Source organism: Dermochelys coriacea, chromosome 4, assembly GCF_009764565.3.
Source record: "Dermochelys coriacea isolate rDerCor1 chromosome 4, rDerCor1.pri.v4, whole genome shotgun sequence".
Lineage (NCBI taxonomy): Eukaryota > Metazoa > Chordata > Testudines > Dermochelyidae > Dermochelys > Dermochelys coriacea.
This window is the reverse complement of record NC_050071.1, coordinates 143,155,842-143,443,423: the sequence shown is the minus strand read 5'-3', so window position 1 is coordinate 143,443,423 and position 287,582 is coordinate 143,155,842. Positions and strand designations below refer to the sequence as shown.

The following is a 287,582-nucleotide window of genomic DNA, read 5'->3' as shown; positions in this document are numbered from 1 at the left end:
CCGTGCATGACCAGTTCGGTTTCCACGGCTGTCCATCACACAGCCGCTGCGCGCAGGGGGAGTTCATTCTGGGGCCCCACTGAGTATGCCCTGTGTCTGCAAAGCATTAATGAGACAGCTAAAGGCAACACGCAAGTGACACTAATTGAGGCTAGGAGGGCTGCCCTGCCGTTCACACCCATGTCACATTTAAAGGCACAGCATCCCAGCTGGAAAAGCCAGGCCGGCATCTAGCAGGCTTGAAAGACGAGCACCGATTTCCTTTGAATGCCTCAATTAGCTTCTCCCTCCTTCTTTCTGCCTAAACTGCAAACACTAACAGTTCAGTTGCTTAACGGTAACCCAGAGCCTTGCAATTCAACAAGCAAAGGAGCAGTTTGGCACACGGGCTCCGGGTTACACTGAGTGATCCCATGATAGTCCAGCAGGAGAGCTCTGGGTTCACACCTGCGCAACAGATCAGAGCTGTGATGCTTTTCGGGGTTACCCGAGGTACCTGGGATGAATTGCTGCCACCTGCACACAGCATGATAAAGCCTGATCTGTGGCCACTGGAGGATTGTGTCCAGTTCTGGGCACCACATTTCAGGAAAGATTTGAAAAAATTGGAAAAAGTCCAGAGAAGAGCAAAAAAATGATTAACGGTCTAGAAAACAGGACCTCGGAGGGAAGATTGGAAAAATTGGGTTTGTTTAGTCTGGAGAAGAGAAGACAGAGAGGGGACATGATCACAGTTTTCAAGTACATAAAAGGTTGTTACAAGGAGGAGCGAGAGAGAAGTTATTCTTCTTAACCTCTGAGGATAGGACAAGAAGCAATGGGCTTAAATCGCAGCAAGGGCAGTTGAGGTTGGACATTAGAAGAACTTCCTAACTATCAGGGTGGTGAAGCACTGGAATAAATTGCCCAGGGAGGATGTGGAATCTCCATCATTGGAGATTTTTAAGAGCAGGTTAGACAAACATCTGTCAGGGATGGTCTAGATAATACTTAGTCCTGCCATGAGTGCAGGGGACTGGACTAGGTGATCTCTCCAAGTCCCTTCCAGTCTTATGATTCTATGAAATCCTCTGGATGCATTTTCCCCAGACTGCAACACAGAGCTCGGCTGGGTCGAGGGATGCCAATTGTTCTCCATGTTGACTGAGTCAGCTCTGAGACCCACCTCACCTCAGGTGACAAGTTCCACCTCCACCAGTTTTGGAAACCAATATTCTACATGTTACATAATTCTTCAGAGGTTTCCTATACAAATATTGTGCAATCACCAGGCCAGCCTGTGAGCTGTTCACTTTTGGGAGAGCCCACACACAGCCTCCTTGGGTGAAATATTGAGACAATAATTGATTACAAATGTAACAGACCTGCCAGGGCATGCATGAGCTCATCTGTGTCACAAGAGCCACAAAGCCAAAACGTGTTTCCACTGGGCAGGAGTTATTGAAATTAAGGGCCAGTGTGGGCATAAGAACAAATGGCTATAAACTGGCCAACAAATTTAGGCTTGAAATTAGATGAAGGTTTCTAACCATCAGAGGAGTGAAGTTTGGGAACAGCCTTCCAAGGGGAGCAATGGGGACAAAAAACCTACATGCTTTCAAGACTGAGCTAGTGAAGTTGACGGAGGGGATGGTCTGAGGAATCTGACTACAAGGACATGTAGCCGATCTGCGACTGGTAGCAGCAAATATCCCCAATGGCTGGTGACAGGACACTAGATGGGGAGGGCTCTGAGTTAGTACAGAGGATTCTTTCCCAGGTGTCTGACGGGAGAGTCTTGACCACATGCTCAGGATCTAACTGATCACCAGATTTGGAGTTGAGAAGGAATTTCTCCCTGGATCAGATTGGCCTGGACTTTGGGGGCGGGGGCGGGAGGTTCATCTTCCTTTGCAGTATGGGGCATAGGTCACTTGCAGGTTTAAACTAGTGTAAATTGCGGATTCTCTGTAACTTGAAGTCTTTAAACCATGATTTGAGGAGTTCAGTAACTCAGCCAGAGGTTAGGGGTCTGTTACAGAAGTGGGGGGGTGGGTGGTGAGGTTCTGTGTCCTGTGATGTTCAGGAGATCAGACCAGATGATCAAGATGGTCCCTTCTGGCTTTGAAGTTTGAGTCACTCACCCCAGATGGTTGGGATGGGACTTAAGTGAGCGTGCCTTAACTTTGGAGGTTTTTCCTTCCATCAACCTCATCCATGGTTCCATCACATCCCTGCAGCTAACAGGGTAGATTCTACCCCTTTGGTAAATAAAAGCAAATGTTACATTGATTTCAATGGGCTGTCTTGCAGATTATGGGGAAACTCCAAGTGAGTAAGGGGATGAAAATATCTTGGATGACCTGGGCCTTAGTTTCTTAGTTGACCTTAGAGCTGGTCAGGAAATGTTTATTTCAAGGTAAATTTCCAGGAAAGCAAAACACTCTTCATTCTTGGTGAAAATGTTCTTCAAAGTTTTCATTGAAAATGCACAAACAGGATTTTTTTTTACCATTTTCAGCCCACACGTTTCCATTTTCTGCTGTTGATAACGCCAAGCTTATTTTATTTTCAATGCAAACTAGAAAAATGTAACCTGACACAGACATTTCCTGCAGCAACCTCCAGTTGGACCAAAAAAGCTGTCTTACAAAAAAATTTTGAACACAGCTCTAATTTTGAAACAGGTCTAATGCTGTTTTACCAGCAGCGGGAGGATAAAAGGACACAGACTAAGTTACGTCTACACTTAGGGCCGCACATAGAGTACCGTTCACTGCATGCCTCCTTTGCAAGAGTATAAATGGCAGTGATGGTGGTGAAGCACCGCTTAGACCAATAAAGACATGCCTGAACATTAGGATATATATCCTATACGGTGCTATACACGCCCAGCAGTGCCTTCCCTGTCTATGCTGCTATTTTTATCAGTATAGTGTCCTGCTGCCAGAGCCTTTCACTGCCGCATACACATACCCTACATGCCGCCACCAGTGTAGACAAGGCCTGGCCCTAGGAGAAGCTGTCCCACAAACATGATGGGGCGAACAGGACTCTTTAAATTCACAGCTGCAAACTGATCGATTTGCATGTGACTAGAGAGAAATCCTGATCACTTACCAGCCCTGGCACAAAACCAACTCGCCCTTTACCACGATTTAATGAGCAATGATTTTTTTTTTTAAAGGGAGATTTTATTCACCCGTCAAACCACGTTACTCCCCTGGAGTTTGGCAGAGCTGAGCTAGACAGCTCTGTGGTTGTAGCTACAGCTATGGACACAGGCGATTCAACTCCAAACACGGTGTATAGCTCACACCTGCCTCTCATCACTACCTCAGGGGCCTGTCTCTTCATTACACTTGCCTAGCTTGTCGTGCCACTAACGTCTCCCTGGACTGAACCAAACGGAGCTGTAACGCAGCTCAAAAGGGTGTCGGCAGTTTCCAGTTCATCCCCTTTCATGAGGATCGAAATGATTAATAATTGCCAAGTGGGGTTTTGTATCCACATTTTCCACAGCTCAGAGAGGGTGGATGCAGCTTGGAGGCTGAGGAGCTGGGAAGCTTTGGGTCCACGCTGCAAGGCCAGAAGGTCAGGCTGCCAGGGCAAGCAGCAGACAGGAAATGCTCAGGGCTAGTTTAACTGGGAAGGTAAAGAAACTAGATGGTGATGGGTGGAGACATGCACTGCATGCCCGAGGAATGTGCCCAGACGAAGCAGCATCAGGCTGACAGTGGGGGGTGCGGGGTCCCTCTGGCTGGCGGGAGGAACTGGGGAGATGCCCCACAAGCTGATGGGGCAAAGGGAAACTGGTTTCTCCCTCACACGCCCTATGGCTTCTGGGTGAATCTGATTCTGGTGACAGGTGTGAAGTTCTCAGCCTGCTCCACCACAGACCTATGGTCTCCATTTCCCAGTCAAACCTCGGCCTCTGTGCGAAGACTGTTAAGAAGGAGGCCAGCTCTAGGAGCAGCAGCCCGCTGATGAAATGCAGCTACCACTGGGTTGGAACCCGGCAGCTCAGAGCAACGCTACACAGCATGTTAGTAGCAGGAAGCGAAGAAGAATTTCAGGTCCAGAGGGAAATTGGCCAGGACCCCAGGATTCACTCTGCTGTTGTGGATCAGGGAGTTCAGGGAGGATCTTGCTTTTATGCCTGAGGAAGCAAACAGCCCTCCTCGTCTTCAAGAGGGGCGTGGGACGGCTTTCCAGGCAGCTACGGTACAAGGGCCCTGTTTCCATCCTCACTCCTGTGTGCTGCAATCAGGCGTTTTCTAAATGCCTTCTGCTTCTAAAGCAGGCCACGGCGCCACTGCTGGGTTTGCCTAAAGAGATTGTGCTGGATGCTGTTCTGTGCACACAGCCTCATCTGCCCACAGAGGAATGCCTGGCTCAGGCATTGAGCCTAGTCCTGTCCTTGGGCCTGGCCCTGGCCCACTGGCCCCACGGGAAGTCGAGGGTGCTCAGCAGCCTGGACTTGACCCTTCGAGGCGGCATAACCTCTTCCCCGCTAGGTCCCTCTTCACCCAGGCCCTGTGCTGCTCATCAGGGATGCCTGGCTGGGCTGGGCCGTGAAGCTTGGAGCCTTTGGTAACGGCCCCTCTGCCAGCAGTGAGCCGTGTCCCCCTGGGCAGGGTGATGCCACCCACGCCTATCCAGACACCCAGAGCAAGCGGCCCTGAGTCGGGCTCCCTCCCCAGCTCTGCCACCGGGGCTCTGCCTGCGCCAGGGAGGCCGGACAGGTCTCTGTTGCCATTGCCCACATACTGGCTGGGAGACGCGAGATCAGACTGGCACAGCAGGGGCTCGGATCCTCCAGAAGCAGCTGCCCTGCCACCTGCACTGTGGTGACTCGGAGCAGACAGAGGGGCCTTTATCCTCCGGGAGCAGAGACGAAGCCCGCACACTGCAATAAACCCACTTCAAGCATCCCCTGATGAACGGCCAGTCTGCTTCCCTGGGACTTGGGGGTGGGGGGCAGCAGCAGGGGCACCCACCCGATTCACTGTCCCTTGCTCCCGCACCCAAGCACTCTCCAGCCACATTTGATGGGGGCACAGGACCTGAGCTCTCCACTCCCATCTCAAGAGGCCTTTGGGTGGTAAGCAGAAGAGCTGGGGGGGCAGGGAGATAGGAGGGGAGAGAGGCTGGGACAGAGAGGGGGAAGGAGGCAGAAAAGAGATCAGAGAAGAAAAAGAAAGAAAGAAAGAAAGAAAGAAAGAAAGAAAGAAAGAAAGAAAGAAAGAAAGAAAGAGGCAGCCTGGTACCGGCTCAGAAACAGACAGGAATGACAGAGGACCAGGGCCATGACGGATCCACCCCCACCCGCAATGTCTGACCCCATTTGGGGGGGTGGGGGGCAACTGATCCAAACCCCACAGTGTTTTCCTGAACATTTGCCAGCCTGTGTCTAGCTTGTCCTGCTGAGAGTCTCTTTGGATTGAATTGGAAAGGCAGGAAAGGGCAAAATATATCCATCCATCTAACCCCGTCCTCCCACCCCGCTTCTCTGTTTCTCCCTTTGGATGGGGTGACCCCTTTTCCCTGTCCCTCCATATCCTGGGTGCTGGTGCTAGCCTCAGGCATTTCGGTCAGGGCAGAGCGGCCATGTTTGGCCTCATTCTGACCCCCTTGGCTGGGGACTTTTTGACATTTTCATAATGTCTTTTTTCAGACATTTTTGGAATCGCAAAATCAGTCGAACTCGGGAAAAGTGTCGCTCTCGACGGATCCGTGTTTTTTAGACAAACAAAAAATGTTTTGCTGAAATTTCCCCAGCCATCTCCGGTGAGGATGAATTACCCAGTGCTTGAACTACGCAGCAAGGCTCGGTAAGCGCTGCGATCATGCCTGTGTGTTATCGATCCTCAGGATTTTCCTGCCATGCATAAAATATGCTCCTGGCAGAGCCCCTCCTGCCAGCCAGCACACGAAGCAGCTACCTGACTGCTCCAAAGGAACATGCCTGCATCCATCACCCTGTGCTCCTGGGGAGGGATCCTTGCCAAAAATGCAGTCCAAAGCGGAGAGACCCCAGGGCTACCTATCAAGAATAGTGGGGATGGGAGAGACTCAGCTGCTCTTATCTTCCCCACCCCTGACTAATTGCTCCCTCCGAGACTTTACATTCCCCCTGGCTACTCCCCCGACTGGTCTCTGGCCCTGGCTACAAACTGATGTCATCACACCAGTGATTTATTGACTTATCTGCGTGTGAGGGGGAAACCAGCCCCGTGCCCCATATCCTCCCCGCTCTGCCAGGCAGAGAATTGCTCTCTGTCCTCCTCTGTCTATTTCTGCCATGCCTTGTGCCATCCTTTGCTAAATAAAGGCTGCCCTAGGTTTCACCCCAGCCCGCAGCCCCACATCACAACACGTGGAGTCATGGGACGTCTTTCCATGTGGAGGGAGGGGAAATCAGTACCCGAAGGTGGGAGGGGGCTTCAGAGTGCAGGGGGGGGGCAGTATGGATTTGATTTTCGCAGGAGGAAGGCGGGAGTGCTGGTGTGTATGTGTGTGTAAGTGCGCTGATGTCTTGGCAATTCAGTGCTAATGCACTTAGGCACTTCCCTCTCTGACTCAAAAGTCACTGGGCTGACCGTGGCGCCAGCGCTCAGTGACCGTATGCTGAACCCCAGTGCCAATGCACCTCTGCTCCAGCTGGGGGCCAGCATGAGCCCCATGCCCATGGGACCACTTGTGGACATTAGCAAGTGCAACAAAAGGAAAAGCTAACAGGGCTGTGCTCTGTGCGTGTGTGAGAGGTCACTTTGGGGCTGCAATGCACACACTTGCACAAACACATGCATATTCACACGTGTAATCGCAATCTTGCACAAGTATGCACTCACCTGTGCGCACACACTCCCATACAGACACACTCACATGTGATGTGCACTCTCACAAAATCTACTCACGCATGCTCATTCACACAGATGCACATCCACACCCGTTCACATGCTTACTGGCCCAAGCGCATGCAATCACGTGCACACAAGCACGTACAAATATACACACTCGTGCCGTCCGAGACACATAGCAATATACACACTCACACTCATACACATGCTGGTTGAGACACACACACATACAGTACACACATACATAGCTGGTTTCTCTCTCAAACACACACTCCTGTATGTGTTATTAACAGATGCGTCCTGTCTTCCCAGGGCTGGGTCCTTTTCTCCCAACAGTCACACAAAACACAACCCTGCCAGGCCACCCTTGAGAGGGGATCTTTCATCTCAGAATCGAGCCAGTGAAATTTGCTCCTTTTCTCTGCAGTAAGGCTGGTTCTAGCAGCACAGACGTGGGGGGGGGCGTGTGTGTGTTGTCACTCCCACAACATTTCCTACAGTCCTGTCGGCCTCAGGATCAGGCCTTTTGGAAGAAGTTGTGGGGTTTATTTAATCACTCGCTGCTTTTGACAATCACTTTTGCCGTTCACTCCTCCCCCTTCTTATCTCAGTGGGGGAACTAAGCAACCATACTCACAGGTGTGTGAAAGGGATCCCATGGCCCAGCGGGGAGGAATGGTGAAATCTGGGATTGTTGTGAACGTCTGCAATGTCTAGGAGGGTCCCCCACAATAAGGCTTCCACAATTCACAGCGTGCATTGACCCTAATTATTTACACAAGTGCTAGCAAAGAGCCGGTTTCAGCTCCCCCAAGGGCAATTGTGTGTTTCCCATCTAACACATGCACATACAGAAAAAACATGGGTATGTATCTAACACATACACAGCCCCCAGCAAACACGTCTCATCTCTAACACACACACAACACACGTGTGTACTGTATCTAACACCTATACAGCCCCCAGCAAACAGATCTCATCTCTAACACACACACACAGAACACGTGTGTATCTAACACATACACAGCCCCCAGCAAACAAACACACACACACACAGAGAACATATGTGTATCTAACACATACACAGCCCCCAGCAAACATGTCTCATCTCTATCACACACACTCACCAACAGCAAACGTGTGCATTATATCTAACATGTGCATCGTAACACCCGCCCCACAAATCTGTGCTTTGGATCTCATACGCCACATGCGCATACCAAAAGCAAGGGAGGCTGGCTTGTGGGCAAGGCTCTGGGCTAGGACTCCCTGTCCATCCACTGACTCCCTGGCTGACCGTGGCCGGCCCTGTCTCCCTGTGCTCAGCTCTCCCTCTGTAGGGGTGGGATGATAATAATCCATCCCAGGGGACATGGTGGATTCTCTGTCACTGGGGTCTCTACATCCAGGGTGGCAGCTCTTTCTGAAAAACACACACTGATTAAACCACCAGTTCTGAGCTTGAGGCAGGACTCCTGGGGTAAAAGTCTACGGGCACCATCCAGGAGCTCAGACTGGATGATTTAACGGTCCCTTCTAACCTTAACTTGTATTACTCCCACGGGAGTCGTTGTATTACTTCAGACCCAATGCGCACACACTCAGCTGTAAGCATGGAGACAGGAGGGCTGATTTAGGCTACAGTGCAGCAAAACACGTATGCGTGCGCTTGACCCTAAGCCAGGGAGCCGGGCCATTGCAGCCATGGTTTTGGGGCTTCGCCGGATCGGGGCCTTTGCCAACAAACAAATTCAAAACAACCCATTTGATATTTGTTCTATGTCAGTGAACGCTCACAGCCAGGCAGAGTTCAGTCCAGGACAAGGTTTAAAGAAGCCCCCAGCTCTGCCATGTGGATAAAGGCTAGTGAAGGTAGCCAGGATCTCGCTGGCCCACATGATCCCAAAGCTGGGGAGCGGTTCGGACCTGGGGGTCTGGTTCAAACCACTGCAATCATGGGGCAGCTGCCAATTTCCCATTGGAATGTCATTTCACACTTCCACCCTTCCCCCAAAATATAGAGCCAGGGTCCTTCCTCTGTAAAGATCAGGGGCGGTGCTCTTTTGGGGCCCAATCCTGCCTCCCCTCGATTGTCAAGCAGTGCCTCTCTGTGGGCCGCATCCTGGCACCCTTACTCACACTGAGTAGTATCTTACTCCTCAAGGAATCAATCAATGGGACTCTGAGAAACAAGTGACCACGCAGCGCCAGAAGAGGGTGGCATGGTGCGACACTTCATCAGTAATTGTCCTTACTGATCTACACACAAAACACAGAAGCAGCTTTGCCACCTGCTCCAACGAGCTTAAATAAGGGGCCCGCCAAATCTAAACAGCTCACCCCAAGCCAGGCCCTTCACTCACTAGGGCACTGGAGCAGATAACAGCTAGCCAGTTAGGGGCTTGGGAATCACCCCAGTCCCCCCCAGAACAATGCTGGCATCCCAGCTGCTGGGTTTCCTAGGGCCACGTCGCCTTGTATCAATGACGGCTGTGACTCGCTTGGCCACAGGGCCGATACGAAGTGCCAGTCATAGCACCACGCAACCTGATTGCTTAAGAAAATCTGGGTGTTGGAGGCTAAGGAGGGACACTCCACGGCCAAGGTTTCCTTCTGCCTCACCCACTTCTTCCGACAGCGCTTGAGGGTCAAGCCAGGGCACCCTGGAGATCTGCACTGCAGTAATATATGGGACCCCCCACACACAAAGCGCTTCCTCTGGATCTGATCCCCCATTGCATGCTGCAGCCCGATCCCTGTACAGCCTCAGGCTGGATTCACTGGGGGGCTGCACCACATGGGAGGCTCCAAGCAGCAAAGGCCAGTTTGCAGAGAAGCAGGGCTCTGGCCCTCACTCCCTGCATTGTAGTGAGCTAGATTATCCCCAGTTCAGTACCTGCAGCCGCAGCCTCCCTTATGTCATCACTGAAAATGTGCCAGGGTTACAATAAGGGCCTGGCCTGAAATTGAACATCCCAGCCCGGGGGAAAATCCACATTTTTGTAAAAGAAATTTCATCTTGACACAGGACAAACCAGCCAACACGCCACATTTGCACCAGAAAATCTCCACTCGGGGTGAATCCAAACGGAAGTTTGTAGCTGCCTACCCACGGCTCTTGTCAATTTCACATGCTGCCAGCTCCCGCTGGCATAGCCTCTGCAGCTGGGGGGAGAATCAGGGGGAGTGCCCCGGCTACCTGTATCTCCAGCTCCAGAACTGGGGGTGGACTGAGAGCCAGGGAGGCAGAGAGGCAAGGCACTCAGCCTCAGCAGCCCCCCCGGGAAAGGTGTGTCCCATGAAACTGACAAAATCCTGCCAGGCAGGCAGCCGGGGAGCTGTCGTTTCAGTTTTCCCTTTGGGAAAAATCCAAAATTTGGGGCAAAACTGTCATTTTCTCCAGGGAAATATCCATTTGGCAAAAGGCATTTTTCATTGGAAAATCATTGCGGTGAAAAATTCCCGACCAGTTCTGGATAGGAGGCTGCACACTGAAGCACAAGCCCAAGGGCAGTGCAGAGAAAGTGTCCCCTTCTGCTCCCCCGTCTGGTCCAGGGGAGATGTAGTTTGTGGTTGTTTCACAGCAGCAAACAAATGACTTCACCTCTGCACAAGCCAGTTCGCCAAGGCCCCGTCCATTTCCCTACCCCTTTCCACTCACTCACCTGCTTCAAGGGGGGAGGAACAAACAAGCAGTAACCACTTACCAATCTGTGGCCAGAACCCCAGCCAAAGCAGCCCAAACAGGAGCACTGGAAGCAGGGGAAGGGGAGTTTCTTCACCTCTTTATGTCCCAGTGCAGTTGAAGGAGCAATTAAGCTCTTAAAGGGAAAAAGCTAAAAATCATTTTAAAACCAGAAAAGTCTAAAGGGTTACATGTCATACACATGCAAGATTCAGATGTGTTCGGACACATGGATGTGCAAGGTTGAAATCTGAAAATCTGCAGCTAGCAAGGGCTAGTACTAGAACTGGTTGGCATGTTTTGAACAGAAAGCTTTGTGCTATAAAAAGGCCTTCCCCCACGCCGCCCCACCCCACCCCACCAGCATGATTTTTTCTGCAAAAAAATATTGTCAATGTTAGGAACTTTTCCATTTTTTTTGCAAAACAATTTAATCAACATTTTAATCAAAGCCATTATTGAAATTTCTACTTTGCTGAAAAGTGAAGAGGAAAAGGTTCCACCTAGGGTTTGAAAGGTGGATAAAACGTCTCGATGAAGAAGTTGCAAAACGTGAACGAAACAAAAATGTTGACGCTTTGTAGTGGCACCTTTTTCCCCAGTTTTTGTTACTGTTGCTGCTAAATGCGAAGAAGAAGCGAGACTATTAAAAATTGTTTTGAAAGACTCCGAAGAGGCTGAGGCGCTAAATATATAAGAAGAAGTTGGCAAGGTTTACACATATTTGAAATGAGATTAGGGATACATATAATAATAAACAAGAAAAATGAAAGAGGTTAACATTAAAAGTGTCATCAGCAAATGCAAGTGTTAATTAGAAACAAAACCAGGAAAAAGTCAAATATTTTTTAAAATAGAGGAATAAAGGCAAGGTTTACAATTATCTGGCAAACAAATAGGGTAGGGTTACACACACAAAGTAATAATAATCTTGCACACAGACATGTAGGTAAGGGACTTAAATCTCCACTTATGACCATGCAAAACTTTAACATGTGAATAGCCTCGTCGACTTGCAGAAAGAGCAGGTCAGGAGATGTATTTTGACCCTGCAAAAAAAATGTTGATGAGAAAAATAAAACCTGGTTTGTTTTATTTGAAATTTTTCTTCTAAAGTTTCCAGGTTTTCAGCAACCCCCTCCCCCCCCGCACTTTTGCAGGCGAGGGTTGGTCATTGGTTTTAGGGGAGTTGTTTTCTCAAAGAAACCTGAGAAATTTCATCGAAGTTGGGCTTTTCCTGTGGGAACGTCTGTTTTGACAACAGTGTAAATGGTCATCAACCAGTAGCAAGCAGTTCTACATGCCAAGGTAAAGTTAAACACGTGTGTGTTTGTAGGGGCGGGGCTGACTTCACACACAGGGTGTGTTTATTCTGCGATCACAGGGTGCGATTCCAACTTGCACAGACATCCCAGAGCTCGCTCACGTACATCAACAGTGAAGCTGCGTCTGGGCTTATTTCCGCATCGGCTGTCCGAGCCCGCCTGGAGCCCTGGGTAATTAATCAGGTGGCTAGTCTGTACTGAAGCCCCAGGTGTCCTAGCTTCACTGCTACTGGCACCTGAGCTAGTTAGATGGAAGCTAGCTTGGTATGTCTGCAGACGTCTCCATGGTGAGTAGCCCTGTTGCAATCAATGGGACCAACTCATGAGCGTGAGGATTAGCGCGATCCAGCTTTAGCCTGTACGCTGTATCCTGGTTCCCCCTCCCTGCATCTGTCCTGGCCTTTCCGGGCCCCAGCCTTGCAATCAGCTGGCCTGTGCAGAACCCGTCTCTCCTTCGAACCCACCTCTGCCATGTTGTCGACAAAGCTGCACCTCTTAAAGGGTCTGTGCTCTTCCATGGGGATAAAGGAGTCCCCATAAAGGAACAAAATACTCCACTGGAGGGCCAGGTTCCCTGCAGCTTCTTGCACAGATGGAGGAAACAACTCACCAGGCCCCTGCTGCGTTGCTGAAGCCCAAAGCTTAGTCTCAGAGCCCAAAGGAGCACTTTAACCCCTTCCTGCCTGGTGGCGGGCTCTGCCCGGCCCTTCTCCATTCAGCGCACTGCTCTCGGTCCATGGGAGACATTTTTCAGGGTGGGTCTGCTCTCTCTCTCTCAATCCATGAAGTGGATTGATTTAGTGCTGCTGTCAGGCGCCATCTTGACAGCTCTGAGATGAATGGCCTTGATTTCGCCACAATATGGGGCAGCACCAGCACATGCCCAATGGCCTGAACCCTGGCCTAGAGGGACTACCACTAGTCACCAAATAGGAGTTCAGCCTTGGTGACCCATTCATGCCTTGCCCTCTCTGCTGCCCCTGCCAGTGAAAAGGCCAATAAGTGACAGTTGTGAGGGTGGTTTCTGGTGATATGGACACACATGCTGAAATCCTGGCTCCATTGCAGTCAGTGGTAAAACTCCCACGGCCCATAGGAATTGGACTGGTACCCAAGTAACTCAGAAAAACATAAGAATGGCCAGACTGGGTCAGAACAATGCTCCATTAGCCCAGTACCTTGTCTTCTGACAGTGGCTGGTGCCAGATTCTTCAGAGGGAATTAACAGAACAGGGCAATCATTGAGTGATCCATCCCCTGTCATCCAGTTCCAGTTTCTGACATTCGGAGGTTTAGAGATAGCCAGAGCATGGGGTTGCATCCCTGATCACCTTGGCTAATAGCCATTGATGGACCTATCGTCCATGAACTTATCTAGTTCTTTTTTGAACCCAGTTATGCTTTTGGCCTTCACAACCTCCTCTGGCAATGAGTTCCACAGGTTGACTGTTGTGTAAAGAAATACTTCCCTTTTTTGGGGGGGGTTATAAACCTGCTGCCTATTAGTGTCATCGGGTGACCCTTGGTTCTTGTGTTATGTGAAGGGGTAAATTACACTTCCATATTCTCCATACCAGGCATGATTTTGTAGCCCTCTAGCATCTACCCCCTTAGTTGACTCTTTTCCAATCTGAACAGTCCCAGTCTTTGTATGGAAGCTGGGCCAGATCCTTCATCATTTTTGTTGCCCTTCTCTGAACCTTTTACAATTCCAATAGATCTTTTTAGAGATGGGGCAACCAGATCTGCACACAGTATTCAAGATGTGGGCGTACCATGGATTTATATAGAGGCATTATTGTATTTTCTGTCTTATTCTCTATCCCTCTCCTAATGGCTCCTAACATTCTGTTTGCTTTTTTGACAGCCGCTGCACATTGAGCAGACGTTTCCAGAGCACTGTCCATGAAGACGTCAAGATCTCTCTCTTGAGTGGTAACAGCTAAGTTAGACCCCATCATTTCGTATATGTAGTTGGGATTATGTTTTCACTTCACATATAAGGAAATTTTCAACTCTTTGTAAATATATTGCTCTATCTGAATCAGTGTCTTTCCATCCACTTGGCCAGTGTTCTTAGGTACACCAGGAGTAAATCCAGAGTCACCCCAGTGGAGTTAATGGAAATATCAGCAATTGAGGCTGGAAAGTGGCCTACAGAAGATTCACCTCACTCATACCAAGGAACTCCTTCAGGAGTAGCTACTGCAACAAACACATGGCTAAAATCCTGGCCCTACTGAAGTCAATAATAGCAAAATTTCCCTTGGCTTCTGTGGCACCAGACTTCACCCTCCAGGTGTGAAGAATAGTTGGATCATAATTGTTCAGCTCTAGTAATCCACTCTTTTCTTCATCCCAAAATAAGGTGTTGGCAAGATGGTCCAGTGGGTAGGGCACTCGTTTGGGCATTCTGAGAGCAGGGTTCTAATCCTGTTTCTAGCACTTATCTGCTGTATGACCTGGGTGAGTCACTTGGCCTCTGCTTCTCCATTCATGACCTAGGGAGAATAATGAAAGCACCTTTGTAAGTGAGATTGTTGGCTCTCCAAGGAAGGAGCAGTGTCTGCTCCTGCATTCACACAGGCAGGGCCCAATCCTGACAGATCCTAGACAGATGGAAAGGACGATGTGTGATTGTTGTTACTGAAGCTGGGTGAAGTTCCCAGTGAATGATATATTCAAACACAGCAGGGGTTTTATGCTAGCACCACAGATATCATCAAGAGCCGTTGCATGTGCAGACAAATTTCACCCTATGGATTGTACACATGCTAGTCTCTGAGAGTGTCCGTTGACAGGTCACCTAAGTGAGTGGTGTTGGTTCTCTCCTATTGAATGACATCAGATCTTCATGGCCATTCTTATGTGTCCGATTAATCTATTATTGCACTAATAAAGTCAGTGGGAGTTTTGCATTTGGGGCCGGGGCATGTGCATGTTTGAAAGAGCTTTTCAGAAATGCTAGGTGAGCACTCCTGATAGAGACCTCATGAGATCATTCATTCCCTAGTCTCCAAGGAGATTTCGCTTTCTCTCAGTCTTCTTGAGAAAAACCTGTGTTCACTCAAATATTCACCAAAAGAAGAGGGTTCAAATACTGAAGCAAAAAATCAGCAGGATTTAGGCACAAAAACCTGACCAAAGCTTTGATTTTGGCTGTATTGGCCCAAGTCAATCCATCTATCCATCCATCCAACCATCCATTGTTTTCTATCCAACCAACCAACCAACCAAAGTTCCATTTATCTCAATGTGCAGCGGCCGTCAAAAAAGCGAATAGAATGTTGGGAATCATTAAGAAAGGGAGAGATAATAAGACAGAAAATATCATATTGCCTCTGTATAAACCCATGGTATGCCATATCTTGAATACCGCATGCAGATGTGGTCTTCCTATCTCAAAAAAGATATACTGGAATTGGAAAAGGTTCAGAAAAGGGCAACAACAATGATTAGGGATATGGAATGGCTTCTGTATGAGAAGTAATTAAGACTGGGACTTTTCAGTTTGGAAAAGAGATATGATTGGGGGATATGATAGAGGTCTATAAAATCATGACTGGTGTAGAGAAAGTAAATAAAGAAGTGTTATTTACTCCTTCTCATAACACAAGAACTAGGGGTCACCAAATGAAATGAATAGGCAGCAGGTTTAAAACACACAAAAGGAAGTATTTCTTCACACAACGCACAGTTAATCTGTGGAACTCCTTGCCAGAGGATGTTGTGAAGGGCAAGACTATAACAGGGTTCAAAAAAGAACTAGATAAGTTCATGGAGGATAGGTCCATCAATGGCTATTAGCTAGGATGGGCAGAGATGGTGTCCCTAGCCTCTGTTTGCCAGAAACTGGAAACAGGCGACAAGGGATGCATCACTTGACTATTACCTGTTCTGTTCATTCCCTCGGGGGCATCTGGCATTGGTCACTGTTGGAAGACAGGATACCAGGCTGGATGGACCTTTGGTCTGACCCACTTTGGCCGTTCTTATATGTTCTCATCCATACATCTATCCACCGTTTTCTATCCATCCAATCAACCGTCCATTGTTTCATATTAAGCCAGCCAGCCAACCTTCCATCCGTCTCTATTGCTTTGTATCCATCCATACATACATGCATGCATTGTTTTCTATCCATGCTTGCATTCATCCAACCAACCATCCTCCCATCCATCCAGACACTTACCACCAAGAACAGGCTTAGGGGTTTTTTCACTTTTTTCTAACTGAATCTGTGAGAATGAGGATGCGGTTATGGAAAAGCCTTGAATCAAGAGGTGGGATAGCTCTGATCCTTAGACTTGATCTTCCTCCTGAAAAGCCTGAGCTGCAAAGAACTGTCTCACTGACGTTCCGAAACTCTGAGCTGATATATCTGCTCAGGGCTGCCAACTGTTGCCCTGAAGTCATTGAAGTAGCTAGAGTGAGATTGTAAAAGCCCACCCCATCCTACGGCAGGGACTCTCTTAGAAGAGAGAGGCATTTCTCAGGGGGCTCTCCCAGTGAGTGGCAGTTTAAATAAACAAATCCATCAGTAAACTCCTCTCCCATTGCACTAAATGACTGCCTGACAGGAGGGCTAAATCCAACGAGGGTGCAACCGCATGGACTTCAGGGATGAATTTGATCAATCACATGAGTGAGGCACCTTCTGTGCAACTTCACAGTGTGGAAGGTTCAGTCTAAGCAGCACCCTGTCTGCCTTGTGTTAAAACATAGGCTCGCTGCCCCAGGAAGCCAATGAAAGAGGCAGAGAATGGTTGCACTCAATTTTGCAGTGACAGAGCAGTCTGGTTGCAGCGCTCTGGATGCTCAGTGTTGTGGATCTGAGACAATGGTAGAAAAGGGAATTGAAACCATGGTTAGAAGTGAATAAGGATTTCAGGAGGGGCAGGGTGACGACCGGGGAATTTCATGGGTGAAGTGGTGGTGGAGGAGGGGACACTTAGATGTGGAAGTGGTAGCAGGAAACTGAAAGTTCAGAAGCCAAAAATGGCTCCAAGATTTCTGGCTTTGCAAGTCAAATCAGAGAGGCAGGGAGGCTGGAAAACAGGGGATCAGAGAGCAAGTAAAGTGAGCTTCCGTGGGTCAGAGCAGATGGAAAGAGACCAGAGGGAGAGTCAAGGGAGACACTGAGCTGCCACCTATGTGACTACAGGAAGGAAGATACATGGAGAAGAAAAGAAAGTCAGGGATGGAGCTCTGAGGTGTCCACAGCAGGAGAGACAAGGGGAAGATAAAAATCTTCCACCAAGAACAGACCTAGTAGTATATTTCACTATTTCAAGCTATGATGGCCTTCTCTGCAGCTCCTGCCACTGGGAACAGACTGACTCCCTTGTTCATTTCAAATCTCAGCTGAAAGCATATTTTCCTTGCCCTTGATTTCTCTTCCCCTCTGCTGGTATTTCAGTCCACAAAGGGACCTGAGATACAGCCTGTGTGAATAAAAGGAAAAGGAGTACTTGTGGCACCTTAGAGACTAACAAATTTATTAGAGCATAAGCTTTCGTGAGCTACAGCTCACTTCATCGGATGCTGTAGCTCACAAAAGCTTATGCTCTAATAAATTTGTTAGTCTCTAAGGTGCCACAAGTACTCCTTTTCTTTTTGCGAATACAGACTAACACGGCTGCTACTCTGAAACCAGCCTGTGTGAATGATGCTCTAAAAAGAAAGCAGTACTGGATTGTAGTCCTTGTTAAGCACTTTTCATGTGGGCCCGGCCCCCCCAGCCTCTGGACAGCTCTGTTCTTCTTTCCCATTGGAAACACAGGTAGGAGGATGCCTGCAGATGAAAGGGAAGCTAGAGAGAGGATTTAAACAAACATTTAATGCACCATGAGTTTCCCGTGTCTTTGGAATAAAGCTGCAGCATTTCATTCTCTGCCCAGAGGCAGCGGCACGTTCTAAGACATTGCTTCCCCATCACAGGAGTCTCTCTGCCCACATGAATTGCCTTTATTATCCCAAATAACCTTTTATGCCTGTTTAGCTGTGCTGATTCGTGGAGCAGCTGCACCTAGTGGTTAGAGCAGGGCATTGGGAGTCAGGAATCCTGGGTTCCAATTCCAGCCCTGCCATTTACCTACTCTGGACCTCTGTGCAGAGGGTCTACGCACGGTGCACTGTGTATGCCAAGTGTGATTTAAAGATCATGTGCCGTCCTCTGTGACCTCAGGCAAGTCTGTAACCTTGCGGGGTGTCAGTTTATCCCTGCTGCCAATGGGGTTACAAGTGTCTTGAACTTCACTGCTCCCTTCAGCAGCACACCAGGTATACTAGAGTGATAGTTGGAATAGATCTCAGTTCCTGCTTCAAAAGACAGGTCCCCTATTACTTGAGCTAGTGAAGAACCACCACTGGCAGTACAGCACCTATGACACACAGTTAAGACATTCTGAGGCCATCCAGCAGAGGGCAGTGTTAACATGCAACTCAGCCAGTTCATTACAATATTTACCTACCTCACAGGGGTGTTATTGTACATGAGCTTAGGCCCTGATTTAGGAGAGCATTTAAGTGTGTGCTTAAGTCTCAGAGAGTTCAAGTGCCGTAAGCACAGGTTTAAGTACTGTCCTGAATAGAGATGCTGGTTGCTGTCATGAATCAGGGACTCCGTTTGCCAAGTGCTTGGAGATCCTCAGCTGGCAGCCATGAGAGCAGCACAAAATCTCTTGAAGCACTGTTTTTTATGGGCAATGGGGGAGATGGATCAGGAAGTCCAAGCCACAGCTTTGCTTTGTAGGATTTGCTAAGCACCAAAGAGAACAAAGCAAAATACCAAGACTAGAAAAAGGGTTGTGGGGAGGATATCAACAGAGAAATCAGCACCAAAGAGTGGGTTTAATTGGTTTAGTGGGTGAAAGCAAGCAAACCCGTTTGCTCAGGAGGTTCAAGGCAAGTCACTTTCCCTTGCAGTGTGCCAAATCGGTAATGAAGTGATGGGGAAATCAAAGCCAAGTGTGAACTTCTCTAGAACAACAGCACATTTCCATCTCAAGGTCTCCCCCGCCAATAATTCCCCCCTCCCTGATTCAGTCCAACAAGGCTGAAAAGTTTTTCTCTGTATCTCACTGGGGACTTGGCTTCTAGCATTCGCGCTCCTGGAGAACCCAAGTATGAGTAATGTGGCAATTCCATCAGAAAAAAAGGCAAACACGGTCATGTTTTCCCTTCCTTTCCCTTTCCCCCACCCCCTTTTCCATTCAAGATCTTTATATATTTGACGGATTTTTTTCCTCTTCTTCTTCTTGTTGAATTCCCCTCCCTCTCAAGTTAAGCCCAGTGCTGGGATTTCAGGAAATGTTCGTCGCATGCCACAGGTAGCATGTTGTGCTCTGGCCCAAGGGGCAGTTGGTAGGGTTATGAGGGGTAAAGCAGGGTTTTGCCTTATGCAAACGTGTGTGTGTGTGTGTGTGTTCGCACATCCGTCCGTCTGTCCATGCATCCCCTACTGGCTGGAATCAGAACTCACAACTGTGCATCAGAGACCTGTCCAGTCAGCCACCCGGGGACTGGATTGATTTCGGAGCAGGAGGGTCTCACTCCTACCCCAGCAGTTTCTGTAAAGTTCCCAGTGGCTTTGGAGAATGGCATCACAACAACTATGACGTGCTAACAGACCACAGATTTGTTACATTATTTAGGAGTCCAAAATGACCCAAGCTTTGAATCCAGAGTCAAACTTCCCCAACATTTGGGGTCCTTTGTGTCTGGGGTTCTGGCTTGGTCCTGGTTCTAAATGCAATCAAACTAACCGTCAAATGTGTCTCTGAAGCCTGCTATGGCCCTTAACATGCAAAGATAACGATCCCCAAAGGCAATAAAACACCCCGTGTACCTCACACCACATCCAGTATGTGTGCACACGCATCCGTGCCACCATACACCACATACACACACACACACACCACGTACCACACACTACATCCAGCATGTGTGCACACACACACGCACCCCCCATGTACTACAACACACCACATCCAGCATGCGTGTGTATGCACACACCACAGGTACCACCACACAACACATCCAGTGCACATACATCCTTCCATGCGCCATACCTCACATCCAGTGTGAGTACATGCACACACCCGGCCCACATGTACCACCACACACCACGGCCAGCAGGCACACATGCACACCCTCACAAAAACATCTCACTGCACACCACACACACACACTCCATAGACCACATACCACAGCCAGCACATACACACATAGGTATGAGATACCACACACCAAATCCAGCACACACACATCCCCCATGTATCACACACCAAATCCAGTATGCGTTCAGACACCACATGTACCATCACATCTGGCACACACACCAACTCAAAAAAGAACTAGATAAGTTCATGGAGTCAATGGCTATTAGCCATTAGTTATTAGCTATTAGCCATTAGCCAGGATGGGCAGGGATGGTGTCTCTACCCTCTGTTTGACAGAAATTGGGAATGAGCGATGGGATGGATCACTTGATGATAACCTGCTCTGCTCATTCCCTCTGGGGAACCTGGCATTGGCCACTGTCGGCAGACAGGAGACTGGGCTAGATGGACCCTTGGTCTGACCCAGTCTGGCTGTTCTCATGTTCTTAAACATATGCAGTTTATCTTGTACACATCCCGTACCCCACCCTCCTTATGTACCACACACACACCACACACATACTGTGTGTGCGCTCACCAACAAACCCAGCCGCCATGGTCACATCAACCTACATGTGTACCCAAACACAGGGGCACCCACCACCATGCCCCACCCCCTGCTCATACCCCCCCCCCCCATGCACACACACAACTCACCATCAACTTGGAGGAGGCCAAGAGCAAATTTTTGTGACCATCCCAGGAAATGTGCAGAGCACGGCCAGGGCTGCAATTCTTTATGCATCCCTGCTCTAACATGGCCTGACAGGCCAGTTCATTTGGTACCTCACACATAAGTGATCTGAACTGCCTGCTATTTTAGTTGATGATAATTTTCTCTGTGTTTGGCTACGGTTCACGGTCCGGTCAGCCTTGCCTGATACTATATTCCCGTTTGTTCCAGTAAAGGTTTTCCTGTCAGCTCCTCTTAAGCTTGATGTGCTTTCTGAACTGTGAATGCACCGCAGTCTGGGACTGGAACATGTGAGCTTGCTGCCTTTTGCCAGGACTGCACTTGCTAGCACTAGGATGTGGAAGGGAGGACCAGAAGGGACGGGGGGAATACTTCCTCCGCCCCCTCTTCCCACCGTACCATCTCCTAGCGGGGGAAGAGAAAGCATCTGTGGAAAGGAAGCAATGCAATGGAGAGATTCTGTCCTATCAGGGTGATCCTGATCTCAGTGCACTAGTGTAAATCCAGAGTAACCCACTGCCATGCAGATCAATACACACCCAGTAAAATCAACACCACAACCATGGTTTCCCATCCTGGCGCACATCTGCTCACCCCAACCTGGTTGCAAAATGAGACTTCTTTGGCAGGCCCATTGCATTCAAAGGAGCAAGGATCTCCCAAGACATGAAGATCTAAATAACATCCCAAGCTTTCAACTCAAAGCCAGAAAACTTTGGGGACTCGCGGCGCAAGAGATCGAAGAAACAGAGTTTCCCCCGGAAGATCAGTGGCGAGCCAGGCGGAAGGATGATAGCATCCCAAACAAACACCGCACCAAGGACCCAGCGGAGGAAGCCAGTGGCTTTTCACTCCCATAGGAAATGTGGCCCACTTTGAATAGGAGCTGCACATCACATAGCAGACGCCTTCCTCCTCTGCCAATGGGGACCAAGGTACAGTCCTAGACGTGGCGGAGGAAATGGACTTTGTGCTTGGGAACACCTCACCAACCAGCGTCCCAAATGATTCCATCCTGATGGTATCTCTGCCGCCCACTCCGCTCTATCTGAAGCAGCCAAACGGATCACCAGTCTAGACCTGGTCAGCTAAGGTTGTTTTTAAGCCACATGAAAGAAGATCACTGCAGTTACTCCAGATTGACACCAGTTCACCATCTGGCCCTAAATCTTTCATCCCCATCCCCGGGTTACAGGAAACCTCCATGTTTGATTGTTTCAGTGAACTGACTAACCCAAAGGACAGAGTGAAGTAACATCACTAGCTCCTGGTCCCTTCCAGCCACTCACCTCCAGGGGGCTTAATGAACATGAACAAACAAAGCCCCTTAGCGAGCAGGCAGGGTACATTTTAGAGAGGAAGCGACTTGACCAAGGTTACACCGAGTTAGTGGCAGAGGCAGGGAGAGAACTGAGGAGGCCTGGCTGTCAGTTCTCTGCCCTAACCACTAGACCCCCACTTCCCTTCCACAGCCAGGAATAAACCCAGCCACCCATTCTCCTCTGCTCTAATCACTATCCCCCAAGCTTTACTTTAGAGCTGGGACCAGAACCCAGGCAGAAGTCCTAAGACCCAGTTTTCTGCTTTAACCACTAAGCATTACTCCCCTTCCAGAGCCAGGAACAGAACCCATGAGTTCTGACCGTCAGTCCCTCTTCTAGTCCACCGCATCACGCTCCTGCTGCATCATTTACTTTAAAAATACCCTTTCCTTGTTCCACTTTCACCTTCTCCGTCCTCGGGCGGCCATGCTTGCACTGCGCCCCAGAATGCAATACTCTGGCGGTGACGCTACCCAGAACCCCTGCTGGAGCGTGGCGCTGGGCCAGGCACACTTCCCTCCCAGGGGCAGTGTTTTGCAGCATGGCGTTTATCCCCGCCAATCCCAAGGAGGAGAGAATAACTGCTTTAGAAAATCAGACACAGCCTGACCATGTAGCCCTCAAACACCTGCCGCTCACCTGGCTCCCGTCCCGCCGGCTGGCTCAGGAATGCATTAGGGGGTGGCATCCAGAGAGCAAGGCTGCACTGTGTGGCTGTGGGAGAAGGAACCTAATTACAACTGAAGCCAGTGACCCTGCAACAGCCGCCCTCATCCCTGCTGCTCGGGTCTTCTCCCCCTGCAGTTAGCACCCGGAGCCACCTTGGAAAGGAGAGCATTCAGCCACTGCACCGATGGAGCAATGCAGGCCGATCACAAGTTCCTTTCCCACCCCACTGCAGCATGGTGTGCTGGGAGCAGCTAATGCAGGGCGGGTGAGGTGCAGCCCCGCTGCCTCCCTCACTCCCCTAGAAGCACGGGATTCCCAGAATCCCAGGGCCATTAAGAAGCTGAGGCACGGTGCTCACGCCGCTGGGACAGCTTCCGTGGGAGGGGCAGACCACGGTGAGGCCGGGACCCTGGTGGCTCCCATCCTGGCCTTGAGCTGGGGCAGCAGGGATTTCGAGGGGGCCGAACTGATCCCATCTTGCAGCGCTTGGCCGTTAGTCTCCTCCTGGTGTTGAGAGTAGAAAGCAGCTTTCAGAACATTAGCTAGCAGCCTGGACGTGCTGGATTCCCAGCATCTTCCTGGTGAGTGACAACCCCGAACTTGAGAGCAACAGCACAGACAGACCCTCCCACAACCTGGGCTAAATGGCACTCTCCATTAGCTGCTGGCCATGTAGGGTCCATGACACATAGTGAAGCAGTTTGACTTCCATCCTGCAGAGGGCAGTGAGACGCACACCCCAGAAGGTCCTTACACTTGTCTAACAGGTATATTTCAAATGACATCAGGCTCCATGGGGCTGAGTTAGTTTCATGCTTGTCTGAGCCTGTAGGTTAAGTCCTGGCACAGATGCAGGCTAAGTAATACCCCATATTAAGCCCCCTCTGCCTGGCTTTGAAAACATTCAGCTGCAGTCTGGGGTGGGTGCATGTTAAAGGCCCCATGGCACTCCCTGTAAAGAGCAGGGGCTAACCCTGCCCTCTAGGAGCTACACTATGGAGCTGAGAATTAAGATCTTGTCTACACACAGAGAGTCGCGCTGTTTCTACAAATGGTGGGAAAATAAACTGGCGCTGGCCCCTGCGTGGATGCTCTACCTTCGGCCTGAGCGTGGATTCTTTCAGCTTAGCTGAATTAGGATCAAGAGCCGACTAAGCAGAAATCAGAGCGTCCACCCAGGCAATTCCACTCGTTTAACTAAGCCGGGTGGGTCAGGCGTGTATGTAGACAAGGCCTGGGAGTTTGGAGCGCAATGCCCAACTCTGCCACAGGCGCACTGCAAACCTTGGGCAAGTCACCGAACCTGGCTATGCCTCAGTTTCCCTGTCTAGGAAACAGGAATTAACCTGCCCTAGGTTTAGTCATTAAGGGCTTGCTTGTAACATGAGAGTCTGTGCTGAGTGCGTAGCAGCGTGCAGCACACCAGGGAGCCGTGCCGGCCCCAAAGCCGGTTATGTCGGGGATGGTGGCTCTGAAGTACCCCAAGTACAGAATCTGCTACTGTTCCCTTCTGCCCCAGCCGAGCGCTGCTGTGCATTGGGACAGTGGGGAGGAGCCACAGCTCTGCCCACTTCTAGCCCCTGCACGTACCAAACCCACCCCCCACAGCATCCAGACCCGCTCCATTGCTGGCTTCCTCTCCGCTCAGCACCTCCCCGGCACCGGCATGCACACGGGATGTCCCAGGCACACCCGAATCAGGGCCGCCCCAAGTGCGAAAAAAAAGGGCAGCCGGACTGCCGGAGATGGGGGGTGGGGGACTCCAGGGTAGGAGGGGCCCTGGCCTCTCTTCTCAGCCCCAGCTCTCCCCTGCGGGGGCAGAAGCTTGGTGGGGCTGCGCACCCCGGGCTCAGTCCTGCTGCTCCACGGCCACTGGCAGCCAAGCCCCGGCCTCGTCCCCCAGCGCCCCGCAGACTCGCCCCTCCTCCGCTCCCTGCCCCCTGCCCCCGGTGCGCCGGGCAGAGAGAGGGGGACGTGGAGAAGAGGCAGGGGCAGGGCTTTGGGAAAGGGGGTGGAATTGGGGTGTACCCCCTCCAGCCCCCTGCTGTGGACTGCTTAGGGCAGGGGGCTGGGAGCACCCCCACGACCCCAGCCCACCTCCCCTGCCCTGACTCCTGTACTCCCCAACCCCAGCCCTGACCTCTGCACCCCCCTCACACATCCTGCCCTGACTCCTGAACCCCCCCATACACCCTGCCCTGACTCCTGCACCCTCTCACACACACCCAGCCCTCTGCCCTGACTCCTGCACCCCGCTCACACACCCCAGTCCTCTGCCCTGACTCCTGCACCCCCAAACCTCAGCCCTGACTCCTGCACCCCCCACGACCCCAGCCCAGACTCCTGCACCTCTACACATACCCAGCCCCCCCACCCATTGTCCTGACTCCTGTACCCCCCACACATACCCAGCTCCCCACCATACCCCATGCCCTGACTCCTGCACCCCACCCCCATCCCCACCCCCACTCTGAGCACCAAAAGGGGAGCTCCTGCGTCCTCCCGCCCACATATCCACCTGCACCCCTTGCACCAAGTGGGAGCTGCCCCAGGTAAGCACTCCACGCCCCAACCTCCTGCCCCAACCCTGAGCTCCCTCCCGCATTCTAGCTCCTGGCCAGACCCTGCACCCCAACCCCCAGCCTGCTCCTGCACCCTAACTCCCCCCAGATCCTGCATCCCCAGTCCTGTACTCATTGCACCCCCACCCTCAGCTCTGAGCAGAGAGAGAGAAAGAGAATGGGCTAGAACCAGGGAGAAGGTAGGTACCCGCTCTGTGTGGGTGGGATGGGAGGATCCTTTTTACCTCCTCCCCAGCTCTGCTGCACTTGCAGTTTACCCCCAGCCCCTCCCTTGCTCCAGGGACCAACCCTAGCTCCCGCCCTGCTGTGCTTTTGCCTCCCAGCCCCTGCCTTGCTCCAGTCAGCAGGAACTAATCCTCCCCCCATGCCCCACTGTGCTCCTCTTGCCCTTGGCCCCTGCCTCACTCCAGCTGCTGACCAATCCCCCCCATGCCCCACTGTGCTCTTGCCCCTGGCCCCTGCCTTGCTCCAGCTGGGGACCAATCCTCCCCCCCCCGTCCCCACCATGCCCAGCTGTTCGGGTGGATAAAAATCAATGACTTTAAAAAAAAATCAAAAATATCAGATTTTTTTAATTTAAATTGGATTTTTGAGGAAAAAACATATCTAAAGATAGTTTTAATTAAGATACATTATATCTCATCATGGAATAGGAATTACAAATTCTAATTCTATAGTATGAGACAATATATTCATGTAATGTTGAAGAAAAGTTTTGTAAATGAGTTCCAATAGTTCATGGATTAGGGACCCAATCTTATGGGATTCCACAGGGTTCTGTATAGATTATTGAGGTTAATCTTTCTACCCAATGGGACTCAGTGCTCAGTCTAGAAGATACCACCAGAAATGCTTAGTTTTGCAGTTGTATTATGTTGTATTATGCAATAAGCGCCGAATTGCGTCATCTAGATGTTGTAGAAATGTCTAGAACGCCCACGTTCGCTCGCTGCATGCGTCCCCACGACTGCGGCGCCGTATTACCATTGGTCCTCCCCTCACCTTCTGACTACAATTCTAGAAAATTCTTTGACCTATATAAGCAGCCGCGTCAGGCGTGCCCAGCGCAGTGTCTACAGTGTTTGTAAGCTTTGTCCCGTGTACTCTGCTGAAATAGCAGAACAAGTCCGTGGCTTTACATTTTAATTCCATCGTATGATACCCTCTTTTAATTTTAAAATATGGATCGGTTCATTATTAAGATAAGAAAAGGAGCAGACAAACTGAATGATAATGAATGTGCTGATCGTAGTGCAAATACCTTGGACTCCTCGGTTAAGAATTTACATGAAGAGAATGCCGCCACCAGTTCCAGTGCGTGCACTATACTGAGTAATGACCAGGAGAAACAGACTTTGTCTCTTAGTTCAGGTCAGTGCAGATCCTATTCAAAGCCATCAAACATTCCATCTGATGACCCGGTCTGTGATAGTCCAAAAAATAGATTAGAACGCCAGTCTTGATTATCTAGAGGTCCTTATCAGCCTAGATTGAGTATGTTTCCTAGAAGTAAAATAGGGTATAAACAAAGAAATTTTCAGTCTGACTGGTATGAAAAGTATAGATGGTTAGAATATAGCCCATCAAAGGACGCAGCATTTTGCTTTTATTGCCATTTCGTCTCCTCTAATGATGCAGCAAACAAAGGTCATACTGATCCAGCATTTATTGATAAGGGATTCAGAAACTGGCATAGGGCTAACGAATGTTTTAAAAACCACCAACTGTCAAAATCTCATGTGTTGAGATGTTCTTCAGGGTCAAGTTTTCATGAAGGGAAACCTATTGATGTATTGTTGGATGAGGGCAAGCAGGCTTATCTGTCTAAACAAGAAGAAGAATGGTGCCATAACCGAAGTGTAATGGAGCGACGAATTGACATTGTTCTGTGTTTGGTGAAAGGTGGGAGACCATTCAGGAGTCACAATGAAAAAGCTGACAGTTTTGAGAAAGGTTTATTTCTAAATCTTGTCAATATGTTCCAAAAACATGATCCTGTAATGGCAAAGCATGTGCAACAATCTCCTCGAAACGCTACCTATCTGAGTAATCGCATCCAAAATGATTTAATTGTAGCCTTGCACAACATTGTGTAACAAAAGATAGTGTCTTCTCTAAATGGAAAACATGTCTCAATAACTGCCGATGACACTACTGACTGTGGACACCATGAGCAGATGTCCATTATGGTGCGGTATTTTGACAATGAAAAACATAGTCCGGTTGAACATTTTGTGTCTGTTCAGAGACTATTAACAGTTGATGCTCAGTCTATTTTTGACCAGTTAAATGACGTCCTTGGCATTCTTAAAATTGACTGGTCATCAGTGATGTCTGTCTGTTTTGATGGTGCATCTACTATGTCTGGATGTACTGCAGGAGTTCAAATGAAATGTAAAGAAAGAAACAGTAAAATACTCTATGTACACTGCTATGCGCATTGTTTGAACCTCGTCCTAGAAGATGCATGCACTGCAAGTAAACAAAACAGAACTGTCTTTGATTTTTTTTGTGTTATTCAGACTCTTTATGCCTTCATGGAGGGGAGTCCTGTGCGACATGCAGTAATGGAGAAGATTTCACAAGAAGTAGGATCCCAGTTGAAGACTTTGAAGTCCCTGTCAAACACAAGATGGGCATGCAGAGCAGAAGCAGTGGCTACTGTAAAACAAAACTACTCCATTATTTTACAAGCTTTACAAGAGATTATTGAAACAACTTGCCTTACTGACGCTAAAATAAAAGCCAGGGGCCTTATCCATTAACTAAATTCATTCAGGTTCATCTTTGCCCTTCACATGATGCACCCTATTCTCCAGATGGTGGTAAAAGTGAGCAAGGCTCTTCAAGCTCCAGATCTCAACTTACTTATTGCAATGACGGGGTGAAAAGCTTGTGCAACTCTTTGGCTGCGATGAGAAGTGGCCCAGAATATTTTCAATCTATTTTCAATGACAGTGTGAAAATGTATGTAGAGAATGATATATCGACTCCTCCAGTTAAGAAGAGAAAAACATCCACTCGTATTGATGACACGTTTGAGTCCCGGCATCACTTTGATACAAAAGAGGTGCAGGAGAGAATAACTTCCTTTTCCCCACTCCTAGACTCAACGATTACCAGATTTGAACAGGAGACTTGTAAAATTGTGACTGCAATGGGAAAACTGCAAGCTTAGACATTGGCAGGGACGATATGAGAATCATTGCCAACAAATTTAAAGTGTCCTTGGATGAGTGGGAAGCTGAAGTCGGATTGCTTCGGGGTTATGATGGATCTGTTCCTAAAGATAGCACTATGAACACCACCAGAGAGTGGTTTGATTGGCTAACGGAATCGGATGGGTCTTCCATGTTCCAGGCCTTTTACAAATCTATTCAATGCTTTGCAGTTTTACCTGTTACAAGCTGTTCATGTGAAAGAGCCTTTTCGAAACTAGCACATGTAAAAAACAAACTAAGAAGTACAATGTCCCAACAGCATCTCGACTCACTCATGATTTTGTACATTGAACAAGAATTGGCTTCGTCAGTTAATTACAATGATGTGATTGAGGAATTTAAGTCCATAACACCTGGTAAGCAACGTCTCATTCTCTAGGACAGGAAGATGAAGAAACCTTAATCTGTATTGGTCAGTTTGGGTTAGCTCATTATTTGGTTAAAGATAAAGATCATGAAAATTGACCGTATCTTTGTATACGCCTGGTTATCACTACAGCAAAAATTTGGTATTTTGTGTCTCATTTTTTAAGTTTGTATTTTTTAAGTAAAGTTTAGTTGTTAATTTAAAAAAAAACATTAAGTTTAGTTAAGTTTTAGTTTCTTTAGTTTGTTTGATGAATAAAAATAATGTCCTTTATGTTGGAATATTCAATAAATGTTCGCCTTTAAAAAAATAAATAAATAAAATTCCCTGGGTGCACACCCTAATGCCATGTGCTGCGCACACCTATGCTCCTAGGCTTGTCTCTGATTAGCTCTGCACCACTGCTGAGCTTTAGTACACTCCCGGCTCCCTTTCCCTGGCTCCCCTCGCACCCCCTCCTCTGCCTCTCTTTCATTATCACTGATATTATCTCCCTTTTTCTTGTTGGACTCATTGTTTCCTATCCCTGGATCATTAGCTTCCGTTTCGCCAACACTGGGTTGCATAAACCACTTATCTGCCCACGTTCTCTGTTCGTTCAGCCCTGCTGCCTTCTCCTGTGTGTCGACTGCCCTCTAGTTTTCCACATCATGTCGATAACGAGTGTTTTGTGCAAAGCCAGCTACACCATGCCCATGGCTCGCCCCACCCACCCCCATTTGCCCCCGGCTGAATGCTGGGTGGGTCAGAGGCCCAAGTGGAGCTCTCGGATGTGGGTCGTGTGGGCTGCTGCTGAGAGAAAACTGTCAATGGATCTAAATATCCTCAGCTCCAAAACATTGTCATGCACTCCATAAATTCCATTGCTGGGCAACAACAGACCTAGAATGCCTCTGATTCACAGAGTCACCGATGTCAAAGCCAGAAGGGATCATTATGATTATCCATTCTGACCTCCTGCATTACGCAAGTCAAAGGTGTCCAACCAGTGATTCCTGCCTCAAGCCCATACCTTGTAGATGAGCTAGAGCCGCTAGATGATACTTTTCTAAGGAAATCCAATGTTGATTTGATGACGGAGGAGACTCCACCACAGACCAAGGTAAATTGTATGGGTGAATTATCCTCACTGTTAAAAATGTGAACTTTTTTCCGAGCCTGAATTTGTCTCGTTTCAACATCCAGCCATTGGATCTTCTTCTGCCTTTTGCTAAATTAAAGAGCCTTCTTCCATTTAAAATTGTCTCCAAATGCAGGTATTTATAGACAGGAAGCAAGTCACACCTTAACCTTTTCTTGGGTAACCTAAACAGATCGGCTCTTTAGTCTCTCACCGTAAAGCAGGTTTTCCAGGTCCCAAATCATTCTTGGAGCCCTTTGCTGAATCTCTTCCAATTTTTCAACAAAAACCCACCAGGTGCTGTGCAAATTCCTCCCATCTCTTCTCATTACAGCAACACTCCCGAGACCAAGCAGAAGCTTCACAGCAGCAGGGCAAGAACTCAGATCTAAAAGCCACTTGCGTCAGAGGAGAATCGCCATGGTTAATTAGCTGTATAAGGCTCATGACATACAGCTGAGCCTTTTCTGATTCCATCCAGTAGAGGGCAGTGGTATAGGCTTACAGAATTAGGCATTCTCTTCTGTGAATGATATGTTCAAAGAGCATCATCAAGTAGCTCTGGGATCAGGAGCTGCCCTCTAGACAGCTGTCGGGAGGACTCATGTGAGCTGGGAATGACCCCTTCCGGGTGCAGTGTAGATGAACCCTCAATAGAGCTGGGCAAAAGAAAATGTAGGAGGAAGATCAGGAGCTCCTTGCCAGTGAAAGGTGCTGGCTTATAGAATATGTAAGGGAAGCCGTTGGGACATTTCACACTGGATTGGACAGAGCCCTGGAGAATGGGCTGTGGGGGAACCCCTGGCCTCTCAAGAGCAAACTAGGTCTGTGGTATGAAGATCTGTTCTAGTTCTCACTTCTGTGAAAGGCCCTAGGGAGCAGGCACCTTCCCCCATCCTGCTCAGACATGCTCCGCTCACTGCGTTGAATCCAGACTCGCTCCCTTGCCTGGGCTTTCACTGTTACAGAAATTAACAATGAGGCAATATGAAGTCCAGCTCAGGTCTGATCTCCAGACGGGGCTGCTCCTAAGGGCTCCTCCTTCAAGGCTGCTCAGCCCACACCCTAGATCCTTCCACCTCCTTTATATTCAGGAGAGGTAACAAGCCGCCTGCCTCAATGAGAGCAGAACTCCTTAGCCCTTTCCCCACAGGATCAGTACCTGCTAAGGTAACCCACTGGTCAGGTGTGTTACACAACCTCCTCTGTGCCTGATCCCAAGAAGATGTGAGTCTGTTACAGAGCCCAGCTACAGCATCTGGCTCTTTAGCTCAAATCACAGAGACAGATGCTTTTAGCTCTGGAGATCCCTGGTGTCAGCCCTCACACACACAGACTCTGCCAGCCTGGTACTTCCCTGTACCTAGCAACTCTCCTGTCTACAAGAAGGACAGAGTGCTGCTTCTGTTGGAGGGACTGGCAGAGTGGTCACTGCCTGAGCTCTTGACCCCCACTGGTTTCCCAGAGCTTAGTCCCTTCAATTCCTTACAGATGCCTCAGGGAGACCTGACCCTCTAGACCATACGTCAGGGTTAGCACTGGTTTTCTCCCTCACCGTGCAGCTCAGCCCTGCGCTGTGAGGTCAGCACCCAACAAACTGACCTGGATGCCAGATTAGTTCTGTCTGACCCCAGATTAGGTTTGGTTTGGTTTTTAACTGGAAAACAAAGGATTGTGAGCAGTTTACACACTCTGCGCTCTGTCTTCGCCTGCTCCTGATTTACACCCACGTCACGCTGTCATTGTGGTTGGGAATGACTCTACATCTGCATGTGAGTGACCGAGAGTAAAATCTGGCCCCATGTGTGGATAGTGTAACCCACTGTGCCTGTCGGGAGCTCTCTCTTTAAGAGATCTCTTGGGAGGAGGTAGGAATGAGTTGTGTCTGGGTCACCGTTGCTAGGCAGACGCACCATTAGCCCTCCACACCCAGAAGTTTCTGGATTTTGAAATAGGGTGTGAAGAATTTGGGCATGGAGGGCAAGTAATCAAAGCAGCTGCTTTACAAAAGGCTGGAAGAAGCTGAGCTCGGGAGTGGAAAGCTGTCTGTTTTGCCTTGACTCTGGAGGATTTTGCAGCAGGGTTGTTTTTTGTTTTAAATCTATTTACTTAACTGAGTGGTTGGTTAATTGGTTAGCTGACTGGCTAACTGAGTGATGTCAGCAGAGAAGGAGGATGAGTCTGCCTGGATTCCAGCTGAACATTTCTACGAGTGGAGAGAAGATGTCGCTTTTGACGGTATCGATTTGGTGATCAAAGACTCTGAGACTCAGGTGAACTCAGCCTAAGCTCTTGGGAACTATTGCGTTTCTTCTCACGGCCTTTCTGTGGGGACTGGCCTGTTTAGACTGAATTTGTTTTCTTTCTTTATGTTTAACTGTGAAGATAATGTCTGGTTTCAGAGGAGCAGCCGTGTTAGTCTGTATCCGCAAAAAGAACAGAAGTACTTGTGGCACCTTATAAACTAACGAAAGCTTATGCTCAAATAAATTTGTTAGTCTCTAAGGTGCCACAAGTACTCCTGGTTTTTTTTGAAGATAATGTCTATGGCTTATGAAGTAGCCTTGTTATGTTGTAAAAATTAAGTTGTGGTTGTTGCTATTATTATTTATTATGTTTTTATCATAAGAGTTTATAAAGTTGGTATTTAAGAATTCAGTTCATTCCTTTTGTTTTTTTGGAACTTGAATGTGGGGAGGTTGACCCTGTGCGATCCTTGCTGCAAATCCTCAGGGACTGAATTCTGGGTCTCCGTTCTCTGGGAGTTGGGTTTTTAGGCACCAAAGACGGGCAATGAAGTGAACTCTAGCCCGCTACAGGTTACAATAGCACTGAGCCATTCAGCTTTCAGACAATGCTCATTCTAACTACTTTTTTCCTATTGTTTCCCCATGCACCCCCCTCATAGGAAGAAAAAAGGTAAAGCTACAGGACTGGTGGCAGGAATGGTGTCCCTAGCTTCTGTTTGCCAGAAGCTGGGAATGGGTAACAGGGGGATGGATCACTTGATGATTCCCTGTTCTGTTCATTCCCTCTGGGGCACCTGGTATTGGCCACTATTGGAAGACAGGATACTGGGCTAGATGGACCTTTGGTCTGACCCAGTATGGCCGTTCTTATGTTGACAGACTTCTGCCCTCGTATAAGTGAGCACAATTCCTACTCAAATCAGTGTGTGCATGAAGCGAAGGCACCATAAAATTTGCAGCCCTGTTCCCTGGTGATATTTAGTCCCCTTTGTGGCTCAATACAACCGGACACACGACACACTGTGGTCTGAATTCTAGCAGAAGAAAAATGTGGGCGTTTTCTGAGTGAGTGAAGCCCCAGAGTGATAAGCTGGGTTGGTGGCTAAAATGAAGGGTTAGATAGCAGCGCTCCTGGGTTCTATTTCTGGCCCTGCCTTAGTTTTCCCCCTCTAAAATGAGGACAGTAATACTTACCCATCTCCCAAGGGTGAGCATTGAGATTTGATTCACTATAATCTGCAAAGTGCCTTGCATGGAAGGTGCTAAGGCTGGATAAGTAGTGTGAGCCCCTAGAGGTTGCCTTTAACAAACGTGAAAGCAGGCAATTCTGGGGAGGAGACAAGAAGCCTGTTGTTGATGGTGGTATGATAAAGTGGAGATTATTTACAGCATCTCCAAAGAGCCCTCAGCATGTAACCATCTGACCTAAATGGATTCCCACGTGTGGTTTTTAGGATCATTCAGTACATTAATAATGCATAAACCCCTGGCTGCAATAGCATTTAACATGAACCTTTTCAGAAACTACTCTGAGAGAGAAGGGGGAAATCACACACACACACACACACACAGCCAAAGCAAATCTCCTGTCTGCATGAGCAATTGCATTGCACAAAACAAAGCAACATGTAAGAGCAGGTTGGACAAACACCTGTCAAGGATGGTCTAGATAATCCTTAGTCCTGCCAGGAGTGCAGGGGACGGGACTAGATGACCTCTCAAGGTCTCTTCCAGTCCTGTGATTCTATGATCTCACTCTTCAGTGAGCTACTCCATTCTCGGGGGGCTGGTAAATTAAACACAGCACACTAAACTATTGGCATCAACTCTTGACATCCCAAAGTGAAAGGAAGAATCATAGAATCATAGGACAGGAAGGAACCTCGAGAGGTCTTTTAGCCCAGTCCCCTGCATTCAAGGCAGGACTAAGGATCATAGAATCATAGAATATCAGGGTTGGAAGGGACCTCAGGAGGACATCTAGTCCAACCCCTGCTCAAAGCAGGACCAACCCCAACTAAATCATCCCAGCCAGGGCTTTGTCAAGCCTGACCTTAAAAACCTCAAAGGAAGGAGATTCCACCACCTCCCTAGGTAACGCATTCCAGTGCTTCACCACCTTCCTAGTGAAATAGTGTTTCCTAATATCCAACCTAGTCCTCCCTCACTGCAATTTGAGACCATTGCTCCTTGTTCTGTCATCTGCCACCATGGAGAACAGCCGAGCTCCATCCTCTTTGGAACCCCCTTTCAGGTAACTGAAGGCTGCTATCAAATCCCCCCCACTCTTCTCTTCTACAGACTAAATAATCCCAGATCCCTCAGCTTCTCCTCGTAAATCATGTACCCCAGCCCCCTAATCATTTTCATTGCCCTCCACTGGACTCTCTCCAATTCGTCCACATCCCTTCTGTAGTGGGGGAACCAAAATTGGACACAATGCTCCAGGTGTGGCCTCACCAGTGCTGAATAGAGGGGAATAATCATTTCCCTCGATCTTCTGGCAATGCTCCTACTAATACAGCCCAATATGCCATTTGTGCATGATAGGCTAGCTAGTGCAGGGTAGATTTACACCCCAGCCTGTCGCGAACTAAATATTTGCGTAGACAAGCCCTTAGAAATATTGGGGATGTCAGGGCTTCCCTGGTTTTGCTGGAAGTCTCAGGTGTGGACTGACTGATCTCTCACATGTGAATTGGAGGAGCCAGGGGGTTCTGATCTTTCACACGGACAGTTTTTCTCCCAGATGTTTATTCAGGATTTTGAATTAAATAAGTGCTAACAAGGAAACTGGCAGTGCAAGTCAAAAATTTTTCCCTCTCTGCTTTTGCCAGATTTCCCTCTGTCAGAATCCTCCAGTGGCCCATAGACAGCTGGACAGGACGAACAAGGCAGAGATGACTTTTAAATGTAAAACACAAGGAGAAAACTCTGTGCATCAGGAAGAAGCAAAGAAGGGAACAGACACATTTTCCTCCCTTTGCAGGTCACCTTAAAGGGCCAAGTTGAAAGATACAAGGCTTGCTTCAGCCATCGTCCAAAGGAACAGGAACATAAAAGCTCCTTGGCCAACCCAGCCATCTGCTCCAGATTTGTTCTTAAAGGATCACGTCCCCCAACCCTCTGGGAAACTGCCTGAAGCTTATGCCTCTCCCCTCCCCCAGCATGCCTGGGGGGGCGGGTCACCTCAGCGACTAATCCCTCTTAACACCTAGCTTTCAGAGTAGCAGCCGTGTTAGTCTGTATTCGCAAAAAAGAAAAGGAGTACTTGTGGCACCTTAGAGACTAACAAATTTATTTGAGCATAAGCTTTCGTGAGCTACAGTTCACTTCATCGGATGCATTCCAATGAAGTGAGCTGTAGCTCACGAAAGCTTATGCTCAAATAAATGTGTTAATCTCTAAGGTGCCACAAGTACTCCTTTTCTTTTTTGCGAACACCTAGCTTAGCTGTCCAAGATAGGGGCTTTAATTCCACTCCCACCATCACGTGGTCCCCTGCCCCATAAAAGAACGTAACTAGCCATATTTAAACCCTGCTCATACTGCTGGATAGTATAACATGACCCACTGTACTAGGTGGGAGTGAAGTTGGTGGCCAGCAGGCCGTGACGAATGGGACACACCTCTAGGAAGACCCCTGCCCTGTCGATGTGTCTGCCGGTGTCTGCAGAACTAGGACCTGTCTCTCTGCTGATTTGCTGTAGCAAAGGGAGCCCTGTCCAGTAACAACTCAATCACAGTGACACACGCTCGGCCCTCCACCGCAAAGCACCAACGGACCCGGCCTCTGATCAATACACACTCTGCAGCTAAACAGCACCGCTGCCAGTTTCCAGCAGCCCAAGCCCTGAAACAAACAATCCAGGGCTCAAGGCGCTAGTCGCTGTCCTGGGAAGAGCAGGCCCAATGCAAAACCCAGGATCGCACCTGAATGAAGTAGAATCTTTTACTTGGAATCAGGGGCCTGGCAAACTGTGGTCACCAAGTCCAGCAGGAATGGCTGTGTGATCAATGTGACATAGAAGATGAGAGATTTTTTTTTACTCCATGTTACAAAATGCCAGGAAGCTTATGCAGGCTGTTAGCATCATCCCCCAGGGATAGTGAAAGTAAAAGGGACAGGGCCTTTTTTGTTCCGTGTTTGTACAGCACCAAGCACAGTGGGGTGCTGGCCCATGACCGGGGCATCGAGGTGCTATCACAATACAAATAGAGAATAATGAAAGAAGAAAAACTCCACTTGTGTCTTTAAGAGAAAAGAGCCACCAGTAACAGCCTTCTGCAATGGCTCTGAGCCATTACATAACAGACAAAGGGGATAAATGCCGTTTGAAGAGGCTTGGAAAGCATAAGATATGGCTGGTCCGCAGGGAGGATAACAACCTACTACTGCTCACGTGGTAGATGTTGGGACTGTGGTGATGACAGTCCAGGGTTTTATACCATGCTTCTCATTGTCAGATCTCAAAGGAGGGTGGTATCATGATCCCTGTTTCACAGAAGGGGAAACTGAGGCACAGAGTGGCTAAGTGACTTGCCTAAGGCCCCCCAGCAAGCCAAGTGGGTGGATGTTGAACAAAAGAGGAAGGAATGGTCCATCTATCCAGACAGCTCTATTTGAAATCCCCTTTGTAGGGGAGAGAGGAAAAAGAAAAGGAGGATAGGGAAGGCCAGCAATACCCTACGAACCCAGCTCCTTTGCAGCTCTGGCCATTCGGGGCAGCCTGCCCCAATCCCTCTGCTGTCAAAGCTCCTGCTGCTTACACAGCTGAGCTGACTACTTCCCTTACCCATGATACTGCACTCTCCACCCCACAGCCCCCTGCCTCATGGTTGTTATTTAACCTTTGAGGTCTGTGGAAGAATCACATCTCTCTGGAGATGTAAGGCCATTTCCATCCAGATACATGCCTTATTCTCCGCTCTGCTCAAACCCCACTGGGTCCTGCTCTGTGCCTAGCTGGCAGAAAAGCAGCCTAAGTTTATTAACTCGTTTTCAAATCTGGCCTCGGGCAGGCTAGCAAACAGTCAAGCTAAATAGGCCAGGCTGGCTCCTCCACCTGTGAGCTAATGGAACAAGGTGGTGGCAGGGCCCTGAGCTAATTACCAGCCTGCCAGGCTGGGAGTGGGGTATTGGGCCAGCCTCTGCCATGTGTCCCACTTTGGTTAGCGATTGTTTCCCCTCTTTGTGCTGCAAGAGGGAAAGGACCCACTCGAGACTGGACAGAGAGGAGCCAAGGCCCAGCCCAGAGCAGAGCACTGGTCACACTCTGGCTCCAGGCTCCCAACGCTCTCAGGACTCGCCTTCCCCACTGCCCTCAGATTGTCACCGCAGCCTGGGGAGTGAGAGCGGGGGGGCTGCGTGCATTGCTCCAGGGCAGCAAAAAGCACTTGTTCCCTCCCGCGACCAGCTGGAGTCTTATGCCCCCTCCTGCGGGGAACTGGCTGGCCATGGGGACCTCTAGGGGACATCCACACAGCATTGGAAACCCAGCTCTGTGGGTCCCGGGCTTGTGGACTTGGCATTTCTGAGCGTCCGCACTGCAATGTAAGCATGGGTTTACAATTGTTGGACCCAGGTCTGACAGCTGGGCTAAGGCAGTCATGCTAACCAGCACATACCTGACTCGGGTCTGCAGCCTGAACTGTGTCCATACTGCAGAATGGCAGGGCCTGGACCCGAGTTGCAGCAGGCTCTGACATTCCCCCACCCCTCCCCGGGAAGGGGAGCTTGGGCTCAAACTTGAGTCGGAGCCAGGTTTAGTGTGCAGTGTGGACATACCCCAGGCCTGAGGAACAGAGCCCCATGCTATGGGAAAGTGCCAGAACCTAACAGTTTGCAGCCCAACACAATCCATGGCTCTGCACCAGTTTCCCAGTCAATACAGAGTCTGGATCAAGGTCTCTTTTTGTCTATATAGGTCTCTGACTATAACACTTGAGCACTCGCAGTCTTAAATGCTCACACACCCCTGGGAGGCAGGCCAGGACTACCGCCCTATTGTACAGATGGGGAAGAGAGGCACAGAGAGACTAAGTGATTTGCCCAAGGTCACCCAGGTAGTCTGTGGCAGAGCAAGGAATTCAACCTGCACCTCCAGAGCCCCAGGCTAGCACTCTAACCACTGGGCCCTCCTTCTCCTCAAAGAGATGGAAGGTTCTGTCTCCCATTGCCATCACTGCGCCATCTGACCTGCAGGGAAAATTGGTTTTGAACATGGCAGTACCATGCAGGTTACTGGGAGGTGGGCCTGCAGGTATGACTGATACATTCATAGGTTCCAAGGCCAGATGGGACCATTGTGATCATCTAGTCTGACCTCCTGCATAACTCAGGCTAGTGATCTGCCCCACAATAATCCCTAGAGCAGAGCTTTTCGAAAAACATCCCATCTTGATTTGACAATTGCTGGTGATGGCGAATCCACCAAGACCTGGATAAATTGTTCCGGTGATTAATTACCCTCATTATTAAAAATGCACACCTTATTCCCAGTCTGAATTTGTCTAGCCTCAACATCCAGCCACTGGATCGTGTTAGACTTTTGTCTGCTAGACTTTGCTAAGTTAAAGAGATGGAGCTCCTTGACTCTATAAGGCAGTTTGCTGATCCTTTAGTCATTCTTGTGGCTCTTCTCTGAACCCACTCCAATTTATGCACATCCTTCTTGAATTGTGGGCACCAGAACTAGTCGCAGAATTCCAGCAGTGGTCGTACCAGTGCCAAATATAGAAATAAAATCACCTCTCTACTCCTACCCGAGAGTCCCCTATTCATGCATCCAAGGTTCGCATTAGCCCTTTTGGCCACAGCGTCGCACTGGGAGCTCATGTTCAGCTGATTATCCAACAGGATGCCAACATCTTTTTTCAGAGTCCCAGGATAGAGTCCCCTGTAAGCAGGGCTTTGGAGCGAAGATCGGAGCTGGAGCGTGGAGCAGCTCCGGACCAGTGGAGCTGCAGGTTTTTGCCTGGAGCTGGAGCGGAGCCAGAGCACAGCTCCAAAGCCCTACCTGTAAGTCCCTGTAAGCATTGCCTACGTGCTTTGTTCCCAGATGTAGACAGTTACAGTTAGCCATGTTCAAAAGTGTATTGTTCGCTTGTGCACAGTTTACCAAGCAATCCAGATTGCTCTGTGTAGTGACCTGTTGTCTTTATCCCCCCCCCCAATTTTTGTGTCATCCGCAAACTACATTAGTGATCATTTTAGGGTTTTCTCCAGGGCATTGAATGTTAAAAATGTTAACTAGCATAAGGCCAAGTACCAATCCCAGCAAGACCCCACTAGAAACACGTATTTACAATAACATTTCATGACCTATGTTAGCCAGCTTTTAATCCGTTTAATGGTGCTGTGTTAATTTTATATCATTCTAGTTTTTTAATAACTTTTTAAATTTGGGACCAAATTAAATGCCTTATAGAAGTCTAAGTATATTATGTCAACATTGTTACCTTTATCAGCCAAACTTGTCATTTCATCTAAAAAGGATATCAAATTAGTTTGACAGGATTTTCCATTTTCCACAAACCCAAACTGATTGGCATTAATTATATTACCCTCTTTTAATTCTTTATAATCCAGTCCTGTATCAGCTGCTCCATTATCCTGTGCAGGTTTTATGTCAGGCTGACAGGCCTATAATTATCTGGGTCATCCCGTTTCCCCTTTTTAAATATTGGCACAACAGTAGCTTTCATCCAGTCTTCTGGAACTTCCCCAGTGCTCTAAGATATATTGAAAATCAACATTAACGGTCCAGCAAGCTCCTCAGTCAGCTCTTTTGAAGCTCTTGGATCCAAGTTATTTGGACCTGCTGATCTGAAAATGTGTAACTTTAGTAGCTGCTGTTTAACATCCTTCTGAGATACTAGTGGCACAGAAAGAGTGTTATCCCATTATATGACAACATCAACTGGTTTCTTTGTAAATACAGAACAGAAATATTTATTGAACACTTCTGCATTGTTACTGGTATCTCTTTCTGTCTCCATCTAGTATGGTCCTGTCAGGTCCCAAGGACCTGTCTGCGTTGAACAGCCATTAGGGATCCCGGGGCACTTTCTGCAGATTTAGGGTTCCCATGTGCCCTTCTCCCCACATTGCATGCCATGCTAATTGCCCTGCACCCTTCCCCTCACCCCCACCAGAGGTGGCTGCATCTCAATGGGGCTGCAGCTGTATAATTTGTGGGGAATAAGTGTAAATCCTGCTATGTGACCTTGGGCATGTCACAGCCCCGCTCTGTGCCTCCGTTTCCCCTGCTGTAGAATGGGGACAGTGATCCTGCTCTCCTTTGAAAAGCACTTTGAGATCGACCAATGAAGAGGTAGGTGGTATTATTAACTATTATCATTAAAAGATCCTTCATTAACTCTTCCTATTAATCATGAATACAATGTGGCCATGTGCAGTACTCAAGGTAGCCTTAATTCCATGGACCAAGCTCTGCCTTGAACAGCAAAAAAAATGTTTTTAAAAAAATCAACCCCTGAACCGCTCTACAATAATTTCGATTACACATGCACAGATCACTTTTTAATGAACCACATCCTGAGAAGTTTAGCCGTAGCAAGGAATACATTTCCCCCCAACCAGCATTGATTTGTTAGTTGCCTCACTCCTGCAAAGTGACTCCATGGTGCTAATCCCCACCCCCCACCCCAGTCGCTGCTTTAAGCCTTTCATTCTCCCTTTCTAACCAACCCATTCCCCCTCCCTTGTAGCAAAAAGCTTCCCATTTGAGTTCCTTGGGAAAGAAGGAGGCTCTGTCCATGCCGTGCGTGTTACTGCAGCATGCCTCTGCTAAGTGTGAGCGCTGGGTGTTGCTACTAATGAAATGCAACCAGGGCTTGGGCACTGCATGAGGCATTGGAGGGAGACCAGGGAAGAGCAACAGTAATGATCCAGGGACTGACTTGCAAGGAAAAACGAGACGGCAGCCCCATTCCTTCAATGAGCTCCTGCTTGGGCTGAGCCCTGCACGGAACCCCTTTGACCTTCAGCGGGGTCTGCATGGGCGCAGGGCTCCACCCACCCGCAGCTCATTAGAGAAACAAGGCCCGGCTCTGTCTAGCTGAGGGAATGACCTCTATGGGGAGACCTGTGATACAGCAGGCTGCATGGATCTGATGGGGGTAAGCACCAAGGAGAGGCAGGGATTCTCTAGCCTCATAAAAGAGGGTACAGCAGGGATCGATGGAATGGGAAACCTACAGCCCATGGGACAAACACCGCCGCTGGGAAAGGGGAAGACCTAGGCTCAGTCTCCGTGGGGAGAATTACTGATGGGGAGATGTAATATGATTGCAAGACATCCAGGGACCCGAAGAGTCCGTGTCCCAAAATGCGTACTGATTCATGACACTGTACAACTTGTGGGTGTAATAAATCAGGCACTGGTCTCCCCGATGTTGGGGGGCGGTAGAATTTGGGCATAGAGCCAGTTGAAATGTTTCAACCCATTTTTCGTTGCCATCAATGCGTGTGATTTCATCTAACTCTAAGTCCTTCGGCAAAATTTTTGATCCCTTGCGGTGAAAGTTGACATTTCCTGCTGGGCTTAGAAACTTTCCATTGGACAGGAACATTCTAACTGTTCAGGAAGGACAGGCAGGGCAGAAAAGGTGGGGGAGTTGCATTGTATGTAAGGGAGCTGTATGCCTGCTCAGAGCTCAAGTATGAAACTGCAGAAAAACCTGAGAGTCTCTGGATTAAGTTTAGAAGCGTGAGCAACAAGGGTGATGTTGTGGTGGGAGTCTGCTATAGACCACCGGACCAGAGGGATGAGGTGGACAAGGCTTTTTTCCGGCAACTCACGGAAGTTACTAGATCGCAGGCCCTGGTTCTCATGGGAGACTTCAATCATCCTGATATCTGCTGGGAAAGCAATACAGTGGTGCACAGACAATCCAGGAAGTTTTTGGAAAGTGTAGGGGACAATTTCCTGATGCAAGTGCTGGAGGATTTTGGACCTAACTAAGGGCAGAGCTCTACTCGATCTGCTGCTCACAAAGAGGGAAGAATTAGTAGGGGAAGCAAAAGTGGATGGGAACCTGGGAGGCAGTGACCATGAGATGGTCGAGTTCAGGATCCTGACACAAGGAAGAAAGGAGAGCAGCAGAATACGGACCCTGGACTTCAGAAAAGCAGACTTTGACTCCCTCAGGGAACTGATGGGCAGGATCCCCTGGGAGAATAACATGAGGGGGAAAGGAGTCCAGGAGAGTTGGCTGTATTTTAAAGAATCCTTATTGAGGTTACAGGGACAAACCATCCCGATGTGTAGAAAGAATAGTAAATATGGCAGGCAACCAGCTTGGCTTAACAGTGAAATCCTTGCTGATCTTAAACATAAAAAAGAAGCTTACAAGAAATGGAAGATTGGACAAATGACCAGGGAAGAATATAAAAATATTGCTCGGGCATGCAGGAGTGAAATCAGGAAGGCCAAATCACACCTGGAGGTGCAGCTAGCAAGAGATGTTAAGAGTAACAAGAAGGTTTTTTTCAGGTATGTTAGCAACAAGAAGAAAGCCAAGGAAAGTGTGGGCCCCTTACTGAATGAGGGAGGCAACCTAGTGACAGAGGATGTGGAAAAAGCTAATGTACTCAATGCTTTTTTTGCCTCTGTTTTCATGAACAAGGTCAGCTCCCAGACTGCTGCACTGGGCAGCATAGCATGGGGAGGAGGTGACCAGCCCTCTGGGGAGAAAGAAGTGGTTCAGGACTATTTAGAAAAGCTGGAAGAGCACAAGTCCATGGGGCTGGATGCGCTGCATCTGAGAGTGCTAAAGAAGTTGGTGGATGTGATTGCAGAGCCCTTGGCCATTATCTTTGAAAACTCATGGTGATTGGGGGAGGTCCCGGATGACAGTGGGAGGCAGTGACCATGAGTTGGTTGAGTTCAGGATCCTGACGCAGGGAAGAAAGGTAAGCAGCAGGATACGGACCCTGGACTTCAGGAAAGCAGACTTTGACTCCCTCAGGGAACAGATGGCCAGGATCCCCTGGGGGACTAACATGAAAGGGAAGGGAGTCCAGGAGAGCTGGCTGTATTTCAAGGAATCCCTGTTGAGGTTACAGGGACAAACCATCCCGATGAGTCGAAAGAATAGTAAATATGGCAGGCGACCAGCTTGGCTTAATGGTGAAATCCTAGCGGATCTTAAACATAAAAAAGAAGCTTACAAGAAGTGGAAGGTTGGACATATGACCAGGGAAGAGTATAAAAATATTGCTCGGGCATGTAGGAAAGATATCAGGAGGGCCAAATCGCACCTGGAGCTGCAGCTAGCAAGAGATGTCAAGAGTAACAAGAAGGGTTTCTTCAGGTATGTTGGCAACAAGAAGAAAGCCAAGGAAAGTGTGGGCCCCTTACTGAATGAGGGAGGCAAGCTAGTGACAGAGGATGTGGAAAAAGCTAATGTACTCAATGCTTTTTTTGCCTCTGTTTTCACTAACAAGGTCAGCTCCCAGACTGCTGTGCTGGGCAACACAAAATGGGGAAGAGATGGCCAGCCCTCTGTAGAGATAGAGGTGGTTAGGGACTATTTAGAAAAGCTGGACGTGCACAAGTCCATGGGGCCGGACGAATTGCATCCGAGAGTGCTGAAGGAATTGGCGGCTGTGATTGCAGAGCCCTTGGCCATTATCTTTGAAAACTCGTGGCGAACGGGGGAAGTCCCGGATGACTGGAAAAAGGCTAATGTAGTGCCCATCTTTAAAAAAGGGAAGAAGGAGGATCCTGGGAACTACAGGCCGGTCAGCCTCACCTCAGTCCCTGGAAAAATCATGGAGCAGGTCCTCAAAGAATCAATCCTGAAGCACTTAGAGGAGAGGAAAGTGATCAGGAACAGTCAGCATGGATTCACCAAGGGAAGGTCATGCCTGACTAATCTAATCGCCTTTTATGATGAGATTACTGGTTCTGTGGATGAAGGGAAAGCAGTGGATGTATTGTTTCTTGACTTTAGCAAAGCTTTTGACACGGTCTCCCACAGCATTCTTGTCAGCAAGTTAAGGAAGTATGGGCTGGATGAATGCACTATAAGGTGGGTAGAAAGCTGGCTAGATTGTCGGGCTCAACGGGTAGTGATCAATGGCTCCATGTCTAGTTGGCAGCCGGTGTCAAGTGGAGTGCCCCAGGGGTCGGTCCTGGGGCCCGTTTTGTTCAATATCTTCATAAATGATCTGGAGGATGGTGTGGATTGCACTCTCAGCAAATTTGCGGATGATACTAAACTGGGAGGAGTGGTAGATACGCTGGAGGGGAGGGATAGGATACAGAAGGACCTAGACAAATTGGAGGATTGGGCCAAAAGAAATCTAATGAGGTTCAATAAGGATAAATGCAGGGTCCTGCACTTAGGATGGAAGAATCCAATGCACCGCTACAGACTAGGGACCGAATGGCTCGGCAGCAGTTCTGCGGAAAAGGACCTAGGGGTGACAGTGGACGAGAAGCTGGATATGAGTCAGCAGTGTGCCCTTGTTGCCAAGAAGGCCAATGGCATTTTGGGTTGTATAAGTAGGGGCATAGCGAGCAGATCGAGGGACGTGATCGTTCCCCTCTATTCGACACTGGTGAGGCCTCATCTGGAGTACTGTGTCCAGTTTTGGGCCCCACACTACAGGAAGGATGTGGATAAATTGGAAAGAGTACAACGAAGGGCAACGAAAATGATTAGGGGTCTAGAGCACATGACTTATGAGGAGAGGCTGAGGGAGCTGGGATTGTTTAGTCTGCAGAAGAGAAGAATGAGGGGGGATTTGATAGCTGCTTTCAACTACCTGAAAGGGGGTTTCAAAGAGGATGGCTCTAGACTGTTCTCAATGGTAGCAGATGACAGAACGAGGAGTAATGGTCTCAAGTTGCAATGGGGGAGGTTTAGATTGGATATTAGGAAAAACTTTTTCACTAAGAGAGTGGTGAAACACTGGAATGCGTTACCTAGGGAGGTGGTAGAATCTCCTTCCTTAGAGGTTTTTAAGGTCAGGCTTGACAAAGCCCTAGCTGGGATGATTTAACTGGGACTTGGTCCTGCTTTGAGCAGGGGGTTGGACTAGATGACCTTCTGGGGTCCCTTCCAACCCTGATATTCTATGATTCTATGACTGGAAAAAGGCTAATGTAGTGCCCATCTTTAAAAAAGGGAAGAAGGAGGATCATGGGAACTACAGGCCAGTCAGCCTCACCTCAGTCCCTGGAAAAATCATGGAGCAGGTCCTCAAGGAATCAATTCTGAAGCACTTAGAGGAGAGGAAAGTGATCAGGAACGATCAGCATGGATTCACCAAGGGCAAGTCATGCCCGGCTAATCTAATTGCCTTCTATGATGAGATAACTGGATCTGTTGATGAGGGGAAAGCAGTGGACGTGTTATTCCTTGACTTTAGCAAAGCTTTTGATAGTCTTCCACAGTATTTTTGCCAGTAAGTTAAAGAAGTATGGGCTGGATGAATAGACTATAAGGTGGATAGAAAGCTGTCTAGATCATTGGGCTCAACGGGTAGTGATCAATGGCTCCATTTCTAGTTGGCAGCCAGTATCAAGTGGAGTGCCCCAAGGGTCAGTCCTGCGGCCGGTTTTGTTCAATATCTTCATTAATGATCTGGAGGATGACATGGACTGCACCCCCCAGCAAGTTTGCAGATGACACTAAACTGGGAGGAGTGGTAGATATGCGGGAAGGTAGGGATACAATACAGAGGGTCCTAGACAAATTAGAGGATTGGGCCAAAAGAAATCTGATGAGGTTCAACAAGGACAAGTGCAGAGTCCTGCACTTAGGATGGAAGAATCCCATGCACCGCTACAGACTAGGATCCGAATGGCTCGGCAGCAGTTCTGCAGAAAAGGACCTAGGGGTTACAGTGGACGAGAAGCTGGATATGAGTCAACAGTGTGCCCTTGTTGCCAAGAAGGTTAATGGCATTTTGGGATGTATAAGTAGAGGCATTGCCAGCAGATCGAGGGATGTGATCGTTCCCCTCTAGTCGACATTGGTGAGGCCTCATCTGGAGTACTGTGTCCAGTTTGGGGCCCCACACTACAAGAAGGATGTGGAAAAATTGGAAGACATCCAGCGGAGGGCAACAAAAATGATTAGGGGACTGAAACACATGACTTATGAGGAGAGGCTGAGGGAACTGGGATTGTTTAGTCTGCGGAAGAGAAGAATGAGGGGGAATTTGATAGCTGCTTTCAACTACCTGAAAGGGGGTTCCAAAGAGGATGGATCTAGACTGTTCCCAATGGTAGCAGATGATAGAATGAGGAATAACGGTCTCAAGTTGCAGTGGGGGGAGTTTAGGTTGGATATTAGGAAAAACTTTTTCACTAGGAGGGTGGTGAATCACTGGAATGCATTACCTAGGGAGGTGGTGGAATCTCCTTCCTTAGAAGTTTTTACGGTTAGGCTTGACAAAACCCTGGCTGGGATGATTTAGTTGGGGATAGGTCCTGCTTTGAGCAGGGGGTTGGACTAGCTGACCTCCTGAGGTCCCTTCCAACCCTGATATTCCATGATTCTATGATTTCCACCATTCCTGTGTTTGTCGGAAAATTGAATTTTTCTCTCAAAACATTGCAAAGGAAACTATTCAGTTCAAACTCTGTTTCACAAATAAAAATGCAGCTTCCAACAGCCAGGACGTCAAGACATAATTCTCTATGGCCTGCATTTTCAAAAGTAAGCTGGGGTGATTCCAGTTTTGGGGGCCCCACCTAAGACACTATGAAAGGCCGGGTGGTTCAGATGATGCTGAGAAACTGTCCTCTGAAAATCAAGTCCTTCGAAGGTATCTCAAGTGGGGCTCTTATGAACTGAGGTATCCAAAATCACTAGTCGCTTTGGAAAATGTCACCCTATGTGCTTTGAGATCATCAGGCAGAAGGGATCATTATTTATTTGTGTCGCTTAGCCCCTTTGTCCATGGGGCAGAGAGACCTCGCTATACTGTGATATTTGCAAAGGGACAGGCATTGCCTCTGGCACAGTCTGTCACCGCTTTGCATAATCTCTCCCTCCCCCAGCCAGTTACTTAGCTTTCTTGACACCGCAGCTAACCATTCAGGGATCCCCACTCACGCTGTCAGCCAAAGGACCAAGTCTGGTTTGACTGATGAAAGCCTCCCATCTAGCGCACAGATGCTTCTCCCTCACATTCCCCAATGAGTCACACAAGTCATGTTCTGTATCTATTCTTCTCATCCAAGCAGATAAGAGACCACAAAGCAAAGGTCAATGGCTTGTGCCTCTGAGCACTAAAAGTGATGGGGAGAGAAGCAGACGATTCTGATGCACAGTTAACCTTTCAGCTCAGTCCCTACCCGCCCCCCTCACCCGCCACTGTCCACTCTGTGCTCCCCACACCATGCACCAAACACTGCTCCGGAATAGGGTTGCCAATTTCGGTTGAACATATTCCTGGAGGGTTCATCACGTGACAGATTTGAGGACAATTCTGGAGGGTTGGCATCCCTATGCCCAGCAGGGAATTAGGATTTGTGATCTCACCAATGATACCGAGAGAGAAATTTGGGGTTTGAAGAACATTTTTCTCTCCTGTTTTCCAGGGAGATTCAGTTTGTAAGTGTGTGCAGTGTTTTAAGGGCAGGGAAACCCAGGGACAGAGTTGGCAGGATCCTCAGATGTCCCCACCTGCCTGGGATTTTCCTTGGGTGGGAAATGTTGACACTTCACTGTACCTTTCTGTTCCGAGTCATCGCACAACACTGGAATATCGAGATTTTACAGAGAGTCAAAATACAGAGCGGTTCTTTTGCCAAATGAAAAAGTCCACGCAGTGGAAAGTTCTAAATAGAAAAAGTTGACATGTTTCATACAAATGATATGACTTGACACCTCACAACATTCTTCCTTTCAATTACCCCAATAGGAAAATTTTAACAAAGTTACTTGGCAGTTTCCCAGGGCAAATTTCAATGCTGGCAAAACCATGTTTTCCAAGACAACTTTTCATGCAAAACTTTTCAGTTAGCACAGACTAAATATATAAAATACCACCAAAGGCACACAAAAAAACCCTTACATTTAAGCGTGGTCTACACGTAAAAGTTACCTCGACATAGCTACATCGCTTAGGGCAGGGTGTGAGAGCCGTAACTTTGCTGACCTAACTCCCAGTGTAGATGCAACTAAGTCGACTGAAGAATGCTTTCGTCAGCCTAGCTACTGCTGCTCAGGGAGGTGGATTACATTAGGACAATGGAAAACCCCCTTTTGTCGCTGTAGAAAGTATCTACCCTATGGTGATCCAGCTGCATAACTACAATGCCATAGCACCCATAGTGTAGACAAGCCCAAACTGAAATGAATTCCTCTAACTAGACCTCAACTCCCTTCTCCCTTTTATGCCCTGCAGGGTTTCCCCATCATGCCTTGCTCTTAAAGAGGTACTCACGCCTTAGAGTTCACCCAGCTTTCATCTTTGCAGAATCCCTGAAAAGGGACAAGATAGGAAAATGAAGAACAAAAAAAATTACCATAATATTGGCCAATATTTTGATGGGGCGGGGAGGAAACAGTGATTACTTTTCCTCCTGATTACACTGCAAACTCATGCTCAAAGGGAACCCTGTATAAGCCTTTATTTTCTATTCTTCTCTATTCAGTTCTGTTGTTTTAGGCGCCTACCACCACAGTAGCTGAGCACCTGGTTCTTGAAGCCTCATCAGGGGAAATGCTTTCCTCTCCAAATGTCAGTGGGTTGACATAGCTAGAACCAGGATTAGAACCCTAATCTCCTAGCTCCCAGTTGTACGTCTGGTCCGATGGATCCCAGCACATCCCACAGAAGTACCTCCCTGCCAAAATGAACATAAGGACAGGTCTCTACTTCATGGGGCGGGGCCTAATTGGATGATGTTTGCAAAGTGCCATGGCCAAGATTTTAAAGATCAGGTGTCTAAAATTAGGCTCATAAAGCAATATTTAGGCAGCTAAATGAGTAGCTGGCTTTTCAATGGTGCTAAGCACCCAGAAGCTCCCACCGACTTCACTGGTGTGTGTCCAGGACTTTTCAAAACTAGACCATTAATGAATGTGCCTAAATATGGGTTTAGGAGTAGAACTGTGAGACTATCTACTAGCAACTATCTCGAGCTTGTGATAAAATCATGAGAGTTGGCAACAATTAATTTTGAAATTGACTCCTTAGGTTTAATAATGGGCCACACCAATCCCTCCTGCCCCCGCTCCCTGGAGTTCTGAACACCCTGAGCAAGTTTGGATCCTGGGATGAATTTTATGGCTTGGGTCCATCCCTCAGAAAGCTTCCAGTTTCCCAAAACGTTCCTTTCCATTAACACTTTGGCAACAAGCTGTGTGGCTTAGCATGTCCTGCTGAATCTGGAGTTGAGTTTGTAAGAGTGAGTGCATCTGTGTGTGTGTGTGAGTGATTGTATTTCACCGTGTGTGTCTGGGTGACTGTGTGTGTGTGGGTTTATCAGTGTAGCACTGTGTGTGTGTGTGTGTGTGCGTGACTGATTCCCTGTATGTGTCTGTATCTGTGTGTATCTGTGTGGCAGTGCATGCTCACATGTGATTGTGTCTCTGTCACACACATGTGCAGGAACAGTGTGCCAGAGTGCGTTTGAATGAGCATATCTAGACAGACTAAATATGTGTGGATCTGCGTGTGTGAGCATATCCATGGGGCTGTATGCGCGACATCAGCCCTGATACACTAACAACAATAAACTGTTATTAGTGATCCTTAGTGGTATGCCAGAAGGATTCAAGCGGCCCAAAGCAGATGGGGCTGGTTAGAAAACCATTCCCAGAGAACAGTTATCAGTGGTTCACAGCCATGCTGGAAGGGCATAAGGAGTGGGGTCCCACAGGGATCAGTTCTGGGTTTGGTTCTGTTCAATATTTTCATCAATGATTTAGATAATGGCATAGAATACACACTTATAAAGTTTGCGGACGATTCCAAGCTGGGAGGGGTTGCAAGTGCTTTGGAGCATAGGATTAAAATTCAAAATGATCTGGACAAACTGGAGAAATGGTCTGAAGTAAATAGGATGAAATTCAATAAGGACAAATGCAAAGTACTGCACTTAGGAAGGAACAATCAGTTGCACACATACACAATGGGAAATGACTGCCTAGGAAGGAGTACTGCGGAAAGGGATCTGGGGTTCACAGTGGATCACAAGCTAATTATGAGTCAACGGTGTAACACGGTTGTAAACAGGTATTAGCAGGAGTATTGTAAGCAAGATACGAGAAGTAATTCTTCCGCTCTACTCCACGCTGATTAGGCCTCCACTGGAGTACTGTGTCCAGTTCTGGGTGCCACATTTCAGGAAAGATGTGGAGAAAGTCCAGAGAAGAGCAACAAAAATGATGAAAGGTCTAGAAAACGTGACCGAGGAAGACTGAAAAAATGGGTTTGTTTAGTCTGGAAAAAAGAAGACTGAGAGGGGACGTGATTACAGTTTTCAAGTACATAAAAGGTGGTTACAAGGAGGAGGGAGAAAAATTGTTTTTCTTAACCTCTGAGGATAGGACAAGAAGCAATGGGCTTGAATTGCAGCAAAGATGGTTTAGGTTGGACATTAGGAAAAACTTCCTAACTGTTAGGGTGGTTAAGCACTGGAATAAATTGCCCAGTGAGTTTGGGAATCTCCCTCACTGGAGATTTTTAAGAGCAGGTTGGACAATCACCCGTCAGGGATGGTCTAGGTAATACATAGTCCTGCCATGAGTACAGGATACTGGACTAGATGACTTCTTGACGTCCCTTCCAGTCCTACAATTCTATGAAGACCACTGAGGTGACCAGAAACCCTTTATGAACATTAACTGCACTAACAAGTGACCTCCTGCTGCCTGGGGTTACATAGGACAGCCGCTTCCTCCTCAGACCACCACTGCCTACCGGGGACACTCCAAACTGACAGCGCCCAAGGCCATTGAACTAATCCATGAGAACTGAGACCGGCTAGGCAGCGCGGGGGTAGGGGTCGGGATGGGATCCTAGCACCCACACACTGCTCCAAAGCCCATTGAAGCTGGTAGAAGGGTTCCCATTGACTCCCATCGTCTCTGGCCAAGGCTACTAGCACTGCCTTAGCAGGGCCCAATGAGATAGATTTTTTTTTTTTTGTGAATAAGGGACATTTCCTGTTCATTGTTTAACCTCAGTCAAATAACAAACAGATCTAGGGCCCTACCCTGCCCCATGAGTGTTCGATTGCCAGGGTCAATTGGAACAGGCTGAGTCCCTGCAAATAGCAACTGATGAACCTCCAGGTTCAGTTTCCAGCTGTGACACAAGCGCTCCCTGTGTGACCTTGGGCAAGTGATTTAGCTGCTCTGTGCCTCAGTTTCCCCTCCTGTAACATAGGGATAATGGCCCCCCCTTTCAGGGGGATGGGTAAGGATAAATACATCAAAGAGTGTGAAAGGCTCAGATCCTACAGTCATAGGGGCCAGATAATACCATAAATCGGTAGAAGGGTCTCTTACATTCCAACCTGTCACCTAATGAGATCCCAACACTGGCTTCCCTCAAACTCTTCATGCTCAGCTTGCCCGTCTACACCTTTGTTCTGCCCAAGGCAGGTGCCCAAACCATCCCTTTCAGTTCCATTCTGCGCCCCCTTTCCTTGATGTACCCATGCCCGGAACCTCCACACTTCGAGCCTCTCTGCCTTCAAACATGCTTCTCACGTGAACCCCTTACCACCAAAAAATGCTTCATACGTCTCATTTCCTCCCCGACCCTGGGCCCCCATCCATGAATATGGTTTTATTTCTCTACTTCGCACCAGATTCTGCAAGGTGCTGAATGCCTCCAGGAGCTGCTGTGGGTAGAGCTTGGTGCATAATGGATTTTTCTCTCTGCTGGCCATTCCAAACATTCAGAAAAAAATTATTTTGGAGTCAAACCAGAACAAAATTTTTGGCAAATCAAACAGTTTAAAAAAAGCATTTTGGGTCAAACAAAACATTTAATTCAACCCCAAATTCAGAGATTCTAGGCTAGAAGGGTAATCATGTAATGCTGATCATCTATCTGACCTCCTGCATAACACAGGCCAGAGAATGCCACCCCCCACTGCGAAAAAAACCTTTCCAGTTTGATTTTGAACCCTTTTTTAAACTCTTTTTTTTTAATGAAAGGCAACTTCAAAACAAAAAGTGATGTTTTTATTTTAAAAATTAATCTATTTTCAGTTTTTCAGATTTTATTTAGGGTTTTTTTCTGACCCCAAAACACAAGAGAACATAAGAACAGCCATACTGAGTCAGACCAAAGGTCCATCTAGCCCAGTCTCCTGTCTCCTGACAGTGGCCAATGCCAGGTGCCCCAGAGGGAATGAATAGAACAGGGAATCATCAAGTGATCCATCCCCTGTCGCCCATTCCCAGCTTCTGACAAACAGAGGCTAGGGACACCATCCCTGCCCAGCCTGGCTAATAGCCATTGATGGACCTGTCCGCCATGAATTTATCTAGTTCTTTTTTGAGCCCTGTTATAGCCTTGGCCTTCACAACATCCTCTGACAAGAAGTTCCAGAGGTTGACAGTGCGTTGTGTGAAAAAGTACTTCCTTTAGTGTGTTTTAAACCTGCTGTCTATTCATTTCATTGAGTGACCCCTAGTTCTCGTGTTATGAGGAGTAAATATCACGTCCTTATTTACTTTCTCCACACCACTCATGATTTTATAGACCTCTATCATATCCCCTGTTATCCGTCTCTTTTCCAAGCTGAAAAGTCCCAATCTTATTAATGTCTCCTCATGCGGAAGCCGTTCCATACCTCTAATCATTTTTGTTGCCCTTTTCTGAACCTTTTCCAATTCCAATAGATCTTTTTTGAGATGGAACGAGCAGATCTGCACGCAGTATTCAAGATGTGGGCGTACCATGGATTTATACAGAGGCAACATGATATTTTCTGTCTTCTTATCTCTCCCTTTCTTGATGACGCCCAACATTCTCTTAGCTCTTTTGACGGCCGCTGCCCACGGAGAGGGTGTTTTCAGAGAACTAGCCCCACTGACTCCATGAAAACGACACACATTTGCGGAATGTTTCGGTTTTGCCAAAAAAAAGAAAAAAAAGAAAAGTTTTCAGTTGAAAAATGTGTCCCAACTCTAGCTGTGGGACCTCAACTCTCACCGGCTTCATCCCTCAGCGGGATCCCGCCCTGGAGTCCTGGCCCTCTCCTTTTTCTCTACAGCACTGAGCATTTGCTGAATCACCAAACACCACGTTTCTGTAGTATCGCTGAAGGATCCTAAAGTGCTTTATAAGCTGGAGGGGAGGCCCAGTTAAGTGCTGCAGAGAGGCAGCTACCTCTGGGGGTGCCGTTCACTTGGTCAGATTGGACAGCAAATGACAAAGAAAGGTCATCACCATTCTTTGGGTGAATTCCGGACTATCCATGGAGGGGGGAAGGATAGCTCAGTGGTTTGAGCATTGGCTTGCTAAACCCAGGGTTGTGAGCTCAATCCTTGAGGGGGGCCATTTAGGGATCTGGGGCAAAAATTCGGGATTAGTCCTGCTTTGATGACCTCCTAAGGTCCCTTCCAACCCTGATATTCTATGATAATAGTGCAAAGCTGCCCTAGGCGGGATCACAGCCTGTACTGTTTGACACACTGCAACTGCTCAGGGCTTCACACCACCCCGCTGCCCACTGGGATCAGTAAAGAGATCACAATTCACAAGGAGCAAATTGAGCTGCATTTCCACATTCCTGGACGCTCACCAACCCAGTGCTTTTCAAGGGCACTCTCTTTTCCCGTGTTGGCAGGCACAAGGTTTTTACCCAAGCTGAAGAGTGAGGAGGAGACGGGCTACAGCTGCATGCGAGCAGGGCTGAAAACCTGTGGGGCATTTACTGGGGCATTTCTGCTCAGCATTCAGGGCCAGTCTTAGGCCAGGGCTGACAACGGCAGGATCAGACCCCATAGAGCCTTTCCTAACTAAGCCACAGAGAAGCCCCATTCCCTGATCCACAAGACCCCGAGGCTCGGTAGCATGGGTCAATTCAGGTCAGAGATAAGCCCACTGAACAGGTTTGGATCTGCAGTTCAGGGCTGCTCAGAGCTGGGATTCCAGGCCCGATCCACCCTGAACTCTTCTACGCATATTCCACCACTGTGGTGTAAGGTCCATTCCCCTCAGGCACCTTCTCTGAAAACCTCCCCACGTCTTATCCCAGAAACACAGCAACGGAAGAGTCCTGCTCCCTCCCAAGACAGCCAGATCCAGATCTGAATCCAGTCACAAACACCCCAGAATCTGGCCCTGGTTCTGATCCAGGATCCGGTGCCTGCTAGTCCATCCCCATCACACATCCAGACAATGCAGGATTGTCCCCCTGAGTCTGGTACATTCTCCTTCCCTCATCCTGTTCAAATCCGCTGCCCTTCAGCCAAAAAGCAGGCCAGCGCTTTTCCATTGCCGGCTAACGCCGTCCTTAATGGGGTCCTGCGCCTCGCTGTGAACCTCTTGCTTCCCTAGTGGGGAGTCAATTCCATCTCCACGCCCACCTTCAAAAACCCAACCTGACCCTCCACCTCCAAAGAGGCCAGTCTCTCAGGACAGCAGATTCCCCTGCAGGTTGGGCTGATCCAGATGCTCAGAAATTTCCGTCCCCACAAGAGGAACTGTTTATATTTGCACTAGAATTTATTGTACAGTAAAATCAAATCAAATCTCACAGTCGACATGGGCCTGCACGCCCCCTTCCATTCCTGATTTATTTTATCATCAACACATGCCATGAGCAGGGCCTGCCTTCTATGCTGATCAAATCATTCTGCCCCTAGCATCCTTGTTATCCCACCAGCCAGCAGGATTCAGGCCGCCACCTCCCTGGGCTGGGTAGTGCCAATTGCAACGTCCCAGCAACACAGTGTCGGGTAAATCCCCCTGGAATTATCCAAGAAAGTCTTTCCCTCTTCTTCGGCATTTTGGCTTCCTCTTTGTTCATGAAATGGCGACTTTCTCAAGCAGTGGAATTACCCAAGAACAATGGCCTACGACGATCAAAATTGATCGATCTGAGGGGTGGGAGTCGAGCTTGTGTTATTTCTGAATGTAAATTATTTGCTTCCTGAGGTTTGGCGCCAACAGACATAGGATCTATTTACCAATCTCTATGTCTGTATTATCTGCATCTGTCTGTCGATCTACCTCCAGCATCTTAGCCCGGCTACAATTCTTTACAATATTATCTCTTGTACAACAGCATCTTTGGGGATGGGAGACACGAACTTTAATTACTAATCCCCAGCAACACACTGCCACTATTTTAACAAAGTGGATCCCCAGTGTTATCCTTCATTAGTGGGCAGTGAACCCCATGTCTCAGGGGTGCTGCAGAGAGGGGACAGGAAGGGAGTGGGGAATCTATTTTCCCATGGAAATCAAATTGATTTCTTCTATCCACGGCTAGGGGAAGAGGCAGTCCTATGGCAAACAAACTTCTACCACAGGCAAGTGCTGAATTTGGTTCCGGAAAAATACGCCAAAGTGTAAGGATGGCAGCTTGTGTGACCTGAAATTGGGGTGGGAAGTCCATTTGGGGAATGAATGGGATGGGGGCTTGAAGATCTTTCCCCAAGGAAAGCCGTTTGAAAATACTCAACACCTTGCACGAATCAATCTATCCCAAAGGTTTGCTATTCAGGAGTATCCTCTGAGCCCTAGAATTAAGACAGCTTTGGCAGGGATGGGATAGGAAAATCCAGAGATGGGATGATTCCCCTGAATGCCCCCTCCAGAACAACCTGTTTGGTTAATGCCATGTTCCAGAAAACCCCCTTCTCCCCGTGCTGCGGGTGATTCAGAGTCTGTAATGGAAATAGCATCCTCCTGCCCTGCCCTGTCTATGAGACGATATTGGGGCTCCATAACTGTCCCCCACTCCAACTACCCACAAGAACCAATAGACAGACAAGCACTCACCCTGAGCAGCTCCCAGCCCCGCTCGGCGTTGCCCTGCAAGCTCCTCTGAAACTTTGCCACAACTTCAGACAAAGGCAGAAGTTCCTTCTAGTCAACCCCCCCTCACCCGCACCCCGCCCCATCCAACTGCTCAGGCTAAACCGGACAGACATGTTAGTGCCAGATTGCTCAGCGAGTTAATGAGGTGATGCGCTCTGGCGACTGTACTACCCACCAGACACACACACACTCCCTCGAAAGAGGTTGCGAACTTAACCCTTCACACGCTGTTTCTTTCCTGTGCAACAGAGGGCTATCATACGTAGAATGGCGGAAGTGAAAAATAGCATGGCAATGGCTGATAGATAGATAGACAGATGGATGACTCGATGAGATCTGACAGATGACTGTTGCCTATGGCAGTGGCTCTCAACCTTTCCAGACTACTGTATCCCTTTCAGGAGTCTGATTTGTCTTGCGCACCCCCAAATTTCACCTCACTTAAAACCTTCTTGCTTACAAAATCAGACATAAAAACACAAAAGTGTCCCAGCACACTAGTACTGACTTTCTTGTTTTTACCATATCATTATAAAATAAATCAGTATAAGCAAGTCATTGTTTATATGAACTTTTAGTGTGTACTGACTTTGCTAGTGCTTTTTAAGTAGCTGATTGTAAAACTAGACAAATATCTAGATGAGTTGATGCAGCCCCTGGAAGACCTTTGCTCTGCGTACTCCCAGGGGATGCATACCCCCGGTTGAGAACCACTGGTCTATGGGATATTCAAGTCTCTGTTTGTATCCTCAGTTGGGGAAACTTATTCTAGTGCAGTGATGCTCCATGGGGTATTATTAACCAATAAAATCCACTAACACCCATTCCCCTTCTACGATCCGCTGATCAGTGTGATTGGAATCCTTGTCTTTTAAAGACTGAAGTCCAGAAGGAAGATTTCCATCTATCCCAGGATTTTCCCCCACAACTTTTTATTAAATTTTCTAGAGGAAAAAAATCTACTGAAGAGGTAAGGAAATTGCATCCTGAAGAGGGTAAAATCTGGGACCAAATCCAGTGATGTTAATGTAAATCTGAAGTAACTGCACTGAAACAATATTAACTGCACTGAAACCAGTGGTGGCCTCTGTAAACTACATCAAGCAAACAGCCTAATGGTCTGAACAGTAGACTAGAAACCAGGAACTTCTGAGTTCAATCCCTGTTTCCCTCACTGAATCAACTCACTGTGTGACCTTTGTCAGGTTGCTTCCCTGCTCTTTGCCTCAGTTTCCCCATCTGCCAAATGGGGATAATAAAATTTCCAAGCTGAACCATCTAAGCCTTGTAAAGGACACTGAAGCTGGTGGGCGATTTCCACACTGTGACGCCGGGGCGGCTGCACTGAAATTAGTAAAGTTATTGCAGGTCTACAAACTCTAACCAAGAGCAAATCCCAGCTGGGATGGGGCAAAGCAGTGACATGAGCCTATTTAGGAAGCCCAGCTGTCTGGCGAATAGCTATCTGCAGCCCCCAGAACCACAGTGCCTCCCAGTCATTGAAGTATTTATCCTCGCCACACCCCTGTGGGGCAGAGCCCTGCTATTATCCCCACTGTACCGAGGGGAAACTGAGGCACAAAAACCTGAAGGGACTGGCCCACGGTCACCCAGGGAGGCTGCAGCAGAGCAGAGACTGGACGCCAGGGCTCCCACGTCCTCATCGCTGGACCATCCTCTTCTCGCAGCAAGGATGACGGTGTCCACCCTCTAGGTCTGGGCAGCTCCTTTTTTGCTCTGGGGAGCTGAGCGCCACTGACTCTCCTGTCAGACCCTCCTCAACTCTCAAGCTCCCTGGTCCTCCTGCACAACTCCCCTCCACCCCAGCCCCCTGCCTCTCCCTGCCCATCTCCCTCCTCACTGCGGTCTGCCCCAGATCCCCATGCCCTCCACTCTCCTGCCTCCTTCCGGCTTTTCCAGGCATGTCAGACCCAGAGCCAGGGGCAAGGGGATGCAGGTTGGGGGAGGGCAGGAAATGGGAACATGGAGGAGAGTAGGAGCTGCTCCAGGCTAGAGGCCCACCCCACTGTGACCAGTCCTCCCACAGCTGCACCCCAATCTCTGGTTCTTTGTCCCATCTCCAGCTTCTCTCTTGTGCTCTACCCCCTGGGACCGCATCATTCCTTTCACCACAGTGATCCCGCCTGTGCTCTCCGCCTCCCTTCCTGCCACCCGTTCACAAAGGGTTGACCACCCGGGGTGAAATCCACCTGCACGCACCAAGCTGCACATCCCCGACGCCTGCTTTGGAGGGCTGACGGGGGTCTCAGGTCAGGGGTTGGTCTAGCACCAGCCTCAGGTGTAGCGGTGAATGCCAGCCCCGGCTCGGGCTCCTGCCTCGGCCATGTTAAGCAGAGATGGACCCGAGCGCCCCATCCATCTGCCCCTAAAGCCCATGAGCGCTCCAACCCAGTGATATGGTTCTGGCCCCAAATAGGGATCCAGATCCAAACTTGCCTGGCTTTGGGGAGTATTTGGATCTGGCCTCCATCTCTCAGTCTGTCACCCTTCCCCATTCCCCGTCCTCTCTCAAACACCATCTCCTCCGCATTCCTTCACATCTTGTATCCCACTTCCCTCGCCCGCTGTTCATGGTCTTGGAACAGAGGGTTAGGTCCCTGAATACCCCGTGAGGGCAGAATCCTGCCAGCTGAGTGGGAGCAGGACCATGGTTGTTAGAGCTGGAGGGGGTGGTGGTAAAAGAGACAGAAAGATTTGGGCTCAGACAGGCAGGCACATCTCTAAACTCATACCTGCTGTGGTGGCGACATACTGACAGCTCTCCCTACACCACGGGACTCTGTCCTGGGCGCCCCCGAGAACTGGCCCTGGGTCTGTCCTGCAGCCAGAGGGCGCGGCAGTAAAGAGAGGAAAGTCTCCTGCATGTACCGGAGATCACTGGGGAACCGCTCAGGGTCATTGACACGGGCAAAGCTCCCACCCCCATTTTATCACAATGCTTAACTCACTTTGCTGCTGAACACTCCAGGTACGACATCTGCAGTTAGGTGAGCTGCTGGTACAACGCACTGGCAGGGGATCTGTCAGATCCCCCTCTAGCAGCATGTACATCACAGGACAACAGCCTACTACTGGCGCAGGTTCATGGAGTTGCTCCTTTCACTCAAGCTGTGGCGGTCAGGCCTGCAGGTCCCCAGTTCAAACCCCGCTGATGACCCAGGTGGGGGCAGGTTGGTCATTATCCTGGGATGCCCCATGTGCCAGACAGGTCCATATAGAACAAAAATCATTTCTTCTTTCTGGGCATCACTATTCCCAGTGACACTCAGCCATGCCTGCTTTGAGCTCTCAGGAGGAAAAAACTGGACATAGGTGCAAAGTATTTATATCATTAATTAGTACTGGTATTATTGACGAGCTGCAGACAGGACCTCAACCCCAGATTTCCTGAGCGCTTTCAGTGGCACCCTCTTTCTGTGCAGCAGCTCCCCACCCAGCCAGCACTCACTCCCGCTAGAGAGGAGGCTGAGCCAGAAGGGTGTGATGGAGATGAGTCTATGCCGGGAGGCCATCTCCAGAGAACCAAGCTGTGACATGGGCCCCGCTGGCGCTCTGGGAGAGAAGCCACCTACCTCTGATTCCCCTGGAGATGGTAGCTCTGTGCCTCTCCCTGAGGGAACTGATGCCCTTCTCGATGTATGTGATAGCGCCCAGATACCATGGGGATGGGCACCTTAGTCACCCACTTACTTCCCTGGTCTTTCTCACATGAACAGAGAGCAACAATACCCGAAGTCCAAAGGTGCAAACAATTCAATGTTTATTGGGGTGAACTTCCAGCAAGCGTGATTCCAGTTTCCTTCCTTAGTGTCCCCCTTCCCACCTCTGACACCACAGAGCCTTACACCCGTGTCCCTGTTCCCATTCCTGCCCTTAGCCAAACATGATTCCAATTTCCCCACCCCCATTCCCTGTTCCCCCCCACACACACCCACACGCCCACCCATTCACTTCCTGATTGACTGCAGACTATATATTAAAACTTGAGTTCTGCTTAGCTATACCTTAACCTATTATTTTACTTACATTTAACTAACCAATCCTAACATATTGTAACATGATTATGTAACCAGTTATATCCCACCACCTTAATTAGTTTACACCCAGCAAAATTAATTATAAGCAGACAGAAACAATCCCAGAACCAGACAGAGATTATACAGACAAACAATGGGGAAATGGGGACTACAGGGATAGAACAACACAGAAATGAGGATTTCACATCCCAGCTATTGATAAGCGAGTTCTTGCCAGACAGGATGCTGCCAAACTAAGTTTCCTTTTACATTTTCTAGGCACTTCCCTTTCTCTGGAAGCGACAGGCACTATCAGGGCAGGATTGTATCCTAACAGCCCCATAGCACCTGATTTCAATGGGACTAGTTTGGGATGTGAGGAGGTGACCGGTCCCTTCCCAGCTTATGGCTGCCCCTGCTGCTTAGCCAAAGGCCTTAGCCTCAGCACAGGGCCTCAGACGGTCGCAGTGAGAGAAGGACCTTACACCGGCAGACAGTGATTTCGATTCTTTCTTTTATACCTCTAGAACTAGCCAAGTGATAGGAATACACCTAAAATTCTTACAGTAGAGGCCTTTACAGACAGGCCTGAATATCTATATCCTAACAATGGGCACTTTAGAAGCATATATAATGATGAAAAGGAGGACTTGTGGCACCTTAGAGACTAACAAATTTATTTGAGCATAAGCTTTCATATGCATCCGATGAAGTGAGCTGTAGCTCACGAAAGCTTATGCTCAAATAAATTTGTTAGTCTCTAAGGTGCCACAAGTCCTCCTTTTCTTTTTTGCGAATACAGACTAACACGGCTGCTACTCTGAAACCATATATAATGATGATGGGCTCAATCCTCTAGTCCTTATCAGGCAAAATCACTAGGAGCTGTGAGCAGGAGCAGCTCACACAGGCTCCTTGGGGATCCCGGGGCTGCAGCAGGGAGCTGGGCTAAAACCAGAGGCCAAGCATCTGCCCTGGATGACACTGGAGTACCTCCAACAATGTCAGAGGAGTCACTCTGGATTTACACCACTGTGGCTGAGAGCAGCTTCTGACCCCGAGCGCCCATCAGGGTGGAGAAGGTAAATGAATCCATTGGATAGGGGGCTGAGGGTCTGTCTCGTGGTTGTGCATCTGCACACAGAACTGTAGGTGGGTTTGTGTCTATGTTTGTAGGGTTTTTGCCCATGCAGCTGAGCAGGGGTGTGTGTTTCTGAGACTCTTTGTGTGTGTGTATTTGTGGACCTAAGAATGTCCATGTGTTTGAATGTCTCTGTGTTTTGGGGACCCCATGTCTCTTGGTGGCTCTCTGTGTGTTTATGCACCTTGTTTGTGACGATGGATGGACCTGGGGTTGTGTGTTCGTGAGTGTGGCCATGTCAGCATATGTATGAATACTGATATGTCTGTGCCTTTGTGTGTACACACAGTGGTGACCGACTTCCCCTGACCCTCTGTCCAATTCTCTTCCCATTCATCAGCAGGAAGTACGCCGAGTGCCTTGATGAGTTGTCAGTTCAGACTCCTCCATGTCTGTCTACGACCCTTCCAAACATGGCCGTCATGCCGATGGCCCACACCATCTGCCTTGGATGGAACAGCTACCTAGTTCTACAACTACCCACCTCAGACATCTCCATCTCTCTCTCCAGCCATCTTCATCCATCCTCTCCAGCCCATCCATCCATCCCCATCCCTCATCAGCCAGCCCTGTATCGCTTTCTCTCCCCATAGCAACCTATCTAGCTATAATCTCCATCCTCACCCCCGGCTGTAAACTCTCTGGGACTGTCTTTTTTGTTCTGCGTTTGTACAGGGTCTAGCGCCTGCGGGCCTGGACGATGGGGGCTCCTGGACACTACAAATAATAACAGTAATTATCTGTCCTTCCATCCAACATCTCCAGACGTACCCCCTGCCCCCTCCTCTCTTTTCCAAGCGATGACCAAAATGCCACTGCAGAGCCTGGAGCGAAGAGGGCCACTGTGGAGCCAAGCGCATCATCTCTCCCCTCCTTCCCCGCCTGGGCGGCGAGCTCGGCCTTATTGCCATTGATGAGGTGGTTTCATGCTGAAACCCCTCGGCACGCTTAGCCATTAAGTTGTCACAGGCATTTAAAGGGCTGATTGAAGTGTGTGTCCTGCAGGAGAGATGCAGCTGTAACTGGAATTCGCCGTCTGTCACTCCAGGGACAAAGCGGCGGATGGGAGCTGACAGGAAGCTAATAATGTTTAAAGCCAACACTATATTTTCATTTACATTCATTAGCAATGCCCTAATGGAAGGAAAATTGATACTCACGTAGCCAGGGATGGGAATTAAAACCGTTCGAGAAAGCTCACTTTGCAGTGCAGGGAGGCGGGTTTGGGAAGGCAGACCTCATTCCAGGAACGTGTCTGGCCACGAGGAAAGCCATGTGTTATTTCGCAGTCTCAGATCTTGGGACCCAGATGCCATGGTGATGGACTCCAGCACAGACTAGGCTTGGTCTAAAGCCCAGGTTGGATTTTCTCTTCTTTGGGGGTGGTTCCAACGTCCTGATCGGGAGCTGAGAGGGGAGAAAGTTATCTCCTCACACGCCCATCATTGTGGTATCTCTCCCTCCTCTAAGCTACTTCAGATTCTCAGGTTGGTGTGCACTTGTACAGGAGAGGAACACAGAGAGGGAAAGATCAGGAAAAGGAATGAGGGTAGTGTTGGGTTCTGAGTGCTGCGAAGTCCGTGGCCTTGTAGTTCTTGTGGCAGAGAGTTCCACTGTCTAGGCGCAGCACCCGTGGAAGTGTTCACCCTGCACTCATGAGTCTCAAACTCTTTGCATCAGCGTCACTGTCCTGGTGGAAGGCAGCTGTTGTGGGAGGTCACAGCAGCAGAAGGAAAGAGACATCCAGCTGGCCATCTGGGGTCTGACCAGAGGGAGCAAAGCCTTTGGGGCCATCCCAGCAGGCAGTCGGGATTTGTCCAGTGCAGCCCATACAGCAGCCCAGCCACAGAGGAAGGACGTGGCACGTTTTTCAGCAGAGAGGCCTTCTCGGTCTCGGTGAGACCAGGAGACACACCGGGCACAGGGTCTCGGGGAGAGAGAGCGCAGTGGGGGTGACTGGCGCTGTAACAGCCGCCCTCCCGAATGTCACGCACAGAGAGCGCCCCTGAGGACAGGCTGAAGGAGGGCGCCAATGTTATTCTTAAAGGAGCAGTACACAGAAAACCCCCGTCTGGTGACAGCACAGAGGATCAAAGCTGGAGAATCAGAAAAACCTGCCCAGCTCTGCCTCGGACTTGCTGCCCTCCCCTGGGAAATCGGGGTGGTGAGAGACTCACCCGTCTCACTGGGGCTAACCCAGCCACGCTTGCAAAGAGGGTTGGGTCTGCAACTGCAGGAGGCCGGAGATCGCTAGGACAAAAGCACTGCATCCGCTGAGCACCCCAACGGGGAAGCAGCCATGAGGCAAGCACCCCAGCATTCACCACCAGGGCCCAGTTCAAATCCAGCCCCGGCGTTGGGTAGAACAGGGATTCTCCCTCTGGGTCTCCAACCCTGCAGCTGGATGCTTGCAGTCGGCAGTGGGTGCAGCACCTTCTGGGGGCGCTAGCGGACGCTTGGGGAAGAGGGCAGGAGAGGATGAGCAGGGTGGAGCTGTTGCCTCCAACAGGAAATCCAGCTGGACCAGTCTAGCTCCTCTCTGCCCCCACCACACTCCTCTTTCCCCATCCTTTATCAACAAAACCCCGTGGCCCTGCCTTGGCCTGACTAACGCAACCAACTCATTGCAGGCCTCCTTGTCCCTGACCTCCGCTTCCCCAGCCGCTCAGCTCCAAGCTCCCCTGCTATCCCACCCTAGGGCTGGGCTCGGCGTCATCCTCCACATGATTCAAGCTTCTCATCCCCCTGTGCATGGCTCCTGCCCAGGATCACGTCCCCCTCCAGCAGCTGTAACAGCCTGCTACCACTGCGGAGCTCAGGGAGTTGCTCCTGCAGCAGGGTCAGGACTGGAGCTGCAGAGAGCAGAACCCAAATCCAAAGCTCAGGAAGTGTCTAGCTCCAGGGTTTTGGTTCCACTTGTTATGGCAGCAGGGCCAGCCACGCGGTTCAGACTCATGATCTATTTTACAGAGGGGGAAACCGAGACACAGAGCAGGGAAGTGACTCGCCCAAGGTCAGCCAGTGGAACAGCAGCAGAGCTGGGATCATAGATTCATAGATACTAAGGTCAGAAGGGACCATTCTGATCATCTAGTCCGACCTCCTGCACAGTGCAGGCCACAGAATCTCACCCACCCACTCCTATGAAAAACCTCACCCATGTCTGAGCTATTGAAGTCCTTAAATCATGGTTTAAAGACTTCAAGGAGCAGAGAAGCCTCCCTCAAGTCAACCATGCCCCATGCTACAGAGGAAGGCGAAAAATGGGTCCAATCTGCCCTGGAGGAAAATTCCTTCCTGACCCCAAATATGGCAATCAGCTAAACCCTGATCATATGGGCAAGATTCACCAGCCAGATACTACCCAGGAAAGAATTTTCTGTAACTCAGATCCCATCCATCTAATATCCCATCTCAGGGGATTTGGCCTATTTACCCTGAATATTTAAAGATGAATTACTTACCAAAATCCCATTATCCCATCATACCATCTCCTCCATAAACTTATCAAGTAGAATCTTAAAACCAGATAGATCTTTTGCCCCCACTGCTTCCCTTGGAAGGCTATTCCAAAACTTCACTCCTCTGATGGTTAAAAACCTTCGTCTGATTTCAAGTCTAAACTTCCTGGTGGCCAGTTTATACCCATTTGTTCTTGTGTCCACATTGGTGCTGAGCTGAAATAATTCCTCTCCCTCTCCTGTATTTATCCCTCTGATATATTTATAGAGAGCAATCATATCTCCCCTCAACCTTCTTTTAGTTAGGCTAAACAAGCCAAGCTCCTTAAGTCTCCTTTCATAAGACAAGTTTTCCATTCCTCGGATCATCCTAGTAGCCCTTCTCTGTACCTGCTCCAGTTTGAATTCATCCTTTTTAAACATGGGAGACCAGAACTGCACACAGTATTCTAGGTGAGGTAACCAGTGCCTTGTATAATGGTACTAAAACCTCCTTATCCCTACTGGAAATGCCTCTCCTGATGCATCCCAAAACCGCATTAGCTTTTTTCACAGCCATATCACATTGGCAGCTCATAGTCATCCTATGATCAACCAATACTCCAAGGTCCTTCTCCTCTTCCGTTACTTCTAATTGATGCGTCCCCAATTTATAAATAAAATTCTTGTTATTAATCCCTAAATGCATAACCTTACACTTCTCACTATTAAATTTCATCCTATTACTATTACTCCAGTTTACAAGGTCATCCAGATCCTCCTGTATAATATCCCGATCCTTCTCTGAATTGGCAATACCTCCCAGCTTTGTATCATCTGCAAACTTTATTAGCACACTCCCACTTTTTGTGCCAAGGTCAGTAATAAAAAGATTAAATAAGATTGGTCCCCAAACCGATCCCTGAGGAACTCCACTGGTAACCTCCCTCCAACCTGACAGTTCGCCTTTCAGTAGGACCCGTTGCAGTCTCCCCTTTAACCAATTCCTTATCCACCTTTTGATGTTCATATTGATCCCCATCTTCTCCAATTTAACTAATAATTCCCCATGTGGCACAGTATCAAACGCCTTACTGAAATCTAGGTAAATTAGATCCACTGCATTTCCTTTATCTAAAAAATCTGTTACTTTTTCAAAAAAGGAGATTAGGTTGGTTTGGCACGATCTACCTTTTGTAAAACCATGTTGTATTTTGTCCCATTTACCATTGACTTCAATGTCCTTAACTAATTTCTCCTTCAAAATTTTTTCCAGGACCTTGCATACTACAGATGTCAAACTAACTGGCCTGTAGTTACCCGGATCACTTTTTTTTCCTTTCTTAAAAATAGGAACTATATTAGCAATTCTCCAATCATTCGGTACTACTCCTGAGTTTACAGATTCATTAAAAATTCTTGCTAATGGGCTTGCAATTTCAGGTGCCAATTCCTTTAATATTCTTGGATGAAGATTATCTGGGTCCCCCGATTTAGTCACATTAAGCTGTTTGAGTTTCGCTTCTACCTCAGATATGGTAATATCTACCTCTATATCCTCATTCCCATTTGTCATGCTACCATTATCCCTAAGATCCTCTTTAGCCTTATTAAAGACTGAGGCAAAGTATTTGTTTAGATATTGGGCCATGCCTAGATTATCTTTAACCTCCACTCCATCCTCCGTGTTAAGCAGCCCCACTTCTTCTTTCTTAGTTTTCTTCTTATTTATATGGCTATAGAAGCTTTTACTATTGGTTTTAATTCCCTTTGCAAGGATCAGAACCCAGATCTCCTGAGTCTTAGCCCAGCGTGCTGTCCACCAGATGCTTCGGTGCTCTCCAAAATCTAGACACTGTCCTCCTCAAAACAGGGCTTAAATGGGAGACCAGTGGGGCCTTTTCCTTGGACTGGGGCCTTGCCCAGGGCCAGTCCCAGCCTTAGCACCCACAGCCGCTTCTCTCTGTGTTGGTGTCTGGGGGCCTGCCTCTTTCTGTCCCTCTTGTGGCCACCCCAGCCCCAGCACGTGAGCCCACGGCCTTGGGTAAGTTCTCCCCTGCTCCTGAGGCTATGCCTCTTCCCCACTCTGCGTGCCTCATAGCCACCAATGCTTGTGCCTCTTTGCTGGCTGCATGTGAAATGAGTTTGCAGGGTCTCAGCCGGGTCCCTAGCCAGACAGGTTCCCACGTCACAGAAACCACCCGTACAAGAAGCCCAGCACCAGAAACCCAGCACTCCGATCTCCGGGACGGCCGGCCTGGCCCGGCGTGGATTCCCCTCCACCGGCAGCATGCGAAGGGTTTACGGTGGGTATCGTCCTCGCTCTGTTTAGATAAAAACAAACTTCTGGGCGAGCCTCCCGTCGTTCATCAGCCCTCGCTTGAAAGCCGGCCTGCGGGGAGCTATTGCCCGGCCTGACAGATTAAGTGCTGCTTGTCACTCTGCACACAATCAGCTGCTTCCCACCTGCTTTGCCAGGGAATTAAGATGCACTAAGCTAGGGCAGCTCAATAGGTAATCACCATGGCCTGCCCTGCCCCCTCCGCCCCCTTGCTGTCTACCACACCGAGAACAGAAAGGGGGGCCAGCAGGGACACGGGGGACACATTATAATGGGAGAAGGAAATAGCAACTCAGCTAAGCCGGCCTGCTCCCGTCTCCATCAGCCTGGCTGGAGGGTCCCTGTGGAGCTGAGATGGGTCCCTTTGCAGGAAGCCGGGGGGCGGTCGGTTGTCAGCCCAGCAGCGCTGTCAGCGCGCCGGAGAGCGGTCATTATTAACTATTCTGATTTAACTTTGATGTCATTTCCGATGTCGGGATCATCTCTCTGATCTCCTGTACAAAAGGCCAGAGACCTGCCCCACAACAATTGCCAGAAAACATCCCATCTTGATATAAAATTGTCAGTGAGGGAGAATCCACCGTGACTCTTGGCAAGAATCACTCTCTCTGTTAAAAATGTACACCTTCTTTCCTGTCTGAATTTGTCCAGCTTCAACTTCCAGCCGTTGGATTGTGTTAGACCTTCCTCCGCTAGACTGAAGAGTCCGTTATCAAATATTTGTTCCCCGTGTTGATTCTTATAGACTGTGAGTCACCCCTTACCCTTCTCTTTGTGCGGCTAGAAATAGATTGAGCCCTTTGAGTCTATCGCTAGAAGGCAGGTTTTCTAACGCCCTGATCATTCTCTTGGCTCTTCTCTGAACCCTCTCCAATTTATCAACATCCTTCTTGAATGGTGGGCACCAGAACTGGGCACAGGATTCCAGCCACGGTTGCACCAGTGCCAAATACAGAGGTAAAATATCCTCTCTGCTCCGATTGGAGATTCCCGTGGTTAAGTGTCCCTGGATCACATTCATTCTTTTGGCCACAGTGGCACCCTGAGAGCGGTAGTTTCAAAAGGCCATGACCAGATTGGGCCCCATTGTGCTGGGTGCTGCATAGACATGCAATAAATGACAGGCCCTTCCCCAAAGAGCGTATGCTTCAACACTCCCCAAAGGACCCTCTGGTAGTGAACTAGAACTCAGGGCAGACCCTATGATGGTGCACCAGCACTCAGGACAGACCCTTGCAAGCAACCCTGTAGCACCATGGCTATGCACCTAAGACTGCCTATGATAACACCCCAATGCACACAAGTCCCTATGACAATGGAGACGCTCACAAGGGACCCTACAATCACCTGTTGGCCACCGTACAATAACACGATTTAGGCTGTACGATCCCCATGCAGGAGCCTTGTCTTTAAAACCCCACGCAACCTCCAGTGCTGCACACATTCTAACAGTTCCCCAGCATTTAGGAGCAACCCTCCAGCCACAGACTGGAACTCAGGAGCGATTCTGCCTGGCCCCTTTGGTTCTTCAGCAGCGAGGCCTGGAAATGCTCCCCAGGTCCAACCGCAGCTGCTGCCCAGGGCGCGCTGGGTTATTGGGAAATCCCGTCACTCCTGTAGATGGATCCCAATCAAAAGCCAGATTCTGGTGCCCCCGAACTATGGAGCCACTGAGAGCCAGATCCAAGTGGGCAGTTCTGGCCTTTCTCCAACCTCCGGCTCATTGGGGCCCATTTCCATCTTCAACGCCTGTGCCTGTGATCTCCCATCACCCTCCCAGCATGCAGCCAATCGACCAACAGACAATGACCCAGGCCAGTTCCTTCAGCTCTTGTCACATTTCACGTGCTCCCCTGGGATACGCTGCTGTCGTCCAGTCAATCATGCATTGTCGCACCAGTGCCATGGGGATGGTAAGACGTTTGCTCTCATTCTAGATCCATTAAACCCGGAGCCGCTCAAGAAAGACAGATGCTGTCCCAGCCTGCACCCAGGCAGATGTGTTGGGGCTCAGAGCTCTGAACATGTAACTGGAAGAGGCATTTCCCCCACAGCATCTCACCGAGGCCTGAGTGGCCGAGAGAGCTCTTCCCTTGCTCTCTAACCGAGTGCTGGCTCCAGCTTGCTCACCCTGCCGTCTCTGCATGCTGCCAGCAAGCTGGCTCCTGTCCTGTGTCGCTGCCAGCCCGACTCCCAGACTGAGAACCGGGGCAGGGCATGGGGGACATTTTAGAAGGCACACACACAATCCAAGGGGATGGACGGACAGATGAGAGAGATAGATGTGGGCATAAGACAGGCAGAGGGACAGATGATGGCTTCCCCAGCTGGACCGGGGTACCTGATCCATTTGTTGCTCCCTGCACCTAGCCATTCTGATAAAAGGGGATACTCAGTCACGCCCGTCGTTAGCCCTGGTGAGTGATAGGAGCTACTTTGTCCCTTGCAGGACTGTGTGGCTAGGAGAGGCTCGGGATCGCAAGATTTCTTTGCACGTAGGCAGTGAAGTGATGGGCCCGCTCGAAACACAACAGCTGGGTCCACAGCTAGGCATGGGGATGGATGGAATTGAAAAATCATTCCAGTTTCTCCAGGCTGGGAACCTTCCCCTGCAGCTCACCTGGGATTCCCAGAGACCCGCCTGTCCTTTCCAGTGCCCTGCCCACGCTCCGATGGAGAACGAGGGTTTGGGGCAGCTGGGGAGGAGATGGAGGCATGTGCTGAAGTGGAATGCCATGTGCCACAGTTCCCTCCCGCCTCCCATTGCCCCATGGTGCCTGTGGGTGGAACAGGGACTGGCATGAGGCAGCAGCTGCTGCTCCACTTGTTCAGCCAGATGCCCCAGCCTGGAGTGGGGCAAACACAATAGCGGCCAGGGCGGGTGAGCAGGTTGGGGAAGGGATGCCCTGGGTCCGGGCTTCGCTCGCAGTCCTTTCGGGAGGGTGAGGAAGAGGAATGGCGACTTTTCCTTCATCTGTGCAACCCACCAGCTCCTCAGTTCATCACCTGATGTGTGCAGTCACAGAGCCATAGACCTGTAGGGCTGGAAGGGACCTCGAGAGGTCAACCGGTCCAGCCTCTGTGCTGAGCCAGGGCCAAGTAAACCTAGACCATCCCTGACAGGGGTCTGTCCAAACTGGTCTTAAAAACCTCCAGTCATGGAGATTCCGCAACCTCCCTTGGAAACCTGTTCCAGAGCTTAACTCCCCTTAGAGTTAGAAAGCTTTTCCTGATATGCAGCCTACATCTCCCTTCCTGCAGATTAAGCCCATGACTTCTTGTCCTACCTTCCGTGGACATGGGGAACCATTCATCACCGTCCTCTTTATACCAGCGCTTAACTTATGTAAAGACGCTCCTCAGGCCCCCCCTTGGTCTTCTTTTCTCAAGTCTGAACAGGTTTTTAATCTTCCCTCAGAGGTCAGGGTTTCTAAATCTTGTGTCAGTTTTGTTGCTCTTCTCTGGACTCTCTCCAGTTTGTCCACCTCTTTCCTAAAGCATGCTATGCTGAATGGGACACAGTGCTCTAGCTGAGGCCTCACCAGTGCCAAGTAGAGTGGGACAATTACTTCCCGCATCTTACCTATAACACTCCTGTTAATAAACCCCAAAATGATATTAGTCTTTTTTGCAACCACAACACATTGTTGGCTCATATTCAGTTGTGATTCACTATAACCCCCAGATCCTTTTCATCAGTAGTGCCGCCTAACCAGTTATTCCCCAGGTTGTAGTTTTGCATTTGATTTTTTTTCCTTCCTAAGAACCTGACAATCACAGGACCACAATAATACAGCATAGATGGTTGGTTTTATTTCCTGTGCATTGAATAAGGCAGGGAAAAAATAGTACATAACTTAATCAAAGACTGTATCATAATGCATATACACAAGGGGGTGAATTAAGGTTATACCAGCATCCTTAATTCTGGTATTTCCTAACTTTCAAGTGCTCAACTTTGCAACCTTAATAATATTCTTTTAATGTAGTTTTTTGCATGAGCAATTTCCTAGGTTTTTTAAATAGCAAACTGAAAAAAACAGAAATGCCATCACCTGGCATCATACTGACACTCGCATAGGTCAGCATCAGGGTTGAAAACTTTAGGTTCACCACACAGACCTCTGCGACTTGATCTAGAAGAGTAACTTATAGCAATAGTAGGTTGTCATTCTCTATGTGGACCAGCCACTAAAGGGGTGAGATACACACTTTACCAGTGGATTTCACAGGTATTTGCTGACAGCAGAGGAATGCTGAGTCTCACAAATGATGGTTCCATTCCAGGCTCCAGAGGGAAGTGTGCTCTAGTGGGCACAGACTCTTCTTTCCTTTTCCCCCCGCCTTACTCCTAGCATGCACCCCTGCTGTTTGTCTCTGCCCCTCTGCTCTTGCAAATTGTCTGTGCCCCAATACCTGCCCCATTTCCTCTACATCCTGTCTCTGACCTCCTACTGCCCCATCCCCCCATTTCTGCACCGCTAACCCACTTCTATCCCCGGCACAGTTTTGTCACTGCTCCCCTGCTTACTGAATCCTCTGTCAGCTGCCTCCGCCTCGCCTTCGCTGCTGGGGCAGCAGCACTAGAGTCATGGGGGAAAACAGTCTTCTTGCTCTTGGTTCTGGTGCCTGGAGCCTCAGTGTCCTCCTGCACCCTGCAAGCAGCAGGGGCAACTGCTGGGGAAATCCTGCTCAGCCCCTGCAGCCCCGGGATGGAGCATGTGCCGTTGCTCCATGGGGCTGGCACATGCGCAGTCTGGTCTCAAGTAGGAGCATGCTCAGTGCACATGGAAACTTCAGAGAATTTAGCTGCCAAACTCAAACACATGTCTACTGAGCATGTGCAAAATGAGATTTTTTTTCCAAGGCTCATAACTCGGCCAAATTGGAGGGTTTTCTCATGGGAACAGCACAAGGCACCTCCTTGACCCCAGGGTGACCCTCCCTTGTGAAGTTTCCAGTCCCTTCTCCAATGCACGAGGGTGCTAGAGCATCTTAAAGAAACAGCAGCAAGTTTTTTTTTTTTAACATGGGCAAAACAACGGATTGTCCCCTAACCTCATTTTAAGAAATGGCTGAATTGTTTTTGCCGAAACTTCCCAGAATAGTCAGCCTGAGACAGACACCTGGCCTGGAAAATGTCAGCCCAAATTGGTAGCATTTGCAACATTATAAACAGCTGAAAACAGGGTCTTAAAATAGGAAGTGTCAGGCCCCAGCTCCCCTTTAATTACAGATGTGTCCAGAGGCCCTGGTCAGGATCGGGGCCCTTTTGTGCTAGGTGTGCACAACAATATAGGAAAACATGCACGCTGCCCCAAAGAGCTCACAATCCACTGAGAAAAGAGACAGATGGTTGCTGACGGGAGGAGGGTGTGAGCAAGTGTTGTGTTTATTGACAGGTTCATCCACGATTACTAAATTACTATGAACAGACAAAGCAAGTGTCAGCGACGAGTCCCCGCTGCCCCTCAACCCTGGCATCAGCAATCAGCTGATTGTGTGATTGCCCGGTCCCACCTCCCCTCCTACTGCCCCCTCACCCAGCCCCCCACTTCCCCTCTCCCTATTGTTCCTCCCTATCTCCCCTCCCATTCCCCCTCGCCTGGCCCCACTTCCCCTTCAGTTCCCCATATTGTCCATCTCCTGTTCCCCACCCAGCCCCCCGCTTTCCCTCCTATTCACCCTGTTTGAGCCACTCATTTTAAGGCACATTATAGTCCTACAGTTTGCAGTGTGCAAAGGGAGAGCTCCAGACAGAGGGGCAGAGCTCTGCAGTGGCCCTAGTGAGGGCTCCCCCCTCCAGGGACAGGCATTGACTCCCGGCAGTGCTGCAGACTCCATCAGCAGGCGCGTCTGCATTTCTGGGGCATATGGTGCTATGAGGTCACATATCACCCGCCAGCTGCTGCTGGAGTCACCACCGAGAGCCTCCACTGCAGGAATCCGCAGGCCCCCCGCCCCGTATGTCTCAGAAACAATCTCCTAATGCCAGGCACACAGCAAAGCCCCCGAGGGTTAGCGAGGCAGCAGCGAGATAACCGCGACATGCACCCTGCACGCCGAGAACGGGGCTTGTGGGAGGATGTCAAACACTGCCGGAGCCTGATGCTCAATTCAATATTTGTAGGACAGGTTTCTGCAGCAGCTACGGGGCATCTGGCTGGGCCGGAACCTCAGAAACACATGGGAGGCTTGAACAGCCACAGATCCAGGAGCAAGTAGGTGGCTGGGTGGGGCTGGCTCGCCCCTCGCCTATCCCCAAATCCACAGCTCCAGCCCGGGCCCCATCCTGCCACTGCAGAATTTCCAGCGTGGAGAGGCTAATGGTAGGCTCCTATATGACCCTTATTAAGGCTCCTAAATGTAAGCTGGTCTAATTCTGCAGAGGTGCTCAGCCCCCACAAACCCCAGGGAAGTCAATGGGAGCTGTAGGTGCTCAGTACCTGAGAACAGGGGAACATAGAAGCGGAACATTGGGCCGGCAGGTTCGGAAATGCTGGCCCAGCGGCCCAGCCCGGCCTTCCTCTTGCACCGTTAGGCAGCCCTGGTGCATCTCTTTCTCATTCGTGCTCCACACCAAAAGCAAACAATGCAGAGGGCACTGCAGGATTGGGCCCCTGTTCCAGCAGCGCTGAGCCAGCAAAGTGCTTTCCCCAGCGCTCGCTTGAGTGGCGAAACACACAGACGAAGCCTCGGATCCAGTTAAGTCGGAAGCGTTCCCGTCGTTCCCACATGCTGGGGCAGGCTGAGGAGCTGTCTGGTCTGCTTACTCGCTGCGATTAAGTCATGCTGGGGAGGGATGGGGAAGGCTTGGATTCTACTCTGGTTCTTATCCCACGCCCATCACCATGGTCTCTAAGCACCTCAAGCCCTAGTGTTTGCAGGGGGTTGCGTGGTGTTTGAGGCTCACCCTGCCCCCAACACACACAACTGGCACAGAAGACTCAGTTAATGCCAGTCAGCCGCCCATCACTTGCTTTCAGGCTGAAATCATGAATGGGCCCACAAGGCAGCACTCCCGTCTGGCTGAGCCCAGGCTCGGATCTGGGTTCGAATGGCGCTGAGATCAGATCTGGTGGGATTCCAGCCACCTCGGGCTGAAAACTCAACTGCTCTCATGAGACTGCAGTGGCATCTGAAAAACAGATCCCCTCCCGCCAGGTTTGGATCCATGCCAGAACCCGCAGCCTGCCCAGGATCTAGCCCCTCCAACAGTGCTGCACACACTGAACATGGAGCCCGTGTGCTCACACCCAGAGACAGTGGCAGGCTTTCAGTCCCACTCCAATCTACAAAGCCCTCAGAATAGACCCTGCCTCCCTGAGAAACCCCCTGGACCATCACCAGAGCCAACAGGAGCCAAGATATTGGGGTCCTTGGAGAGGATGTACCCCCAATGCACTGAACCCCCCCCCAACAACCCCAGGCTGATGGTGGGCACCCTCACGCCTAAAGAGACAGGAACAAACTGTGACATGCGTGAGGAGGCAGGTCCCTGGCTCTGCGTTGGGGACTTTTCGGGTGGGGGCTGCTGGGGGCCAGCTTCCCTCCTCACCTTTGGAGACAGCAGCATCGGCGCTGGTTCCTTGTCTCCCTCCACGCCTAGCCCCATCTGCTCAGCCAGAGTAGAGAGGTCCCCTCCCACATTCAGAGCCCTGCCCATGTAGCGTCAACCTCTCACACATGCTCTCCCCCACCACCCCAAAAATCTCCACCCCAGGGAGGCCCTGTGAGATGGGGGGTTCGCCAGTTAGCCGCATCGTCCTGCCCTTTCTCTCAGGTCCCCACGTCCCAAAGGAAACACAGCAAAGCCCTGGGCGCACCTCCCTGCTCCGGCCCACCAGCTTCCCTGTGAGTGGGGTATTTTGGTCTAGACGGGGATTGCTCCGTGGGACCACCCTACCTGCTCCCTGCCATAGCCAGCTGAGGGCACGGCCCACCTAGGCTGACCGCTTCTCTCTGGCCAGTCACAGAGATTCAGGCCAGAAGGGCCGACCAGATCATCCCTTCTGCCCTGCTGTATAGCCCAGGCCACCGACCCCACCCAGTCCCCACGCACTGACCCAGCAACCGGAATTAGACTGAAGTATTACAGCCTGCAGGAGACTGGACTAGTATGTGCCCCAGAGAGAGAATCAGAGAGACTGAGCGGCACCAGTGCCCAAGGCCCCCACAGTGATAAGACATGCCCATCTAATCCTGGGAAGTGACCTGCACACACACAGTGCAGAGGAAGGTGAACCCCGCCCCCCCCCCCGACGTCACTGCCCCTCTGATCTGGGGGAAATTCCTTCCAGACCCCACACGCGATGATCAGGCAGACCCTGAGCACATGAGCGCCAGCCAGCCAGCCAAGCAGCTGACAGAGAGCTCATGTTCGGTGCCACCTCAGCGCCCTGCTCCCACCCAGTGTCCCATCTCCTGCTGTGCAGTCACCCCAACCCTTCAGAGGCAGGAGACGACCCGCACGCACCCAGAATACATTGGGTGGGGGACCCCTTCCCGATCTCCACAGGCTGGCTGATAGCCTGAAGCATGAGCTTTAGGAACTTTCTGATGCTCCAGAAGAAGGCGAGAACTCCCTGAAGAGTTGCCCGGGTGTGCTGAACCTTCCTTCTCCTGTTTGCATTTGTGCCTTCCCACAGTGCTTCAGTCAGAACCCAGCGCCACCGGGCAGCCAACCGTGGCAAATATCTGCTTTGGGGACATTGCATCCCATCAGATTCCTTCTGCATGATGAGAGACCCAGCCTCAACCAGCCCTTGGCTCTGCAGCCTGGATCCCATCCTCTCAGCACTCCGCTCTCTCTAGAAGGGCCTGAACCAAAATGCCCAGATCCAGACTTAGGACGTGTTCAGATTTAATTCCGAAAACTGTCACATGAGCCCGTCATGGCCTGGATCACAATTCCCTGGCTGACATGCTGGGAGCTAGCCATCACCACCCCAGAACGCACCTAACGAAAAGATCCGGGGATTAGGGTGAGCTTTGAAGAACCACAACCACATCATAGACATGAAGATCAGGGTTGGAAGGGACCTCAGGAGGTCATCTAGTCCCACCCCCTGCTCAAAGCAGGGCCAATCCCCAACTAAATCATCCCAGCCAGGGCTTTGTCAAGCCAGGCCTTAAAAACCTCTAAGGAAAGAGATTCCACCATCTCCCTAGGTAATCCATTCCAGTGCTTCACCACCCTCCTAGTGAAAAAGTTTTTCCTAATATCCAACCTAAACCTCCCCCACTGCAACTTGAGACCATTACTCCTTGTTCTGTCATCTGCCACCACTGAGAACAGCCGAGCTCCACCCTCTTTGGAACCCCCTTTCAGGTAGTTGAAAGCAGCTATCAACCCCCCTCTCCCCCCCCCCATTCTTCTGTTCTGCAGACTAAACAATCCCAGTTCCCTCAGCCTCTCCTCGTAAGTCATGTGTTCCAGCCCCCTAATCATTTTTGTTGGCCTCCGCTGGATGCTTTCCAATTTTTCCCTTGTAGGGTGGGGCCCCAAACTGGAGACAGTACTCCAGATGAGGCCTCACCAATGCCGAATAGAGGGGAATGATCATGTCCCTCGATCTACTGGCAATCTGTTGACCCAAGGCCTGACACCTTCTAACTCCAGGTCTGTTCTGGGGTGTCGTCCCCAGTATATTCTGAAACTCTCCCCTAGCTGCTAGGTAGCCATGTTATCACCTCTGGTCTCCAAGGAGCCCAGAGGGCTTTGCAAACATTCCTTAGACAGGAACCATAGCAGCAGCCACTGACATGCAGCTCCCTCTGGGGTGGAAGGCAGCAGCTGTTTAATGGTGCCCAGATTCAGTGACAGAACAATGCATGGCATTTCCCAGATCAGGGTCTCAAAGCACATTCGAAAGGTGAATAAACGGGAAACATCCAGGCAAGTGAGGCCAAGAGAGAAGTGAATTGACTTGCTCAGGGTTGTGTCACAACTAAGAAATGGGGCTGGGCTCCAAGCAACGTCACCTCACTCCTAATTCCATGTTCAGAGCCCTGGACCCTTCTACACAACAAGTAAGAGTTCAGCACAGGACGAGGAGAAGAATGGTGTATGCGACTGACCCGACAGCTGGGATGTAAGGCGGGAGGGTGCAGTTAATACAACAGAAACAAGCAACACCCCTCTGCCTGGGAAAATGCCCTGGGACCCGTAATAACACAAGTAGGCTTGACTTTGGCTCTGCCTTATTACCAGCAGCACCTCAAGGCCCCTCTGTGCTAGGCGCTGCACAGGCACCCTCCCTTCCCTGCAGTCTGAAAGAGGCAAGACACCCAAAGAAAAGGAGGGGAAGTCACTTGCCGAGGTGGGGGCAGAACCAGGGGTAGTACCCAGCTCACCTGACTTCCCAGGCCAAACCCGTGCCCACTAGACCACACTGCCTCTTGTTCTCACCCAGACACATCTAGCAGCACCACTCCCCCGGCCACACCACTCTAGAGCACTGAGGTGAGCAGCACTGACTCTGAGAGAACAGCGCCCCCTAATGAGTCACTAACCGCAGTGCCTGTAGGACCTGCTTGCTTTTTTTTCCCCAGACACCCTCCTCCCGCTTCTTAGCTTGGGAGCCGTGACAAGTTTGCAGTCTGTGCTGGTGCTACAATAACAGTGCATGTGATTTTCGACGCACTGTACATACAGCTAATTAACTGAACCTCGTGCCCCGTGAGCTGGGTAAATATTATGATCCCTATTTTAAGGTGGGGAAACTGAGGCTCCAATAATTGAAGTCACTTGCCTAAGCCAGTGACATTACAGGGACTAGAATCCAGGTGGCTCTGCGCTCAATTCACTAGACCACCAGTAGGACCCCAAGCTCTTTCTTTCAAGCCTCTGAGCCTAGCCTGAAGCGGGAGTTTTCCCTATGATTATCAAGGAGGTTTTGTAATTCTTCTCATCCCAAAGTGCTGAGTTAGGCCACATAAACAAAGTGCAGGTTGGGGGAATTAGGAGATAAGGTGCATCCATCCTTCGGTGGCATGGAGCACGTCAACAGGGTAGTAAGAAGTTACAGGGTGAGAGGACATGAAAGCGCCCCCCCCAGTAGCGCATCAGAAATGCAGCCACCTCTGGGGCAGAACACAGCAACTGCCAACAGCACAACATAAGAATCTAGGCCAGGAGCTTGGTAACATCTTGGCAGGCATGAAGAGGGCTCTGCAGGGCATTGCCAGCCCCAGCAGTCACCAAGCCGGGTTTGGGATGATTGGGGAATCCAAGCCCCCTCGTTCTCAGTGGTGTGAGGTTTAGACTAGGGAGCACCCGGAAAGGAATCAGATTGGGGGTTCACAGCCACAGAGCTGGGATAAGAGCCCCAGCTTTCCTGGGGCTGTGGCAACCTTTCAAATGACCCCATATACCCCTGCGAGGGGCAGCAGAAGGCAGAGTTGGAAGCAACACAGATTTATTACAAAGCCCAAAGGAAACCTCAGTCCTGCAGCCTCATCACCAGCATTTCCTCTGCAAGCAGCATCCCAACCTGGCAAAGCGCTGATTTACCGATCTCCAGTGTCCTCTGGTGGCAGCACTGCCGAACTGCTTGGGGCTCCCAGGGAGAGGCGAAATAAACAGAAGGGGGTCCCATCCAACTCAGTGCGGCTGGGCGGGCTTGAGGGCTGGGAAGGCAATGTGCTCCTTTGTGGGCACAGTCACCCTATTGGTCCTGGAGGAGCAAGAGTCATCCATCCCCAACCCTCTGCATGAAGGACATGTCCAGACCCTGCCGGGGTGGGTGTATTACACACTTTGGATAGGTGGGTGGATGGATACTATCTCCTTCTCTCTCACCAGGGTCTCTCTTTGCCCACCTCCTGATCTTCCCGTACCCCCATTCCTCTCCCCTCCCGACTTTCCCTACCTTCCAGCCCTCCCCACGTTCCTCTGCCGTAGTCCTCTTCTTTCCCAGGTTATCTCCCTCCCTGTGGGCCTCTGGCCTTCTCCCCCACTGCTTGTGCAACCCTTACCTGTCTTTCCTGCCCCCCTCCCAACACATCTGACTCTCATTGTCCCCCTTCCTCCCACAGGTCTTGAGTGCCATCAGCACATCCCGCTGGGCAGGAATGACAGAGGAATACTGAGGAGTCCGAGAGAGCCAGGAGGTGCCAGGGGTTGCATGTTGGTAGAGGGGGTGCTGGGAGCTCCCCGCCTGGGGGGAGGCGGGTGCTGGGAGATCAAGCTCCCAGGGGGAGACGAAGGTGCTGGTAGCTAGGGGGCAGGGACAGAAGTTTTGGGGTGCCCCCCGCGGGGGAAGGTGCTAACAATGCCCTGCTGGGGAAGGGGGGCACGCTCCCAGCTGGCGTGGGGGGAAGAGAAAGCTGCATGTCGCTTTCCTGGGGGGTCTCTCGGGGTGGGGAGAGGAAGGTGCTGGCAGCTGGTGGGGGGCAGGGTCCCCCCTGGGGGGACAGAGGGTTCCCTGCTGAGGGAAGGGGCAGGGGTCTAGGCTCCTTCCTGGGAGAGCCAGGGGATCCAATGGGGGGAAGGGGCTGGTGGGGGGGGTCTAGGTCCCTGCTGGTGGGGGGGGCCTGGCTCCCCGCGGGGGGCGGGGCTGTTTAGCGCTAGGCTAAACCGAGGCGCTCCCTGCCGTGGGGCGGGGCTAGAGGCAGGTTCCTCCGGGGGGCGGGGCTAGACTCCTCCCGGGGGGCGGGGCGTTCCCTGCCGCGGGGCGGGGCTCGACTCCTCCCGGGGGCGGGGCTAGAGGAAGGCTCCCCCCCCAGGAAGGGGCGGGGCTGGGGAGCGCGAGGCTCCTGCGCAGGCGCGCGGGCGGCGCCGCGGGTCGCGCCGGGCTCATGGCTGCGCTGTTCGGCGGCGTGGAGGGGTGAGTGCGCGCTGGGGGTCGCGCTGGGTGGAGCCTCTTGGCACCCCGACTTCCTCCCTACGCACCAGCCCGGGTCCGGGGGGGGGGCCCCGAGGGCAGCCCCCTCCCCACGTGCTGGGAGCAGCCGCTCGCCTCTCTCCAGGGGTCCCCCCCGTTGGGTGTGCGGGGGGGCGGTATGGACTCTGGGCTGGGGATGCGGCCTCCAGGTGGGGCCAGAAATGAGGGGTTCAGGATGCGAGAGAGGGCACCAGGCTGGGGCGGGGGGATGAATGGGCTGGGGTGCAAGAGGGGTCGCTGGGCTGGGGCTCGGGGGTTTGGAGTGCAGGAGGAGGTGCGGGTTCCAGCTGGGAATGTGGGCTCTGGGCTGAGGCCAGGGATGAGGGGTTTGGGGTGCAGGAGAGGGCTGGGGCAGGGTGTTGAGCAGGCGGTGCAGTCTCCGGGAAGGAGTTTGGGTGCGGGAGGGGACTCCAGGCTGGGGCAAGGCGTTGGAGTGCGGGGTCCCAGCAGCACTTACTGCAGCTCCCAGGAAGCGGCCGCCAGGTCCCTGCGGCCCCTAGGTGCGAGGGCAGCCAGTAGGCTCTGCGCGCTCAGCTGCCTTCGCATCTGCAGGCTGCAGCTCTCATTGGTCGCAGTTCCCAGCCAATGGGAGATGCGGAGCTGGCACTCGGGGTGCGGGCAGCGCGCAGATCTTCCCTGGCCACCCATACGTTCAAGGGCCGTAGGGATTTGCCGGCCGCTTCTGGGACTGCGTGGACCTAGGGCAGGCAGGGAGCCTGCCTTAGCTCCGGTCCCTGCTGCACCGCTAACCAAACTTTTAGTGGCCCGGTTGGCAGTGGCCTTCCGGTCAAAAACCGGACACCTGGCAACCCTAGCTGGAGAGCCCCCTAGCACAGATGCAGCTTGTGCTGGCAGAAGGAGTTTTTCTGTCACCTTAGTAACAGCACCTCCCCAAAGGACGTTAGATATGCCAACAGGAGTGCTCTCTGTCAGCATAGCTGCGTCTACACTAGCATTTGTAGCTTTCATGGCACAGCTGAGAGTGCTGCTAGGGTGAGTGTTTTTCACACTCCCTGACCTACATAGCTATGCTGGAAAATTTTGCAATGTAGACCCAGCTAAGGTATGGCTTGGAACAGATTTAGTTAAACCAGTGGCACTTCAGTGTGGACATGCTTGGGTTGGATTAAGCGTGGATTTCTTTCAGATTAGCTCAAGCCAGCTCAGAACTGATTTGGTTTAAATGAAACTGAAAGAAAAAATGATTTAAACTAGACTGGTATCGCTTTCCCATGTAGGCGGCCTTCCTTTGTCCCTCTGGAAGAGGAAAACTGCTTACCCTGGGTGATTAGACCTGGACAAGGCTGTTTTATTGGAAGTATGCTTTCCTTCCCAAACCATGTCTTGGAGCTGCTTGTGTTATCTTTGCTGTGTGTTTCAGAGTAGCAGCTGTGTTAGTCTGTATTCGCAAAAAAGGAAAGGAGTACTTGTGGCACCTTAGAGACTAACAAATGTATTTGAGCATAAGTTTTCATGAGCTACAGCTCACTTCAATAAATTTGTTAGTCTCTAAGGTGCCACAAGTACTCCTTTCCTTTTTTGCTGTGTGTGCATAACCTATCGGGAAGGCTATGATGTGGGTGTGATATCTGATTCAAAACTGCAAAGCGGATCTATGGCCAAAGGTTTCTGCACAGTTCAGCTTCTGAAGCAGCTAACTTTCTCCAGCTCAGTGTTGAGCTGCCTTTCAGATTTAGGACTTAAAGTCCATCTGAAATGACAAATCTGTTCTTGGGAGACTTGATGATGGCTGAATTCAGGGGCACTGCTAGGCCTGCTGTCTTTTGTAACCGGGCTCCTGACATATTTAGCTTTGTGGTTAGAATGGACACAGGTCAGGTTAAAAATCATATTTTTTAAAAAGTCCTCTTCATTACTTCTGATTGGAAAAAGCTGGTTTTCTTTTCTCCACGCTTGGTAACCCAGGGGAACAGACTGGCAAATTTCACTTTGAAATTCTACAAAAAAAAAAAAAAAAACAAAAACGAGGCGTTCTTGTGATGAAGTGGGTTCTAGCTCACGAAAGCTTATGCCCAAATAAATTTGTTAGTCTCTAAGGTGCCACAAGGACTCCGTATTAATCTGTATCAGCAAAAACAGCCAGGCTACCCCTCTGAAATTCTAGTCACCTTCACTTCCCTATCTCCACTGGAGTGCTGCAAGGAAATCCAGTGGAAGATGTCGCGCTGCAAACTTTGATTTTTAAAATGTTTGTGCCTTTTAAAGTTTTGTTAAACTAGTGTTTATCTCTGAATTTTCAGGCCTAAACTGACGGTTCCCCCTTTTTATAAGTCAGTGTTTGAAAAGAACACGTTAGAAATTTGAAACTGAAAACTGCCTCTTCCAAAGTTTCTCTCCTCTCCCACACCCGTGTGCAAGCTGTCTCGTTATTGCAGGGTTGTTCATGAGCTCTAGCAGCGACTGAACATGGCAGATGCAATGTGTTAGAAGTGTCTCTGTCACTAGAGACGGGGGGTGGATCACTTGATGATTCCCTGTTCTGTTCATTCCCTCTGGGGCACCTGGCATTGGCCACTGTTGGAAGACAGAATACTGGGGTATATGGACCTTTGGTCTGACCCACTTTGGCCGTTCTTATGAAGACTTCTTAATACTTTCATTTCTAAAATGCGGGGGGGAGACATGCGCAGATCTTACTGCGTTTAAAGGTGAATTGCACTTCTAACACTTGGTCTTCCCCCCAAAATTGTCTTGTATGCGTTAAAAATATATTGAGCCAGATTCATGCATGGGGGGACCGGGAGCAACCCCATTAAAATCTATTTAATGCCTGTTGTACTGTAATTTCTGAAGAGCTGCTAACGTGTCCAGTCTGTACAACTAAATAATACAGTCCTGGCCCAGAGAAGCTTGAAATCTTAGCAGGAGCTACTATAACTATAGAAAGGAAATCCTTACTTACACAGCACACACTTGGCCTGCGGAACTAATTGCCACAAGAAAATGATGGAGGCCAAGAGCTCAGCAGGTTTCAGAAAGGATTTCTTTGAGATTTAGATGGATCACAGAAAATCCATAGTCCAAATAAGATAAACTAGAGGGCTATAAATCATTCACTAGCGAATGGGTTAGGATGAAACTGCCCCTGTGAATGGCTTATTCTGTAGTTGTCCACTACAAAGACCTTGCGTCTTCCCCTGAAGGCACTAACCAGTAAGACAGGGAGGAGAGTGGACTAGATGGACCATTGATGTTGTTAATACCATAGGTGTTTAGGGGGCGATTGAGATGAGCTCCGTTGTGCTAGTGGCCACACAAACATAAAAGGCAGCTGCTGTGCCAGGAAGCTACGATCTACACTGACCAGACATAGGCTGGAAACGGCAGCAGAGGTGAAGTGGTCACATGTCCAAGGTCGCCCGGCAAGTCCGTACTAGATCTGGGACTAGAACGCAGCCGTGCTGACTCACAGTCCGGTGCTTTCCCCACTAGACCACGCTGCCTTGCTCTGTGGCCTGGCGATTCCTGTTCTGCTGGGAAGATGAGGGGGATCTCGCAGAAGACCACATCGCCTTGCCCATGGGAAGGGGGAAGCTGTGCCCACTTTACCCAGCCCTGGCCTTGGTCTGAAGAAAAGGAGGACTTGTGGCACCTTAGAGACTAACAAATTTATTTGAGCATAAGCTTTCGTGAGCTACAGTTCACTTCATCGGATGCATTTGTAGCTCACGAAAGCTTATGCTCAAATAAATTTTAGTCTCCAAGGTGCCACAAGTACTCCTTTTCTTTTTGTGAATACAGACTAACACGGCTGCTACTCTGAAACCTGGCCTTGGCCTGGTTAGTGGTGAGATTTAAGGTAATTTGAGACAACGCTGGCCAGGCTGAGACCCCCTCTGAGTGGGAACGAGACACTTCCTGGTTCTCTGAGCGATCCCTGCCCCATTCGCACCACCCAAGCTAGGTGAATGCAGTTAACAAGTTCAGCTGTGTACCTTCCCAGCCTTCCACCTGAGGCTCTGAACAGGGGAGCTGGCGAGAGGATCTCTGGATCTGCCAGGTTGTTACTGTAATTGCACTTGTTGCCATGGCTGCGTGTGTGAAAGGGGAAGATACCAAGATGAATCCGAGGAAGGCAGCTCCAAAGACAAAGCATGTGCTCATGCTGCAGTTCTCTGTACGCCGTCCTCACCCAGGGTCTGGTTATTGTCCTCGCTGTGCCCTCCGATGTAATCTGGTTGAAGAGAAACTTGTCTGGGAGGAAGGGACCCCTTTCACATTGCTTTGCTCTCACGCACTGGGGAACGCCCACTGTGGAAGAGGAAGTGTGCCTGGTAAGTGTCTGTGCAACAGTGTAGCCATGCAGCAAGCACGCCCCACTCTAATAAATCCAGATTACGAACCGGAAGTCTTCTGGGCCCAGATCCTCCACGGTATTCAGCTTCTCATTTCCATCCTGATCCACAAAGATCCGTTGATTTCTGTGGAAGTTAGGACCCTAAATACTTCGTGGATCTGGCCCCCTTGCTGATGCAGAGTCATAGACCAAGTGAGATTTTTCAGAAGTGCCTAAGGAAATTGAGCACCTGACTCTTGATGGCTTTCAGTGGGTGCCTAATTTCCTTAGGCACTAAAAGAATCACTCTGAGGTCCTGCATAAGTGGCTGGAGAATTGCACCGTTCCTAGCCCCCTTTCAGGCTGCTCTGGTGTCTGTCTGCAACATGTAGCAGAGGCTTTGCAGCTGACCTTTAGGAATAGCTGAGCCCCGGGGATGCTTGTTGGATGGTGCAGGTGTGTGGGGCACTGGGAGGTTTGCACACTTAGCCCCTGATCTTCTGCATGGAGCCCTACAGGTCTGGAGATCTGTCTGCACCGAGCTTGTCATCACAGGATCGGTGCCTTATTCAACGAAGTAACACAGCACTGCCACTTAAACAATAGACTGCATCCGTGGAATTTGCATTCAGGTCAAATGTATCGTGAAAGTGGGTGGCATCATACCAGCCTTGCTTTGCTCTGCAGGACGCCTGGGTTCATGGATGGTGGGGGGGGTTTCTCCTTTCAGTAGGCTGGGAAGGGACTCTGGCTGCATGCAAGCGAAAACAGAAAAGCTTAATTGAGCCTCATGCTTCAGGACTTGACTGCCAGTCTAGCAGAGATCTCCCCCTTCCTCCACTTCCCCCTAGGAGACATCACCCGCAGCATTACGCTACTCGCTGGTTGCATTTGTAGGGGAAGGGCTGCCGTCCACTGGAGCCGGAGCAGGATGGCGGAGGGAATGGGCCAGTGAGCTGATCGCACAGAGCAATTTACAGCTCGTCCATAGAAGGGTTCTGCGCTGGGGGTGTACACTGAAGCATGCCCCTAGTGCAGACATGGTGGGCGGGTGTGCAGTCGGGCTTGCAGTGGTCTGCATTGGAAATAGGGGACGGTGCTCTGCGGAGGTGGAGTGTGATTGTAGTGCGGGATGACGAGTCTCCTGCCTGTGGGGCAGGTACGGTGTGGGTGGGGATGTGCCGCCCCTGGGCCTTGGCTACGCAATTCAGCCCTGACCTGGAGGGACCAACTGTAGGGGTTAGAGCTCCGTCTGCATGGCCCGTTTGGTCTGGGGTCTCTCTCTGGTGTGGCCATCAATCTGCTGGGAACTGCACTAAGACCTTCCAAACTCATTTCATGTGCTCCGGGGATGGTTACTACAGACCTGAGCTGAAGTCCCACCAGCAACTTAGAGGTGCAAGGTCCTCTCTGCCTTTAGCCAGATCCAGCCAGTCCATCTCCCTGCGCACGCCCTTCTAAGAGGATCATCTTCTATGTCTGACTTCCAAAATAAACAGAACCCCAGATCCAAAAGCATCCCATATGAATCGGTGTTTGGGCTGCACAGTGGAGAACGGAGCAAGGCAGACAGCTGGGTAAGGCTGGGCCAAACAGACACACAGGCTAGTTCTCCACCCACTCTCATCTGGCCCTGTAATTTCCCTGCTGGTGAAAGGAATGGGAGGGAGACAGCTGGTAATATTACAACAGCTCTAAATGGGGAAGGGGGAGAAAGAGAAATAAACTTCCTCACGTATCGTGAATGTCAGTGTTTGCCAGAAGTGTTATTTACCAGAAGTAGCTGGGTGCCTCAAACTAACTGAAGATTTTGTTCTAACATTTTCACAACCCGTTCCAATGTAGCTTGGGAGAAATAATTTGCATTTAAATATCATTCAGAGAGCATTTTCCATCCCAGCAAGGCCCTTTGTATTACTAACCTGGAGCAAGCAAAAGATGCACGAAGGAAGAGCTAGTGTAGACAGGACAGGTGTTTTGCGTCCAGACATAAGCAGAGCTGCCTTCAAACTTGGTGGCTAAAGTATCTGAGCCCTAGTTCTGCTCCGTCATCCATGGGGAATCATGACTCTGACTTTCCCCAACCTAGAGGCACCCTTCAGAGATTTCTGAATGGCTGAGGTGGTATTTCTCCCAGCACCTTCCTCGAGCTTTAAACCATCTTGTGAGCAGCGAGGCCTGGCTCTTCCATGGGGGCGCGGCTCCACTGGGAAAGGCTACAGCAAAACACCCTCCCCGAGCACGGTGCACAGCTGTGCACGGGACGGATCCATGCGGGAATCACAGGTTGCGTGTGAAACACCCGCAGCTAGCAGGCCCGTCGCAAGCCTTCCTCGAGTGCAGCTGCCTCTGGGGTTTTCAGCCCAGCAGCAGCTGCGAAGGTTGAAGACTCCCCTGGCACTTGGAAGCGAGGGTAGATTTCAGGAGTCCGGGGGGGGGAGCTTTCCTATAATTCTGCCTCTGGAGCGGCTGCTCACCCAGCCTTACTGGAGGGGGGTTGCATGTGTGTGCCCTTGATTCCTTAGGGGGGGGACCCATTCCAAGGTGGTGCTGATATCTGAAGATGGCAAGATCCTGGCAGAGACCGACGGGCCCTGCACTAACCATTGGGTAAGGATCACGCAGCACGTGGCAGGCGCTGCTGGGGCTAGAGGGATCCGAGATGTTGTTACCGGGTGAGGGGTGGGGGTGCTACTATAGCAGTCAAGCCTGGGGGTGATTAGTGATAACGGGGGGGGGGGTTAATTTGCTTGCAGTTACCCAGAGTGCACTTCTTGTGGTCACTTTGTTACCTCTAATTTCCAAGCTCTGGGAAGAAACCAGTTGGCCCCCACTAGGCCAGCAGAGAGCCCATGCGTTAACCCCTCCTGCGCTGGTTGAGTTACAGCGGATGGGGTGCGCAGACTCTTAGAACCAGTTAGCTAACTTGGTCTGCCTAACATCGCACCCTTGGTCCTCGGCCTGACGCCCCACCAAGAAAGCGGGGGCTAAAATCCAAGCCCCCGGGCTGCCTGGAGGTGTCCGAAGTCCAGATCTCAGTTCTGATGCTGGGTCCCATCTTCAGAATGGGCCCAACCCCAAGAAGTCAACACATTGAGATGTTTGAGTTCTGGATTCAGACTCATCACCTGCCCTTGGACCGGGGCTATGCTACAGACTCTGCTGGCACAGGGTTGTGAAGAGGTGGGACCCCGACTGACAGAGTTGGGCTGGCAAAAGCCCCTAGTGTAGATGTAGCTACGCCAGCACACCCATGCTTTTGCCAGTGTTGCTTAGTTTCACGGGGGGATGCTGGGACCGGCCTGGAATAAGCTATCCCAGCAGAAGCAGGGTTTGGCTGGTATAAGCTGCATCCACACTAGGCTCCTAGTGTGGACTGCTATGGTGATGGGTGTGGAACACCCCCCCATCCTCCCAGAGATCGCTGAGCCAAGCACTTCTGAGCGGGAAGGGGGGATACCTGGCTCTAGTCTGCATGTTAGTCCCAATCCTGGGGGGTTAGCACGGGAGCAGCTTGTCCACAGCAAGTGGAAGGGTTTAATGAGAAACGTTTGTTGTCCTCCCCCCCTCCCCGGCTAGCTGGTCGGCTCGGACAAATGCCTGGAAAGGATCAACGAGATGGTCAGCGAGGCCAAAGGCAAGGCAGGCGCCAACCTGCAGGTTCCCCTCCGCTCGCTGGTGAGTTACCCGGGCGTCGGCACGAGCCCTGCCGACTCTGCGACGTGGGCTGCTCAGGGGCGCAGTCAGATCAGAGGGGAGGGAAGGCGGGGCAGGGGAGGGAGGCTGGTCCTGTGGCTAGAGCCCAGGCCAGGAGATCGGGGCCCTGTTCTCAGACTGAGTCTTTGGGGTGTCGTGTCCCCTCTGGAGGGTGTCAGCTGCTCCCCAGTGCTGCCGGGTAAGAGACCAGGGGCAGCAGGGGAAAACCTCTGGCCCAGTGCTCAGAGAGGGTCAGGAAAGCGAATGGCGGGTGGGTCTGAGGAACGAGATGCAGAACAACGTGGGAAATGCTGTACGATCAACAGGACGCCCAGCGTGCTAGGAACTGCAGGATCCGCAGCTTGTTCTCGGCTGCAGGGGAGGGGGCCCGGGCTGCCCAGTGCTGGTGAGGGAGGGGTGCGCAGCTCTGGTTTGTCGGACTCATGCAGCGTGTCTGGGCACAGGGGCTGTCTCTGAGCGGAGGGGAGCAGGAAGACGCCATCAAGAAGCTCATTGAGCAGCTGCAGACCCGCTTCCCACAGCTGAGTGAGAACTACTACATCACCACAGACGCCATCGGGGCCATGGCCACAGCTACCGACCACGGCAAGGACCACGCTCGCCAGGCTGGGCACGCAGCTGGGGTGGGGCAGGACGGTTCTGAGTGCTGGGTCCTGCTGTGGTCCGGGGGGGGAGCCACATGGAAACTGACACTATTATCCGCCTCCTGTTTGGAGCCGCTTTGTTTCCGAGGTTTGGTGGTGGCGTGGGAAGCTGCCCTAGCAGGGCTCTGAGCCCCGGCCTTCTGCCCCGAGGGGCTAAGACAGGGATTCTCAAATGGGGGACCCTAGAGGAGTGAGGCGCTGCTGACCCTAGAGAAACGTGGCCCTGTAAACTGGGTGGTGTGCCCCGCTAAGGGCCTGGGCCCAGCCAGCTCTGTCCTGGGGCAGAGCCCCCTGAAGTGGTAGCTTGCCAGTGTCCGGTCACGCTGCCTGATTCCTACCAAGGCTGAAAGAGCCCCGCAGGGGCAGGGAGCTGCCGGGGGCAGGACCATGGGAGCGGTTTGCTGCAGGTTGTCAATGCAGCCAGCATTGCCTTGCAGGAAGGGTCTGAACAGACCCTGGAGGCAGCGTTAACCCTTCTAGGGCTGGGGCGACCGGCCAGCAGCCGACCAGTCCTCTTGCACCTCCCAGTCCGGCAAGTAACAAGCTCGCGCTCTGGTGATACCAGCACTAGGGGGAGCCCTCGTGGTCTCGCCGGTACTTGTGGGAGCACGGGGTAGAACCAGTCCGGCTGCAAGGGAAGCCCAGCGATCAGGCCCGCGCGCTCCTTGCTGGAGTCGCTTGCTGTGTGTGGAATAGCGTCGAAAGAGGGAATGACTGGCTCGTGTGGCGCTGGTCCAGGGTTGGCCCCCAGTGATGGGGGGTGGGGAGCCCGGAGAGGTAGGGGGGCCCAGGGGAGGCGGGAGGGGTGCAGAGCCCAGGGAGGCAGTGGGCCGGGGGCAGCAAAATACAAGTTTGCCTAGAGTGCCATTTTTCCTAAGCCCGGCCCCGGTCACCTGTTGGCATCAGGCCCGTAAGCCCTTCCCTCTCCCCCGTAGGTGGCGTGGTGCTGATCTCGGGAACCGGTTCCAACTGCAAACTCATCAATCCTGACGGGTCGGAGGTTAGCTGTGGAGGGTGGGGTCACATGATGGGAGACGAGGGGTCAGGTAAGCCACGGGGCGCATCTCCTTGCTGGGGAGTTTTGGGGACGCTGGGGCTGGGTGGAGGGGGGCCTTGGCCAGCAGCTAGCTGGGTCTGACTGTTCCTGAGCCTATGGGTCTCTCTCATCCCACCCTTCTTGCCGCCCTGCTGAGTGAACCAGAACAAATCTGGGCCTCTTGCCCTGCCAGCGCCCTGGGGAGGCTGTTCCTTGCCCAGCGGGGAACGGCAGCTGATGCAGAGAGGCTGGAAGTCTCTCAGTGAGTCCCTGGCTCAGATGAGAGGTGGCCTGCAGCGTTGTCCTTCAGGGGAGCAGTGGCAGATCAGGAATTGAAGGGTAAAAGCTTTTACGGGAACGTCGTGGTTATAATATATAACATACGGGAAAGCCAGAGTTACGGTTACAAGGCACTCAGATGTAGGGAAACCTGCAGGTGTGGGATCTGAATGTCCTTAATTCTGCTTCCCCTCCCCCCCCCCCCCCACACACACGGGAGATGCCCAGAGAGAACCAGAAGCTTGGGCTCCCTTTTCCATCTGTAGCGGTTTCCTCTTGCCAGTGATCTCACAAACGACAGTGTTCTCCGTGTAGCCGTTCCATGGTTGTGCTGGCCCCAGCCTCCTTTGTGCTCCATGTTCCATGGAAACAAACCCGATCAGACAAACGGCCAGTGGATGGCCGCACCTGATTCTGTGGGGGTCTGTTGCTGGCAGTTCTTTGCATCTTGCAGAATCGGGCCCTATAATGTCCCATGATCTAAGTCATGACACATGGAGCTAGCGTCTCTGCAGTGGAGACATAAAACCAGTTATAGACCATGGGGCATGTTTTCAATTCTCCACCTGCAAAGCTGTCCAAGTGGGCTGCTGTTCGAAACTAAAGCCAGGGGCTGTGGATTTCCTAAAGCTCTTGATCTGAAAGGCTTGTCTTAGGGCTTGTCTGCATGGGGAATCTATTCTGGAATAAGGTAAGTGTGAATTTAAAGGGTTGCTGCTATCCTGGTCAGTTTCCCCATGTAGATAAACTCTTGGAGTCGCTATGAAAGGAGCAAAGGTGGGAGACGGGTGTTGTGAAGGGGGCGGAGTTAAAGTTACCTGGGTACTTCTTCTCCTTTCTAATGTTTGGGTTTCTTGTCAATTTTGCCTGTTAATGCACAATTTCCTGGCTCTGTACTGGTGGCTTCTGGGTACCTCCAGCATCCTCGCAAGGGTATTTTACTGACCTGTCCTCTTCACCGTAACCCAATTCCATTATTGGCACTGCTGGATCCGGATCCGGCAGCAGCTCAGCTCTGGGTCAGTGAAGCCAAGCCTAACCGCCTGTCTTGTACGGCCTCTGTTCTGCAGCTTTCTGGATCGCACACCAGGCTGTGAAGATTGTGTTCGACTGCCTGGACAACCTGGAAGTGCCGCCCCACGACATCGGCTACGTCAAACAGGCCATGTTCGATTACTTCCAGGTACCTGGCCGAGCCGCGCGGGTGCTGCCGGAAGAGGGCACGGCTCGAGGTGGGGAGATGGGACCAGGCTGGGGCTGGCGTCTGAGGGGTGGAGAGCCTGACACTTTGCTGGGTGCTTGGCACCTCTTGTGATCAGGGCCCTGGGTCACAGCTGTTGGTCTCCTGCTTCTCCAGAGCCCTCTGAAGGGGGCTGCTGCACAGCTTGCAGCGTGGCACGCACTGGCTTCTCTCCTCGGCACGCTCGCCCGTGGGAACACACGTAGCCTGGCCCCCTGGAATGACCACGCCTGGGTTAAGGGATGTGGGGGCCCTGTGCCCCCCCCACCTTCCATAACTAGATAGCAAAGCACCCCTACCCCATACATCCCCCACAGAGTCCCATAAGCATCTCAGCCCCCACACACACCCCGAATGCTGCCTCTCCATCAGCCCCCACTTGTCCTGACAGACCCCCCATATCCCAACAGCCTACATTCCACTCACCACAGCCCCAAATACCTCAGTCCCATCCCCCATGCCCCCCTACTCCCACCCATCTCCCACTGCCCCCCAACTTGCCACCAACATTCTCCACTCGCCCCAACTCCCTCCCCCCAAACACTCCGCACTCACCCTGTGGCCCCTAACAACTTGTCCCAGCCCCTCACCCACCACCCTGAGACCTTCCTGGTCACTCTCTGGTGCGCACCGCGCTCCCAGTGGCTTAGCACTTCATTCCCATCCTGGATTATCGTGGCTCCCCCCGATCCTGGCCACACAGCCCCACCACACTCAGGTTTGGCACGGCCGTCACTCTGTGCCGGGGGATGTGGGGGGGTAATGCCCCCAGCACAAGGGAGTGGGGGCAGCCCCCAGCATGGCAGCCATCGGTATGGGAGGGAGGGGGGCCTGGCTCAGGGAGCTGGGTCTAGCTCACCCTTTCAGTCTTGCGCTCTCCAGTCGCTGCCTGGTGTCTCCCTGTCCCCCCCGTCCAGCCGCCACCGTTCCCATGCGCCATGTGGCCGTGGGTACCTGGAGCTGAGTGTGCCAGCAGACTGGGGGTGGCTGGGATGGGCAGGGAGGTGGGGACACTGGTTTCTTAATGGCAGCCCCCACAGTCTGAGGAAGGGACCCCGAGCAGAGGGTCAGGCTGGGACCCTCCCTTCGCCGCTTCACGCAGTGCAGGGCAGCCCCCTTCCATGCCTGAGCCACGGCCGATGGGAGGCTGTTCCAGCCCTGCCCACGGTGCCTGGCTCACGAGGGCCAGCAGCAGCCCCAGGGGACCCTGATCACGGCCAATGTGGCTGTTCCAATAGCAGCTGTGGCTTCCAGGTTATGTTCAGTGGCTCCCCTCCCATCACCCCACTGTGGAGCTTTGCCACACCCGAGCCTGACTGAGAAGGGGCGGCAAGAGGTTACTTTGTTAAGGGATTAGCTTTGCAGAGTCCAGCTAATGGAGCCCTCGGGCCCTTTCCCCTGCTCCAGTCTGCACTCCGGCTACAGCCACACTTGTGTCCCCGCAGGTCTCTGACAGGATGGGCCTCTTGACGCATCTTTACCGGACGTTCGAGAAATCCAAGTTCGCGGGATTCTGCCAAAAACTAGCAGAGGGTATTGGAGGGACTTCGTCCTGGGTGGTTTTGGTTACTCCTCCATTCCGGTTCTTGAGCGGCACCCATCCCCTGGGTGTCTGGGCAGGTGGTAGGGCGGAGACAGCCTGACAGGAGACCTGGGCAGGACTTTGTTCAAAAGGCTGGAATAGCTGGGTAGTGGATTTCTGCTGCTGGCTGCCAGCACAAAGATGAGGCAGCGTGTGGGAGCGGAGGGCCCGAACCTTGGGCAGTATCTGCAGAGCACTTGCCTCAGAGAGTTCACACAGCCCATGTATTGCTCTGATCCCATCATATGCTACTTAACTCTGCCTGCTGGGATGGGGGAAATCTGTACACCTCCCATGCAATTTACAATAATGCTCCCTGGGGCAGCTCTGACGTGGCTGAATAGGCTGCATTGCAAACTGACATTGGGTGTGAACAGTCTCTCCCCCCACCCCCACCCCGAGCGACAGAGTTCTGTGACCAAACCCCGGTCTAGACAGCGCTATGGTGGGAGAGCGTCTCCCGGTGACATCGGCAGTGCCTCTCGCAGACGGGAGCAGCTCTCCTGGCCCCGTACTGGTATCTTCACTAAAACCCTGCAGTGGTGGTAGACAGGCCCTGGGTCTCTGCAGTGCAGGCTGTAAATTAGCCTCCTCTATAATCCCCTTTTGGTCTAGGTCACTCAGCTTTGAGACTCTTCCCCTTCGGGTTGAAGTTTCCCCGGCACGTGTTCTGCCCTGTTTGTTAGAGAGTTCGAGTCAAATCCCTTTGGCCGCTTTTAAATTATCCGGGTGAAGACGTTCGTTGTAAATCTGCTGCTGCCTCTCTTTATGGATGGGGGCAAGACCAGCAGTATTGTAACCGGAATTGCTCTCCCTTGTGGCTGGTAATGCCCATCTGTAGTCACCAGGGACCCTGTTTTACTTCTCTTCTCCTGCTCAGGTGCCCAAGCGGGGGACCCTCTTTGCTGTCACATTTTCAACAAGGCTGGGGAAGTCCTGGCTCGACACATTGTAGCTGTGCTGCCAAAAATTGACAAGGTAACCACCGGACGGCCTGACTCCACTGGGCCTGAAACACGCCTGGGAGATCTTGCCAGCCTCGGGTCTCCTACTCCCTCTGTGCTGTGGAGCATTTTGCACTGATTCTCAGCAGCACGGGCTTGGTTTGCAAGCGTTAATTCTGCTTTCCCCCTAGAGCCTCTTCCGAGGTGAGCTGGGGCTGCCCATCCTGTGCGTGGGCTCCGTGTGGAACAGCTGGGAAATGATGAAAGAAGGTGAGCCAGAAAACTGTGCAGAGGGGGAGGCCGTGGGGTGAGGGTGCAGGAGTGGAAGGGATCCAGGTCTTATTCCTAGCTGTGCCCTTGGGCGAGTCACTGAGCCTCTGTGCCCCTATCCCTGCAAATTCTGAGTCTGCTGCTGTGTGTAGCCTGACCCAAAGTTGGGTAAATATAATTGTAACTTGAGGATTAACAGGTTCTTGTCCCAAAATCAGGCCCAGTAAGATTATTATAAAATTACCATATAATTGGGAACCCCGATGTGTACAGGTGCAACACTCACACCATAGGAACTCTTTATATGTATTTATAAATATATAATTTATTAATAATTTAGCAAAGTTATACACAAACTCAACAAGGCAGATAGTGACAATACAGAAAGTATATTTGGACGTCCACATGTACACCATTATCTTTCTCATCACTGTCGTCATCCTCATCTTCCCTGGTGGCCATCATTCTGGCCCCTCCCAAGGGCTACATCTTTCCAACCTTCTGCTGCCCCTGGGATGTTACCTTTATAGTAGGTGACGGTGACGCTGCCATGTCCAATGCATATTCAATAGAGGTCCTTATTTGTATTTCCTCCCCTTAAGGTGTCCGTTTTCTATAGGTTAGTATATGTCTGATGTTACCCTATTATCATACACGTCCATTTGCTGTCATGGTACCTTTGCAGTTGGACGTTCTGTCTGGAACCTTCCAGATGCTGGTGTCAGCGATGTTCTGTGAGTGGTTGAGGTCGGTATTCTGGACAAAATTCTGCCTCTTGCCTGCTACTTCCAGTTCCCTATAACTTACGAGTTACTTAAATTTATCTATGCCAAAGGTTATGGGCCTCAAGCCTCCCACTATCTACTAAAGCCAAATTGTTAGTTGCATTACTACTAACTATCATAAAGCAGGATAACAAAGCAATGAATAGAATACAGGTAAGCTGACCCATTGGGCTACACGTGTCCTGGCTCCCAGCTCTTGGGTCCCTGCCCTTTCGCATGTCCAGCCCACCCACTGCCCTTGAATGGCAACAGCTGTATTGCGTCTAGTGCAGTGTGGCCAATTGATGCTCTCCCCCCTCTTAGGGTTCCTCAAAGTCCTGAACCAGGCCCGGCCGAAGGAGCTACACAGCATCTTCTCCAAGTTCACCCTCTTGAAGCTGAAGCACTCGTCAGCGCTGGGCGGAGCCAGCCTGGGGGCCAAGCACATAGGCCAGGCACTGCCCCTGGACTACACTGCCAATGTGGATGTCTTCTACACACACTCCTTCTAGGGCCCCATTGGGGAGACTCATCTCATCTCTCCCTCCCTCCCTGCCCTGGCCAGTGCGCTCTACCTGGGCAGCATCCAGCTGCTCAGCCCGATTTTTAAAATTGTTTCTTGATTTGTGTGTCTGTCGCAGCCTGGGGAGGTGGGGGAATCTAGTTACATATTGATGGGAATTACAGCTGGCTTTTGTATCGATGTGTTTTATAATTTGTCAATAAAAGGTAACAGACACAGCTGACTCAGTCTGTCTCCTGGGAGCAGAATCTGTTCCTTCTTGTAGGACCTACAAGCCAGAAGGTGGGCCCTGCTCTGAGCTCACAGGAACTGCAGCCCCCTGTAGCCAAATCAGTTCTATGCATTAGACAGGAGCAGCTCTCCAAGGATGGGGTGGAGGGGTGCAGGGAGGTGAATGGATGACAAGCAGACTATCGAGCTGGCTGAAATCCTCCCACTGAAGTGGCTGTGACGGCGAACAGCTTTGACTGACCGGGAACTTCTGTGGGCATCATTTCCGTTTTCTCAAACTTCTGCGCTTCCTTTTGGCCAGCTGAGAATTAGTTTTCAGCAAGTAAAACAAACCACCTTCCTCGAATTTCAGCCAACTTGAATTTTTGCTAAACCATCTCATGAGGAATGACTTGCTGATCAGCCCAAGCAGCCAAGGCTGGTGGAGTACAGGGAGCAGGAGGTCAGTTAAATGGTTGGAACAAGGGCCGCTTAGGCCACAGGACTCCTGGGTTCTCTCTGCAGTTCTGGCCCCAGCTAGCTTTGGAGATCCACATCCGGAATCCCGTTGGCTGTTGCGCTCACAGCAGGGACCCCTGATGGCAGCCCAGATCAGAGTGGGGAGCCAGGACCCCAGGGTGCAGCAGGCTCGCCCTGGGGAGTAGGGACCCGAGATGCCAGCCTGAGCCAGGAGCCTGGGTCCAGTTGGGAGTGGGGGCTAGGCAGCAGTGGAATTGACAAGAACGACAGGCAACAGATGTAAGTAATGCAATGTCTAGAGGGACACTGTTGCCCTAACTACACCGATGTAAGCCCTGCGGCTCTCCTGGAGATGGAGTTATGTCATCGGTGTAGTAGGCCAGGGGTTGTCAACCTTTTTCTTTCTAAGCCGCTTCCCCCCCGCCCCAACAAGATATAAAAGCTCCACAGCCCACCTGTGCCACAACTGTTTTTCTGCATATACAAGTCAGGGCTGGCATTAGGGGATAGCAAGCAGGGCAACTGCCTGGGCCCCATGCCACGGGGCCCCCGTGATACTATATTGCTCAGGCTTTGGCTTCAGCCCCAGGAACTGAGGCCCTGGCTTTCTGACCTGGGCCCTAGCAAGTCTAATGCTGGCCTTGCTTGGAGGGACTCACTGAAACCTACTTGTAGCCCCCCAGTGGGCCCCAGGCCCCTACTTGAGAACCGCTGTAGTAGGGCACTTACATTGATGGGAGCAAGGCTGTCATGTAGACACTCACAGAGCTGAGTTGGTGTAAGCTGCTTTATGTCAACCTGACACTGTAGTACAGACCAGGCCTTTGTGGTACAACAGTCAGTTGGGGGTGGGGAACCTTCTGACCGAGTTATCAGCACAGCTCTTGTCTGCCTGCACCTTTACTGGTACGAAGGTGCCTTATAGCACTACCATTTGTTCCCCTTCCCCTATGGGATTACGTTCGAGTGGTACCTGCATAAGGATAACTACCACTAACTACACTGGTGTAGCTAAAGCAGCACATCTTGTCTGTAGGTGACACACCTTTACACACCTGCCATCTAGCTGCAGCGAGTACCCCAGTTGTAAAATTTTGCTTAACCACCCCTCAGCCCCCAATGTCTCATCCACTCCCAGTCTCTATTCAAGCCTAAATTAATTAATCCTTCAACAAAAAAACTTCAAAAACAGACTCCAACGAGAGACTGCTGAATTGGAATTAATTTGCAAACTGGATACAATTAACTTAGGCTTGAATAGAGACTGGGAGTGGATGAGTCATTACATAAAGTAAAACTATTTCCCCATGGTATTTCTTCCCCCCCACCCCACTGTTCCTCAGACGTTCTTGTTAACTGCTGGAAATGGCCCACCTTGATTATCATCACAAAAGGTTTTCTTCCTTCCCCCCACCCTCCCTACCTGCTGGTAATAGCTCATCTTAAGTGATCACTCTCCTTACAGTGTGTATGATAAAACTCATTGTTTCACGTTCTCTGTGTGTGTATATATAAATCTCCACACAGTATTTTCCACCGAATGCATCCGATGAAGTGAGCCGTAGCTCCCGAAAGCTTATGCTCAAATAAATTTGTTAGTCTCTAAAGTGCCACAAGTACTCCTTTTCTTTTTTGCGAATACAGACCAACACGGCTGCTATTCTATACCCCATGTCATTTGCCAACAGTTGTAACCTAGAGCCAGTGTAGGAGTGGCTAGACTAACCTTTGCAAATCTGGTACCAACTGACTTAATCAAGAGTTAATTCAGGGGAAAAAATGTTCTAGAACCTGCACCAACAACTTGTGCATTGATAATTTCATGCTTTTCTCATCTCATGATGTTTAGTGTTTAAAGCCCCAGCTTCCACAGTCATGTGATTGCAGGGGCTCTGCTTTCATTTTAATACATACTTCAGCCCCCAGCAGTGCAGAGAAAAGCCTGAAAGCCTCAGGCCCAGCCAGCATGTTCAGCTCATGTTTTTGAGCTTGTGTAATTGACACTGGTTATTTTATATGGGGGACACAGCTGTGGGCGGCAGTTCAGCTGAACCTGTAAGAAAACCAAACTTGCTCTCAGAGTTCTCCACCCAGCCGAGGAAGACAGACAAGCCTTGGTGGGGATTCATGACACAGAAGAATCAAAAGAACATTCTGCAAGGGACAGGTGGACAACAGCAGAGGCAGCAGATATCACTCTTTGATTGGATAGGCTTCTGCAATCAATGGACAGGGATCCAGTGGAGATGGTTAATATCAGCACTGCATTTCCCAGGGTTTCCCAGGCAGTAGGTGACTGCAGGGAATGCAGAAGCATGCTGAACAAGAAGATCCAAGCCACCTTCTCAGAGATCCTTCCTGCCCCAAGTGAAGGAAGCCAGAAGTTAGGGGAGAGAAGGCTGCATAGATTGGGTGATCTGCATTGCAGCAGAAAGGCGGCCAGTTTCCTCAGGGACAAGCCAGTTAAAGTAGGCAGCATGGGGGTTAAACTAACAAAAAAATAGGAAGGTCACGAGGGGAGGTGGAGCACTCAACACAAAATCAAAATGTTAAGAACAAAATTCATCAAGGAACCCAAGGACATGGAGAAGAAATTCTTTAATTGCTTGTACACCAAAGCTAGGAGCCTGGGAAACAAACAAGTGGAATTGCTCGTTTATTAGCATAAAGTTGGCATCACTTAAACATAGTGAGATGATTCCCGTAAGTGGAATGTTAAAATCAATGGTTAGACCTGGTACAGGATTGAGTGGGCAAAAGGGCAGGGGGAGGGCGCTCTGTGTCAAAACTGGCATTACCTCTCTCCAAGTCGCTGATAACCTGGAAGAAAAATGATCTTGAATGCTTATGGGTCAACGCCCTAACAGGAAAAGCACAAGATGGGGGATTAAATGGGATCTGCATAAAGACACAACATATCGCACTAGGGAACAGGCTGACTGGCTCCTTACACACCTATCTACAATGTGTAGGGGAAAAGCTGCATGATCATGTGGGACTTCAGTTTGAGTGAAATATGCTGGTAGCCTCCCACTGCCAGTCCTAAAACATCCTTGGGATTTCTAAACAGTAATTTCCTAATGCAGCAAGTGTTGCATCCAACACAGGGGAATTCTATATTCAATCTCAACTTGAGGAATAAAGATGAACTGAGCCCAGAACTAGAAGAAATTATGGTAATTTAGGTACAAGAGTTCATGACTTGATCACATTTATAATTTGAAAGCAGAATAAAGTCCAGATTAGTAATATATACTCAATGCTTGAAAGGGGCCCATTTCACAAAGCTGAAAATTATGAGCTAAAATATGTAAGGAAAAAAGAGAGTGACAATGAAGAATGTTTAAGAACACTTTACTAAAAAGCCACAAAATTGAGACAAAAAAATGATCTTGTTTAGAGGGAAAGTGAAGGCAACTATAAAACAATAAATACAAAATGTAACAAATGGAAGTTGGTAGTAATTAATATAAATTGGAAGCTAGAAATGGCAGAAAATTGATAGGGGAAGCAAAGGGACACAAGGAAAAAAATCTATGGCCAGCAGAGTTAAGGACAATCAGGAGTTAACATATATTAGGAACAAAATGAATCCTAACACAGGTGTTGGTCTACTACTAGATGGAAATGGTAGAATTATCAATAATAATGCCAAAAAGGCAGAAGTGTCGAATAAATATCTATTCTGTATTTGCAAAAACAGATGCATCATATAGTAACTCTTTCCATTCTGTGAGCATCTCAGGAGCATATTAAACAGCAGCAGCTAATGTTATTTTTAAATCAGCAGATCCAGATAACTTGCATCCAACCATTTTAAAAGAGCTGCCTGAGTTCAGTGGACTTTTAATGCTGATTTTCAGTAAGTTTTAAAACATTAGGGAAGTTCCAGAAGACTGGGAGAAAGCTAATGCTGTGCCAATATTTAAAAAGGGTCAACAGGATGATCTGGGTAATAGAAGACCTGTCTGTCTGACACTGATCCTGGCTAAAATAATGCAGCAGCTGATATGGGACTCTGTTGATAAACAATTAAAGGAGGGTGATATAATTAATGCCAATCAACATGAGTTCATGGAAAACTGATCCTGTCAAACTAACTTGATACCTTTTTGTATTGAGATTACAAGTGTGGTTGATAAAGGGAACAGTGGTCAGGGATATAGAATTCTGCAAGGCACCTGACTTGGTACTACCCAACAGTTTCATTAAAAAACTAGAATAATAGAAAATTAACATTGCACACATTAAATGGATTAAAACCTGGCTAATTAATAGGTCTCAAAATGTAACTGTATCAGAGAATCATCATTGAATGGGCGTATTTCTAATGGGGTCCCACAGGGATCGCTTCTTGGCCCTACTCTATTAAACATTATCAATGACCTGGAAGGAAACAAAATCACTGATAGATTGCAGATGATAAAAAGCGGGGGAGTGGTGATTCGTGAAGAGGCTGGGGCACTGATACAGAACCATCTGGATCACTTGGTAAGCTGGGCCCAAGCAAACGCTATGTTTTAATACAGCTAAATGCAGATGTATGCATCTATGACCAAAGAATGCAGGCCATTTTTACATGATGGGAGACTCTATCCTGGGAAGCAGGGACTCAGAAAGGTTTGGGGTCATGGTGAATAATCAGCAATTTCCCAGTGTGATGCTAAAAGGGCTAATCCGAACCTTGGATATACGAACTTGAGTAGCAGAGAGGTTATTTTACCTCTGTATTTGGCTGTATTGGTTGAGTAGCAAAGAGGTTATTTTACCTCTCTATTTGGCACTGGTGCAACCACACTTGGAATACTGACAGGTTTCAGAGTAGCAGCCGTGTTAGTCTGTATTCGCAAAAAGAAAAGGAGTACTTGTGGCACCTTAGAGACTAACAAATTTATTAGAGCATAAGCTTTCGTGAGCTACAGCTCACTTCATTGGATGCTTTTTCCACCAAATGCATCCGATGAAGTGAGCTGTAGCTCACGAAAGCTTATGCTCTAATAAATTTGTTAGTCTCTAAGGTGCCACTTGGAATACTGTGTCCAGTTCTGGTGTCTACAATTAAAGGATGTTGATACATTGGGGAGGGCTCAGAGAAGAGCCCAGAGAATGACTAAAAGATTAGAAAACCTACCTTATTGTGATAGACGCAAGGAGCTCAATCAGTTTAGCTGTCCAAATAGAAGGTTAAGGGGTGATGCTTCCAATCGATAAGGACCTACACAGGGAACAAATATTTGACAATGGGCTCTTTAATCTACCAGAGAAAGGTCTAACATGGTCCAGTGGCTAGATGTTGAAGCTAGACAGATTGGAAATAAGGCATACATTTTTAAAGGCAGGAGTAATTAACCATTACAACAATACCAAGGGTTACAGTAGATTCTCCATCACTGGCGATTTTTAAATCAAGATGGGATTTTTTTCTAAAGCTCTGCTCTAGGGATCATTGTGGGGCAGGTCTCTGGCCTGCGCTATACTGGAGGCCAGCCTAGATGCTCACAATGGATCCTTCTGGCCTTGGAATCTATGAATCTTCCCTTTCCTTCCCCATAGCAGAAACCATCCGCTCCTCCCCCCCCCCGCCCTGAAATAGACCACTGCCTCTTTGTCGACATTGCCAGAGATGCCATTTGGTTCAAAAGCAAAGATCAGAAAAAGGTGCTTACGTTTCTTTTCAATTTTATGAAAACATTTCCTGATATTTCCTCTTTCCCACAGAATAAGAGAGTGGAGCAATCCCCTCCAACACTCAGCCTGAAGACAACTGCTTATTTAAACACCACTTTGATCTCGAGTCACAGCTATAGGCACTGGGACAGACAGACAATGCTTCCTCCGGGAGCACAGCTTGGCACTGCTGTTTATTCAGCGGTTTTCTCTGGCCCCGTTTTGCAAATGGAAGAAATGGATAAAGAAAACAGGGCAGGTTTTTTTAAACTTTAGAAGCATCAGGTAAACCAAGTCTCATTCATCTTCCTGGGATGGTGAACTGTCAGCAGAGTTGAAGCTTTTCCAGTTCTTATATAGAAAGGAGGTGCAACAGCTCTCGTCTCTTAATTGGTTGTACCGTATTTGATTTAAATGTGTCCCCAACAACCCCAAGACTTAAGAAAAGATCATTTCCCGTTGCAGTAGATCAGGACTTAGTTGGTACTGGGGACATCATCTAGCTGCCTAAAGACAGAAAAACAGAGTTTTTAACTGTGTTCTTCCCCCCGTTTTAAAAATATAAAATTTCCCTGTATCCACTGTAAGGCAAAGAAAACCCATTTTCTTCCCTTTCCAGATCACCTTTAAAATCCAGACCTGCCCAGGGTCCGTTTCTGTTAGGGACACAGGACTGGGAGGGACAACTTCCTAGTCAGACTTCCTGCTTGAGCCTGCTATAGCGAACACCCATGTGGTTGCGATTGTGCCACAACTCTGGCCCCCCTGAGCGCAAGGATCAGCGTTTAAGACCCAGCCAATGCATCCACGACCGGGCTCAGAAGATGGGGCTCAAGAGGCACAACCATGATAAACAGAAAATCCCAACAAGTTCCTGCAGCTGCTTGCTTTCCCTTCCCAATGGGCCAGCCTTGATGTCGACAGGTCTGCAGGGAACTAGCCTCACTGCATCCACATCTGGATTTGCAAAAGTGGCCCCCACAACAGACTTCCTAAAGCTGCACCCCAGGAAGTAGGTCACCCATTCCGCAGACCAGCTTTGAGCCGAGCACCTGAAAGGCGCGGAAGCCTAGGGGTAATTTTAAGCATGTGACTTCAGTGGGACCACGCGTGAAGTACTTTGCGGAATTAAGGGCTCTGGGCGTAATGCCATCTGTCCTGGTGAGGGTGCCCAGTGCCGGCACTCCCGTGACTCCCGCAGTGCGGCTCTTCCCTCCAGCCAGCCTCTCCAGCGCTCTGCATGTCCTCCTCCTTAAAATAATTGCGACCCTTACCTTGATCATCATTAAGTAAATTATGAATAATGCTCAGGGCTGGTGTTGGGGGCTCCGGCAAAACTAAGTTATATGCTTCAGCCCAAGCCCTGCATTGAGGGGTGGGGGCCTGAAGCCCAAGCCCTGCTGTGCATGGGGGGAGGGGGGAGACACTGAAGGGGAGAGAACAGAGGGACTGAAGCATGTAATGTTGCTACGGCAGGCCCCCGGGCAATTGTCCTGTGCGCTGCTCCCTAATGCCGGCCTTGCAGTTGTGACGCCCCTAAACCCAGCCCACGATCCTCCCCCGATTAAGTAACGACCTGCTTTACCGAGCGGTGGGGGATGCGGGGGGATTAGGGAAACAGACCAGTGGCAGCCTGCTGCTGAAAAGCCAGTGAATAGGATGGAGTGGGCAGACACAACATCCTGCTGCTGGTGTGTCGAGTCACAGCCGCCTTGTTTGGAAAGCCCCACCAGGCTGTAACAATGTTCAGATAGAATCATAGAATCATAGAATATCAGGGTTGGAAGGGACCCCAGAAGGTCATCTAGTCCAACCCCCTGCTCAAAGCAGGACCAAGTCCCAGTTAAATCATCCCAGCTAGGGCTTTGTCAAGCCTGACCTTAAAAACCTCTAAGGAAGGAGATTCTACCACCTCCCTAGGTAACGCATTCCAGTGTTTCACCACCCTCTTAGTGAAAAAGTTTTTCCTAATATCCAATCTAAACCTTCCCCATTGCAACTTGAGACCATTACTCCTCGTTCTGTCATCTGCTACCATTGAGAACAGTCTAGAGCCATCCTCTTTGAAACCCCCTTTCAGGTAGTTGAAGCAGCTATCAAATCCCCCCTCATTCTTCTCTTCTGCAGACTAAACAATCCCAGCTCCCTCAGCCTCTCCTCATAAGTCATGTGCTCTAGACCCCTAATCATTTTCGTTGCCCTTCGTTGTACTCTTTCCAATTTATCCACATCCTTCCTGTAGTGTGGGGCCCAAAACTGGACACAGTACTCCAGATGAGGCCTCACCAGTGTCGAATAGAGGGGAACGATCACGTTCCCTCGATCTGCTCGCTATGCCCCTACTTATACAACCCAAAATGCCATTGGCCTTCTTGGCAACAAGGGCACACTGCTGACTCATATCCAGCTTCTCGTCCACTGTCACCCCTAGGTCCTTTTCCGCAGAACTGCTGCCGAGCCATTCGGTCCCTAGTCTGTAGCGGTGCATTGGATTCTTCCATCCTAAGTGCAGGACCCTGCATTTATCCTTATTGAACCTCATTAGATTTCTTTTGGCCCAATCCTCCAATTTGTCTAGGTCCTTCTGTATCCTATCCCTCCCCTCCAGCGTATCTACCACTCCTCCCAGTTTGGTATCATCCGCAAATTTGCTGAGAGTGCAATCCACACCATCCTCCAGATCATTTATGAAGATATTGAACAAAACGGGCCCCAGGACCGACCCCTGGGGCACTCCACTTGACACCGGCTGCCAACTAGACATGGAGCCATTGATCACTACCCGTTGAGCCCGACAATCTAGCCAGCTTTCTACCCACCTTATAGTGCATTCATCCAGCCCATACTTCCTTAACTTGCTGACAAGAATGCTGTGGGAGACCGTGTCAAAAGCTTTGCTAAAGTCAAGAAACAATACATCCACTGCTTTCCCTTCATCCACAGAACCAGTAATCTCATCATAAAAGGCGATTAGATTAGTCAGGCATGACCTTCCCTTGGTGAATCCATGCTGACTGTTCCTGATCACTTTCCTCTCCTCTAAGTGCTTCAGGATTGATTCTTTGAGGACCTGCTCCATGATTTTTCCAGGGACTGAGGTTAGGCTGACCGGCCTGTAGTTCCCAGGATCCTCCTTCTTCCCTTTTTTAAAGATGGGCACTACATTAGCCTTTTTCCAGTCATCCGGGACTTCCCCCGTTCGCCACGAGTTTTCAAAGATAATGGCCAAGGGCTCTGCAATCACAGCCGCCAATTCCTTCAGCACTCTCGGATGCAATTCGTCCGGCCCATGGACTTGTGCACGTCCAGCTTTTCTAAATAGTCCCTAACCACCTCTATCTCTACAGAGGGCTGGCCATCTCTTCCCCATTTTGTGTTGCCCAGCACAGCAGTCTGGGAGCTGACCTTGTTAGTGAAAACAGAGGCAAAAAAAGCATTGAGTACATTAGCTTTTTCCACATCCTCTGTCCACTAGCTTGCCTCCCTCATTCAGTAAGGGGCCCACACTTTCCTTGGCTTTCTTCTTGTTGCCAACATACCTGAAGAAACCCTTCTTGTTACTCTTGACATCTCTTGCTAGCTGCAGCTCCAGGTGCGATTTGGCCCTCCTGATATCTTTCCTACATGCCCGAGCAATATTTTTATACTCTTCCCTGGTCATATGTCCAAGCTTCCACTTCTTGTAAGCTTCTTTTTTATGTTTAAGATCCGCTAGGATTTCACCATTAAGCCAAGCTGGTCGCCTGCCATATTTACTATTCTTTCGACTCATCGGGATGGTTTGTCCCTGTAACCTCAACAGGGATTCCTTGAAATACAGCCAGCTCTCCTGGACTCCCTTCCCTTTCATGTTAGTCCCCCAGGGGATCCTGGCCATCTGTTCCCTGAGGGAGTCAAAGTCTGCTTTCCTGAAGTCCAGGGTCCGTATCCTGCTGCTTACCTTTCTTCCCTGCGTCAGGATCCTGAACTCAACCAACTCATGGTCACTGCCTCCCAGATTTCCCATCCACTTTTGCTTCCCCACTAATTCTACCCGGTTTGTGAGCAGCAGGTCAAGAAAAGCGCTCCCCCTAGTTGGCTCCCCTAGCACTTGCACCAGGAAATTGTCCCCTACGCTTTCCAAAAACTTCCTGGATTGTCTATGCACCGCTGTATTGCTCTCCCAGCAGATATCAGGAAAATTAAAGTCACCCATGAGAATCAGGGCATGCGATCTAGTAGCTTCCGTGAGTTGCCGGAAGAAAGCCTCATCCACCTCATCCCCCTGGTCCGGTGGTCTATAGCAGACTCCCACCATGACATCACTCTTGTTGCACACACTTCTAAACTAATCCAGAGACACTCAGGTTTTTCCACAGTTTCGTACCGGAGCTCTGAGCAGTCATACTGCTCCCTTACATACAGTGCTACTCCCCCACCTTTTCTGCCCTGCCTGTCCTTCCTGAACAGTTTATAACCATCCATGACTGTACTCCAGTCATGTGAGTTATCCATTCACATGAGTTATTCAGATAGCTCTGAATGTTCTGCTTGAATCTGCAAGGCCCAGGAGCAGGTTCACAGACACATGACATGGTCGTGGGGATCAGACCCATGAACTTCCACCATGGACAGTGCAAGCCTCAACCACACGAGCCAACAGTGACAGGCCCAGCTACCCCTCAGAACTCGTTACACACAACAGGAGAACGGCCAGACTTGGTCAGACCAAAGGTCCATCTAGCCCTGTCTCCTTTCTTCCGACAGTGGCCGATGCCAGGTGCCCCTGAGGGAATGAACAGAACAGGGAATCATCAAGTTGTCCGACCCCTGTCGCCCATTCCCAGCTTCTGGCAAACAGAGGCTAGAGACACCATCCCTGCCCAGCCTCGCTAATAGCCATAGATGGACCTGTCCTCCATGAACTTATCTAGGTCTTTTTGGAACCCTGTTATAGTCTTGGCCTTCACAACATCCTCTGGCAAAGAGTTCCACAGGTTGACTGTCCCTTGTGTGAAGAAATACTTCCTTTCGTGTTTTAAACCTACTGCGCATTCATTTCATTTGGTGACCCCTAGTTCCTGTGTTATGAGGAGTAAATAACACTTTTTCCCTTATTTACTTTCTCTACACCAGTCATGATTTTATAGACTTCAGTCATATCCCCCCTTAGTTGCCTCTTTTCCAAACTGAAAGGTGCCAGTCTTATTAATCGCTCCTCCTAGGGAAGCCGTTCCATACCCCTAATCTCTTTTCTGAACCTTTTCCAATTCCAATATATCTTTTTTGAGATGGGGGCAACCACATCTGCAGGCAGTATTCAAGATATGGGTGTACCATGGATTTATACAGAGGCAATATGATATTTTATGTCTTATTATCTATCCCTTTCCTAATGATTCCCAACATTGTGTTCGCTTTTTTGACTGCGGCTGCACACTGAGTGGATGTTTTCAGAGAACTATCCACAATGACTCCAAGGTCTCTTTCTTGAATGGTAGCAACTAATTTAGATCCCATCATTTTATACATATAGTTGGGATTATGCTTTCCAATGTGCATTACTTTACATTTATTAACATTGAATTACGTGCGTCTTTTCCATAACGAGGACTTGTGAAAGAACAAGTTGACACAAGGCATCCTACTGGGATCTTGATGTTGTGGGAGTGCCCATGGATTAGGAGTTTACCCGGACCTTAGAAAGATCTATGAACTGCACTGCACAACTCCAAAAGATTTATTTTTAATAATGCGCATCTTAAAAATGTACAGCACGTCATCAGAAAGTGTTTTCAAAAGTCAGAAAGGAAGCCAGAGCAGGGTGGTGGTAGGGAATTGAGAACTCAACCAGTGATACAAAAGAAGTTTGACCTGTATGCCCACCCTTACCACTCCCGCACAGTTACGTGGACATTAATCTCTCATGGCAGTGGAATCCACACTGACCCAGAAGACTGGGCTGTTCCAAAGGGCATCTGGGATTTGAACATTTTGTCCTGTGCACAGTCCATCCATAGCTAGATACATAGCAAGGCGTGCGCTCTGGCTCCAGATAATGGAAAAACCCCTTTAGATGGGGCAACAGAAAGTAGGCACTAAAGGCAACCGTTGTACCCAAGAACAGGAGGACACAACACAACCAGGCCCAATCCTGCCACTGTGTAGCAATATTCATACAGGTACCTGCAGACTTCAGTAAGACTCCAGTTTGAGCCACTTCCGATCCTGGGTGAAGTTGCAAGGGAGTTTAGTGCTGGTTGAAGGCGTCAGCCTGACAGCCACGGAGACCGGATCTCTCAGTTTAATCCCAAGCAGTTCCCATACATAGAGCAACAATGCCATGTGCTTCGACTATGCCCTACGGGGGTAGTCATGCTCTGTGGATCCTTCTTCTGAAATTTCAACACTGGAGCCAGCAGGCGCGATGGGGTTTGCCAGGTCACTGGGAACTGGCCTGAGAACCTCAACTCATTTCACACAGGCCAGTGGGCAGCCCTCTGATGTCGTTACATTTCCATCCCTACCAGCCAGGTGAGATCTGAAAGGACTCCAGAATCCCCATTGCCAATTTACTGAAAAGTTCAAAGGGACGATATAAAAGCTGCAGCAGGGAGGGGAGATTAAAAACCTGGTCACAATCTAAAGATGGGTGTTTGTTGGCCTGTGTTGTACACGGACAGAGCAGAGAAGCCCAGTCTACTTCACCAAGGCCAGATGTAGTAAAAAAAAAGCAAGTGTCAGTCTAGGCAACCTCACTGAGAGACAGCTGGTTCCACCTGGCGCGGAGGTTGCTGACCTTGGTTCCAGAAGGAGGAAGCCACCAACCTCACACAAGATGATTTAAAACCCAAAGAGGCTGGGCTCTGCTCTGGGGAAGCTAAAGCCTGGATCCTGGCCTCCTGCTGCAAGAGGAGATGGCTCAGCTTGGCACGGAGAAGAGGGAAGCTGTGAGTGTGTCTGTTACAAATGGAGCTGGGCCTGCGGTTACCAGCTCATGTTAAAATTCCTGGTATCTGCTTTCTATAGAGAGCTTGATCCTGCAGGCCCTCCGTCAGCCCAAGGACAAGGTGGTGGGCAATGCCTCCTAAAAGCTGCTCCCTCACCTTACGCTGAAGGTTCCCAAGCCTTCCGTATGGCCCCAGCAAGTCCATCTGACAGCTCACAGGGGACTTGCTCTTCCCACTCCTCCGGACTAGTCTGAGGATGGAAATCCCTTCCTGTTACAGGAGGTTCCTGTGTTTCCCAGACCACGTGTCTAACCGTGGCTTGAAGGGCTCCAGAAGTGACATCAACTCCTTCAACCCAAGATGCTTTTAATCTCTAAATACCTGGATGCCTAAATTCTGAGGGGCACCGAGACACCCCCAAGCCCAATGGTTAAATCCCAAACCATGAGACCATTCAAAAACACTGGTTGACAACATGAGCAGAGTCTCCTGCTCCCAGCTGGTTCTCACAGGTGTCCTGGGGTCTCTGGTTTGTTTGCCAACAATTCTCATCAGCTCAAAGCATTCATTATCAGAAGCCAAATTTGCCTCCAGACCCACCGAGCATCTCACACGGCAAGAAGCAAATTGTGGGGTACAAGTCAGGACATCAAGCCGGGCCCCTCCCTGCCCAGGGAAGGTGATAACCAGCAGCCCCAATGCTTCTCTCAATCCATGGCAGCATTCTCATGAGACACTCGGGCATGCCCAGGGAGCAGACAGACCACACTCCAAATAGCCAGGGCCTGATCTTACAAGCTGCTGAGTATCTTCTTCTAAGGGGAGCACTGCACCGTGCAGGATGGGGCCCATAAAGAGCGCACCAGATGTGGATAGATTGTTCTCCTCTCCAAGGAGGGTTTGCCATGTGAGCTGGAACACAACTCCCCATACAGCCGTTCAGCAACATGCCGGGGAGTGAGGAGCATTTTAGTTCCCTTTGGGCTTGTTTTTTGTTTACGCCAAAAGGTGGGTCACTTTGCCTAGTGATTTGTAAACAGCAGATGCTGGAGGTTTCAGAGGGGCAGCCTGCAGCGCTGAATAAGCCCAAGAACCAGAAACAAAAAGCCAAGGCAAATGGACATTCTGTAGAAGGAGCCATTTCCCCAGTGGTCGCTTGGCCTCTTGCCGATCTGATCTCCCTGGCTTGAGAACTTCCACCAACAAGAAAAGCAGGCTGGGCTTCTCTCTTGGTCTGCAGAGAGTTACCCAGTCTAGTGGTCAGTGCACGCAGAGGAAGGGCATTTGTCGTGTTTCCAGAGGAAAGCTGGGAAATCCAGCAGGCTGGAAGGATTTGAGTCGCAGCCTCATTACGCTTCGGCTTTCTAAAATCCCTGCTGAATGGAAATATGAAGCGTATCCAATCCGGATCCTTCCCCAAGCCCCACCCTTCCCCACAGCATTTCCTGGCACGCTGTGGATGGGAAGGAGAGCAGGGAACCTGCTTTCAAAAATGGCCTCTGTTAGCTGGTTCGAAGCACACACCTGGACTTGGCCGTCAATGGAGTAGCAGTCACAAGATAACCCCGCAGGGCTCCAAGTCCCAGAAAGCCGCCTGCCCAAACAAGAGATGCTATAAAAGGAAAAACAAAAAGGTACCCGATAAGCTTATAGAGCAAGATTTCCCTGCATTGCGGCGACTCCATTCACAGTGCCGAGTTCAACTCTAGCCTGGATCCTTTCCCACCCACCTCTCCCACTCCAAAAGCCAGGGACACAGTCTGTTCAAAGTTTGCCTGAAGGTTCAGTACTTCACTCCAGGAACAAACTCCTTGGCGTCGGGGTTCAAGTTGCTTTTGCTCTGAAATGGAGAAAAGGGAGATGGATCATTCCTTTCACCGTGCATTTCTCTCCACATCACCTCCCTCTCCACCCAGAGATCTGGCTACTCAAGATGCCATGTCATGGGAACTGATGCAGAGCATCTCCCCTGCCCCCAGTCTGTGCTGCAGGATAACACCACCCACAGGCCCCTGCAAGGCCCCACAATCAGCAGTGTTTTCCAGATCAGGAAATCCCAGTACAGATCATCTCAGATGCCTGGGGTACTCCAGCGATGGGCATGGCTCATTGATATGACAACCAGCCACCCAGCCTCCTGCAGACCCAGGAGGAAGCCTGCGGAACGTAACCCCTCGGACATACAAGCTGGGATGGTTACTCCTGGCCTGTGGGACCATCATGGAAGGAAATGGGGACTCATCAACCCTGAGGGGGTGTATCCTCACCATGCAGTGCATGCGAATCCCACCAGTGCTAGTGGGGATTACACAAGGTGGAGTGAACCCCATCAGTGAGAGGTGCTCTGCTCTCATTGGTGCTCCCCACCCTGAGACAGGGCCCTGCTGAGGTTGGGGGAATCCTGAGGGATCACTGCTGCACACAACCTCCTCCCAGATCTTTACCAAAATATCCTCTGAACTGCAACTGTCGCCCACCGAGAGGCCATTCAGCTGCTGCTGCAGCTGCCCGATGCCCTGGGGCAGGTCGCGTGATGGAATGAACCAGTCCTGGTCCTCTTCATCCAGCATCTCCTGGAAACAGCGGTCAAGGAAGTCCTGCTCCTGCAGCTCCTCCTCCACCTGGCCGGGATGGGGAAAAAACCATCAGGGCCGAGGGTCGCACGCCATCTGCCTGAGTGCACACAGCATGCTCAGCACAGTATGTGCTTCCCCGGGGTGGGGGGGAGGAGAGAGACGAGATGATGACAATGGTCCCTTCTGGCCTGGAAATCTATGAATGAGAGTACATCTCCCCATGCCCTGGAGAAAAGCTGTGGGATGTACACTTTAGGAACATAGATGTGGCAAAGCTATGCCACGCTGAGACATGCTTTTACCATGCCAGAGCCATGGTTTAATCCTGGGCTAAGATCTGGCTGTGCCAAAGGCAGGTTCTTAGCACCTTTGAAAATTAAATTTGGGGGCTTAAGTAGCTGGCCTGAAAGTGACAGGCCCAAAGCCCACCCAACAGGTAAGTGACAGAACCAGAAACAGAACCCAGGAGTCCTGCCTCCGAGGTGGCTAGGCAAAGCCATGTGTAAACATGGCTCTTAAGGTGCACCGACGGTGTCAGAGGGACCGTAAACGGCAAGCAGCAGTCAGTTCAGAAGGGAGCACTTACAACTTTGGGTCCATCTACACGCCCCACGTAAACTTGCCAGCACGGCACTCCCTGTCACGGCTACAGCATACATGTTCGAGCAGAGCTTGTTCGTCGCACGCGTCAAATTGGGCATCCAAGCCAATTAGAGGACCGTGACAGTGGAGGTTAGGGTGTAATGTGGATGGGGCTCAAAGTAGGAACCCCAACCTTTGCAAGCCATTAGCCCTGGGAAGGCAATAGGATTCTACAGCTCTGCCTTCAATTGCTTGTTTGCTTCAGTCTGCACCAGCCTGTTATTAACACACACTACAGCATTACAACACTGCAAGACGGAGCGTTTTGGACAATTACTGTAAATGCTGGGAGCCAGTGTGCTCTAGTGGCAAGAGTAGCTGCCAAGGAGCCAGGACTCCTGGGTTCCATCTTTGGCTCTGCCATCAACCTGTCAGGTGGGCTTTGGTCAAGTCACAGGTTTCAAAGCTTGGGATCTAAGCAGCTGGCCTGATTCTCAAAAGGCAATAAGGACCCACAGCTCAGTGGAGTACAGGCTGCCGCTCCTGTCTTCTATCTGTGCCGCAGTGAAGTCCACACGGACCACTCATGGGACCAATGGCTCTTCACGAGAACGAGGGCCCAACTGGCTCATGACGACCCTGTGGGCAACACCTGGGAGCACTCGAGTGCTCCAAGTGGCAGCCCTGTAGCTAATTGGTAAGGGAGCAGCTAAGCTAGATAGAGGCTGCTCAAGCTGTATAAAGAGGGGCACAAAGGATCTCTCTAGAGTGATCAGTGGCAGCTGCTGTAGGCTGGAAGGAGCCCACAGGAGACAGAGCAGGCCTCTGTGAATGAGGGCTCAGAGTGCAGGGTGAGACCCAGAGAGAACTGCCAGGGTCCCCCAGCAAGGGGGACAGTGGCACGGCTTCTGTCATCAGGCTCTGGGGGTGCTGGCCTACAGCATCCTAGAGGGGGAAACCAGCTTCTGGGAAGGGAAAGGAAGAAGAGGTCAGTGAGAAGAAATCCATGGGGAGCTGAGTAGACTCCTATGGGGGAAATCCTGAAACGGGGCTCCTAAGGGGAAGCAGGGTGACTCCAGGGCAAACTGCCAGAGACCCTGCGGATGGCAGGCAGCATTGGCAATCCGGCTGCAGAAGTAGCTATTAGTTTGGCCCACAAGGGGCAGAGGAAAAACAACTACTTGGATTTGTTAGGATTTTCACTTGGACCTTTCTGTTACCCGGGAAGGGGACTGAACTTTTGACTTGGCTGGACGGCGGACACCTGGAAGACCAGGCGAGAGGCAGGCGGTCAGCATGAGGTGCAGTTCCCTTTGCAGCTTCGCACCTGGACACAAGGGGCACACTATGGGTGGTGGGTACACTACCTTTCAGGCCCCTATCTATCTCTAGGCCAGCTCAGCGGAATATTAGATTTGCACAGAAGTGACAAAACCCACTGGAGAAGTAGCTCAGCCTGTCGCTTTTGGTGTCATCCCACAGGGCAGCTCAGATAAACATTCCCACTCTGCGTGCAGCGAAGAAGAAGTGAGACTCTTGGAGTTTGCTCTTGGAGCTTTCAATCAAAGAGTACATAAACACTCGTTAAACCACACCAGCAGTGTGTTTATGGCGACACGTGGTGGCAGGCTACTCCTACCGAGTGCACACAGGAGAAGGGAGAACTCCTCCACTGGGGCTCAAGCTCTCCAACACAGCCAGATGGTGGAGGTTCGCTGGAGATCTAGAGCAGAGATCCACCAGCCACTGCAGGAATTGAGGACAAAATACATAACTGAAGATATTCAAAATCAGGAGGTAGAAGGATTGAAACACTGAGTGGATGTTTTCAGAGAACTATCCACCATGACTCCAAGGTCTTTTTCTTGAGTAGTAACATCTAATTTAGACCCCCTCATTTTATATGTATAGTTGGAATTATGTTTTCCAAGGTGCATTACTTTTCATTTATCACCATTGAATTTCATCTGCCACTTTGTAGCCCAGCCACCCAGTTTTGGGAGATCCCTTTGCTACTCTTCACTGTCAGCTTTGGACTTAACTATCTTAAGTAATTTTGTAACATCGGCACATTTTGCCAGCTCGCTGTTTACCCCTTTTTCCAGATCATATTGGGTTTTCTGTTTTCCCAGCCTCTCTGATCATTCCCACCCTCCTGGTCAGGGGGTCGGTAGTATATTCCTACTTCTATGTTCTTACTGTTTAAGCATGGAATTTCTATCCTTAGAGATTCCATGGTACAGTTTGATTTATTTAAGATTTTTACTGTATTTGACTCTGATTTCTTTCACATACAGTGCCACTTCCCCACCAGCACGACCTACTGTTATTCCTATATATTTTGTACCTTGGTATGACTGTGTCCCATTGATTACCACTGTTTCACCAAGTTTCTATGATGCCTATTATATCAATATCCTCATTTAACACCAGGCACTCAAGTTCACCTGTCAATATTTAGTCTTATTGCATTTGTATACAAGCATTTATAAATTTGTCAATACTTAGTTGTCTGACTTGATGTGATATAAGTGAATGGGACTCTTTTTTGGTCTGACTGTTTTTCTTCAGCTCCTACCTTATCAACTTCTATCCTCCCTCTTTACTAGGATGTAGTACTTCCCACCCCAAAGAAAGTCTATGCCCAAACTGCATGCTCCTCCCTACCTGTTGGCTTTCCCCTAACCCTTAGTTTAAAAAAACTCTTCAATGACCTTTTTAATTTTACATGCCAGCAACTTGGTTCCATTTTGGTTTAGGTGGAGCCCATCCTTCCTGTGTAAGCTCCCCCTTTCCCAAAAGGCCCCCCAGTTCCTAATAAACCTAAAACCCTCCGCCCTACACCAATGTCTCTCATCCATGCAGTGAGATACTGCTGTTCTGCTCTAGAACTGGAAGCATTTCAGAGACTGGTACCATGGAGGTCCTAGGTCATCTCTTACCTAGCAGTCTAAATTTAGTCTCCCATGACCTCTCTACCACCTTTCCCTATGTCATGGATACCTATGTGTACAATAAGAACATAAGAATGGCCCTACTGGGTCAGACTAAAGGTCCATCTAGCCCAGTATCTTGTCTTCTGACAGTGGCCAATGCCAGGTACCCCAGAGGAATGAACAGAACAGGTAATCATCAAGTGATCCATCCCGTCGCTCATTCCCAGCTTCCAGCAAACAGAGGCTAGGGACCACCTGCCCATCCTGGCTAATAGCCATTGATGGACCTATCCTCCATGAATTTACCTAGTTCTTTTTTGAACCCTGGTCTGGTCTTGGCCATGACAAGCGGCTCCTCCCAAGCACTGCAAACAAGTTTGTTCAGATGTCTTAAGAGGTCTGCAACCTTCACACCTGGTAGGCAATTCACCACTTGGTTCTCCTGGCCTTCGCAAACCCAGCTATCTATGTTTCTAATAACCAAAGCCCCCATGACTATTACCTGTCTCTTCCCAATAACTGGGGTCCCCTCCTCTGGAGGGATATCCTCAATGCAAGAACACCGTGACACCATCTGAAAGGAGGGTCCCAACTATGAGATTGTTTTCCTCCATTCCAGCTTAATGTTCTCCTTCTGAGACGTTCATCCTTCTCAACAGTCCAGTGGTTGTCAGAGTGGGGATGGGGCTGTTCTGCCACGTCCCTGAAAGTCTCCGCGGTGCACCTCTCTATCTTCCATCGCTCCTCCAGTTCCACCACTCTGGTCTCCAGAGTCCATAGTTGGTCTCTGAAGGCCAGGAGCTACCTTCACTGAATGCACACGTATGCCACAATCATGCATGCAGCGTTCAGCGCAATAAACTGGATACCTCCCCCGCCCCCGCTCTGCTGCTGGACTTCTGCCAGCATTCTTTTTACTCTTGTAGGATTTTTTGTTTTTGTTCTTCAGTAGGTTCTTCAGAGACGTGTTCAGTCTAAGTTTAGAGAATGTTTGTTAGGTGCCTCTCGCATGCGCACACACACCTCAAACTCCTGCGCAAAAGTCCTGTTTGCTAGCTCCTCTGGTTGCTTAGGAGCTGGTTTCTTAAACCCCTCTTCTCCCTGAACAGCCCCCTCCCCCCCGGCAAGGGATCCTAAACAGATCAGGGATCTAAGGACAGCAGGCTAGAGCCTCCTTCGGAGCTCTCAGCCTTGGGTAGCAGACCCCCACGATCAGCACACAGTCCCCCTCAAGCAGACCACACTCTAGCGAGACACAGCAAGCGAGCAACAGAATCCCATCACCACAGCTTGCGTCTTCTCCTGCCGTCCACCCATACATGGAAAGGCTTCGTGGTCCCAGTATTCCTGGCTCCCCACCCCCAATCGAATCCCTCCTAAAGACTTGCTGCTTCCACATGGCCCACAGGGACTAATTGCCCCCAGTCAGCCAGAACCTTCTCCATCACAACACTGCATCCCAGAAGATAACAAAACAAGGCATCGGAAGTGCCATCTTCCTTCAGCCTCCCAGCGCATCTTGTCTTATCTGACTAAGCCCTTCAGGGCAGGCACTGTGGTTTTTGGCTTGCATAGTACATCAGGGCATAAGCAATGCATTCAAAACGCCCAATAGCCCATTTCACAGATGGATAAACTGAGCCTAGCAAGAGAGTGTGTCCTGCCCATGACCACATAGGACACTGGTGACAGAGCCGGGATATTGTGTGTTCTGTTCCCAGCTCTTAGTCCCATGCCTTAAACACAAGGCCACCCTTACTTCTGCACCACAACTGGAGGGAGGAGTCTGACCTGGCCCGGGGAACGGCCCATTCCAGGAGAAGAGGAATTCCCATCCCTCCGCAGCCCAGCCAGGACTAGCAGCTAGAGCCCGGTGCAGGGTCGGAGCCCCCAGCCAAGGCATCCCCAGCCCTGCTCCTCCCCAGCACTCAGGGATTATAGGGGCCTTTGGCTGGCTGTATATCGATGGGTAACCACAGCACCCTGCTGTCCACAGTGTCCTGGGCAGTCATCCACGTCGCTCACCCATAAGGCCAGCCCTGCTCCTCCCCAAAAGTGATGATACCCCCCCATACCATGCCACCCTCACTTCTGTGCTGCTGCTGGCAGTGGCACTGCCTTCAGAGCTGGGTGTCCAGCCAGCAGCCAGCGCTCTCCAGCTGCCCAGCTCTGAAGGCAGCGCAGAAATAAGGATGGCAATACCGCGCCCCCACAATAGCCAGATTTCATGGAGGAGATCAGATTTCACAGTCCATTGTGTGTTTTTCATGGCCGTGAATTTGTAGGACCCTACTTATAACCTATTGCACCAAGCAGGCAATTCATCAGGGAAGCAAATGTGCCACAGGGTCTTTAACTGGACTCCAGCCACACCCTAGCTACTTCAGAGCCACATGGCCAATTTAGTTACAAAGTTCTTCCTAAAAAGCCTCAGACTATTCCCCATCCAACAGAGGCTTGGCAAAGATTATGAAGGCAGGGGGAGGCACTTACCTCTCTGCCCCAGTAGAAACCCTGACTCACTCCAGGCCACAGGGAGCAGGGTCTGCTGTGTCTGGAAAGAGCCATTCCTTGATCTTGCAATTACAACGGCGTTTAGCAAGCCCTTGTGAAACTGCAAGCCAGAGGCCTGCGTTGGAAGCATCTGACAGGAGACAGAGCCAAGCCCAGCCCAAGCCTGAAGCAAAAAAAACCCAACACTTAAATATGTGATCTGGCCTGAATCCTACAGACCAGCTCCTCCTCTCAGCTCAGGACTGAGATTAATTTCCCCACAGTACAGAGCCCTTCAACTGTAACAGCTGATCAGAGACTTCTCTGATCTTAAGGTTATTCTACAGCATGGGTAGGCAATCTATGGCATGTGTGCCAAAGGCGGCACACAAGCTGATTTTCAGTGGCACTTATGCTGCGCGGGGGGCTCTGCATTTTAATTTAATTTTAAATGAAGCTTCTTAAACATTTTAAAAACCTCATTTACTTTACATACAACAATCGTTTAGTTATATATTAAAGACTTATAGAAAGAGACCTTCTAAAAATGTTAAAATGCATGACTGGCACGTGAAACCTTAAATTAGCGTGAATAAACGAAGACTCGGTACACCACTTCCGAAAGGTTGTTGACCCGTTCTACAGCAATGCAGGCTAAAATGAAGTCTCCGCATTAGCCTTATAAGCCAACTCTGGGACACCTCCCCTGGGGGCAGGTCATTCCCTAGGTGTCACCTCAGGGTTTCTAGCAGCTTACTCTGCAACATCTAGTGGTACAAGCCCCTGGAGTCAGGATAAACAGGACTAGGTAGGGTCTGGTCTAACAGGGTCTGGCCATCCCTATATTGCTGTATTTTGCCAGATGTTCATTGCAAATTGTCTGACGAATGTTAACTTAGACTTATTTCAGCAGTGACTGATCGCCACAGAGCTTCCCCCAGTGTGCACAGGACTGGCATCTGCTGCTGTAGCTGTCTGATAGATGAATATAATCAGATCCAGGTTAGTCCCCCAAATCAGCTGGTTAAGCAACTGGACTGCACGAGGCTGCGAAAGAGGACAGTGTGGGCTCCCTTCAGGTCCTTGAGATGAGGAGAAACAGAGGTGAGGAGAAATAATGAGGAGGAGGAGGTTCGATGATTGCCAAACTCCCCACTCCCGAACGAGCCGACTCTACTCCAGTACATCCCACCTTGTGCATTTTTATTCCTAGAGCAGCCTTCTTGCTTCCTCTTTCCTGTCATTTAAATACACATCAATGTAACTCTGCCGCCCCATGCCTGCCGGTTGCTTTATGCAGGCGTTCAGAGCCTTCCATTGCAAGTCAAGCCCTGCTCTGGATGCCAAGGATCCAGGATCTCCTGAGGATGCGCAGATGAATGCACAGTACTGGGTCTGAGACTGGCCACGGTAGGTAGAACCCTGCCTTAACCCAGTCTGAGCTACAGATCCAGGCAGGAGCATGGCCCCCGAAGGCTGAGCCAATTGCACTTCCAGCAACCTCGCAGATTCATTCAGGGCTTTGCATTTTTGCTGTGGATACTGGAACGATGCAGCTGAGCTGTGGAACCGACATACAGCCGAGTTGGTCATGGAGATGCCAGTGCTTTCTCCCGAGCTACACGGGGGTTGGTTGCATGGTGGGAGGGAGACACCCATGGAGTACAGTACTTCACCTTGCTGTGAGCAACAGCGCTGGGCACACTTGGGCACCCTTGTAGGTGCTTGCGTGTAGAGGCGGGGGGGTGTATTACAAGGAAACCAGCCAAACCTGGTGCCGACAACGCCCAGATGTGAATGGGAGTAGCCACACTAGCAGAATCCGTACCTGTAGCCAGCAGATGTCCTGGTGCTAAGCCAGGAGTGTAGACAGGGCTCGCACGATTACACTATCCAGTCAGGACAGTCTGAGCTCGGAGACTCACAGGCTCTAAGGGGATCGCTGTTAATCCTAGCCTGCCCTCCCGTGTGACACATTCATTCCTGTATGAATTGGAGCAGATTTTTTAGAAAATCATCCAATCTTGATTTAAAGGTTGCCAGCGATGGAGAATCCACCATAGGCCGTGGGAAGTTGTTCTAGTGATTAACTGCCCTCACTTAAAAATGTGCCTTATTTGAGGGGCTCTTAAAATTTCCTTCGCACCTTCCCACAGGCATTACAACTCCACTGACTCCCCTCACTGCTTGTTCTAGCTTCCTCCGGTATCGAACCTGCATTTTCTCCATTACAACCAGAGCCCATTGCTTCCTGTTCTTCTCCCTGTGATGTGCAGGCTCTCTGGGTCAGGAGCCTTCCTTCCATGAGAAAAGGCCCATTGCTGGAATAAATAAGGGAGGAGCATAGCAAGGAGCCTGGGGGCTTGTGAAGACACCCAGACACTTCTCCGCTTGGCTAGCACTGCATGGAGGAAACAAACACTCCAAAAAACTGGCAGGGAAGAGGGAGAAAGTGAATCTGGGAAGGATTCAACCCCAACTCTAGGGACAAGTCACCCAGTTGGGGCTGACCACAAGTCAGGTCTGTCCTGTCGCTGCCTGGACCTCCAACCCCCACAGGGATTAAGAGGGGTGGGGGGGAAAGGGATGGTCTCTTAACACAGCCTTTTGAAGGGATAAGACTATCAGTGGGAAACAGGGCCAAGCCCAACTCAGGCTAATTCCACTCACTGCAGTGGCATGACCCACAGTTATGGGCTCAAAGTTACCTCTGCCTCGGATGACATGGGTTCCCATCTATGGTTCACCCGAGTCTGTGACCCAATCCAGTGCTGTCCCCCTGACAAGCATCAGGACTAGAAGCCATTCAGTGAAACCTCAGACTGTCCCGAAAAAGCTGGCTGAGCTTCTTATGCCCCCGGGACCGGTTTCTACTCCCCGCGGGTGCATCAAGCCCTGCAGGCTGGAATACACACTCCCAGGGACAGAAGCCTGATCTCGCCATTGTCAAGGCTGTAACGCAGATGTCCCATCTACAATGGACAACACCTGGCAGCTCTGGAAATCCTGGTCCCGCCCTGTGCCTTGAGGTGCTCCTGCAATACAAGTTATATGGTCTGGCTACTATAACCCCACGCATGCACCTCCCGTCCGGCTTAGATCATTGGGACAGCTCCAGATTCAAAGCCTGTCTAGTCAAAGAGCTGAGGCTGGCAAAGCAGGAAGGCACAGACTGGTTTCCCTTTGCAATCTCACTGAAGAGTCCCAAGCAATTCCACAGTCAAACAGATCCCCAGCTTTCACCCTGGAGTTTCATTCCTCACCCCATGACTCCTATCTATTGCCCCTTAGCACCCCCTCTCTGCCTCCATCCATAGCATGCTCCCTTCAGGGGAAAAGAGGCAAACTGGACTCAATTTAAAAACACTGCTTATGAGCGCTTCCAGCAGCTGAGCACTTTGCAAATATTCCCTCTAATTAGTCTAACACAGTCCTGCCCCTGCAGCTGCTCGTGGGCGGCGGCTGTGTCTAGTTGCAATTTAAAAACAAAACAAAATGTGAACCATAATTCAGTAAAGACTGTTGCATAATTGGCGTGACAGGACTACGGCTCTGCGCCGAAGGGTTATTGTGAGCCCTGGAGGCTGGGGTTTGCTCCCATGGGAACAAGCTTAAACATTACCAGATGGAGATTTTCTGATGAGAAGATTAAAGACTGAGGAAGTTCCTCTTTTGGGGCGTTGGGGAAGGGGAGGGAAGCATGGCCTCCATCCAATCGCTCCTGCCCTCAGCTGGAACAATCCCCCACCACACAGGTACACTGAGGATACCGAGTGAGCGGGGAACTTCAGGAAAGCAGCAGGCCTTTGTCCGCCTGGAAAGTTTCAGGTTTCCTGCCCATAGCCGGCGCTTGCTCAGCCAATGGAACGGCCAGCGGCGAGCGAGCTCATTCCCCACCCAGCTCAAGCAGAGTCTACATTTCCTCCAGCTAGAGGCGTGTGCTGTTCCCTTCTGCTTTCCCCTGCCACATCGCACAGGCTTGGCAGCGGGACGAAATCTATGCAAGGTCAGGGAAGAAGCAAGGGGATAAGATTGTGTGTTGGGAATGGGGAGACTGCCTAAAAACCAAGCCCTGTAGTGCTCCCACCTCATCATCATCCAAGTCACAAGCTTCGAAGCAACATGTTACAAGCTTCTCATGGGACACGAGAGTCACGCAAAGTTTGGATCATCATTTATCAAGTATTTTGCAGACCATTAACTCTCTCCTACCAAGGTTTCCTCTGCTCAGATGCCATTTGCTAAAATTCAGAGCAAACAGCTTCTAAGGTTATTGCAACAACACTGCGACCATCTCGAGCCCACCTATTGGCAAGCACCTGCCGTTCAAGTCATTAACTCCTTCCCTATGCACAATACTGTTGGAAGTGACCGGTGATTTGGGGCACGTCCATTTTTGGATGCCCAACTCAGGCCTGATTTTTCCAAACTGGGCAGGGAGGAACTGACTTGCCTAAAATTCAGAGCAAAGTTTGGGGGAAGGGCATGTCCTTTCTGTCACCGTGGCCAGATGTTATTGGGGGATGGGAGGGTGGGGAGAACTGGAACAGGTTATCCCTCTCCCACTCATCCCCCGCCCGTTTGCATACCCAGTTGGAAGTGTGATTTGGTTCAGGAGTGAGGGCTGCAGAGAGATATGGAGCCAGCTGCCTCCCTCTCACCTGTCTGTTGAAATCCTCTTCGTTCTCCATCCACATGTACTCTGCGAAAGGGTTGTTCTCCTTCTCATCGTGCCCGTTCACAACCTGCTCGTCTTTCGATTTTGCGTTGGACGTCGTCGTATTGGCAACGTTGGAACCATTCATACTGGTTCTGTGGGGAGGGGAAAACGGGGAGTGTCAAAAGGAGGGAAGCGACAGGCCACGAATAGAATTATAAAATATCAGGGTTGGAAGGGACCTCAGGAGGTCATCTAGTCCAACCCCCTGCTCAAAGCAGGGCCAATCCCCAACTAAATCATCCCAGCCAAAGCTTTTTCAAGCCTGACCTTAAAAACCTTTAAGGATGGAGATTCCACCAACTCCCTGGGTAACCCATTCCATGGCTTCACCCCTCCTAGTGAAAAAGTTTTACTAATATCCAACCTAAACCTCCCCCACTGCAACTTGAGACCATTGCTCCTTGTTCTGTCATCTGCTACCACTGAGAACATTCCAGATCCATCCTCTTTGGAACCCCCTTTCAGGTAGTTCAGGACTTCCACACCATCGCATGACTCAACCCCAGAGCTAGAAAGAAGGTATGTGTGCAGTGCTTGGGTGTCGCCCCACCGGGCAGCAAACCTGCCAAGCTTATTGAGGATGATCGGTGTTGTCCGATCCCACAAGATGAGAGTTTCCACCAGGTGTATAGCACCTGTGACTTGTCTTATTATTCCAGCATGCTCTCCTCTCCTGGGGGATGGATGTGCAGTGCCCAGGAGATCCTTAGGGATCTATCAGCATTCACATTCATTTAATTAAGGCTTCATCTTTCTATCGAAGTACCTCATGTGGCCGCAGTGCATGCTGCCCGCAGGGGAAGTTCTGCCAGCACAGTAACCGCACCTCCCCAAGCAGCAGCAGCGATGCTGACCAAAGCTCTCATCTGCACAGCTGCGTGTACACTGGGGGTTTGCCAGCTTAGCATGTCACCGGGGAGTGTCGTTTTACACACCTGGCTGACATAGCTCCACTGAAAACTTTGTAGCGTAGCCCTGACCTTAGTGACTCGCCTAGGGCCACACAGAGTCAGCAACAGGGCTTAGAACAGAAACCAGATCTCAGATTCCCAGCCCTGGGCTTTCCCACCCCATCCTCTTTAGCCGACTTAGAAAGTAAAAACGAAATATGCTCTTTGAACGTTTAAACGCAGGAATGCTCAGGAGTTCAAGTTTCAAATTCTCTTCATGTTAACTCCTCCACGTTGCCCCACATCCGATTCCTATTTAACCAGTTCGCCATGCAGGAGGTACAATAGACGCAGGCTAATATTTAATGGCAAACCTTAAGGGGGCAAACACACCAAACTTAACCTTCTTGCCTTTACTAATGAAATAGATTCCATGGGGCAGTACTGGCCTTTCCCGACTGGAAAGGGGAGGTTACATGACTGAATAGGCAAGTTCATTTCTAATGTCCAGGATAGTTGCAAACCGGCTCATTTACAGTCCCATCCCTAGAATCAATATCACCAGCCCACGCACTTAACAAAAAAAAAAAACAACCAACAGCAAAAACCACGACTCAGACCTGCAGAAATTCTGAGAATAACTTAAAAGTCATGAGACTTTTTAAAATAGGTGTTTTTCCCCCTCAACCTTCTGGTTTCTCAGCTGTCAGGATGCACCTGGGTTAGGTTTTTAAGCCGTCTCCTATAACCAGTGATAAGCTGCCAAAATCTTAATAACGGGTTCCCTCCTCGCCCACAAGGGGGTCGTTGCCCACCCGCCCCCCAGGACTCCTGCCCCATCCAACCCCCCGCGTTCCTTGACGCACCCCCCAGGAGCCCTGCCTCATCCACCCTCCCCTGACTGCCCCCAGAACTGGGCAGGAAGGTCTCATGGGCCACCATAGTGGGTGCCCACCCCACCCTAAGAGCCAGAGGGACCTGCCGAGGGGCGAGATGGGGAGTCCCGGTGGTGCTTACCTAGGGCAGCTCCCAGGAAGCATCCGGCAGGTCCCTCTGGCTCCTAGGGGCGGGGGAGCGTAGCTGGGGGGAAGCAGGGGGAGCAGTCACTCCCCCACTGATCACATCAAAAGTGGTGCCTTAGGCGCCGACCCTGGGTGCTCCGGGGCTGGAGCCCCCACAGGGAAAATTGGTGGGTGCAGAGCCCCACCGCAGCTCCCCGCCCCGCACCCGGCCCCAACTCACCTCTGCTCCGCCTCCTCCCCTGAACGCGCTGCCCTGCCCTGCTTCCCATGAATCAGCTCTTCGGCGGGAACCCGGGGAGGGCTGAGAAGCAGGCAGCAGCTTCACACTCAGGCCGAGGGTGGCAGAGGTGAGCTGGGGCGGGGAGCGGTTCCCTGAGTGCCCCCCCGGGTTACCTGCTGCAGCGCAGGCAGCCCTCCTCGCGCCCCCCTGCCCCAGCTCACCTCCGCTCTGCCTCCCTGGGCCTGAGTGTGAAGCCACCGCCTGCTTCTCAACCCCCCGGCTTCCCACACGAACAGCTGATTCGCGGGAAGCCTGGGGGGGGGCGGAGAAGCAGAGCGGGGCGGCGCGTTCAGGGGAGGAGGCGGAGTGGAGGTGAACTGGGGCCGGGGGTGGGGCGGGAGCTGCCGGTGGGTCCTCTGCACCCACCAAAGTTTCCCCTTGGGTGCTCCAGGGCTGGAGCACCCCTGGAGTCGGTGCCTAAGGTGCCACTTTTGGCCGGTTAAATTTAGAAGCCCTTTTAGAACTGGTTGTCTCTCGCGGAACAACCGGTTCTAAAAGGGCTTTTAAATTTAAACCATCGGTTCTGGCGAACCAGCTCCAGCTCACCACTACCTATAACCATGAGAGCTAGAAACTTTTTACACAAAAGCTGAGACACACATTCCCATGACTCCAAAAGCTGGAGCTTTAATAACTACAAATATCATGAGACATGCTAAATTGCATGAGGCGAAACACATCTATCTAAATTTCTACTGTGAATGGAGGGGAAACCATGGAAAGAGAGAATGTGAGATGTAGCAGGTTATATAAAAGTGTAAAATACTATTAAAAATCAAACCCCACAAATTAGTTACAATGTGTCTGTGGATGTTTAGTCTTCCCTGGGGTTTTGGGTAGCTCCAACTCTGACAGATGCCATCTCGCAAGGCAGAGGAAAAGTGTGATGAGTCTTATTTGACTCGACCCCCTGCACTTTTCTGGCCACATCCAAAATAGGTCTCATTCCACAGCACCCTGTCCCTGCCCACAACCATGCTGAAATGTTCTCTCCTTTTGGAATCTGGATCACAGCTGGCTTCAGATCTGGATTCTGGGCAGCAGACTGACACAGTCTCCTCCCCACCCCACGCTTCCCACAGCAGCTGGAATTCTGCAATACTCATTTAGCACACGTACTTTGGGGGAGGAGGGGAAGAAGCCACATTTCCTGTAGGAGAACAAGGCCTGAAATACTTACCCATCATCATTATTTGCTAGAGAACTAGACAGAGGTGGATCCAAAGCATAAGGCTGTGTGGGGGCTGAGAAGCCCACCTCCCCTGCTGCTGGGATTTCTACCCTAGATCCTGACTGGTTATTCCATCAGCCTCTGCTGAATTGGAATTAATTTGCAAACTGGATACAATTAACTTAGGCTTGAATAGAGACTGGGAGTGGATGGGTCATTACACAAAGAAACTATTCCCCCCCCCCCGCACTGTTCCTCAGAGGTTCTTGTCAACTGCTAGAAATGGCCCACCTTGATCATCACAAAAGGTTTTCTTCCTTCCCCCCACCCTCCCTACCTGCTGGTAATAGCTCATCTAAGTGATCACTCTCCTTACAGTGTGTATGGTAACACCCATTGTTTCATGTTCTTGTGCATGTATATAAATCCCCACTGTATTTTCCACCAAATGCATCCGATGAAGTGAGCTGTCGCTCACGAAAGCTTATGCTCAAATTAATTTGTTAGTCTCTAAGGTGCCACAAGTACTCCTTTTCTTTTTCCCTCTCCATGAATACCTCTGCTGCTGTTCCATTTGTCCCCAAGCAGTAGCAGGAATCAGCTTTTCTGCTGGTCTACAGGGTTCTCAACAGTAGCGGAAACTGACCAGAATCTTAATGTTGCATCTGTAGGGCAGAATAGCAGCAGCAGCAGGGGCCCTGGAACTGTCTGTCTGCAGACTCTGGAAGACCGCACCAGGTCCCATTTGGAAGGTTTAGCACAACCAGAAAAGCTGAAGACGTTTTTGTTTTTAAAATGACTGCTTAAATGCTGCAAAAGTTAATAGGGTGGCGTCCTCTTCCTTGCTAGGGCAAGCTTCCGAACCGGGCATCACTCAAAGCCTGGAGGGAAGGTGGGGGAGAAGGTAGGAAAAGAGTTGTGGAGCAGAGGGTCGAGGGGAAGATTACAGAGGCAGGGTGGGGGCAAGAGGATGCTGAAGTTTTAGAACACAATAGAGTTTTCCTCCCTTTAAGAAATCCAACCTAGCCCTTATTTCTTTGCTCCGCTGAGAAAACAAGGATGTTTACACAGGCAAAACCAACCCCTCAGTTGCAACAGCGCATGCAGTTTTAAAGAACTGGCAGGGATTACTGTTCCTTAACACTATCCAGAGTATACCCTCCTATGCAAACACAGGGATGTGGCAGAGACACTGATCTTAAGCTGGTACTGAGGTTTGCACCAGGTGTGAGCCAGGAGGAGCTGTACCAGTAACTGCAGAGATTGGGACAATTAAAGTTGCAGCACAAAAATCAAGTGCCCCAAAAATAAAATGAAACAAAAGGCAACCTCTGCCATCCACCCACACCTGACAGCGTCGATCAGCTGTGCTAGGTGTAATCCCAGGCCTGCTCCCTCAGTTCAGCTCGACCCACGCCGAGCAGAGCTTTGCAGCTGTTTCCCAGCGGCAGAAGGATTCCTCCATCACTTTGCCAGGCACTTGAGACCCAAATGTGAGCTCACACCACATGACAGGACCCGCTATCTGCATCATCACTCCTCCAGCGCTGGGGCTGGGGAAAGGAGTGCTACCCTGCTAAGCAACACCACCAGTCAGGAGGGAGAAAGAACTGTCTACAGAGAAATCGAGGAAAAACACTGAGCCCTGAGAGGTACACCGTGGGAGGGACAACACCAGGCCCGGAGCAGAGGCTCAGCAAAGGCTGGGAACTTTGAATTGGAGAAAAGCAAGATGTAGCCAGCGAGACAGCTAGGGGATTAATCTTTTGTGGGCCCCACGCGTTGCGCTTCACCTGTGCCCACCCTGAGGCTCTGCCCCCCCTTCCACACCCATGCGCTACCCTGAGCCCCCGCCCCTGCTCAGCCTCGTTCCCCAAGGGGGAGGGAAGGGCGGAGAGGAGTGAGCGGGACCTCAGGGGAAGAGACCGAGTAGGGGGGGGCTGAGCGGGGCCATGGTCCAGGTGCCGGGGCCTCTTCTGAGTTTGGGCCTGGACCCATGGTGTCATTTTAAACCTGATACCGGAGACAGCTAGTTACTGAGTTATGGGGCCATGCCCGACAGTACACCTCGGCTGTCTCCCTTTCTCACATATTTATGGCTGTACTTCTCTTTTCCTTCCACCGTGCCGGAGTCACTCAAGAGGGCATCTCAACCAGGCTACAGATGTGGACCATACAGGCCAGATGGAAGAAGACAGCTGTTTGTTTGTAAAGGTGACCTGCAGCGGAGGCAGAAAGTGAACTATACCTTCTTCATGACCTGCTTGGTCTTTCCACTTTGGAAATCCAGGTCCTAGCAAGGGACGTTCTGTGGTGATTGCCAGGGCTCTGTTTCACTAGTTCTCTAAGCACTGAATGCCATGAGACAAAGTCCTCCCAGCCAATGGCTCATTGGGCGGGCGTGGTTCAGGCAGGTCAGTTCATGTCCAAGGGTACACAAGGAGCAATGTGGCCAGCATCATGGCCGACTGCCACGGACTGCCCTCCTGATGGATCAGGTACCCTTTTCGCAGCTGGAGGTGGCCTTTCAGTGAAGGACTTTTAGTCAGACTGTTTAACACAGATATCCTTTCTCCAAACTGCCAATTAGCTACTGAAGTTACAGATTCAGCACTCTGCCCCTTCACGCAGCGTGCTCTCCAGAGACGCCCTCCAACAAAGCCCTGCAAGGATGGAGCTGACAATCCTGGTATTTATAAGGCAGAAAACAGATCAACTCCGGCACCCTCCAGCCCCTGTGCCAACAGAGGGACAAACCTCTGTTCTAGAATACCCTTTGCGGATTGCCTTTACAGTAACGGTTCATGTCTCCCAAGAACACTACACACTCGTACAGAGCTCTTCAGAGTTCTCTATTGATCTTCTAGGATACAGAAGAAGAACAAAAATCCCAAAAGTTTTGGCAGACACAAACCCTCCTGCTTCAGGTTTAACCCACCAGCAATCAGCTCCCGATACCTAATCAAAGGCTGCTGCTAGATCTTTCCTAGCTCGACGCTTTGACCACGTCACCTCTCTTCACAGCCCTCCACTGGCTCCCCTTGCTGAGCACAAACTAACTGCTGGTCTTCACTTTCAAGGCCCTTCACAGCCAATCCCCACCTACCTATCTCAGTTGCTACCAAGCTGTTGATCCTCATCAATACCAGTCTCCAGCACACACTTGTCAAATTTTCACATCCTCATGCTTTCCCCCAGGCTGCCCCTCATGCAGGAAGGAGCTCCCATGAACATCTGCAACCTAATGTATTGTCCTCCTTCAAAACTCCTCTGCCACGATGCTTGCACAAAACTGACAACAGTTAAACTGCTGCTGTGCTCGGACCACCACCTGTCATGCTGACCAAAGCGGTCTCATTGTTTCTTTCTTTCATGTCGTCTCTATCTCTTATGTTGAAACTAAGTCCTTGGGGCAGGGCTTGGTTTTATTTTTTTTGTTTCTAACCAAGAAGTACTGTAGCTAAGTATCACCACGTTACAGATGGGACAACGAGACAGATTGCCCAAGGCCACACAGAAAGTCAGTGGCGGAGTTAGGGTTGCAGTTAAAACAAGACAGCAGCCATCACGCTACACTCAGACTCCCATCCTTGCTGTTATTAGATTTTGCAGAGAAACTCAGTGCAGACACACTTAACCACAGATAAGTGCACTGTTCACGTGCGAATAGAGCTCAGGGTAGCTCTTTAGGCATGCAGTTCTCCAAAACGGGCCAGACTTTTGGAGCTTAAACATGCCCACCTTCTGCACACCAACATCATAGATCATTTGAAAACTTATACTATGCATATTTAGATGAGGTCTGACATGGAGCTGTCAATGTTGCCATCAGCCTGCAGGCAAGATAAAATAATGGTACTCAAAAGGAGAGCCATTTTTGCACAGTTCCACGGTAGTCATGTTGCCTTGTTTCTGGTTCATTTCAAAACTTACTGCCATGTTTATTGGTCAACGCAACCAAATGATAATGTATGAAAAGATTGTTATTGGTTTTGCATGGACAAGTTCTGCCCCCGCCTCAAAACAATGAAGCTGTTTAGCAGGTGGCAAAAATGGCGACGATCAACATTTTGCAATATACTAACATGAAATGTTTTCATGTCGCATATTCTTAATTGTCAAATATCTCACAAATCGTTTTTTATATTTCAGTTGAAGTTCACTGATCAGATGAGTCTCACACTGAAGGCTGCGCACAGCCACAGTAGACGCCGTACCTACGGACTGTACTGCATAGCAGGTAGATGTAAAGCATGGAAATTCTTAACGTGATGCTTCTCCATTGGTAAACTTTTGTGCGTACATTGTAGCATCCAGTCAGCCTGGTAGAAGGTTTTAATTTGCAAATCACCTACACATGCTGTACTAGCCTTTGAATTAAAAAGCTAATTTCTAGATGTCAGACACACTTATGCACAGGTCAGTATTAGCGTTAGAAATGACCATACACAGCTTCATGTTATGAATATGCAAAAGCTATGACCTAACAAGAAGCAAGGAGACAAAGTCAACAAACAAGCCCTTATCTGTACATTGAAGAGGATGAAGATCATGTTACAGCTCTTACCGACCATATCATCGATAAGACAAACCCATTTGGCCCTGAATCACATCCAAGGTGCTTACCAACATATCTACTAGTCTGCATGTAACATCAGATGTATCAGTCTCCACAGACACACAGCAGATGTTGGTAAAGAACAAATGGAGAGAGATGTGCACTTGATTCTGATAGGTCATCTATCTTCAGCCCCATCAAGAATCTGGCATCTAGACATTTGCTGACGTGGCCAGACCACCACATTTAAGTCTGAAAAGAGAGGGACAATCACAGCAGCTGTCGGTCCAGAAATTGTTTTTTCTGCATAGCCCTGCTCTTCGCAAAATGCCTAGATGATGTTTCAATGGGAACTGGGCTTAGTCACCCAGTAAGATCGTGTAGTCCCTCTTGCTTGCTGATGGAACAATAAGACCAGACAAAGCTGAATTAGACATCAGCTGGAAGCTCAAGTGGAGGAATCCTGGAGCTAAGAGCATGCCACAAAGAAACCACGGTGTACACCAGAACTGCCCTGGCTGTCTCATAGGATGGCTGGAGACTAATGCCACACATTCGATGAACTGGCTGCTGGGTACTTGAGGCAGGCCTGAAAAGGGTATGACAAAGCTAATTCTGTAATCCAAGTCTGACAGACAGGACAAGAGTACCCCTGTGAAAGCTGCAGAAAGACAGTGCCGGATAGGATCTAGGGTTGGATGCAGGAAACACCTGGTGGCCGATGGACACCCAGTGCCTCCATGAGAAAGTTTCCAAAAGTGAGGTCCAACAGTAGTCCCTTCTGAGATACAAGTTCAAAATCCACCTGAGAGTGTAGGAGCATACCACAAACGCTCCTCCTAGCTGGATGCTTTCCATGGTGAAGTAGCACATCACCAGCAGCGGTGTGTAGAAGCCCAAGACCTGTGCAGTATCAAGCACACAAGGATACTTCCTCGCGCTGTATGTGCCAATATGGCTTTTGGTTCCTTGGAGTCAAAGGAAGCATAGGTTTCAGAGTAAGGAAGCATAGTAATTAAGTCACCTGACACAGATGTTTTTGTCCTGGCTGTTCACTAGCTTCAAAACTGGAACACACAGACACCGTGTGGACTGCAACAAGCACTATTACCAGCACAGCTGACAAGCATCGCTCATACTGTGCCTGCAACTGGGGACGCACCTCACTCCCGACTTCTGCAGTGAATCCTCCTGCTGTACATATGTGAACAGGAGATGACTGTGTCATCCCTACTGGGTGTGCGTAGCAAGACAACCAAATCAGTGGGGCCTGCCACTTGCCTGCTGTCAGTGTTATGCACTTCTGCTTGTGCATCGACGCCAGCCCCCAGCCAACTTCTCCTGGAGCACTTGGAACGTTGCACTGCCCAACAGCTGGATCGATCATGTGCCCTTCTGACACTAGCCGTGCCCAGCCCTTGGCCACAGCAGTTTTCTGCACGGGGGAGTGAGAGATGCTGCGAGCTAGCATGGTGCTGGATACCAGCCAGGCTGTTCTGACTGCACAGGATTTCACTGAGCTAGAGCCAAGGCCCCGAAAGCCAGGAAAGCACTAAGGCACGGTCACTGGCTGACCCGGGCCTTTGCCGTTAGATCTGCAGGCAGGCTGCTGCTCACACAAGCAGCAGGAACTGTAAAGAACATGAGTGGACTGCATCCTTCAGCAAGCTTACTGCTAACGTACCACAGTGCGGGCACCAAAAAAATACTGCACAGATAGCCAGAAGGGAAAGAGTTATGTGTAGGGTCAGAGCCACTGGTCCTGCACCGACTGTTTTAGCTTTGCAGCTCACCTTTCACCAGATATCCACTGACTTCATTGTAACACAGCTGCGTCAGTTAGCGGGGGCAAATTCTCCACTGACTCGCTTCCCCCGGTACAACTCAAAATTGGCCTGTATGTATATGTCAGAGCAGGGAATGGGAAGCAGGGGTGAAACCCTGGTTTCACTGAGGTCAATGGCAAACTCCCATTGGCTTCATCGGGGCCAAGTTTTCACCTCAGACTCCTGGGTTCCTTCCCAACGCTAGCTACACAACAAAAGTCAAAGTCATTAGTTGCTGCCCATTGTCTCTCTCCTGGGAAGAAAGTAAGAATTCTGACTTATGTCTGCAATGTTCCAACCGCTAGTTAACATTTGTCTGACAGCTTGTGATCTCAATATCCATGGAATTTACCTCAGAGTTCACTTTAGGCCATCCTTCACAGTACAATTCTCTAAATGTAAGATTTTAATTTAAGAAAACACATTTCTAGGCCTCACATGGTCCAGGGACATCTCTGAAAACAAGACCAAATATAAAATGATGCAGTGCTGCCTGCCTGAGTCTGCAGACAGTCTGAAACAATGGCTCGAGGGGTGAATCGCCCCATTCATCTCAACAGGATGTTAATCCTGAATTAAAGATGGCATTTAAATGTTAACACTGATTCCTTCGCAACTGATCCTTTTCATCAAACATTTCCCCACATGCAGCGAGTGTGCTTATGACACAATCCCAAGTTTCCTTCCCCTATATGCAGAAAGCCCAGTTGTGCCCTGTGTAGATGAAAAGTCCACCAGCTTCCCACCCTCTTGACAATCGCTACAAGCAGTGATGCTTGGTCAGAAAACGTGAGCATTGTCCTAAAAAATGTAGGAAGAACAAAATCAACTGAATTCATCATCAAACTAAACACAGGAAACTGTACTGAATGATATTTATTTTCATACCAAATTCTTAAAAAAAAAAAAAACACACACAAAAAACCCTCCATTTAATCTAAATGAGCATGTCTCAAAATTGCCATTCTGCAGCGTATGGAAGAGTCCAGCATCCTGCGGCAGAATAAAGGTCCTGTTCACAGCAGCGTTGCTCTACAGTGCCTTGCATAAAGGTCTTTGCCACCTTCACAGTATTTTACTATAAAAATCTATCCGGCCATAACTGGTCTGAAGTCACACTGGTGAAATCTGGAGCACTTCATTTAACCATACTCCATATGTACTCTGGTGTAACCCAGGCCAGAATCTGGCCCAATGGTTTCATAACACCCGCCCATCAGACTTAAGATGCAATCACATATCAGGCGCTTTGCTCACATTGTTCACCAAGTACAGCCACTCGTACTGCAGTGTTTCAGAGCTCTACTTCACAGTCTCTTGCTGTCCTTACCCACATGCATCCAGCTCCAGTTTCACAGAAGGTGCCTCATAGCTCTAATGCCAGGCTTTTTAATTCTCATCAACGGTCTGATCTTCTGGTATCCGTGTCCCCTCAAAACCAGATTTCCAGCTCCAGCCACTCTTGCCATTTCAGTAGCTGCTCTTGCAAGGGCTTGCTTACGGTCATACCAAAGTGGATTTCCTTTCTTGTGGTCTCAGTGTCAGGTCTTGCTTGTCAAGCCGCTTCACATGCACACAGCTGAATTCGGCCGGGTTGCCAGCATGGTCTGATTGATTCAGAGAGAGCCCAGCACACCAAGAAAGTCCATCTGAAGACCAGCAAAGCTCCTGCCTGCCGTCGTGCTTCTAGAAGAGGTCTCCTCATGCAACGCTGATATAAACGGAACCAGCTGGGGCACTAGAAATCTTCAGGGGATCTGCATTCAGCCTGCATGGCAGGTAGCCATCAAGCGTCTGAGAGAGAAGAAAGACCGTTTAGGGCCACAGAGCAACAGCATTATTGGCTTCAGCAGCACTTTGTGTGATATAAAACCACAGCACTCTTCTGGAAAGGAAAGCAGCAGCCCTCTTCCCACAACACCAAGTCTGTGGGATTGTTTCTAATACCAAAGCTTAATACTATTGCTGGTGTGCCAAGGGCGAGTCCAACTCTGTGCCTTCCGCATCAGGACGTGACTCTGCCAACCCTTCCCCCCCCCTTTCTCACCCAATCCCGGCAGTTCTGAAGAGCTCACAGTTGTGTTCTGAGGTGCTAATAATGCTTGCACTTGGAAAGACTTATTACCAAAGGATCTCAAAGCCCTTTATAAACTATAGGGCCGAATCCTGGTCTCACTGAAGACCAGGATTTTACAGGTTAGTATTCCCGTTTACAGATGGAGGAATGAAGAAAGGAGAGGCTAGGGTACATCTGCACTGCTAACATCCACTGTGGCCTGTGCAGATGACTTTTGCTAAGGGCTGTTTAACTGCAGTGTAGACGTCTGGGTTGAGCTGCAGCCTGCGCTCGGGGACCCTCCATTTACAAACATCTACTACCCACAATTAAACAGCCCCTTGCCGAGCCCGGCCAGCAGGATTTAAATGCAGCGTAGATATCCGCATGTCTGTGGCACAGCAGGGAATAGAAGCCAGCTGGTCCCGCAGGCCAGTGCTGTGCTGTCACCCCAGACCATCCCATCAGGAGGCCACTCAGAATATGCCCCACATCCGATCAGGATGGACAAAGTTAACTTAAGGATTTGCGAGAGGACTTTGTCCCATACAAAGGCCAGTGACAGCGTGATGGAGACTAGCTCGCACCCATCGGGGTAGCCGCATAAGACCTATACTCCTCCGAGGAAAAGTCGTATGGGGCAAGAAAAAGACGAGATGATGGGAGGAATGGAGTGCTAGCCTTTCTACCTTTCAGTCCAACGGCTGCAGGTTTCTTGATGCCGAGATGTGTTATCCTTGCTCCTCCGCCATCCCTTCATCCTTCCGGATTCTGATGGTCTAGCTAGGCAAACATTTCCAAAGCGGTTCTTCTCCTCCTCTCCAACTCTGCCGGCTGAGTGCTATCGCTCAGCAGACGTGCAGGAGCCTGCAGAGCTGCTTCTCTGCGGAGTTTGCCCGCCGCCAACCTGGATCGCTCCCAGGTCAGCATTTCACACGCAGCAACGATCCACAGCCGAACCCTCCCTATCCTCCACTTACAACCGTTGCAGGTTTGTTCTAGATGGGGGCAGGTTTCGAGCATTTGTTCAGCTTTGGAGAAGCACTTCCAGATGAGTATCTATTTTAGTCTCCACACTACGCAGGTTAAATGTAAGCTCTGCCCATGTGTTACTTATCTGACAGTCCAGAGCAGAATTTCAACAGACACAGCGTTGCAACTCTGCCACTGCATTCTCACCTCCTGACTGCATGCAAAGAAACTGCACGGCATTCTTTCTGGTTTAAGCAGCGACGCTCTGTCTCAGATCCGAGCGAGCACCCTTTCCTCACTAGGAATCCATGCCTGGATTCTCTTGGAGCCTGCATGGAGTCCAGCCATTGCCCCCGATCTTGGGGTCTAGGTGCTCTCAGACCACAGACCTATCTGACAGTCCTCAGTGTGGAACCTGCTGTCCAGCTACCTAGGCCTGGGTGCAACATGACCCTTCAGACCCTCTCCCTGACTCTAACACACCCCTCTCCCAGAACTCCACTCAATAGGTGTGAAGCTTCTGGGTTACAGCTGAACTCTCGCTCAGGAATGCACTAGTTGGGAGCAGTCAGACCACACATGCTTTGACACTCTTCCAACTTTATGCTCTTTTATATTTAATCATGTAAAGGCCTGTAGAGTACAGATCACACAAAACCAGGGAACAGCCTATCGCAATATCCCCCACTAGGTCACCGTTCCCTTGGGGGATCATCTGTGGTCCATCAGGAGGGTTCTCCACCTACTGGCCTACAGTGCCCCTGCCACCACCTCCCTCATCTTAATCCGATTCGTTTATAAATGCTGCTGGGGACACCTGCCTCTAGGTGAGCAGCTGCAACATCCTTCATGCCACAGGGAGACGAAGCACAATGACCCACGTGGTACAAGGAGAGCTGTCAGTTTCCATGATCAAACCAGTTCCATTTCACAGAGCCTGAAAGGGAGGGTGCAAACGGCATGGGACACTGTGCATCCTCCAAACAAGTGGAAGGGAGTTTAGGGAAAAGCAACAAAAGGATCAGGAGGGACTGATCTGTGAGCAAAACCTGCCTGCTAGACACCTACAGGATTGGATGCAACAGGTGTCCACAATGCTACTAATGACATTCGAGAAGATGTCAAACCAAACAAGGAACAGATTTGAGAAACTGCTACGTTTGCATACTGATGGGCCAAGGTGTCAGCGTTTTGGCATGGAAAGACCCAAGACATTCCTCATCTGATTCATGACACTGCACACAATCTTGAGACAGCACTTTGAGAGGCATGCGGACTACCTATGTGAAAACCCAACTGTAAGGACGGCCTGGCTGAGTCTGCGGGATTTGAACTCAGGACCTTTGGCTCTAAGAGCACAAGTCTCTATTACCCGAGCTATCTGCCACTCGCCTACTGTCAGCATTACGTAGGTCCGCTCGTGCACCGATGCCAGCCCCCAGCCAACCTGTCCTGGAGCACTTTGAACATTGCACGACCCAACAGCTGGCCTGAAGGATCTAAAGAAGCAGGCCATTAGCTCAGAGGCAGTCTCTGTCTCAAACCTTTGTAAGCGGTCTCGCCATTAGAGGGCGACCGAGCCATGAATAGCGGGTTACACAATAAACAATCCTGACACAAGCATCACCACAGCTACAGCAGCAGCTCAAGCTGATAAGTGATAACGTCTAAGGCTCAGCTTATCTGGGTACTTCAGCCAGCCGGGAGCTGTAACGTGATCGTGAGAAGACATTGTGTTGATTGGTGTGTCTGGAAAATGCTGCTGCAGACAGTCAGCAGAAGCTACGGGTTAATTAAAGAGCACAAAAGTGTGCATTCTATGGAAACAATTATTGGCTTGATGGGAGACACAACAGTGGTGTCAGATGTTTTAAACAGACGAAAGTTGCCAAACAGAGCTCTGCTGTGTACTGAGAGGCACATATGTGTTTAGGACTTACTCACCAGCCAGATCCCCACCTACACGCCATCGGTAATTGGTACAACGAAGAAAGCTTTAAAGAGGTTTAAACCGGTCTGGGAAAGACGGAGGGAGAAAAGGAACTGGAAAAACTGCCTGGAAGACATTTCAGAGCCCTGCACAAGACACCGCAGCCATTCAGTGTCTGACTTACGCCCGCTTCACAGTTCCAAAAAAACACAAATGTGGGGAGGGGAGAAAGACTGTAAATCACTTCTGTCGCAGTTGTCCCAACCATGATCAGGGCCCCATTGTGCTAGGTGCTGTACAGACATGGTGGGACACTGTCTTTGCTTTGGAGATTTTACAACCTCAACAGACAGCAGGAGAAAGGTAAGGATTATTACTCCTGTTACAGATGGGGAAACTGAGGCACAGGGTAGATTAAGTGACTTGTTGAATGTCAGACAGGGAGTCTATAGCAGCGCAGGTCCCAGGTCCCCCTAGTCCCAGTCCAGCACCTTAACCAGAAGGCCACCCTTTATCAAAATACTGTGGGGGTCAAGGGATCCTTTACATGCAAACATAGGAAAATCCCAAAATGTAAAGTTACACTTCAAGAAATTAAACACAGGTGCTGTATGAAGATGCTGCAGTCTCCTTCCTCTGAAGTATTAGCGACGGCCACAGGACACCGATTGGGGTGGGCCAGTGCTCTGAGGTGGCACCGAACTCTCTCTGTCCCTCCTGAGGGCTCAGCTGGTTCTTGCTCTTATGCTCAGGGTTGAACTGAACAGTATCCGTGGGGCTGGGAAGGAATCCTCACCAGGGCAGATTCATAGATACTAAGCTCAGAAGGGACCATTCTGATCATCTAGTCCGACCTCCTGCACAGCGCAGGCCACAGAATCTCACCCACCCACTCCTATGAAAAACCTCACCTATGTCTGAGCTTTTGAAGTCCTTAAATCATGGTTCAAAGACTTCAAGGAGCAGAGAAGCCTCCCTCAAGTCAACCATGCCCCATGCTACAGAGGAAGGCAAAAAGCCTCCAGGGCCTCTCCAATCTGCCCTGGAGGAAAATTCCTTCCTGACCCCAAATATGGCAATCAGCTAAACCCTGAGCATATGGGCAAGATTCACCAGCCAGATACTACAGAAAATTCTTTCCTGGGTAACTCAGATCCCATCCATCTAATATCCCATCTCAGGGGATTAGTCCTATTTACCCTGAATATTTAAAGATCAATTACTTACCAAAATCCCATTATCCCATCATACCATCTCCTCCATAAATTTATCGAGTTTAATCTTGAAGCCAGAGAGGTCTTTTGCCCCCACTGCTTCCCTTGGAAGGCTATTCCAAAACTTCACTCCTCTGATGGTTAAAAACCTTTGTCTAATTTCAAGTCTAAACTTCCCAATGACCAGTTTCTATCCATTTGTTCTTGTGTCCACATTGGTGCTGAGCTGAAATAATTCCTCTCCCTCTCCTGTATTTATCCCTCTGATATATTTATAGAGAGCAATCATATCTCCCCTCAGCCTTCTTTTAGTTAGGCTAAACAAGCCAAGCTCCTTAAGTCTCCTTTCATAAGACAAGTTTTCCATTCCTCGGATCATCCTAGTAGCCCTTCTCTGTACCTGCTCCAGTTTGAATTCATCCTTTTTAAACATGGGAGACCAGAACTGCACACAGTATTCTAGGTGAGGTCTCACCAGTGCCTTGTATAATGGTATTAAAACCTCCTTATCCCTACTGGAAATACCTCTCCTGATGCATCCCAAAACCACATTAGCTTTTTTCACAGCCATATCACATTGGCAGCTCATAGTCATCCTATGATCAACAATACTCCAAGGTCCTTCTCCTCTTCCGTTACTTCTAATTGATGCGTCCCCAACTTATAACTAAAATTCTTGTTATTAATCCCTAAATGCATAACCTTACACTTCTCACTATTAAATTTCATCCTATTACTATTACTCCAGTTTACAAGGTCATCCAGATCCTCCTGTATAATATCCCGATCCTTCTCTGAATTGGCAATACCTCCCAGCTTTGTATCATCTGCAAAATTTATTAGCACACTCCCACTTTTTGTGCCAAGGTCAGTAATAAAAAGATTAAATAAGATTGGTTCCAAAACCGATCCCTGAGGAACTCCACTGGTAACCTCCCTCCAACCTGACAGTTCGCCTTTCAGTAGGACCCGTTGCAGTCTCCCCTTTAACCAATTCCTTATCCACCTTTTGATGTTCATATTGATCCCCATCTTCTCCAATTTAACTAATAATTCCCCATGTGGCACGGTATCAAATGCCTTACTGAAATCTAGGTAAATTAGATCCACTGCACTTCCTTTATCTAAAAAATCTGTTACTTTTTCAAAAAAGGAGATTAGGTTGGTTTGGCACGATCTACCTTTTGTAAAACCATGTTGTATTTTGTCCCATTTACCATTGACTTCAATGTCCTTAACTAATTTCTCCTTCAAAATTTTTTCCAGGACCTCAGGAGTATTCCACCTTCTTCTGCAGCATGGAGTGCAGATCACTGGCTGAAATTATCTGGGTATCTGCCACTGCAGGGGCCTCGATGCCCCTTGGTCCATCCGATTCTCTGTCTATAGCACAGAATACTTGAGTCTCCTGGGGGCTGTAATTCTCTGGTCTAATGCCTGTTGTTGAGTTAGTCTGCAGGTGGCGTGGGTGCCCTGTGCCATACAGGAGGTCAGACTACATGATCTTGTGAGTCCTTCTGACCCCAAACTCTGACTCCCAGGTACATGTCTCCATCCAATCCTACTTGACCACAGTGACTAACCCAGGATCAGGGGAGGACAGTCTCCAGCTGAGCAGTAGGGCGAGGGGGGCAGTGGATACCGCACATAGAGGAAAGAGGGCTTTTCCACTGTCAAGATGGACAGTGTGCAGCCATATGCATGTTCCATGATCACCACAAAAGGTTTTCCTCCTTCCCCCGCTCCTTCCTGCTGGTAATAGCTCATCCTAAGTAATCACTCTCCTTACAGTGTGTATGATAAAACCCATTGTTTCATGTTCTCTGTGTGTGTATATAAATCTCCCCACTGTATTTTCCACCAAATGCATCCAATAAAGTGAGCTGTAGCTCACGAAAGCTTTTGCTCAAATAAATTTGTTAGTCTCTAAGGTGCCACAAGTACTCCTTTTCTTTTTGCGAATACAGACTAACACGGCTGCTACTCTGAAACATGATTTGAGTGGGGAGAAGAGGCCAGAATGAAAGTGGAAGGAACTGGGGAACAAGCAAAGGGCCAGGAGGCTGGAGAGGCTGAATTCTACCCTGTTACCTTTTGCTTCAGTTTCCTCACCCGTTTCACATGGGTATCATGGGAATCAACTATAGTTAATAGCTCCACAGTGCTTCTAATACTTAAATCACTGTATAAAAGCCCAGTTAAAGCTGTCTGAGGGGCTAGCACTGCATTTCCACTGCACTTCCCAAGGCGTTTGCTTTCTTGCGTCTTTGTTAAAATTCAACCAGGAACTGGCGCACTCTGACTTCCATGCTTGCTTTTTAAAAATCACAATTGTGTATTAAAGAAATACTGTTTACAATCTTAATCCTACCACCTTCAGCAGCCCGCAGAAAAATTTGGGCTTGTGCCATTTGATTCTTTGTGACAGATACAAAGGCTTGAGCAGTTTTTCTGGGCTGCTCCAGGTGACACTTCATTCCCATTTCGTTAGCCAAGTTGCCTCTTCGCAACTGATTATCACAGAACCATCAAATTCAGCTTAACACAATGTTTTCTCTGTGCTCACCACAGCGCCAGATCATAGCTCTCGTCCCTACAACCCAACAGGTCACAGAGCATTCCCAGCCTTTTCAATTAAGGTGCGAACACTTACAATACACCTTCTCCAAGACCCCCAAAAGTCCTCCAGCAAAACAAGGGAGAAGCAGAGCCAGACCTCCTGAGAATTCTAAGGTACAGACAGAAGCCAGAAAAAGCACTTAGAAACAGGCCTTCCGTGTCCATCTTAAAGTAACAATCAAGTGCAAAGGGCCAATTTCACTGGCCGAGCAAAGCAAGGCCCTACACAACTTGATGGCATCTATCTGTAAGGGGATAACTTTTGAACATTGCGTCCAATCAATTCCAGGGAACGCTCTAGGCAATGATGGGAAAGCCCTGTTGAGTCTGGTGGGGGGGGGGGGGGGAATCAGAAAAACAGAAGGGGGAAATGGGGGCTACAAGGAGCCCCTGGCTCCTGGTTAGCAGAGCTAGCAGCTACAGCCACCTCTGTAATAGGCTATAGATCAAAGAACCAGCCGATGACAGCCACTAACACCTTCCAGCTTACACCCCCCATCTCAGCTCTGCCCATCCTCCCAAGAGAATCTAAAACATTGACCACTCCCTGCCAGAATGACTTACCTCTCAGCAAGAAAAAATACTGGTACAGAGCCCCTGAAATGGGGAGGGGGGTTGTAGGGAGTCCCTGACAGAGTGGGCTGGGAGGAGAACACCGAAGGAGCTTGCAGGGGGAGTGGAAAGATGCTTGGAGCCCCCGGTGTGCGCAACGCACGAGACCCTCTAGTTCCCTTTGTAGCTCCCCTTTACCTTCGGAGGGGCTCTTGCGACACTGGAGAACGAAGTTTCCCAGCTCAGTCAGCTACTTCACTTCCTTGGTAATCAGTGACTAAGATGGAAAATATATTGAAGTCTGCTTGCCGCTACCTGCTCAGAGCAAAGGCACAACATACCCACAAGCGTCCCGCTATTAGCGCAATCCCCTCTGCCTGCGAGAGAGGTTTTAAATGCTCCGTTCTTGCTCCGTGCACCAAGACCGAACTCATGAGAACAAGCAAAAGTGACTCCACCCTGATGAATCTTAGCCACACTTGGCACGCAGAGAAGTTGGAGACTCCGAGCCAAGAGATGATGAAGGACACGCACTTCAAAACCCATCCCTCCACTGCTGCCTAACCAGAGGCCAGCCCTGGGCATGGAGTAGGGATTCCCACCCACCCCCATCCCTGGTGTTGCAAAGTTCTTGCTCCAGCATGTTATGTTGTGCACGGCATATCAGTGCATCTCTGGGATGGGGAGTCTTCTGCCCCTTCCCGGGAGCCAAATGAAAGAAAGGCGGCACCGAATGTGGTGCAAATTCCATGTGGGTTCTAGGCTTGACTTTGCCACTTTGTGTGACCTTGCTGCCTTACTTCTCATCTCAGATTTCACCTCTGTGCAATGAGGCTAGAACATGGACCCCCACAGAAGGGTCACAAGGCCTAATTCATTGGGGTTTTAAACACGAAAGGGGGTGCTCACATTCTACAGCGACTGGTCTAGGGCCATTTAGTGGGGAATGTCAAGGGTTATGCACCAGGGGGCTAGTAGCTGAGCTAGTGATCCCACCACTGAACTCTCTAAAGAGCGCTGGGAATCCCTGTGTTTGCACACTGGCTGATCGTTTACCAAAGGAAACTCAGCTTAGACACAGAAAACCAACTCTCCTCTCTTTGGATACTCGCATAGCTCTCCACCTCTAAGAGCAAAGGTTTTCTAGGCCAGTAGATACCACCCCAGCTGTTCAACATACTTCAGACTTCAAACCCTCACATTTTAACTGGAAAAGTCACATCCAAAAAAATCCATTACATCTTACTTGTCCAAGCGCCTACCATCACTGCAGAAGGGCTCTCTAGAGTACAGTATTAAAGTTTCTCAAGCAAGGGGCTCCTCCATGTTTCCTAGGAGTCTATTGCACACCATCCGACTCCCTGCAGAGGTATGTTCATCTGGACTTGCCCCCACTCAGCTTAATCAAATTTCTACCGACCCAGACTGTGGCTATGCTGGATGTTTCTTAAGATCATTATTAGCCTGGTGCAGCCCCACTACCAGTAGCCACAGCTGGAGGGTGAGTGTAGACAGCCACCATTTGAACCGTGGGTTCATCTAGCCGTGCCCTCAATATGGGCCCAGATGATATCATGGTGTATCTACATCCGCAGAGCGGCACCAGTGCTAGAACAGTGAGTAATTGAGAGAGAAAAAGATTCTAGTGTAGACAAGACCTCAAGTCCCCTGTGGAATTCTTCACCTTCCCTAGAGCTATGCCGGGGTGGCCAACCTGAGCCTCAGAAGGAGCCAGAATTTACCAGTGTACATTGCCTAAGAGCCACAGTAATACGTCAGCAGCCCCCCCCCACAAAAGCTCTCCACCCTGCTCCCAGCCACCAGCAGCCCCACTGATCAGCACCTCCCAATCAGCTGTTTGTGGCATGCAGGAGGCTGGGGGGATGGGGGGGACGAGGGCACGGCAGGCCTACGGGAGGGCGTGGGAAGGGGTGGCATGGGGACAGGGCCTGTGGCAGAGCCAGGGGTTGAGCAGTGAGCACCGCCTGGCACATTAGAAAGTTGGTGCCTGTAGCTCCAGCCCCGGAGTCAGTGTCTATACAAGGAGCCGCATATTAACCTCCGAAGAGCCCACGTGGCTCTGGAGCCACAGGTTGGCCACCCTTGGTCTATGGCCTTCGAACACCTGCAGTGCACTATAATACTCCCACACGCACACCTTAATACAAGTCTTGTCAACTACCCAGATTTAGTTCCTCTGATCTTTCTTCATAAAAAGAAAATTTCTCATGCATCTAGCTTCTCCACTCACCTCCTAACCTTCTGGTCCTGGGGCACCTAGAACAGCGCCCTAGATCCCATCTCACTAGTGCCATATACTGCGGAGTTATCAGCACCCTGCTCCGTAGCATGACAACTCTCCATACACAGCCCAAAACTACACTTCTCTGCATTTCAACAAAAATTCATGGCCGGTCTGCAAACCGTCACTGCAGGGTCTCTTTCCATTTAAATTTCTCTTCCACGTTCATTTGGTTTCCTTCTCCAGTCTGCTAAAGGATTTTAGAGTGTTGTGTCATTTACCGAAGTGCCCCCCCAAGCTGCTCTCTCATTAACTAAGTGAAGGCACTAATGTTTGCTGCAGCTTACATCAGCAGAACAGATGGGGAATCCACAATGGTTTTAAAAAAAGAACTTAGGCTGCCAAGAAATGAGATCCCGTTTCAGTCTCGGATTTGGATGCCCATCCCTCCCCACGCGGCCGTTTTAGTCAGCTTTTGATATGTGGCAACCCACAGCAGGTCATAATCTTCTCCAAAGCAGAATATGGTGGTCTCACATTCCTCCCCACACCAATTTACCGCGATTTCCGCATGCCTGCCTGGAAAGCAGGGTGGTCATTTAAAGATCTGACCTAGCAGAGCTGGTCAGTGTTCAGAACCCTTACCTACAGCTTTTCAGTACTATTTGGCTACAGGGTAAAATGACATTGTAGCCTCTTGAGTGCACGACAAGGGCTTCTACTGCATTTGTTCGGTTCACAGCACAGCGGGGTCCTGGTCCAAAGGAGACTCCTGGAGCATCACTGCAGCATAAAACAACAAATGCCACAGCTAAAGTGGTGCTCTAGCCCACAAACAAACATTGCTCGTCTACACTCCAAGGAAGCTTCCATGGACAGAGCTGAGAGTTGCATCAGAAGGTGGCCTAGCCAGCAGAATATGACACAAGTCAAGGAATGGCCTGGTACTGAACTCCGCTACCCTAGTTGCTCGCAGCGGGTGTCATTTGGGGAAGTACTCTGGCCTCTATCAGACATCTTAGATGATCAGACTAGATCATCACAATGATCCCTCTTCTGGCCTTGGAATCTATGAATCTACCAGAAAAAAAAGCCACTTGCCCCGTGGCATAGCCAGCAGGTGCCTAGTAACGAGAGAGACAGGTAACAGCACAGTACAGTTGCTGCATATGAGCACATCACCCACAAGCACCCAGAGAAAAGCCTGCAAACGGAATTCCCTGGAGACGTGACATCTTGGTGAAAAGAGCCCCTGCAATGCTCTTTATCTGGATAACATCAACCCACTCTCAAAATAGCCCTGTACTTACGTACCAGTCAATTACCACTAAAGATCACACACCTCTCCTGTGAGCAGGGCCGGACCCCACTGGTTACGCATCCCTTCGTATTTCTCTATAGTACTGAGATGGCTCCATCACCTCAGCATCCGAGCACCTCATGATCTTTCATGTAGTCGTCCTTGTAACCCCCTGCATGGCAGAGCAGTGCTATTATCCTCATTGCACAGAGAGGAAACTGAGGCACGGGCAAACCTTCTTGCTCAAGGTCACACAGGAAGCCTGTGGCAAAGCATGGAACTGAATCCAGGTCTCTCAAATCCTAGGCTAGTTCCCTATCCACTCTACCATTCCCTTCCCCACAATCTGCATTAAAGCTTTCAGGGTTGCCAGTGGCACTGCACTCCAAGCAGTCCAGAAGCTGCCTGCTTGATGCAATATATCTTATCCACACCAGAGGAAAGCATGCATTAGCCAGTAAGGGGCAGACAGGCAGGTTCAGGAACTTGAATTTCAGCAACACGTTTCATCCTTCAATGACACTGCCAACCTGGGCTGGATACAGATTGGTGACCCAAAGGTGAATGAATGGCTTAGTGCATCACATTACCAGCTCTTGTGGCCACCCTCAAATCATCACCTGTAGATGGAACAAAGCTCAAGATCACTTTGTGTAAACGATATAAACTGTCCTTCATGCATGCACTGATTTCTATAGGGTTGCTCGCAAGCATTGGGATGCTGCTATATTTCTCTAAAAATAATAAAAAGTATTCCTGAAGTATTTAGAAGAGAACCTTGAAAAGTTAAGTGGATTTTGCCAAATCTCCGGGCCTCCTGAAAGCTTGATGGTGTCTCTTTAAATATCCTCCTTGAATGGACTGATGGGAAACAAAGTCACACACATAAAAAAAAAAAAGGCGGGCGGGGGGGCTTCTGTGGAGAGTTTTTGCCTGCCTAGACCATTTCCTAGCAGGAAGCCTGAGCCAGTCAACCTGAGCACGCGCACGCTCAAGTCCACCCAAACACAAGGCTGGGAATCTATTCCAACACTCCCGAGAGATGAACAGCTCACATTCCCAGCACTTCAGTATGAAGCTTGGTGTGCCAAGATAACGTCTCCAGGGGGTGGGGAAGAGCTATTAGACATTGGATTAAAATTTTATTCCAAACAAATTGCGAGCTTCAGCGGGGGCGGGGGGGGGGGGGGGGAGAGAGAACCAGCCACCTCATAGGTTGACTTCACTCAAATCCTTCCCAAGTTTTAGTCTGCCTCAGTTTTTGATGCAGCAGGGTATTGTAGAATCCAGGTACAATCAGACAAAGAGTCATCAGGGCTCACAATGGTTTCAGGATCGGAGCCATGAAACGAGTGACAAGAAGCATACAACTCCACACTAACAGCCTGCATGCAACACCCTAACCCTGTTGGTCTGCCATTCCTCAGGCACAAAAATCCCTGTTTCTGCAAGGCAAACCCAGCTATGGGTCTATAACATCCCTTTGCTCCCCTTCTATGGGTCACCACTTTGGTTTAGGACCAAGAGATTACAGGCCTAAGTGAAGGCACCAGGATCTGGGCTCCTATCCATTGCTAACACAGGAGCACAAGTAACATAATAGTTTGTTTACATCACCTCATGCAAATGACTAGAATTCCTATACTCATCTCCAGTAGCCACACCGATGGGAGTTATATATATGCTTGACTCATAAGAAGCAATATTTTATCTCCCTGCCACGCTCTCCCCCATCCACAAATAAAGACCCCTTTTGGGCTGAGACTAAGCATGGACGTTTTTTAGGCTTGGTAGAATTCAGTTTTTACTGTTTATAATTTCGACCAGTAATAGCAGTGTTTATTTTGAAGCATTTTTTATTTTTGTCAAGTTAAATGTGCACAGCTGTGGGAAATTATGGAGGGATCAGACATTGATTGCTTCATGACAGCAAATGCTGCGATTCAAAAAGCTAAAGCTTTCAAACCATTAAAACACAAACTGTCAATATCACGTCAAAATACACAGAATAACTATCCTTAACTCAAATGCTACTTAGTTCTCAAGCAGCATTTTTCTTACTTTGCCTCTCGGTACATTTCGATCACGTATGGCAATTTTTTTCATCAGTGTGCGCATACACGGTGAAATCGATGTTCACCAACTTTTGCCGATAACAATCTAACCCTTCCAAGTCTAGACATTCTCAACCCAGGATATATATAAAGTTCCGAGCAGCTGAGTGAACACAGAGGGAAAGATTTCATGCAACCTGAACTATGGCATTCGCTGTCATGAGAGCAAGAGGACCGAATGCCAGCATGCACCAGATTCAGCTGGCCGTCCCAATCACTTGACCAGCAAGGAGGCATGCGGTTCAGCCAGAGAGAAAAGTCGTGTGTGACTGGCCATGATGTTCTCATACCAATATACAACTTGTCGCTGCACGTTACAGTAGAACCTGAAAAACCTGCATGTAACAAATACCTGAAAGGTGCAAGGCAGGGAAGGAGCTAAGCAGCATAGAGCCTGGTCGGTCACCTTGTTCTTCCCCCAATAAGACAGACATGATTCCGGAGACACTGGTGCTGGCAGTTGAGCAGGAAGCGCTCTGCCCTCTGACTCAGTTCCAAAACCTCTGGCCAGCAGGTGGCAAGGGTCCCTGTGGTGGGGGGCAGGCTGTCTTTTGGGTGAAGATTAAAACAGCCACTGAAGACCCCATGTCCCGAGATGAAAATACGTTAGCCCCAGCATCCAGGCCCCTTTCCAATGCGGGATAATTACATTAAGGAGGCACCAAGACTATTGTGTCCCATTCAGAATTTTAGGCAGCTTTAATTACACTCTGCCAGTCTATAGCACCTTCCACCACAGAATCTCAGAGCCCTGTGTGAATTAACGCTTTTACACTGTGCGGGCTATGGAAGCCTACCCCCACTACCAAAAGTGAGCAGATCTGATTCTGGCTCTGCACAGAGGGCATCAGGCAGCATGGAGAAACACTGGAAAGTTAGTTTCCTTTGCTTTGTTTTGTAGTAGATTGAGGTGGGACAGGACATAGAAAGCAGGAAAGCTGCAGGTCAGGACTGAGGTGTACCAGCAAATTTGTGGATGGGAGCCGAGGGATGGAATAGCAGGGAGTGCTGTGGGTCAGGATTGAGGGGACAAGGGGCTGGCACACCGAGGTCTGCAACCAAGATTAGTTAGGATATGGAGAGACTGGGAAGGGGGGGAGGGTGTGATATTTGCACTATACCTGCCCATAGACCGTGCATCATTCCTCATGAGTACTGCTCTCACCCACAATAAAAGTTCATTGGTCTTTCTGGCCTTTGAGCCTCTCCGTGATTTCTTTGGCAGACACACACAGGCAAAACGAAGGAGAAACCCACGAAAGGAAGTTCTGGCACTAGGGATGCACCAAGGTATTTCAAAACTAATGGCTGTCTGGTAACCTGTCTGGTAAGCTTGCAGCTGAACTGTATTTACTGAGATTGCCCCTCCATCAGGTGCACACCCGCTTGTTATGGTACGATTTCCACAAGAGGCAGCATGTGTGCTGGCTCAATAAAGCCCTCCAAAGCCTTCAGTTGGAAACCAGAAGTTCCCAGACAAGGAACTCCACAGAGTGGACAGAGGCATGGGTGATATTTTCAGCTGATAATACCAATTCTGACACCATCCCGATGAACACGCTAACTCACTGCACGTAGGCCTGGCAGGACACGTGGCTCTGTGCCTCCACTATAAGCAAGGGCTGCCTTGTCAGGCAATCTGCTTCCCCAACTGCGAGGCACCTTTTCGTTAGGTTGTGTACAGCTCTCGGAACAGCAAGGAATCCTCACTGTTTCCACGGGGAGGAGGTTCATTTGCTTCGGCAGATGTAAGCCAACCTAGCAGGCTTGCTGGTCTTTAACGTCTGACCTACACGGGTCATTACACTGCACACCACAGGTCAGTGCAACGATGGCAATGCAGATGCAACCCTGAACTCCTTGCTCCAACAGCGATGGTTCCATTTAGGGCTGTTGAGGAATCGCAGTTAACTCACAACTATTAATCGCAATTAATCGCGCTGTTAAACAAGAAAATACCAATAGACATTTATTAAATATTTTGGAAGTTTTCCTATATTTTCACATATACCTTGTATTCTGTGTTGTAACTGAAATCAATACATTTAAAAACATACAAAAAAATTCAAAAATATTTAAATAAATTGTACTCTATTATTGTTTAATTGCGTGATTAATTTTTTTAATCGCTTGATAGCCCTAGTTACATAAGCTGTTAACACTGTAGGGTCTATGAATGTGGTAGTCCAGTTGCAATTCCATCCAGGAGGGGACAGTGGTTTGTGCATGCACACACTGCCTACTTCCTTACAGTATATTACTACACATATCAGCTGTGCTCTGCAGTTCTCACACAGCAATATTCACACTACCCCAGGTAAACCAGACAGTATCTTAAGACGATAAACACTGAGGATCTTACTTTTTCCAGTGCTGAAACCTTGCTCAGTGTCTATCTGGTTTTCTTAATGTGAGCCAGTGCATATGGCAGCGGTTGGACTAGAAAGTGCTAGTACTCCAGATCAGCCCCTCAGAGGTTGTTGCTGAAGTTACCGCCAGTGAAATAGTTAACGTTGACATTTAAGTGTCACATGGGGGCACGACATACCTTGCAGGGCTGTTGTTTCCAACTGTCTGCAGACGCGGGCAGACAGCCCTGCAACAGGTCCCATTTGTGGGTCTCTTTTCACCCAGAAAGCCTAGGACATTTTTAATGAAAGCTGTGATTCTGCAGAAACCAATGGGGCCACCTAAGAAATACTGGTGCTGGGAACTGAGTGGTAACACCTAAGTCCATCTCCACATACGCCAGCAGACAGTGCAGCGACAAGCTTACCTTCCAGGTTTCTGCATGAAGCACGCTCTCACCCGGTGTCACATGAGAAGACAGGCCTAAGCAGGGCTACAGGGCTCTCAGATATACCCCCAAAACTGGACTAAATAAAGGATTTCCATTTACCACATATAAAACCAGCAACGCCAGAGCCAGTTCAATTTCTCTTCCAAGACTCTATGGCCATCCTTAGGCCCAAGGCTACAGAGCAAGTGCCTTGCAAACATTACCCTCTACGGCTGAGCAAGGGGTGATAGATACCAAGAGGCTCTGGAAGGAGCAGCGTCCACAGGGACCATGATCAGGGCACAGCCTGGCTGAAGGAATAAGACAGAAACATTCTTTGGGGAAGGGAAAGCAAATCTCAAGAGCTCCACGTGCCTCCTGAGAAGAGGGTGGAGAAAGCCCTTTTACAGGAGGAGCAGATCCCTATCAATTCATCAGACCACTGCTAGCTCAGCATAGGGTGGGGTGACAAGTACATTACATCACTTCTGGGCCTCTCAGAATCAGCACTGGGGAACTTGCATTATGTGAGAAGCAGCATGTTACAGACAGATGGCTGCCCAGCAGCCCAGAAAAGATGATCGGGAAGCAGTAGTATTTCCCAACTCCACCCCGAGTCTGTTAGTCCTGCCCCCAAAAGGCTCAAACTGCAGGGAGAGTAAGATTTGGAGGAAGCTTCAAGGTTGTTAAAAAGGGATCAAATCATCCTAGGAGACCCATATCCCAGATTGTGAGTTCAAAGGCAGGACTGTCCCTCCTCTCTCCTCCACCAAGAAGGGAGGACACATTTTTAATTGCCATGACCGTGCATCATCCTGTTCCTAGTTTCATCCCTTTTCACCCTATAGCACAGTTCAAGCCACCAGTGAAATCCTTTCCTCAGGGATCCCACAAGGAGTTAATAATATGGGCAGCTTGCTCAGGCCTCTGGCATAGCCACAGCCAACTGCGCTCTGTTAGAATGTTTAATCAATCACTGCATCATGCCCAGCGCACCAGTACACAAGCCCATTTGTGCCGGCTATGAGAGATGAAAGCAAGAGGAAATTCAAAACTTTTTGACAGCTCCAGACCACAAAGGCCTGGCAAAGAGAAGCAGAACAAACATGGATGCTGTTACTGTCCCGGGTGGCTCCCGTTCAGCCACTACAAAAAGAACATGCCAGGAGAGCAACAGCTCCCGAGTTACCCTGGGGGTAAAGAATTAATTAGGTGTGTGTGCATTGAAGAAATCCTTCAGATTTGTTAAATCTCATGGGGAGTCCATGAGAATCTCTCACAAGTAAGTCACAGAGCAGGAGACCGGAGAACCCCAGCCTGTCTGTGCCCATCTGCCAGGACCCATACAACCACAGCCCCATCACCAAAGGTTGTGCAAGGAGACATCACTGCTTTAAACTGATTTTCTTTAGGTACCCAAGCTCACCATGCTCTTGGGACATGCACCCCACGGGCTACTTGATGGCTCCCTTGCCATTTAATAAACTCCTGGGCATAGGGAGGAAAGTCCTGCACAACATCATCTGCAGGGAGAGTAAGTCAGGGATCTAATCCTACCAGGCCCTACAGTATTGGCTTCCGACCCAGGCAAGGGCAGCCAAATCAGGAGCTTCACTCTCCTTCTGTCTGAGGCGCTTACTGTGGGAACCCACTTTGCCAGTTGAACTAGATAAGGATTATGACAACTTCCCCTGTCACTGCGACATTCTAGGGCAACCAGCCCAGTTTGAGGGGAGGGTCACAGATGGGGCAAGGGTGGTAGTAAAAGGTAAAGCAGCAAGTAGGTCCCCAAGGAACAACTCTGGGGCAAGCTCTGGACAGCTCAGGCGAGGGATGCTACGTCCCCTCTTGTCCCACCCATTCCCAGTGGCACCTGGGGTCAAGCGGACAGAAAAGGCAACCAAGAGCACACTGAGGAAGAGAACAGGAAGTGTACCCAAGGGAGTCCACCTGTGTGAGGGGGATGTAGGGGAGGGCAGACACCAATGGGAATCCCAGGCAGGAGGGCTGGTCCTAGGAGGAAGGGGCAGAGCTCAGTGGAGAAGGCGGGGGGGGGGGGGGGGGGGTTAATCCTGGAAGAAGTCACAGAGGATGGGGAGGGGTGTTCCATGGAAGGGGCTGTTCCCAAGGGAAGCGGGGGATCCCGATGGGAATCCTGGTCATGACGACTGGTCCAAAGGGCTTTGATGGAGGGAACAGAGCAGAGCTCAGCCTATTAGAGGGTGGTGGGGGCGGTTCCAGGTGGACGAGGGGGGACAGAGCCCAGAGCAGGGGGCATTTCCCGAGGGATCCCCATGGGGGGCAGCCCCGGGGGGGGACAGAGCCCAGAGCAGGGGGCATTTCCCGAGGGATCCCCATGGGGGGCGGCCCTGGGGGGGGGACAGAGCCCAGAGCAGGGGGCATTTCCCGAGGGATCCTCATGGGGGGCGGCCCCGGGAAGGGACAGAGCCCAGAGCAGGGGGCATTTCCCGAGGGATCCCCATGGGGGGCGGCCCCAGGGGAGGACAGAGCCCAGAGCAGGGGGCATTTCCCGAGGGATCCCCATGGGGGGTGGCCCCGGGAGGGGACAGAGCCCACAGCAGGGGGCATTTCCCGAGAGATCCCCATGGGGGGCAGCCCCGGGAGGGGACAGAGCCCAGCGCAAGGGGCATTTCCCGAGGGATCCCCATGGGGGGTGGCCCCGGGGGGGGACAGAGCCCAGAGCAGGGGGCATTTCCCGAGGAATCCCCATGGGGGGCGGCCCGGGAGGGGACAGAGCCCAGAGCAGGGGGCATTTGCCAAGGGATCCCCATGGGGGGCGGCCCCGGGAGGGAACAGAGCCCAGAGCAGGGGGCATTTGCCGAGGGATCCCCATGGGGGGCGGCCCCGGGAGGGGACAGAGCCCAGAGCAGGGGGCATTTCCCCAGGGATCCCCATGGGGGGCGGCCCCGGGGGGGGACAGAGCCCAGCGCAGGGGGCATTTCCCGAGGGATCCCCATGGGGGGCGGTCCCGGGAGGGAACAGAGCCCAGAGCAGGGGGCATTTCCCGAGGGATCCCCATGGGGGGCGGCCCCAGGGGGGGACAGAGCCCAGCGCAGGGGGCATTTCCCGAGGGATCCCCATGGGGGGCGGCCCCGGGAGGGAACAGAGCCCAGAGCAGGGGGCATTTGCCGAGGGATCCCCATGGGGGGCGGCCCCGGGGGGGGACAGAGCCCAGAGCAGGGGGCATTTCCCGAGGGATCCCCATGGGGGGCGGCCCCGGGGGGGGACAGAGCCCAGAGCAGGGGGCATTTCCCGAGGGATCCCCATGGGGGGCGGCCCCGGGGGGGGACAGAGTCCAGAGCAGGGGGCATTTCCCGAGGGATCCCCATGGGGGGCGGCCCCGGGGGGGGACAGAGCCCAGAGCAGGGGGCATTTCCCGAGGAATCCCCATGGGGGGCGGCCCCGGGAGGGGACAGAGCCCAGAGCAGGGGGCATTTCCCGAGGGATCCCCATGGGGGGCGGCCCCAGGGGGGGACAGTGCCCAGAGCAGGGGGCATTTCCCGAGGGATCCCCATGGGGGGCGGCCCCGGGGGGGGACAGAGCCCAGCGCAGGGGGCATTTCCCGAGGGATCCCCATGGGGGGCGGCCCCGGGAGGGAACAGAGCCCAGAGCAGGGGGCATTTCCCGAGGGATCCCCATGGGGGCGGCCCCGGGGGGGGGAGAGAGCCCAGAGCAGGGGGCATTTCCCCAGGGATCCCCATGGGGGCGGCCCCGGGGGGGGGGACAGAGCCCAGAGCAGGGGGCATTTCCCGAGGGATCCCCATGGGGGCGGCCCCGGGGGGGGACAGAGCCCAGAGCAGGGGGCATTTCCCGAGGGATCCCCATGGGGGGCGGCCCCGGGAGGGAACAGAGCCCAGAGCAGGGGGCATTTGCCGAGGGATCCCCATGGGGGGCGGCCCCGGGGGGGGACAGAGCCCAGAGCAGGGGGCATTTCCCCAGGGATCCCCATGGGGGGCGGCCCCGGGGGGGGACAGAGCCCAGCGCAGGGGGCATTTCCCGAGGGATCCCCATGGGGGCGGCCCCGGGGGGGGGACAGAGCCCAGCGCAGGGGGCATTTCCCCAGGGATCCCCATGGGGGGCGGCCCCGGGGGGGGACAGAGCCCAGAGCAGGGGGCATTTCCCGAGGGATCCCCATGGGGGGCGGCCCCGGGGGGGGACAGAGCCCAGAGCAGGGGGCATTTCCCGAGGGATCCCCATGGGGGGCGGCCCCGGGGGGGACAGAGCCCAGCGCAGGGGGCATTTCCCGAGGGATCCCCATGGGGGGCGGCCCCGGGGGGGGACAGAGCCCAGCGCAGGGGGCATTTCCCGAGGGATCCCCATGGGGGGCGGCCCCGGGGGGGGACAGAGCCCAGAGCAGGGGGCATTTCCCGAGGGATCCCCATGGGGGGCGGCCCCGGGGGGGGACAGAGCCCAGAGCAGGGGGCATTTCCCGAGGGATCCCCATGGGGGCGGCCCCGGGGGGGGACAGAGCCCAGCGCAGGGGGCATTTCCCCAGGGATCCCCATGGGGGGCGGCCCCGGGGGGGGACAGAGCCCAGCGCAGGGGACATTTCCCGAGGGATCCCCATGGGGGGCGGCCCCGGGGGGGGACAGAGCCCAGAGCAGGGGGCATTTCCCGAGGGATCCCCATGGGGGGCGGCCCCGGGGGGGGACAGAGCCCAGCGCAGGGGGCATTTCCCGAGGGATCCCCATGGGGGGCGGCCCCGGGGGGGACAGAGCCCAGAGCAGGGGGCATTTCCCGAGGGATCCCCATGGGGGCGGCCCCGGGGGGGGACAGAGCCCAGCGCAGGGGGCATTTCCCGAGGGATCCCCATGGGGGGCGGCCCCGGGGGGGGACAGAGCCCAGAGCAGGGGGCATTTCCCGAGGGATCCCCATGGGGGGCGGCCCCGGGGGGGGACAGAGCCCAGCGCAGGGGGCATTTCCCCAGGGATCCCCATGGGGGGCGGCCCCGGGGGGGGACAGAGCCCAGCGCAGGGGGCATTTCCCCAGGGATCCCCATGGGGGGCGGCCCCGGGGGGGGACAGAGCCCAGAGCAGGGGGCATTTCCCCAGGGATCCCCATGGGGGGCGGCCCCGGGGGGGGACAGAGCCCAGAGCAGGGGGCATTTCCCGAGGGATCCCCATGGGGGGCGGCCCCGGGGGGGGACAGAGCCCAGAGCAGGGGGCATTTCCCGAGGGATCCCCATGGGGGCGGCCCCGGGGGGGGACAGAGCCCAGCGCAGGGGGCATTTCCCCAGGGATCCCCATGGGGGGCGGCCCCGGGGGGGGACAGAGCCCAGCGCAGGGGGCATTTCCCGAGGGATCCCCATGGGGGCGGCCCCGGGGGGGGACAGAGCCCAGCGCAGGGGGCATTTCCCGAGGGATCCCCATGGGGGGCGGCCCCGGGGGGGGACAGAGCCCAGAGCAGGGGGCATTTCCCGAGGGATCCCCATGGGGGGCGGCCCCGGGAGGGGACAGAGCCCAGAGCAGGGGGCATTTCCCGAGGGATCCCCATGGGGGGCGGCCCCGGGGGGGGACAGAGCCCAGCGCAGGGGGCATTTCCCGAGGGATCCCCATGGGGGGCGGCCCCGGGGGGGGACAGAGCCCAGCGCAGGGGGCATTTCCCGAGGGATCCCCATGGGGGGCAGCCCCGGGGGGGCCGGGACCCCTCTCTCCCGCGCGGTACCCACCTGGCCGGGCTCCGCCTGCACCGCAGGGGCCTCTCCGCTCGCCGAAGCCGCACACGCTGCTGCGCTGCCACACGCACACCGCTGCCCGCAGGCGCTCCGCTGGCGCTGCAGGCTGGTCCGGCGCCCCATTGGCGGAGGTGCCTGTCGCTCGCCCAGCTCCGCGGCCCGAGGGCCCGCCCCCTCTTCTCCATTGGTCGCAGCGCGCACACACATTCGCCCCATTGGACTACGTGGCTGTCGTACAGTCCGCCCCCCGGAGCCCCGTCCTCTCCCTCCCTGTCCCGCCTCTCCATTGCCTCTTTGGGGCAGCCTCTTGCATCCCATTGCTCAGAACGCGCCCCTCCCACTCCCTCAGAACCTGCCTCTTATCCTAATTAGGCCGCATCACCCATACTCCAATCTCTATTGGTCTAGGAGCCTGTCACTCTATCGGAACTTCCCAAATCCCGCCTCCAGAGCCATTTCATTGGTCCTTTTCGCCTCTGCTCTACCTATGCTGTCAAGGGAAGAGAGGTATATGGGCGGTGCTTATTGGACGACGGTCGATTCCACGATTGACTAGTCCGGTGCGTCTCCCACGTGGGGCTCGGGGACGGGACTCCGGGGCAAATGAGTTTCTACCCGAACGCCTCCACCGCCTCAGGCGTAGCCTGAGTGGCTGAAGCAGCTGTCGCTCAGCATCACACTTGGCCAATCAGAGGAGGAATTACAGGGAGAGGCCTCCGCCAGCGGAGCTGAGTTTTTTTTTCGAGGCCGGTGATTGGGGGGGAGGAAGGGGCGGGAGGTGGGAATCCGGCGGCCTCAACGGCTGCGGGCGGCGTGGAGGGTGAGCCGTTGGGGCGCTAACGGCCGGCCCCTCCCCCAGCCCGCGCGCCCGGCAGCGCTGTGCCCCACTAGCCTCTTCCCGCCGCGGGGCCCCGATGTCCGGCCTGGCGCTGGCAGCCTCCCCCCGGCGGGAGAAGCCTGTGAGGAGACCAGGCTCGTGTCGTTCAGCCGGGAGCATCAGAGCACTCGGGTCTTGAGCCGCCCGTTACAAGAAAGCTCACGCTTCTGCTTCATCCTCGCTTTGAAAACAATACTAGCTGCCTAGTTAATTTTAAAAACGGGGAAATATCCAGCTCCCTTTCCGTTCCTAGTAAGTCTTGGAGTTCAGATCTCCTCAGGGTGATCGAGCTGCTTCTTTGGGCTGCCTAGCTCTTGGAAGTCCAGGGGCTCCAGGCCGCTGGCCCCGTGCTGCCCAGGATCCCTAGGGCCAGCTCTGTCCACCCTGGGGGAATTTTTCCCCAAGAACCCCCTGTAACTCTAGTTCTCCATGTCTAGTTGGCAGCCGGTGTCAAGTGGAGTGCCCCAGGGGTCGGTCCTGGGGCCCGTTTTGTTCAATATCTTCATAAATGATCTGGAGGATGGTGTGGATTGCACTCTCAGCAAATTTGCGGATGATACTAAACTGGGAGGAGTGGTAGATACGCTGGAGGGGAGGGATAGGATACAGAAGGACCTAGACAAATTGGAGGATTGGGCCAAAAGAAATCTAATGAGGTTCAATAAGGATAAGTGCAGGGTCCTGCACTTAGGATGGAAGAATCCAATGCACCGCTACAGACTAGGGACCGAATGGCTCTGCAGCTGTTCTGCAGAAAAGGACCTAGGGGTTACTGTGGACAAGAAGCTGGATATGAGTCAGCAGTGTGCCCTTGTTGCCAAGAAGGCCAATGGCATTTTGGGATGTATAAGTAGGGGCATAGCGAGCAGATCGAGGGACGTGATCGTTCCCCTCTATTCGACACTGGTGAGGCCTCATCTGGAGTACTGTGTCCAGTTTTGGGCCCCACACTACAGGAAGGATGTGGATAAATTGGAAAGAGTACAGCGAAGGGCAACAAAAATGATTAGGGGTCTAGAGCACATGACTTATGAGGAGAGGCTGAGGGAGCTGGGATTGTTTAGTCTGCAGAAGAGAAGAATGAGGGGGGATTTGATAGCTGCTTTCAACTACCTGAAAGGGGGTTTCAAAGAGGATGGCTCTAGACTGTTCTCAATGGTAGCAGATGACAGAACGAGGAGTAATGGTCTCAAGTTGCAATGGGGGAGGTTTAGATTGGATATTAGGAAAAACTTTTTCACTAAGAGGGTGGTGAAACACTGGAATGCGTTACCTAGGGAGGTGGTAGAATCTCCTTCCTTAGAGGTTTTTAAGGTCAGGCTTGACAAAGCCCTGGCTGGGATGATTTAACTGGGACTTGGTCCTGCTTTGAGCAGGGGGTGGGACTAGATGACCTTCTGGGGTCCCTTCCAACCCTGATATTCTATGATTCTATGTAACATTTCACAAACCCCCAGGGTTTCATGAACCCCAGTTTGGGCACCACTGATCTAGACCGTCCCTGACAGGGGTTTGTCCAACCTGCTCTTAAAAATCTCCAAGGATGGAGATTCCACAACCTCCCTGGGCAATTTATTCCAGTGCTTCACCACCCTGACAGTTAGGAAGGTTTTCCTAATGTCCAACCTAAACCTCCCTTGCTGCAATTTAAGCCCATTGCTTCTTGTCCTATCCTCAGAGGTTAAGAAGGATAATTATTTTTCCTCCTCCTTGTAAGGATTGTGAGGAAAAAACTGCAGAAAGGATCTAATAGGAAGAAGAAAAGGAGGACTTGTGGCACCTTAGAGACTAACAAATTTATTAGAGCATAAGCTTTTGTGAGCTACAGCTCACTTCATCGGATGCATTTGGTGGAAAAAACAGAGGGGAGATTTATATACACACACACAGAGAACATGAAACAATGGGATGCATCCGATGAAGTGAGCTGTAGCTCACGAAAGCTTATGCTCTAATAAATTTGTTGGTCTCTAAGGTGCCACAAGTCCTCCTTTTCTTTTTGCGAATGCAGACTAACACGGCTGCTACTCTGAAACCTGTGACTAATAGGAAGAGAAACACAGGGGGAGGAGAACCTTATCTAGAGGTGCAGATCGAAGGTTTGCTTAAGTACATTTGGGAGAGAAAGGGGATACATGGGCTTCTGTCACTAAGCAAGACAAAGGAAAGCACTTTTGCTTTATGAAAAAAGGGGTCTGGTTGAAAACGTTGGAGAGAACTTTGGGTGAGAGAGAACTTCTTTAGACATGAGAGTAACTTGTTAGTTTGGTGTCAAGTATCAGAGGGATAGCCATGTTAGTCTGTATCCAACGAGGACTCCGGTGGGACCCTACAGACTGACAGATTTATTTGGGCAGATTTATTTAATTGTTAGTTAGGTTTAGGCTTTGGAAACTAGGTTATGATTTTATTTACATTTTACCATTTGTTTCCACTATTCTTACTCTGTCACTGCCAACAAATACATGTGAACAAAGGACAAAGACACTGTGTGTTGCTGTCACTAGAATCTCTGTTCTTTGATAATAAACTTATCCTTGTTTTCACTCTAGAACTAGCTCAGTGCCCTGGTGTTAAGCAAAGTGCTGGTCATAAGCTAAATTTTACAAGCTGGTGGGCACAGTGCCTTTGGGAACAGAAGGCCTGGTTGTTCGGGGAGTGTCCAATGGAGAAGGGGGCTGGACACAGCAAATACTGTGTGCCTGTCGCTATCTGTAGAGAGAGGGAGGCCTGGAAGGCCGTGCTTGTGGTGCCAGAGGCTGGTGGTTTCAGGAAGCAGCAGACACAAATGAGACTACTTCACACTAAGGGCAGGTGGGGGTGAGGTACTTGGTATCCCTGGGGCGTATCACAGGCACCGGGACCCCACTCCAGGCATAGGGAGCACCCAGCCCCCATAAGCACCCCCAATCTCTGCTCTAGCTTTAGGGAACACTGATTGCACATGGGGCACCCCAGCCCCTGGCCTAGGGAGCACCCAGCCTCCAGGGGCCCCTAACCCCTGCTCAAGGCCTAGTGGACCCCTAGCCCTGATGTGCGTTAACATCCCCCTTTCCCCCCCATTCCAGGTTTAGGAATTACCCATGGGTCCCAAGCCCCACAACATGTTGAGGGTGACACTAGCCCCAGAGAGCACCAGACCTAGTTTGGCACTGACTTCCTACATTAGCCCCAAGTGGCCCCCAGCCAGCTCACCAGCCTCTGAGGTCACCCACTCCCACCACCAAGGATCCCCCCATCAACCATCCACTCAAGGGTACACTGGCCCCAGGGAACACCCAGCCCTCCCTTCCCACACTAGCTCCTGCGGGTATCCAGCCCACACCTGCAATGGTGGTATTTTATATCCACTTTCTCCTTCTGTAAATGATGAGCCCAGGTGCAGGAGCTCTGATAAGTTTATTGTCTATGGCTCAGCTCTTACAACCACTTATGAGCATGCTTAATTTTACATACAGGAGTAGTATAAAGTTAACTGTGTGCACAAGTGTTGGCTGGATTGGGGACTAATGAGTGACTTCTCTACATTCTGAAGCAGAATGGTTGAGAGGTCCCTTATACATAATATTATGCTGCAAGGTGTTAATGATCACCATCAAGCTGATAGGCATTTTAGACACCTCTCATTCCAGCTAAATGGATGATGCAAATAAGCTCCTTTATGTAGTGATCGCTGTAAACAATAAGAAGCCACCACCCAGGGCACTGGGGCCCATGGCAAGACCTGAGCAAGAGCTGGGGGTCTGATTGTAATCAAAGGCTGGGATATTGATTGGTTGCAGTGGTGTGTGTCCATGTGTGTGTTAGAGCCAGGAGAAAGCAATCAGGAAACACAGAGAAAGCTAGAAGACAGACAGACAGACAGACAGAAAAGCAGTGGTGAGTGTGGCTATGAGAGGGAACTGAGACAGAGCTCTGGAATGCAGGACTGGCTAGGAAAGGCAAGCTTGGAAATTGTGAGCTAGGGAACTGCCTGTGGTTGTTTGTTCCTACTGCATTCAGGGAACCACGACTTTGGGTACATGCTGTGTAAATAAACAGGCTTGTACCAAAGGAATATTTGATCTGTACCAATTTCTCATCCTAACAGAAACAACCTGATAAGGCTGAAAATATTTGGCTAACTACTCAGGTCAAGGGCAACACTATTTTAACCTACTACAATGTAACAAGATTCTTATTCTCCATGTATATGCCCCAAATCCTGTTTTGAATCTTACTGAACTCTTGACCTCAATTATATCTTGTGGTAAGGAGTTCCACTGGCTAAGCATGTATTATGTAAAAGAAGTGTTTATCTATTTACCGTATCTGGTCAGAGGAGAGACTGATTTGGATGAATTGAATATCCCCCCACACAAACAGTGCTGGTTAATTATAATATATCCTTCAACTTTCTTTTAAAAAAAATACACAGGAAATTAAGTGTAAAGAAATAGTGTGAAGGTAATGGTAAGGTCAGTCTAAGTGCTCAAAAATCAGGAAACACCAGAAATGGAGGTCGCTCCAGAAGCATGCATTTGGCTTCAGTGAACCCAGAGAAGGCTGTATTTCCTAAGGTGCTTTTCTTCTTTAACTATCAATATTGGCATTTTATTTAACTGCCCTTCCCCAGCTCAAGGTGCCGCTGAGCCCCTGCAATTCACAGGAGGTGCTCAGCAGCTCCGAGGGTCAGTTCCCAGGGGCTTGTGGGCAGCATGCAATTGGTGCTTGCAAGGTGCTTTCAAAACACAAAGCACCATTGAAGTGCTAAGTAATCATACTTTGTTAATTATTAATACTTAACTTTCTGTGTGCCTGCAAAAAATTGACAATGAGTAGGCTGTTGGTGCGCTGAGCCCTGTCCATCTTGCTGACCTGTTTTTCTGTGTGCTCTCCAGTCTGTCTGTATCCTGTTGTCTCTTGTCCTGTACTTAAATTGCAACTCTGCCCTCAGATAGTTCTGTGTTTGTACAATGCCTAAGCGCAGCAGAGTCCTGCTCCTCAAGCAACACCCATGGAAAGGACAGTTCCTAGCACCCAGCTTTCTCCAAAGCCTAGTGGTTTAATTAGAGTCAACACAAACTGCACCCCCCAGAGGGCAGTGTTTGAACTTGGAGCTGATTATTATAAATGTTTATTCTTATATGTTTCCTGATTGCTACTAGTGTGCTGGGTGATGTTCAATGCCAAGAGAAAACCATGTGCCCTGTCCCAAGGGGCTAATTAGGTAGACACTCCAGTCCAGACACATGATATACAGGAGACATCTTGCTGCCTCTCTATGGAGTGGTACTGTCTCCTGCATTGGGCAGAATAACACAGCTAAAATATCCAGCCTCCCTGGGTGAGCCCTGTGCCAGCTGATGGAGCAGGATATGGGCAGCAGAGTTACCCAGGCCTGCATCATCCCAGGTCTACTGAGGGAGGACAGAAACTGCAATGCTGTGGAGAAAGGGGAGCAATGGAGCAGCAGGTGCTTACAAAGGAGTGTGTGGGGAGGAGTCCCTTCATAGATTTTAAGGCCAGAAAGGATCATTAGTAAGTTTAACCTTCTGTCTAGCACAGGCCAGAGAGTTTCATCCAGTTACCACTTTATTGAGCTCAATAACTTGTGTTTGGCCAAAACATCTTCCAGAAAGGCAGCCAGTCTGCATCGAACATCAAGAGATGGAGAACCCACCACTTCTCTTGGGAGTTTGTTCCAATGGCTAATCACCCTCCCTGCTGAAAACCAGAGCCTTATTTCTAGTTTGACTATGTATGGCTTCATCTTCCAGCTGCTGGTTCATGTTCTGCCTTTCTCCACTAGGTTAAAGAGCCCACATGGTCCAGGTGTTCACTCCCTGTGACGGTACTTAGACACTGTGGTCAAGCCACCCCTCAGTCATCTTTTTGAGAAGCTACACAGATTGAGCTCTTTAAGTCTCTCATTGTCGGGCATTTTCTCCAGCCCTCAAATCATTTTGGTGGCTCTTTTCTGCACTCTCTCCAATTTGTCAACATCAGTCTTAAAATGTAGACCCCCCAGAACTGGACGCAATATTCCAGTCTCAGTCACCCCAGTGCCACATGCCAAGGAATATCACTTCCCTGCTCCTACTCCTCTGTTTATACAGGTCAGGATTTTGGCCACAGCACTGCACTGATCCTATGGATCATAGAGATCAACAGGACTGGGGGAGGTACCATGACTCCTTCCCCCGGAGTCACTGTCCAGGAAGGGTACCTCACTGAGTTTCCCCCACTTTACTTCCTCTTGCTGGCTCTTCCATGGGGCTCCTGTGAAGCTCCCAACACTGACACAAGCGTGTGAGTGCCAACCTCAGGGCAGACTGTTAAAACCCAGGGCACAACTCGCAAAGTGGTTGAGTTCTACACTTAGATTTCATGGGTATTGCTGCACTTCGTGGGGGAGTCTTTCCAGCAACATGCAGCCATGGGATCTTTGAGGAGTTTGTCGTTCATCCAGTCCCATAACCAGAGACATGGGCTGCGTTGTAAGAATAATCAGCGGCCAAATGGGATTGTCACTATGCTGCAAACAGGTACTGTGAATTGCACAGGGGATCCATCCAGTGTATCTCATCTCTGTAGCTGTTCATATTGCACCCATTGGGCACTGGAACAAAAATCAAGCAGCAGAAAGCTCACTTGATCTAAAGGAGACTCCCCATTAGCTGTTTGCAGTACAGTACATGGGCTCTGACACTACATCCTGCTTGGTCCATGACCTTCTGCAAACAGGCACAGAAGCTGCAGAGGGGCACAGGCTGCATTGAGAGATTTGCTAGGGACAGGTGCAGGGACACTGGGGGTAGGAGATGGCCAGCGAGGAGAGGATCAGCTCCCTTGCTTCTCTGGGGAAGGCAAGTTCTTGGCTCAAGATAGTTTTAAAAAAAGAAAACCTTATCTGAGCATGAGCACCTGTCATACACTGAGTCAGCCTCTCCCAGCCAACCCAGAGCCCCTCTCTGGGCAGCCGGCCTGAAAGGATTGACAGGCAGCTGCTCCTGGGGCTGCACCTTCCACGGAGGGTTAAGAGGACCCTGAAGTAAGAACTCTCGGAGAACAGAGAGTCCCTTGTCTGGAGGAGCTGCAGAGCTGAAACTTCCCTTGCCTGCCAAGGCGGGGGAAGAAAGGAAGGGTGCTCTACTGGGAAAGCAGCTCATGTTTACAGCTTGTGGGATACAGAGATTGAGACTGGGCCACTGCCAAGGGCAGCCAGGCTGCTTGGACTCCAGGTGCTACAGGGAGTCTCCTGGCCAGTCAGGGCTACAGGGATCCTTCCAGAGTCCTTCCCTTTGTCAGAGGCAGAAGACATTTCTGGAGGGGGGTCCCCATTGGACACGTCCGTCTCCAATCCCCTGAGGGAGCGAGGCAGTGGTGGCTTTCAGATTCTTTGCTGTCACTGGTGGATTGATGCTTGGGGGGCTGCCGTAGGGCAAAGGGGAATTCATGTGGGGGCTGTCCCCTCAGCTGATCGCCAAGGAGCGGCAGGGAAAAGGGAGCATCCCAGGGATGCGCCGGGCGACTCACTAGAGCCACCTCTTGGATGGGAAAATGCAGCCCGGTGACAGAGCAGTGGGCAGCCAGGAAGTTGTGAGCAAAGACAAGAGGGCAAAAGGCGTTTGCTTTTTCCCCAGCCAGCTGCCCTTGGACCCTCTCAGACGGTAAGTACTGCTCCCTCCTGCATAGGAGAGGAACTGACCCCCCGCAGGGAAAAGGGACATACTGAGAGCCCCAAAACCAGTAACGGGCAGGGACCCTGTCTCTGCGGCTACTCATCTATTTCCTATAGCACCCACCGCTGCAGGATCTACGCACCTGAATCTGCGGTAAAGAGTCCTGTGGCACCTTATCGACTAACAGACGTATTGGAGCATGAGCTTTCGTGGGTGAATACTCACTTCGCCGGATGCATGTACTGGAAATTTCCAGAGGCAGGTATAAATATGCAAGCAAGAATCAGGCTAGGGATAACGAGGTTAGTTCAATCAGGGAGGATGAGACCCTCTTCTAGCAGTTGAACACCTCATTACATGCATCCGACAAAGTGGGTGTTCACCCACGAAAGCTCATGCTCCTTGCTGCTTTTACAGATCCACAGCTACCCCTCTGATGCTTGCCATCTGAACCTGTTCCTCCCCAGGGCACCTTCTTCTCTGTGTGCTGGGGAGAAGGGCTGGTTACCTCTGGACGTCATCCCTCAGCCTGGCCCCATGGCCCCAAGCTCAGGGACCATCCTGGGGACCCAATCTCTGTCACCCGCTCAGGGCTGGGGGAGGCAGGTTACAGCCTGTGAGCCAAACCAGCCCCACTGGGGGTTATTCAGGAAGTGCCAGCAGGTTCCACTCACAGGAGATTCCTCCCGTGGTGAGGGGCAGGATCTCAGCAGCCAAGGGGACAGGCAGTGGCTTTGCCTTCTGAAGCTGCGCACGCCCTGAGACCAGCCCCACAGAGGGCAAGGGTGTTATGTAGAGGAGTGGTGGCTCCATGCTGTTCCCAGCTCCCTTCCCACACCCTGTGTGGAGCCCAGCTGTGATGCACTCCTATGAAATCCCTGTTGCTCAGCGATGGAGGGAGGGGCAGGCAGCAGGATCAGCCCCTTGGGGAATCCCCAGGGGCTTGGAGGAGGAGGAGGATGCTGTGAAGAGCAGGCCGCTGCCCACAGCGATACAGCTCCAGCTACCTGGAAGGGGCTGCCCTGCAAGGAGCCCAGGTTCAAATCCCACCACAGCCAATTTCTGCAGAGACACTCCCCTTCCCCACTCTGGGCCAGCTTCCCCAAATCTGCATCACCCCCAGCCGAGCTATGGGGGGTGCCAGCTGAGCAGTGCCCGCAGCCCCAGCAGCGCCAGAGGGTTAGCAGAGGAACCAAGCAGCTATTGCCGCAGGCCACTTCGTGCTTTTGTTCCTGGATAGGTCGCAGTCCCCTCTTATGTTGTCCTGGGGCCCAGGGTCTTGGAAGCGAACTAGCTGCACTGCTACCATTCATTCCTCCCCCACACCCAGGGACTCAGAAACACGCCAGCCTACCCCTGGGACAAACCTGGGGATCTGCCATACCCCACTGCTGAACTGTACCCCTGTGCTAAAGGGGCACCTCAATTGGCTTCCCTCTAGAGCTGCAGGACAGCCCATAGCCACACCCATCAACCAAGCTGGGGAACCCCTGGCTGCTCCCTCCTGAGCAGGCTAGTGCTAGGGGACTTGCCTTCAAACCCACAGCCTCAGCTGTGCCAGGGGGCCCCCTAGGAGAAGACTAAGGTACAGAAGAGATATTATTATATGTGGGGCAAATTGAGCTCTTCCCCTTGGGGAGAGTCACATGAACCCTTCCCCCTCTTTGTGGGACAAGATGAACAGCAGTGGAACCTCTTTACCAAACCCCACTTACCGCTGGGAGGGGTTATACGGGAGAAAGTGCTCTTGTCCTGTGGACCCCTTGTCTGCCCAGCGGGCCTCAGACAGGCTGGCACTCTAATTAGAGATAGCCACAGTTATCCAAGCCCCTGGTTGTATAAAGATTGGGGTCTTCCCTGAATCCTCTGTCACACTGCACATGTCTGTCCTGGGGGGAGCGGAGCAAATAATTTTGAGGAGATTTTTTATGATGATTTAAGATGGCCCTTTTTACCCAAACTGACTTTTTTAAAGATGTTTTTTATTTTCATTTCCCCCCCCAAAAATTATCTGTTCTTTTTTGACAAAACCCCCACCTGAAACACTTTCAGGTTTCGGTTTTTCTTTTCTGATATTTTTTCCCTCCTTCTCTCTGTCTTTTTCATTGGCGAAATGGGAAAAGGGGCGGGGGGAGGAGAAAAACGGAACATTTTCAAAACCAGAAATTTTCTATAAAGTTTTGCGAAAAAATATTGCATAAACAAAACCTGCAGAATGCACATTATTTCAATGTTCTCAGAATATTTTTAAACAATCATTACTCTTTTTTTTACCCACTCTGGTGTTAGATGTGTAAAAAACAGCTCTGTTCCTTAGATTGTAAGGTCTGTGGGGCAGGGACTGTCTTTTTGTTCTGTGTTTATACAGCACTTAGCACAGTGGGGTCTTGGCCCATGACCAGGGCTCTTAGACACAATAGGAATGCAAATGAATAATAATAATGAACAGTGCTCAGAATTGTGGCTGGAGAGTGTTCTCGGGAAACAAGCTCGGCTTGTTACAGGGCTTTGCCCCAAACTGCATCCAATTGCTAATCTCTGATTTGCCTGTACGATTTTATGCCTATGCAATCCCACTGAACTAACACAGAACACTGACTGGAGTAATGCAGCAGTGACTCAGATTTAACTCAGTCATCAATGTATGTAGCAGCGGGAGGTCAGCGCTGCTTAAGTGCAAATTATGGCCCATTCCCCCAAACCTCCCTTCTGCAGCGCACACGCAACCACGTGCATGCTGTGGAGGGAGGGAGCATTCCCAGAGAGCTGAAGGAATGTTTTATGCCCTTCAGTGCTTCTGGGTAGCTCAGGGTGTTCTGACCTCCAGTCTCCAGTCGCCTCTGGAATCCTCGCCAGCTGTTTTAGGCTTAAAGAGCCTCTATTTACAACCCTTCTTCCCCTGTGTGTTTTCATTCCAGAGGGGAGCGGCTGATCTTATGAAGTCCCTTCAATGAGGGAAGAGGCTGTTGGGCTGAGATGGTTGTGGGGGACCAATCCTGAATGCTGCTGCTCCACTTGGACCTGACTCTGTTCTCATTTACACTGATTTTACACCTGGGCCTCTCCGGTGATATCAGCAGAGTTACTTCTGAATCACATCAGATTCTGGCCCATTGACTAAAAAAGTCGAAACAGGGAACCAACGTGGTATAGGGATTAGATCAAGGAACTGGGAGCCAGGACTCCTGGGTTCTGTAGCCGGCCATGCTGCTGACTCAGGGCCCAGCTGCTCCCCGCTTCTCCCTGAATCTGGTTGAAAGCTATTTAGGTGTTCAGTGTCACAACACCTAAATGATGTGGGAGCCTAAATCTCATTTGCAAAAGGCATTTAGGAGTCTAAATTCCTGGAGTCTGGACCAAGGTCTGCACCTGTTTTGGTTATTAGTGATACCATGACACTTCACAAGAGCAGGATTGCTAACCCCAGGATCTTGATCAGTTCACAGTTAGAGAAAACAGGGCTGGGCAAGTGGGGCAGACTTTATATTGCTTCCTTAAAACTCCAAAGGAGTTTCAATCAGAAACAGTGTTCTTCACTGCCTTTGCTAACCCATTGTGCTCTGTTGAACAGCTCTTACCTTTTAACCCAGAGGTGACTGCATTTCAGTGTTGGATGTTCCAGGTTGTAAAGTTCTTGCAGCTATTTTGGGGATGAACAGCACAATAGAAAGATGATATTTCCTTAGTCATTTTCTCTCTCTATCTCAAGTACCTATTTGACCCCCATCAATAGCATCTGAGCGCCTCACACTCTTTAATGCATTTCTCCTCCCAGCTCCCTGTGAAGCAGAGACATGCTATTATCCCCATTGTACAGATGAGAAACCGAGGAACAGAGAGGCTAAGTGACTTGCCCAGGGTCACACAGGCAGAGTCTGTTTCAGAGCAAAAAGAAAATGAGTACTTGTGGCACCTTAGAGACTAACAAATTTATTAGAGCATAAGCTTTCATGAGCTACAGCTCACTTCATCGGATGCATTTGGTGGAAAAAACAGAGGAGAGATTTATATACACACACACAGAGAACATGAAACAATGGGTTTATCATACACACTGTAAGGAGAGTGATCACTTAAGATAAGCCATCACCAGCAGCAGGGGGGAAAGGAGGAAAACCTTTCATGGTGACAAGCAAGGTAGGCTAATTCCAGCAGTTAACAAGAATATCAGAAAGAAAAGGAGTACTTGTGGCACCTTAAAGACTAACAAATTTATTAGAGCATAAGCTTTCGTGAGCTACAGCTCACTTCATCGGATGCATTTGGTGGAAAAAACAGAGGAGAGATTTATATACACACACACAGAGAACATGAAACAATGGGTTTATCATACACACTGTAAGGAGAGTGATCACTTAAGATAAGCCATCACCAACAGCAGGGGGGGGAAGGAGGAAAACCTTTCATGGTGACAAGCAGGTAGGCTAATTCCAGCAGTTAACAAGAATATCAGAGGAACAGTGGGGGGTGGGGTGGGAGGGAGAAATACCATGCGCATCTACCAATGTGATATATGCCATCATGTGCCAGCAATGCCCCTCTGCCATGTACATTGGCCAAACTGGACAGTCTCTACGTAAAAGAATGAATGGACACAAATCAGACGTCAAGAATTATAACATTCAAAAACCAGTTGGAGAACACTTCAATCTCTCTGGTCACTCGATCACAGACCTAAGAGTGGCTATCCTTCAACAAAAAAGCTTCAAAAACAGACTCCAACGAGAGACTGCTGAATTGGAATTAATTTGCAAACTGGATACAATTAACTTAGGCTTGAATAGAGACTGGGAATGGATGAGTCATTACACAAAGTAAAACTATTTCCCCATGGTATTTCTCCCTCCCACCCCACCCCCCACTGTTCCTCTGATATTCTTGTTAACTGCTGGAATTAGCCTACCTGCTTGTCACCATGAAAGGTTTTCCTCCTTCCCCCCCCTGCTGTTGGTGATGGCTTATCTTAAGTGATCACTCTCCTTACAGTGTGTATGATAAACCCATTGTTTCATTTTCTCTGTGTGTGTGTATATAAATCTCTCCTCTGTTTTTTCCACCAAATGCATCCGATGAAGTGAGCTGTAGCTCACGAAAGCTTATGCTCTAATAAATTTGTTAGTCTTTAAGGTGCCACAAGTACTCCTTTTCTTTTTGCGAATACAGACTAACACGGCTGCTACTCTGAAACCAAGAATATCAGAGGAACAGTGGGGGGTGGGGTGGGTGTTTCAGAGCAGGGATTTGAACCCAGGTCCCAGGCTAGCACCCTAATCACTGGACCATCTGGCTTCCCACCGGCAAATTATCTGAGATAGTTAATTACCCTTTTGCCTCCTGGTGCAAGTCTCTGCAGAGACTCAGTGTGAGAAGCTGACAGTATAAATCCTCGAGAATCCCAGCTCCCTAGGGACAGGAGATGCTCTCCATATGAAGCTTGGCCTCATCCCCCTGCTCTCTTTGGAACAAGGCAGTAATTGACCAGGGGGAGCGGGATGGAATGAGGAAGTGGGAGGCAGGGCAGAGAGGGGAAAACATCACAACACGTCCAGTCTCCTAAATGTGAGTCATGTACGCTGGCAAAGAGAGGAGACAGCACATTGGGAAGTCCAGAGCTGCCCGTGTCTGGTTTTGGAGCTGGAGGACTCGGTTAGGAAGAAATTGTAATAGGAGTGTGCTGCTCCGGGAAGGTGACAATCCCCAGCTGTGCCTTTCCCCAAGCCGTCTCTAACTGCACCACAGGGATGAATTAACTCTGAACCTACGAGCTGCCTGACGGCTCCATTTATGGCTGAGAATACCGCCCCGCAATACGCCAGCTAAAAATAGCTCCTGGCAAAGGGGAGAAGCATGCAGCCCAGTAACATAGCTTAACTAGCACACCACTGCCTACCCTCAGCTCAGGATGGAGGATCCTAGCCAGGACTTACATTCCTGGTCTTCAGCCCCCTATCAAAAATGCATCGGGAACCATACTCACAATACTCTTGTTCTTGTTATAGACCACGGATCTTTGCTGCCTGAGTCTCCAAAGGGTTACATTAGAAACAGGGCCAGTGAATGGGTCGCATGTGTTGGCTGGGTGGGAGATTCTTTCAGGAACATACACGGGGGAGGGCAGCCTGGTGAGGGTGGTAAAGGCCAGAGTGCCCTGAGTTAGTCCAGAGAATCAGCAATTTCCTCCCTGCCACAGAATCCGCCCAAGTGGTAGACGGATGGAATTTTAAATATGGCCTAAGTGTTTTCCTTGTCCCAGCCCCAGCCTTGCCTCTGTTTCTGGACTCAGGCCCTAACGCCAGTGGCTCCCTCTGAGTCCCTCAAGCCTGGAGGCATTTTGCTTGGCTCTAGTCGAAGGAATGAGCTGGGAATATCGAGTTCCCCCTACACCATTAAAGCGGCTTCATTATTTATTAAAACCCAAGGATTTTTAGCTAGGGGTTTCTTTCTCTTCTTGGGGTGAGGGTGGTTAAATCCCTGCTCGGAGCAGGGTTATTCTGCCTGATCTGTGGAATGGGAATGTGGCCTAGCGGATTGTGTATTGGCCTAGCACTCAGGAGACCTGGGTTCTAGTCCCCTCTGCTGTGTGACTTAGGCAAGTTATGGCCCCTCTCTGTGCCTCTGCTTCCTCTTTCAACCTGTATCTGTCTTCTCCCCTTAGATCTTGGGCACAGGGACTTTCCTTCCCTTTGTGTCTATATAGCACAACAGGGTCCCGATCTCAGCTGGGGCCTCTAGTAGTTACTGAAATAGAACTCATAATAATTCCCCTGGATGCTACCTATTGTCCATACAGCAATGGCCCCAGACACTGCAATCTGGCTGTTGGCACATGCGGTGGATTTTGACCGACTGCTTTTTCATGTCCTATTTCTATTTTCTGCAACCTCAGAAGAAGCACAGAAGAAGCAGCCTGCTACCATTCTGCTCCCCAAATGAGCAGGTACTGATGTAGCACCATCCCCCGAGGTGGGGCAGCAGCAGGAGGGCCCACATCTGGAACCTCTGGGCTTTACAGCTGGAGCCTTTATTAGCTGAGCTAAACAATGCCACTAGCCACGCCTGGCGCAGGCTCAGTGTATGGCCCCGCTGCCACTAGAGGGGGACAAAGCACCACACTGACAGGGCGGGTGGGACTGAGGCAGCAGCAACTCCAAGCTGCTGGTCAGTATGCAGCTAAACTAGCTGCAGTCTGCTTCTGCGTGCGACAAACCAACGAGTGCAGCACTGTCCCTCCAGCGCCGTCTAGTGGTCACCTCTCCACCAGCCTGTGTGACACAGCAGGGCCTGCTTGCCCGCACAGTCCCCCAGACCATGCCCTGGCAGCTTACATCAACCTCGCTGTGCGTGTAGCCTCACTTCAATTTGGCTCCCACGGACATAAGTGCCCCACTTACGCCAGCTTACCACCACCACTTCCCTGAGTGGCCTAGAGCCAAGGTCAATGCAGTGCAAGGGCCGACGCTGTGTTACTCATGTTGACTGATTTCAGAGTAGCAGCCGTGTTAGTCTGTATTCGCAAAAAGAAAAGGAGTACTTGTGGCACCTTAGAGACTAACAAATTTATTAGAGCATAAGCTTTCGTGAGCTACAGCTCACTTCATCGGATGCATGACTGTTACTGTCCTCCAGCAGCCGGCCCACAATGCCCCACATGGACTGCTCTGGTCACCAGTGTGAACTCCACTGGTCAGGGAGACCAGGAGGCCCCCTCCCCTGCCTTAAAGCCCTGAAACATTTTGAAATTCCCATTCCTGGTTGCCTAGCTTGCTGAGCACACCTAGCAGCTCTCCATTGTTCAGTGCAGCTGCCCGGGCCGGCTACCTACTCCAGACACGCTCCAGCCTGGAGTAGGCAGGAGATATCGGTTCTCCAGGGCCTGTGGGGAGAAGAGGCTGTGCAGGCCCAGCTACAGACCAGCCGTAGAAACGTGGACACCTACGAGCAGATTGCGCAGGGGATGCAGGAGAAGGGCTACGACAGGGACCAGCAGCAGTGCCACGTGAAAGCCAAGGAGCTGCGGTAGGCAGACCAGAAGGCCAGGAAGGCCACCAATTGAGCCACAGACCAGCTGGTTTTACAAAAAGCTGCACACCATGATCAGAGGAGATCCTGACCCCACCCCCACCAGCATCATGGATACCTCCAAGGACTCACAGGCCCCTGTCATGAATAGTGAAGAGGAGCAGGTGGACAATGAAGAGGAAGAGTGTGGGGGACAGGAGACCAGGGAAATCCAGCTGCTCAGCATGCCAGGACCTGTTCTTAACTTCACTGGAGTCCTACCAGTCGAGCAAGAAGGAGTCAGATTCAGGGGAAGGAACCTCAGGTAAGTGTGTAGTTTAATTTTAAACAGGAATGCTCCCCCCTCCCCCAAAGTAGCAGAACACATCTTTTGACTCATTAATTGACTCATGCTAGGAGAGGGAGAGGTTCGACTGAGCGAGGTAGAGTTGCTAACTGCTTTTCATTCCCCTCTAGAACTAGGTAGGGAAAACCAGGCAGAGTAGTTTGTTTATGTGCACGGGGAAGTCCCATGAATCCTCTAGAGAGATCTCGATGAAACCATCATGGAGGTACGTTGCAGTCCTCTGCCAAAGGTTTCTGGGGAGGGCCGCCTTATTCCTTCTGCTGCAGTAGGATACTTTCCTACGCCGCTCAGGGATAACTTCAGCAGGCACCATGGCAGCACACAGGGTAGCAGCATACAGACCTGGGGGCTTCGGGATGCCAGCAGCAGCTGTGCTCTCTCTGCTTTTGTCACCCTCAGGAGTGAGACATCAGCTAAAATCCCCACCGGCTGTGGGAAATGGTGCCAGTATTCAGTGCCATTGCCCTTTACTACAAGAATCATGGAACCAAGCAATTCCTTCTCATTCCCGCCCCCCCTCCCCCCCCCGGGCCACACTCACCACTGCACAAGCAATCCCAAGCATAAGTGAGAAGGTAGTGCTTACAGCTTTCAAGGAGCAAGGGGAGTGAGTTCAGCCCAGGTGTCACTTTCCAGAGCGAGAACACTGGCAATGGTACTGGTGTGTGTTGTATCTGCAGCTGCTGTCATCGCGGCCATCAGGGGCTCCCCCTCCAAACTCACCGAGCACCTGAGCCGGGTAAGGAGCTGAAAGAAGAGGACTTGGGATGACGTGTTCCAGGAAATCCTGCAAGCCAGTGCTGCATCGGACAGTGAGCACAGAGCCTGGAGGATGAACGTTGTAGGCATCCTGGAGAAGGAAAGAGTGGAGAGGAGAAAGATGAAGGAGTCCCAACAGGAAAAGGAGAGGGAGAGGCACCAGGGTATAATGAAGCTTCTCAGGCAGCAGACAGATGCTGCAAACTCTAGTGGACCTGCAGGTTCAAGAATCCCAGGCTCACCTCCCTCTGCAGCCCACTGAGAACTCAATATCAGGACCTCCCTGTATCCCCCAACATTCCACATCACATCAGGGATGGCTGCACTGCCCCTATCACTCCACCTTGGGGGTCATTAAAGACAACCAGAGCTTCCCATTCACAGATCAGCACAAGCCACGGTTGGTGTATGTGAAGCTGAAATGGACGCGTGTTCTTTCCCCTTCATTAGTTCTGTTCTCTTAATTATTAAATTTTAAATGTAGTTTTCGAATTGCCTGGGAGGGGCGTTGAACAGATTGTTACAGAATAAAATTCTATTATTTGGAATACAATTCGTCTTTATTATTTCACAATGTATGCTGGCTAGTGCTTAGCAGTTCTGAAAGTGACCTGTTACTGCAGAGAGTCTCACTCACAACTCATAAGATCATTCACTAACAAAATTAATAGATGCATTAACAATGATATATTCCTGCATATACAGCAGTCACCACTCGAGTCATACTTGGCTGCGAAAGAGCATGGCCAGGTAGAGCACACTACTCCGGCTCACTATCAAAATGGTCTTTCAAAGCCTCCCTCAGCCACATAGCTCTCTATTGAGCTCTAATAGCCCTTGTACCTGGCTGTTCAAATTCAGCCTACAGCCGCTCCACCTCTGCCATCTGCCCTGGTGGAAACTTCCCCCCCTTTGTGTCACATATATTATGCAGGACACAGCAGACAGCTATAACCATTGGGATATGTTTCTCACTGAGGTCCAATCATGTGAGTAAACAACGCCAGCTTCCCTTCAATCAACCAAAGGCACGTTCACCTGTCATTCTGCATCTGCTAAGCTGGTAGTTGAAGTATTCCTTGGCGCTGTCGAGGTGGCCGGTGTACGACCTCATGAGCCAGAGGGACAAGGGGTAGCCTGGGTTCCCCAGGAGCACTGCTGGCATTTCAACATTGCCAGCGGTAATCTGCCAGTCAGGAAAGAAAGCTTTCTGAACAGGCCTGTGTTCTTCAAGATGCGAGCGTTGTGCACATTCTCGGATCAGTCCACGTGGATGTCAGTGAAGCGTCCCTAGTGATCCACCAGCACTTGCATGACCTTGAAAAGTAGCCCTTTCTGTTGATGTGCTCAGTGGCAAAGTGGTCTGGGGCCAAAATAAGGATATGCATACTGTAATGCTCCACTGAAGTTCCAGAACCCCATAACAGCAAAGGTATCCACTATGTTCTGCACATTGCCAAGTCACAGTCCTGCACAGCAGGAAGTGATTAATGGCCCTGCATGATGACGCCCCCTGTGGTGGATTTCCTGGCTCCGTATTGATTCCCAGCTGACTGGTAGCAATCTGGTGTTGCAAGTTTCCATAGTGCAATCGCCCTCGCTTCTCCACTGTCAATGCAGCTCTTATTTTGGCGTCCCTGCACACGGATCCAGAATGTGGCCTTGCACATCTGAAAATTCTTCTCCCACTGTTCATAATCCCATATCTGCATGACGTTGTGATCCCACCATTCAGTGCTTGCTTCTCGGACCCAGAACTGGTGTGACACCATCTACCAATGCCCTGTGAATGCCAACAACCACCTTAAACTGGTTCTTACTATGTCTCACAGCCATCTGTCCTGCAAAGAATCATCATGTTCCACACTTCTCACAACTCTGCAAATATTGCAGGATCATGCACCCTGTGATGCAGCAGTCATGACAATAGTGCAGAGCTGTGCTGGACCCATGTGTGATATTCTGTACTTTGGGGGGAGCACCCTGTAACCCCCATATTCCTTATTTATATAGGATTGTGATCTTGCATATAAAGCAGGCCATGTGAGGTATCAGGGGGAAAGTTATTTTTCTATCCATATAATTATTAATGCACATTAAGTTACGAACATTGTGTTGTATGGTTGTCACTAAAACATGCTGTAAGTTGGGGAATCAGCCAGATATTAGCTTCCCAGAGACAACACCAAGGAAAGTAACCAACACCTGGGCAGGGTGTCAAACCACCATCAACAGCCATTGTCCAGCAAGGGAGCTACAATTCAGTGACTCACCTGCATGAGGCCACATCAGGGGAATTGCTCAGCCTTGCCTAGGGACTTAGCAATGCCCACGAGACATGCCTGGACTTATGTTCTCCAAGCACAGGGAACTGAGGGCATAAAACAGAACACATGGGCCCCATGCTTGGCCTTTTCTCCTGCCCCCACCTGTGCTGCAAACAAGGAGGACACTGAAGACTTTAGACTCTAACAGAAGAGACTAGCCCAGATTTCAAGGGTGAAATCTGTGTACAATGAAATGCAATATCCAATGGGATAAGAAAAACTGCTTAATCTAGATATTGTCCAGTCTAATAAGGTTGAGAGTTTAGATTGCATGATTTTATTTTATTTTGGTAACTAACTCTGACTTTTTACCTATCACTTAAAATCTATCTTTTGTAGTCAATACATTTAACTGTTTATCTTTACCAGTGAGTTTGCCTGAAGTGTGTGGCAAATCTGCTCAGGTTTGCAAAGGCTGGTGTAAATGAGAAGTCATCTAGTCCAGTCCCCTGAACTTGTGGCAGGACTAATTATCTAGGCCATCCCTGACAGATGTTTGTCTAACCTTAAAAATACCCAATGATGGAGATTCCAGAGCCTCCCTAGGCAATTTATTCCAGTGCTTAACCATGCTGAGAGTTAAGAAGTTTTTCCTAATGTCCAACCTAAACCCATTGCTTCTTATCCTATCCTCAGAGGTTAAGAAGAACAATTTTTCTTCCTCCTTCTTGTAACTTGACAACTGTTATGTCCCCTCTCAGTCTTTTCCAGACTAAACAAACCCAGTTTTTTCCCATCTTCCCTCATAGGTCATGTTTTCTAGACCCTTAATCATTTTTGTTGCTCTTTTCTGGACTCTCTCCAATTTGTCCACATCCTTTCTGAAATGTGGTGCCCAGAACTGGACACAATACTCAGTTGAGGCCTAATCAGTGTGGAGCAGAGCAGAAGAATTACTTCTCGTGTCTTGCTTACAACACTCCTGCTAATACATCCCAGCTTGGTATCGTCCGCAAACTTTATAAGTGTGTATACTATGCCATTATCTAAAATCATTGATGAAAATATTGATCAGAACCAAACCCAGAACTGGTCCCTGCAGGACCCCACTCGTGCCCTTCCAGCATGACTGTGAACCACTGATAACTACTCTTTGGGAATGGTTTTCCCACCAGTTTTACACCCACCTTATAGTAGTTCCATCTAGGTTGCATTTCCCTAGTTTATTAATGAGACAGTCATGTGGGACAGTATCAAAAGCTTTATTAAAATCAAGCTCTACCACATCTACCCCTTCCCTCCTATCCACAAGGCTTGTTACCCTATCAAAGGTTTCAGAGTAGCAGCTGTGTTAGTCTGTATTCGCAAAAAGAAAAGGAGTACTTGTGGCACCTTAGAGACTAACAAATTAATTAGAGCATAAGCTTTCGTGAGCTACAGCTCACTTCATCGGATGCATTTGGTGGAGCTGTAGCTCACGAAAGCTTATGCTCAAATAAATTTGTTAGTCTCTAAGGTGCCACAAGTATTCCTTTTCTTTTTACCCTATCAAAGAAAGCTATCAGATCAGTTTGACGCAATTTGTTTGTGAGAAATCCATGCTGACTGTTACTTACCACTTTATTATCTTCTAAATGTTAGCAAACTGATTGCTTAATTATTTGCTCCATTATCTTTCTGGATACAGAAGTTAATCTGACTGGTCTGTAATTCGCTGGGTTGTCCTTTCCCCCCCTTTTTAGAAATGGGCACTATATTTGCCCTTTTCCAGGCTTCTGGAATCTCTCCCATCTTCTATGACTTCTCAAAGATAATCGCTAATGGCTCAGATATCTCCTCAGTCAGCTCCTTGAGTATATCCACTTTCCATTGATGAAGTGGTGAACCAATTAATAAATTTGCACTGCTCGTCTTGAGCAGTCCAAGATGGTATATTCCTGAGGTACAGTGCTGGGAACTGGGGGGATTTGGCTGGTGCCTTTCCCTTTGTGATTCATGAGTGGCTCTGGCAGCATTCATGCAATTTAGCTGGGTGTGGGACTCCACATGCGGTTGTGCTGAGTGATAACAGCACCTCCTGGTCACTAGCAAGGCGCTGTGAGAGACAGCCCAGGCTGGAGAGAGTTCAGGGGGGCACAGTGGTCCTACAGTCCCAGGCTGCACCTCGAGGATCCTGTCACACCATGCTTCTGTCAGTGATGGTAGACGGAGAGGAGGACCACATGGATTTGTGGGATTTTGGAAAGAAAAGGCATGAAAATTATGGCACACAGTTGACATTATGGGATGGAAACAGTTGCAAACTGGGAAGTTGACCCCATGCTCCCAGTCACGCCGTGCAACTCGCTTCAGTCCCATCATGCATTGCCTACACTTCCCAAAAGACTGTGCTGGACAGTGGCAAGTTGCACAGTTGAATACCTACCCATAGTGCACTGTGCTCCACATCAGTACAAGCGCTCCTGGTGAGTGTCGGTGGTGTGTGTACAAGGAGCATAGTGTGCACACACAAGTGATGTGCTGACTGTGGTGGCTGGATGCCGACGTAACTTGAGTCAACAGAAGTTTGTAGTGTAGACATGGCCATAGTTCCTACACCTTTCTGTCTGTGCACTCACTCCTTCTCCTGTTTTTTCTCTCCCTCCCCCACCCCCATCCCTTCTTGTCTTGTGTATTGGTTCTGGTTTTGCTTTCCCATGCTAGTATTAGTAGCAAGAAGCATTTATATTAGGATGGCGCCTGAAGGCCCCTCTCAGGGGTACAAGCAGAGATAAGAAACCATCACAAATCAGGTGAAGGGTAGCGGATGGGGATATAACATATAAGCTGTTGTTCTTGTTTTCCATCCCCACTCACCTGCACACTGCCTGCTCTTCTATCAGCCCAGGTCATTCCAAAAGCTCAGCAACTTCAAAAACAAAAAAAACAAAAAACACAACAACCAAAAACCCCAACCCCACAACTTACAGAAAAATCAGCCTCAGACATGTTGCCTCCTTCTCCTTCTAAATATGGAATTTCCACCTTCCCCCTCAAACAGTCCTGCCCAAGGACCTGGATTAGCACAATCTCATCCTGCACCAGTGGGTGACTTGCTCTGTACAATGTCAGGAATATATCCCAATCTCTTGTGTGGCCCTCCAGGGCTAGGAAGGGGGCTGTTATCCCATTAGGAAGTGGGGATTGACAGCTTCCTGATGGGTTGAACGGTCATTCCTAGCTCTGGGAGGGCCTGAGATACTCAGCCTAACATTGATGTGAATTTTAGATCATTTGAGGAGATCTATATGGCTCACTCTGAAGCTGGATCTGTCAGACTAATTGTAACTCACACCCCTAGCATTAGGAGTATAAAGATACAGTCAAAAATCCCCACTATTGTTTTAAACCCATTAAAACAATTGTAAGTGACAGGCAGATTTTGTGATGGTTTCCAGTTGCATAAACATTTTATTTACATTTATTTGGGGTGGGTTGCAGGACTCACAAATATACTGAATAATATCTAAATGAGTGTCAGGTATCTCACACACACACACACACACACACACACACACACAGTCCAATTACTCTTTCTGCTGGGACCTGCAGTAGAATCATACTAATAACTATCTTTGACATCAGTCAGTCCACAGAAATACCTGGCTCATTTATCTTAGTTGCACAACAAAGATGTAATGAGGTGCTGGGGTTGGTGGAGGAGGAGAAGAAATTGTACAGAAGCATTTGTTGATAAGCAAGGGTATAAAAATAGAAAAAGATTGGCTATGTACATTTCAGCATTCTCTGCAGTGGTAGGGTCTCTTTAAGCCCCCATTAAATATAAGTTTGCAGTATGGGTGTGACAGGTTCTCCTCGAGGGGCCACTTGAAATGCCACTTGAAATGGGGGTACCAGTGAGCCTGTCTGACCCACCAACTTGGGCTCCCTTTAACTGTAAAGTTGTGACAAGCTGCAGACATGCTCCCAGTCTCACACTTTCACCAGCACACATAGAGGTAGGGGCACACCCTGCTGTTGTAACATGCAAACAGGCTTTCTGACTAGCTCGTGCATGGGAAGGCTTCAGCTAAGAAACTGCCCAGATACTCAAGTGCACACCCCCCTCTGGTGGGTAAACCCAAAATTATACCGTTTTGCACTGCACAGAGGACTGTAAAGCGTAAGCTCATGAAATTTGCCCCCTCCCTCAATGTAGAGAGGAATATACACAGCTTTCTGCCCCAAGTATGATTTCCATACACACTGGTTTAAGACAAATCAAAAGCAAGTTTATTAGCTACAAAAGATAGATTTTAAGTGATAAGGGATAGCAAACATATCAAAGCAGATTACCGAGCAAATAAAACAAACACGCAATGCGAGCTTAATATACTAAAGAAACTGGTTATAAGTAGCAAATTCTCACCCTAAGTGTTGTTTTAGGCAGTTTGCAGAGGTTCTTGAAGGGAAGCTGCACTTGCTTGAAGCTTAAAAATCCAGGTATTTCTTTCACAGGCCAGACAGCCCTCTAGCCTGGGCTCAGCCCTTCCCCCACAGTTCAGTCTTTGTTTCTTAGGCATTTACAAGCAGTCATCTTGGGTGGAGAGTCTGTGGAGAAGAACAAACCAAGATGATGTCACTCACCTGCCTTAAATAGTTTTTGCATATGGCAGGAATCCTTTGTCTCCCAGTTTGAGTCCCACACCTGGTCAGTGGAAAAACACTAGTATTATCATGGTGTCCAGTACCAAGTGACGACTCAGTGTCTGGTTGGCAGCCGGTATCAAGCAGAGTGCCCCAAAGGTCAGTGCTGGGGCTGGTTTTGTTCAACATCTTCATTAATGATCTGGATGATGGGGTAGATTGCACCCTCAGCAAATTTGCAGATGACACTAAACTGGGGGGGAGAGGTAGATACGCTGGAGGGTAGGGATAGGGTCCAGAGTGACCTAGACAAATTGGAGGATTGGGCCAAAAGAAATCTGATGAGGTTCAACAAGGACAAGTGCAGAGTTCTGCACTTAGAACGGAAGACTCCCATCCACTGCTACAGGCTGGGGACTGATTGGCTAAGCAGCGATTCTGCAGAGAAGGACCTGGGGATTACAGTGGATGAGAAACTGGATATGAGTCAGCAGTGTGCCCTCGTTGCCAAGAAGGCTAACAGCATTGGGCTGCATTAGTAGGAGCATTGCCAGCAGATTGAGGGAAGTGATTATTCTCCTCTGTTCGCCACTGGTGAGACCACAGCTAGAGTAATGCGTCCAGTTTTGAGCTCCCCCATTACAGAAGGGATGTGGATAAACTGGAGAGAGTCCAGCACAGGGCAACAAAAATGATCAGGGGCTGGGGCACATGACTTACCAGGAGAGGCTGAGGGAACTGGGGTTATTTAATGTGCAGAAGAGAAGAGTGGGGGGGATTTGATAGTGGCCTTCAACTACCTGAAAGTGGGTTCCAAAGAGGATGGAGCTCGGCTGTTCTCTGTGGTGGCAGATGACAGAACAAGGAGTAATGGTCTCAAGTTGCAGTGGGGGAGGTTTAGGTTGGATATTAGGAAACACTATTTCACTAGGAGGGTGGTGAAGCACTGGAATGGGTTACCTAGGGAGGTGGTGGAAGCTCCATCCTTAGAGGTTTTTAAGGTCAGGCTTGACAAATCCCTGTCTGGGATGGTTTAGTTGGGGATTGGTCCTGCTTTGAGCAGGGGGCTCTCCTGAGGTTTCTTCCAACCCTAATCTTCTATGATTCTATGGTCACATGTCCCTGCAGCCATAACTCCGAGTCTGTTTGCAGCGTCCCCAGGAAGGCTTCTCAGGAAGGCTTCCCGGTGGGTGATAAACATCTTATATGCCCTATGGTTCTTTCTAATGGCTCTTCCTAGCTAGCCAATTAGACTGATTGCTTTCTGTCTAGTGGGTGTTCCCCAGGTGTAAACACATTTGTAATAGATGCATAGACAATATTCCTAACTTCCGATACAAAAATGATACATGAATACAAGTAGGATAATCATATTCAGTAAATCATAACCTTCCCAATGATATCTCACAGGTCTTAATTTGCACAAAATACATAGAATATCAGGGTTGGAAGGGACCTCAGGAGATCATCTAGTCCAACCTCCTGCTCAAAGCAGGACCAATCCCCAATTTTTGCCCCAAATGGCCCCCTCAGGGATTGAACTCACAACCCTGGGTTTAGCAAACTAATGCTCAAACCACTGAGCTATCCCTCCCCCCCATAGTTATGCCATAATCATATCATAACCATATCTCTATGACAAATATGGGGCATAGCATCACAATGGGGTCTGATTCTCTTCTTACACTGGTGTAAATCTGGAGTAACTCCATTGAACAAGAGTTTTGTCAGTGTAAGCAAGAGGAGAATCAGGCCTCCAGAGTCTAAACAATACCGTTCTTGTCTCTGTTTGGCCTTTTCATGCTGCATTATAGTTGCAGTGACTTTTACATCTGCTGTGACTGTACATTCTGAAGGGCAATTCCAGCCCCGCAGGCATCCCGCCCTCCCCATGGCTTCCTGTCTTTCAGCCTTTTCCCAGCCTCTCTGTGTCTGCTGGCAACTTTGCAAAGGGACTGAGGCTCTTGTGAGGTGCTGAGTAACGCATCCACATGCCCATATACCCACACACCTGCACAACAGCCTGCAGAGGTAACTAACTTCATTACCCTTCCCATCAATAAAGCAAGAAATGTAGATAGGCTAAAATTTCATCCCACTGTATGCTCTTGGTCTTATAAATAAGCCAATTAACCCAATGACCTTAGGAAGACAGGTTCCCCCCCCCACACACACACAATCTGCTATTGCTGCACAGGAGAGGAGTATAGAGAGACACAAGTGACTTGGCCCTGGATGGGAGATGGATTAAGGCAGGTGTTTGGGTTTGAGGCCCTATAACACTGAGGATGGCAGAGCAGCAGGTAGCTCACAGCCAGGGCTTAATTTGTGATGAAAGAGATGCCGGGGCTGAAGCAATTTTTTTACATTCATAACTGATGCAGCAAGCCCAGAGGGGCCGGGGCTATGAATGGCCAAGCCCAGAGAGGCTGGGGCTTGGCCCGGGCAAGCTCTGGTACAAATTAAGCACCGCTCACAGTTGATTGTTGCCAGGAGGTTGTTGCCTGGGGGGGCCTACCTCTCTGGAGCAACAAGATCCAGGGGGGAAGACAATTTATGTCTGTCTGGATCCAGCTGTTCTTTCTTGTCTTGGACGGGCAGCTACTTGGGGCAGGGACCACCTTTTTGTTCTGTTCATTCCCCCTGGGGCACCTAGCATTGGCCACTGTCAGAAGACAGGTTTCATAGTAGCAGCCATGTTAGTCTGTATTTGCAAAAAGAAAAGGAGTACTTGTGGCACCTTAGAGACTAACAAATTTATTAGAGCATAAGCTTTCGTGAGCTATAGCGCATCCGATGAAGTGAGCTGTAGCTCACGAAAGCTTATGCTCTAATAAATTTGTTAGTCTCTAAGGTGCCACAAGTACTCCTTTTCTTTTTGTCAGAAGATAGGAGACTGGGCTAGATGGACCATTGGTCTGACCCAGTCTGGCCGTTCTTATGTGTTTGTACAGCACCTAGCACCATGGAGTCCTGGTAGATGACTAATACAAATTATAATTAAGAAGAAGATGCCCATCCTGGTGGTCAGGGGAAGCCCTGCTGAAGAATCTGTCTGGGGAAATGGGATAGCCTTGGGGGAAAAATTCTTTCCTTGAGGCAGCCTGATTGAGGTTAAATGGGGCCCAATCTACCTTATCTACCTGTCACAGAGGGAGTGGGGGGGGGGGTGTCACTCACCACTGGAGCGCCTCCTTCGGGCTACATCTGGGGATTAGCTCTGACACCCCTTCCTGCAGTTGCACTCCATCCACTCTCCCTGTCTTGCTCACTTGGGACTTGGCTGCTCCTGCTTCGTGGCTTGGCCCTCCGGCCAGGTTACTGTAGTCTTCTCCTTCCAGGGTATCAAAATCTCTCAGGATGCACCGTCCCAGACTCTCTTTCCTCTCACTGTCCCTTACCAGTGCCACTGCCCAGCGGCTGGCAGGGGAACCCAGGCCCACCCTCTACACTGGGTGCCAGCCCAGGGACCACACAGCATGCAGTCAAGGTCTGCACAGTCCTCAACATTACTGCTGTATCCCTGGGCTGCTGCTTACCTTGCCTCCTCTCACCCTGAGAGCGCCTGTAGCTTCTCTCTCTGTAGCCCCCTTCCACCCCCAGCTACTGGGCTTTACCAAGGCCTCTCCTGTTCCCGTCCAGCTGTGCTATCTCTAATTAGTCCTTGTTCCCTGGCTCCTCCTCCATGTGCAGCCTGCGTGGTTAATTGACCCAGCTGGCCCCCTTAACCCCTTCTGGCCTTGTGTGGGGCGGACACCCCATCACGCTGCCCTTGTGGTGTAAGCAGCGCTTCATTGCTCCTGTGCTACATTTGGGGACTGCCAGTTTTCGAAGGGCCCATCCACAGCCCATGAAGACTATGCTGGGGGTTGGATTATAATGCGATAGTGCCCTGGCCAGTTGATAGCATAGTTTGGTGTTGCCTGCATGGATGGGCCCAAGTGGTGATAAAGCCCTATAAAGACCAGTGCTTTGGGGAGCTGTGCTGGGGACTGAGCGATAGGTCCACAAGGTCATTGACGCTGCAGTGGGAGAGAACTACACCTGAAACAACGCAGCTTGTGTGGGCTCCCTGCGCCACTGCTGCTTGCATTGATACGATGTGTTCAGTTCTCTAGTGCAGACCAGACCAGTCCATTAGATCAGGACTTCCCAAATGGGCTCAGGACCTAAGTTCCCTCGAAGCTGCACGGTCGTGCAGCTGCCTATTAAGCCCCATGCAGGGGCTCAGGGCTGCGGTGGGGAGAGATGCCTCTCCACCAGCACAGACCTATTGCAGCGGGGAGAGGCGTCTCTCCCTGCCAGCCCCAACATGGAGCCTGTCCAGCACTCACCCCACAGTGGCAGCTCCTGTGCTGTGGGGCTGGTTCGGCTTGGCACTTGGCTCTGGGTCTTGCAACCTCTGGGGTTGCAGCGCTGCTCAGGCTTGGCCCCACCCCTCTGACTGGACAAATTTGGGTGAGTGGAGTTGTGCCCTGGCTCACAGGGTTGCAGTGCCACTCACTCACTTTTGGCCTACCCAGGCTTCCGTCGTCTTGATGGCTGGGTCAAACCTGAGTGGCGCTGGGAGGGATCCTAGAGGCTGCAGTGCCTGGAGCAGGGAGGCGAGCCCAGCCAGCCCCGTGGGACAGGAGCTGCCATGGGACCCTTTGAAACATTCTGGGTCCCAACCCATGGGTTGAGAAACCCTGCATTAGATCATCTAGCTTAACCTTCTCTATAGCACAGACTGCTAAATTTCACCCAGATATGCTATATTAATCCCACCGACTTTTGTTAGACTGAAGCGTTTTGTTCCTCAGGAGGAAACCCTGTGAGCCACAGGGAGCAAACAGGAGAGACTGAGGTGCCACCAACGCCTGAAGTTCCTGCAGAAGCAGGAATTGGCTAAGTGAGACATGCCCAGCAGGCGAACTATACCCATGCTGCAGAGGAAGGCATCGTCCACCACTCCCCAAAGGTCTCTGCCAATCTGACCTGAGAGAAAATTCCTTCGCGTCCCCAAATCTGGCCATCAGTCAGACCCTGAGCATGAGAGCTAGTCTCACCAGATAGGCAGCGAGGAAGAGGATTTTAGGCTTGAGCTTGGGCAGCTATTGGTTCAAGTAGAGAGAACACGGATGGAGAGGCAACACCGCTAATCTAGGGAACTAATAAAATCCCCCTGTAATGTAGCAATTTGTGCACATGCTGGTCACAATGCCCTCTAGTGGAAGCTCTTTCAGATAATACTGTACTTTGCACAAGGTTACAATAAGATACTTGCATAGAATATCAGGGTTGGAAGGGACCTCAGGAGATCTAGTCCAACCCCCTGCTCAAAGCAGGACCAGTCCCCCAATTTTTGCCACAGAACCCAAGAAATGCCTGCTGGACTACAGTATCCACAGTCCTTAGCTGGACTTTGGGCAGGTTTGTGTTTGGAGAGTAAAAATCTAAAGCATGGCGGTGGGCAGTGTGATCTGCAAAGCTCAGTATTTCTAGAGCAGTTCTTTGCTGAGCCTTTGGCAGGACTCTCAAATTCCAGTCTTGAACACATGCCCTATGGGTTCTTAGGAAGCAGATTGGGTCATTGCACCTTACCCAGTTACCAGGGAATTCACAGACTGGGGCAAGCCAGTTTCCAGGGTTCTGCACCTGTAGCCCAGATGACCACATGACTTTGACCTTGACTGGCTAGTGACCATATATAAACATTCTGCTTCTGTTAGGGTGTTGTCTGATCAACAAACCATTGCCTGCTAATTAGTACTTGGACTTGACCCCACTAGCTTTGTTGCTGCATGTTTCCTTGGGATTGGATCCTCTTGGCTATTGGACCTCTTGTGTGAACTCTGACCACTGATCTGTACTGCTCTTGACCTACCTGACTCCTGGGCATTACAGCCTTGCAGGAAGTGCAGTCCAGTGTAGGCTCAGGGGAGTGATAATTTACATTACCTTTGTAGCTACCAACTAACGGGCTGCTTTGGGGTGTAAATTAGAGCAATTCAAGGGGTACTCCAATACATTTTGCCAACAATGGCTCCCTATGGAGCTGTCTGACAGCCCAGAAGAGCAGAGAGCTCTGGCCACACTTCCTCCTGCCCTTGGGTCTAGCATGCTCCTATGGCTGCAGGGAATGGGGGGGGGGGGAGGTAAGAGGAGGAGCTGCATAAGGCTATTTGGATCCCCTCTGAGGGACAGAAAGGAGACAAGAGGGGCCTACGGACCCTGTCAGAGGGCAAGGTATGTCTGCCCTGCTCTTATGTCACAATAACCATGTCAGAAAGGCTTTGCAGGGCCAGACACAAACATTCCCTAGGGTTTCAGTTCATGTTGTTTGTGGCCCTTTAGAAGAGAAGGGGGAGAAATCCCAGTATTGTCTCCAGGCATACAAATCCCACACTGGCAGATGCTGCCCACACTCTACAGAGGGAGCCTTTGAGCAAGGGATTTCTGGGTTCTAGTTCCAACTCTGCACCTGGAGTTCAAGTCACTTTAACCAGCCTGTGCCTCAGTTTACCCCATCTAAAATGACTATTAAACTATACTTGCCACATGGGTGGTTTTGAAACTTAAAATGATAAAAATGTATGTAAGGCCCTTGGGCAATAGGTACTTAACAGCAGTGCAGTGCCACAGCCAGCACAAAGAAAAGGAGTACTTGTGGCACCTTAGAGACTAACAAATTTATTTGAGCATAAGCTTTCGTGAGCTACCGCTCACTTCATCCGATGAAGTGAGCGGTAGCTCACGAAAGCTTATGCTCAAATAAATTTGTTAGTCTCGATGAAGTGAGCGGTAGCTCATGAAAGCTTATGCTCAAATAAATTTGTTAGTCTCTAAGGTGCCACAAGTACTCCTTTTCTCTTTGCGAATACAGACTAACACGGCTGCTACTCTGAAACCAGCCAGCACACGTGGCAATGACAGTGAGGGATGGTCTGGGAATGTGTACAATCCTCGTCCCACAGAGCATCACACTCAGGGACAGAAATCAGGAGAAACAAATGATCTGGGATTGCTCCTTATTTAGTCATTGCTTAGAGATGCAAAGACTACAGTTGTTACCACACAATCCTGTTGTAGGGTTAAATATGCCTCATGTTTGTCTCTGCTGAGCTTCTCCAAGCTCATAGGCACCATCTGCTGGGAGAAAACTCTCAGGTCCTGCTTAGAGAAGAGGGTTCCTTTGGCAAAGAGGCCTTCTGTACAAGCCCCTAAGGATACTTCTACACAGCAATTAAACAGCTGACTTCAACTCACCAGGGAGGGGAGCCTGGGGTTGCTGGCCTGTAAAATTGCTTTGTAGACATATGGGCTGGGGCCTGAGTTCTGGGACCAGGGCCGCCCAGAGGATTCAGGGGGCCTGGGACAAAGCAATTTCGGGGGCCCCTTCCAGTGGCGTAGCCAGTTGGAGCGAACAGGGGGAGAGCAGACATAAAAAAGGGTGCCAGCCACTTGTACTCACCCAGCGGCGCTCCAGGTCTTCAGTGGCATGTCGGCGGCGGGTCCTTCACTTGCTCTGGGCCTTCGGCAGCACCGAAGGAGCCACCACTGAAATGCCGCAGAAAACCCGGAGTGCTGCTGGGTGTGTAAAAATTAAAAAGGCATCACTTGTGCTCAGTGGGAGAGCAGCCACTTGCCTGCTTCCCCCTAGCTATGCTACTGGCCCCTTCCCTGTGTCAGACTTCAGACTTCCTCGTGGGGGCCCCGGGGCAAATTGCGCCACTTGCCCCCACTTATGGGCAGCTCTGTCTGGGACCCCAGGGTGAGAGGTCTATACAGCAAGTTTTACCCCTGCAGCCCGAGTCCTGCGTGCCAGAGTCAGCTGACCTGGCCCAGCCATAGTGGGTGACACAGGTTTTTTATTCCAGTGTAGCTGTACCCTATGATTGCTGCATTCGCAGGAGTCTTCCCCCCTCATTATTAAGTAGGGCTGCCAACATTATATTTAAAAAATAAGGGACTGTTTTTTTTAGCATCCCCGCCTCACCTCTCTTCTTGATATTCTTCTTCTCATCATCATTATAAATACTAATAACGCTAAGCAGGACTTACCTACACTGGCCAGGGGTATTTCTTGCTGCTTTTTGCAGCACTCAGCAACTCCCAACCTCGTTGTACAGAGATGAAGAAATAAGGGACGTCCCTTGTAATAAAGGACTGTTGGCAACCCGATTATTAAGGTGACTTGGCCATTCAGGTCCTGCTGCTGTTCCTGAAATATCTGGCAATAAGCTGAAATGGGCCATGTTTTCACAGCCAAATGGAAAATGCATAGAATTGGCGGGAGTGGGGGGGACTTTTCTGGGTGCTAAATCTTGCTCTGTTCTGTAGCTGCCGGGGCCCAGTTTGGTTATGCTGCATGGAGGGGGGTGGCCCGGGGACACGAGGAACTTGCACAGGGTGTTCTGCACACTGTCCAAATCAGTTCTGCAGAGGCCCCATACAGGCAACAAGGCATGGGGAAGGGTTGATCTGGAAAGAACAGCCCTGGTGCATCTGCCTCTGTCTTCCAGTGGAGCCGGGAAGCCATAAGACCTGGGCCCGGGAACCTAGAGCTTACTGAATGTTTTTTAAAACCAGAACTTTTCTATAAAAAGATGGAGTTTAGTGGTAAACTAATTATTTTCCTGTATATTAGTTTTGATGCAGTTTTTAAAATTTCAATCAAAAACAGCAGAAAAAAAATGACATTTTTCAGTATTTGAAATTTTGGGTTTATGAATGTTTCAAAACTGTGGGGAAATGCCTGCCTTCTCTCGGATTCGACCCGAGAGGGGGCGAGGAGGAGTGGAGAGAAAAAGACTTAAAAGTGAAAGAAAATAACTCACTTTTTAGAAAGTAACACTTTCACTTAAACTTTCACAGTTTAAGGGCAGGTGTCAGAGTAGCAGCCGCGTTAGTCTGTATCCGCAAAAAGAAAAGGAGGACTTGTGGCACCTTAGAGACTCACAAATTTCTTTGAGCATAAGCTTTGCTGTAGCTCACGAAAGCTTATGCTCAAATACATTTGTTAGTCTCTAAGGGCCACAAGTCCTCCTGTTCTTTTTACAGGTTAAGTATATGACAGTAACCCACTTCAACATTGTTTTCCCTGGGGATCTGAAAATTAGAGAGCTTTTCCCCCCCATTTTGTCTCACATTTTTAACTTTCTACCTTTTTTTTTTTTTTTTTTTTTTTAAAAAGGTAAGAACATAAGAATGGCCAGACTGGGTCAGACCAATGGTCCATCTAGCCCAGTATTCTGATTTCTGACAGTAGCTGGTGCCAGGTGCCCCAGAGGGAATGAACAGAACAGGGTAACTATCAAGTGATCCATACCCTGTTATCCTGCTCAGCTTTTGGCACCCAGAGGCTTAGGGACACCCCATGCATGGGTTTGCATCCTTTATCATCCTGGCTACCAGCCACTGATGGACCTATCCTCCAGGAACTTATCTAATTCTTTTTTAGAATCCAGTTATACTTTTGGCCTTCACACCATCCCCTGGCAACAAATTCCACATGTTGACTATGCTTTGTGTGAAGTACTTCCTTATGTTTGTTTTAAGCTCACTGCCAATTAATTTCATCAGGTAACCCTGAGTTCATGTGTTATGTGAAGGGGTAAATAACACTTCCCTAGTCACTTTCTCCACACCAGTCATGATTTTATAACCCCCTGTCATCTCTTTTCATCCCAGTCTTTTTAATTTCCTTATTCTGGTCCATATTCCTAATCACTTTTGTTGCCTTTCTCAGCACTTTTTCCAGTTTTAATATAGCTTTTTGAGATGGGGTGACCAGAACTGCACACAGTATTCAAGTTGAAAAAACCCACATAGCTCTGCAGCAAAACCCCCAGTGTAGTTGCAGGTGTGCTGCCAGAAGAGTGCTTCTGTCAGCTTAGCTAATTAGAGGGAGAAGCTGGATGAAGTAATATATTTTCATAAGCTTGAAAGCTCGTCTCTCTCACCAACTGAAGTTGGTCTAATAAAAGTTATTACCTCACCCTCCTTGTCTCTCTAACATGCTGGGACCAACATGACTACAGTATTGCATACAGCTTAGCTAAGGTCATTTGGGCAGGTGGTTTCACTCTGCTGGCAGAAACACTCCTCCTGGTGGCATACACTGTGTCTACGCTAGGGGCCTCAGCTGCTATATTATACCACAGTAGCAGCAAAGCCTGTGTAATGTAAACTAGTCAGAAATGAAAGGGTAGCTAGTGGAGAAACATTCCTTGGCATAAGGAAACATACACTCAGCCTCTCCCAGACTATATTTCTTAGTCTGGTTATATGAAACGTACACAAAGTTCTGCATCGCAAGGTCTCTCTGTAGTGTCCTGGTTGCATGTTAGCTTTTGGGTATGGCTCAAGTGTTGGTGACAATCCGTAAAGCCTTAGGTGGTCTAGGACTGGGTGATCTGAACAATTGACTCCTTTTCATTATTTGTTAAGCTCCAACAATATCTTGATGTCCAATTTGCTTTGTTGTATTAATTCCAAAGGCCAACCACTCTAGGACTAGTGGTAGGACATGTTCAGCTGAAATCCCCTGCCCTTGGAAATCAGCTGCTTTCTACCAGGGCCTGAGTTTGAGCCTGAGAGAGCAGTATAGGATTTACCTGTCTGGTTATCCTTTTATTAACCCTCTGAACTATTTTTGTAGCAAGCTCTGTATATAGCATTTTATTTTAAGACCCAATTTTGTATTTGTTTTTAAACACTGTAGCATGTCTAGGCATTGAGGTGATAGGAACAGTTTGGAAACCCCTAAAAAAAGTATTGCATTAAAAAAGGATTAAGACACTCCATTCGAAGCATACATAAGGGGCTGGGATTCAGTGTCAGTGATAGTCATTTACTATCTAAACATACACTGAGAAGTCCTTGTGGCACCTTAGAGACTAACACTTATTTGGGCATAAGCTTTCGTGGGCTAGAACCCACTTCATCAGATGCATGGAGTTGAAAATGTGTAGGTTAGTCACAACTTGCAAATGTACAATATAAAAAGCTATTTAAAGGCCACATCCTTTTGTGGTTTTAAACTATGATGTTGAAACCCTCTGTATGTGCCTCCTGGCTCTTCCAACACACTCCCTATGCCCAGATATTTTCCCTTATCGGTGCTATTTCTTAGGGGTGTATCACTATGCTGGGAATATAGACACAGCCTAATCAGAATGTGTTCTTACCCTATGTCCCAGTACAAATGGGGCCCAATCCTCCTTGTGTCTGAATATTTCCACTGACTTCAGGGGAAGTATTCACATTAATAAATGAAGCAAGATTTGGCCTTTAGATTGGAATTTTTTTGACCTAACCCTGCTCTCTTCTGAACTCTGTCCACCTCTCCTTCTCACTAAGGTGTTTTTATAGCAGCTATCATTAGAATATCAGAGCATTGGGACTGGAATACATGACTTATGAGGAGAGGCTGAGGGAACTGGGATTGTTTAGTCTGCAGAAAAGAAGAATGAGGGGGGATTTGAGAGCTGCTTTCCATTACCTGAAAGGGGGTTCCAAAGAGGATGGATCAAGACTGTTCTCAGTGGTAGCAGATGACAGAACAAGGAGTGATGGTCTCAAGTTGCAGTAGGGGAGGTTTAGATTGGATATTAGGAAAAACTTTTTCCCTAGGAGGGTGCTGAAGCACTGGAATGCGTTACCTAGGGAGGTGGTGGAAGCTCCTTCCTTAGAAGTTTTTAAGGTCAGGCTTGACAAAGCCCTGGCTGGGATGATTTAGTTGGGGACTGGTCCTGCTTTGAGCAGGGGGTTAGACTAGATGCCCTCCTGAGGTCCCTTCCAACCCAGACATTTTATGATTCTGTTTAGGATGTTAAAGTTTTTACTTTTTTTTTTTTTTTTTAAAATGGATATAGGAAAAAAATAGCCATGATCTTGAACATACATATTACAGCACTTCCTCTGCTCTCAACTAGTATATGACACCAAGAACTAGTTCAAGAACCCAAAATTTCAAGCTTTATTGATTTAGATCTCTGGGTAGTGATATACTGGGCTTTTGTGAGCAAGAAGCTATATGGAAGGATTGTACTATTGCACATCTCCTACACAGGGACTGAAACAGGGATCTGAGGCAGGCTAAAGGGCAGCAAGTTACTTCTGTGCCCGTCTAACTTGCCAGATGGCACTGTACCCAGCTGTGAGGTGATTGATGCCAGATTAAAAAGCCAAGAGAGGGTCCCATGCCCAAGTGCTTTCAACAGAACTATACTGGGGTAGCACAGCTGGAGTCTCTGCAGGCAGCACTGTCCTGATCCAGAACCAGTTTGTCAGCACAATGTTGCCTGCCCCCAATGGCAAGCCTAGACCGACACAAAAGAGGATCAGAGAGCACTTGGATGTGCTTCAGAGGTAGATCTGGTTTTAGGAAGACCTATTCTCTGCTGTGTCCTGTATATTGTGCATGATTTGGGTACTGTGTTTAGCATAATAAGGGAGTAGGATTAATAGCCTGGTGTGTGGTAGCAGACATTATGGTCTTTTTAAGGAGATCATGACCCTTCTTAAAAGAGCTTTTGTTTATGTCTCCGCTGTACACAAAGGGATTCTGTGAAGTCATGTTGTTATTGGGAATCAGGGAGAAAGTCTGGAGCATATAGCCATGCCCCAAGTCAAGAACTTCCTAGCATCACCAGTGGTAAGAGTCACAGCTCTCTAGATCACACCTATCATCATTTTCCATGAAGAAGGAGAATGAAGGGACAGACTTCTGAGTCACACCACTGCTGAATTCTGAGATCCTGCAGCAATAGCAGTTGCCCTCTACACATGGGGCATTGTCACCTATTAGCACTCACCTCTTTCTCTGCACCCGCATTGCAATCCATGCCAGGGTGAGGCAAGAGAACACAATCTCACCTCTTTGTGTGACAGCAAGCGGCCTCTAAAAATCATCTCCAGCAGCTAGCTAGGCACAAAGCAGCGGCTCCTGAATTCCAGGCCAGGAAGATTTCTAGGCTCCAGCACGAGAAGGGGGCTCGAGGCAAGGGTGACAGAGGCAGGTTTGTAAGAAGAGGGCAGCAAGAGGAAAGGAAGGGGCAAAAGAGAAGTATTCTAGGCCAAAGGGAGATAGATGGTCAGCAGCAAAGCACCTACCTCTACAAGGGACCGGGTGGGGTGGGACTGGAGAGGAGAGCCCACCAGCAACAGACACCTCTGCAACCAGAGAGGCCACCTGCCGTCCCTTATATAGTGGGCACCAGCGCTCCATCATGCCCTGCGGTGAGATGGGGCACGCCTGCGCAGTTAGCTCCACGGTTGCACTCACTCAGGCTCTGCTCTTAGCGCGCACGCGCGGGGAGAGGGAGGCGGGGAGGGTCCAGGGGGAGCGAGGGCCTGTTGTGTAAGGGGGGGGGGGAGAGCAGTTAGGAAGCTAGTGCGCCTGCGCTGGCAGCCGCCTCTCACGAGCGCGAGGTCAGTCCCCTGTGCGCGCACCCGTCCGTTCCACTTGACGCAAGCGCATTGGGCGGCCCATGGCGCCGACGCCCGGCGGGGTCTGTTCTGCGGCTGCGTCGCGATCACTCCCCCCCGCCCCCCCACTTCCCCGCGGGCCGCCGGGGAGTTACTCTTCGATGCACGCGCGCGTCCCTCCAGTCGTTGGGTTGCGAGCGTGCGCGTGCGCAGCGGTGCGACGCCAGCCATTGCCTGACTGAGGGGCGCCCGAGCTGGGCTGCGCTGACCGGCCAAGGCGCCCGAGCGAGAGGCCGCTGCGGAGCAGAGAGCGACCCCGCTCCGCCGTTCCCCCTGAGAGGTATGGGGCCCGCACGATGCGGCCGGGTGCGGGGGGGAGTTCGGCGTCGGGGGGTTTCCACCGAGCCTCTGTGTGACGCAGAAGGCGCCGCGGCAGCTCAAAATGGCGGCCCGGGGCGACGGGGAAGGGGCGGGGCGAGGAGCCCAGGAGCCGGGGGGAGGGGCGGCGGGGCGGCTCTCGCCAGGAGATCGCGGGGCGGGGGGCGCCGCCGGCCCTGGGGAAGGGTTAATGGGCGAGTCGGGCTTGGTGTCAGCGACTGAAACGCTGCACGCCTTGAACGCCACCGCCCCCCGCGCTGCAGATTTCGGGGGCGAGCGGGCTGGGTATGGTACAGCGCCGAGCGCACTGGCAAAGGCTCGCGTGCAGTGGTGTAGCACAGCGCACCCAGTGCGGGACGGAAGGCGCGTTCCTGGTCCAAAGGCGTTTGTAGCTGAGGGGAGGCAGCTGTGCGGTTAACAGGGTTATTTCAGGTTTCTTTCCAGGTGTGCTTGCAGTTGGGGGTTTGCTGCTTTTCCTTTTTTGGCGCTTAGGTTCTGTTTGATTAGAGGTTCAAAATCTTGGGCCATAGATCTGCTGTGGGCAGAGTGGGGGGAAAAAATGAGTAATTTAAACAATGGATCTTTTTTTTAAAATTTAAGTTAAATATAGATTTTTAAAAAAAAAAACATTTAAAACTAACTTGAAATAGATAAGCTATGTTAAGTCTTGAACGTAGTCAAACTTGTTCAGAAAATGTAAATACAAGAAAATAACATGAAGCAGTATGTGTGGTTTGTTGAAGACCTAAATTACTTTTAGCAGCACTAGCCTCTTCTGTAGATGCAGAGAGAATGTTTTCTTCCAGTTAATTCACTCAGTTCAGTGACTAGATCAGTCAAAATTAAGAAGCCAGCTGGGAGTTCAAAAAGGAGAGAGGCTTTTTTTCCTCTTCCAAGCTAAGAACAAAAATTGAGAGAAGCACTCCTTCTAAAAATCTTGAAGGACATGGTGACCATAAGCAATCAGTTCAATGCACTTACTAGTTAAACTAGTTAAACTAATACTTAGTTTGTATAATCCGTTTTAAATGCAAAAAATGTTTTGGTCACATTTTTAATGTATCCAGCACATTTAAAGTCGTTTTATTTAATAAAAGAAAAATACTGGTTTTATGAGTTTTAATTTAATTTGAATTTTCATCCAAATATAGCTTGATACAATTTGCAGGTAAAAAATTAATCTAGTAAAGTTAATCTATATAATAGCTAAATAAATGTGTATGGATACATTGTATCCTAGATAGCAAAAGGAAGCACCAAATTTAGTGTAAAGGCTCTCTTAGTTGTCAGTCATCATATTATTATGGTTACTATCTAATGAGAATCAACCTTTCTTTAGGAAAATAACTAAAATGTACAAATGCAAAACATGATTAAAATTGCTGATGCAAATCAACCTACCCTGGTTGGGGGGCAGAGGTGGTCAAACTATGGCCCAGGGGCCCAATCTGGCCCTCCAGACATTTTAATCCAGCTCTCAAGCTCCCAACGGGGAGCGGGGTTTGGGGCTTGCCCTGCTCTGTGTGGCTCCTGGGAGCAGCGGCATAGCCCCCATCCCCCTCCTGCGCATAGGGGAAGCAAGGAACCACGGCCAATGGAAGCTGCAGAGATGGCACCTGCAGATGGGGCAGCATGCAGAGCCGCCTGGCTGCGTCTCCATTTAGGAGCCGGGGGAAGGGGGGGAGATGCCACTGCTTCTAGGAGCTGCTTGAGATAAGCATCCCCCAGAGCCTGCACCTCTGACCCCTCCGACCCCCTGCCCCACCCCGATCCCTCTCCTGCCCTCCAAACCCCTCACTCCTAGCCTGGAGCACCCTCCTACACCCCCAACCCCTCAGCCCCATCCCAGAGCCCACACCCCCAGCTGGAGCCTTCACCCCCCACCCCTGCACCCCAATCTCCTGTCTCAGCCCGGAGTCCCCTCCTGCACCCTGAACTTCTCATTTTTGTCCCCACTCCAGAGCCCACATCCACAACCAGAGCCCTCACCCACTCCCACACCCCAACCCCCAATTTCGTGTGCATTCATGGCCTGCCATACAATTTCCATACCCAGATGTGGCCCTCGGGCCAAAAAGTTTGCCAATCCCTGCTGTGGGGTCTTAAAGGGATATATTTATTGGGATTAGATTATTTTTTCCTCTTGAAGAAACCATTCACCAAAACACCCAATCTGTTTGTTCATATTTTTAAAAATATGTCTGCAAGAGCCAACGGGAACAGTCCTGCACTGGTTGGGGAGGGGGGGAATAGCATTGGTACTCAAACGATGGGAGGTGTGGAGGAACATTCTAGGGAGGGGCAAGACAGGGCCCAGGGAGGGAGCACCACCCAGCCCAAGCCTCTGCTCCTGGATCCAGCCTCTGAGGGGGCGTAGACAGATTCCATTACTGGTGGGAGTGGGGTGACAGAAAAAGTTTGGGGACCACTGCATTAGGGGGTTAGTGGATGGATACGACACTACTGGCTTCCTCTTCCCCTGTTCTTCATTTCCAAAGTATCTTGATGGGGGCCTACAGTCTGCTTGACTTAGGGTTATGTTCAGTGTCTTCTTTCAAAGAACTGTCCTCTTGAAAGATTTTGTCAAGTTTAGAGCTTTTCTGCAAGTGAAAAGGTCAAGATCTCTGAGGTTTTTGTGGCCATCTCAAGTTTAAGGGGAATTGAAGTTTGATTAATACTGAATCTTTATCACTCTATGCCAGCAAATTAAAACCTTCCTCTGCGAAATGGTGGTGTCTTGTTTTTTAAAATAATTAAAAGCATGAGATTTAAGATGGGAAGCATTAGTGTTGCCATTGCTTTTTCTCCAGCTCATTTAGGCCCTGATCCTGCATGTTGTTTTATGTGGGCAGACCTTTGCATGTATGCAGTGACCCATGGACTTCAGTGGTACAGAAGTCTGTCCACATGGAACAGTTAGTGGGGTGGGGAGGCCTTTCTTACATTAGCAGAGGGGAAACAACAGCTTAAAAAGGGAATTGGTCTATATACTAGTAGTAGTAATTGTTTTAAGGAAACACTAAAGCTTTTTTCCCATTTTCAGTACTATTTGCTAATTCATTTGTGCTAATGTATAGCTCTGTAACAACCTGCTGTTTTGAACTCAAATAGTAGTTGGGGGACAACTTTTTCAAAAGGTTTCAAATGAGTAGCATATTACTAATTACATACCAAGTTCTAGTCATATTTTAGTTTACTGTGCTTTCTTAAAATGCTTTCTCATTTGGGGATGGATACTTTTTGTTAAATATTACTTTCAGCAATCTCATGTCTCATAAGTATCTAATGTTAACTTCAGGTTATCTGCTGGCAGTTGGTAGTTTGGAGTGCTGAGTTTATATATTCAGTTTAATAATTAGATATATTGCTTATGTCAGTATTTGACTAGATTTAACTTTGAGCAATGTATATGCTACTTAGGTGCAATCACTGAATTCAAGCTTTCTGAAATACGTGTCTTGTCGTTGTGTTTTGTTTCCTTTCAAACTGGGAATTAATTAGGTTAATTTTGTCACTGAATTCCTTCCCTGGAATACAGGAAAAATGTGGGCCTCCTGTGATGTAATCACTAATAATTAGCAGGGTGGATTTGATTGAAATCAAATTGATTTAAATCACTAGTCAGAGGTACACACTTTACCTGTTACGGAAGTATTTTGCAATTTCAACATTAGCCTTTATTTCTGGAATACTGAAGTCTTTGGCTAGGAGGTGCAGCAAATGAGCACTGCACCCATATGTTGTTCGCTTGGGACTCTCTCCTAAATTTCTTCTCATCTTGGATACATTTGCAGCATTTTCTGCGCCCAAGATGCGTACTAGACATTTGAATTTTTTCACAGTTTGTTATAGCTTTTACTGCTGCTACTTGTAAGTATTCTGCTGTGTGTGCATTTCCTGACGTATCATTGTTTCTGTAAGGAGGACATTCTCTTCTTCTGTTGTCACACAAGCATGTACAACAGGATCATTGTGAACACTGCTGCACCAATCAAGACTCAGGTTAACAATTTCACCCTTTAGACCTTATGCACACTACTCAGTTTCTCTTTCATACACCTTATCCAGAAATTTGCCTGCGACATCTGCTCTGTTGGGTGGCCTATATCCTTTGTCTTAATGACTGAACCATGTTAATGAAGTGTGGGTTCTCAGTCATAGGGAGAGGAGAGTTTGTTGCATAAACAAACAGGGCAATTACATCTTTTTGTAATCTGCTGGTTCTTATCACAAACTTACCTGTGCTTGTTTCTGGATGATGATTTTTTTTTTTTCTTTTTGCTACGGGTGATACACTGTGGCTTTGTGACATGCATGATGTGACTGAAACACTATCATTGGCAGATGACTCTGAAACTATAGAAAATGATGGTGATCTTGAAGGTGGATAGTCTTCAGAATCCTGTATGTTGAGGATGGATTCTCCTAAACAAAATAAGTCAATGCAGTTATTTAATTATTACCATACTGCTCATTTAGTGCTACTCATTGCATTCGGTGACACTGAGTACTACTTAAAAGGTGAAATTCTAAAAGGAAGATCTGCCTATTTCAGCTATTTATTTTTTATCTCAACTGCATCTAAAATGACAGTACCATAGAGTTAACAACTATATTTTTTGCTCAAACATGAGAATTCAAGAATTGTTCAGAAGGAAGACGGGCAGTCCTTAAGAAAGAAGTATGAAATAAAAAAGTTTACCAACCTGAAGATCCTGCATGTTCAGACGTGTTCCTTTCATCATCTTCAATGCAGCTTCCTCCTGAGAAGGAACACTTCTCATGATGTTGTTTCATATGGGCAACCAGGCCTTGCATTTCTTTATTGCACTGTTTGCATTTTGCACGCATGCCTGTCTTACCCACAGATAGAGGAACTTCATTTAAAATATTCCCAAACTGGATCTCTTTTACAGCCTGCTGCCATTATAGGTTTTCCCTTCTAGTGAGAGAATGGTATGGTAGATCTCAAATCAATGAAGGCTGCACTCAGAAAGACCTCAAGAATTCTGGAATATGCTGCTCAGACAGTTTCACTTTTGTTTCTACTGCTTGTCCCTCCTTTCTCGCATTTATCTCCAGACTTCTTCTGCTTGTCCAGATGTGTTCTGCCCCCAACAATCTTCTATTCATTGAACTTTCTGAAACTTTGCACTTTTAGAGAGGGATAAGGGATTGACTCTGTGTACACAAATTTGCGAGGGACAATGGGGTTGAGGTCTGTTATTTCTCACCTCTATATATTTATTTAAAACATTTTTGCTGTTAACAAGTATGTTAACTCTGGAGACACAAATACACAGTTTGAGACCTGCAAAACTAAGCATCTCTGATGGTATCTTCTAGACTAGAGGGGGGCAAACTATGGCCAGTGGACCACATCCAGCCCACAGGACCCTTCCCTCTGGCCCTGAGCTCCTGCCAGGGAGCGGGGTCAGGACAGGCTTGCGGAGGAGCCAGCCCAACTCCTCGGCAGCATGGTGAGCGGGGTGGAGGCTGGCTCCTCCCGTTCTGCTCCCCTCCCTCGCAGTCACAGTTCCCCCAGTGCCTGGGCAGCGTGGCTGCAGCTCTGGCCTGGCGGCACGGCTATAGCACCGCCAGATCTGCTGCTCCAGGGTGCCGCAGTCGTGGCAGGGAGCAAGGGGAGTTTGGGGGTGGGGAGGTGAGGAGCATTGGGGGGTATCGGGGGTGGTCAAGGGGCCTAGACCCTGCTGCCAGGGAAGGGCAGAGTAAGCCAGGGTCCCCCTCTACTACCGGCATGCTTGGCCCCTGTCCCCAGCAGCCAAACCCAGACAGGGAGAGAGCCCTGCCCAACTGCCAGGGAGAGCAGCCAAACAAGCAGAAAAAATGCACAGGGAAAGGACTGAGCCCCTCTTTCCCCCACCCCACAGGTAATGTGGGGTGGGGAAAGCAGGGAGGTTGGATGGGGCGGGGATCCTGGGGGTGGTCAAGGGGTGGGGAGCAGGGGGTATTGGATAGGGGACAGGTATCTGGGGGGGCAGTCAGGGGTGGGGAGCAGGGAGGGTTGAATGCGGGTGCGGGTTCCGGGGGGCTGGATAGAAGGCAGGGATCAGGCCACGCCTTGCTGTTTGGTGAGGCATAGCCTCCCCTATTCTTCCCAGTTCAGCCACTCTGGTCTCCAAAGCTTGTACATGGTCTCTGAGGGCCAGGAGCTCCTTGCACCAAATGTGCACACACACCACCTGCCCATAGGGCAGGTAATCGGACATGCTGCATTGGGTGCAGTAAACTGGATAGCCCCCACTCTTTGCTAGACTTCTGCCTACATTCTCCTTTTACTTCTGAAGCTCGTTCCTTTGTTTTTATCAGGGGGTTTTTGGCTTCAAGTTTAAAGAAGTTTAAGGAATGTTAAGTGTATCTAGCCCTCCCCCCTCTCTGGAGAACTCCCTTGCAAAACTACCCTGTTAGCCAGTCCTTTTCCCTAGCTCCTCTGGTGCTTAGGAGGGGGCTTTTTAAAGCCCTGGTCTTCCTGACTAGCCCCGCCCCCTGGTCAAGGGTTGATGGGTGCTAAAGGGCTTAGGGATCAAAGCCTTGTCAAGAAGTTCTCAGCCTTGCCTAGCAGGCCACTAGGCTAGTCTCAGTACAAACAGAGTTCCCCAAACAAACAGACTACACAGTATATTTCAGTCAGGCAGTATGTACACCAATAATACAGATACTACAGATGACAAACTTACCCAAAGGGTAACCTAATCGCTCCTCCTCCACCTGGAGAGCTCCCTCACAAAACTCTCCTGTTAGCCTGATCGCTAGCTCATTCTTTTAGATCCTAAAGATGAGCTCTTTGTTTCCTTTGCCTGACTGACATCAAAACCACTAAAGCACTTGGAAAAAAAACCTCTTGAAAGCGCCACTCTGTTCTTTACCCCTCTGATATTTCCATTCATAGCTTTGTCAAACATTTGCCTTTTGAGCTGAAATTTCCCAGGGATCTAAATCAGCACAGCCATTTTTAAATTGCAAGCATGGAAGAGAGGCACTTCCCTTTTCCAGAAATGTTTTTGTTTTGCTCAACTCAAATAGGATGCTTTTAAACTTCAAACCAGCTATGGATTTAGCTGTGGTGAGGCAAGTGCTTCAACTCTGTTAAAGAAGCTTGGTTTGCAAAGTTGAGTGATTGGAAAGGAAGTTACAGGTTGTGTTTTAGAAGGATTCTCAATGAGATTTCTTCTATAAAACCTCAGGCTGAAGCCCAAACTGCTGGAGAAAAAATGAAACTAACAGATCAACTAGTTTAAGGAAGTTGTAGTCTGATCCAGCTTCTTTATTGCATAGTAATTGATGTACTTGTAAGTACAGCAGATCTGTGCAGTTCAGGCCCAAGGCTTCAAAAGACCTCCCAAATGTTGTAACTCCTTATCCCCAAGAATGTGAGCCAAGTTGCAGCTGTTAATCTTTTGTTAGTTTGGGCAACCTTTGACTGTACTCTATCCTTATTCATAGGTGCCTCTGTCATCTTGAAGGATTCACTTGTCTGTGCCTTCATCTGGAATTGGAAAAACTTACTCTTCAGAAGGAAGAGTCCATTGTCGTGCTAATTTTTTGCTCTTGCCTTAAGTAGCTTCAGCTTTGAGAGGAGTGGGATGTTCTTTATTTGTACAGGTACACAATCAGTACAGGTTCTTACCTGTAATATGTGAAAAATGGAAATTTTCTGACCACAGAATAAAAATACTCACTTTTCACATCCCTTGAATGTGATTTTGGTATTGTACCTTAATCATTAGAACAGTTACACAGGTTTTCAATGTGAGAATACCAGGTTTAACTACTTCCAGATAAGAGCATTATAAACTTCATGGGTAAATTGATCCCATTGTTTAAAAAAAGAAGGAAAAAGAGTACCCTACATAAATAAGGTTCTCATTTACAATTGTTTCTTTCCAGTAGTTTTTAATTAATTATTTTCTTAACAAAATATATTTGGATGTAACAAATTTGCTCATACTATTTTGTGAAGTAATTTACAGTGGCTTTTGAAGAGGTTTCTTTGAAGATCTAAAACTCATTGTTCAGAAGATGCTGCTGAGGAGAGGACAACAGCTGGATGTCTTTCTGTCTCATCTAAAACATAATAATCGTGGGTGTTTGGCAAAATACACTTAACTACAAGTTGCCCAGTGGATTAGATGAGAATTCTTACATCAAGAGATTTGACTTTTTTGTTCACAAAACTCTACATTCTAGTGTGTGTGTGTGTGTGTGTGTATATATATATGTGTGTGTATGTGTGTGTGTGTGTGTGTGTGTGTGTGTGTATGTGTGTATATATATATATATATATATATATATATATTTTTTTTTTTTAAACTATGACATTAAAATACTGCTTCATGACTTTTTAAAAATGTTTTGCTTGCATTGTGAAATCCACTGCACAAAGCAGTTGAAAAGAAAATAATATAATATTTGTGTTTTAACTTTCAGCTTTGTATTATTCTTGGAAAGTTTCGCACCACTTGTGAATTCCCTGAACCTTGGCATTGTAAGTCCACTTCTGTTGGGCCCTCCTCCTTTACAGCTTGCTCAAATTAAGACACAGTTGGCTCAGCAGCAGTTGACATCAGCTGCCTCAAACAATTCAACACCACCTTATGCTTTGTTAAATCAGGCATTCCTGAAAATCGCCATGTTTAGTCCTAGAGGAAACTTGCATCAGAGGCCAAGAGCACCTAACCCATCTGGCTCAAAACCTCCAGGAGCTTTTAGGGGAGGTGGCATAGCAGGTCTTCAAAGAAAGCCTGCCCCTGGAACACCTCAAGGAATTTCACAAAGATTTGGAGGACATGAAAATTTACAGCGGACAGGATCACGAAGAACTAATGTTCAGGTAACTCAACACAGAACCGATCCAAGGCAAGCAAAGGAGATGGCAAACTTGCAAGAAGAGCAAAAGGAAAAGGTTCGTACTTCACGTTGGGATAACAATCCATGTCCAACTGGAAACACAAGCCGAAAGCACCCTGCATCAACCCGGATCACAGAGCAGAATACAAATGTCCAGAGCCGTTATACAACAGAGAGTGCATCAAGTATTTTAGCAAGTTTTGGATTATCTAATGAAGATCTGGAGGAACTCAGTCGCTACCCAGATGACCAGTTAACACCTGAAAACATGCCACTAATTTTGAGGGATATACGAATGCGTAAAATGGGCCATCAGTTACCCAATTTACATTCTCAGAGCAGAGAAAAAGAAACTGTTGGTGGAACGGGCGGTTCAACTGTTAAGAGCAAAGTGATTGATTATGGGCACACAAGCAGGTATGGATACACTGAAGATCCACTTGAGGTGCATGTGTACAATCCTGAAGAACCGGCTGAAGAGAACAGAAAAGAATTTCAACCGCAGCAAACTATTTCAGTTCCACCATCCAATGTAACATGTAACCCGATGTTTCCAGTTGAGGAATTAATGAAACAGATGGGTTTCCATAGTGATTCATCCAATACACAGTCATTTTTTCCAGTTGATGCTGCAGGCAAGGTGCCAGGGTTATGTATGACACCTACAGGACTCCCAATGGTGAAACCTATGAGCCAGCCTGGGATGCCGCCTTTGATGCCACCTATGAGCCAGACTGGGATGCCGCCTTTGATGCCACCTCTGAGCCAGCCTGGGATGCCGCCTATGATGCCACCTGTTATGCCACCTATGCCTCAATCTGTGATGACACCTATTGTCCAACAGTCTTTGACCCAGCCACCTATGGCCCAACCTGTGATGCCACCTATCAGCCATCCACCCTTTTCAGCTGAACTTCTTGCAGCTGTAAGACATCATGAAAGGATTCAGCATGAATCTGGGACTAATCAATCTAATGCACAGATTGGCTCAGGTCAGAAGAACTTCCAGACACAAGTTGAAGCTCCTATTAAGTCTCCTTTTGGAATTGTGAAAGCCTCTTGGCTTCCAGTGTTTTCACAGGCTGCTGCTCAGAAAGTAAAGAGACTGCCGACTCCATCTATGATGAATGACTACTATGCTACATCTCCAAGGATATTTCCACATATGTGTTCTCTGTGTAACATGGAATGCACTCATATGAAGGTGAGTGTTTTTCAAAGATTACTGTATAAACTACTTGTATCCAACATATGGTTACTATGCATTAGATGACGTGTGCGTATTGTGCTCCAGTGTGATTCCTGATATGTGGGTTTTAAAAGATTAGAAATATTAATACTGGCAGACACCTCTATAACTTCACTGGCTAGCCTGTTGCTCTTATGACTGTATAGGCACACAGATGTTCTTTACATCCATATTAAGGCTCTTAAGTCTTTTTGAACTGGTTTTTTAAATACTATATTTGGCAGAGAAAAAAAAATTATTTCATTAACACCTCATAACTAGGCCACTAGAAACACACGGCAATTTCCATACAATAGCACAGTTTTAGGATAGATTTTCATATTCTCTTCCCCGCCCCACCATCATTTTTTAAAAAAGCAGTCTGTGTGGTTGCAAAGATATCACTCTGAATGTGAGTTGGTGCAACATGGTCTTCTTACCAGAGACTAAAGAGTAACTCTGCAAGGTGTTAACTGCTTTCATTTATCTAACTGGGATCTCAATTCTGAAGCCTAAAGACCCTTTCAATGTTTAAAAAAATCTTCAAGGAGTTTGGGAGTATGGGGAAAGGAGAAGATCATTCTAGGAAGAGAAGACCTTGGGGAGTAAATGAAAGGATGTTAGAAGTAATTAAAAAAACAACAACAAAAAAACCTGGGGAATGTCATTTTTATTTCAAACTATTTGCAAAATAATTCAGCGTGGCTTTCATATATTTAAATTTGTCTAAACAGTGTTACTAAAAGTTTGTAAAACCTGGGAAAAGCTTCCACAGAATTTGGTAAAAGTTCCCAAAGATTTCCAGGTGCACAACTACTTCCTTGTTTTAAAGAGTAGTAAATGGGGTTGAGGACAATCAAGAGAAGCTTCTGTACTTGCGGGAATACAAGTGTATTTTAAATACCTTTTTTTTTTTTTTAATGGGCTTCAGTGCTTCTGGTTTTAGTATGTGTATGTTTTTTATTCTGTTAAATTGTTAAAACTTAACAAAGAAATTGGGGTTTTGATTAAAATAGAATGTTACTTAATGCTGAATGTGGTAACAAATTTGGGTTTGTAATTAGTGATTTTCCTTTATAAAGTAACTTATGTAGCTGATTCCCTTGGACGTGAACTACTCAGTATCTAGTTCACTTGCCCCTTTTAAATTCAAGTAACTATTTATATTGCAAGTACTGACTGGAAATACAGGTTTTTTAAACTGAATATTCTGCAACCTTATTTAATGTACATGTGTTGCTGCTGAGTGGACAGTTCAGAATTCATCACAAGAATTCATTAATGTGGCTTAGAAAAAAATGTTGCAAAACAATCAGGATATTCTTGAATAGCCTTTTTTGGAAAAACATAAAAATACAAAAGGGGGAGGAATCAGATTTTTTTAAAGCAAAGAACGAAGATCTTTCTTTCAACAAAAGTTAGTTAACACTCTATACATATGTATTCCAAAGAGTTCATGAATCCAAATATTACTTTTGGTTTCCGCTTTCTAGTCTGTTTTTTTCAAGTAAAACATCTGTTTTTTTGTATTTCAGTTACAATTGAAAGATTTCAAGGTAAAGATTTCTATGCATCCAACTTATTGTCCTCTTTGAACTCATGATAAATGTTATGCTGAAAAGACAAATATATGATTGATAGCTTTTTGTACCTGAAGGTAGAACTGGATCTTCAGATGTTTTGCTTTTAGGTCAAAATTTTTTAATCTTTTTGTAAGCTTAGATGTAGTATAACTTTGCAGAGCAATCGATTCAGACTCTCCATGGTGCAAACAGTGACTTTGTAAAATGGCATATAGGAAAAGCTTGACAGTCTAAAAGAAGAAAGGCAAGCAAACAGTAATGTTAACAGATATATAATGAACTATGAAGAGGATGAGAGAAATGGCAAAATGGGGGAAAATCCACATCCTCAGCTTCTTCAGAAGTTGGGAAATATGTCAAAGAGGATGCAGACTAGAGGGAATGAACAGAACCAGGTAATCATCAAGTGATCCATCCCCTGTCACCCATTCCCAGTTTCTGGCAAACAGAGGTTAGGGACACCCTCCCTGCCCATCCTAGCTAATAGCCATCGATGGACCTATTCTCATGAATTCATCTAGTTTCTTTTTTGAACCCTGTTATAGTCTTGGCCTTCACAGCATCTTCTAGCAAAGAGTTCCACAGATTGACTATGCGTTGTGTGGAAAAAATGCTTCCTTTGTTTGTTTTAAACCTGCTGCCTATTAATTTCACTTGGTGACCCTTAGTTCTTGTGTTATGAAAAGGAATAAATAACACTTCCTTATTTACTTTCTCCATGCCAGTCATGATTTTATAGACTTCAGTCATATCCCCCCTTAGTCTCTTCTTTTCCAAGCTGAAAAGTCCTAGCCTCTTTAATCTCTCCTCATATGGGATCTGTTCCAAACCCCTAATCATTTTAGTTGCCCTTTTCTGAACCTTTTCTAATGCCAGTATATCTTTTTTTGAGATGAGGGGACCACATCTGTACGCAGTATTCAAGATGTGGGCGTACCATGGATTTATATAAAGGCAATAAGATATTCTCCATCTTATTCTCTCTCCCTTTTTTTTTTTTTAATGATTCCTAACATCCTGTTTGCTTTTTTGACTACCTCTGCACACTGCGTGGACGTCTTCAGTGAACTATCCACGATGACTCCAAGATCTTTCTCCTGATTAGCTGTAGCTAAATTAGCCCCCATCATATTGTATGTATAGTTGGGGTTATTTTTTCCAATGTGCATTACTTTACATTTATCCACATTAAATTTCATTTGCCATGTTGTTGCCCAATCACTTAGTTTTTTGAGATCTTTTTGAAGTTCTTCACAGTCTGCTTTGATCTTGACTATCTTGAGCAGTTTAGTATCATCTGCAAACTTTGCCACCTCACTGTTTACCCCTTTCTCCAGATCATTTATGAATAAGTTGAATTGGATTGGTCCTAGGACTGACCCTTGGGGAACAGTCCTAGGCTTTTCCCTGTGGATGTCCCTGCAGTTACATACCCCTGCTTAACTTGTGAGGTCTGATCACAGCTGAAGGTGGTCCTGATGTTCACAATATTCTGAAGTTTAATATTCTGTCTCTTTGATACAATACAACATTTTAATTTGAAATTTAGTTTTTTAATGCCTCTCTATTGCAATAGCTTTTATGTTTTGTTCTTTGTCAGTATCAGAAGCTGTCCAAAACCCAAAGATTATAATATTTTGCATCTGTATGGCACTGTTATTTAGGACCTCGTAGCATTTACCAACATTAAATCTCACAACTTCCTTGTAAGGGATATGTATTATCATTCCTGCCACCATTGAAATGCAGTCATTTCTGGAGTGGAATGTAGCAATTTAATAAGGCATAACAACCTTACCACAGTTTAGAACAGAAAGTGAAGAACAGCCTAGCCATTTCAAATTGTAGAAGGAATTTGAGGAATAATGTAATTACACATAGTGGAGTTTGGCAAGGACCACTGGGGTTAAAATCACTGTTGCTACAAAAACTGGCCATTGGTTCTCTATAATCATTAATTGTTCAACTCCTTGGTTCTATGAAGATGGCACCAGCAGCATCACAAAGTACTGTTACCATGCTGGGGTATTGGTTGTTTTCTGACATCAGAGAAGAGTACCACTAGCACAACTTCAGGTGGTATTTTTCTGTCCAAGTATTGACTCAGCCAAACCCTGCTTTACTTTATGGGACTGGTCAGTTTCACAGCACATAATGATCCTGATAGGCTTCTTGAGGTTAGAGAAGCAATAAAGATTTGAACTTCTGAGTGGCCGAAATAAGTTGATTGCATGCATACTCTCTTTTTTTTTTTTTTTTCTTTTTTTTTTTTTTTTAAACCTCCATGCCTCTGCTGCTTTTTGTAGTTCTGATTGGGGTTGCTGTGCTGAATGCTGTTTGGTGTAAAAGTCTTGTAGTCAGGTTGGAGTTCTGAATAATTTTTTTTTTTTGCCAGCAAAAAATTAAAGCCAGAAAATTGAATTTCATCATAGATGACTTGTTTTATTGCAAATCGTGTCTAACCGCTCAATACTCCAATGTTTTTGTTCTACAGCCTTTTGTTTCAGATGAAAACTATTTTCCTGTTAGAGCAAAAAGTGGAATGGCAGTTGTTCTGATTATCTGTCAGTATTTTTTTTTTAAGGGTGTTATTTTTTTCTTTAAAAATAAGCAAACTTTTTTGAGAGAGGAAAAAACACCTCTTGTGCAACAAACAAAATAACCAGGATTGTTCTAACTCATTCAGTGAATATATCCAGGAAATGTAACTTCCTTCATGACTTAACATCACAGTTCTAGATAAATTGTACAGTAGAAATACATTCGCAAAAAGAAAAGGAGTACCCGTGGCACCTTAGAGACTAACAAATTTACACTCTATACGGCTAAATTCAGTGCCTTGCATAATGACAGGTTTCAGAGTAGCAGCCGTGTTAGTCTGTATTCGCAAAAAGAAAAGGAGTACCCGTGGCACCTTAGAGACTAACAAATTTTAGAAATACATTATAGCTTTAAAAATGTCAGTATCCTCTCTATTTTTAGAATGAGATTGATTTTTAATTTCAGTGTTGAATGAATTTGTTACATGCTCATTGAATATTATAATTGGGCAACAATATTCTAGTTTTATTTTAGGTGTTTTAACCTTCGTTTTAAATCTGTTTGGGTTGAAACTTCTTAGGTTTTAAATTTTTAAATCTGAAATCATGTGAATTCTTTCTTTTCTTCCTACAAAAGAACTATGTGTATGCTTCTGCATACATTACTTAGTTCACAGGACAAAATATGATTCTATTCATCTTTATTCCTAGCTCTTCTAAATAACATTCTGCAGAAAAACTGGCATGGCAGGTGTGATGCTAATGTTGATTAGGCTTGACTCTTTAAAAGAGGAACACTTACGATTCTATAGAGGGATCTTGGTTCATACCTTTTTCAGAAAGAAAATTCTTATATTGCAGGGTGGGAGAGGGATAGTCCTGGGGATTGAGGGAATCAGATAGGAAATTGGAAGAAAATACATTGGGAATGATGATATATGAAATACCAGAGGGAATTGGGGAAATTAAAATTCAGAACGAATGATTATCTTATTTGTAAGGGAGGAGAATATATCACTTTGTCTGCCATTCTAGTTAATGCTAGTTGGATTGCTAGCTAAAAGGAGACTTGGAAACAAAAATGGCCTCTTTACACCCCTCCCTGAAAATGAGTGGTGATTTTTCTCATTTGGTACCAGAAGGAAGACAGTGGGTAGGTTAATTGCTTTCCCTTTCGTTTCCACAGATTAATCAATTTAAACTCTCATTTTTTTTTTTAGCTACAATTGTTCAGCCTACAGACATTTTATTCTTAAGAGTAGGAAAAATGGATGCTGATATTTGGGAGAAGTAGTTTATGAAAATATATTTGTATTTTAGTGCAAGTTGCAATATTTAAATAAGTGTACTTTGCTATGCATACAGTTTTGCAGTCAACTATGGCAGTCGTAGTGTCTCAAAGTCTGAAATATTTTTGTGGCACCTTAAAGGTGCCACAAGGACTCCTCGTTGTTTTTGCTGATGCAGACTAACATGGCTACCACTCTGAAACCTGAAATATTTTTGTTCCTGAACCAAAACAATCTCAACAGTAGTCATCTTTTTAAAAAAAAAAAAAAAAATGCTTAATATATTTTGTCAAAACAGGTGTTACTATTAAAATGCCCTTGCATTACTATTAAGGTATGAGTAATACTGTGCATTTTGAATCTTCAGAATGTTTCACAAACACTAGTAATGAATCCTCACAACCCCTCTGAGACTGGTTAAAAAAAAACAACCTATAGGAAGTTTTATTTTAACTCTTTGTTTTACAGACTTTAAATAGAAATAAACGTTCAACACCTGAATTTTCCGTTTTTTAGTTTAACTCGTACTGCTGTTTTGGTATGTGGGTAGTGCTGAGCAGTGAGGTGCTGTTTTTGTACCGAATTTGCTGTGTTGCTTAAGTGGAGAGATCTAGTTGAGGACAGAGTTAGTTGAATTTCCCTTTTTGTGGCTTTAAATGAAAAAAGCCATTACAAATATTTCTCTGCACCATCTTGATAACTTCTGCTGGCATGTGGAGGAAGACAGGACAGTATTCTAAAATTTCACACAATGATTTTTATTTATATTTATATATTTATATATATATAAAAATTATGTATAAACTCTGAAATGTGTTTGGAAAAATATACTTTTACCAGCAACTGTGTTCTTGCAACAAGGAACACTTATGGCTTCGGTAGCATGGACTTCAATTTAATTGATTTTAAAACTGGTTTTCATTCTGTTGCAAAACTGTTTTTACATTAGAATTTTGCTATTTTGTAAAAGTTTACGTGTTTAGTTGCAATATATAATTGTTTTTTAAACCATTATTAAAATCGAATGGCAATTGGCTTTAGGGAAACTTTCATTGGGATATGAGAACATTCAGTACTTTACAAGTTTGGTGCCATAAGACCTGTCTGCACTGACAAACTGTCCGTTGGTACCAATAATTTTCAGCAAAAGGTAGGTCAGTTTACTAGTGTAGATCAGGCAATAATGTCTTTTGCTCCATCCAGTCTTGCAAATCTTAGTTAGTCTCATTTGGCCTACTCATATATGGTCTTGACTTTAGGCACATAAGTGTTTGCAGGTGTGAGGCCTTACATTGGTCCTTTAGGGTATAGTGTCACAGCTATTAATTTCCAGCCAAATGTTCCCAAATATAAATAAATATTTCTGTGTTTAAGTGGTAAAAATGCTTCCTCTCCACGTGAATTAACTGACAGAAAATAAGTTTAAAACATTTTGTTTACAATATATTTTAATGCACAAGTAACGCTGAACATTTTAAAATTCTGTTCTTGAGTTTGAGGCATTAATATAATGACATAGCTTTTGATATCTAACATCTTAAAATTGCCCATCAGTGTTTGCTGAAATGATACATTCTTAGTTTGTCAGATTTTCTCAAAGTAACAACACATTCAACTCTAAATTTTTTTAGATGATAGCTAATAGTCTTGTACATAAACTGGCTGTTAAAGGTTTTTTTGAGTTATCATAGAAGATTAGGGTTGGAAGAGACCTCAGGAGTTCATCTAGTCCAACCCCCTGCTCAAAGCAGGAGCAACCCCAACTAAATCATCCCAGCCAGAGCTTTGTCAAGCCGGGCCTTAAAAACCTCTAAGGATGGAATTAAATAATGATGACTGAAACCACTTACTTGTTTGAAGCAAATAAATTGCTGATTAGTTTAATTTAATACATTATTTCTATATAACTCCTGCTAAAGACGTCATTTGTATGTGTGTGTTGGTTAACAAATTTAATGCGATATTGGTGGTTTTTTATTTAGTATAAAATGTAGTCATTTAAGATGAGAGAATTGAACTAAACATCAGATTTTTTGATAACTAAAATTTTGCCAGTGATGGAAGAGACACAATAGAAAAATTTGCTTTATATTCATTTTGGACAAATTTTGGCATTTATACATTATTAAACAAACTTCTGTGGATATCTTTTTCCTCCAACAGGATTGGATTCAGCATCAGAATAATCCTGCTCACATTGAGAGCTGCCGTCAGTTACGTCAACAGTAAGGGATTTCTGTTGTTTGTGTGTACGTTTATACAGTAATCATATAATATAGCATATCACTGTCATATTTCTTTAACTAGCCTTATATGTATCTGTCATCCTTATTTGTTTTGGGTGATTAGGATAGAGTTTAAGCTAACATTAGATACTTACAGTTATTGCTGTCCCAGGACTTGAGCTGCCAAACCTATTGCAGTGAAAACAAGTTAGGAACGTAGTTGGAAATCTAATATTAAAGTAGTTCAGGTTGCAAGTTCAACTTGTTGCATTGACTGTTTTATTTTTAAAACAGGTATCCTGATTGGAATCCTGAGGTCCATTCTTCGAAGAGGTAACTGCCTTTGAGAAATCGGGCAATTTTCAATTACTCCAACAATAAAAAATGAATACAATAGTGATTTACTTTTCCTTTATCTAGTTTACTGCTTGTGAGTAATAGCTGTGGTGTCCTTATGTTTTTATTGTACAGTTATACTAAATGAGGGTTTCTTATGCTTTATCATAGGTTCTCTATACAACAGCAGTACTGTACTGTTGGGGCTACTCTTTCAGAGAAAAGTATAAGGCTGAGGGAACGGTCTCTGGAAAAGTATGGAGAACAGTACTGTCTTGCTCAAGATTAGATGCCTTTCTGGCAGATATACTTTAGTCAAGCACAAGTTATTGGGCTCAGTAGGTAGTATGTCACCATTACCTATGGCCTGTGTCATACGGAAAGTTGGACTAGATGATCTAATAGTCTCTTCTGACCTTAAGATCTATGCATACATGAATTTTGAAGCAACTTTATTTGAAAACAGACTGAAATCTCTACTCTTCACTTAATTCTATTTATATTTCAGCAAAATCAGAATATTCTGTTCAGAGTTGTGTGTATTTTTAGCGTGTCTTGTGTATAAATCAGGAAAGAGATGGATAATTTTCTGTTTCCTGAAGTTGGCCTATACCTTTTAAGCAAGATGTTTGCAATTTGCATGAAAGTGATCATGAAATGATAGATTTCTGTCTTTGACAGCGTTACTGGTCTAGGGGCTAGGGAAGAAACAGTAGATGTCATATATCTTGATTTTTAGTAAGACTTCTGGCATAGTTCCACATGGCATTCTTATAAGCAAATTAGGGAAATGTGGTCTAGATGAAATTACTATATGATGGGTACTCATCTGGTTGAAAGACCATAATCACAGAGTAATTATCAATGGTTCACTGTCAAACTAAGATGATGTATCTAGTGGGGTACCACAGGGGTCAGTCCTAGGTCTGGTACTATTCAATATTTTCATTAATAACTTGGATAATGGAGTGGAGAGTGTGCTTATAAAATTTGAGGATAACACCAAGATGGAAAGGTTCCAAGCACTTCGGAGGAGAGGATTAGAATTCAAAATGATTTTGACACATTGGAGAATTTCTGAATTCAGCCAGATGAAATTCAGACAGGTGCAAAGTACTTGATTTTAGGATGGAAAAATCAAATGCACAACTACAAAATGGGAATAACTGGCTATGCAGTAGTGCTTTTGAAAAGGAGCTGGAGGTTATAGTTGATCACAAATTGAATATGAGGCAACAGGGTGATGCATTTGCGAAAAAGTCTAATATCGTTCTGGGGTATATTAACAAGAGTGTTTGTATGTAACACCTGGGAGGTAAATGTCCAGCTCTGCTTGGCACTAGTGAGGCCTCAGCTGGAGCACTGTGTCCAGTTCTAGGGGCTACGTTTTAGGAAAGATGTGGGTAAATTGCAGAGAGGTTAGAGGAAAGCAACAAATGATAAAAGGTTTTTAGAAAACCTGACTTGTGGGGGAAGTTTAAAAAAACTGGGCATGTTTAGACTTGAGAAAAGAAGGCTGAGGGGGAATCTGAAAACTGTCTTCAAATATGTTGAGCTGTTATAAAGAGGACTTGCATAATCACAGGTTTCAGAGTAGCAGCCGTGTTAGTCTGTATTCGCAAAAAGAAAAGGAGTACTTGTGGCACCTTAAAGACTAACAAATTTATTAGAGCATAAGCTTTCGTGAGCTACAGCTCACTTCATGCATCCGATGAAGTGAGCTGTAGCTCACGAAAGCTTATGCTCTAATAAATTTGTTAGTCTTTAAGGTGCCACAAGTACTCCTTTTCTTTTTATAAAGAGGACTGTGATCATTTGCTCTGCATATCCACTGAAGGTAGGACAGTAGTAATAGGCTTAATTAGTGAGATTTAGGTTAGATATTAGGAAAACCTTTCTAATTGTAAGAGTAGTTAAACTCTAGATTAGGCTTCCAAAGGAGGTTGTAGAATCCCTATGATTGGAGGTTTTTAAGAACAGGTTGGACAAACCCCCATCAGGGATGGTCTAGGTTTACTAGGTCCAGCATCAGCCCAGAGAGCTGGACTTGAGGACCTCTCAAAGTCCCTCCCAGCCACATTTTCTGTGATTCAGTATCTCCTGGAAAGCTCCTTGTTAAATGGCTGAAAATATGAACACAAAAATTACTTGGAACAAATGTAGTGCACAGGCACCTTTTTAAACGTATTAATGACTGTGTCTGAGAATCCCTATGGCTAACTAAGGTTTGAAACATTCGTTGAAGAGAGAATTTTGTTAAAACTTCAAGTGCATGTTTTTGTTGTTGCTAATGATTGTTTTTGAGTGCTGACGTGCTCAGTGCAGTACAGAACGAAGAGAATGGCATGTTCCTAAAGGTAGGAACCTTTTCTAACATTAGATAGCAATGCTTGGGGTGAGGGATCTTAAGTAGGCTTAACCGTGTGCAAGATTTTATTTATTTATTTTTGAGGGATGGGACTTTTCTGAATATCTGTTTCATGGTAATATAATGAGAAGTTGGGTGTAGCTTGCTATTATAGCCTGTCAGTCAGACCCAGAGCTGCTGGCCTTTTTTCAAGGGCCTGGAAGTATTACTTGTGCATTGTTCCCCGTTCAGCAGTAGTTACTGGATCTTCCATCCATAGGGCAGTTTTATGTTTTTTCTTAACTACTGTGATTGGTCTATGTGATATAAAAACTTTGTTTTTTAATGGAGATATGAGTAATAAGATTTTACAGGTTGCCTTTCTCTAATTTCAGTAAGATGAAATTTAGTACACAGCCTCACACTGCAGTGACAACTCCTTTACCTTTCTTTCACACTGCACTGTCTTCCCACTATTCCTGTCATCCTCACATTTTGCATTTGCTTCCTTATCTGTTTCTGCTAGGCTTGATACAGAAATTACTGGTAAAATTCTATTGCTTGTGTTATGCAGGAAGTCAGACTAGATTATTATGGTCCCTTCTGGTCTTAGAACCTCTATGAATCTTCAGTCACTTTGAAGTTTTTAGCCACTTATCAGTCTCTCCTGGACATCCTGTTCTTCCTTGGCTTTTGTGTCCTGGTCTATCAAGATTCTCCTCCCCCTGACTGCTTTCATTGTCTTCTCATATGATCCCTCTTCTCCCCCTAGCCATCAAGGCTCTGTTCTATATTATGTCCTCCCTATATACTTTGTACTTTGGCGTCTGCATCAGTTCACCCAAATGTAGGTAGCATCTATTTGCAGCTGTCTAATATTTACTTAAATCCTGGCATGTTGTCTTTGTTCATTCCCATGTATCTGACTGTTTTGCAGGCATATTGTCCTGCATTGCCCATCACGAAACTCAATTTCAGCATAGTCAAAACATAATTAATTATTTTTTCTGGTGGACCCTCTTCTCCTCCTCTTTCTGTTGTTGACAGTACCACGATCCTCCGTCTCTTATGCTCAAAACTTTGGGGTTATCTTTTTAGTTTCCTCCTCTTCTCCCTTCAGATGTTGCCACCTCTAACCTAGTCACCTCTCCAACTCAATTCCCAGTACTTAAATTCCATTAAGGAACTTGTGTTACTGGAGTTTGAAGCACACCTACTCTTATCTCCAGTTTTAGTTTTATTTTCACAAGTTGTTTCAACAGACTGTTGAAATTGAATTGATCCTTTTCAGATTAAATAAGGAACTACTTTGGGTAATCTGGTCATCTACCTTTGTGTCACAGAAATGAAGGCGAGAGAAAAGAAAATCAGACCCCAAAGAGACGTTCCAACTCTGCTAGTCCTGGTCCTCGGCATTCAAGAGGATCAGGCTCTGGCCACATGCTTCGCCGATCCCGATCCCGATCCAGGAGCCCTGGCCGTTTCAGGCTAGCTAGACCAAGAAGTCGAAGTCCAAGGCAGATGCGTCGTCCTAGCCCTAGGCACAGGTCTAGGTCACCACAACGATCTAGAAATCCTCTGAGGTGTAGTCCACGACCCCAAAGATCTGCTAGCAATGAATGGGCATCAAGGAGGACAACAAGATCTCCAGGTAAGGAGATGGATATTACAGAAATTAAAGGGCAAGATATCAGACTGAAACTTCAGTAGTTTTCAGGAACTTTACCTGTCCTTGAGCCCACCTGCCAATATGATTATATAGTGAAACTCACCGTTCACTAACTGCTGTCAAGTGCCTGGAATAATGCTGGAGAAAGTGGTGGGTTTTTTTTGTTTTTTTTGTGTTTTTGTTTTTTTTTAAGCCTTTCATAATTTTAGGTGTTAATAGAAGTGGTAGATTTTCAGACAGTTGTGATGTTTTGTAAGCTGGTGTCTGAGCCATGAGAGCTGAAACATGTTTTAACAATTTCATACATCAGCTTTCTTTTTCTCCTGCAAAAGTGTGGGGGTTTCTTTGTTGTTTTGTTTTTTTGTTTGTTTTTTTGGGTTTTTTTGGTTTTGTTTTTTTAACCTCAGCAATGCCTAAAACAGTATGGAATGTCATCCCTGTACCATTTTAGCTTTTGGTGACATTATCAACTATTGCAGATTCTATGAAGGTCAGTGAAGATTCCTCACTGCTCAAGATCTGAGGCCTGCCTTCTTTTAGCAGTGTCAGTAATGGGGAGAAGGGATTACACTGCCTGCTGAGAGAATATGTTAATTGTACCTGTCATAACCATACAGCTAAGGATAGCTTAGAATTCCTCCTTACCTGTAAGGGGTAAAGAAGCTCAAATAACCTGGTTGGCACCTGACCAAAAGGACCAATGGGGAAAGAAGATACTTTCAAATCTGGGGGGGGGGGGAGGGGAAGGGGAAGGTTTTGTTTTGTGTGTTCTCTTGGGAAGCAGAGAAGCATCAGGTCAGAAAACTCCTTCTCCTATAAACCATCCTAAAAGTCTGTCATATTACAAAAATAGTAAGTAAAAGCCAGGCAAGGCATGTTATATTATCTTTTGTTTTCCTTTGCTGGAGGGAGGTTTTATTTCTGGGGTTTTTTTGTAACTTTGAAATTAAGCCTAGAGGAAGTTCTGCTGTGTTTCTGAATCTTTTGTTCCCCTGTGAATTTATTTTCTTTTCTGATTTTACAGAGGTGATTTTTTTACCTTTTTAAATAAAATCCTTCTTTTAAGAACCTGACTGATTTCTCTATTGTCATAAAACCCAGGGGATTGGGTCTGTGATCACTGTGTAACCAATTGGTTAGGATATTATTCTCAAGCCTTCCCTGGAAAGGGGGTGTAAGGGCTCCGGGGAATATTTTGGGGGAATAGGAACTCCAAGTGGTCCTTTCCCTGATACTTTGTTAAATCACTTGGTGGTGGCGGCGGCGTACCCTCCAAGGGCAAAGAATTTGTGCGTTGGGGAAGTTTTAACCTAAGCTGGTAGAAATAAGCTTAGGGGTTCTTTCATGCGGTCCCCACATCTGTACCTTAGAGTTGAGAATGGGAAGGGAACCCTGACAGTACCCCTGCTTAGCTCTTAGATCAATGAGGCAAGATTGGAGCAGAGAGCAGTTTAAGAACCCTCCCTCCCGCAGCAATAATAATTGCAAAGCTGCTCTGGCAACTGCCGTATAGAAGAGAGGAAAAAGGAACAGGAGGATGCACCGGCAAGGGCAATAAATAGAGGAGAGGCCTGGTGGTAGTGCAGGGGGAGGAGGAGCAGAGAAGGCTATATTAAAATCTCTGCTAATTCTTTCACACTTGAAAGTAGTCTTTTTTTTTTTTTTTTTTTTTTTTTTTTTTTTTTTAAAGGTGGCTTGGGGAATGATGAGCAGGATGGGATTAAAAAAAATTCTAGGATGCTAGCTGGAAGATTTTAGAAATATAAAGTACGCATGGACGCTTTCTATTCTTTTCCTCTTCTCTGCCCCTCACTTAGTTTCACCCAGTTTGAAAGTGTGTACAGCTCTTAAAAGTTCGTATTCTTTTGGGCAACTATGTGTGCAACTTAGTTCTGAAAATGGAGTTATGCTTGCTAAGGGAATATACTGTGTGGTTGGGGTGATTGAGGCCCAAAACTTAAACCTTGTTTACACAAGTTTTTACAAAAAAATATTTTTATTTTAATTTTTTTTTTAAGTTCCAATTAAAACAGGGTTTGTATACTGAAATTCCCCTGCAGTGTTTGCAATCCAAATGTTCCAGCTTTGTGCTACTGCACATATTTAGGAACGGAAACTCACTGTTGTCTATTTACTTTGACCAGGCTATGAATGTATTGTTGAAATAAAACAGGCAATGTTAATGGTAAAAAGTAAAGTTTTTTGTTTTTGCTACAGTTTTAATTATATACAACGGTAAAAGGAAAACAAACTAGATTAAAAACATTAGCTTCCTTTCTATCTTTTCACCTTTTTTCACAATTTTCCTTTGCACGTCTGCAAATTATCAGATTTGTTTAAATAAAGCAGTTTCTTACAACTCCAATTCTGATTGGGAAACTAATAAACAATGTATTATATAGAAAACGTGTTTTTCTTTTCCTCAGACAAAAAGGCAGCTTTGGAGGCTGTAGTAAAAAGTTTGGGAGCCAGTTTCGTTGCAGAGTTCAATAAACAAAAATCACTTCAAGCAACTGGACAAGGGTCCTCAGGGATAGGAAAAGCATCACCTGCACAAGGGATTTCTGGGGTAGGGAAGATGCATGGACCTATGAAAAAGCCACTAAGTGCTACAGGTCATCACAAGACTTTGAAGAAAGATTTATTATCTGTGCCTGGCTCAGCTGCTTCTAAAATGAAATCTGAAACTGCTGGTGTTCAAGAAAAGAAAGAGATGAATTTTGATGGGAAAGTTGCAAAGGAAACCAATGCTCCTCGTCCTGCTCCTTATAACAGAGTCAGTGTTTTTGTATTTTCAATTGTGGTTTTGAGAATTTGGTTAATACATTTCATCTTGAGGGAGATCATTTGGAAAAAGGTGCAACTATTCCCTTTAAACAGCTGGTTTGCTGGCTTTGCATAGTAGAAATTGTAGTCTAAATGTAGCAGTTACTACTTGCTAGTAACTCTGATAAGCAGTACTGCAGCACGATATGTTGAAAGCTGAAAATTATTCAGGAGATGCATATAGGTCATTCTGGCCTCTGACTTTGACAGTTTTCTTAGCATGAATTCACTTTTCTGGTTTTAAAAATAAGAATAATTCAATGTTGACCAAATAATATGCATTTCTGTGGTGCTTGTTTCAATACTATCTATTCCGTAGTTCTTATTCATTCATGTATGTATTTATTAACAATAATGTGTATTACAGTAGTGTTTGAAGGCCCCAGCTGGGGGACCCCATTGTGCTAAGCACTTGTATATACACATTCTGAGAGAGACCTTGTCCAGAGCAAGTTACAATCTAAATAGACAAGACAGACAAAGTAGTACTATCTCAGTTTTACAGATAAGGAGCTGAGGCACTGAGTGGTTAGCTTATTTACCCTTACACACGTGGGAATCCTGTGGTAAAGATAGGAATTGAGCCAAGAACTCCTGGGTCCTAGTTAAATAATTTAACCACATGACTGTTCTCATATATTTGTTAATAGGCACCTTAAACCATACATAAACCAGTGGGTGGTGTCTGCAGAATTTTTTATTATTATTATTTAGCACTGTTTAGTTGTGATGGATGCAACCAATCATGCTGCTAGAAGCATGTAATTTCCCATCATCAAAGTGTACAACAAAAAGAACATTACATCTTTGTAAATAGGATAAATGTAAATTAAATAGATGATATCCAAATGACACTAAATGACATTGGTAGTATTTGTGAACCTGTGAAGCACCTTGTGCATCATAAGACCAAACAACTTAAAAGGATTTTAAAACTTTATAACACTTTTTAAAAACTAATAGCCCTAATAGTCAAAATAGATCATAATATTAGTTACATTATATTGTGGTCCCACATCGTTTTACAAGCAAGTTAAAAAATTTTAGACATACTTATGAAAGAAGGGAATGCAGGTTTACAGTCAATACCAGTATTAAACAAAAGTGCCAAAAGTTACCTTACCAGTCTCTGTTTTTAAATTACAATGATTTTCATTCAGAGCTTTTTTCTTTTAATGTGTGGCTTAGAAAATTGTTTGTTATTTACAGCTGTTGAGAGAGAAGCTTTTGAGTTGTGGCACAGTTCTCCATATATCGGATTTGCCGGATGATGGCTTTTCAGATCAAGATATTAAAAAAATTGTTCAGCCATTTGGTAAAGTTAGTGATCTCTTGGTGCTTCGCTCTAGAAATGAGGTAAGCCATATTCTAAGGTGCCCATCAATATGTGGCATCCATATGCCATACTTATAGTGCCTTAAATGTACATGGCTATGAACATGATGTGAACAGATAACTTAAAACAAAATATTATTTGATTTTAGGTTTCAATTGTATGGCAAATAATTCAGAACAAACTTGCAATTTATTTTAGGCCTTCCTAGAAATGAACTACAAAGAGGCAGTGATAGCAGCTGTGAAGTATGGTGAGACAGTGCCAGTGCTGGTAAATGGGAAGCGTGTGAAAATCAGTGTAGCAGAAAAACCAAAAGCACCTTCTGGCCAGGTAAGCAGGATATCGGAGAACAAGGTAATGTTTTGTTGTTGGGTTCTTAAGTTAGCTTTAGAAAATGAACGATTAAAGCTACAGGTTTCTTTGGAGAATTAAGATTAGTATGGATCTCCATCTGTGGAGGAACAGTAGTCTAAAACAAATATAAATGTATCTGATTCCAGCTCTTACATTTCTTTGATTTTTTTTTTTCTATTTTCGTTTTTGCTTGCTTATGGACAGAAGATGGATATTTGTGGATAAATGTAGTAACTTTTTCCAAGCCATAAAATATATAGTCTATAGTAACAGGTAAGATGTAGAGAACACAGTAAAGTTTTACTTCATATTTTTTCTGTAAATTACAGGTCAAAGTAAGTCTTAAGAAGGCTCCACAGAACGTAAAGAAAGCTGCATTGAGTACAAAGTAAGTGTTGACATGCAGGTATAGTAAGTACCACTTTTGCTAATAATTCTTGAAAATCCGTTTTCTTTCTGATGTTTTTATGTTTGTGAAATTTTTTTAAAAGCTTACAAAATCCACCTGTCATCTCTGATCCTGTTTCTTTCTCATATTAGAAAAGATGGAAACAGTACTATTACTACTAAGAAGACTAAATCTGCTACTCCAGCTGCTTCTGCAGGTGAATTCTAGTCATTCTTTCTCTATCTCCCTTTCCTCCTCCTTGGCTAGTATGGGTTTACTTTTTGCCTACCCTAGTTGTGGCTGAAAGCAGGCCCAAGAAAGGGGCTAGAAAACAATTGGTTTGTCCTTGAAATTTCCTCTCTCAATACAACCACATACCCCTTAAGAAAATAAATCCCTAACTCCTGTGCTCCAATAGCTTGTTCACAAATTGTAAGCTTTTATCTGTAAAAGGTGAATATGGTATTGATGGTCATATAAAATCAATGGGTTTTTTCTGTTAACTTTAATAGGCTATGGATCAGCCCCATAAGCAATAGCTGCCTCCAAGATCCATACCAGTGCTGCTCAGTTATTCAGCTGTCAGGAGGCACTGCAGCAAGTGCCTTATGCTCCCTTCTAGATCCCAGTGCATGCTAGCTTTGATCTGTCAGTGTTCTAACACCCTATTGAAAGATTGAAGACCATTGCTAAAATAGGGCTTTATAATTTTTCACCACCAGGCTTTGTCATGCTTTTAAAGCAGAATAGTCTTCTGATTTAGGATTTGATAATGACACATTTTTCTTGTTACTTTAGGAAAATTAACAAAAGCTGGACATACCGCAACAAAAGCAGTTAAACTTGCTGGTAGGTTTTAGATTTGTTTTAATGTACATTTGAAAGTAACTAAACAGCCATGCTGCCATGTACTGTTATTCCATTAGCTATCACAAGCTACTGTAAACACGATTAGGACAAGTCAGTATTTGGATGGGAAACCAGTCAGGTGTTTAAATATACGTTTTGCTGTTGATTCATTTGGTGGCACTCTCCTTGTGTCATTATTGAATCCAGTGCCTTAATGGCTGGGGTTTTTTTTCTTCAGATAAGGTAAAATTGAAATTCAGATTACTTGTGGTCATTTAAAAAATACACTTTTTGTAAGAACAAAACCTCAATGTCCTAGCCTAATTTGAATTCTAGTAATTGTATTTTACTTGTCTAACTCCCTCTGCGGTTACTGTTGGTATTCTTGCCCACTTGTCTCTGTTGTAGTGTTGCTGTGCACAGTTAAATAGCTGCCTCTTTTTACTCCAGAGCAGGCTCCATTTCAGTCGTGGATGAAGTGATTCCTATGAATTGTATATCATTTTGTAATGTGTTTGGGATTCCTTTAGGATTGAAATTGGTGTAATAATATCCACTTATATTCAAGGGTGCTGGAACAATTTTTATAGTGGGAGTGCTGAAAGCAGAAACTATATACACCGAACCCTCGCTAGAACACATGTCTATATTGCGCAAATTCGCATATAACGTGGTCGCGGCCATGAATCCCAAATTTAATTACTTTAATTGGAATTCATTTTAACGCGGTCCCCGCTATAACACAGTCCCCACGTTAACACAGTACTGCACATGGATCCCAAATCCCGCGTTCTAGCGAGGGTCTGGTGTATTTGGTGGTTGCTACTACTTCAAGCCAGGCTCAGTTCCAACACCCCTGCTTATAATGAGTTCTTACGTTACAATTATTTTACTTAGGTAAACATGAAGTAACAAAGAAACTGGCGGTGCAAACAGATAGTAAAACTAAGAAAACTTCAACCACTTCAGGTAAGGCAAATGAGAATTTTCACTCTTTCAGTGAAAACATGCAGAAATTGTTTTCTTTCTAAAACAGAAGTGCTTTAGGTTCTGAGGCAGAGTCCCAGCATTTTCCCCTCTGGAATCCCCATTGTAATAGATGTCAAGTATCAGAGGGGTAGCCGTGTTAGTCTGTATCCACAAAAACAACGAGGAGTCCAGTGGCACCTTAAAAACTAACACATTTATTTGGGCATAAGCTTTCGTGGGTAAAAAACCACTTCAGATGCATCTGAAGAAGTGGTTTTTTTACCCACGAAAGTTTATGCTCTAATAAATGTGTTAATCCTTAAGGTGCCACCGGACTCCTTGTTATTGTAATAGATTTTGTTTGATTCCCTCATGTTCCCTTGCATCGGGCTCCAGCCTGTTGTTGGCAGCAGTTGTTTTATGATGGCACCAGTACTTAGGTTCTGTTTGCTGAAGGCATATAATCGTTGCCTATGGGAGCAGAGAGGGAACGTGGGTTTCAAGAAGTGGGCCGTTATACCTATATATACACCAGCATATTTGCAATGGGAAGCTAGAGTGAAATCGGGGTCATTGAGCGATTCCCATAGCTCTTTTCTACCCCATTTCCCCAGACTAGTCTAGGGCATTCTGCTGCTGCCTTGCCCCTCCCCCAGTTTGGGAAATGCTGTTCTAAGGAGTCTCGTCTTCTCATCACCAACTGTGCTTATTTGAGAAGAATAGACACCTAAAATTCTAGGTTCTGATGCTGAACTGAGGCAAGAATAGCATCCCTCACTGCCAGGAATTGGCATATTTCTGAATAAAATGCCTATAATTAATGGAAGAGCGTGCTTGTCAAGTTGCCTTTATCTCAGAAAATGGTGGTTAGTAATTACTGAAAATCTTCTATGTGCTTGGTATTGTAAAAACATAGACGAATTCTTTGAGTGGTGTCCCTATGGCCATGCCAGTTCAGGTGCGCATACACCTCTCAAGCCCTTGAGCAGAGCTTTTTCCACTACCAGACCCATTTGAACTGCCCGCAGTTCCTTCTCCATAGCCTTGGCCTGAGATAGAGCTCTAGTTTGTCTGCCTCAAGCATGCCTCACCTGTTTTTTATTAATTTAAAGATTAGTTATTGCAGTTAGTCGTTAATAGTGGTTCTAGGTTAGTTAGTAAGTGGATAATTTTTTTTCTCCTTGCGGAGCCTTGTCTTCCTGGCAGGGAATGCCTGGCTCGCCAGGCTTCAAATGCGGTCTCCCCTGCCGAGAGACTATACCTGTGAGTGGTGGCCACACTAAATGTGTCTATTGCGTGGCATAGTCCCATGTCTCCCAGAAGTGCAATTTCTGCCTAGCTGTCAAGTCTAGGGCATGGAAGAACAGGGACATTAAGCTCAGACTGTTAAAGATGGAGTGCTCACTTTGACCAGTGTCTGAGTCAGGTCAAGAGACTACCTCCCCGCCCCCACCCCTCGCAATACATCTGACCTGTTACTTATAGTAGACGGCAGCTTTTAGGGCTCGGAAACAATTATTACATCTATCTTACAAATATCCATCTTGTGTCCATAAGTAAGCAAAAAAAAAAAAAAATCAAGAGTTTAATTAAATAGTTCTGTGTCCTGTTCCAGAAAGAATGAGAAAATAGTGTAGGTGGCTTTTGTTTTGTGGGAGGAGGGGTCAGGTAATCACGAATATGTTTAAGTTGAGCTGGAGATGATCCCCAAGGCCTAAGACATCCATCTAACAGGAGTTGTGTTATACATTTCTGTTTGCGAACTAGGTAATTTAAACATGCTAAAATAATGAGTGCTTTGCTCTTCCTTTCACAACACAGCAAAACCTAATGAAAAGAAGCGTATTGATCCTAAGAAGTCTGCAGAATCCAAAAAGAAGGATGCAAAACCTAAGAAAGTCACAGAACCGAAGCGGGCTGTAGAGACTAAGACCACAGAATCTAAACAGGCTGTAGAGGCTAGGAAGACCACAGAACCTAAGAAAGCTGGAGACGATGAGGCCAAAGAAATTAGTAAACCTGTAGCTGTGCAAGGTAAGTTTGTAATGATACACTATCTAAAATGTTGTATTAAGTTATATAAAATTACTGTTGATCTGATGGCTCCTTTAAAATTGTTCTTGTAGAGTCAATTACACTGACTTCTACTCTGGAGGTGGAGTCAAATCAGTCTATGGAATCTATAGCCAACAAAGGTAAATTGCAGTTTAAACAGTTTTTCACTTCTGTCATAAACCTGTCTATATTTGCAAACTAAAATGAGAATATTTCCATATAGAAAATCTTGAGGCCAAGAACACTGTGGAAGTGAAGACAGATGAGAGTACCAAGAAGGAAAATGCTTCAAGTAGGTTCATGGAGAAAAATATGCAAGCACTTTTTTTTGCAGGAGGGAGCTAGGGAAAGACTGTAATGAGAAAGTGTACATCTTCAGGGTATATAATACTTACCTCTTATATAGCACTTTTCATTTGTAGCACGGAATGGAGCATAAGTTATTTATTTACAAGTGGTTAGAGCAAAGGTGTGAGCATTCCTATGTTTATTCCCAACTCTCCCACCAACTCATTTAATCTTGGTGCCTCAATTTACCTATGAAAAATTAGCTAAAATAGGCCCTGGTTACATGATTTCTTATAACTGGGGTTCTAACCAGTTACTGTCGTGGTCAGTTCTAAATAGGGTTTATTCACACAAAACATGGTTAATACTCTTACTATGTACCTAATAGTGTTCTGCCCTTGCCAGCTGCTGATGGTGGCTCATGGTTGCTGAAGTAGTTACAGGAAGACATATATTTTTGTAATATAGATGAGCCCCCTTTTACTATGCCTGCATCGCAGATTTTTTCATAGATACTAAGGTCAGAAGGGACCATTCTGATCATCTAGTCCGACCTCCTGCACAGCGCAGGCCACAGAATCTCACCCACCCACTCCTACGAAAAACCTCACCCATGTCTGAGATATTGAAGTCCTTAAATCATGGTTCAAAGACTTCAAGGAGCAGAGAAGCCTCCCTCAAGTCAACCATGCCCCATGCTACAGAGGAAGGCGAAAAACCTCCAGGGCCTCTCCAATCTGCCCTGGAGGAAAATTCCTTCCCGACCCCAAATATGGCAATCAGCTAAACCCTGAGCATATGGGCAAGATTCACCAGCCAGATACCCAGGAAAGAATTTTCCATAGTAACTCAGATCCCATCCATCTAATATCCCATCTCAGGGGATTTGGCCTATTTACCCTGAATATTTAAAGATCCATTACTTACCAAAATCCCATTATCCCATCATATCATCTCCTCCATAAACTTATCGAGTAGAATCTTAAAGCCAGATAGATCTTTTGCCCCCTTGGAAGGCTATTCCAAAACTTCACTCCTCTGATGGTTAAAAACCTTCAGATTTGGTTGTTCTCTCACAACTTTGTGGTCGGGACCACTTCCCTGTATGTTATGCTGTTGCTCTGTCTGCATTTTCTGGGCACTGTCATCTTCTGAAACATCATGAGATAGCGGCATATACTTTTCGCAGAATGCACAGATATAAACACAGGCAGCTTCGTAGGGGAGGAGATAGAAACATGAGTGATCTTGTGTGGGCACAACTCACATGTGTTTGTAACCAGATCGGCTGATTGTCAACAACCCGATTACAAAAATATGCTTGTTATATGGACAGGGCCATAGTGCCTACAGTGTACAGTGAGCTCCTCAGATAATGGCATTTTTTAATGTGCAAAGTCCTATTGCTATTAAAAACTATTTTCTGAATAAATTTGGTTTGTAATTCCCGTTGCTACATGTATGCACCACCAGTATAGTGTTCTCCATGTCCAGTAAATGAAGACGTGTCCCAGTATTTTCTATCACTTTGAAAATTGCCTTCAGAAGAATTGAAACTATAAATCTTAAAATGGCACAGTTAAGAAAGTGATCATTTGCATGAGACTATTTTGACAGATTATATGGGCATTCCCTGGATATATAAATACTTGTATGGTGTTTAAAGATATACTAATCTAAACATCCCCCCACCTACTCCCTTTTCCCCCCCAGAAGCTACTGGAGAGACTACAAAGAGCGAAGAACCAACTGAGCCAGCTAGCAAGGTCAGGTTTCACGTTCAAACCAAAATTATTTGAATCTGTAAATATTTTTCAAGTACGAATTCAGTGTTGGTGAAAGATACCTGTGTAGACGTTACCAGAATCTCAGGTCTTCCGTTTATATGCATAATATATGCAGGGCCAGCAAAGAAACTTCTGCAGATTTCACATCTTCTTTCCCCAGAATTGTATGGTCCTGTGAGAGAGGCAGATGTGTAAATGAGAGTAATCGTTACAATCAGTGTTATGTTCTTGGTCTTTCTCAATATGTATATAGGTTACATAGCAATGAGTCTCCAATTCTTCATTCTGCAATCCACTTTGAAAGGGAGAGACTTTCTTATGGGCCACTTTTCCTTCAACTCTTTCCCTGTTCCACCTTTCAGAGTAGCAGCCGTGTTAGTCTGTATTTACAAAAAGAAAAGGAGTACTTGTGGCACCTTAGAGACTAACAAATTTATTAGAGCATAAGCTTTCGTGAGCAACAGCTCACTTCATTGGATGCACCGATGAAGTGAGCTGTAGCTCACGAAAGCTTATGCTGAAATAAATTTGTTAGTCTCTAAGGTGCCACAAGTACTCCTTTTCTTCCTGCTCCACCTTTGTTCTCAAAAGTTTAATTCTGTATGCCAACAGGAAAGCTTCCATGTATCTGCTGGTGGTCTACAGACCAGAACAGACTGAGAACTTCTGTAGAGCATGTTCTCATTTTTGTGCCCTCTTTCATGCCCTTCTCCTTACCAGGAACTCCCTCACCACCCCCCATCCTTATAGCTCTAGGCAGCCACCCTCTTCAGTCCATTCCCCTCTCTAAAACTCAGTGCTTACATGATGCCCACAAATGTTAACTCATGTCAGTAATATGATGCCGTCACCTCGTTATAAAGATCCTCTGACTTACACATTCTTTGACTTAAGATTCTTTGACCAGCCATGCTAGAGTGTAAATTCCTTAGGGTGGTCAGTGCCCTGAGTGCACATTGGCAGTCTTAACAAATTATGGCAATGCCACTCTCATATCCATAGTTAAGGATGAGTTGAGTTTTACTCTTAAAGCAGGCATTTAACCACTTTGTTTTTTATGACGAATAGAGGATATCCTCTTGAAAATTGTAGTACTTGATGAATTCTGTAGCACAATGAATTTTCTGAGAAATTACAAGTAAATCGGTTAATTAGATTCAGTTTAAATTCATTAAATGGGTCTTTTGAGAAATTCATCATCCTGTGTCAGGGCATTTTTCTGCAAGAAATTATCCTAATAGTGTAAGAACATAGACCCTTCAAATTTCCCTACAGTTAACCCCTGACATAAAATCTTGTGCATTGTCTATTTATCAAGATTTTGTTTTAGGATTAATGGTTCTTTTTTGCTCTTCATAACGGAGAGCCTCTCCTTCTGCAAAAAAAAAAAAAAAAAAACTACTTGTGGCAGTACTTAGTGCAGGGGCTGAAGATGGTGTCATGCTACCCACCTTATTCCCAGGGGCAGCTTGGCTTCAGTCTCATTTGGAACTAGGAGGCAGTGGCCAATTTGAAGGTCATTCTGCTAATAACAATTCTGTAGCTCACATTTAATTGAGAACTGTAGGAGTTGGCAGCCATTTCGAAAGAGGGTAGTTTGTGGAAATCTCTGTAGAAGAATATTATTCATTGACTCATTCTGAAGAAGTTTTTGTGAAGAATAATAGTAAAAAATGACTGATAACCCTAAACATTTCTTTTTAAAAACTACCCATATCTGCTCTATAAAAAGGAAGAAAAGAAAAGAAAAAAAGAGGGAGGCTATTGGTGGGAAGGGAGAGAAGAGAAAACTGGGATCTGTGTATGCATGTGTGGAGGTCAGGAGCTGGGGGGAACTGGCTAGTACACTGGCTGCTTTGTGTTCTTCCAGAGTGACACAAAACAGTCAGTGTGTCCTGGTGCATCTGGCCCTAAAATTTTTTAAAAAATAAATAATAATAAAAAAAAAGGTTTGGGGTCAGTGCTACATCTTCATAATCATTAGAAGTATCATCTAGTAACATTTTAAGAAAAACACAAAGATGAAGTTCATAAATCATTACAGGAATGCTGAAATGATTCCAGAAACAAGCATTAAAAACCTAGGAAATTCAGGAAAAATCTAGTATGTATTCAGAAATTGATTTAAGCTAATCTGGAACTGAAGACCTTATTATGCACTAATCATGGTTATTACATGGCATCAATACAGGGCAGAATAAAGGTGATTTGGGTGCTCTGTGTGTTTCAATACACTAACATATTTGAATTTAATCTTAATTCTGAATTTTCTTGGTTTGTAATGCTTCCTTTTGAGATAATTACAGCATCAGCATAATTTTATTCTTAAATATTTGCTATGTATTCCAATTTAACTCCAGTTTAATGTCGTTTTTATCTGAGAATAATACATGCACTTTCAAGATAAACAATGAGAATTAAATACAGAAAGGCTGACTAACAGTTGGTTTAGAGTAGAAGCAAGGATTAATGAAAATCTGTACCTTCCTTTGTTTGCAGGAACTTGATGACATATGTGTTGTGCTTATTTCAAACTTACCTGATAAAGGATATTCTGTTGAGGAAGTTTCCAACCTAACAAAGCCATTTGGAGGACTGAAAGATGTTTTAATTTTGTCTTCTCATAAAAAGGTATTGTAATTGGTATTTAGAAAAAAGTTTTCTGGTATAGTATCAACACCTAAAGAAGCTCTCAAAGAAATTTGTAACAAGTTCAGATGTTGAAATAACTTGAAGGGGACACAGTAGTTCTACCTTTTTTATTGTGCTTTGCGAGGCCACTTAGACTTCTTTTTTGTTTAAAAGGCATATCTGGAAATAAATCAAAAATCTGCAGATTCCATGGTTAAATTTTATACCTGCTTCCCAATGTCAGTGGATGGAAATCAGCTCTGCATTAGTATGGCACCAGAATACAAGAATATAAAAGATGAGGTAAGCAAATGAAATATGAAGCATTTTTTTTTTCTATTTAAGGTGACTGCAGTTACTCAACATCCATTTTTATAGTACCTCCCTGCCAGTGTAGACTAGTTCTCTCTATTTAATATCCATTAGGGCCCTGCTGTTTCAAGTTATTGTTAAGTTGATTGTACGCCCTGCCTCCTCTCTTTCCTGGGCACATGATATAGGATATACCCAGAGGGTTATAGAGAACCTATTTTGAAACTCAACTCTACTTTCCTAGTGTTTCTGTTTTCATTAGCAAGTATTTTGTGAATACAGTTGTAGACAGAATTTTTGTTTGGCAAAGAGAATTTGAAGATCATAATGAAAGTAATTTGAGAGAGATGTTGTCAATATCAAACTCATGAACTTCGGAAAGGTTGCCACGAATCTTAACTTTTCAGGTTCTGTTTCAATATATTATTGGTAGGAGTGGTGGATGCTGTGCCTTCTAATTACATGCAGCCATACCAACCAACTTCTAAAGTTCAGAACCATAACGCCCTGTCTCTTCTTTCTAGGAAGCTATATTTACTGCTATGATTAAAGATGCCAACTCGAAGGTAAGTTAGAGACTTTTAAAAAAATCGGTCATTAATTTAGCCATTGGCTAACTTTTACATTTGTATAATTTGGGAGTGTAGCTGCTTCACTGAGTGCTATCAAAATTTAATAAAAATTTGTGTAAATGTTGCATTCCATTAAATAAAAATATTAAAAATTAACATTAGAAACAGAGGACACTACTTTTTTTTTTATTATTACACTTTTTATTCAATTAGAAGTCAGTAGGAGAGCTCACAGACCAACAAGAAGTGGACTGAGTAAGCATACGCTTTATTTAGATACTGACTATGAATGAGTGCAGGTGATAAGCATTTAATAGGAATCCTGGGAGAGCCTCCTATTCTCTCTCTCCACACACTTGCCCTCCCTCAACTTTAATAAAGCTCTGTAACTGCCAGCTGTTGTAGCTCAGTGAGTCCAACTGAGATGGACTCTTGATAAAGACTTGTACACTATTCAGGGATTAATGCACTTCACCAAGTATTTACAGTGACGCTCATACAGAGCTTTCAAAACAGTAGGGTTTATTAGTCAACTGGAAGGCAGTATAATATGTCCTTAGGTTAGCATAGAGAAGTGAAGGTTAAAGCGTAGTCCATTTTGGTTAGCCCAGAACACCAGCCATGCTGTAGTGAACTCCATTTTCAGGCTCTGTCTCTATATCTCTGACTTCCTTCCTTAGTGAGTTCCTAGGTGAGAGAGAGCTCCAAGCTTCTTTCAGAAGCTGACTCATAAGCCCCTGCTTTGCAGCTTCCAGTCCTTGTTCTCAAGCTGGAGTCTCTACTCAGCTTCCCTGCTGAGAGATAAGGGAAATCTGTGAGTCTTTGGAGCTTTCATTGTCTCTCTGGTCCCATTGTTGATCTGGGTTTCTTTCCACTCAGACAGGGAGATGATCCCCAGATGCCTATGTCTCTTAGTTGGCCTTGAGAGCAAACTTAATCCTCACTGTCCCCCAGTGGAAAGGGGAAACTGACGTACACATAGAAGTAATAAAATACTACAGAAAATTCCCGTTTCATTACAGTAATCTACTAAAACTTGTGCAACTGACTTCATGTATGCAGCAGACAGAAACCTTTTGAGCATTCTGACCAGTAGTTGGATCAATCTTCCTCTCTTTAGCAAATGTTCAGCTCCCTATTTGTTTCATATTAATCTTCGATTAGGAGAAACCCTCTACTTTGCTTTAAATGGGACAGTTCCTAAAATAATAATTTCCCACATCAAAGAAAGGTCTTGGCAGTCTTTAGGCACTAACCTTGAGAAGGAGGAAGTTTGGTTTAGACAGGTTGGAACTCAGACTTCAGATTAAGCCCACATTTTACTGTTGAAGAAGAATGGTTCAAAGCCAAAGAAATACCAGAAGAGAGACAGGTTTATTTGCCCAAGAAATAAAATCCCTTTCCAGCCAAGAGTTGAGGTGACAGGCTGTAAGTGTTTTTTTTTTTTTTTTCTAAAGGAGTGAGAAGTTCTTACTGTTTTGGGATGTGGCCTTGTATACCAAAGTTGAAATTCTGAAAACATGAGCAGTTAAAGCAGGGGCGGGCAAACTTTTTTTGGCCTGAGGGCCACATCAGGTTTCTGAAATTGTATGGAGTGCTGGTTAGGGGAGGCTGTGCCTCCTGAAACAGCCAGGCATGGCATGGCCTCTGCCCCCTCCAATCCCACGCCCGTTCCCTGATGGCCCCCTGGGACCCCTTCCCCCTTTCTCCCCTGTCCCCTGACCACCCCTAACTGCCCCCCACCATCCCATCCAACTCCTCCTCTCATTTCTGACTGCCCCCCTGGGATCCCTACCCCATCTAACCACCCCTTCTCCCTGACCACCCCTGGAACTCCCACCCCTGACAGCCTCCTGCCACCCCATCCAACCCCTCCTCTCATTCCTGACTCCTCCCCCCCCCCCGGGACTCCTACCCCATCCACCCCTCCTGCTCCCTGTTCCCTGACTGCCCTCCTCCCGGGACCCCTGCCCCCATTCAGCCCCCATTCCCTTCTCTCTGACCACCCTGACCCCTATCCACAACCCCGACCCCTGACCATCCCCCGAACTCCCCTGCCCTCTATCCCTCCCTGCTCCCTGCCCCCTTACTGTGCTGCCTGGAGCACTGGTGGCTGGCAGTGCGGCTGCACCAGGACAGGCAGCTGCACCATCAGGCTGGAGCCAGCCATGCACCGCGCAGCACAGAGCGCCAGGTCTGCAGCTGCGCTTCCCCAGGAGCTCACTGCACAGTGAGCTGAGCCTGCAGGGGAGAGGGATAGCGGGGGAGGGGCCGGGGGCGAGCCTCCTGGGCCAGGAGCTCAGGGGCCAGGCAGGAGGTGCCGGCGGGCCGTAGTTTGCCCATCTCTGAGTTAAAGGATGAAGGAGGAATTCTTCTGGAGTACTTCTGAAGTACTCTTTTATAGAAGTCATCTTGTGGTTCATTGAATATTCTAAATAGAATATGGACTCAGAGTAAAAGGATATATATGAATATTTTTTCTCTTCGGATCTGACAGGATTTTCAGTAATTTTACTGTATTTACCAGTTCAATGCAATATTTCTGAATTTGTTTTTGTGATTTTCTTTTAGGTAAATACAGACACTTTATATAATCAGTTTGTGCATCTTGGTAATTTACCAGATGATGGATACACAGAACTTGAAGTAGTTTGCGTGGGACTTCGATTTGGGAAGGTGGATCACTATGTTGTGTTGAAGAATAAAAAGAAGGTAAATATATAATTTTAATCTTGGTGTGGTGAGACCCTTAATTTTTTTTTAATGATCTGACCTGATGATCTCTCATTAGCAACGTATGCTGCTATTCAAGAAATTAAAGATTAAAATTTGGGTCCTTGATTTTGACTATTGTTACTATGAACAAGTGCTTCTTGCATCAGAGAGAAAAGGAATGGTATATGCTGCTACCTACTCCGGCTGGTTCAGGAATAGTTTCAGTAGGCTTGGAAGAAAAAGGAATTGTTATCAAATATGTGTCTTTGATGATGGGAAATTAGAGGTAAAGCTGGTAGAAACCCAAATTTCCCATTCCACAGGGAAATTCCAAAATTTTGGAAAAACTTTTTTTCTGTTTTCTTCTGTTCCAGAACAAAAGATAGATTTTTTTTATTTATTTATTTATTTATTTTTTAGAATTTCCCACAGAATTAAAATTTTGAAAAATGGTTTAGACAGCCAACTACTTGTTTTTTTTCTAAATAAAAAGCTTTGATTGACATTTTTAATTTTGTTTTCTTTGTGTATTTAATTTTTATATTTAATTTTACATTTTTTATTTTTTAAAGTTACTAAAACAGCTGCTACTCTAAACAGTAGCATGAAATATTTTATCTTGTTGTTTAAGTCTCGTTTTTAATTAGGGCTGTCAAGCGATTAGTTGTGCAATTAAAAAAATTAATCGCGCTGTTAAGCAATAATAGAATACAGTTTATTTAAATACTTTTGGATGTTTTCCTGCTTTGAGCAGGGGGTTGGATTAGATGACCTCCTGAGGTCCCTTCCAACCCTGATATTCTATGATTCTACATTTTCAAATATATTTATTTCAATTACAACACAGAATACAAAGTGTACAGTGCTCACTTTATATTTATTTTTTATTACAGATATTTGCACTAGTATAATTACGTCACTCAGGTGTGTGGATTTTTCACACCCTTGAGCGACGTCGTTGTATCGTGAGTGTGTAGCATGGACATGGCCTGAGACCGTGATTTTTAATGTTTAGCAAAATTACGAATTTAAGCTCCCAGGCTCTTCTTTTGAAGGTGGTGGTCAGGTTTCCTTTTAGGACAAGGACTTAGAGGTCTGATTATAGAGTTGATAGTATGGTGAAAAGTGTTCACGCAGGGTTGGTAGTGAGCTTTTGACTTTATCGTTTTGCTATGCAAGTTCATTTGAGAGTGTAGTGATTGTCTGGTTTTACCCACATAGTAGTTGTTGGGGTATTTATGGCATTGAATGAGATACGCCACATGTTGTGATAGGCAGTGTAGGGGTCTGGACTAGAGGAGCTGTTGTTCCCTTCCGGTCCTACTTTTCTGTGATTCTGTGTGTTGGACCTTGGATCTTGACACTTGAGTTGTGGGGGGTATTGATCATTGTAGAAGTGGAGATATGTCTGCAGGTTTTACATCTGTTGTTGCAGGGTCTGGTTTCGCTTTGATTTGGTGAGTCTTGGTCTGTGAGAGCTTGTTTCTGATGATGAGCTTGGCAAGGTTGAGGGGTTGTTTCAAGTCCAAAAGAGGAGGTTTGGAAAAGATATTTATTTCAGAGTGTGTGACTCCATCAAGTATGGGTTGTAATTGTTTAGTGATACCCTTTATATGTTCCAATGTGGGGTGGTAGGTAACAGCTTAGGGATACGCTTAGAGGATTTTTTTCCCCATGTTATAGCAGGTTCTCTGGGTATTTGAGTGGCCTGTTCCATGATGTGATCATCTTCTTTGGTGCAGTGTTTGGTGAAGGTGATTTTGAGTGTGTTAAGATGTGTATTCTGGACTTCCTTCTTGGAACGTATTCAGTGGTATCTGAGTACCTGGCTGTAGTTAATAGATTTCTCAGTGCGTTTCAGATCGTTACTGAATCTGTGAAGATGAGTGTGGTGATCTGTAGGCTTCTTGTATTTAGTTCTCTGTAGGGTTCTGTTCTTGAAGCTGGCTGTGGTGTTTAGGAGGTTGATGCTAATGTGAGTGTTCTAGAGAGAGTTTGATGGATGGGTGGTGATTGTTGAAGTTGTGGTTGAAATCTGTGAGGGAGTTGTCTATTCAGAGGATGAAAATACCAATGTTTCTGAGCTACATCTTTGGTGTTGTGGTTTGTTCAGAAATTCTTCCTCAAAGTGGCCTGTGGAGAAGTTAAAAAGAAAAGGAGTACTTGTGGCATCTTAGAGACTAGCAAATTTATTTGAGCATAAGCTTTTGTGAGCTACAGCTCACTTCATCAGATGCATCCGATGAAGTGAGTTGTAGCTCACGAAAGCTTTTACTCAAATTTTAGTCTCTAAGGTGTCACAAGTACTTCTTTTCTTTTTGCGAATACAGATTAACACGGCTGCTACTCTGAAATCTGTGGAGAGGTTAGAAAGACAAGGTGGGTGAGGTAATATCTTTTAATGAACCAAATTCTGTTGGTGAAAGAGACAAGTGTTTTGAGCTACACAGAGGTCTTCAGGTTTGGGAAAGATACTGAGTGTCATAGCTAAACACAATTCTCTATGTACCTATCCCAGACCTGAGGAAGAACTCTGGGTAGCTTGAAAGCTTGTGTCTCCAATCAAAAGAAGCTGGTTCAATAAAAGGTATTATCTCGCCCACCATGTCTCTCTAGTATCCTGGGCCTTACCTGGCCACAACAACATTACATACATGAAGAGGCTGGCATGTTGGGGAGCCATCTTACTACTTGTGGCTGTTCCTATGATTTAGACAAAGCGTTGGTTGTTGAATGTAAAATTGTTATGGGTGAGAATTAAATGGATAGGTTTGGGGTGGTTATGTCAGGGGTGTTCATTGTCTTGTAAATATCTGAGGCAGGGAGCAATGCTGTCCTTTTACATAGAACATAAGAACAGCCAGACTGGATCAGACCAAAGGTCCATCTAGCTCAGTATCCTGGCTTCCGACAGTGGCCAATGCCAGGTGCCCTAGAGGGAATGGGATGGTCTTAATCATGGTCTTAATAAAAACACTGGATTCATGGCTTATTACAACAATCTGTAACCCACCAACCCCTCTCTTTTGTCTCATGATTGCAGAGGTGTTAATGGACCGTTTCACTTTAATGGTCTCTTAGAATATGCCTCAACTACTTGTGCTAAACAGTTTCTTCCACCTTGTATTTAGTTGTGATATTCTGAGTAGCTTTTCCAGATCTAAAGAAGAGCTCTGTATAGCTCAAAAGCTTCTCTTTCACCCACAGAAGTTGCTCCAGTGAAAGGTATTACCTCACCTACCTTGTCTTTTTTATTTTTTAAGGTAATTTTAAAAAAAAGTTGAAAAGGTCCTTGAAATATCAGTATAGCTGCAGATGCAATAGCAATGTCACGTTAGTAAACCTATGTTGGTGCTCTCAACTAAGGAAAGCAAACTTAACCAGTATTGTTACTTAGAAAAGTGTTGGCTTTATTTGTTAATTATGCATTCAAAATGTAAAAAATGAGCACATGGATTTATTTTTTTTTTAAAGGCAATTCTTCAGCTAGATAGTCCTGACTCAGCTAAATCAATGTGCTGCTTCCTAAAACAATATCCATATAACATGGGTGAAAATACGCTGACTTGTATGCTATCACCAAGGAGAGAACCTGCAGAGGTAAGACAATTGTCTTTTTGGTTAGACAGCTGTTTTTGTTTTTGTGGACTGACCAGCCTTTGCTAAATGAAAGTAAACACCAGTCTTGTTGATGCACGTTCCTTCAGAGTCATGAACCTCGGGTACACTGAGATTCAAAGCCAAAGTTTGAGTGCCTATAGCTACTAGAGAAGAAAAGGAGTACTTGTGGCACCTTAGAGACTAGCAAATTTATTTGAGCATAAGCTTTCGTGAGCTACAGCTTTATGCTCAAATAAATTTGTTAGTCTCTAAGGTGCCACAAGTACTCCTTTTCTTTTTCGAATACAGACTGACATGGCTGCTGCTCTGAAACTAGCTACTAGAGAAGTGTTCCAACAACCTACTAATGTGCACCCTAGAGTAGCGTATTGAGATTACTGCTGCTTAATTTGCTCTTACGTTTTTTTGGAATATCTTTTAAAATCAATTTTATGTTTATGGAATCTCTTCCCCCTATTAACAGTAGCTTCTGTCAAAGGGTTGAGGAAAATAATAGAAAAATGGTTAGAAGCCCCTTTTCCCTATGGTTTTGAAAATGCTTAGTTTAAGGTTCACTGATCTTTTTCAGCCTCCTCCTCCTCTTCCCCTAAAAAAAAACCCCAACCAACTGTTGTTTGAGCATCAGTTTGTGGGCCAGCAGCCATTTAAGTTACTTTCTTTTATAAAAACAAACTTAGGAGTTGTCAAGTTCTCTCCCTACTCTGTTCAATCCTTGAGGGGGCCATTTAGTGATCTGGGGCAAAAATTGGGTATTGGTCCTGCTTTGAGCAGGGGGTTGGACTAGATGACCTCCCGAGGTCCCTTCCAACCTTGATATTCTATGATTCTAAACTCTAGGACACAGATGTGGGGATCTGCATGAAAGACCCCCTAAGTTTATTTCTACCAGCTTAGGTTAAAAATTTCCCCAAGACACACATCCTCCCTTGTCCTTGGATGGGTACTGCTGCTACCACCAAGTGAGTTAAACAAAGATTCAGGAAAAGGACCACTTGGAGTTCCTGTTCCCTAAAATATCCCCCATAGCTTCTTCATCTCCTTTCCTGGGGAGGCTTGAGAATAATATACCAACCAAATATGTGAACCAGATTCTTAAACAGAACTTTATTATAAAGGGAAAAAAAGTAAAAGCAGCACCTCTGTAAAATCAGGATGTAAGGTAACTTTACAGGGTAATCAGATTCAAAACACAGAGGATTCCCCTCTAGGCAAAACTTTAAAGTTACAAAAAAACCCAGGGATAAAACCTCCCTTTTAGCACAGGGAAAATTCACAAGCTAAAAACAAAAGATAATCTAATGCGCCTTGCCTTATTTACTTTTTTTTTTTTTTTTTTTTTTTTCAATATTGAGATTCATTTTAGGAGAAGGAATTTTCTTACCTGATGCTTCTCTGCTTCCCCAAAGAACACACAAAACAAGGAGCACAAACAAAGTGTTCCCACCCCAGATTTGAAAGTATCTTCTTTTCCCATTAGTCCTTTTGGTCAGGTGCCAACCAGGTTATTTGAGCTTCTTAACTCCTTGCAGGTAAGGAGGAATTCTAGGCTACCCTTAGCTGTATGGTTATGACAGGAGTATTAAATAGCCCCCAATTTATTTTTTACAAGAGAAAATTACTGAATATGGCTGAAAGTACTGCAAAGTACAGCTGAGGTGAAAGTTTAGCAGTTTAGGAGAAAGAAGGATCAGTTTAGAACTTAATCTTCCCCTTCACTCTCCATCTGTACATTTTCTGATAATTTTATTTTTGTCCTCACCTTAACTCTCTCCATTCCTCCTACCCACCCCCATTTAACAGGGATGTAGGAATTTTTTGTTTAGTCATGCAGTCCCAATTGTTCACTGTTGGGAGTTCAGGCACAACTGTAACTTCATAGGCTAACTAGTCAATCAGAATGATGCTTTGAATAATCCATGTGAACAGCCAGATTCTAAGTATTTTTAAAAAATTGAGCTTCTTGGTTGTCTTGGGGTAAATAAGGATTCTTTTTTGAGTTGTAATCTACTTGGATCCTACTGTTGGTGTGAACGCACCTCATACACACACAATCCGATTCTTTTGGCTAGTAATATCTGTTGAGGCCATGCCTGTGCCCTAGATGTCGTTGCATCTGCTGCACCTGAGGGTATAAAAGGCAGAGCAGGCCCAGTTCCTCCTTACTGCATCAGACAGCGAGACTGAATCCCTGCAGTGTCCGCCTGCTTCTCTGTGCACTGTGCTGCTATTAGTGTTAGTTACTTGTATGCTAGTAAATTAATTAAATGTTAGTTGTCTTGCTTGTAGGCAAGAGACAAAACTTGTTCAATCAATTATTTAGTTCTTGGGCTGGACCCTTCACCATTCCCTTATATGTGGGTTTGCCACAATATGGCAGAAGTGAAATCCCTTGGATTCAAAACCTGCCCATCGTGTGATGCTTCAGTGCTGCTTTATGACAGACATTCCAATTGTCTCTTTTGTGTAGGAGAGGGATATATTCTTTAGCAATGTGCCATATGTCACTCCTACTCTAATCGAACTCGGAAAAGTAGAAAGGCCTGCCTAAAATTGTTCCTCATGGAGCGCCCTATGCAAGCCTGTCTGTACCCCACAAGAAAGGACACGGCTAAACCTTGGTCCTCCGGTCAATCCCTTTCCATGAACAGCTTGGTGAGCCAAGATTCCATCCAGAGCTCCTGTGCTATATCAACCAACAGGCTTTGGTCATCCACCTCCATTCTGGCATTGATGAGCTTGGACCACAGGCAAGAGAGGTATCAGAAGTACTAACTCAGTCTCCCTCTCAGGTAGAGTGGACATTAGAACACTTTAGTATGCCTGAAAGAACAGCCCACCCTTTGGAGGAGGCATACTCCTTTTTCCTCTTTTGATGCACAGTAGGGACTGATCTCTCACCTCCCTCCCTCCCTTTCATGGGGATCACAGTGGGAATCTGGGAGAATCTTCAAGGACTGGTCTGTCAAAACAAAAAGGCACAGGTGTCAGAGAACTGCTCCACTGGTATCCTCCTCTGGGTCTGGTGTACATATGCCGATCAGCATTGGCCCTACTGGCATCCTGCGATATGCAACCCCATTCCTGCAAGCCAGCGACGGCTGTGCCTCCTTCCAGGTCTAGATTCCTTTCTCCCAAGAGGTAGCGCAGGCCTTCCTAGTCAGGTCTTTTTGTATAGTTTGAGAGACAGGAGGAGAGCAGTCTGCTGCTCTAACCAGCAGGTCACATTGTTTCCCTTGTTCATTTGATCTAGTATGCAATGGCCTTGTCTTTGCCTTGCCGTATCTTAACTTAAATTAGAAATAGACAAAATGGCTAGTCTAAGAAATAAATAGCTATCACAATTTTCATAGACGCTTTCCAATTCACAATTAGATAAGTGTATGGAAAGGGTGGTTTTTCCTTAGTGCTGGTGTGTATGTGTAGTCCACTGTGTGTATGCATGTGCCTGGACACCATTCTCATTTTTCTCATTGTGCCCTCTAGCTCTGCTCATGCTCTGCTGAGAGTACATGGGACTGTGCAGACTGATGCTCCTCTCCAGTTCTTTCTTACTGCCTCATGGCCTCAGTCGGAATCTCCAGTGTCCTGAATGATCTAAACTTTTTCTTGTAAATATTTACAAGTTTTATATATTGGTAGTATTTGTTAATAGTTTTAAAATTTTAATTAGGAGTTAGTTTGAACACCCACCCCTGGGAGTCCTGCACTGGAGGATCAGAGGACTTAGGTTTTGTCCAGGCTTCTGTGCTTCAAAAATTGGTCTTCTGCCCCTGCTCCTTTTTGGTCAGCGACGACCACCAGCACTGCTTCAGAGAAGCTCCTGTCTTTACTAAGTGCAGTATCTGGAGCTGCTTCCCCAGCCGAACACAGCAAGTGTAAGAACTCTGGCTTTGGAAGCATTTTATGGAACTTTGAGGCCTCAGTCAGATTCAGGCCTGGTACATCGGCCTAAACCAACAAAAAGTGTGCCTCCTAACTTGATATCTGACTCAGGAGCAGGAATAACTGAAGTGAAGAATTCTTAACCTTTACGGTCTTCTCACAAAAGTAACAGGCGCTTATAAGTATAAAAGCAGATTGCCTCTGAGATCTACCTAGAAAAGGGATATTAACCCTGTCCAGATCGGACAGGTCTCCATGCCCAGGACACAAATTTTAGGTCCTCCTAAATCTCATGGCTGTGTTCAGAAGGTGCATAGGAGCAAAGCTCACTCAGTACCATCCCCCACGTTGCCATCGACACCGACCACAGTACTGACTAAGACAAAGCCGCAGGAGCAGTCCCATAAGGAACCACTGATTGTTGAAAGTCCCCTTTACATTGACTCTGGTGCAAGGTGATGAGACGCAGCCTTCCAAGGCTCCAGTATCTTATGCCACTTGTGCGGGTATCTTCATCCTTCTAGATCCGCAGTCTCCCAATTGCTGGGACCGATCCTCACTTGGGAGATTCTAACACCAGTAGAAGTCATGGACTCGGGGAGAAGCCCATCTCCTTACCCCATCCTGTATCTGTGGTTTCTCAACATTGATACTGCCAGCATTGCTGATAGAACTGGACCCAACCTTCTCACCATCCGGTGAGTTGGATGTACTAGTGAAACAGTCTTCTCCACCACCAAGAGAATTCAACCAGACAGAGGAATGAGAATCTTTGTACCAGTTTTGTCTGCCCAAGCAGAGATCCTCTCCTTGGAACTGATGGTACCCAGTGCTATCACAACCTACTTTCAACCTCTCATGTTGGCCTTTCTGGGATCTGTGTGTACGCCTCCCAGAGTCTGTGTGATCCAAGATGGGGAAATCTTAACACACGTACCTTTCAAGAGGCTAATTGGAACCTCCTGAGCCTATGGAAGAAGAGGAAAATGAGCCAAATCTGCTGGTGCCACCCAGCTCACAGGTGTATCATCTTTCTTGCCCAATGAGGTATTTGCTCCAACCTGTGTCTCTCCTCTGGACAACCACAGACAATTCAAAGAGCTGCTTCAGAGAGTGGCAGAACAGCTCCAAATTGCCTTATAGGAGGTCCAGGACCCACAACACAGGCTCCTGGTCATCCTCTAGCCTATGGGATCTAGTCAAGTAGCACTCCCATTGAACGAGGCCATACTGGAACCAGCAAGAACTTCTGGTTAGCATACACCAGCGGCCTGTGTTCCTACCTCCAAGGGGGCAGAAAAGCAATGCTTTTTCATGACTAAGGGAGCTGAGTTCTTATTCTCCCACCCTGTCCTGATCTCCTGCGTCATCCATATAGCCACAGAAAGATCCAGACAACAGCACCCAAGGGCCACTCTTTCAGATAAGGAAGCCAAACATTTGGGCCTTATAAGGAGAAAGATGTTTGTTTCCACCAGCCTTCAATTTAGAATTTCTAACTTCCAAGCCCTCCTGGTCAACTATGAATTTTTTTTTTAAACTATTCTAAGTGCCTGGACTTAAAGAAAAATGACCCCCAAGAGGATAGGACTCAGCTTCAAGGCCAGATTAGTTGCAAGAACCTCTTTACAAGTTGTGGTCAATGTTGCTAATACATTGTTCAGATCCAGGGTGACTGCTATAGTGATGTGCTGGGAATCTTGGCTACATTCTTTGGGTTCTCGGGGTGGGGGGGGAGATGTCTTTTCATGAAATCAATCTTTTTAACGAGAAGACAGGCAAGTCTTAGTGTTCACTAAAAGACCCCAAGGCAACTCTCAGTTCCCTGGGTTGGGTGGGTGGGTGGTTGTGTGTGTGTGTGTGCGTGTATATTATATCACCTCAGAAGAGGAAATACAGTAATTAGCCTTACAAGCTAGGCCTTTTCTGCAGCCCTTCTACCACCAGTGCTCTTATAAGACATCTTGCAAATGGCAGAAGGTGCAGAAATTGAGATACCTTCCCTTTTCACCTCCATCACAGTTACCCAGTGTCACCTCTGGCCAAACAGTTGTTTTGATAGCATCAACTCTGACTCGTAGTTCCCTAGTGGCCTATATCAACCTAATTCCAAGATCCTCTTTGGTAGACACTTCACATAATTTTACCCAACTGGAGGGCAGTAACAATAGACAAGTGGGTGCCCCATATCATCCATTCTGGCTTTAATATTTGAGTTTTTCTTTCTCCACCTCCTCCACACTTCCTTCCCTGGCCCACTACAAGGAATGCTCATGAGGAGATCCTCCTTCAGAAGGTAAAATCCCTCCTCCAGCAGTGAGCAATAGAGCAGCATGAACATCAAGGAAAAGGATTTTATTCAAAATATTTTCTAGTTCCCAGAGAGACAGGAAGGTGGAGACCCATCCTCGGACTTGTGATGGATCCTGACCACTGTCAATACCAGGGTTCTTGTGTTCAATCTAGCAGCTGCATCCAAGACCTTCACAAAAGGGTTTTCCACAGTAGCAGCAGTGCAGCTCAGATGGTGTGGTTCCAACATCTTCTGATATCTAGAAGACTGGCTTCTTATAGGCAGGACACATCCAGAAGGATTGACCTCATCGTTGCTCTATTTCTGATAGAGTTTACCGTGATACTGACCCAGATGATAGATGTCAAAGGAGCGATCTTAGACTCAGTGAGAGAAAAGGGTTACATCTCTATGGACAGATTCAAAACCATGGGCACCTTGATAAATCAGGTTATACACAATTCTTGGACATAGGTCCAGATTTGCCTTACTCTACGGAGTCACATGGCATCTTGTACTTACATAACACCATGTATCAGACTCCACCTCCACTACTTGCAGGCTTAGCTTTGAACGGTGTATATATACACTAAGTAAACACAGCATGAACACTATAATGACAATCCCTATCTGACTTGGTGGAAAGATCCTGCACAAGTGTGCATAGGCATTCCTTTTCTATCCCAGACACCAAACAGGACAATCATCACAGAAGCCTTCTTACTAGATTGGAGGGAGGAGAGGACGTTCACAAGGATAGTGTCACAACACAAGGCACTTGGGTACCCCAAGAAACTAGAATGGATGTAAATCTCCTTGAACTCAGAGCGGTTTGAGGAGCATGCTGGGCATTCTTACCATTATTTCATTCTTGTAACATCAGGCAATATAACAACCTTATTCTACATAAACAGTCAGGGAGGAGCAAGATCCATTCCTCGGTATATAGAAGTGATCAATTTATGGACTTGCTGAATCCAGGACCAAGTTACCCTAATGGCAGTGTACTGCTTAGGAACCCAAAATTTGCTGATGGACAGCCATAACAGGCACTTTGCCACTGACCACAAGTGGTTATTAAATAGCTTAGTGATGAATAGCACCTTCACTCCATGGGGAACTCCTGCCTGGATCCTGGTTGCCTCCCAAACAAACAGGAAGTGCAGCACATACTGTGCCAGGGGAGCTCTGGAACAATTCTTCAGAGGGAGATGCTTTCCTACTTCCTTTGAGAGAGTATTTGAATTATACTTGTACTCCTGTCCCACTGCTTCCTCGAGCATTGTGGAAGATACAAAAGGACAAAGCACAAGTTATTCTCATTGTGCCCAAATGGCCCAGACAGTTCTGGTTCCCAGGTCTCCTGCGTGTGTCAGCCTGACTGTCCATCAATATTCATCCTTTGCCAGAACCTCTTGACCCAAGAAAATGATAGGGCCAAACATCCCAATCTGGAAGCTCTTCATCTTACAGGTTGATATTTGAATGAGTGTCGGATCTAGAATGTTCCTGTTCTGAAACAGTGCAAGCCATTTTTACTAATAGCAGAAAAGATTCCACCTTGTTACGTAGCCAAGTGGAAGTTGTGTTTTGTTTTTTGAATCTGGGCCAAACATCAGTGTATGTCTCTGCAGACGGCTAGTATTTCTGAGACTTTGTTACCATATTACCCTCAAGATGAAAGGAATTTCCTGTAGCTTGATATGAGTTCACCTGGTAGCAATCAGTGCATATCACTCTTCAGCAGATGGCTGCTTTGCATTTACTTTAACCAGTGACCTCCAGATTTTTAAAGGCTTAATTAGAACTTTCCACACTTACCAAGTCACCTTTCAAACCTGTTACCCATTTGTTGCTTCACCTGTCTATAAAGGTTCCTCATTGCCATCACCTTGACCAGACTGGCTGGAGGATCTAATGACGGACCTTCCTTATGCAACATTTCATAAAGACAGTCTCAGTACAACTACATCTGAAATTCACCTGTAAAGTAGTTTTGGAATTTCATACAAACTAAACTATCCACTTACCTGTGTTCTTCCCCATGCTGCATGGATCCAGCTTGACTCCCTTGATGCAAGACAAATCTTGGCATTTTATCTGCATTCTTGGCGGCAGCAGTTCTACATGCAGCCATACCACATGAATCCTCACATGCTCCTCCTCTCTAAATACTGCTGGTCAGTCACCCACAGTAGAATACGTATAGGGACCAGCACTGAAAGAAGAAAGGGAAAAATTAGTTACCTCTTTATAATTGGAGTGATTCTATTGTCTGCCCTCCTTACCCTCAGCTTCAGATAATCTCTGATTCCTAGCAAGACTAGAGGAACTGGAGAGGTCTCTGTCTGCATCGCCACTTATACCCTTAGTAGAGAGCACGAGGGGAGCCAGGGCACAGTATAGGCCAAGGGACACTACCTGTGAGAATTTTCTCAGGGTGCATGGAGTACCCATAGTGGACTACAGATAGGGACTGCACATCTCAAAGAACTCCAGTTATGAGAGGTAAATAATTTCCATATATAGTATCTCCTGCTTGATTTGGGGGCTGGATTAGATGGCACCGGAAGTATCTTCCATCTGTATCCTATATGATACCGATTCTGTTGTAATGGAAAGGGGAACTGAGTTTGCACCTTTTCTTAGGAGTATTATATAGTATTTCATTTTTATGTATCAGACTTCACAGCACTTTAGAAAATGTTAAGCAGTGTATAAACTCACCATTAGTACTAAAAAATAAATACTGACTTAGTATGTACATTTGACAAATTACATGAAGGGAGTGTCTTTCAAAGATGCATTGTAAGATTCAAATGTGCTTTCTGTAACCATTGCCCGTATCTTGTTTAGCAACAGATAACATGGCTTTGTTACAATACATGTTTAACCAAATTAGAGCTCAGCGCAAACAAAGAGCAGCTTTCAGCACTCTGTGCTTTCAAAGCAGTATTTTTTCCCCTTCTCTGTACTTTGGATGATACAAGAGAAAAACTAGTGTCCATATAGCAGCAACAGTCTCCAACATGGCAACATCAGCATACAAGCAGTAGGGTATATAGGGCTCAGGCATTTTTACTACTGTTATGAAAATCTGCAGATGGTCTTGATAGTAGTAAAAATGCCAAAGCCTATATGTTTGACATGGTGGTAAAAATGTCTTGAGTCATGCCTGTGTAAAAAGAACAAGGAGTACTTGTGGCACCTTAGAGACTAACCAATTTATTTGAGCATAAAGCACAAGAACAAATCTGCACAGACACCCATAGAACCCTGACCAGGGGTATTCTATCTGCTTCCTAAGATCCATAAACCTGGAAATCCTGGACGCCCTATCATCTCAGGCATTGGCACCCTGACAGCAGGATTGTTTGGCTATGTAGATTCTCTCCTCAGGCACAATGCTACCAGCACTCCCAGCTATCTTTGAGACACCACTGACTTCCTGAGGAAACTACAGTCCATTGGTGATCTTCCAGATAACATCATCCTGGCCACTGTGGATGTCGAAGCCCTCTACATCAACATTCCACACAAAGATGGACTATAAGCTGTCAGGAATAGTATACCCGATAATGTCACTGCAAACCTGGTGGCTGCACTTTGTCCTCACCCACAGCTTATTTCACATTTGGGGACAATGTATACCTTCAAGTCAGCGGAACTGTTATGGGTACCGGCATGGCCCCACAACATGCAAACATTTTTATGGCTGACTTGGAAAAACGCTTCCTCAGCTCTCGTCCCTTAATGCCCCTACTCTACTTGCGCTACACTGATGACATCTTCATCATCTGGACTCATGGAAAAGAAGCCCTTGAGGAATTCCACCAGGATTTCAACAATTTCCATCCCACCATCAACCTCAGCCTGGACCAGTCCACACAAGAGATCCACTTCTGGACACTACGGTGCTAATAAGCAGTGGTCACATAAACACCACCCTATATCGGAAACCTACTGACCGCTATACTTTCCTACATGCCTCCAGCTTTCATCCAGTCCACACCACATGATTCATTGTCTACAGCCAAGCTCTAAGATACAACTGCATTTGCTCCAGTCCCTCAGGCAGAGCTAAACACGTACAAAATCTCTATCAAGCGTTCTTACAACTACAATACCCACTTGCTGAAGTGAAGAAACAGATTGACAGACCCAGAAGAGTACCCAGAAGTCACCTACTACAGGACAGGCCCAATAAAGAAGGTAACAGAACACAACTAGCAGTCACCTTCAGCCCCCAACTAAAACCTCTCCAGTGCATCATCAAGGATTTACAATCTATCCTGAAGGACGATCCCTAACTCTCACAGATCTTGGGAGACAGGCCAATCCTTGCTTACAGACAGCCCCCAAACCTGAAGCAAATACTGACCAGCAACCACACAACAAAAACGACACTAACCCAGGAACCTATCCTTTCAACAAAGCCCATTGCCAACTCTGTCCACATATCTATTCAAGGGACACCATCATAGGACCTAATCACATCAGCCACACTATCAGAGGCTTGTTCACCTGCACATCTACCAATGTGATGTATGCCATCATGAGCCAGCAATGCTCTTCTGCCATGTACACTGGCCAAACTGGACAGTCTCTGTGCAAAAGAATAAATGGACACAAATCAGACGTCAAGAATTATAACATTCAAAAACCAGTTGGAGAACACTTCAGCCTTCCTGGACACTCAGTTACAGACCTAAAAGTCACAATTCAACAAAAAAACTTCAAAAACAGTCTCCAATGAGAAACAGCAGAACTGGAATTAGTCTGCAAACTGAACACTAAATTAGGCTTGAATAAAGACTGGGAGTGGATGAATCATTACCCTAACTAAAAACTATTTCCCCATGCTAATTTTCCCCCTACTGGTACTCGCACCTTCTTGTCAGCTGTTTGAAATGGGCCATCCTGATTATCACTACAGAAGTTTTTTTTTTTCCTGCTGAAATAGCCTACCTTAATCGCTTGGTCTCGTTAAGAGTTGGTATGGCAACCCCCATTTTTCATCTTCTCTGTATATGTATGTATCTCTTCCTACTGTATTTTCCACTGCATGCATCTGATGAAGTGGGCTTTAGCCCACAAAAGCTTACGTTCAAATAAATTTGTTAGTCTCTAAGGTGCTACACGTACTCCTAATTCTTTCTGCTGATACAGACTGACACGGCTACCACTCTGAAACATGCCTGTGGAAGTGGCTGATGGTGTTTCACCATTTGGTGGCTGTTGTGATGTGAATACTAACTTGTCTAATGAAACACACCTATGTGTGCATTCCATATATCTGGAGATGGCATATAGGTGTGGACATAGAATAATACTGTTACTACACCCTCTAGCCTCATGAAAGCAGCGTATATCAACATTGTTAGCAGTAACCATGCTTAAATGAACATTCATGTAAAAACCCATTTGATATTAAAAAAAAAATTTTTACCTATGATACTAACACCTAAAGTTATTAAAGCTGAAAGTCTTAACATTTTAACTTTTTGCTTGTTTACATCTTGTCATCTTAAAACGGAAAATCAGTTCACTTTTGTGTTCTCATGTACTAGCCCAATGCCCCCATTGCTTGCAATGCAAGGGAGCATAATCTATTTTTATTGAATGTCTATTGATATTTTTAAAACGTATGGAAATATTTCTGTTAGGTGTTGTAAAAGCATCTTTTTTTTTTTTTTTTACAACACCCACATTGTTCAGTTCTAAATTAGAGCTGATATTGTCCTTTAAACATGCTTTTATCTAGCACTGTTCTAATCTATGTGAATAGGGCCCTAACAGTTTTCACTCCACAGTCAGAAAACTGTACTTTGTAGGTGTACTTTCCAGTGCTTCGGAGTTTTTATGCGTAGCTGAGTAGGAGAGGGAAGTGCCTGTAGTGGGTCACCTGAGTAGGGAGAGGATGAGTCCTCCCTTGTTCCTTGCTGCTTCCGATCCCAGCAGTCTCTCAGTCTGCATCACCCTTCTTTGTTTTACAGTGCTGAAACATCCTGCTATCCACATTCTGTAGAGCCCAAGAGCGCCAGCTCTATTTCCCCATATGCATTCTTTTCTCTAAAAAGCCTCCCATTACCTTTTAATTTATTCTGAGAAACTAACAAACAGTTAAGCTATATTTTTCTCCTATTTCCAAGCACAGTCCAGTTACAAAGTGTGCAAACTGGCTTTCTGTACTTTTTTTTTATTACTAAAATCTGGTGTTGGATGGATGGGAGAGAAGTGATAATATTGAAATCATATAATCTGAAAATGGGTTCCAGATCAGTTTTTGTCATTAGAGAATACCTGCAATTCTTTGTAAAGGTGATGTTCTTTAATTTAGTATAATAAAGTTCTAAACACTGTATTTCTACTTTGAACCAAAGCCTACCACTACCACTTTCAAAGTCCCTGTTGTTGTTTAAAAGGTTGTTGGAACTTTACTCCCCCATCATAGCAGCTGGAGAGTTTGGATTGGTAATGGTTTCTTTTTCAGAGGACATAGTCCTTTAAATTTTAAAAAGTGAATTTAATTATTTTAAAAACAAAATGGCTTGATTATCTTTTAAGAAACAGGTGTCACATCAGCACATTTTGGAGGGCAGAGTCAAACCTTTATCTTAATACAGCTGTGACATTTGTTGTATTTGGAACATACATTAAAATATCTTATTTAAAGATAATTTATGTCCTCTGTATATGTGTCTCTGACAGACAAAACCATAGTTGTATCAGAGCACTGCATCTGTTACATTGATGGGGATATGAAGGACCAGAAAGAGGGTGCTGCTTGAACAGGGAAAATAAGTTTAACCCCTTCCTTCCCCCCCCCCACCTCCAAACATAACAGAAACTAAATGCTAAATCATTTCAAAGTCATCACAGCTATAAAGAGCCACAAGACATCAGGCTAAAACACATCTTACAATATGTGTTTTGTAATAAGACCTTTTAGAATGACTTGCATTATTCATTGTCATTTGATCTTTCGGGTGTAGTTATGAATGGGCTATGTGGTGCTTTTAACTGGATGTATTGGGCATATATACTTTTTGTGCTGTTATTTCTGAATTTCATAGATGTTCAACACTTGGTGATTTTATGTTATAGACTGAAGTTATGAAAAAAGAGCTGAAAAACCAAGAACCAAGTAAAGGAAGGTATGCCTTTCAAATATTTGTTAATTTCTGTTTGCACTGTTCAAAAAGTGGCCCTTCATGATGAATTAAGTAGTCGTCTACACATTTCTCTCAAAAGCAAGCTATGTATAATGGGAAAAAACTGCAGTTGGATTATTTAGAGATGTGCTAACAGTTACCTACTGCCACTTCCCCTTTTTTTAGTTCTTTGTCCTGTGTATCAAAGACATTTACTTTCTTAACTTGCATAGAGTTTTTTGTAAAATGTGTGTTTGCTTGAGAGTCTGGGGTCTGAATGAGCACGGAGAAATGGTGAAATCCTGGTCCTATTAAAGTAAATGGTTTTGTCATTAATTTCAACTGGTCCAGGATTTCACCCATGTGTTTAAGTTTTGGTGGAAGACTATAATGCTGAGAAAGCTCTCATTGTACTTGGCCAGTAGATGATTCCTATATTTCACCTTTCAGTGCTGTCATTTATCAAGACACAAGATCTATTGTTTTTGTTTTCAAATGCTAAAACAAATTAGAGGAGGTGGTTCAGTTTTCTAAATTTACTTTATACTTCTATCTAATTGATATAGGCCACTAACTAGATAATGGAAAACTAGTTTAGATACTTCACTTTAATATCAGAATCCAGAAAAGAGAAATTATTTTGTAATACTCAATGGATATATTTTTTAAATGCACCTTGTATGCCTGAATGATAGTAAAATAGCTAATTATGGAGTAACTATTCATTGGTTCTAGAATATAAAACACAATGTTTTGCAAATACTTTTTACCTCAAATGACATTAGATCATACAAAGTACTTCCTGTAGGTGAGAAAAGGATATTTGTCCTTAAAATGTTTTCTATTACTCAGATCCGCGTACACATACGTGTGTGTGTGTGTGTGTGTGTGTGTGTGTATGTATGTGAGAGAGAGAGATTTAATCTATAGTGCTCTTTAATAATGGTCCAAAATTTACCATTTAAGGTAATGTTACTATAGTGTTGTGCACTATTATTCTATAGTATAGTAACATTTTATAATACGTTATATGTAATGTCACACAGCTGCTAATGGTGTAATATTTTCAAAGTATGGTTTCTTCCTTCTCTGTGCTCCTGATGATTCTCTCATGGTCTACATGTTGGTTTTGAAAATAATATCAAGCTATGAATGTAAAACAAAAGTGTATTAAGACATTCCTAAACTTATGAGTGGTGTTCAGAGCACATTGGAAGTTGGAAGCATAGGGGAACTGCTTTTGAACTAGTGGTTCTGAGTCACACCAATATAGATGTTAAGGTAAACTTACTGATTCCAGATCAGTGGGTTCTAGGTAGCAGCTGACCTACCAATATGGCACAATACAAATTAATCTTATCCTTATGAGTCCCAGATACTGCACAAAGTAGTACTGTGGCTGCTGAACAAATGGACAAAATAAAGTTTTTGCTTACCAACTTCACCCTGTACAGATTCCCTTTCAGCCTAATAGGCAGTTGTCTCCATGTCGGAATGATCCTTACATTCAGCTTTGTAAGCCTTTCTCACTGGGCCTGTTATCCTTTTGAGATATAATCACCATATAAGAAGCAAAAAAGTAAGTCCCATAATATGGGAAGAGTGCTGTTTTATGGTCATGCTTCCCCTTCTCCTCCCCCCCCCCCCCCCCGGAATTTTTCTGTGGAGAGGAATGGGATAGGATAATTTGAGGAGAGAAGGGGGAACAGTATTCTTGATTCCTGTGGATGGTCGAGATAATCTTAAAGAAATCTTGGAATGTTTCTTGACATTTGATCATTACCCAGCATGAAGAAATGGCCTAAGGCCATTCACCTGACCTTCTGGCTGGTGTGGTAAACCACTGGCATGGATATCCCGACCGTTTCTAATAATGAAGGTGGTGGTTTCTTTCAGCAAATGTAGTCAAGACTTTTCCTGTCCCAGATTAAGATTCCAGAAGAATTGAAGACCAACCTACAGTCTCTTTCTTAGTCTGATTTTAAAATGGAGAATTAAGGAGTTGCCTCTCTCTTGCCTCCTTTATGGCTCATGCCTGCTCTTTTTTGGGTTGCTGGAGCTCACCCTTTATTTGATCTCCATTGTTAACTCCGATGGGTAGCTCTGAGTGAGGATAGGTGTTTACACAAATGACTGAAGATGCAAGACTGGAGCATCAGGTATTTGTGGATTTTACCCTTTTTATGCAATGGGAAATATCCTTCTGGTAGTGCAATATGCCACTTCCTTCCCAAAGCGTAGCAGGGCTTTCGGTCTTTGCCCCCATTATTTTCAACCAACTTGATATTTTTTTGCCTCGCGCTCTCATCGTTGACCTTACATTCTGGGCAAGGAAGCAGAACTGTGCATCGGCCTGGGCTATGAAAGTCCAGTTTGAATCTGTCAGATTAATGTTTTTTGGAGACCTCCAAGGTACTTTTGTCTCTGAGAGAATTCACACAGTCCTGAAGATCCACAGACTGATCTCAGTTGATTTTATATAGGAGATGTATGTGTGTGCACTTACAGCATTCACTATAAGCAGTTGAAGATGCAAGTAATGTATGGTCTTTCATTATTTGCTCCTATTTAATAAACTTGCTGTTTTTTCCATTCCTGGTAGAAGCTTATGGACAGATTCTCCTCCTTTGCAGATGCTGAGCTGTGTGCAGTTTGGCAGGGGGGACGTAGCTTATCTTTGATCAAAATCTCTATGCTTCTTAAATAGAGCTAGTCTTTCAGGACTGCCTCTTTTGACTATGCACTGCATCAAGTTGTCCAGATGAGCTTTATTACATACAAAGACTAGGCAAATGTCGCAGGGGGCTATTGTATGGCCAAATAGAAGGGAAATATATTTGAAATGAATTTCACTTTTGGAACATAATGGAGTCTTTGGTATTCAGAGACCTGCCTTTCTAAGGTTGTTAAATACCAAAGTATCTTCGTTGTCATGACTGATCAGTGTTTTAATATTTGTGCCACGAGAAACGTATTAGTTTTGTTTGGTCAAAAACTAATTGAAACACTTTCACCCCAGCCACCGGTGTTTGGACATGACTGACTTGAAATGACTCAACTCCAAGCAAATTTTTGGAAGGAGAAAATTTTATTTGAATGGGCAAGTGAGAAAATATTTCTGACTCTTTTATGAGATCTCCAATTACCATGAAGTAAACAATGAAGCCTGGGAGGAAACTCCCAAAATTCCATGCAAGAGCTGTTCAGAAACACACAGGATCCATTACTCCAAGAGAGATTTTTTTTCTGCTGTACTTTGGAATGCTGTGAGCCTGCCCCCTTTTAGGGGGAGGATTGCAGTAGATCACCTATCACAGATGGAAGCCGCTCGACTACATTTTCCTGCAAGTTTTCGTCTGATTCTCTGATGCATAATAGTAACATAGGTTACAACTGTGCTCAATCTATAGTGAAGGATACTTGACCTTCTGAAACAGAACTAGCCCCACTCTTCCTATTTCTCCAATATATGTGGCAGACGAAGATGATGGTGTTAGGTGCGAGGTAAGCTTTCAGGGCACATTGAAGTGTGCATCTTGTTGTGCTTAGGTGATGGAGGTTTACTCCTTATTGATTTTTGGCTGCTTTAATTGTGTTGACTTAATGTAGTCTTTAACACATGTATATCTTCCCACATCAAAGTTGGGCCTTCGGTGATTGATTCCGTTTGCGTCAGCTTTGGACTTCCTTGATGTCAGCATGCCAGAAGTATTAACAAAATGGCAGCCCTTCATGAAGATTCATATAGTTGTGCATATATTTTTTTTTTATATACTTTGGATCTGAGACACTATAGTAAAGATCCACATCTTGGTGCATATCCACTTATTAACCAGTTTTCTGTTTATCCCCTCGACTGATCTTCTACATACGTTTTATCACCTAACTAGAACATCAGAATTGATTGATTGATGTATTGGCATCATTTCATCTAGTTTTATGTAATCTCAGGATGACCGCTTTCAGGAGACACGAAAAAGGAGGTTTAGACATCTCCAGCTTCAAAGTTTCCCAAGAATGTCTATAGACAATGCTTTCTTCAGAGAAAAATAATGTACTTGCCTGTAACTGAAGTTCTCTGAAAAGTGCTATCCTGTTTTTGTCATCCTGGGCTTTATCATCTTGGGAGCTGACAGTAAGCTTAAACAGCAAAGTATAGCATTGCAGAAAGTAGGCCCTGTCTGCGCGTGGCCTTTTCCACAATTATAACCAAGATCATTTCAGTTGAAAAGGAAAGTGCTTATTAAACTTGTAACATTTGAGTTCAATAGGGTAGTTACTGTAGAGGATATTACTTCAAACATCGCTCTTGGAGAGCTGAGCAATTTACCATAGTTTTAGACTAAGTTTTTATAGAAAAACTGATAGTTACATTTTGTGTGTGTGTGTGTGTGTACACAGTCTGTCCCCACATCAGGGAATCTAAATTTAAGCTTGCTTGTCAGCTCTGAGGTCACAGGACACATCTATAGTGTATAGTACCTTCAGAGAAATCTAACTACAAGTAAGTAATGTAATTTGAATTATAAGAGGTCTTCAGTACTGAAGTGGATTAGACAAAAATTGTAAACTAATCAGTTATTTGCCTCAATATTCTAACCATTTTAACGCTGATAGGCTAGATTTCCCAATGCTAAGCCACTAATGCATCAGGAAATCCCAACCATTGGCGTCAAGAGGTTACTGATAACTGTGGAATTCTCAACATAGTTTGATTTCTTTTGTTTTTTTTAAATACATTTAGCTCTGACTTGAAAAAAAACCCAGAGGGATCAGGAGTGGTGCAAACAGCAGCTGCTAATCCTCCAGTAGAGCCTAGTGTGGCAAAGGAAGAAATCATTTCCAGCTCTGTCAAAGCCGAGACTTCGACAGTGCAGATAGAAGCCTCTGAATTGGAGCCTGAAAGAACGGTACGTGATTCTGCTACAAAACCATCGGAAGTTGAAACATCCAAGGGGGAATCTGAAGTTGCAGTTACTGGCTCAGCTACCAAACCAGCTGATGATGAATTATCCAAAGTTAAATCAGAAGAGATCCTGCTGCCTCCTTTCAACCTTCAGAAGGAAGAGGTAGTTAAAGATAACTCTGAAACAGAATTATTGGAATCTGCTATCACAACTGTAACAGAAGGAGAAACTAAAGTGAAACCTGAAGAATTGCCTGTTCCTGCCAGTGGATCATCAGAAGAGTTATCCAGTGTGGGCAAGCTAGAAGATGTGCAGTCAGACTCTGCTGTGAAACCAACAACCATGGAAACAGCTGAGGCTGTTTCTGAAGTAGTGCCACCTGATTCTGCTGCAGCTTCAGTGGAAATGCTGTCAGCTGAAGACATACAATCAAGCAACACATTGGATACTCCTGTAAAAAATGCTGTTACTGATACAGTGGAAACTAAACTTGAAATACCTGTGGCCAATGTTGTGGTGTCTATAGAGAAGAAACCAGAAAAGCTAGTGGCCAAAGTCGGGCCAGCCTTGGAGAAGAAACTGGAAAAGTCAGTGGCTAAGATTGGGACAGCCATGGAGAAGAAACTGGAGAAGCCTGTAGCCAGCATTGGGACGGATACAGAGAAGAAACCCGAAAAGCCTCTGGCCAGTGTTGGGACAGACATAGAGAACACTGAAGAAAAAGTGCTGAATGAAAAGAACGAGAGAACTTTAATCAAGGCACATCAAAATAAAGGACCAGGACAAGTTAAAATAGATGAAATCAGCAAAGCAAGTACATCTGCTGCAGCATTTGTATCCATCAAGGAACCTACCTCTGTTAGTAAAACAATCTTAAAGGCTGTGGTATCTATCCCTGATATATCAAAGTCAAGAGTTATGATGCGGAGAAATGAGACTTCTCTAACTAAAATAGAGGAGCAGAAAGTTTCCTCAAAACCTGAGACCAGAAGCCGATCTGCTACTGAGAAGAAACTTCCATCAAAAGAAGTGGGTCAGCCAAGAGCTACTGGCAGCAGATCAAGTCTGCCAGATAGCATAACCAAGTCTAAACTGGACATAAGTCCTGTTGTTGTAAAGGGAGGCAGTGGGAGGAGTTCATCTCAGCAAGACAAGGACTCAAGAGTGGACTCTAGGGGTAGTTCAAAGCAGTTTCAAGAGAGAGAGAGTAGATCATCCAGCATGAAGAAAGACGACAACGGCAATAAGGTGAGAAGGGCAAGAAGGCTGGTTCAATGTGACTGACCAGTAACTAACTCTGATGCTTCTCCCAGATGTTGAATATGAGACAGTAAGATTGTTCCCCTTCCCCTTTCTGTAACCTGTTGAACTGATTTGGGCCAACAGTCAAGTTGGAGTGGCAGGATGGCAAGCAACCAGTTGTGTACAACTCAAGTATGTAACTGGTTTGAAAATGTTACTTGGATAAAATTGCAGGAAGGTAACTTCTGTAAGCAGGTCTGTACTGAGTGTCATAACTTTATGTTCTTGGTATAGTTCTGAATGGGAAAGAAGTTTTCTCTCCTTTTGTGAGCTGATGCTTCCTTTGTCAAGTCCTAGATTATTCTGCACAGGCACTGGTTCCTGAAAGGTGAACAGATAACTAAACAAGACATTACCGGTGACTTGGTACTAGAGACTGTATGCCTGGACTTATAATTGGTGGTTGGCTTAGTTCTGTACATGCCAAGCATGCAATCAAATGACTCTATCCGGACTATTTAAAAAGAACTTCCTTAAGAGAAGAAGTTATTTTTGACAAGATGATTGATTGGCTAACTTGTTTCATTTAAATTTTTGTCTAATTTTGCAGGTTCCTGCTGGTCGAATTAGTAGGAATACTAAAACTGGCTCTGGTGGCAATGTAAAACCAAAAGAGGTAAAGAACCAAACATAGTTGAACTTACAGTAGCGATTTTTTTTTTAAGAGAACAAAATAAGTTTTGCTTTATCTCTTGAGAGCTCTTGCTTAGTGTATTTTTCAGGATACTGTTAGTTACAACTTTTTATTAGTTGTCTGTAAATTATGTTCATCTTGGGAGAAGAAAGCCTGAGTTTCCTGTTTCAGGAATATAAAAAGCTTACCTTTTTTGAAGGGGTAATTTTTAGATTTAATTCAGAAAATCCCAGATTTTGCCTGCTTCAAAAGGGAGCCTGTCTGACTATTAGATCTCAAATTTGCCTATCTTAGAGCACTTTCTTACAAATGCAGGGATGAGGCATGGGGTAAGAAAGACAGAGACAATCTTCCCAGGTCCTCTCTCAAATAACTGGTGTAATGGGAGGGATCAAAACCAAAGACAATAACAGTGCCTCTCCCATAAACAAATAATTTTTGTGCTTTATGATAGAGAGAAACAATACTTACATTCCTGATATACCATTGGTTGAAATAAGGGATTGGTAGGGATTAGGTTTTTATAGTTTTTACAGATAGCTGAGTTGAAGAAGCCTCAATTTATGACTGTCCCTCTGTTTCATTGGGTTTTGTCAGGAAGGGGGGGGGAGAGGGGAGAAAAGTCAGTTTTTCAATATTACATGCTTTCTTTTCTCTCCTTAAAGTAGATGTTGACTGACATTATTTCCAGAGCTGTGCTAAAATAATCACTGAGATTGATACAGATGCTGCAAATTGAAAAAGGCACAGTAGATGTGGAAAGTCAGTTATTAATCCAAGATTGATGATGTGTAGCTTTATTTTTCACCATTCTACAACTTGACAGAGTATTTCTCCGCTTGCAGGGGAAAAAAAAGAAGGCAAAAGATTTGCTTTAGTTAAGAGATGTGTAGCCAACCACTCTCCTTCCCCTCCAATCTTGGCTATGTATTCCATCTGATTTACACGATAATCTTCATGTACTCTTTTGCTTTCTGATCGGTAGAGAGATGCTGGTTTTAGTGCTTATTGCCTGCAAAATTTGAGAAAACAACCTACAATAATTTCATTTTTGAGTCTGAAAAGTCATTTTAAAAAAAACTTAACTGTATTCTCTTTCCTTTCTTAAAATGACACGACATTGCACGTCTATCAGTTCATTGTGCTGGCAATTTGATTTTTGCCAGGACTACCAAAAAATGAGGAATAAGGGTACAGTCACTTTTTATATAGCTATGGTATTTGATAGGAAAGAGGGAGTCAAATTGCTTTGGGCCTAAACTGTTATAGGAACAAGTTTTTATCTCTCCATGTGCAAGTGCAGAAGTGTATACGTTGGCATGATGGAGGTTTTGACAAATTCATTGATTACTTATACAACAAATTTGATTCCAAATTTGATGCCAGGAGGCTGGATTTTTTTTTACTTGCATCACACTATCAAGAGTTTAATTTCTGCTGCCTCCTTGATTTTCATCTTATTACTTATAAAGTGCTTTCAAAAGGAATCTCTCCCACCTATCGGACTGGCGATAAAAAAGTTATGAATCAAAACAGACTCGAATCCCAAATAGGCAGTCTTTAGTTTCCTACTCCTGTGAAAATGGCTTAACCATTTTTGGAGCAAACAAAATTCTAAATTAGCACCAAAATGTTCACCATCTATTTACATCTTTTTAAAATCAGTCGAAAATAATTCAGTTTTGTAAACAAGTTAGTGAAAGCCAACACCCAATATCCTACCTTGCCTCCTCACCACTGCATGTGCCATTAAATCACGACTTCCTCCTTTTTCCACTTAGTCAAGGCCCTCACAAAACCGAAACCTCCCATGTCTCCTCTGAAAAGGGTTATCCACAGCAAGGAATGGCTGTGGATATTGGTGGGAGAAATGACCGGTTGAGGAGGAAGAGAGAGGAGGTTAAAGGAAAGAAGGTAGAGAGAGATTCTCCTCACCAGTTCTGTCAATATGTATGTTGGAGCCATAGTGAATGTACCACACTTCAGATGTCAAAACCAGAGAATAAAAGGATGGAAGGAAATAGAAAAGGGGATATGCAAGGTGAAATGTCTGAAGGGAAAAGAAAAGACTTCAAAGAGTGGACAGTTTGAAGCCTGTCTTATCTGTTACATCAAATATTGTCTCCCCTCCCCCCCCCCCCCAGTGCTGACGTTGTTTGAAGAGTTATGTAGGGCTACAGTAGAATTCTTGCAAATTCAGAAAAACATTTAAAATATACACTGGCATTGTGGTCCATTTTAAAAAAAAAAATCAAGTCTATCCAGGTATGATTTTGGAAAATTCTCAATATCTACATTCCTTTGGCTCATCTTCAGAGTAGAAATGTCAATACTGAATAAACTTGCAACTGAGCCCATAAACTAAGCAAATTACTTTTCTTTTCACGAGTTTCTTGTGTATATGTTCCTTTTGATATGTATCCATTCACATAATTGTTTTGTGCTACATATGCAAAATAAAATGTCTTTGATTTCAGTGGGATTTTTCCATTTTAGTGTATGATGCACCTTTTAGCTATTGAACTTTAAAATTTCACTGTCAACTTCAAACTGCAGATACCTTTCACAACCACTAAATTCACTTGAAAAATTGCAGTTTCATGTTCTGTCTTAAAATATGGATGACAGACATTATAGTATTGGTGACTTTGCCTACTAAATTAATAGTTTTACATTTCACAGGAAGAAGAGCTTTTCCCATTTAACTTGGATGAGTTTGTTACTGTGGATGAGGTTGTAGAAGAGACAGACTCTCCTCTTCAAACCAGGCGAAATCCGCCCCGGGGAAAAAGAAAAGACTCTGCTAAAAATAACTCTTCCTCTGAGCCTATTGCTAAGAGGAAGAAAGGTAAAAGCTCCATAGCACATGTTGCTGAGAGCGAATTATCCTTTGTCACTTTGGATGAGATTGGAGAAGAGGAGGAGATGACTGCACAATTGGTAGGAGACTCCAATTTAGAAGCAATAACAGACCCACAGGGTCTAGTTACTGTGGATGAAGTAAATGAAGAAGAGGAGCTGATTTCAGAAGCAGTAAAAGACCCACAATCACTTGTTACTTTAGATGAGATATCTGAACAGGAAGACTTTTCTTCACATGATGTACCTAAAGATGTCTCCAGTTCAGTTTATGAGGAGCAAGATCTTCTGAAAGCAGAACCCTTGGTAACTGTGGATGAAATAGGAGAAGTTGAAGAGCTCCCTCTAAATGAGCCTTCAGATTTGAATATTGAGGAGACCTTAAAACCTAAGGAAGAGGATGATAAAGGGGCTATTGAGGATCCTGGAGACTTTATTTCTTCTCAGCTGCCTGAAGATCCTAGTACTTTAGTGACAGTAGATGAAATACAGGAAGACAGTGATGATCAACCTCTAGTAACTTTAGATGAAGTTACTGAAGATGACGAAGACTTTTTGGCAGATTTCAACCGTTTAAAAGAAGAACTAAATTTTGTTACTGTAGACGAAGTTGGGGAGGAGGATGAAGAGGAAGAAGAAAATTCTTTTATAGGCACAAACCTGGAAGAGGAGGATATTGTTGCAATTGCAGGACCAGAAGAAATGGAAATTCTGGCAGATATAGGGCCAGAAGAGGAGGCTGGTATTGCAAACTCAAAGTCAGAAGAAAAGGAGACTCTTGAAGCTGACACAAAGGAAATGGAAAATGAGACCCTTGTAGCAGATACACAGGAGGCAGACAAGGAGGCACTTGGAGCAAATACAGAGGAGATTGAAAAACCTGATATTTGGAACAAGACAAGTGAAAAAGAGATCAAAGGAGAAACTGAGAGTGAACAGCAGTCTGCAGGTAGGAACTGATACAGTTTTATAGATGCATTTTAAAATATATAATCAACATAAAGACATTTAAAACTATGCTAATGTGTCATTTAATAGTAGCCAGTATCTGTCAGGGCAGATAACTGGATATTGTATCAATGAAGAGAAGAAACAAACTAAATAAAAGCGTAGAAGTTAAATATAATCTTTAATTACAGAGCTAAGCCTGAGCAAAGCGCATGAATCAAATGAAATGGGGAGACAAACTAAGAACAAGCAGCAGCCTCCAGGTAGGAAGTAGAGCCAGAAACGGACAGAAGCATTTGTGATCTACAACTGCAGACAAATTAAGGTCAAATATATTAGAATAAGTATAAAAGGGTGAGAGTTTAGCAGGGAGAGCTTTATAAAATTTGACTCTCACCAATGCTAATGTATAGTGTCAATCCAGTATTGCTGAGTTTTCCTTCACATCAGTGTTGATGCATTTCAGTTCTGATACGCATCATCTCCTGTTCTGGTTATTTTCCCCACTTCTGACCTGAAGTTAAGATACAAATATGCGTGTCCAGAAGTGAAGGATTTATGGATTAAACTGTTATCCTACTTAGTCCCTGTGCAATTGATAGTCCTCTGGACATATACTACTAATGGAGACGAATGAGAGATAAACAATGCAGATGGGGAAAAATTGCAGAGGCCACAGTCTTTAATTACAACAGGGAACTTCTTAAACTTTAGCTTATTCTAATCAGTAGGCATCACTTTAGTGCCAGTTTGGCCAGTCCAAAAGGAATAATTGTATTTTTTCACATTCCATAGATAATTGCAACAGTCCCAAAAATCTGTACATGTTACAGATCTATTAGCGCATGTTTTCTAAACTCTGGTTTTTTAGACTTTTTTCTATATGAATCTAAATTAAAGACTTATCTCACACTTTCATTTGTATGAAAATATACTGTGTAATATCAGCAAAATGTGATAAATTATTTCCTTTCATCATTCTCTGGGAGAACCACATTTCCAAAGTTACTTGCACATATAAAAAACTTTTTTTTTAAATTGCCAAATGCTTAAATTTTTTCACTTGTAATTTTAATGGTATTGATAAATCTGAAGAAATGCTTTTTAATACATGGTGAATGAGTTAATATTCTTTGTTCTGTATTTATGTAGTGAAAACCCCAGGCAAAAGAGGTAGGCCTAGGAAAAGACCAATTGTTCCGCCACCTGAGACACCTGTTGAAACAGAGCAAGAAAAGTGTGACAAGAACACTGAGGAGGAAGCAGATAAATCGGAAGTAGTGGAAGGCTCAACTTCTGAGTCCAGCAAGGAGAAAATGGGAAAAGGTACCTTGACTACCCCAGAATCAAATAGTTTGAATGAAGACAGTCAGACTGCAACTTTTAAAGAACCAGATACAGAATCTGTATTACCTGATCTAAATGCAAGTCTACTGCCTGATGCAAATATAAAGCAGGAAGTCTGCCGTGAGATGCCTTCACAATCTTCTGAAAAAACTGTGAAAGGTAAGGGTTGATGTAGAGATAATTTTTCATTGGAGTCTCATCCATTTTCAACCTAAAAGGAAGTTGTAGCTGTTTTCGTAACAGAACATTTTGAAATTGCTTTGTTTTGTTTTTTTAATTTTGCCCTTTCAGGTTTTTTTTGCTTAGTTTAGGTGTATACTATATTGCACAACATGATAGAATTCCCATAGCCAGAATTCGAGAACAGCCCTTAAAGCACTGATGTGTACTGTTCTCAGCTTCATCCCCTCTACGCGCCCCACACTCCTCCAGGATTCTAGGTACAATTTGCCTCCCCCTAGTCTCTGGCCCAAAGGTCAAGTTGAGTAGATTAACAATAGAGACAGATTTTTAGGAGTACATGCTAGAATGGAAAGTTTCAAGCAGTGAAGAGGTGGGGAAAGTCAGTACTTATTAGTGCTCCCTCTAGTCTGCCCAGCCTTTAGAAAGTTGTTCCTTGATTCTGTTCTCAATCATGACCGTGCTTCTGCAGATTCACAGTATGAGATAGTGTGCCGTGCCACATTACCTATGGAGCGCATTTTAAAATGGTTAACCATTGGGAGACTGCATATGAATCCTCTATTTTGAGCATTCTAGAAACAAGATTACAAAAGCCTCCAACTGTTATTCAAATTCAAGCTGCAAAGTCCTGCAGCTTTATGTTGGGGTGCATTAATGTTTGGGAGCTCACACACCCACAAAGATTTTTTTTTTCTGTTTTCTACACTAGTAAGCACAACGATGCTTCAATTCAAACTGGGGCCTTTGGGCAAAATCATAATATAAATGTTTACAGCTAATGATGACAATGCAATCACCCATTTTCTAGGTCAGGGGAACCTATCAATCTACATGTCTCCAGAAGCAAATATTTTGATATTGCCTTAGACCAAGTTAACCAGGAAACTCTTTCTACAGACCCTTTTATTTTTTTTATTTTTTTTATGGAATCAAATGAAAGTAGTTGACGTGTGCAGTATTTAAAATTCAATATTGAGCAGCATATCAGTCAATTATACCTGTATACTGTAAGTTTGTGTTCAAGTAAACTGAAATGCACTGAGAATGTTACAACAATCTGCATGTCCTCCTAATATTTTAATTTCTATGTGGATACAGAAGTCAGTCTTAAGTACCTACATTGGGAACTGAAATTTAGTAATAGAGTGCACTTCAATGTAGCAGACAAAGGTATAATGAGATCCAGTGGCTGGAAGTCAAAGCTAGACAAATTCAGACTAGAAATAAAATGCAAATTTTTAACAGAGTAATTAACCGTTGGAACAACTTATCCAGGTATCTCACTAGGGATTTTTAAATCAAGAGGTTTTTTTCCCTAAATGATAGAATCTAGTTCAGTCACAGATAGATATTGGACTTAAAGCAGGAATTAATTCAGGGAAGTTCTATGGCATGTGTTACAAGGGAGGTCAGACTTGATCACAGTGGTCCCTTCTGGCCCTGGAATCTATGAATTCTGAGCTGATGTCTCTACAAGGGAGAAACTGAGGGCAGTTGTAGTGCTGCTTTTGTCTGTAATGAGCTTCATGCTGGAAACAAGGCACTTGCAATGACATAGTAAAACACAGATTTTGAATTTCATGTTCATCTGGTGATACCATCCCTATGTCTATTTATTTAAAAAAACAAAACAAAAACTCTAGCTTGGCCAAGCCAAACAGTGTAAGAAGCAGTAACGGTCATAGGCCTGGTGTTTGCTTCCCACACTAATGAAAAATATTTAAGCTATGTACCAAATACCTTTAAATTAGTGTAAGTCTTTGCTTCAAACTCTATTTTATGGCTTTAACAGATGAATTTGGATCAGGAGATACAGAACCAGAGTCTAAACGAAGAAAAGTGGATTCCTCAGCAGATAAATCCAAGACACAAAGCACTCCAAAAGGTAAAATCTAAAATCTTTGTTTAATGTTCTAAATCCCAGTAAAACTTGATTTTAGTAACAAATATCTTAATTATAGGAACTGTGAGCATTGTTTATGCATATTTATAAATAAAATATATGCATACATACACTGAATAATCTGATGTTTCTGATGGATGAAATAACTTTTTACACCTGTGAGAATTTAAGATTGTACAAGGTTTATTTCTAGTTGCTGTGAATGATTTGCTAGGATGTTCTGTTCCTTAGGGTATGTCTATGCTGCAGTTAGACACCCATGGCTGACACGTGCCAGCTGACTTGGACTAAGGGGCTGTATAATTGTAATGTAGATGTTTGGGCTTGGGCTAGAGTCTGAGCTTGGGGACGCCGGAGGGTCTATCCTGAAATTGAACAGATGTGGGATTTTAATTGCAGTGTAGACATATCCTAAGATTAAGGCTTTTTGAATGTTGGGAGTTGAGATGTCCATGTAAACTGATCTTCGTGGTGCCATAATTTTTAATTTTGTTTGCTGTGTTGTTGTAGCCAAGTTGGATTACTGGATTTGGGAAGCATGTACATGCACAGGGCAAAGGAATTTATTAGGAAATTTGAACTCTGACATGATTCTTGTATAAAATTGTCCTTGATCTAGAGCATGCTTGCATAATTCACTTAACGAATTATATTATGTTTAGGGAGAACAGTACGTATAAAATGATTTAAGTTAGTCTTTGCATCATAAGGCACTTAAGATTTAAGGTATAATTTGTAATTATTATGTTCCTAAAGTTCATGCTTCCGGGAGTCAGAAAAGGTTACCCCCTCAAAACCACAACATATTCTGGGTTTTCTTTGGTCTCTTTCCTCTGATTCATCAGAGATGGGACACTGGATGGGTAGGATGGTGCTCTGAGGTGGCATCGAGCATTCTGTCTTTCACATGCTTAGCTGGATGGGTCATGCTATATGTGTTCAGGATCTACATATGTGGGACCAGGAAGGAATTTTTCCCCTGGGTCAAGTTGGCAGTGACCATGCCGATTTTCACCTTCCTTTGCAGCATGGAGTGAAGGTCACTTGCTAGGACTATCTGGATATATCTCGCTTAATTTCTCGCCATTTCAGGGGCCTTAGGAACTAGTGAACCTCGGTCCCTCCAATTTTGTTCCTGTGGCACATACGGTTTAATCTTCTGTGGGCTGTAATACCCAAATAACTAATTTTGGTTGTTGGGGTTAGCTTGTGAATGAAGAGTTGGTGATCTCTTCCAGCCTTACCAAAAGAGACCGCCACCCCCACATGCACACATTTTGGTTAAATGTGCCTGGTAGATTTTAACTGAGAGTTGTTGATGAATTGTTAAATTCCCCCCCCCCCCCCCTTTTTTTTTTTAGGTTTAGATTTTCTTGTTCCAAAGGCTGGCTATTTCTGTCAGATCTGCTCACTCTTCTATGCAGGTGAAATGTCTATGAAAAATCATTGCAAGACACTGCGTCATCAGCAGAATATGGAGGTAACCATTTTTGCTTCTTTCCCTTTGAACCATAAGTAATAAAAAGAAAAGGAGCACTTGTGGCACCTTAGAGACTAACAAATTTATTAGAGCATAAGCTTTCGTGAGCTACAGCTCACTTCATCGGATGCTCTAATAAATTTGTTAGTCTCTAAGGTGCCACAAGTACTCCTTTTCTTTTTGCGAATACAGACTAACACGGCTGCTACTCTGAAATAAGTAATAAAGTACCTGAGATTTTTAGATCTGTTTTGTTCTGGCAACTGCTAATTATCTCAAGTAGTGGTTTTGCTCAATCGTAGGTTCTAGGTGAAAAGAATGGTCTATAAACCAATTGCAGATAGATGCAGATTATATTGTGTTTTTTTCAGTACGTTGACACTCATGGCTATGTTCTGTAGATCAAATAAAAATAGCTTCAAGAGTGCACTATACTTTAAATTAAAGAAATTAAATTATTAACCCCTTAATGACCTTGACCATTGAGTTAAATGCTGGGAAATCCTATCTGTGATATCTTCCCCTCCCACGAAGGTGTAGGAGGGATATTAGTTGTCTTACCATCTTTGGCAAATCTCCTTATATCTATATTAAGAGCCTAGCCTTGCCAAATGTTACTGAGTCATCAAGGCTCCAGACTGTGATTAAAATGGCTGCACATGATGTAACTTAAGATACTAATTTGACCATCAGAAAATTTAATTTAGGAGTCATTTACACCATCTCCCCAATGATGCAGATGTGTGCTTTGGGAGAGTAAGAGGAGCATTGATAAGTGCATTTTACCAGCAGACCTGAAGATGAATCTCTAGGCAAAACTAACTGGCAAACTTCGGTGAGGATAGAAACTAGTCAATATCAGGAGTTGGCCAGCTTCTGGTTGTTCAATACACGTAAATGTGCATTGTATTTAGAACATGATGCACATCCTGCCATGGAGAATTAAGTGTTAACTGCAGTGTCTTGTCATTGGCTACGAAGTAAGACATTTTAAAATCTTTTTCCCCACAGAAATTCATGGCCAAGCAAAAGGATGGGAATGATGAGGAGGATGACGAGGGGGAAGAACTTAGTTCCAGGTGATCTCAGGAGGAGAGAAGAATTCTTTAAAAGAATTTAATTTAGGGTCCAGGAAACTTTGTGTCTTTTGTTATGATTTAATTTGTAATTTTGTTTCAGAAGCAAACTCTGATGTTGTATAAATTTGAGTTCACGGTAGACAAAGACAGAGAAGAAAATGTATGGTGGTTTTGATTTCTATATCAAATCATCTGGCTTGGGAGAGATCTCTTATGTGTTGAAATAAATGTTCTTACTGTATAGTTAACACCATGTGATTGTGTTTGGTGTAATTTCATGTTTGGCAATTTACTACATCCAGAGATCCACATTTAGTGTTTCTTTGCAGATCTTAGTTATTGAAATTTCAATCTTCATATGTTCCATGTAGAGCTGGACAAATTGTTTTCCGAGAACAGTAAATTCATTGAAAAATATGGTTTTCGAGGCATCAATTATTTACCACTTCGGGTCAAAGTTTCAGTTGAAAAAACTGCAAACAGAAATTGTGGAAATGTCAAAATGGTTTATTTTGAGTTGACATTTCTGAAACAAAATGTCTTTTTCACCCAAACAACATTTTTTCAATGTTTTTGTTTGAGCAAGAAAAACCAGAGAAATTCAGTTTTGCTTAGAAATTAACTGATTTTTTTTTTTCCCCAATTTTTTCAGTTTGGCCATGGAATAGAAAAATTTGCTCACTGTAGTTTCATGTGTTCTAAAGACCTGATCCCATATCTTTTGAAATCAGTGCAGTTTTGTTCTTATGTCAGTGGGAGCAGGATCTGGCCCTAGATTTGCTCTGTATAATGTTTATCACTAAGTTTAAGGCGGAGTTATTCTGAGCAAATAGGTGTTGCTGTCTTCTTCCATGAGATAATAGAAGGCCTTTGGGTAAAGAAAGCAGAACAGTCAGCGATCTATCTGGAAGTGCTTGCGATTGGTTTTGGATATTTGTCTAATGTATCTCAAGCATTCTTGCTCCCCCCCCCATATCTGAATCTCAGAGAAATCGCTTCTGCTTTGAGTGTTTACTGTTTACCTTTCACCTAGATTGCTGCCTGAAATTTTCCTGTCAGACCCACTTTAACAGCCTTAAATGTTGGATGGATGGTGTGCATAACCCTTTTCCTGCAGATGTAATGAATGAGACCTCCCACCAGTCAAAGCAAAGATTGGTTGGACCTTAAAAGTCGCATCATATCATTGGTACAGATACTTTCAGTGTAATCGAGTCTGCTCAAGAAAGATCCATGGCTGAGTTCTTAGCGTGATAAAACTCTCCTAGTAGCAAAGTCCAGTCCATCGGGCATTTACAAGCGCATATTCGTTTGGGAAAGTGGGGGAGTAGTTCCATGCATTCCTGTGAAACTCAGGCCACATCTCCATCAAAAGCATGGGAGACAACACCTGATTTTTCACTCTGTAAATTACTACATTCTACTGAGGGATACAGGCTGTGTTAAAAAGAGGGAGGGAGGGCAGGGCAAATTCTGCCCTAAATTACAATTGTAGGGTCCTGCCTAGAACTTGGGAGATCAAGGTTCAATTCCTTGATCCACCTCAGGCTTCCCATGTGACCTTGGGCAAAACAGTGTCTCTGTGCTTCTGCAAGATGGGTGGTGACAGGAGATGCTGTTAAAGATTGTGAGATGCAGGTTACTATCATAATGGGGTTATAAGTAAGTGATTTATAAGAGTATTTTATTTTACACTTGCATATAGGGACAATACACAAGGATTTAAATGGAAGATTTTAACTGTTGGAGGCTTGAATGGTATGGACAAATTTATACAAGTGGATCATCCCTTTGGATGCATCTAGTGTATTGTGCCAGGATGTCTTTTCCATTCAAATTTATAAGCCAATATCCTCCTCTTGCTCAGGGATTTATGCATACTCCTGAGGGCATTCTGCACCAAAAATTAAATTGCGTACAATATTTTCAAAATTCTGCAAAACTGTGCAAATTTTGTCAAATAAATGTGGAGGCTCCAGCATAGCACTGGGGAGTACAGGCCACTGGCTGCACAGATGCGGGCAATCAATGTGCTGCTCCCGCATCAGGACATGGACTCAGTGGTGAGGCTGAACCCAACCGAGACACAGCACAAGTACTGGGTCTGCCCCAGAAACACCCCAGGGCCCTGCCCCTCTGTGCCAGGTGCACCAGGTGTGGGCAGGCAGGCTCAGCAAGGCAGGATCCAAGTTTGGAGAGGTTTAGTGTGGGGGGATCCAGGTGTGGGTTGGGAGGTTCTGTGTGGGGCAAGCTGCGTGTGGGTGACTCAGTGAGGGATCCAGGTGCGGGATCTGTCTGCACAGGAGCTTGTTGGAGGGTTCTGGGTGCAACGGTAATGGGACTCTGCAGGGGGGTCCAGGTGAAGGTGGTTGGGGGGAAGGTTGGTGTGTGGAAAAGCTCGGGAGGTCTGGGTGCGGGGGGCTCAGTGGGGTGGGGATCCATGTGCAGCTGGTTGGGGCTGGGTAGGGTGGGGATCCGGGTGGCTCATTGGAGTAGTCCACATGCAGGGGGAGTGGAGCTCATCAGTGGGGGTTATGGGTACAGCAGGAGAGTCTAGGTACGAGGGGATCTGGATGCACGGGGGCTGGGCAGATGGGGGAGCAGCTCCCTGTACAGTGATCCCTCCCCTGCAGTTGAGGAGCTGGAAGTGCAGGGGATGGTGCAGAGTTTTCAGAGCTTCCTACAGCCAGGGGAGAAATCTGGGAGTGGGTCTGACATGGCCCCGGATGCTAGGCAGGGGAAGAGGAAGTCTCGTCCTCCCCAGCCCAGCCGGCACTAGCAGCTGAGCCTGGCATAGGGTAAGAGCCACCAGCTGGATCTTCCCCAGTCCCAGCCCTTGCACTACAGTGATTTACCTCTCTGCCGGCTGCCCTGAGCACCCGAAATATACTGCTGGGGGAGAGGTTGCATAATCGCTCTTGTGGCTTCCCTTTGCTTCCCCATCAGAAAGATATTTTTGTGAGGGGAAGCAAAGAAATCTGCAGGGGACAAATTCTGCACATGCACAGTGACACAGAATTCCCCCAGGAGTAATACATTTACTGTGTATAGGGTGTTGCTGTCTTTGTAAGTATAACAGGAAAAATTACAGCAACTTGTTTACGCTATACTATAATTCTAGTAGAAATTTTTAAAGACATTAAAAGGAAGTGGGCAGCCATCTCTCCATGTAAGTTAGATGCCCAGCACGTCACTGGGCACCTTTGGAAATTTCTCCCTTTGTGTTTTTGTAACTGCTATTTTCAACAAAACCCAAGTTTTGCATCTGCTTTTTTTATTAAAAAAAAAAAAAAGTTCAACCAGTTCCAGGGCATTGTCCCTTTTCAGAAGTCTACAAGACACTTAAAAAAAAAAATCACACGCTTAAAAGTTACAGCTGCATAACCAACAATTTTAAACTGAAAACCGTTTGGTAAACTTTATTCTTGTAACTGCAGTAAACAGTTGAAAACTGGGTTCAAAAGTTGCCATGGTTTATCCTGGAGCATGTTGTGCAACTGATAACAGGACCAAACTCTGTTGGAAAAACATTTGCCATTCAGAAGTTTTATAAATGCTTTTTAACACCCAACTCTTCTACAGTAAACTATCTGTCTCATCTATTTTAAGATCACTTTTCTGAACTCCTGAAAACAAGATCTTCATTTTTGAAAACTCTGGGCCAAACTCTGTCCTCCCTTACACACATGCCTCCTCCCCGGCCCATTGATTTCATCGCCTCTCGTATACATGCTTAAACTCCATCACACTCATTGCTCAAACTGCATCACAACCTGGAATGAAAGACAGTACAGATGAGCTGATTGTTGATCGGTGTAATTTTATAGTAAGATGACAGTAGGAACTAATCATTCCCTTTTTTTAAAAAAAATATAATAATAATGCTAATCCTGAAATAGCTGGGTAGAAAATTTAACTTTGGCAAGGAAATAGTCTACGATGAGAAGTGCCCTGAGAATTAACCCAAAATTAATTGTGGTATGGAAAAGTTATGAAGATCAGCTGCCCTGTCTCATTCTTTCTGCAGTAGGCTGTGCAGGGAGTGCTGCCAGAGGGAGTCAGCAGTCACCTCTTCCGCCACAGAACTCAGCTACTGCTTTCTCTGCAGCCCTACTGGAGGTGGGGCATTGGCTGTCACCCACATCGGTCACCTTTTTAGTCTGGGCTATGAGAAACCCTTGCGCTGTATAGTTACACCTCCCTTCTTCTCTAGGTTTATAGGGGGCCTCTCATTGGACCCATACACCAAATTTCTGTGAAGTTCCTCATCTTAATGTTGCTGTAATCTCAGCCTGGAGAACAAGAGAGCTAGTTTCTTAGGCTTGATCTACACTTAAAATTTACACAGGCAAAGTTATGCCAGTCAGGGGTGTGAAAAAACCACATCCCCTAGCAAAATAGCTATGCCAACAAAGCCACCAGTACCAGTGCAGCTGTGCCAACAGGAGAGTCATGTGGGGAGGTAGTGTTCCTGCACCAGCAGAAAAACTTCATATTGGTGTACGCTGTCTCTACACTAGTGGGCTGTGGCAGCATAGCTATGCCAACATGGGCTCTGTAGTGTAGACATGGCCCTAGTTATGCCTACTTACTAGCAGTTGTTCCCATGCAAGTTCGATTGGCATCTTCGTCCTGAGTTTTCCCTAAAGTGAATGCTAAAATTAATGAGCCTGTTATTTTTACCGAAGAGTTCTTCTAATCCTGTCCCTCAGGACAAGATCTGAACTTGTCTCACATCTAAGGAATGCAAGAAACCTGTAGGAAAGTTTAACAGTTCTTCATTGTCCTGTTTGGAACATAACGGCACCATAAGGCAGGGGTGGCCAACCAGAGCCAGAGAAGGAGCCAGAATTTACCAATGTACGTTGCTAAAGAGCCACAGTAATACGTCAGCAGCCACCCATCAGCTCTCCACCATGCTTCCAGCAGCCCAACTGATCAGCACCTCCCCACACCTCCCGATCAGCTGCAGGAGGCTCTGGGGGGGAGGGGGAGGAGCGAGGGCATGGCAGGCTCGGGAGGGGGTGAAGTGGGGGTAGAGCCAGGGTTTGAGCTGTGAGCACCCCCCCGGCACATTGGAAAGTTAGCACCTGTAGCTCCAGCCCTGGGGTCGGTGCCTATACAAGGAGCCGCATATTAACCTTTGAAGAGCAGCATGCAGCTCCCGAGTGACAGCTTGGCCACTCCTGCCGTAAGGGGGCAGGGCAGCTTTCTCAAACAACTGTTGCTGAGTAGATTAAAGAATGTATTTGGCCTATGACCAGGCTAACGTCTTCATCCACTGAGTGTGTCGGGTCATTCCTCCAGGTGTATCCAGTTACTGAGCAAGGAGGGCTTGAAGCATCTGAACCATGTGAGGCAGCTGCATGGTCATCACCTCACACATTTATCGAGCGTTGCTGACTGCAACTACAGTCCGTGGAGGATACTTTGCTTGGAGGATGGATGTTACGAGTAGTAGGTTGAGGTAAACCCTGGCGTTCTACTTGCTAATCTGCCAAAAAGGTCACTTTTCTTCATAGGGTAAGAGGAGAAGACTGACAAACAGGATTACCCATAAGTAATTTTCCCCTGTGCTTGTTTTGCAGAGGGAAACTGAGGTAGAGTGGGACTGGTTTTCTTGAACAATTTTCAGCCAATGGGTAGTTCCTTGGGGACCCAGGTGCAAAGAGCAGCCACATTGTAACTATTAAGGCAGACACAAACTCGGTCATGCTAGCGCATTCAATAGTGAAAGAAGAGTGGGAGGATTCCAGCCCAGCTGGACAGCCATTCAGAATTCAAGCTAATGTTTGTAGGCACTGGTTTTGCAGTTCCATTTTCACCTAATGGAGAGCAGCAGTGACATACAAGCCAAGATAGCTCCCTAAATTAGCCAGCTCTTGGGGGATTTACCTCCATAGCAGCCATTGTGAGGCTGCACCAGTGCAAATCAGTAGTACAAAGTTCCTGTTTGTACCGATGGAACTTAAGAGTCAAACCACATTAAGTTCCATGGGTGCAAGTAATGACTTTACCTGTCTACACTGGTAGTTGCACTGGTTCGGCTACACTGGTGGCTGTGGAGGCAAATCTCCAATTTGGACAAACCTCAAGCATATGTTCACCCAAATCCTACCAGTGTGATGTATCCAGGGCCTCTTATGAATAGGGCCATAGGGTCTTTAATGACTGCAGGTAATATGATGAGAGTTATTTACAGTGAATATGAATGCTAAGAGAGAACTTGGTAAATCTTGCTTTTGGGAGGAAGAGTGCCTGGGAGTTGGACCTGATTTTGGTTCCTGCATCTGCACAGGTACTCCTTCATGGCCTTGGGAGCAGTCACTTCACTTCTGTGCGCTGTCCCCCCATTTTGTGAAATAAGGCTGATACTTAGTTTTGCAACATCCTATGAGTTGTTAAATTTCAAATCTGAGGCAGTCCTTGGTTGCGGAGCTGCTCAGGAGGTTGATTGAAATGTAGGACTTGATAGGACATCTCGTGCAGTCCCCTGCACTGAGGCAGGACTAAATATCTAGAACAGAGGTTCTCAACCTTTTTGGGCTCAGGACCCATTTGTAAATCTTTATGGTCTGTTGCAACCCAGTAAATAGTCTGGAGGTGGAGGCGCTGGCGTGGTTTCGGTCGGGTTCTGCCTGGCACTCAGCAGTGGTGGCTCCTTTGCTGTGGGGCTGGCTGGACTTGGCTTTTGGCTCTGGGCATTGCAACCTCCAGGGTTGCAGCGCTACTCAGGTTTGGTCCCACCCCGCTGACTGGGCCAAAATTGGGTGAGTGGAGTTGTGCCCTGGCTCACAGAGTTGCAGTGCCACTCACTTTTGGCCTACCCGGTCTTCCCTTGTCATGACGGCTGGGCCAAACCTGAGTGGCGCTGGTACCCCAGAGGCTGCAGTGCCTGGAGCAGGGAAGCGAGCCCAGCCAGCCCCGTGGGACAGGAACTGCCATGTGACCCTTTGAAACATTTTGGGGACCCAATTTGGGGTCCCAATCCATGGGTTGAAAAACTGTGATCTAGACCATCCTTGAGAAATGTTTGTCTAACCTGTTCTTAAAAATCTCCAGTGACAGATTCCACAACCTACCTAGGCAATTTATTCCAATGCTTAACCACCCTGACAGGAAGTTTTTCCTAATGTCCAACCTAAACCGCCCTTGCTGCAATTTAAGCCCATTGCTTCTTGTCCTGTCCTCGGAGGTTACGAAGAACAATGTACCACCCTCCTCTTTATAACATCCTTTTATGTGCTTGAAGACTGTTGTCATGACTAAACATACCCAGTTTTTTCAATCTTCCCACATAGGTCATGTTTTCTAGACCTTTCATCATTTTTGTTGCTCTTTTCTGGACTTTCTCCAATTTGTCCACATCTTTCCCAAAGTGTGGTGCCCAGAACCGGACACAATACTTCAGTTGAGGTCCTATCAGTGTGGAGTAGAGCAGAAGAATTACTTGTCGTGTCTTGCTTACAACATTCCTGCTAATACATCCCAGAATGCTGTTTGCTTGTTTTGCAACAGTGTTACAGTGTTGACTCATATTTAGCTCGTGAGCTGCTGTGACCCCCAGATCCTTTTCTGCAGCACTCCTTCCTAGGCAGTCATTTCCCATTGTGTATGTGTGCAATGGATTGTTCATTCCTAAATGGAGAACTTTGCTTTTGTCCTTATTGAATTGCATCCTATTTACTTCAGACCATTTCTCCAGTTTGTCAAGATCATTTTGAATTATAATCATAGAATAGCAGGGTTGGAAGGGACCTCAGGAGGTCATCTAGTCCAACCCGCTGCTCAAAGCAGGACCAATCCCCAACTAAATTATCCGAGCCAGGGCTTTGTCAAGCCTGACCTTAAAAACTTATAAGGATGGAGATTCCACCACCTCCCTAGGTAACCCATTGCAGTGTTTCACCATCCTCCTAGTGAAAAATCCTGTCCTCCCAAATGCTTGCAACCCTTCCTAGCTTCCACAGACTTTATAAGCGTACTTTCTGTGCCATTAACCAAATCGTTTATGAAGATATTGAATAGAACTGGACCCAGAAGAGACCCCTGCAGGACCGCACTCAATATGGTCTGCCAGCTCAACTGGAAACGATTGAGAACTACTCGGAGTACAGTTTTCCAGCCAATTGTGCCAGTTGTCACATGAGACAGTAAAAAGCCTTATTAAAGTTGAGCTCCATGACATCATCATCTTCCCCTCTAACCACAAGGCTTGTTACTCTGTCAAAGGGTTTGATAGGATTTGTTCCTGACAAGTCCTTGCTGATTGTTACTTAGCACATATTTTTTTTCTAGGCACTTGTTTATTTGCTCCATTATCTTTCTGGACACTGAAGTTAAGCTGATGGGTCTGTAATTCCCTGGTTGTCCCTTTTTATAGACTGGTACTATATTTGCCCTTTTCCAGTCCTTGGTCATCTCTCCTGTCCTCCACGAGTTCTCTGAGGTAATCGCTAGTGGCTCAGAGATCTCTTCAGCCAGTTCTTTAAGTACTCTAGGATGTATTTCATCAGACCCTGCCAACTTGAAGATCTCTAACTTATCTAAGTATTTCTTAACTTGTTTTCATATTTTAGCTGCAGATTCTACCCCATTTGCACTGATGTCCACTATGTGAGTCGTCCAATCACTGCTAACTTTTTTTTGGTGAAAACAAATTTAAAAAGGCATGTAACAGTTCGGCCGTTGCTGCATTTTCTGTTCTCTTCTTTCCCTCCTCATAGGCTTGCCCTGTTCTTGATCTTCCTGTTGCTTCTTGTGTGTTTGCAAAATGTTTTCTTGTTATCCTTTATGTCCCTAGCCAGTGTAATCTTGTTTTTTGCCTTGGCCTTTTACTTGCTTGTGTGGTTTTTTTATATTCATCCTTCATAATTTAACCTAGTTTCCTCTTTTTTGAGTTTCAGGTCATTGAAGATCTCCTGGTTAACTGGGGTGGTCTCTTACCGCACTCCTATCTCCCCTACCACAATGGGATAGTTTGCTCTTGCGCCCTTAATGATTCTTTAAATAATAGCCCATTCTCCTGAACTCTTTTTCCCTTAAACTTGTTTCTTACCTACCAATTCTCTGAGTTTGCTAGTTTGCATTCTTGAAGGTCACTGTGTTCTGCTGTTTTCCCTCCTACCATTCCATAGAATCATGAATTCTTATAATTTCATGATTACTTTCACCCAAGCTGCCTTCCACCTTCAAATTATCAACTACTTCCTCCCTATTTGTCAGAATCAAATCTAGAATGCCATTCCCATAGTCACTTTCTCCACTGTCTGTAATAAACAGTTGTCTCCAATTGAGTTCCAGAATTTGCCCTGCTGTGTTATTTTCCCAGCATAGGTCTGGGTAGTTGAAGTCCCTCATCACTACCCATTCTCCCTTCAGCTCACACCTGCCAGGCCTCCACCCTCTTATCCAATCCTCCTTTAAAATATGTTTCTGACATGAGGTCTATTCATCAAAGAATGGCAAAACATCTCAACAACAACAAAAAGCATCTGACAAGACAGCTCCATCCATTTCCCCTCCCCCATCTGTGTTGTCAATTTAGGTTGTAAACGCTTCAGCACAAGGACTGTTTGAACAGCCCCCAGCAGTCTTGATCCTGATTGGGCCCTTTGGGTGATATAATACAAATATTCAACAGTAAGTGAGTTACGTGATGGAGTGCGGTTGAGACCAGTGAGGGGTTGTGTCATCACTTGCCCTTGGGTGCCTTATAGTGGTTTGCTGCTGTAACTCCCAGCCTGGGATACTCTCAGCCAGCCTACAAGCATGCAGGTCAGACCCTGAAGTGTCTGTGTGCTAGCAGCTCTGAACCCAGCAACTTGTCTATAGCCCCACTTTGGCTTTCACCAGCCTTGGTTACAATCAGCAAGGTGACCCCAACACACTCCCTGTCCCGGATTTCCCCAGAACCATGTGCCCTGCCATGTCCAGCCCTCTCCTGGACAGTTCAAAGAAATATTAAGGTTCGTTTTTTCCTCTAGACATACAAAAGCACATCATAGTTTAAGTCAGGTAAATACACCTTTCCATTTACACACAGCACTGAATTGGTTTATAGTAAAAATAAAACGGTTATTAACAAAAGGACCTAGGTTAAGGGATGCCAAGTAAAAGGAGTAAAGATAGGGTTACAAGCAAATTAAAGTATCAGAGGGTTAGCCATGTTAGTCTGGATCTGTAAAAGCGGCAAAGAGTCCTGTGGCACCTTATAGACTAACAGACGTATTGGAGCATAAGCTTTCGTGGGTGACTACCCACTTCGTCACGTGCATCCGACCAAGTGGGTATTCACCCACGAAAGCTTATGCTCCAAGCAAATTAAAGTGAAAACATGCATCTACAAGTCTAAAACAATCTATCAAGGTACAGGCTTTGTTCAAGATGGCTTTTCTCACCAGTGATTCTTCTTCCCAGCCCTGGCTGATTTTCTCTTCGGACCTTCCACAGAAGCACAAAGGTCTGGCTTCCCATGTCATCCTGAATGAAGGATCTTTGTCTAAGCAGTTTTCTATATTCAATTCCCAGAGACTTCAAGCCTCCTTGCTTGAAGGACCCATCTTCCTCAGCTTGCAAGAGCTCTGGTCCCTTGTGTCTGTCTGGTGATGGATGTCAAAGATGGCTTCTGTCTTTGCATCTATCTTCCAGCGTTCAATGACTATTTCAAGAGGCAGGATGATCTCATGATGGTTTTCCCTTCCTGTGGGCTTCCCGTCCTCCTGTATGTAGATAGGGCTTCCATTGTTTTGATTTCACCATGCTTAATTTACATAGGAGACAGGTAAATAGCTGCCTTCTCTCCAGCCTGGGAAGCAACCTGTTTATCCCAAGTTAGCCACAGTCTTTAAAACATAATATGATTAAGTATCTGTATTTCCTCCTGTCATGTTAGTACAGACATTTCACAATGATATTAATCACCAGTGTGTCATTAGCTTTCAGAAAAGACCTCACTCTAGATACTCCTAGACACAATACAGTAATATTGTATACAATCAGTTGATTTAGTTATCTACAATTTGAGGTTCAGACCTGTCTGTATAGACCAGTAAACCTCTGAAATGGATTCTTTTGCGGGTTGCCGCTCAAAGTAAAGTTTATTCAAGCTGTGAGGAAGGAGACCTGGACTGTGGTGGCAAAGGAATCTCCTTACTCTTCCTGTAGTTGTTAGCTTAATAGCTTTATTTACCTAATGTGTAAAAATGGACCTTGATTGTCTTTGCCTGAAGATCAGGCTGGTCAGAGAATGAAATACACATTCCTTATCTAAGGCAGATTTGTTCACAACTCCCCCAACATGCCTGATTTAAACACACATCAGTCAATGCATAATTGAGCATATATCCATAACTCCTAATGCCCACAGTGTATATACATTCCACAAGAATATCCATGAGGAGTGAGTTATTAGTTTTCAAATGATACCTCACACAGGGGCACTGGAACGGGGGGGGGGGGGCAGGGAGTCATGCCCCGCCCTTTTTACCGGCTATAAGGGTGAGCAGCGGGGAGAGGGGGCAGAGAGGAGTGAATGGGGATTGGGGTCTTGGGGGAATGGGTGGTGCAGGGGTGTAGCCTTAGGAAGAAGGGGCGGTGCGAGGGTGGGGCCTCAGGGCAGTGTGGTGGGGGGGCCATGGCTTGGGCACCTGTGGCCCCCCTATTTTTAGTGCACTTCCACCGCTCCTGACCTCACAAGGTATATTTTGTACCAAGATTATTACAAAAGTGTGTAGGGTGTGACCACGGGGGTGCTTAGGATCACAGTTATTAGTATTACAGATGATACAAAACCACTCAAGATAGTTAAGCCCCAGGCAGACTGTGAGGAGCTACAAAAGGATCTCACAAAACTAGGTGACTGGGCAACAAAATGGCAGATGAAATTAAAAGTTGATAAATGCAAAGTAATGCACATTGGAAAACAGAATCCCAACTATACATATACAATGATGGGGTCTAAATTAGCTGTTCCCGCTCAAGAAAGAGATCTTGGAGTCATTGTGGATAGTTCTCTGAAAACATCCACTCAATGTGCAGCAGCCGTCAAAAAAGCAAACAGAATGCTGGGTATCATTAAGAAAGGGATAGATAATAGGACAGAAAATATCCTATTGCCTCTATATAAATCCATGGTACACCCACATCTTGAATACTGCGTGCAGATCTGGTCGCCCCATCTCAAAAAAGATATACTGGAATTGGAAAAGGTTCAGAAAAGGGCAACAAAAATGATTTGGGGTATGGAACAGCTGCCGTATGAAGAGAGATTAATAAGACTGGGACTTTTCATCTTGGAAAAGAGATGACTAAGGGGGGATATGACAGAGGTCTATAAAATCATGACTGGTGTGGAGAAAGTAAATAAGGACGTGTTATTTACTCCTTCTCATAACACAGGAACTGGGGGGGGGGGTCACCAAATGAAATGAATAGGCAGCAGGTTTAAAACAAACAAAAGGAAGTGTTTCTTCACACAACGCACAGTCAACCTGTGGAACTCCTTGCCAGATGATGTTGTGAAGGCCAAGACTATAACTGGGTTCAAACAAGAACTAGATAAATTCATGGAGGATAAGTCCATCAATGTCTGTTAGCCAGGATGGGCAGGGAATGTGTCCCTAGCCTATTTGCCAGAAGCTGGGAGTGGATGATGGGGTGGATCACTTGATGATTCCCTGTTCTGTTCATTCCCTCTGGGGCACCTGGCATTGGCCACTGTCAGGAGACAGGATTCTGGGCTAGATGGATCTTTGGTCTGACCCAGTCTGGCTGTTCTTATTTGTCGGTGGAGATTGACTAATGCTCAAAACTCGATTCATAGAATTGTAAAGTCAGCAGGGACCATCGGATTAGCTACTCTGGCCTGCGTAGCTCAGGCCATCAGCTTGCATCTAGTCACCCCTGTAGTGAGCCCAGTAACTTGTGTTTGGCTAAAAAGCATTTTCCAGAAAGGCCACCAGTCTTGAGCTGAAGACATCAAGAGATGGAGAATCTATCACTTCCCTGGGCAGTTGGTTCCAATGGTCACTCACCCACAACGTTATAAATGAGTGCCTTATTTTCACCCTGCACCCAGCATCCTACCAACAGAGACAGAGGAGACTGGGAATCTCAGAGATGGGGGTGGTTGAGGATCTCATCCTGCAGTGTGATCTGAGTGGGCAAACCCTGTGTTGCGAGTCCCACTGATGTCTGTGTGGATATGCCTCTTGTAGGATCCGCGCTTGACTGTTTATATTAACTGAGTTATTAAATCCTTCGTTGTGGGCCTCAGAAGAAGAGGGCTCTTTAAAAGGACTGGTGTCATGGTGACACTTACCAGCCACAATGTTCTAGGCACCGTACAGACACATAGAAACAGTCCCTTTTCCAGAGTCCCCAGTCTAAACAGACAAAGGGTGGGAGGGGAAACAAAGGCAGAGGGAGGGGGAAAGGACGGGCCAGGATCATATAGGTCAGTGGCAAAGCTGGGGCTAGCTCCCAGGTGCCCTGGCTCACAGCCCAGTGTCCCAGCTATGGCACCATGTTGCTTCCTGCAGAGTGATGGTCTTAGTTCACTGGCACCCTAACTGTAAACCTGCTGATGATAGGGAGAACGTGGCTGGCTGGGAGAAGTATTTATTGTGTCAAAAAGGACTGCGGTGTGAAAATGTTGTTGCTAGGATGGTCCAGCTTGGCTGCCGACGGCTCAGCGGCTGACTCTGGAAGCAGCGCTCCCCGATAGACGTGAGCTGACCTTCCAAGATGCTGCACCGTCTGCACGCCTGGGGAAGTGAACACAAGCTGCGGTGCTCTGAAACGCAGGCCATTGTTCGTTAGGTGCCTAGCGGGGTTTGGCACCTAACTTCAGGCCACCAGATTTGGAAATGTGGCCGATATTCCCAAGCCCCGGCCACCTGCTACCTTGACCACTTAAACCTTCTGTCCCTTTTAACGTGCCCTGGTGCCTGTCTAGATAGGTAAATAGGAAGTGTTTGGAAATGTGTTCTCTAGTATAGACGCAGTTTAACACAGTAGTCCCCAAACTCTTCACGGTCACGCTCATCCCTTACCCCTGTCTGCCTCCCCCCTCCCGGTAGTGGGGCCACAGCTTGGGGCTGGGGACACAGATGGGAATAAGGGAGCCGAAGCTGGGGGTGGGGCTGGGAATAGAGCTGTGGCCAGGGGCCAAGGCTGGGGGTGGGGCCAGGAACTGGGGATGGGGGCAGGGTCAGAGCGGGACAGGGTGGTGCTCCTTCCCTTCCCCCCCATGGATGCTGGCCTGGGCCCGGCCCCAGTGCACCCCCCGTGTTCCTCTGTGCTCCCCTAGGGGGATGAGCCCCACAGTTTGGGGACCTCTGGCATGTTAGCTGGTTGTGGTTGACCCTAGCTTCATAACTTTCGGGGACATTTTTAAGTGTGTGGTCTAGACATGCCCTTACATTGCAAACTCTGGGGGGAGGGATGTGCCTCCTTTTACGTCTGGAAAGCACCCAGCATATGGTGGGTTATGCTAGAAATGGAGAGCTTAATAAACGTGTGCACAGATCTGCTTGAGTTTCAGGGCCGCAAGGTAAATGTCCAGTGCTTTAAATCGTTGCGAAAGTTCTGGAGCGGCCTGTTATCTTCTCAAAAGCGGAGGCTGTGTCTTTAATTCTGTCCTGGCTCGGAGGCACGTTGGACATTCAGGAATTTGTTTAAACACTAAAGAAGGGGCTCTCCGTGCCAGCACTTGTGGAACATTATCTAAATCAGCCACTGGGTCGGCTGAAGAGTCAGCAAAGCTGATCCAAATTAATCCCTGGTGTAACGGCACCGGTGGTGTTACACCCGGCAGCTGACTTTTGCTCTCAGTGCTTTACTGAATTCAGAAAGTTAAGAGAAGTTCATGGTTGACCCCAGATGAAATCTGCCCAGCAAGTAAAAATAATTCTCCCTTTAAATAGCACAAGGAACTCACCCACAGCACTACTTTGAGCCAAACGCTCCCACCTGCTGGTATTTTTCAGGGTGGACGTCCCCATGTGAAGGCAGGACGTGGAGAAGTTGATACCCCCTACGGGGGGCAGCTTGCCAGTTGTCACTAGGATGCTGGGGCAGCAGGCCGGGTGGAGAGAGATGTGATCTGCACACAGGCCCCGGAGCAGGAAACTCCTGGAAACTAATCCCGCTGCTTCAGCCACTGTGGCGCAGGCAAATCACTTCTTGTCTCTGTGCCTCAGTTTCCCTGTGTGTAGCATAGGGATAAGTTGCCAACTGAAAGAGAGGCATGAGGGTAAATTACTCAGTCTATGAAGTGGGGTGGCCACTCACCCATTCCCGAAATACCAGATATTTCAGCATTTACCAGGAATGACATGGGCCTGACGCTGCCTGCATGACCTCATATGCACGGTGTGTGTGACGTCACATTGCACGGGGGACGCCACTTTGATGAGCGTGCTGCTGCCCCATTACTGCCAGCCTGACCTTGCACTCAGCATGTGTACAAGGTCACGTCGGTGAGAACGGAGCAACGCGCTGTTCAGAATGGTCTCTCCCGCCTGATACCGGACAAAACCACATCTCTCGGCAAACATGAATTAAGCTTCAAAGCATCCCTCCCAGTAACGCATTATTCCCATTTTAGAGATGGGGAAACTGAGGCACAGAAAAGGGAAATGATTTCCCTCCAGTGTCACACAAGGAACCAGAGCTGGGAAAAGAGCAGGCTTCCTGGCTCCCCGACCCATGCTGAGATGGGGTCCAAGCCTCTCCCTGTGTTTGCACACCCCTGGATGTGAAGGTCCAAACTCTGGATTCGAGTCTGCCTGTCCCCAGCTGTCAGGGTCTTTGTGTTTGGATCTGGCCTGTGCTAGAGCAAGGTTTGAGCTACCAGCATGAAGCCAGAAGCTGCATTTTATTTTGGCCACTCTGTCAGCAGCCAGCCTCTCCGTCCTCCTGTGTCGTGGGGAGCGGGAGATCGGCGCACACGCCTGTAAACCAGCTCACTCTGGCGCCGGCCATTTGTGAACTGTGTGCGTCTCCTAAACCAGTCCTGTGCTACAGCAGATGGGAGCGGATCTGGGGACCCGTGTCTGACTGGGGAGAGGTAGGTGAGCCCCCAGGTCTGAGTGCGAGCGGGTGACGTGAGATCACAGCTGGAGCGGTTCTGACTGTGGTGTATATAAAGGTTAGTCGTCACCACCCTTTGTCCATAATCACTGTAACCACCCCATCCCCACTCAGAGCTGGCCATCCGTGGCTGGCAGCTGAAGCCAGACAAACTGGCAGAAGAAGGAAGGCACACCATGTTAACAGTTTTCAGAGTAGCAGCCATGTTAGTCTGTATTCGCAAAAAGAAAAGCAGTACTTGTGGCACCTTAGAGACTAACGAATTTATTAGAGCATAAGCTTTCGTGAGCTACAGCTCACTTCATCGGATGCATGGTTAACAGTGCGGGTGATTAACCAGGGCGATGAAGTCCCAAGCGAAGTGGGGGGTTCTCCATCTCTTGGTGGCCAATCCAGCCCGGATTAGGGTGACCACCTTTTCAAAATGCAAAAATGGGACACATGCAGGAGCCCCGCCTCCCTCCATGGCACTGCCCCCTGCTCCTCCTCTTCCACCTGAAGCCCCGCTCCCTGGCCAGCCCAGAAGCTGGAGTCGGGCAGTGGTAAGAGCTGCCCAGGGAGCCAGGGCCACTGTGGGGAGCCCTAAACCCTCCACCTGCCCTGGGTGCGGTGCTCAGGAGCAGCCCCCAGCTTGTGTCCACCCCGCCCAGGGCAGGTGGAGAGTCCGGGGCTCCCCACAGTGGCTCTTACTGCTGCCCAGCTCCGGATTCTGGCCTGGCCAGGGGCGGGGCCTGAGGGGAGAGGGGAGGAGCAGGGGGCGGGACCTTGTGGCAAGGGGCTGCTAAAGCCAAAGGCAGCCCCGCCCACTGGGAAGAGGCTGGCACCATCCCTGAGCCTCGGGCAGTCACGGAGCGGTGCCGCAGGGAATCCAGGACCAATGCTGTCCTGGAGTCATTCAGCCCAGGGCTGGACTTGAAATGTGCATTTCAGGACTGTCCTGCTCAACTTGGGACAGGTGGTCACCCTAGACTGGCTGCCTTTCTGGAAGATCCCCGTTGGCCAAACACAAGTTACTGGGCTCAATACAGGGGTAGCTGGGGGAAATGTCATGTCCTGGGCTATACCAGAGATCAGGCTAGAAGATCTATGGTCCCTTTTGGCCTTAAAATCTGTTCTATCACTGACCCAGGGAGTGGATGGAAAGGCAGAGAGAAGCCTTGCTTTAGACTGACGCTGGGTCGGGAACGACGCGTCACTTTCCCCCAGGCTGGGTGCTAGGGGACTGGTGCTGCCCTCAGGCTCTGGTTGTAGCTGTGTCGTTCAGGGCTTTTGCTTGCACTGCGTATCAGTGGTGTTTTGTTTTTATGCACCCATCACCCAGTGCCAAATGCTAAAGCAAGTGCTCCACCCCAGGCTCCCTCCTGCTCTTCTGTGGCAGAGAGGCTGAGGCAGGCAAGCTGGGGCCAGTGATTGCAAGGCCCATGGCTGGGGGCACTGGAGCAGAGGCATATCGCACTGCCTGCCTGGCACTCTGGGGCTGGAGCTGGGGGCACTGGGACCATGCCACCCAGCACTGGGTTTGCGGCTCTGGCTGCACCACCCACCTGGCAAACTGGGGCTGGGGGCGCTAGGGCCAAGCCACTCGCCTGGCACTTCGGGACAGGGGGCACACAGGGGGGCTGGTGACCGCAAGGGGGGTATGCTGGACTGCGGCAGGGGTGGACGGGAAGGGGTGGGGCCTCAGGCAGAAGGGGAGGGGCCAGTGGCTAGCCTCTCCCAACAGCTCGTTCACCTACCGCCCATGAGCAAGCATCACATGAGGGTATGGTGCACATGGGAGACAGTTCCAGGGAAGGGGAGACAGGGCAAGCTAGCGGACAGAGCACTGGCTTGGGACTCAGGGCTCTTGGGTTCAATCCTTGGCTTTGCCATTGAACTGCTGGACTAGTCATTTGGTCTCTCTGTGCCTCATTTCCCATCTGTACAGCAGAGATTATAGCCCAGCCCTATCTGGCAGGGGTGTTGGGAGAATAAATCCATTCAAGACTGATGCACTCAGATATGCATCCGATGAAGTAAGCTGTAGCTCACGAAAGCTTATGCTCAAATAAATTAGTTAGTCTCTAAGGTGCCACAAGTCCTCCTTTTCTTTTTGCGAATACAGACTAACACGGCTGCTACTCTGAACTCAGATACTGTGGCACCAGGGGCCATACAGGTACCTAAGCTCGGGGAGAAACCTCTCCATCAGTGATGCGTTGTCAAATGCTTGTCTAGAAGGATGTGATCTGAATGGGCCTGGTCCTGCCAGGTGCTGAGCATCCTCCTCTCTGAAATGAAGAGGGGGCTCAAGATCGGGCCCCCTGGTAGAAAATTTGTGCTGTGGGGGAGCAGAGGGAAAGAGTTTCCCAGCCAGGGAGGTTTCTCCCAAAACACCCAGCTACTGTGCAGTTGAATGTGGAGACAGAGCACCCCTGAACCAGCTGGGTGATCTCGTGGAGAAAGAAGAACGGTCGGAGGCAGGGGGGCTGGTTTCTGTTCCTGGCTCTGCCACTGTGGTCACCTTGGGCACATCCCTTCATGGCTCTGTGCCTCGGTTTCCCTAGCTGCAAAGTGGAGACTGTAACAAGCACCTTGCTTGCATCGTGTGTGGTGTCAGACTCTCCTGGATGTTAAAAAGCTTTGGGGTCCTCAGCCAGCCAGCGCCAGAGGAGTTCAGAGTGGTGTGAGGAAATTGCTGGAAGTAAGGGGAGCGGGCTGGGATCATGTGCCATCGGATCACCAGCAGATTGCACTGCTCAAAACACGCGTCCCCAAATGTCTGACAGTGGATCTGTTGGGAATATTCCTATTCGTCATCAGCTGTATTGCCATAACTTCCAGACACCCCACGTCTTGCAGTAACTTCCAGAGGCCCCTAGTGCTAAACGCAGTATGAACACTAGGGCTGCCAACCTTCCAGGATTGTCCTGGAGTCTCCAGGAATTAAAGATTAACCTTTAATTCAGTGATTCTCTCCAGGGGTACACATACCCCTGGAGATACACACATCTCTTCCAGGGGGTACATCAACTCATCTAGATGTTTGCTTAGTTTTACAACGGGCTGCATGAAATGCACTAACAAAGTCAGTACCAACTAAAATTTCACACAGACAATGATTTGTTTATATTGCTCTATATTCTATACACTGAAATGTAAGTACAATATTTATATTCCAAGTGGTTTATTTTATAATTCGATGGTAAAAATGAGAAAGTCTGCATTCTTCAGTACTAGTGTGGTTGTGACACTTGTATTTTTAAGTCTGATTTTGTAAGCAAGTCGTTTTTAAGTGAGGTGAAACTTGAGGGGTATGCAAGACAAATCAGACTCCTGACAGTCACCTGGCAAGGTTGAATTAAATGAAAGATTACTTTAATGAAAGATTATGCCATAGGCTGAAACCTTCAGGACTATGTCTAACCAAAATTGGGAACTGCAATAAACACCCCAAGGCAGACACAGTTCCTGCCCCAAAGAGTTTATTGAACTAACAAGTTACTGATTGGCATCTCCTTTGAGCAGGAGGGTCCTTTTTTTATACACTCTGAATTCAAATGGGTCCCTTCCCCTTTAAGAGCTGCTTTGCTGTCTGTCTGACAAGTATAAATGTGCCAGCCACTCATATGGCTGAGGGAACAGAAGGGAGACAGGGCTGGCTGCAGGGACATAAACCATCCCAGAGTGAAGCAGGCAAGCCCATCCCCAGCTGAAGGAATGCTCAGGGTTTTCATTCTCCAGGCTGAAAATGTCCAGACGCCGGATACAGACATCAGCGACTCTTACTGTTCTGTGGTGTTTGAAGGTAAGAGCCCTGAGATAGCAGGAGGCACCAGGAAAGGGAGGAAGGGATTGAGTGTTGGTGAAGCAGGGGAGGAGCATTCTGCAGCTGGCAGTGCCAGTCGGGGAATAACACGGAACCTCTCCCCTCCCGCTTCCCTTGGGAGGAAACAAGCATTTAAAACCGAAGGGGAAAGTTTCATTGTTGGACAGAAGAATCATGTTGCCTCTTCTTTCTGGTCATTCTCTGGCCCCGCCCACCCATGGCTCCCCAGGCCCTGATGAATGAAAGCCCACAAACCACTCTGGTGCCACTGTCCGCATTTTACAAACGGGAAATCGAGGCGCAGAAAAGCAGCCTGAATTGCCCCAGGAGGCTCATTCTAGGGCAGAGAGGGGAGCAGAACCCTGGGGCCAGGTCCTGCTTTAGACTGGAGTAAATCCATGGAGGTTAGCAGAGGCATGGGTGTGTCTGAGAGCAGAACCCGGAGGCAGGTTTCTGGACGTTGAAGAATTAAGGTTGCATCCTGTGAAGGATGCATATTAGAACTGATTGATGGATGGAGGTTCTCCCAGGCACCTGTGGCTTGGATGGGGGTTCACTCTGTTCTCTAGCTGTAGAATATTGTGTCTCGACGCTTCAAGGGCCCAATCCTGGGAGATGCTGAGTGCTTCTGTTGGCTTCAGTGAGAACCGAGCACCTCTTGGGATCATGCCCTAACAGGGAGGGAAAATCCTGGGCTTTGAGCTAACGGTCTATCCTGGGGATTTTTCCAGGCTGCAGAGACACACGCCTGTGGTTTCCAGATCAAGTTACTGCACCTCTCTCTTTTTAACCCTTGAGTGCACAGAGGGAGCCTGCATGTCTAAAATCATTCTGGGTCTTCCCATGTTGCGTTCAAATTGCCCTATGCCTCAGCCCATTTATTCCCATTGTGTTTCTGAGCCTTCTGCAGGCCTCTGCATAGCCCCGTGGTCCCAGCTAGAACCGAGTCTATGACGATGCAAGAAAACAGCAGCTGGTAAAGCCTCCAGATCATTTCACACTATTTATAACCCCCTCTTTGCGGCTGCATGGCCCACCTTGGCCCAGTGAAAAGTCTCTGTTCCTGAGAATTGATCCACTTGATTCTGATAGGGGGAAACTGACCTTGCACACAGATCCTGCAGCCAGATAGGTTCCACCAGGGTCTTAAGTGGGGCCAGGGCCCCAACACGGGGGTGAATTTCACTCCTAGTGAGTTTGAATCACTACAGCAAAGCACACATGGGAGACTTCCTGACAGGACTGCAGAGAGAGAGCAAGCAATTAGATAGAAGGCATAGCTGAGTGGTTAAAGTCTGGGAAGTGGGGACCTGGGTTTTATCTTTCAGCTCTACAAGTGACTCACTTTGTGACCACAGGCAGGTCATTCCA

General features: G+C 47.4%; 5 protein-coding genes and 1 long non-coding RNA gene across 29 annotated transcripts in view; 4 read left to right on the top strand and 2 right to left on the bottom strand.

Moving 5' to 3' along the window:
• ANKRD53 (ankyrin repeat domain 53) overlaps positions 1-79,297 on the top strand; it is a 182,379-nt gene extending 103,082 nt beyond the window's left edge. Inside the window, exon 5 of the mRNA XM_038400553.1 lies at positions 79,244-79,297. Within this exon, the coding sequence (XP_038256481.1) occupies positions 79,244-79,297 (54 nt within the window). The remainder of the gene's footprint in view (positions 1-79,243) is intronic.
• A 657-nt stretch (positions 79,298-79,954) lies between these two features.
• Positions 79,955-95,603, top strand: NAGK (N-acetylglucosamine kinase). 5 transcript variants are annotated; one of them, XM_043512858.1, is made up of 11 exons: positions 79,963-80,034; positions 86,914-86,998; positions 87,968-88,066; positions 88,549-88,690; positions 89,685-89,795; positions 91,135-91,247; positions 92,750-92,837; positions 93,767-93,864; positions 94,022-94,100; positions 94,786-94,847; positions 95,189-95,328. In XM_043512858.1, the coding sequence occupies exons 1-10, from the start codon at positions 80,006-80,008 to the stop codon at positions 94,836-94,838; spliced, it is 897 nt and encodes a 298-aa protein (XP_043368793.1). In that variant the 5' UTR covers positions 79,963-80,005; the 3' UTR covers positions 94,839-94,847; positions 95,189-95,328. The 5 variants fall into 5 exon arrangements, with proteins under 5 accessions (XP_038254679.1, XP_043368793.1, XP_043368795.1 ...); XM_043512860.1 differs by lacking the exon at positions 94,786-94,847 and adding an exon at positions 94,703-94,719 and having other exon boundaries at positions 95,189-95,320; XM_038398751.2 differs by lacking the exon at positions 94,786-94,847 and having other exon boundaries at positions 79,955-80,034; positions 95,189-95,603.
• Positions 95,604-107,445: 11,842 nt separating this feature from the next.
• PAIP2B (poly(A) binding protein interacting protein 2B) lies at positions 107,446-155,424 on the bottom strand. 3 transcript variants are annotated; one of them, XM_043512863.1, is made up of 5 exons: positions 155,195-155,314; positions 127,437-127,562; positions 121,922-122,074; positions 111,118-111,294; positions 107,446-110,513 (listed from the first exon to the last, which is right to left on the bottom strand). In XM_043512863.1, the coding sequence occupies exons 3-5, from the start codon at positions 122,063-122,065 to the stop codon at positions 110,457-110,459; spliced, it is 378 nt and encodes a 125-aa protein (XP_043368798.1). In that variant the 5' UTR covers positions 122,066-122,074; positions 127,437-127,562; positions 155,195-155,314; the 3' UTR covers positions 107,446-110,456. The 3 variants fall into 3 exon arrangements, with proteins under 3 accessions (XP_043368798.1, XP_038254680.2, XP_043368797.1); XM_038398752.2 differs by lacking the exon at positions 127,437-127,562 and having other exon boundaries at positions 121,922-122,072; positions 155,195-155,424; XM_043512862.1 differs by lacking the exons at positions 127,437-127,562; positions 155,195-155,314 and adding an exon at positions 125,901-126,366 and having other exon boundaries at positions 121,922-122,072.
• A 24,239-nt stretch (positions 155,425-179,663) lies between these two features.
• LOC119855046 lies at positions 179,664-193,214 on the bottom strand. The gene is made up of 3 exons (XR_005292743.2): positions 192,857-193,214; positions 187,212-187,327; positions 179,664-179,722 (listed from the first exon to the last, which is right to left on the bottom strand). It is a non-coding gene; the product is annotated as an uncharacterized LOC119855046 (long non-coding RNA).
• A 156-nt stretch (positions 193,215-193,370) lies between these two features.
• On the top strand, positions 193,371-266,556 carry ZNF638 (zinc finger protein 638). 13 transcript variants are annotated; one of them, XM_043512852.1, is made up of 32 exons: positions 193,725-193,834; positions 201,998-203,621; positions 205,181-205,201; positions 211,221-211,282; positions 211,577-211,615; positions 215,309-215,616; positions 218,061-218,410; positions 219,670-219,816; positions 219,995-220,126; positions 220,480-220,538; positions 220,691-220,755; positions 221,337-221,387; positions 222,285-222,356; positions 224,178-224,390; positions 224,483-224,551; positions 224,635-224,703; positions 226,413-226,465; positions 228,986-229,117; positions 229,292-229,420; positions 229,954-229,995; positions 232,573-232,713; positions 236,191-236,316; positions 249,620-249,669; positions 254,411-255,127; positions 255,218-255,821; positions 256,426-256,491; positions 259,192-260,317; positions 260,508-260,579; positions 261,469-261,822; positions 263,639-263,731; positions 265,111-265,229; positions 266,241-266,556. In XM_043512852.1, exons 1-32 carry the CDS (start codon positions 193,740-193,742, stop codon positions 266,310-266,312), a joined length of 7,272 nt encoding a protein of 2,423 aa, XP_043368787.1. In that variant the 5' UTR covers positions 193,725-193,739; the 3' UTR covers positions 266,313-266,556. The 13 variants fall into 13 exon arrangements, with proteins under 13 accessions (XP_043368790.1, XP_038256349.1, XP_038256347.1 ...); XM_043512853.1 differs by having other exon boundaries at positions 254,411-255,821; positions 261,469-261,642; positions 261,763-261,822; XM_043512855.1 differs by lacking the exon at positions 193,725-193,834 and adding an exon at positions 193,371-193,511 and having other exon boundaries at positions 254,411-255,821.
• Positions 266,557-285,990: 19,434 nt separating this feature from the next.
• Positions 285,991-287,582, top strand: part of DYSF (dysferlin) — a 312,032-nt gene continuing 310,440 nt past the window's right edge. For 3 of the 6 annotated variants that reach the window (XM_043512839.1, XM_043512838.1, XM_043512840.1), the window contains exon 1: positions 285,991-286,190. In XM_043512839.1, coding sequence (XP_043368774.1) covers positions 285,995-286,190 — 196 coding nt within the window. In that variant the 5' untranslated portion in view covers positions 285,991-285,994. The remainder of the gene's footprint in view (positions 286,191-287,582) is intronic. The other 3 variants (XM_043512844.1, XM_043512841.1, XM_038399187.2) reach the window with 1 other exon arrangement.

What these genes read in the sequence shown, in the direction of transcription:
- NAGK (XM_038398751.2), top strand. Translation starts at nt 80,006, where the DNA reads ATGGCTGCGCTGTTCGGCGGCGTGGAGGG. An exon ending in AGGTTCCCCTCCGCTCGCTG is followed by an intron (nt 88,067 to 88,548) that starts GTGAGTTACCCG and finishes GTCTGGGCACAG; the next exon opens with GGGCTGTCTCTGAGCGGAGG. An exon ending in TGCTGCCAAAAATTGACAAG is followed by an intron (nt 93,865 to 94,021) that starts GTAACCACCGGA and finishes CTTTCCCCCTAG; the next exon opens with AGCCTCTTCCGAGGTGAGCT.
- PAIP2B (XM_038398752.2), bottom strand. Translation starts at nt 155,385, where the DNA reads ATGGAGAAGAGGGGGCGGGCCCTCGGGCCGCGGAGCTGGGCGAGCGAC. An exon ending in AAGAGGATTTCAACAGACAG is followed by an intron (nt 111,295 to 121,921) that starts GTGAGAGGGAGG and finishes CATCCCGGCCAG; the next exon opens with GTGGAGGAGGAGCTGCAGGA. An exon ending in GCAGTTCAGAGGATATTTTG is followed by an intron (nt 110,514 to 111,117) that starts GTAAAGATCTGG and finishes TCTCCATTTCAG; the next exon opens with AGCAAAAGCAACTTGAACCC.
- ZNF638 (XM_043512847.1), top strand. Translation starts at nt 193,740, where the DNA reads ATGGGCGAGTCGGGCTTGGTGTCAGCGACTGAAACGCTGCACGCCTTG. An exon ending in GGAATCTATAGCCAACAAAG is followed by an intron (nt 224,552 to 224,634) that starts GTAAATTGCAGT and finishes ATTTCCATATAG; the next exon opens with AAAATCTTGAGGCCAAGAAC. An exon ending in CAACTGAGCCAGCTAGCAAG is followed by an intron (nt 226,466 to 228,985) that starts GTCAGGTTTCAC and finishes CTTTGTTTGCAG; the next exon opens with GAACTTGATGACATATGTGT.